At 37.9% G+C, this 288,358-nt stretch overlaps 17 protein-coding genes and 1 long non-coding RNA gene across 21 annotated transcripts; 8 read left to right on the forward strand and 10 right to left on the reverse strand.

Annotated features, from left to right (window-relative positions):
* The first annotated feature begins 24,633 nt into the window (after positions 1 to 24,633).
* LOC137039431 (uncharacterized) lies at positions 24,634 to 33,959 on the forward strand. Its single transcript, XM_067414741.1, has 6 exons — positions 24,634 to 24,757; positions 26,577 to 26,900; positions 28,778 to 29,086; positions 31,368 to 31,673; positions 32,636 to 32,743; positions 33,376 to 33,959. The coding sequence occupies exons 1-6, from the start codon at positions 24,712 to 24,714 to the stop codon at positions 33,564 to 33,566; spliced, it is 1,284 nt and encodes a 427-aa protein (XP_067270842.1). The 5' UTR covers positions 24,634 to 24,711; the 3' UTR covers positions 33,567 to 33,959.
* Positions 33,960 to 42,388: 8,429 nt separating this feature from the next.
* On the reverse strand, positions 42,389 to 56,293 carry LOC137039432 (uncharacterized). Its single transcript, XM_067414742.1, has 5 exons — positions 56,158 to 56,293; positions 52,753 to 53,094; positions 45,992 to 46,312; positions 44,287 to 44,418; positions 42,389 to 42,872 (listed from the first exon to the last, which is right to left on the reverse strand). Exons 1-5 carry the CDS (start codon positions 56,189 to 56,191, stop codon positions 42,478 to 42,480), a joined length of 1,224 nt encoding a protein of 407 aa, XP_067270843.1. The 5' UTR covers positions 56,192 to 56,293; the 3' UTR covers positions 42,389 to 42,477.
* A 7,906-nt stretch (positions 56,294 to 64,199) lies between these two features.
* On the reverse strand, positions 64,200 to 81,209 carry LOC137039732 (uncharacterized). The gene is made up of 7 exons (XM_067415008.1): positions 80,922 to 81,209; positions 77,667 to 77,796; positions 74,263 to 74,583; positions 72,548 to 72,679; positions 71,629 to 71,961; positions 70,696 to 70,992; positions 64,200 to 66,149 (listed from the first exon to the last, which is right to left on the reverse strand). Exons 1-7 carry the CDS (start codon positions 81,207 to 81,209, stop codon positions 66,076 to 66,078), a joined length of 1,575 nt encoding a protein of 524 aa, XP_067271109.1. The 3' UTR covers positions 64,200 to 66,075.
* Positions 81,210 to 87,006: 5,797 nt separating this feature from the next.
* Positions 87,007 to 104,300, reverse strand: LOC137040111 (V-set and immunoglobulin domain-containing protein 2-like). The gene is made up of 7 exons (XM_067415522.1): positions 103,654 to 104,300; positions 102,537 to 102,872; positions 98,855 to 99,184; positions 98,620 to 98,754; positions 93,486 to 93,797; positions 89,507 to 89,797; positions 87,007 to 87,866 (listed from the first exon to the last, which is right to left on the reverse strand). Exons 1-7 carry the CDS (start codon positions 103,694 to 103,696, stop codon positions 87,763 to 87,765), a joined length of 1,551 nt encoding a protein of 516 aa, XP_067271623.1. The 5' UTR covers positions 103,697 to 104,300; the 3' UTR covers positions 87,007 to 87,762.
* Positions 104,301 to 104,791: 491 nt separating this feature from the next.
* Positions 104,792 to 107,162, forward strand: LOC137040118 (uncharacterized). Its single transcript, XM_067415528.1, has 4 exons — positions 104,792 to 104,972; positions 105,399 to 105,713; positions 105,819 to 105,950; positions 106,563 to 107,162. Exons 1-4 carry the CDS (start codon positions 104,924 to 104,926, stop codon positions 106,781 to 106,783), a joined length of 717 nt encoding a protein of 238 aa, XP_067271629.1. The 5' UTR covers positions 104,792 to 104,923; the 3' UTR covers positions 106,784 to 107,162.
* A 3,189-nt stretch (positions 107,163 to 110,351) lies between these two features.
* Positions 110,352 to 124,965, reverse strand: LOC137039733 (uncharacterized). The gene is made up of 6 exons (XM_067415009.1): positions 124,953 to 124,965; positions 122,830 to 123,150; positions 120,530 to 120,670; positions 117,568 to 117,921; positions 116,648 to 116,938; positions 110,352 to 111,548 (listed from the first exon to the last, which is right to left on the reverse strand). Exons 1-6 carry the CDS (start codon positions 124,963 to 124,965, stop codon positions 111,454 to 111,456), a joined length of 1,215 nt encoding a protein of 404 aa, XP_067271110.1. The 3' UTR covers positions 110,352 to 111,453.
* Positions 124,966 to 126,975: 2,010 nt separating this feature from the next.
* LOC137040121 (uncharacterized) lies at positions 126,976 to 141,048 on the reverse strand. The gene is made up of 3 exons (XR_010897853.1): positions 140,551 to 141,048; positions 127,440 to 129,460; positions 126,976 to 127,084 (listed from the first exon to the last, which is right to left on the reverse strand). It is a non-coding gene; the product is annotated as an uncharacterized lncRNA (long non-coding RNA).
* A 4,630-nt stretch (positions 141,049 to 145,678) lies between these two features.
* On the forward strand, positions 145,679 to 151,497 carry LOC137040129 (uncharacterized). Of its 2 annotated transcripts, none has more exons than XM_067415540.1 (4): positions 145,679 to 145,837; positions 149,901 to 150,206; positions 150,391 to 150,519; positions 151,014 to 151,497. In XM_067415540.1, exons 1-4 carry the CDS (start codon positions 145,789 to 145,791, stop codon positions 151,232 to 151,234), a joined length of 705 nt encoding a protein of 234 aa, XP_067271641.1. In that variant the 5' UTR covers positions 145,679 to 145,788; the 3' UTR covers positions 151,235 to 151,497. The 2 variants fall into 2 exon arrangements, with proteins under 2 accessions (XP_067271641.1, XP_067271642.1); XM_067415541.1 differs by lacking the exon at positions 145,679 to 145,837 and adding an exon at positions 149,443 to 149,534.
* A 796-nt stretch (positions 151,498 to 152,293) lies between these two features.
* On the reverse strand, positions 152,294 to 167,945 carry LOC137039433 (uncharacterized). The gene is made up of 7 exons (XM_067414743.1): positions 167,819 to 167,945; positions 167,140 to 167,478; positions 166,516 to 166,842; positions 166,277 to 166,396; positions 160,027 to 160,110; positions 156,258 to 156,530; positions 152,294 to 153,504 (listed from the first exon to the last, which is right to left on the reverse strand). Exons 1-7 carry the CDS (start codon positions 167,889 to 167,891, stop codon positions 153,410 to 153,412), a joined length of 1,311 nt encoding a protein of 436 aa, XP_067270844.1. The 5' UTR covers positions 167,892 to 167,945; the 3' UTR covers positions 152,294 to 153,409.
* Positions 167,946 to 175,955: 8,010 nt separating this feature from the next.
* On the forward strand, positions 175,956 to 181,237 carry LOC137040128 (hemicentin-1-like). Its single transcript, XM_067415539.1, has 5 exons — positions 175,956 to 176,158; positions 177,353 to 177,670; positions 177,810 to 178,109; positions 180,499 to 180,792; positions 180,871 to 181,237. The coding sequence occupies exons 1-5, from the start codon at positions 176,110 to 176,112 to the stop codon at positions 181,062 to 181,064; spliced, it is 1,155 nt and encodes a 384-aa protein (XP_067271640.1). The 5' UTR covers positions 175,956 to 176,109; the 3' UTR covers positions 181,065 to 181,237.
* A 3,225-nt stretch (positions 181,238 to 184,462) lies between these two features.
* On the forward strand, positions 184,463 to 197,771 carry si:dkey-182g1.2 (uncharacterized). The gene is made up of 5 exons (XM_067415533.1): positions 184,463 to 184,624; positions 194,430 to 194,729; positions 195,923 to 196,243; positions 196,373 to 196,539; positions 197,013 to 197,771. Exons 1-4 carry the CDS (start codon positions 184,579 to 184,581, stop codon positions 196,489 to 196,491), a joined length of 786 nt encoding a protein of 261 aa, XP_067271634.1. The 5' UTR covers positions 184,463 to 184,578; the 3' UTR covers positions 196,492 to 196,539; positions 197,013 to 197,771.
* A 534-nt stretch (positions 197,772 to 198,305) lies between these two features.
* si:dkey-182g1.10 (uncharacterized) lies at positions 198,306 to 208,589 on the forward strand. The gene is made up of 6 exons (XM_067415532.1): positions 198,306 to 198,675; positions 199,280 to 199,612; positions 201,449 to 201,826; positions 201,962 to 202,066; positions 205,729 to 205,788; positions 205,931 to 208,589. The coding sequence occupies exons 1-6, from the start codon at positions 198,633 to 198,635 to the stop codon at positions 206,017 to 206,019; spliced, it is 1,008 nt and encodes a 335-aa protein (XP_067271633.1). The 5' UTR covers positions 198,306 to 198,632; the 3' UTR covers positions 206,020 to 208,589.
* Positions 208,590 to 213,274: 4,685 nt separating this feature from the next.
* LOC137039434 (uncharacterized) lies at positions 213,275 to 224,774 on the forward strand. 2 transcript variants are annotated; one of them, XM_067414744.1, is made up of 5 exons: positions 213,275 to 213,381; positions 216,581 to 216,907; positions 222,755 to 223,084; positions 223,280 to 223,391; positions 223,817 to 224,774. In XM_067414744.1, the coding sequence occupies exons 1-4, from the start codon at positions 213,336 to 213,338 to the stop codon at positions 223,372 to 223,374; spliced, it is 798 nt and encodes a 265-aa protein (XP_067270845.1). In that variant the 5' UTR covers positions 213,275 to 213,335; the 3' UTR covers positions 223,375 to 223,391; positions 223,817 to 224,774. The 2 variants fall into 2 exon arrangements, with proteins under 2 accessions (XP_067270845.1, XP_067270846.1); XM_067414745.1 differs by lacking the exons at positions 222,755 to 223,084; positions 223,280 to 223,391; positions 223,817 to 224,774 and adding an exon at positions 219,597 to 219,820.
* A 1,784-nt stretch (positions 224,775 to 226,558) lies between these two features.
* On the reverse strand, positions 226,559 to 227,715 carry LOC137039435 (CD48 antigen-like). Its single transcript, XM_067414746.1, has 4 exons — positions 227,620 to 227,715; positions 227,201 to 227,524; positions 226,814 to 227,107; positions 226,559 to 226,726 (listed from the first exon to the last, which is right to left on the reverse strand). The coding sequence occupies exons 1-4, from the start codon at positions 227,663 to 227,665 to the stop codon at positions 226,584 to 226,586; spliced, it is 807 nt and encodes a 268-aa protein (XP_067270847.1). The 5' UTR covers positions 227,666 to 227,715; the 3' UTR covers positions 226,559 to 226,583.
* A 3,657-nt stretch (positions 227,716 to 231,372) lies between these two features.
* Positions 231,373 to 233,010, reverse strand: LOC137039437 (CD48 antigen-like). Its single transcript, XM_067414747.1, has 4 exons — positions 232,900 to 233,010; positions 232,467 to 232,781; positions 231,969 to 232,298; positions 231,373 to 231,755 (listed from the first exon to the last, which is right to left on the reverse strand). Exons 1-4 carry the CDS (start codon positions 232,946 to 232,948, stop codon positions 231,574 to 231,576), a joined length of 876 nt encoding a protein of 291 aa, XP_067270848.1. The 5' UTR covers positions 232,949 to 233,010; the 3' UTR covers positions 231,373 to 231,573.
* A 14,436-nt stretch (positions 233,011 to 247,446) lies between these two features.
* Positions 247,447 to 249,154, reverse strand: LOC137039734 (CD48 antigen-like). Its single transcript, XM_067415010.1, has 4 exons — positions 248,976 to 249,154; positions 248,237 to 248,569; positions 247,688 to 247,963; positions 247,447 to 247,601 (listed from the first exon to the last, which is right to left on the reverse strand). Exons 1-4 carry the CDS (start codon positions 249,085 to 249,087, stop codon positions 247,447 to 247,449), a joined length of 876 nt encoding a protein of 291 aa, XP_067271111.1. The 5' UTR covers positions 249,088 to 249,154.
* Positions 249,155 to 254,366: 5,212 nt separating this feature from the next.
* Positions 254,367 to 269,329, forward strand: si:dkey-182g1.6 (muscle M-line assembly protein unc-89). Of its 2 annotated transcripts, none has more exons than XM_067414748.1 (7): positions 254,367 to 254,530; positions 256,564 to 256,896; positions 260,433 to 260,563; positions 262,658 to 262,814; positions 264,077 to 264,388; positions 267,695 to 267,800; positions 268,358 to 269,329. In XM_067414748.1, exons 1-6 carry the CDS (start codon positions 254,485 to 254,487, stop codon positions 267,781 to 267,783), a joined length of 1,068 nt encoding a protein of 355 aa, XP_067270849.1. In that variant the 5' UTR covers positions 254,367 to 254,484; the 3' UTR covers positions 267,784 to 267,800; positions 268,358 to 269,329. The 2 variants fall into 2 exon arrangements, with proteins under 2 accessions (XP_067270849.1, XP_067270850.1); XM_067414749.1 differs by having other exon boundaries at positions 267,695 to 267,792.
* A 10,039-nt stretch (positions 269,330 to 279,368) lies between these two features.
* Positions 279,369 to 284,056, reverse strand: LOC137039735 (CD276 antigen-like). Its single transcript, XM_067415011.1, has 4 exons — positions 283,967 to 284,056; positions 283,579 to 283,881; positions 279,659 to 279,964; positions 279,369 to 279,547 (listed from the first exon to the last, which is right to left on the reverse strand). The coding sequence occupies exons 1-4, from the start codon at positions 284,007 to 284,009 to the stop codon at positions 279,369 to 279,371; spliced, it is 831 nt and encodes a 276-aa protein (XP_067271112.1). The 5' UTR covers positions 284,010 to 284,056.
* Between the last annotated feature and the right edge of the window lie 4,302 nt (positions 284,057 to 288,358).

Raw genomic sequence — 288,358 nt, forward strand, 5'->3', positions numbered from 1 at the left:
GATTTGATAAATAGCAAAGTTTATATTTGTTTATGAAAAGCAAAGTAGGAAAACAGGCTGATGTAACATTTAAAAGTTAAGAACTTTTTGTTTGATCAGAATTGGCTATAAATATTATTGCTACACAGCTAAATTACTCGTGGCTACAAATGATTAAGAGGTGGTACGATTCAAATCTAAGATTGATACACAGAATGATAGTGATGTTGTTACTGTATTTTTGTTAAGAAACCTCATGATGTTTCTGAGTGGCTCAGCGAGCCCATGGGGCGTACCACGCCCACTCGGAGAACAAAGACTTTCTCTCTGTGTTCAATGGGAGCGTTTAGCCAAATAAGTAACACCTAAATCTATCACATTTTGTAAATTCAGTTAAAATTGCCACTGTGCTGCCAAGCAGATTAGTCTGTAAATAGACTAAATCAAGCAAATAGGCATTTGAAATCTAAAAAGAGATACAACGAATGTGCTTGCATCAGTCTTGAACCAGTCTTTCATATTCAAATGTATTGGCATGAAAATAAAATCCGAAACCTCACTCAAAACAGAATTCGAGCAGGAATTTGACTGCACTCAGCATGTGCTGCTAGTTCATTGGATGTTAACAGCAACAGAGTCGCTCATTGGCCTTAAGCCTGACTGTTGTTGTGCAAGCAATGTACATGCCAGCCAGTTGTGACTGCAGGGCCGAATCAAAATCATTATCTTTAAGACACTTTGACAAATATGTTGTTGCGTTCGATTTAATTTTGTTTTACTCTGAAATTATTGATTTTAGTGCATTAGGATGTATTGTTACCACAAATCTGTCAGGTTAGTAACGGACTGGAGTTCAGTTTTTGGGTGGAGCTTTGAGGCACGCCGACTGAGATTTTAGAGTTCCGCCTAACGCTTGGTATTAGTTCGTATGCATTTTCAAATTTGTAATTGTACTAAACACGTGCGCATTGAACACACGATAGTTGTTTGTGTTAATAAAAACACCTAGGCTATTTAAGTTTATTCTTTAAAACACAAGATTGCTTTACTGTAAGTGTATGAAACACTTAGGATAAAGGTTGTAGATGCTATATGCATTCTAGACCATGTATCTTGAGAAAAACTGAATAAATGTGGTTCTTTGTTGAATTTGTTTGTCTCCCAGGTGGAGCATAGGATTGCCATGTGGCTACAGTGTTATTCAATTGCATTAACCATGAAAATGCTATAACGTATGTTGTGTTAATAACTCAGTGGATCATGTACATCCATGACACCACAAGACTACGCTCAGGTTAGTAACACGGACTAGAACACAGTTTTTCGGTGGAGCATAAAAGCACACCAGGCTGATGTTTTAGAGCTCCGACTAACACATTGGCGTTCAGATACGTAGACTTGGACTGCGGGTTGAAAGACTAAAGACGTCTTCCGTTTAGAACAATAACAAATTGTTAGACCAATCTAAATAGGGCAACCCTAATTCCTGATTGTTGTAATATTGCTCTAAATTACGTAGACGTGGAAAACCACGGCATGATTATAGAAAGTCACCATTAGAGATAGTAAGTTGGTCACTTGAATCTGTGGTGATGGTCATGGGCCTCTGATTGAAAGCAGTTTGCATTAATTACGAGAATTCAAACCCAAGGGGACTGAACAAAAATATCTTGGAATGATCAACGTGTAGCACGGGCGTCCAAGATATCAGTCGTATGGCCTCTACTGACGACCAAGACTGACGAGTTTGTGAATACTCATGTTATCGGAATCTTAGTTTACTGACTATAACTCAATGTAAAAGATTTAACCTCTGTCTACTTGACCAAGACTGATAAGTTTGTGATTATGGGCCCGCATACTGGAAAGTGCGAAGACCCTGTGACTCTAAGAACCTAATGAATGATTTCAATAAAGTAAAGAGTTAAGCAGAATAATCAGACGTTTATTCATATTTATAAAGTATTAGAAATAATTAAAACGTTTACATTATTGAGTCAGATAAAATATTGAGGTAATGCATAAAGAAATGTATTCGATTTTAATCTTGTGTTGCATTGGTTCAATTCCCAGTGCCAAAAGGGAGGGGTTGTGCTGTTATCTTTTGCCTTTACAAGAACACAGCTATATGTGTGGCACTGATAATAGCAAACCAATTCACCCTTCACCACAGAAGTACCTCAATTTTTTTTTTACAGGTCACAGAGACCTCAAATAATCAAATGTGTGTGCGACACCGTAAAACAAAATTCAATGCAGACAACACCAAAACAGGTGAATCAATTTCTGCCCACAGATCTGACTGTAAAGAGAGCAACTGGAAATAAAGCCATGGGAACCAACCCATCGGAATTCATGACAGTATGAGCGATAAAAGCTCTGATTAATCCAGAAAAATTCTCCAGCAGAACTGGGGTCTCTAATGCTCACAGCAGACTGTGAAGGCTCGACTGTAAGAACAGTTTTAAGGTGTCACACACTGTACTAAAACAACAGCAACAATTCAGACCTGGCCGATGAAACTCTGTTTCATGTGACAGCCAGGATGAAAATTGCAACAGACATAATAGTGCCATTCAAATAAGTCCAAACCTGACTGTGAAGCTGTTGATAATGTCAGAATTAACTGTGATTCTCTGCATTATTTTTGTCTCAGGTTTACAACTGCAATTCCTTGTAGGATGGACACCAAGATGGGGCTAACACCCCCATCAGAGCCAAAACAATGGAATTGTCAGAACAACCTGGAATGATGGAGATGGGTGCGAAAACACTTAATGGGGTCATTCACACTTCACAAAATGACCTACCAGTGTAGCACTGGAACTAAATTTTGCAACACAGATTGTTATTGATAAGACTCCACCCATCTCCCAAAAACAAACACAGAACACAGAACACACACCTCCTTCACTACACCCTCATATCACCTGAAACAGATCAAATCTGTCCAGGTTGTACACTACACATCATAGATGGCATAGAGTCCAAAAGTGTTACTTCACTAAAGATCTATTGTCCATCTTTTCACACCAACAGATCCAAATAGCTTCAAACACACAGGATAGTAGAGTTGGTCACATGATGACAATCTAACAAAGACACACACACACACACACACACACAGACACACACACACTCACTCTCTCACAGTCTCTCAAAGTCTCTCTCTCACACACACACACTCACACGCACACGCACACGCACACACACACACACACTCACGCACACACACACACACACACTGTGACAAGGAATACACAATCTCCATTATTGTATGACTAAACATATTTAGATCTGCCTTAATTGCATTGGAAGATTCCTGAACAAACACAGTGGTTATTATATATATATGTATATCTTCATAATTGTGATTGAATATTGAATATTATTGATGATGTTATTATTATATGCATATCATCTATTTTAATATATAAACTGCACTGACTTTTTGCTGCATTTCCTTAGGTAATCCAGACCAAGAATACTTAAATTCCGCTGTCACTTTATCACAGTGATAGTGAAGAATTAGGTGATTAAATACCACCCCACCAATTATGACCTTAAAAAAACACTTGAGAGAAGGTGTACCAATCGCACTGCTGACGTGAACCCACATTGTTTTTTATTTTTGTTTTCTTGCATTGTATGTTCTTATGCATTTCTCTATGGCTTTAAGTTCATCAGTGTTCAGTCGTTAAGTGGACATTAAGACTCTTTTCAGGTGTCAACTACGGAGAAGCCTTCCACCCATTGAAATCTACCCAGTGAACCACACCATTGGAGGTGTGAGAATTACACAAGGAGAGTCAGATTATCGGGAAGGTGCAGAAGCAGAAGCTTCCCCATGAAGAAGTGACACGTTAACTGAACATTCACCAAGGTCCGAGACTGACTCTATGAACATGCTGTGCTGAACCACAGGTAGAACACCTGAACACATTCACCCACCAGCTTAAACTCAAGCTACACACACCTGGTAAGACGGTGTCCTGCAGGTGAACAAAGAACCTTCCAAAGGGCTCTGCAGCTGCTAAGACAATTTCGTCATCTCAAGGATTGAACCAACGTCTAACCAACGTCTAACAGTGATCCCATAGGACCACCAGAGTTTGACCCATTGGGATCAAGAGGTGGAACTGTAAGACTGAAAAAACTAGTATATGCCGAAATGTCTGAATGAAGAACAAGGACTCTCTGAGAAAATAAAGGAAATTAGCATCTGAGCTTATTCATAGAGTTAGAGTCTCTGTCCGAGACGACATCACACTGAGTGAATCATCTATGAATGACTCTAATTTACATGCCTTTCCTTTCACATGAAACTTCCCCCAAACTACTGCTCCCACAAACTTGAGATCACCTGAAATGCACCAGAAATCTCTTTGTTACAATGTCAATCCTCACAATGCAGTATTATATGTGTTTGATATCGTTTGAAATGTCTCAGTGCGACTGGTACAAATATCTCTACTCCACAGAAGTAAACTAGAACATCATAAATGTTTTAAGGGTTTAAAGATATCTTTCCTTGGTGTATGGTGGGTGTGGCTTTCAGCCATTTGGCCTTTGGATCAATACAAGTCTTGATCAATGCAAATTCCCATTGTGCACTCGTGTTTACATTTGAAAGAGTTTGTGCATTTGTTTCTGGGTATTTAAGGAAATGTTGCAAAGAGCTCAAGGCTTGACACTTTAAACCGGTCAGCCCGTAATGCTGGATGTCTCGAGATAGCCAGCATTATGTAATTTTCACAAGTCAGGTATACATTTCATTCTTTACTTCAGACTATTTGATGTTATATATGGATTACCTTTGAATTGACTATGTAATTGGCTTTATACATTTACCTGACTGTAAAATAAATTGTTACACTTTGATGGATTCTGACTTGCTCTGGAATTATTCAGGTTGGGTATAATTTCAACAAAGGGTTAAACGGAATAATTAAATGTGTACTTAAACTATTAAAAATGAATGACCAAATAAACAATTGGCATTCTAACCCAAATTCTAAATTATAATTAAATGGAGTCAGATTAACGAGGAATTGGAATAAAATCCCCTTTTCCCCGCTGAAAAGACGAACGCGCAGCGAACTTCACCCGCCGATCGTTAGCCTCCATTGGGACGATTTGGGCGGCCTTACATTGCTTCACGGAATAGATTTCGCTCCACGGAATAGATTTTAGTATGCACCTTACTGTGCAAAATAAAATCTCAGTGTCTATTGCTTGTCACTTCAGGGTATTTTCTTTAAAAAAATCTGGTCGCAGTATTTGATAACTGTTTGGACCATTCTTTTGACTTCTTTTGCCATATTTCTATAATGCAGTCAAACGTGACACTCAACAAACTCCCATTTTTCATGTGTTAGCTCAAGCACACCTGTTCTGCAGATTTATGCTTTTGTGAGGGATTCTATTCAGGGGGTTGAATAATATTGAAACTGAAGAATTTGAGGAAACCACTTGAAACATGTGAAGGGGTAGTGGGCCGACACCCTTGCCTCTTTATCATATGCATCTTATCCTTTTGAATGATTTTTAACAACCTCATGAATTAAATAATGAGTTATTTTCCTTTCAAAATGAATACTTATTGACAATCAATTTTATTTGATCGTTAATAGAGTCTGGCCTGACACCGCCCTGAGAGACTCTGAAGCTGACTCTACCGATGAAACTGCAAACTATTCTTCAGTAAAATTATCTCCGATGATTCAATATCCTGACTCCTGGTCTTCATTTTGCATATCTGGTCTATAGGTCAAAACTGTCAACCCCTAACAACCCCTAAACTGTGTTTAGCTATTTTAATTCATTTTGTTTGATTAGTTCATTGCAAACCGCTGAAAGTCTGTACATGATGTTACACCTGAACAATCTTGAAGACATTAACAGACTCAGATTGTAAAATAATGTCTCTGGGAACTCCAGATCATTTCTTCATGAATTGCTACAGAGGTGTTTTCCTCAAAAACCTTGAACTAAAGTAATAGAGTTGGATACTGAGATTATATGGAGGCAAAAATTACCAGTTAATATTACACTGAAATTATATTTATGCGTATTCTTCTTCTTTCTGTTTTCTAAAAGTCTGCATTGTCGTCAAAACCTTCTTGCTATCGCTTTATAAACTATTTCAAACTGAAAACCTTCAAACTTCCAAGTTTTAAAAATTTTCAAACTTTGTGGTCAGGCTTTCTCTAGCAAACGTCATAGTTTGTCTTTACTAACTTAAGTATTTCTAATTGTTATTTTTTATAAATGTGTACATACAATAAGAATAAACTCTATAGTCACAGTAAGTTTCATCTTATATTAAGTGGGATCCAAAAGTTAGACCATTAGGGAAAATGACCATTAGGGAAAATGCCCCCCCCCCCCCCCCTTTTTTTTTAATTTAATAAAAATACCTTTATTACAATAACTATTTCAAGGAACTCTTGGTATGCTGCTCAAGCAATTCGATTCACTGAAACTGGAGCTGCTGCGAAAATAAATGTATAGTTAAAATAAATGTTTCTCCACTCACCCTTGACAGACACATAGACTCTCCTGAATGTGGCCTGTTTGTTGTTGATGATCTGTTGATTATAAACTCCGCAGTCTTCAGTTTTGATGTTTGTGATGGTCAGAGATCCAGTCGTCTTGTTCAGCTCTACTCTGTCTCTGAAACTCTCACCAAAATCAGTCGTTCTTGAATCAGCTTTAACAACGAGACAGTTGTCAGGTCCAAACGTCCACAGTATCAGATCATCTGGCTGTATTTCACGATCAGTCCGAATATTCGGATCATCTGGCTGTTTTTCAGGATCAGTCCGAATATTCGGATCATCTGGCTGTTTTTCAGGATCAGTCCGAATATTCGGATCATCTGGCTGTTTTTCAGGATCAGTCCGAATATTCGGATCATTTGGCTGTTTTTCAGGATCAGTCAGAATATCCAGAGTGATAGATTCTCCCTCATTCTTTGACATTTTCCTCACTTCATGTTACAGCAGCACACAAAAACAGAAATACAGAAGAAAAAGGATGTGAATTGGTGGATTTAGATGTGGATTTAGTTTCCGGTTTTAATATCAGATACATTTAGATGAAATGTATCTATAAATCGTGAATCGCAATAACACCTATTTTCCTATATATTTATGCCACATTACAATAACCTTTTTCTCACATTTTGAATTTATTCCACAATATATCAGGCACCATATTTCATGTACATTTTTAATGTTTTTTCCGATATATGAAAGCCAATAAATAATGGATTATTTCCTTCAGCTGAGACACTTCAGATGTGCACTGTTCACCATGATGGTTTTGAATGGCTTGAAATATGATTGGAAATCTGTCATATAGACTACATAAAATTATAATGAGAACATCATAAGTGTGAGACTTTTGGATTTGGATAATACAATTTGGATATCTGCACATCCCTAATTTATTCTCACGATGCTACAAATTTATTTGTGAAAGACATTTTATTTTAACATGGCAGTAATTAAATGTACTTTGCACTTTAAAGTTTGTGTACATGATCATTAACATGTTTAACCTCACCTTTCACAGTAACAATATATTTCTTGCTTCTGGTTCTTATTTTACTGCCGCTGATCTGGAGTTTATAGTGTCCAGTGTGAAGGGTTTTGATGTTATCAATGGTGAGATATCCAGTTTCAGGATCCAGCGTCAGTTTGTTTCTGAATTTCCCATCAGCACCATCATGGGTAGATGGTAACTCTTCAGTCACTTTATTCAATTCAGCTATGGGATTGGTTTCATCTTCATACCACCACTGTATCCTGTCAACTGTATTTAGTTCCGTAATTTTACTTTCTAGAGTTAGTGAATCTCCCTCCGTCGCTGACAGGTTCTTCACTTCACAGAAGCACATAGAAATGGACAACAGAAATGCGATCATGAGATCAAATACGGTATAGGTTGGCATAAATGCATCAATACAGAAACGCAATTGCAGAAGCAATTTTATAAAATTAATGTTTTAACACTAGAACAGCCACGGGGTAAAATTTACCCATGGCTATTTTTCAAATGCTCATAACAGATTTACAGTAAAATATCCAAGTTTCTTAGTCATTGACTTTTACTAAAATTGTGTTATTTACAATTCCCTGTTCTAAAACCAGATTAAAAAACGGGACATTTACAGTATACCTAAAACCGCCAGCAGGTCAAATTTACCCCAATATAATTCCTTTATTTTGGCGCTGTGTTTGAGCAATGTGTAGGCTTAATGTAGACAGTAGGGGTGTAATGATTCGATTTAACGATTCAATTCGTATCACGATTTGAGGTTGTCGATACGATTTAAGGACGACATTGGTTCATTTAGAATGATATGAGCCGAAACGATTCAGTGACTTGAAATCGATTCAGTAACTTTTTAGACAAAAATTTAAATCAGTGTGACTGTTTTATTTCAGTCGAATCGAATCGTTGTTAAAACGAATCGTTACACCCCTTGTAGACAGTCATATAACAATGTTTGAATGGCATATTTAAAATTGTTTCAGATTTTTGTGGCATCAATTGAACATTTTTGAAGCATCATAAAGCTTATTGTTTTCGTCTAGCTTGTATCAGCTGTAATACTTACCCATGTATTCTTTTATCATTACGATCTTGCTGCGATAGTAAATTACAACTACAACCAGAACCAGAACCGTTAGACCAGCTACAGCTATTCCTGCTATTCCACCTGCAGACAGACTCTGATCGGGAACAGCTAAAAAGAAATATTCATTAGTGTGAGTGAATGACTGTCAGAATACAATATAAAAGTTTAATGTATTGAATAATAAAGACACATGAGGAATTATGAGGCTTTTTTTTTGTTTTTTTATGAGGGTCACTACATCTGACTTTTGTTGTGTCCCTTAATGAAATGAACTTCATTAACATGACAAGAAATACAAATGTCACATTGAAGAGGCGAATTTTAATCCGAGCATCTGATTTAAATATACTGTATGTTATCTCTATAAAGACTCACCAGTGACCGAAAGAAGGAATCGCTGTAAACTCTCCCGGCCTTTGATCTGTAGCTCATAAAATCCAGAGTGTTCAGTTCTGGTGTTTGTGATGGTCAGAGATCCAGTCTGATGATCCAGCTCTAGTCTGCCTCTGAATCTCTCATCAGCATTATTTAATGAGCTCTCATTAGCTCCTACATCGATTTTAGCCAGGAGGAGGCCTTTATCTCCAAACTTCCACTCGATCAGATCATCTGGGCGTATATCAGTATCAGTGTTTAGAGTGATATTTCCTCCCTCCATCACTGACACTGACTTCACTCCATCCGTCTCATTACCCACACCTGGAAAACAAATCAGATCAGACGTGTGATTGAGTGGAATGCACTAAGTTCGGAAGTGGGATGTTTCAACCTCAGACTTCAACTGGAACGCATTTCATTGAACTTACAATGATCTAAACAAGACTTGAGATACTCACCAAAGACAGTCACACTAAATATCTTTGTTGTAGTCTTTTGTCTAGAGATGGTGAGTTTATATTGTCCAGAGTGTTCAGTTTTGGTGTTTGTGATGGTCAGAGATCCAGTCTGATGATCCAGCTTCAGTCGGTCTCTGAATCTCTCATCAGCGTAGTTTAAAGAGATCTCGTTAGTTCCAACATCAATTTTAGCTAAGAGGATGCCTTTATCTCCAAACCTCCACACGATCAGATCATCTGAGTGTATATTAATATCAGTGTTTAGAGTGATATTTTCTCCCTCCATCACTGACACTGGTTTCACTCCATTCATCTTACTATCCACGCCTGGAAAACAAATCAGATCAGACGTAATTGAGTGGAATGCACTAAGGTCGGAAGTGGGATGTTTCAACACTGATATTTCCACCTCAGATTTCACCTGGAATGCATTTCATTAGACTCATGTGCGTTCCAGGCAGGTTTTTGAGGCCGCAAGTTACGACTTCAAACCTCGACTTCCGACTTTGTAGCGCTCCAGGCAAAGTCACGCCAAACTGCCGGAGTGTGAGGAATTGCGATAGCTAGATGTAAACGAAACACGCCGGACCGTATGGGGCTTATTTGCATTTCCCAGCTAACACACGACGTAACCGTTACCTAATTTATTTGTACTTTTTGGTAATTTCATGACTGACAATGTAGTCTCAACGTCACATGCGTCAATTTCCTTACCATAAAATTACCTTCTCACAATGTTATCAGTACGATCTTTAAATGTTACAATATTAGCAACAACGTTCCAAATACGTCCTCTACACGTAATATTTTGGTAATTTTATGACTCACTGACAACGTAGCTACAACATTGCATGCCTGTGATATCATTACCATTAAATTACCAACACAGCGTTGCCAGTACGATCTCCTAATGTTATTAGATGACAAAGGACGCCCCAGATATGTAATAAATTCGTAATATATTGGTAAGTCCATGACTTACTGGCAATGTGAATGCAACGTCACCTGCTCATTTCATTACCATCATTGCGGGTTCTTTATGTTCTGATTTATGTTCTGATTATCAGAATTTGATATTTAATGCATAATTTAACATCACACACAAGATTGAAATTCCCCTTAAGACAATTGTTTCTTTTCAACAATTAAGAACACGGTCAATCTTTTTATAGAGGGTATGCATCGACGTCACTTTCCCGCCGGAACACGCCCCCTCAGCCGGACTGAGTAGCAGAAGAGCTGCTGCGTGACTGGAGTTAATAGAGTAGAGCAAACGTTTATTAGTTTAAACTAAAGGTCAGGCTTGATATAGAGATCCTTACAACTTATCAAAGATTTAGTGATCCATGGATAATGACATGCAGCCAGGAATCGTGTTTTCCTTACATTTTTATGAGCCTGATTTCGACTGATTTATAACTGTCAGTCATCACATTTAGAGTGAATCCCGCATGAATATGTGTATTGAAGAGTGAATGTGGCCGCTCTTCAAGAATGGAAAACAGACAAATTCTGAATATATATATGTGATTGGCCAAATGTGTTGTAGAAATTTACAAACATGTCTGTGATTGGCTACATTACTCACCGAAGCGAAAACACGTCGGAAATTTAATAATTTGACGAGTATGTAACGGTGAACATGCTGGTGCAGCGATGATTGCCTTCTGAAAAAAATTAACACTTTGTTAAATAAGCTGTTCCACAGACTCTTCAGGAACCAGAAATATTAGTATTTAATTTATATTCTTTTTAATATAGTATAATTGTATTATAAATCAAAACATAATATACATTGCATTATAATTGCCAAGTAGAGCATTACAAGGAGAAAGATCAAATGATTTATGGATTGTTACGTTTGATTTCATTCTAAGTTAATCTGAAATTATTAACTTTAGTAAATTACGTTGTATCCATTAATTACCACAAATCTGCGTCAGGTTAAAAAAAACGGACTAAAATCTAGTTTTGAGTGGAGCATTGGGGCACGCCAACTGAGATTTTAGAGCTCCGCCTATACTTGGCATTAGTTCAAGTGTACTTAGACTGTGAAGTCTAAAAAGGGAATTTTCGTTTAGGACAACAATGTTGCTCGACCAACCTAAATAGGGTGAGCCTTACCTCTATTTAAAGTAAAGTTACCCTAGCTCAGTGTACATGGGAAACCATGGCACGACCATACCAAAACTACTATTAGAGAAGTACCTGTCTACACAATAGTAAATGGTAAATGGTAAATGGACTGCATTTATATAGCGCTTTTATCCAAAGCGCTTTACATTTTGCCTCACATTCACCCATTCATACACCATGTAAGGCGCCATCCAGCTCGTCGGGAGCAGCTGGGGTTAGGTGTCTTGCTCATGGACACTTCGACACTTCGTCAGGTGGAACCGGGGATTGAACCACCAACCTTCTGGTTTGTAGACAATCTACATGAACCACTGAGCCACTGCCGCCCACTATAGTAGTGGTCGTGACTTCTGACTAGAGATAATGCTTTATTTAAGTGTACATAGTCTATGGGGACTAAACAAAATACTTTTAGATTGAGTGAACATGTGGGCAACCCTCTAAATAATATAGTCAATTACCTTTGTCTACATGACCAAGACTGGCGAGTTTGCGATCGTGGGCCCGCATAATGAATGGCCAGTGTGAGGAGACGGTGAGAACCAAACGAACAAGAGTAAAGAGTTAAATAGAATAATCAAACATGTACTCACATTTATAAATTATTACAAATCTTTGGAAACCTTTTCATTTATGGAGTCAGATGAAATAACAACAAATAAAGAAATGTATTGGATTTTATCTTGCATTGGTTCAATTCCCAGTGCCAGAAGGGAGGGGATTGTGCTGTTATTGCCTTAACAAGAACACAGCTAGAGCTAGAGGTGTGGCGCTGATAATAGCAAACCAATTCACCCTTCACTGAGGTGCAACATCTAAAATGCAGAATTACCCCAGTTTTTACAGGTCACAGATCTCCACACACAGGTGAACTAATTTCTGCCCACAGATCTGACTGTAATGAGAGCAACTGGAAATATAGCCATGGTAACCAACTCATAGGTATTTATGACAGTATGAGCGATAAAAGCTCTGATAAATCCAGGGAAATTCCCCAGCAGAACCGGAGTCTCTAATGCTCACAGTAGACTGTGAAGGCTCGACTGCAAGAACAGTTTTAGGTGTCACACACTCTACTAAAACAACAGCAACAATTCAGACCTGGCCGATGTTTAATGTGACAGCTATTGGATGAAAATTGCAACAGGCATAACGGTTAACCATAATAATAATGGATAATAATGTTAGATTGAAGTACGTAACATTACATGTCAGTTTGACATTATGTTCCTTCATACTTTTAAAAAGACAACACATTAAATCCGTTTTGGATGTATTTTAAATGCATCAATTTGGCCTGATCCCTTGATTTCCTCGGATATACCTCCATGCAGTCTGAACAGTGTTTTCGCCTGTAAAGTCTATTCCTGCGCAGTATATTTTGTAACGTCCTAAGAAGACATATGCCATGTTGGTAGATAACATTTTGTGCTATAAAATTTCCTTTTGAAATCCTAGATAAAATAAATAGCAAATATTATCCATGTCAGAAGCAGTTAGACTTCCAGCGCAGATCTATACCAAAAAAATGAAAAAACGACTTTATTCTCGTAATGTTTCGACTTTATTCTCGAAATTATAGATTTTTTTTTTACTTTGCAGTTCAGGGCTTCCGTATTATATCGCCAGTTATCAAAAAAAAAAAAAAGAAAGAAAGTTAAACAATGGTGTCAGATTGGTTAATTACCTTCAGTCTACTTTTAGAATTTCTGTTAATATTTATTTTTACATATTTATTTGGTATCTTTCCTGAATTATTTGAAATGTCAACTAATAACTTGCGCTAGCACAGTAATGTTTAACATTATAATGCTGAGCACAGAGCATCTTGAATGCTTTATTTTCCGCTGTATGTCCTATGTTTTTGTTTAATAATTTGGGTGTTTTATTCTTTGGTTTTGTGTTTTTCAAACTAGTTGAACTGAATGAACTGAAGTCACGTTGAGTCTGCATTCGTCATTCATAGCTATTGAAATAGCCTTTAAATTAGTTTGGGCAAATGAGGATATAGGAATAACTACACCGCGTCTGCCTATTGAAAAATAAATAATTATAAAAATTACCAACTGATTACCAACTGATTACACAACTATTGATCCATGCAGTTACTAACTGGCAACGTTACAATGTTACATTGTGACAACTTATCCGGGAATTTCACTTTTCCAGTTGCCACAACATAACTAGTTACGTCACTACGACGAAAGTTTAGTCAGCAGATTATGTTGTCGTTACAAGTCACGTATTTGTGTTAGAATCATTTCTATCTCCAAAGGTGCTTACTCCTTGCTTATTTGAGGGAAATGGAGGAGAAAAAACAGGGCATAAGGCAAGAGAAGCTGTTATACCTTTTATTTTAAGTTATTTGTATATTTGGAAATGTATTTGGTATTCATTTATTCTTGCACTCAATGGACTCAATTAGGGCTGCACGTTTTCAAGTTTTTCATTAACCGTTAACCGAGGCCCTTAGCGGTTAATACTCGGTTAACCATAGTGTGCGTCAGGGTTATTATTTTTAGTTTATTAATTTGACATAAACCATCTCTATAGTGAACGCGCCTATAGAGAGAAATGCACATCATGGATTACATAATCAGAGAGTAGTCTATTTCTTTTCGTTTTAAATTGTTAAAATACATTTCAAGCTTTCTTAAGATATATTTCATGTCTGTGAGGCGTGAGCTGAGTTTCGTTAAATTAGGATAAGATGCGCTCCAGTTCACGAGCAATGCGAGTGGCCGCGAGGGCGCCTGCATGATTAGGGCATGTAGTAAAATATGCAGCGGAGAATGATTCACACAGCGTTTGACTCGTGCGGCTGAGAGTTCAAGCATCTGTGGACTCGTTCCTTCAGCTCTGGCCATCTTGCTTTCAGTCTGCGATTAGCTTTTTTTGTTTTCTTCATTACAGTTAAAATAACCTCTGCTTTATCGCTAGTCCCTCACAAGTTTCTCACTTCAAACTTTCTTTCTTCTGATCCGTTATGCACAGCGCGCGCGGCTCCCGCTCTGCTTCTGCCCTAATGCGACTTATAGTCCAGTGCGACTTATGTTATTTTCCTCTTCATGACGCATTTTTTGACTGATGCGACTTATTCTCCGGAGCGACTTATCGCCTGAAAAATGCGTTAAGCATTGCATTGCAATACTTGCATTTTGCCCCGTCACTCTCAATTTTAAAGTGCTCCCACGCTGTATTTTTCTTTGCCCGCTTCATTTTAGAAAGCTGGTCATGACTTCTTCTTGTGGATATTACAAATGTCTGGAAGCGCTCTGGTGGTCTATAGGGGTCCAAAAATATATTACAACTAAATTCAAAGCACGTCATTGACGCCACTTAACCGTGCAAAATGTTTCACTCGGTTACGCAATATTTAACGGTAAATCGGTTAACCATGGATACCCCTAGACTCAATGATAATGCATAACATTTGCTGATAAATAACGTTAGAGCAATACCTTATTTTAATAAACAATTTTTTTTTTTTTAATGTAGGCCTATGACTTCCATAAAAACCGCATCCGTGAGGGCTGTCATTGTTTCGCAGGCTATGTGACGTCATAACTCGTAACGGGGAGTACATCGATCTTGTATTTAGTATTTCACGGGTGGGAAGTCACGGGTTTAACGGCCGTTCCAGTGCACTTTGAAGGGTAGAAGGTCAGAAAAAACCGAGTTACGGGTTGCCTGGAACGCAGCATTACAATGATCTAAACAAAGCTTGAGATACTCACCACTGACAGTAACATTAAATATCTTTGTTGTAATCTTTTGTCTAGAGATTGTGAGTTTATATTGTCCAGAGTGTCTTATTCTGGTGTTCCTGATGGTCAGAGATCCAGTCTTTTGGTCCACCTGTAATCGGCCTCTGAATCTCTCATCATCATCATCAGTGACATAAAGTGAGGTAAAATCATTCTTTCTTGTTATTTGAGATAAGACTAATCCCTTAGGTCCAAACAGAAACAGAATTGTATCATCGTTCTGTATTTCAGTAAGACCAGTGTGTAAAGTGATAGAATCTCCCTCCATAACTGACACGGACACCGTTTCATCTGCACCGGACACACCTGCAGAACACAAAAAAACAGTTTACAGAGATTCGATATCAAACTCAATACCACAGTTAACATGTTAATATAGATCTGGAAATAAATGTGAAATTTAAGACTAAAATGCATTACAAAAATTAAGAATACTGTACAGAGACTTGATATAGACATTCATTAAACCAGGGTGCTATCAGCTAAATTGGGCCACTTTTTGGTAAATCGCTTGGGACAATAAGACAATAACATATATGCCATTTCAATGTTTTTATGATTAATAATGACTGTTTCTGATACTATTAAATTGAAATTATGTACTAAAATATAATTATTTAGGCCCTACAGTTCTTGCAACATCCTGTAAATCGTTTTTATTTTATTTTAGTTCTTGTTTTGTATTGTTTTTTCCAGTAGATGAATAACAATGTATTTGTTTCTAGATGTTTTATTTTTAGATATTTCTATTTTGCGGGAGTCCCGCAATTAGTAGGCTATTATTCTCCTGCAATCCGCACACACACACACACGAGTAACGTTAGCTACCTTACCGCCCGCGGCCACACTCATCCATCAAATCTAGACCCACAACCTGCGCCACACTCGATGCTTTATGTCCCGCGGCAGTGCAGGTCTCTATTCCCATTTTTGCGCATGTGTAGCGGATGATTTTGTCCCCCATTAATAGTCCTATTGGGACGCGAGTGAAGTAGGTTGTGTGTGTTATGGCTTCACAAATGCTTTGCTGCATACCTCAGTTGTAACGAGTGGTTATTTCAGTCAAAGTTGCTCTTTTATCATTTTGAATAAGTCGGGCCATTTTCCTCTGACCTCTAGCATCAACAAGGCATTTTTGCCCACAGGACTGCTGCATACTGGATGTTTTTCCCTTTTCACACCATTCTTTGTAAACCCTAGATATGGTTGTGCGTGAAACTGAGCAGCTTGTGAAATACTCAGACCGGCCCGTCTGGCACCAACAACCATGCCACGCTCAAAATTGCTTAAATCACCTTTCTTTCCCGTTCTGACATTCAGTTTGGAGTTTAGGAGATTGGCTTGACCAGGACCACACCCCTAAATGCATTGAAGCAACTGCCATGTGATTGGTTGATTAGATAATTGCATTAATGAGAAATCGAACAGGTGTTCCTAATAATCCTTAGGGTGAGTGTGTGTGTATATGTACCTGCTTACAGTGTTTATAACGTTTGTAAATTATCTCGTGGGCTCATAGGATGGAAAAGATTGAACTATGCATGCTTCAGAATCTCGCCTGAAGTAGTTGTTCATCCGGTGACTTTATGCATACTTTATGAGTATTGTGAATTCGGCATACTTCTTTTGTCACATACTGTTTTTCGCCAACTATAAAGTAGGGAAATATGCGGTAGGTTAATGCTTTTGCCCCAGTGGTCAAAACTGGTACTGCTACTACAGTATTTACACTTGATACACTGCGCCACTTGCTTTAAGTCCATACAACACGATGCACTTTGCTGCATGGTTGTAAAGTTTCAAAAGTGTCTAACAAGAGCATTTTACCTTGCAATGCAAAATACCCCAGCAATATAATACCCCAGGGCTCCAGAATGCAACCTAATTTTTCCTGCCGGTGCGACTAAATTTTGTTAGAGGTTGCACTGGTGCCATCATTTTGTTTAAATTATAAAAGCTGCCATTTTTGTTGCAAATGAGAAACATCAAACGGCATGAAATGAAAGCGGAACGAAGCCACGCTACTCTACCCTTTGAGAGTTAAATTCAAGCAATTTTTAAGGAGTTTAAAAGCTCAAAGCTCTAAATGTTGTTTAGTTTAAATGTTATTTTTAATCTGATGACAAAAAACACGATCTATCAAAGATTGTCCTCATTTGTAAAACTAAAAGTTTCAAGATGTAGAAAAACTAACACGTGGCAAACAAACACTTTTAATTAAAAAATAAAAATTACTAGTATAACCAGTAGATGGTGGCAGAGGAGCACTTTATTGGCTTATTAGCCATTTCCACTCCCTAATATATTTTTCCCCACAATTTTTTTGCTTTTAAATGTATATTTAGATACTATTAAATCTCTATTATAAAATATCAAAGTTTGACACTTTTGGTACTGATGTATGGAAGTAGGAAAACTCACAAAGTCTTACGAAAAACAAAAATGTCTTCAAATTGCGAACAATTACACAGAAAGTAAGTAAAGCGTACTCCTTTTATAATAACTAAAGCTGTCGGTAAGTTCAGTATTATACTATAGAAGAACAACGGTACATTTAATCTACATTAAGAGTAGGACATTAAAATGTTTCCCTATAAAAATTAATTTTATCTGCATCTAATCTGCATTTCCAATAAATAAATGTGATATTATTAGTAACTACACGTATTAATGCAAAACATTATTAATTTTATGTTTAAAGGGTTAGTTCACCCAAAAATGAAACTGATGTCATTAATGACTCGTTCCTCACCCGTAAGACCTTCGTTCATCATCGGAACACAGTTTAAGATATTTTATATTTTAGTCCCAGAGCATAATGCAGTCAATGCCCACTTTACTGTCCATGTCCAGAAAGGGAATCAAAACATCATCATATGTGACATCAGTTGGTTGATTAGAGTCTCTTGAAGCATTGAAAATACATTTTGGTCCAAAAAATATCCACCATTATTTAGCATTGTCTGTCTTCTCCTCCATGTGCCTCCAAAAAGAATCAAACGGTTAATGAATCAGTGCATCGATCAATGATTTGGGTCGCCAATGTCACGTGAGTTCAGCAGTTCTGAAGCGCCAAACTGCTGAAATCACGTGGGTTTTGGGTTTTCATGAGCTGTATGCCAAAATCATCAGTATTAAAACAGTAAATGACCTGAAATATTTCAGTTGGTGTGCAATGAATCTAAAATATATGAAAGTTTATTTTTTTTATTTATTTTTTTTTTTTTTAAAGTTTTAACTTTTAACTTTTTCACAAAATGCTAATTTTTTGAGAAGGACCTGTATACGTATATATTATACGTCTCGAAAACCACCCGCCGCGTTCAGATCTAATTTGCAAACTGATAGAGTCTCTGACTGATGAATCCACCCAAGCGTGCACTTTTAACTGCTCCTTCGATGGCAAGCCGCTCAATCTCTCCACAAGCGGGGCCGTGAGAAGGTTTCTTATCTGACGGTCCCTTCAGAGCCAAAATCGGTGGACCCTTTTGTGTTTACAAGGGGCTTCATACAGGTTTAAAGACCATAACTAACGTTTTCATTATATATATATATATATATATATATATATATATATATATATATATATATATATATATATATATATATATATATATATATATATATATATACACACAGATTGGGGTACAACAACTTTAGGGGTACAACAGCTTGTCGCTGGGGCAGTACCCTTAAAAGAACAACGTTGTACCATTTTTACCACAAAAAGGTTCATAGTGCCATAAGGTATACCTGTTAATACATTTGTACTCAAAGGTAGGCCTACTAATATGCACCTTTTAGAAGTAAAAACGTAGCCTAATACAGTGAAATATTATTCTGATGTACATCATTCGCTACGTGAATATATAAAGTTTCATTGATTTCTGTGATCAAAGCTGAATGTATCATCATTTCTCCATTCTTCAGTGTTGTGATTTTGCCAAATTAGACTGCTTAGATAAATACCGCCAAGCATTTGTGCTTAGGGCACCCAAATGGATAGCGCCGGCCCTGCGAACGCGTCAAGGATCAAAAGCGGTTTTGTGGAAAAGTGCTGAGCTTGTGCTATCTACTGGTTTAATGGAGAATACAGTGAAATGGCCAATGCTTGGCATGACATATTTCAATGTTAATGGTTGTAGTCCTATGGGTGCGACAACAACAAAAAAGAGGGTCGCTCTTAAAAAATGTGCATAACATTTTATGTGCATAACATTTATTATAATAGATTTATAATCCTTATTAGTTTAGTTAGGCTACTTACAGCTTTCTGGTGCAGTCTTGATTTGAATTATTGCCCCGCCGACCATAGCAACCATAAACTAATCAAATCAAATGTTACTTGTCAAGTACAGTTATGATAACAATTTGAAATCCTTTGCAGTCATTGGCTCTAAATTCCAGAGAGAATGGGACCCCCAAACCTTAAATTGCCATTTTACCTGTTGGCACATTTGACCTGATATCACCCTATTAAAGCTCCCATGCATTTTGTCGCAATGCGCCGATGTCGAAAATGAAACTGAAAGCAACTCATTTAGCCTAATATCAATAACAGACCTTAAGAAAAAAGCGCCAACGTGCTTTGCATGTTAATTCAGAGCCGCGCCTAATTTGTGGAGCGTGAATAAACTACACATAACTCCAAAAAAAAGAGACAACTCCCAACCGAGAATCTTATCCACTTAACACAGTAATATGCGCAGGAAAGTTAATAATTGTACCTACTTTTCCAGCAATCGACGGAGACGGATTCAGAAGCAATTTACCGTGGACATATATTTATTAAACCAAAGTTCGTCGCATTGTTAAAAAAAAAAAAAAAAAAAAAAATGTTACACCCGTTGTTAAAGTGTCAGTTCCCAACCATGCATTCGTAAATTAAAACCAAACTTACCTTCCATGAAAAGTAAGAAAAAGGAGAGCAATATCATTCTATACATGTTTTGTAGAACTGTGTGGAAAGATGATCCGTGGAGATAGTCACTGGAGAGCCCGGTGCTTTACAACACCTGAGAATCACGGCTTTTCTCAATGATGCAGGGATGCAGAGCCCGCAGTAAGGTAGAACAGTCGCTTGACGTGTAAAAGCCTCGCCCCTCCGTTGGGAGTCTATTAAATCAGCATACAATGAGATATAATGAAGTGTGTGTATGTCTTCATCGATATTCTCTTCTCTACATATAAGATGCCTCAGATTTATCAGCATTAGAGAAAAAGCATGTTCTATCTGTAATCTGTAAACCTTAGATTTTTTCATATAGGCATGTTAAAATGCATGTTATTTTTTATTTAGTGCTGTCCTGAATAAGATATTTTACATAAAAATGCTTACCTACAGTCCACAAGACAAAAACATTGCTGAATTTATTAAAATCACTCCATTCATTAAGAGCCGGAGGGTGAAAAACGTATTGAATTTGAAGATTACGGTAAATTGTACTTAATTTGTCTTCCCGGAAACTTGTAAGTATTTTCCTTTGCTTCTGAAGGGCAGTGCTAAAAAAAGAAAGGGGGAAAACATATTACATTTACATTTAATCATTTAGCAGACGCTTTTATCCAAAGCGACTTATAAAAAAGGGGAGAGCAATAGAAGCAACGAAACAAACAAAGCCAACAACCTGTAAGAGCTGTGAGAAGTCTCAGTTAATTAGCACAGTACACAAGTTTTTTTTATTTTTTTTATTTTTTTTTTTTATATATATATATAGCCATCTACAATAGCCACCTACAACAACAACTCACGTACGCAAAATACCAAACATTGGATTTTGATAGCTATGATAACAACCCATTAGGACTAAGGCTGTTGCCCCAGCTGTTGTCGTTAATGCAGATTCAGTGGCCCAATGGGTTGGTTTTGTATGGCATTCTAGCTAAGCGCGCAGCAATAGCCATCTACAACAAAAACTCACGTACGCAAAATACAGAACACTGGATTTTGATAGTTATGATAACTATGTAACACACCCGCCTGAAGGCACAAATCCGGATGAGAGATGTAGATATGATCCAGTAGTGTGCGCTTTTGGTCGTTGCTGTGGTGATCAGTAAGTGCTATTCTGTATTGGTCAGGTGCAATTGGAAAAGATGTGTCTAAAGATGTTTTTTTAAAAATGGCTACAGACTCGGTAGCACGAATTGAGATCGGCAGGTCACCACCAGGTGGTCACAAACATCCAGGAAAATGTTTGTGAGAGCGATTTCATGCCTCTTTGGGATGGAACCACGAGGCGCCGCTCGCTCGCAGAACGCAAGCTTCTGGAGGGTGTGTAAGTCTGAACAAGTGAGTTTAGGTATATTGGTGCAGAGCCAGTGGTTGTTTTGTAGGCGATAACTAGTGCCTTGAATTTGATGCGAGCAGCCATTGGCAGCCAGTGCAGTCTGATGAAGAGAGGCGTAACATGCGCTCTCTTCGGCTCATTAAAGACCACTCTCGCCGCTGCATTCTGGATCAGCTGCAAAGGGTTTGATAGTGCATGCTGGAAGCCCAGCCAGAAGAGCATTACAATAATCCAGTCTGGAGAGAACAAGAGCTTGAACCAGGAGTTGTGCAGCCTGTTCTGATAGGAAGGGTCTAATCTTTCTAATGTTGTATTAAGCAAATCTGCAGGACCGGGCTGTTGCAGTAATGTGGTCAGTGAACTTTAAACATATATTTAAACAAAATAAGAAATTTGAACGACAACATCCTGTTCAAAAGTTTTTATATGTAAAATATCTTATTCAGGGCTTAACATAATGGCCGAGTTGCGCTTGCGTGCTTCTAGTAAACACAGAAACTTGCGAACAGCGGTCTTTTTGATTATTTATTCATAACCTTTCATCTAAGAGCTCCAGTTATAGGATGTAACCTCTGAGGGTTCAAGTTGCAAGGTATTACCCCAGTGTTACCTTCTGCAGCCTGCAGTCAGTGAGTCTAAGCTGTTTGTCTTTGCCTTATTTGTATTTTGGAAAACATCTGTAACCAAAGTGTTCTTGTCTGTTGATGCTGTAACATATGATGTCATCTCCAGTGACATCATCTGACATTTATGGTGCCGGATCTGATGTGCAGAGATACCACATGCAAACGTTTAATAATTCAACTTTCAGTTGCATGTCTAACCGTGGTGAAATCCGTACTCTGGTGACCCTACATTTAGAAGTCTCATTTCTCAAGCCCTCAAACATCTGGCTCTGCACCCAGATTAATGCCTTATCGTTTTTTTTGTTCAAGATGCCCTGCAGTAAACGATGCCTTTTGCTCATTAGAGCTAACTGATTTATTCCCTTTCTTCTTCTCCTGGCTCAGTGGGACAGAATAGAACCATAAATCGTGGCTGTTTGGGGTTTGATGAATTTCGCTCCTTGCTTAACGCTGCGGATGACAAATGCATAAGCCACAAATAGCTTCCACCCCTGTCCCGGTCCTGAGAAGGCTTAACAAACCCACGTCCATGACTATCGTTCTGAATGCTCTGTCCCCAGAAGAGAAATTAGCCTTGATTAATTGCTGAACATAATACAGAAACAATTTATAAGTCTTTATTACTGAAGTCATTCTTAAAAAGGGAAGATGTGTTCTGAGTTTTGCCGACCGGACATGGCAAATGTTTAATCTGTCAGCGAGCTCCGCTTCACCTTCGTTGCTCTGGTTGGTTGTAGCGCTATCCTATCGCGTGCAGAGGGAGTTTGAAAGACAACCGTTTATCCCCCCCTCGGATTGAGCCCTGTCAATGGTGAGTTTCCAGAACAAACATCTTGATGTGGGTCTGGCTTGTCAGGCTACAAGGCTGCATTTATTTGATCCAAAATACTTGAGTAAAAATTTTCCACAGAAAAACAGTAATAAAGTACATTTACTTGAAATATGAACTTGATTAGAAAGTAAAAAAATATTCCACTACTGTCCACCTGGAGTCAATAGCTACAGACCTCTAAACTTCATGTGGCCTTCAGATGAGCTCAAGAATAGTTTGTAGGGAGCTTCATGGAATGGCGAGCAGCTGCATCCAAACCTTACATCACCAAGAGCAATGCAAAGCGTCGGAAGCAGTGGTGTAAAGCATGCCGCCACTGGACTAGAGCAGTGGAAATGTGTTCTCCCGAGTGACCAGTCATGCTTCTCTATCTGGCAATCCGAACGACGAGTCTGGGTTTGGCGGTTATCAGGAGAACGGTACTTGTCTGACTGTATTGGGCACAAGTGTAAAGTTTGGTGGAGGGGGTATTAAGGTGTTGGGTTGTCTTTCAGGGATTGGGCTTGGCTCCTAAGTTCCAGTGAAAGTAACTCTTGATGCTTCAGCATACCAATACATTTTGGACCATTTCATGCTCCAAACTTTGTGGTAACAGAACAGGATGGCCCTCCTCTGTTCCAACATTACTGCACACCAGTGCTCAAAGCAATGTCCATAAAGAGATCAGTGCCTGACCCCACAAATGAGGGTCAAAAATTTGCATAAATAATCTCCTCTTAACCTTGTGGAAAACCTTCCCAAAAGAGTTGAAGCTGTTATAAATGCAAAGGGTGGGACGACTCCATCCATGGCTCATGTGTAATGTAGCCTATTATACAGTTCTACCAGAAAGACTCAGGAGATAGAATGATGAATGAAGCATACATTTATTGACAGCCCAGCAAGCATAATAAAGTTTTGGCATAGGCCCCGTCCATAGTTTATAATCCGAGGGTAGCGGATCAGCATATTCCTACCTGAAGATGAAGGCAGGGGCGCAGCCGACCCCCCCTTTGAGGTATGGACGGAACCATCCTGGTGGGGAGGATGGAGGGTATTGTCGCATCGGCATCTGCGAACTCAAACATGTGTAAGTACGACCTTTATAAAGAAAATATGAAGACGTGATTGGCCAGAGATTAGGTTAATAAGTGACGAAGTGATTAAGTCTTCCTGGCAGAACTTAAGCTGAAGCTTCCATTTACAGCATACAACAATATCCAATAGATACCATTTAAATGTACAATTCAGACCTTTTTCTCACAACTGCATGTCTCCCAATTCAGACTTTGTAATTTGCAATTAAGAGTTTATACCACAATTTGGAGAAAAAAAAGTCACACTCTCAGTAAAAAAAGTCACACTCTAAGTATTCTCAGTAAAAAAACAGAATATTGAGCTTAAATCTTGTAATTCTAGTTTTCTGTGGAAGTCAGAATTTTAATTAAAAAAAATTCTGTTACTGCGTCTTCCGTTGCTACTGCAGAACTGTCACTGTCTGCCATCAGCCTCCTCCCATAAATCATGTCATCGCTGTTTGTAAGCTCTGCGCTACAAGTTTGCCTAGTGTGGCCATTGTCAGACATTTCATTAGAGTTGTGGGCAATCAACCAGGGAATATGGTTCATGCTTTTTTGTTCTCGTTGTGCTTGTGGCATCTAATTGGTAAGTAAAAAAAAGAGTATTTATACCTTCACTTCTTGTGTTTTAATAGAGCTTCAGTGTTACTGTTATTTTCACACACACACACACACACACACACACACACACACACACACACACACACACACACACATATATATATATATATATATATATATATATATATATATATATATATGATGTGTAGCATCTACTAGAAATGTAGCAACCAAAATGTGTTATTTTATTTTAAAACACTGATCACACAAATCAAAATCAATGTTATAATGCTTTAACATGCATTTCTTTCATTCATTTATAGCATTTCATTTTCTCAGTTTAAAAATAGTCCCTGTGCCAATTAGTAACTGTAACCAGTCGGCTGTCTGATCCACAGTCTCACTTCTGTTTGCATTAAAAAAAAAAAGTGCAGAAACATCACTGGGGAGGAACAAATCAGTTCAGCATTGCTCATCCTCTTTTTCAGTTTTGTTCAGAACAAACTCACTGGTTGACCATGTGCAGTTTTTTCCCCCATTATAATCATCAGTGGCATAGACCAGATATTTATTATACACAGGGGACCAGGTTCTAATTTTCTTGCTTCTTTTATTTTGCATCTTTAGTGCCCTACATACACCCGGCACAATGTGACGCAAGTGTTTTTTGCTAGTGTCAGCCCGACGCAGTTATCATTTTCACATCCAGCTTTGTTTGTCCAGTTGTTTAAATAGCAAATGCACTCGCACCTGTCTGTTCGCTCATGGGCATGCTAGTCTGAAAACTAGGTGTTTCAGGCACATTGCTATTTTGGGGGAACTACAAACAACTGCGCCCTTGCCCAACAAATACCTGTTCTAAAGTCAATCGCGCCGCATTTCTTGTGTTATTTAAAAGGCATGTTCATAATTATGCACCTATAGGCGGATCCACAACATGTATTCCCACTGTACACTGCGGTACACAAACATTTTTAAATATTAAAAATAAAAGGAGAAGCGTTCAGCTAGTCTAGACGCACCTTAGCGGCAGCAAATCTAATCTGCCGCGAGTGTCGTCTAGCAACTCTGTAAACGCCAATCACATCGTGTATAGAGTTGGTGGGCGGGGTTTAATATAATGACGATGGCCGAGTTGCGCTCCTGCTTCTAGTAAACACTGAAACTGGCGAACGGCGGTCTTTCGAATCAGCTTTGACCACGACTCTGGAAGACTTGGAGTTAAGCTTTTCTCTGAGAAAAGAACAAAGAACGGCACTGAAGTCATTCTTAAAAAGGGAAGATGTGTTCTGAGTTTTGCCGACCGGATACGTCGAATGTTTAATCTATCAACTATCTCTGTTTCACCTTCGTTGCTCTGGTTGGTGTAGCGCTATCCTATCGCGTGCAGAGGAAGTTTGAAAGACAACCGTCTATCCCGGCCCTCGAATTGAGCCCTGTCAATGGTGAGTTTCTAGACCAAACATCTTGATGTGGGTCTGGCTTGTCAGGCTAGCATTCAGCCATTCCGTTCACAAATTCTGCATTGTAATTAGCGAATTCATCCACCATGGTGCAAGTGCAACTGGCTTTTTAAGAGAATGGGAGATGAGATTAATTGGTTTAGTTTATTTATTTAGACACGACTTAAGTGCCCCTGCACCTTCAGACCACGCGCTCAGATTGTTAAAATAGGGCCCTTAGTGTTTCTGCTGTTCTGCACTTTCACTGTTGTTCATCTCTAATAAGATGGATTGGAAAAGTCTTAGCTCTCTGCAAATCACACAACATTGATTTTAGAGTAAGACATCTGCATAATAGATTTAAATTGTAATTTATAGCATGCATTTTTGTTTGGTCATCAGGTGTGTTTGCTGATGCAGATGAAGTGAAGCCAGTATCAGTGGTGGAGGGAGATTCTGTCACTCTAAAGCCTGATCTCATTGAAATACAGCAATATCTGCTTATGCAGTGGACGTTCGGAAGCACCAGAATAGCTGAAGTCAGCAGACTCGCACAAACCAACTCGACGTATGATGGTCCTGATGAGAGATTCAGAGACAGACTAACGCTGGATCAGACCGGATCTCTGACAATCACAGACACCAGAACCACAGACTCTGGACTTTATCAAGTAACCGTTATCAGCAAAGAGACCAGCTTCATGATATTCAATCTCACAGTCTATGGTGAGTAGAGAATGACAGCATAATTTGCCTTTCAGTATCATAAAATGGTGGTTTTCTATTAATTTCAACATTCTCCCTACTGTAAATACTACAGTTGTAATTGTAATGAATGTGAATGGGGATCGTTTTGACAACGTTATAATCTGTTCATGAAAAAAGAACACTGTAACAATGTGATAAACTGTTAAGAATGAGAAAATGCAGATATAACTCAATTCAAATATAAAACTGTAACAAACAAAATCCCAAACTCAGTGTCTCAGGTTCAATATTGAAGACACCTGGTGCAACACTCCAATCAGCTAATTAAAGGAATACTTCAGCTCTGGGAAGATGAATCTGTATTTAAACTGGGTCATTAATGTAGTAGAAATGTGAAATTAACTTTTGAATTTGGCGCTTTCTAGACTGAACAAAGACAGACAATGTATTTTTGTCTCATGGGGAAAAAAGACTACAATTCCCAGAATGCTTCGCTGCCCTACGAGGCCACTCCCAAAGCCACCGCAACTAGATTACTGAATCACTGGATCACATTCCCACCGCGTTCATTTCCATAAAATCAGTTCAGTTAGAGAACAGACACTACAATTAAAAGTGAACGCGTCTGTTTAATATAATGTGATTTAGCCGCTGAGGGAATGTCACGCCACAAACGCTGCAGGAGTGCATCGTGGTGAATGAGCTGAATGAGCTCTCGTGATGAGAGCTGAGGTAAACGCGTTCGTGCTCGCGGCAAAACTCAGCAAAAAGTTGGCAACCCAAACGCCCTGGTGTTGGTTCACTGTGTTTTCTGAGGTCCAAGGTCAATGCAGTCGTATACCAGGAAGTTTTAGAGCACTTCTTGTTGCTGACCAACTTTATGAAAATGCAGATTTCATTTTCCAAAAAGTCTTGGCACCTGCACACAGTGCCAAAGCAACCAGTACCTGGTTTAAGGAAACGGTATCTCTGTTCTTAATTGGCCAGCAAACTCGCCTGACCTTAACCCTAGAAAATCTATGGAGTATTATGAAGAGGAAGATGTGATAAGCCAGACCCAACAATGCAGAAGAGCTGAAGGCCACTATCAGAGGAACCTGGGCTCTCAGACTCATTGACTCCATGCCACGCCGCATTGCTGCAGTAATTCAGGCAAAAGGAGCCACAACTAAGTATTGAGTGCTGTACAAATACTTTTCATGTTCATACTTTTCAGTTGGCCAAGATTTCTGAAAATCCTTTCTCTGTATCGGTCTTATAGTAATATTCTAATTTTCTGAGGTACTGATTTTGGGATTTTCCTTAGTTTTCAGTTATAATCATCAAAATTAAAAGAAATAAACATTTGAAATATATCAGTCTGTGTGTAATTGATTAATATAATATACAACAGGGCTGTCCAAACTCGGTCCTGGAGGGCTGCTGTCCTGCAGAGTTTAGCTCTTGCTTGCTTCAACACACCTGCTGGAGGTCTCTAGTATGCCTGTAAAAGCTTGATTAGCTGGTACAGGTGTGTTTAATTGGGGTTGGAGCTAAACTCTGCAGGACAGTGGCCCTCCAGGAGCAGGATTGGACACCCCTAATATAAAAGTTTCACTTTTTGAATGGAATAAATAGTGACCAATAAGTGGTGTTTAAATTAATCCAACAATAGCTGCAGTCTTATCCACAGATGAGTGTTTTGTTTCAATTCTGTTTGCACATGAAAGTGAGAGCCGGAGAAACATCACCTGATACTGACTCTCAGTGTTTTTTTTTATCTCTTAAGAGATCTTGGTTTACTGCAAATCATGAGAAAATGTCTGCACAATACAGATTTAAATTGCAATTTGGTCATTATTAACCAGCATAATGATCATAGTCTGTTACAAAATATGTTTATGTTTGTTTTCCAGATATGACAACTGCAGTGAAGTCAGTGTCAGTGATGGAGGGAGATTCTGTCACTCTAAACACTGATGTTACTGAACTACAGAAATATTTGATGATACAGTGGACATTCGGAAGCTCCAGAATAGCAGAATTTAACAGGCTCATGCAACCTGGCTTTGTGTATGACGAGAGCTTCAGTGACAGACTGACGCTGGATCAACAGACCGGATCTCTGACCATCACAAACACCAGAACCAAAGACTCTGGACTTTATAAACTAACTATTTTCAGCAAAGATACCAGCTTCATGATTTTCAATCTCACAGTCTATGGTGAGTAGATAATAACAGCATAATTTGCCTTTCAGATGAATGATATCATCATAAAATAGTTGTTTTCTATTCATTTCAATATTCCTTATTATTCTGGATGGCTTTAACTCAGTTTGAACAAATAAACTGTTACACTTGCAGTGTAATCCAACATGAATGTCATTTTAGTCTTTAATCTAAGGAATCAAAATACTCAGGAGAAATGTCAGGTAATGAAAACACACAGAACACATTAAACAATGACAAGAACCCACAAGGGACAGCAGAAACTCAGAGCTAGAGAAACTAAACTAGACACAGGTGCACATAGGTAACTGTGGAAACAGACAAGCGGGAACTCGGGAGCTGTTTACATGTGTGGGACGTGTATAAGGGAAACATTAATTCAAAGGGAATTTTCAAGTCCTTGTCCTTCGGTCCGGAGGGGGCACAGCAATGTAAATGGGGTCCATGGCCGACCTCGACGTCTCCTGAAAGTCCATGAAATCAGAACATAACCCTGACATGAACACAGTATGAGAAAATGCAGATACAGCTCAATTCAAATGGTTTGTTCAAAACTGTAACAAACAGAAACACAAATATTGCTTCACAATTACTTGTATAGTCAATGTTACAATTACAGCTGTTGTCCTCAATGACCAATGGCCTAATTTTCAGTGGTCCTCAATGACCAATGGCCTAATTTTCAATGGTCCTCAATGACCAATGGCCTAATTTTCAGTGGTCCTCAATGACCAATGGCCTAGTTTTCAGTGGTCCTCAATGACCAATGGCCTAATTTTCAATGGTCCTCAATGACCAATGGCCTAATTTTCAGTGGTCCTCAATGACCAATGGCCTAGTTTTCAGTGGTCCTCAATGACCAATGGCCTAATTTTCAATGGTCCTCAATGACCAATGGCCTAATTTTCAGTGGTCCTCAATGACCAATGGCCTAGTTTTCAGTGGTCCTCAATGACCAATGGTCTAGTCCTCAGTCTTTGTGTATTTAAGCCCTCATGTTAGCCATGGCCCTTGTCGAGTATTGTTCCCTGTAATCCGCTTTTGGTGAGTTAATAGTCAAGTCTGAATCAAGTCACCGTCTGCTTTTTTTGTTCACACTATAAATAAAACTGCACTTAGGTTCATCTACACTGGCCTCCAGTGGACTTTGTTACACTGTGACTTCCCTCTCCCCTCTCTCTGATTCAAGTCACAGAATGCTAATATACTACAGAGGATGTATTTCGTGAATCTATTGTTTTATTCCTTTGTTTGGGGTCTTTTTAAAGGTCTCACTGCGATTGGTAAATTAGTCTCAATTTCACTGCAGTAACTAGCAGGATGAGAGATTGAAACGTTTGAGAATTCTGGGCTTCATTGGTCTCTTCAAAGACATCTAAAACCTCTGCCCCGAAAACAGGTGTTGTGTTGCAAATGTTTGCAATCCTTCGAGTATCTGAGTATTTAAGAAAGGGTAGCAGAGCTGCCATTTGGGAACATTCTGCAGACAGAACCCCCATGCCATGCTGTGTCCTGTAAAAAGTTTTTTGAGTTTTGAGTTAATTCAATTAATATTTTTGAGAATCGACAACCTTTATTCAAACATTATTAAACGATTTTGTAAGCATATTAGGTAATTTTGTGTTTTATTCTTGATGACGCAGTGAAACATGCCAAATTGAGCTATTTTCATGATTTATCATATTTTAATGTGGTTCAGATACAATAATATTTAGATTTTCTGTTTATTAAACCAATTTCTTTCATTGTATCAACTCAATTTTTTAATTTCAATGAACTCAAAATTTTAAGGCAACCAGGTTACTTACTTTTTTAAGTTAAACCAACAATATTTTTTACAGTGTAGTGACACTAACACGCATGGTATGTATTTTGCCAGATATCATGACTCTTTAAAACTATTTTCATATTACTTTGTAATTCTATTTTATATTTTTATGCTGCAGTTGTGTACCATGGATTTGTGTTTAATTATGTAAGTTCTGTCAAAGTTTGTAACTTAACAGCTGTTAAGCTTATGTTAAGTTTATTAATGAAGTCAGATTTAAAATTGGACATCAATAAATAAAAAAGTGAATTTAACAGAAATGCTGAAAAGTCTTTCACAAGTCCTTAGCCAGGACGTTAGATTCTGTTCTTGGGCTAACAGGTGGACCTTACACTGCAAATCATGAAACAATGTCTGCACAATACAGATTTAAATAGCATTTTTTTTTCATAATTAACCAACTTAATGATCTTAGTCTGACAAAACATGTTTCTGATTGTTTTCCAGAAGTGACAAATGCAGTGAAGTCAGTGTCCGTGATGGAGGGAGATTCTGTCACTCTAAACACTGTTACTGAACTACAGAAATATTTGATGATACAGTGGACATTCGGAAGCTCCAGAATAGCTGAATTTAACAAGCTCATGCAAACCAGCTCTATGTATGATGAAAGATTTACAGACAGACTGAAGCTGGATCATCAGACTGGATCTCTGACCATCACAAACACCAGAACCACAGACTCTGGACTTTATGAACTAACAATCGTCAGCCGAGAGACCAGCTACATGGGTTTCAGTGTTACTGTCTATGGTAAGAGAATTACAGCATATTTAAATTTTTAAAACAAATATTAAAGGTGTCATGAACTGGCTTTTTAATTTTTTTTATACTGTTGTTGTCTGAGGTCAATGAATGATGTGCGTTTGGTTTTTACATTCAAAAAAACATCATAACAAATAAGTAATAGGCTATTTTCTACTCTGGTTTTGAGGCTCTCTTCTAAACGCTGGGTTTTGATACGCGTGACGCACTGGAGACTTTGCGAGCGATGGCCCATACGTGTCTGAGTCCAGTGTACACATAAGCAAAACGATCTATAACAATGCAGTACTATTACATATAAAACCACGTTTTACTCACATAAGTGTGTTGCACCATTCCTGTCGCATCCAAATCCAGCATCGACGGGAGATTTTTTTTTACAAACGATTCCACAGTGAAATTAAGTGAAATTGTCTTCCTCATGTGAGCTGGAACTTCATTTAAAATAAAGTTCAACCACTCATTCCTAATATTAGGATCCGAAGGAAGCTTAAGCAGCGACTGTTCTTCCACAACCAGGAATAGCGCAATATTTGCTATCTTCCTCGGCATGTTTAATATTGTTGTTGCTACAGCACAAGCCCTCCATGAGTCGGTGGGCGGGGTACTGGATTAGACGCGCTGTATAGGCGGTGTTTCTTCGCGCAGTGACGTAAGTATGAAGCACAGGACCGTTTGCTGAGCCTGGTGTCTATAAAAGCTTTTCTTTGACTAACAAGGAAGTTTTCAGCTCTGAAATTTACAGGATAATCTTATATTACATGAATTTTTATATATCAAAAGCTCAAGGGAAAGTTGATTTCATCAATTCATCACGCCTTTAAATCAATATTCATTAAATGCCCGTTATGATATTGACTTCTTTCATTAAAATTAACAGATGCATATTTTATAAATAAAGATTGTCAGTGTGATTATCACTGACTCCACAATATTTTCTTTATCCTCAGAAAGATCATCAAGCTCAACTTGTGTGTCATCCTTCTGTGTGTTGAACAATTCATCCGTCAACCAGACTGAGGGGGCCAACATTAACGATCTCTATCAGCCGAGTTCAGGTACTTCACTGGGTATATGGGCAGATTTGCTTGCACTTTCTTGTGTGATTTCAAAGGAACAGAAAACAGATGGCAGACAGGAGATAGAAGTGAAGGACACAGAGTGTTTAGTGTGTGTGTGTGTCAGGACACAAATGAGTATAATGACATAGGCATTACAGAAGAGGGTGACTTATTTCCCAATGTCCCCACTTTTCAAAGTGCTTATAAATCATACAGGATGAGTTTTTTTTGAGAAAGTAAAAATGCAGAATGTTTCCTGTGATGGGTAGGTTTAGGGGTATAGGGCAGTGTAAGGGTATATAAAATACGGTTTATAAGAATAAAAACCATTACTCCTATGGGATGTCCCCACATTTCACAAAAACAAATGTATGTATGTATGTATGTATGTATGCGTGTGTGTGTGTGTGTGGCCTCACAATATTAACACTAAACATATCACATAGCCTCAGGGAGCCATTGAAAGCGTCTTTGTTTGCTTCTGTTAACCATCCCATCCTAGCTAATGTTATTTGGCTAAGCAAGGAAAGTGTGCATACATCATCTTTGCCTTCCCAAGGGATGCTTAGGCTCCAAATAACCCACAAAACCATATGGAAGGGGCCTAAATCCAGTGCTCTTCTTTTCAGACTTTACCCACTGTTGCAGTTTTACTGAAGCTGTGATCCGATTGGTCGTCTCTGCTCTGGTGGGCGTGGCTACTGTTGCTGTGCTGGTTTATGACATCAGATCTACAAGCCACCGTCAGACCCCTGGAGTAACATCAGACCAACAGTATGAATTAAGCAGAAGGAGGAGTTCCAGATATGTCCTGATATAAAGCAAGACATTGATGCTTTTCACTTTTCCTGTTCCTTGCCCAGCTATTTTTTAACAGATCGTCTAAGCACTCTTTGAACATTTGGATTGATCTATTAAAATTACTTTAATTAAAATACTTTAAGCAAAATAATCATTAGCAACACAAACGATGGCATAGAATGATCTCGATGAACGCTTTTGTTTCTCTTGCACCCTTGAGAGGACTCCGACAGAGGTGATTGATCTGCATTTTTGCTGACTTTTAATAAAGATTTGGTTTTACAACAGGGTGTGGAGCTGGTGTTTTTCTCCGTTCTCCTGTCCACATTTATAACATCACAAAACCATACAGTTCAAATAGCATGGGGATATGTGATTCAGTGAATACATGTGATATGTGAAACCTGCTGTGCTCTCAGTTGTTTACTTCTGTGGTTTGGCCGGACAAACTGTTTGTGAAAAAACAGAAGAAAATCTGGAATTCTCCTACATATCCAAAACTGTTATCATTTACGTAACAGGATTTAAGCAAACCCTTATTCTTTCCCAGCAACAATGATTCTAATAGACATGATGCTGCTTTGGCTCCCCCTTATGACTGAATATGGAAACACAGAATAGAGGAGGCAAAGTGAAAGTGAAAGTAAAGTGAAGGCCAAGCAAGTGTTTGAAGCTATGTAATCAGATTATTTTTTTTAATGTAAAGTTATGTAGCATGTAGCATGCAAAGTAACTGATGCGCTACACCTAGTAATGATATTCAGTATGGGCCAATATGTATCAGAAGAAAGGAACGACTACTGGAGAGAGGAAATCATGCAGCAGGTGAGTAATGATCAACAAAGTTCAGTTTTGGTTCAGTTAATTGTATTAATATAGAAAATTGTCTCTTTCTTAGTTGGTTTCAATTAAATGAATCACAAGTATAAGCAATACATCTGTAATATTGAGAATCAACCACTTAACCAACTCTTGTGTTGTTTGTTATAGGTTCAAGAATTTAACAACTTGACAGAGTCAATTCAATGTTTCACATTCTTCACAAAATGTATAAATAAAGAATATGATCAAAAAAAAAAAAACAGCAATGGGTCTTTCTTTCACTTCAAGTAAAGTATTTCACATTAATGTAACCCTCAGCAAGATATTAGATTCAGTATCTGAAAAGAAATGCAACTGAACATTAAATTTGATTCAAAACAGTGAATGTGATTCAGAATACCTTGAAATAACTCACTCTATCTTCAAATTCGAAAGCGTTACAACAATGAGTTGGAAAAAAAAAAATCACAAATGCATTAAATGATTCAATTGAACAAAATTTGCGAATCAAATGACTCAGTTGAACAAAGTTCGCGGATCAAACGACTCAGTTGAACAAAGTTCGTGAATCAAATGAATCAGATCACATATTCGCTGGACTCTTCTGATCCGTTTACGATCATTTATCCTTTTTGAAGCAAAAATGTCAAATAAGTTCGTTGGATAAAAGTCTTATCCAAAAACCAAAAACCAAGAAAAATTGGAACTCTCCTACCAGTTATTGATCGTAAAGCACAGTTCAAAGTGGAAACAGGTCAAATGGGCAGCTCGCCACTGTGCACATTATCACGCTCGATACAGAGGACACTTCTCCGCGAGAATTAAACGTGGCACAGACAGGGTTCTCGCAGGACATCACATAGGAATAAACATAGAAACAGAAGAAAAAAAACCAGCCAAGGAAATAACTCGTCGTATTCAAAGAAATAAGCTCATTTGCAACACTTGCAGATTCTCAGTTTGTTTGCGTCAGCTTTCCTCCACAAATCCTTGTCTCGTCGTCTTCTCATCCAGATGACAACTAAATGTAGCCGTTTTAATTCATATATACGATGTTTGTTCTCTACTTTTAATCTATATTTTTCCTCTAAATCAAACTTTTACGGAGGGTCTCGGAGAACCGCTCTGTGCAGCTGATTCGTCTCGTTCTCTGTCTGTCTCTCGTCTCTGACCGCGAGGCAGCCCGTGGGCGGGACTTATGAAAATGCTGCTATTGGCTCTTAGGAGTCAGTCACTGAAATGAGGGCTGTCATTGGACAAAACAGTTTTTGTTCTGGAATTTTCCTCCTTCTCTTAGTTTCTTTAACTTGATGTTTGGATAATCTTTAATATTTAACTGGTAACCTGATTACCCGGGTTACAGTTACTTTTTCAAAGTAATTAAAAAGGCAGAAAAATAAACAGAAAACAAAGACAAACTAAAATCAGAAAGAAAAGAGAAACAGTTTTGCTACAAATGCATCTGAAATATTACAATATGGAAGTACAACAGATGCTTTTCCTCAAAATAACAGAAGTTAGACAGAGGGGAAGATTATCAGTGAATAAAGACTTAAAATTGGGTCTGTTCCAAACAAAAGCATTTAAATACTTCAGGACTAATACATTCTGAAGCTTTTTTATTGATTTTTGTCTGTTTTAGAGATTGACAGATGGTCACTGAACAGGAACAGTTCCTCTTGGGGTTCATTTAATGAATGGTTGGCTCTACATTTTCCATTATTTAATGTGTAGAACAGATACTGGAGAAATGTTTGTTATTCTTGAATAACTGTTCAAGAAGAAACTGTAAAAATCATACTATAAACAGATTTTTTTTCCCTGACCAGTTAAAAGCACCTGCGAAAAATCGTTGGACATACAATGGTATTTAAAAGTCCGGGAGCGCTTCTTCAGATTCAAGGACTGGAATGGGTGTATAAATAAATATCATTATAATAAATGATGTACTACTCACCAATGACAGTAACGTTTAATCTCCTGAATGTTGTCTGTTTGCTGTTGGTGATCTGACGATTTGATTTTGCCTGACAAGCCAGACCCACAACAAAATGTTTGGTCTGGAAACTCACCATTGACAGGACTCAATCCGAGGGGCGGGATAAACGGTTGTCTTTCAAACTCCCTCTGCACGCGATAGGATAGCGCTACAACCAACCAGAGCAATGAAGGTGAAGCGGAGCTCGTTGACAGATTAAACTTTCGCCGTATCCGGTCGGCAAAACTCCGAACACATCTTCCCTTTTAAAGAATGACTTCAGTGCCGTTCTTTGTTCTTTTCTCAAAGAAAAGCTTAACTCCAAGTCTTCCAGAGTCGCAGTCAAAGCTGATTCGAAAGACCGCCGTTTGCCAGTTTCTGTGTTTACTAGAAGCACGCAAACGCAACTCGGCCCGCCGACTCTATACACGATGTGATTGGCCCGACCAGAGTTAGGCGAATACAGCTCAGAAGGGTATTGAGAGTTGCTAGACGACACTCGCGGGCAGATTAGATTTGCTGCTGCTAGGGTGCGTCTAGATTTCTAGGCTATGATTTTTGTCATTAGACAGTATGAACCAACAGATTTCACATGACTTGATGAAAAATATAAACAATTCACATACAAAAGTATTTCAAACAAGAAAACATTTTTATCAGTTAACTGAATTTGTGTTTCTTGTTCAAGAGGACATTAATAATCAGATTAAAAAAAGATCAAGCATAGAAGATTAATATCTTTACATGAACATTTATTCATATGAGAATAATGCCAATCAGGCCAATCATGAAGGTTCCACAAGTCGGGCCTGGGATGGAATATAGCGCCCTTTGCCTAAGACAGAAGGTTTTAAGAAGGTCCTTCCTCACCGGTATTACTCATGGCAAGCCGTTGAGGAGAGACACTATCTCCAAAAAACACATTCTGTTCGACCATCGCAGCACTATCGTTAAGAGACGACTCTTGTTGGCAAACCCCGGCTATAATTCTGGGAGCAGAGCGACTGGAGGGAAAGCTTATGCCTAGTTCACACCGCCCAATTTTAGCCCCGATTTTTACTCGCCGGCAGGTTTTCCAAAATCGCAGACAAATGCCGAAATCATAGGCAGATCGGTGCTCGTGAACGTGAGTGACAATCACGCAGTGTGAATGATCAAATACGCGATTAGAGAGAATCACAGACGAGCCGCTGATGCCTGCAATATATTTGGCATGCTAAATATCTGAACACGTCAGCGACAGAGCACACGTAAAGTCCTTGTAAAAGTACTTGAGTAAAGTCATGAGTAATCCCCAAAAATGATACTCGAGTAAAGTACAGATCCCTCAAATTTGTACTCAAGTAAATGTACTCTGTTACTGTCCGGCTCTGGTGAAAAGAGCAGTGACCCGACGAGATTGAAAATCATAAAGTCTGAAATCGGCATTATAAGTGCATTTTGGGCCATGTCAACGGAGCTGAGTGACTGAGAAAGATGTATAGGGGACATTGTGCTGTCTGATAAGAGGCGAAGAGGTCCACTTCCTGTGATGAGAAAAACACAAAGGATTCAATTGCAAGTGTAACAAGTTTTATTTGAAAACCAGAGAGTAGATTGTTAAAGTCAGCAGATGACGATGAGAGTACGGCTGATGATGTAAGCAATCTCTGTCTGCATCTCTACATACCCCCGCGATTTCGCACCCACAATTGACGAAAATGTTGACGTTGAGGGCAAAAAATCACAAGTAGTAAATGTCTTAACTTTGCCACTCGACAGAAGCCCAACCCCAAGCTCAATGCATTTGGGGATCTTCCAGTTGGGCGAACGCTGTCGTGTTTTGGCTGCCGCTGCTCAAATGTGTTTTTAAGTGCTTTTAATTGTTTATTTCTGAGACTTCCAGTTTTATCATGAGTGGGTAGCACACGTTCTATGATGGCTCTGCCCAAAATCCAGTAGAATTTGTTAAGAACATCCTTAATAACCACTTATTGTTAAAGGAACCAATTTTGAGCTGTGATTGATTTATTTGTACTGACAACTTGGAATATACATCACACATCTCAAGGACAGACCCTCAGTCACTCCTCAGAGACCAAATACATGCTTTAGAAAACATATATGAAGAAACAAAACATTTAGTGGTTCTATTGATTAAGTAATATCATAACTGGAAAGAATCATTACAAATCATTAATATCGGAGGACTGGGGCCTGTTTCAATAAGGAGGTTCAACCAACTGAGTTTAAACTTGACCTCTGAGTTGACCTACCCTGAGACGAAAAACTCTTGAGTTTTGGGTTTCAGAACAGCTGAATTGAGGAAGTTCAATCAACGTTGAGTAGACTGACTCTGAGTTCAACACGTGCACCACAACTGAAAGTGAAAAGCCATGATCAATGGAGCGCCAAAATTAAGATTCACCATGGCAACAGCACCCAACAAAAGAAATCCGCATACTTCCGGGTCAATATGTAAGTTTAATTCTTAATTAGTTTAATTAAGTTTCATTTTCGTCCACAGGCAAAACAGAGTGTGGTAGCAGATTAAAAATAAAATAAAATTAAATATTTTATAAAGGCCGAAAGAAACTCTGGGTTTACTAAAGAAAACCTGCTCCGAACCGGGTTAGGTTCACAGAGTAAGTTACCCTGGTACCCTTTCAGAAACGGGCTTGACTTACCCTGCTTTCTCGGGTTTGACATACCTCCTATTCTTAAACAGAAAACACAGTTTCCCTCATTTCAGGGTTAACATACTCAGAGTTTTCACTTACCCTACTTTCTGAAACGGGAAACCCTGAACTAATTATAGGAAGTGTATGTAAGATTGTGGCCAAAACTGGTACTGCAATGACTTTCAAATGACTGTAGAGCGGTGTATCCCCTCTCCCCCTCCCAATAACAATCTACAGTAAAGCATTATTGTCATCTGTTGTTTGCATTGACCAGAGACTTCCCTTTTTACTCTGAGTCAGTCACCAGAGTCACCAGATAAAGAAAGAAATATAAAAATTTATATTTAAAATATATATAATATAGTTAAATTAAAAATTTAACCAAAATAAGTTTTAAAAAAGAAGAGAAAATGAATTTGGGAATAATTAAATCTTTTTACATTTTTTTATTAGACATATTAAACTTTTTTTTTTATTAGACATATTGCAATAAAAAACAAGAGTGCAAGCAAGAGTGGATATTTTATAATAAAATATTTGCTAAGAGGATTAACTATATAGGATATAATAGACCTAGAACTAATTTTACAGTTCTTATTTAATTAAAACCCTTTTAATCCTTTAATTTCTTTAAATCCTGGTTTTTAAACTTCAGCAAGCATAATTTGGGGTCAAAAAGACCCTCAATAACACTTTTTATGCTTATCATTAAAGTCCCACTGAAATGGAAGTAGCGAGTGAGTTTTCTCCAGTGCTGTGATGTATTTCCAAGTGAAACAGAATATTGAACAGAGGGCAGAGTTTGACTTCAGCACTCCTCGTCTCCATCTCTCGCTCACAGCAGACGAACAGCTGGAGGGGAGTGGTGTTTACAACAATGTTAAATTGTTCAGTGTTTGTCTGTTTCTGCACCACCTTGACTGTCTGGAATTTCAGATGTATAGTGAAAAATGTATTGAGGTTTGATCGCAGCTTTCCCAGTACTGAGGTTTGGAAACTGTAGCACCACAGATCATTTGAGTGTCAGACTTCATGCTGCTCCACAGATAATACAATCCATTTCCAGCATGTGGACAGCGAATGGTTTCCACTAGTTCTTCTAGCCTGACAAGCTAGACCCACATCAAGATGTTTGTTCTGGAAACTCACCATTGACAGGGCTCAATCCGAGGGGCGGGATAAACGGTTGTCTTTCAAACTCCCTCTGCACGCGATAGGATAGCGCTACAACCAACCAGAGCAACGAAGGTGAAACAGAGCTCGCTGACAGATTAAACATTCGCCGTATCCGGTCGGCAAAACTCCGAACACATCTTCCCTTTTTAAGAATGACTTCAGTGCCGTTCTTTGTTCTTTTCTCAGAGAAAAGCTTAACTCCAAGTCTTCCAGAGTCGCGGTCAAAGCTGATTCAAAAGACCGCCGGCGTTCGCCAGTTTCTGTGTTTACTAGAAGCACGAGCGCAACTCGGCCGTCGTCATTATGGGCCCGCCCACCGACTCTAGACATGATGTGATTGGCCCGACCAGAGTTTGGCGTTTACAGCTCAGAAGAGAATTGAGAGTTGCTAGACGACACTCGAGGGCAGATTAGATTTGCTGCCGCTAGGGTGCGTCTAGATTTATAGGCTATAGTTCTTCAGCAGTGAGTGTATGTAGGAGTGTCTTGGCTGAACACGTTACATCTTCTGTGACCTGTGATTACTCATCATACAAGGATTCATTCCAACTTTCCAACACACGTGTTAATTCGTAAAAGCAGGATTATGTTGTTGAGCTTGATTGTTGATGATGTCACAGTGATTGACACTAGTGGGCGTGTCTTATCTCATCAAACTGAACTCGTCGCCTGCTGCTCATTCCCTCCACCACAATCTCTATTCAAAAGCGAACTCTCTTCATTCTCTGATACATCCGCTTGGTTTCCTGTGATACCAGAGACAACCATAATTGAGACAATCATAATTCAATTTAAAAAGAGAGAAAAAAAACTGTTTTGTTGCGTATACATTTACATATGGATGATGTTACAGATACACAATGTCAAGAGATCCTAAACATGCTGGAAAAAAATATTTTGAATCACCACAATATTTTCCTTAAGACTTTTTTTCGTCTTCCTGTTGGCTTCAGAATTGACAGAAAGTACACTACTTTGTAGGCCAACCAGTCATTAGCATGGCGATAGGATTTTAGAAAGGCGATTTAGAAAGTGTTTGATACTTACAAGTTTTGTCCATCAAGATCATTTTTACAAATGAACACAACTTATATAAAGTTTGAAGCCTAAATATAGTCGCCAGAATTAAAAAGCTAAGGCTATAAAGCTTAGGACTACACCACGCACGGTCACTCGACTTCAACGTCACCATCACTAAGCTTCAGACAACTCAGCTTTTATCTCAAAACATTTTCTCACAACGTTTGAGTTGGACTGGCATAGAGTCCTCTTCAGTGTGACGATGTGTAATCTCCTCAGCAAACGCCTTTTTCAAGACATGTAACAGCTTCAAAGAAATCACGAGTGGAGTAATACTGATATATTTTATGTTGTACAATAAAACATGAAAGTGTCATGAGCTTGTGTTCACCACAGACATTTCTACAGCCATTTAACCAAAACCCCATTAAAAAAAAAAACATTGACTTTGGGACGAGGTAACCAGAAGTGCTAAAATGTCTGACCTGTTTATTATAATGACCAGCTGACTTTACGTTTTGCCTTACTTAATGCATACAGAGCAGACACTGAATAAATCTGACCAATTAAACAGAGAAACTACTGCAAAACCTCCACTGACATGATCACTGGATATACAGTGGGATCCAAAAGGCAGAGACCACATTGAAACTTCAATTTAAAACATATCCTAGATAATCCAGAACATGCAAACAGACCAGCGGTATGCATTATTAAAACACCGCCAACCAATCCGATTCAAAAACCAGAACTGTTGTATTAATCAATGTATAGTTATTATAATAAATGTTGTACTACTCACCAGTGACAGTCACATTGAATCTCCTGAATATGGTCTGTTCGTTGTTAATAATCTGTAGTTTAAAATGTCCAGAGTCTTTGGTTCTGATGTTTGTGATGGTCAGAGATCCAGTCGTCTCGTCCATCTGCACTCTGTCTCTGAATCTCTCATTAATGCTAGTCGTTCCTGATTCAGTTTTAACAACGAGCCGGTTTTCAGGCCCAAATGTCCACAGTATCAGATCATCTCTCCGTATTTCAGTATCATTCTTCAGAGGGACAGAATCTCCCTCATTCACTGACACTGTCCTCACTTCATGTCAACACACAGAAATACAAGAAAACTATCAATAGGGATGAAACAAATTTTGGGCAATTTCAACATCACACTCTTAGAAGAAAAGGTTCTATTGGCGCTACATATTTGGAACCCCTCAAAGGTTCTATATAGAAGGGTTCTTTCTTTCATTATAGAACCTTTTCAGCATAAAAGGTTATTTGGAGTTGACTGAAAAACTGAAGAGCATGATCAACACATTGGAAGAGTTGATATACTTACCATTGACAGTAACAATGAATCTCTTGTATTTGTTTTTTTTTATGCTTTTGCTGCTGTTGTTGATCTTTAGGATATAGAGTCCAGAGTGAATGGTCCTGATGTTACTGATTGTGAGATCTCCATTTTTCTCATCCAGCCTCAGTTTGCTTCTGAATCTCCCATCATCACCATCCATTGTAGGTGGCTTTCTGGTCTCTCTGTTTTTTTTAGCAATTATATTGGTTTCATCTTTATAGTACCACTCTATCGTATCATTAGCCTGTATTTCATTAAGACCAGTGCTTAGAGTTGGAGATTCTCCCTCTGTCATAGTCTCTTCCTTCTCTTGACCTGTCACAGCAATGCATAGAAACAGAAAAGAGAAATGTGTTCATGAGTGTGCAGGTGGACATTTCAACCACTCATTCATAACCACACCATAATTTTAATTTCAAGTCTTCTGTGTGAAGTACATTTTGCTGATAATGCAACATCTCATTCTATTTTCTGCAAACTCAAACTTTTTCATTGTGTTTAGATATAAGATATTCATCAAGCAATGCCATTTAGTGCCAGGGATGTTAAACCTGCCACAGCTACATTGTAATTATACAGTACACTTAAGTACTGAGTAAATTTAGTAACTACATATTTTTATTATAGGGTTAGGATTAGTATTTATTTTGGTTTAAGGTCAGTTGCATTAAGTTATTACAATAGTAACTGCATTCAAGTTGTAACATATGTAATGATATGTTGATGCAGAAAAGGAATGATGTATCCTTGTTGAATTAAACTGAAATAAGATTCTGTGCTGACAAGAATTATTCAGACATTCATTGAATAACACCAATCTCACAAATCCAATGCTCAGCTCAATGAGAGCACGAACATCCCCATGAGTGGTTTGATTTTAGAGAAATGGAAAAAAGTGACTCAAAGTAAGGGCAAATCTGTACACCAGATCTCTTAAATCCGGCTCCTGAACCCGCTGTCCTGATGCGTTCAGATCTAACCCTAATCAACCACACCTGAACCAGCTAATTAAGGAGTTCAGGATCCTCGAAAATTGGATGCTTCTCAAACGGAAGACTGCATCAATGCTAGTAAGGCTTTGTCCTTTCTAGTCCAGCCCTTGGCAGGTTTGTAGGCTGGGGTCATCCTCAGTATTAAACGTTACAATAAGACCATCTAGTAAGTGTGCATGGCTGCATCACACATGTTCCCGCCTTCAAAATGAGCTGAATGAAGGACGTGAAACAAAGTCCTGCCCAAATACCCACACTTGTGGTCTTTGGTCCTAACCCTTTGTCTACTTACACAACGCATTTCCAGTTTGGCCAAAAGTGGACATTTTAAGATTCTTGTTTACAAGGAACACATTAAGCCTAATTCTATTTGGGGCACAGGATTTCCTGAACGTGACGATACTCTTAGCCTCGAAGACCCCTCTGAATTGGTATTATGGATAGTGTGGATTTAGTGTAAGCTAAGTGCACTGCACTCTGGTGTTTTTCAGACCTCATGCATGCTCTCTCAAGTGGCTAAGACTGCAATAAATAAATATTTTTATATAATAAAAATTCGTCAAAATGAAACAGCCTTTGACTCTTGATGACATGGCAGGTGAGATATGCAGCCTTACTAGGAAGCACCCATCACCTTTGAACAGGGGCAAAACGCTCCAACCCACATACTGATTGTTTTCAAAAAAGCCTAAAGTGTGCATTTCATTAGGGTTGCTTGGAAATCCAGTAATACTTACCCATTCTCTTTTTTAATTTTCTGATAAAGTAAATCAGAGCAAAAGTTGCAGCCACGAGCAGCAGAACAGGAACTAAAACACCAACACCTATTCCTGCTTTCCCACCTGAAGATAGCTGTGGATCTGGGATGGCTATTAAGAGAGACAGTGAAGATGTCAGTTAATGTGATGATATGAAATTACTTCAAATATATGCTAATCAGAGAATGAAATGAACAACCGCCAAACAAGCTGTGGCGAGTAGCGCTGTCAAATCACTAGCCGATTTGGCGGGTTACTTATTATGTTCACTCACTGAGGAATTTTGTGATCAGATTTTGCACAAACACTCAGCTTGTGAGTCATCATGATATATTAAATAAAGTGTATTGCGCAGAATCTGCACATATCTGGCTTGCTTGAACATGCGCGTCACTTCGCAACAAAATGGTGCACTCATAATTTGTTATGAAGCAAAAGCGAAGTAAAAAAAAAAAAAAAAAACACGTCATAATGTGGAGATTCTTGCCTGGGGTAGCTAACACCAATGAAAACAGGGAAGACTCGCCAATCAACGAAAGAAACCAAGAAAAGAAAATTAGAACGCGTGAGTGACCGACCACAGATTTGTTTTGATCCGCGTGACATTTCTTTGCGCTGTATTGATCTATCGTTTTTGGTGAAAAGGATGAGGATGAAAGAGGGAGGGAGGAGATGGATGACAGGATTGTGTTTGAAAAAGAAATTAATGTAATCCAGATTTTAAAATAAATAAATATATTTATAAATGGCAAACCCAATTCAAATTTAAAGAAGATTACATTTGCATAGATGTGATATCAAAATCTAAAAATAGCAAAGCAATTAAAACAACAGCAATATGATAATCTTCATTTAACATTGCCATATAAAAAGTGTCTGTTTATGCTTGTTCAACAATATATAGTACCCTCTCTGAGTCTGTTGTTTTCTTTCTTTCTTTCTCTTTTCGTTTTCTCTCTTTTTTTCCATTGTATTGTGAATAGGGGCGTAACGATTCGTTTTAACAACAATTCGATTCATATCACGATTTGAGGTTGTCGAGACGATTTAAGAACGATATTCATTCATTTTAGGAGTGTAACGATTCGTTTTAATAACGATTCGATTCGTATCACGATTTGAGGTTGTCGATACGATTTAAGGACGATATTGGTTCATTTAGAACGATATGATCTGAAACGATTGAGTGACTTGAAATCGATTCAGTAAATTTTTGCCAAAAATTTAAATCAGTGTGACTGTTTTATTTCAGTCGAATCGAATCGTTGTTAAAACAAATCATTACACCCCTAATTGTGAAGCATGTGATATTCTTCTGATGTAAAATTGAAGTTTGTAGGTTTGCAGTGTGTGTGTTCACTACTCAATACTCACTACTCCTAGTGTGTCTGTGTACTAACTTGTATGGGTTAAATTCAGAGGAAAAGTCTGAGTATAGACTACCATACTTTACCGTCACAAATTAAGTAAATATCAAGTAAATTTGCAAGCTAATTGTTGATAATAATGCATTAAAACTGCTATTGAAAAAAAAATCATATATAGGCTGTGATGTAGTTAACTTGATTTATTTCTTTAAAATAAAATTGGTTAGTAGAAGCTCTGAATGGGTGGCTTAAAATTTAGAAGCCAAATTGGCAGGTGAGTGAAAAGTTAATTTCAAACCCTGATCAGAGTTACTCACCTTCGACAGAAAGAAGGAATTGCTGTAAGCTCTCAGTGCCTCTGATCTGTAGTTCATAAAGTCCAGAGTCTGTGGTTCTGGTGTTCTTGATGGTCAGAGATCCAGTTTGATCCAGCTTCAGTCGTTCTCTAAATCTCTCATCATCATCGTTTAATGAAGTCTCGTTAGTTTCAAAATCGCTTTTAGCCAGGAGGAGGCCTTTATCTCCAAACCTCCACAGTATCAGATCATGTTTGTTCATTTCAGCACCATTGTGAAGAGTGACAGACTCTCCCTCAGTCACTGACAATGACTTCACTCCATCCGTCTCAACAAACACACCTGCAAAACAAGTAAAACATTAATAAAAAAGTGTTTTAGAAATTTTTAATTAGTTAGTCCAAATATATAATCCTGCTTTTGTGGTGAAAAATCTGGAAACAGTTATATGTACTAAATAAAAATTAGTTAAATGCACTCAAATATTACAGAATGAAATGTAGACACAATGACTGAAACAGTTCTAGAACATTTCAAGTTCCGAGCATGATACGTGGATAATATTTGTATTGTCAAGTGATTAAATAAGTGATCATTTAGCATTATTGATGAACACCTGATGATAATGAGCAGAATCACTGAAGGAAAGAGAAACACATGAACTATTGCCAAACTGCCATCCACTTATAGACACCAGGGAAAACTTGAACAATACTGGATAGCATCATGTTGAGACACTGTGCTCTACAATGTGTTTATTGTGTTTCAAATTGTGTAAAGCTGGGCATACACTGTGCGATTTCTATGGGATTTCAGCAAGGTTACCTACTCACACTGTACGAGTAGATCGCATGCGATGTAAAGCCAGAGCTCACGATTGATGTGCTCTCACTGTGCGGTCCGACCGTCGAGCGCGTCTTGACTGCGCACACTGTACGGGTGAAAAATGCGCAATAAAACCCCCGTGGCAACGATAGACCATGGTGTATTAAAGAGAGGTAGCCTATCAAATGCATCAGCTATTGATATCAAGAGTGTTTAGAATTTATGTATAAAATTATTATTATTATTAGAGTAGGCCTACTTTTATTATTAAATCGATATTACATTAATTTGCCCCCTCCCCCCAACAATAATGCATAATCGACACACTGCATACTAAAATAATAGATTACTCCTCACTATTTAAAAACATTTAGCCCGATTAAACAAGGAATTATAGGTCTAATTATATGATTATAATGTCAGAACACTATAATAATGTCCGTCTCAATGAAAAGGCAGATTTATCTAAAAACAACTTGTTTAATACAAAATGGGCCTACTTCTCTTCTATTTTTTTTCCTCACAATATGGACCAAAATAGAAATATTAAGAAAATAAATAAGAAAGAAAATAAGGCAATAGGCTATGCGTTATCAGTATGTTGAATTACATTTATCTCTCGTTGTCTGAGAATATGCTCCGAAAGCTTGTCAGATTTTACTTTCACTTTCTTTAGTGAATAATTGACTGCGTTTAAACTGCGCATTGCGTGATATCCACTGACTCGCGTTCATGAAGAAAAAGAACACATTGCAACATGACATTGTGTCAAGATGGAGAAGGTTAAATATTAATTAATATTAAAAAATAAAAATAAAATGTGAAAGTAAAACAAGTAGCCTAGCTAAATTAATGATCAACTAGCTAAATGAATAATATGCACTGGATATATACAACACAAACTGGAGGCACAACAGTTTACTTAATTTCTGCTATTTGATAGCTGCCTACATAATTAGAGATCTCCCCCTTTTCGTTTTTTCCTTAATGCTTTAAAAAATTAAATGGTTGAACTTCTGCTTTCGCGCAGGCGCAGTGAGGGGAAAAAGGGCAGTCAGTTCGTGGCTTTGCTTCAACTGTGCGATAACCTCACGAGGGGCGAGCAGAATTTCTGACACGCCAGAAATTCATCCGACCATCCGATTCCCGATCGTGAGAGGTTTGTCGCCTCTCGTTTCCCCCTGTACACAGCACGAACACCTCGCGACAAACGACGCACGATAAACCTGAAAATCGGCCCGACCCAAAAAAGAGTCGCACGAGTCAGAATTCGGCTCGAAATCGGACGAAAATCGCACAGTGTATGCCCGGCTTAAGTATCTGCTAACTGACATCATTACTGTCTTACTGAAATACTACTGTACTGTAAATCAGCTGTGGGCTGCAGTATTACCTAAACCTGTGTCTATTAGTGCAGATTGTCTGTCATTCTTACTACTTTTGAGTAAAGTTAAAAGATGGAGCAAGATTTGTTTTGAAAATTATAATGCTCATGCTGATGGTGAGGAATTACAGTTGAAACATCTCATTATGTACCTCAAACTCGTCACTGAGAAACATCCTGCTCAAGGTTCGGGTTAAAAAATGAGCTCTTCCAATGACTACGTTTACATGGACAACAATACTCCGATATTAATCTGATTAAGACAATACACTGATTAAGAGGCTACCATGTAGACAGCGATTTCTAATTACCTTAATCTGATTAAAGTCATAATCTAACTAAACATAAATCGGATTAAGACATGTGGAGTATGCCTATTTTAGTCGCATTATCGGAGACATGAACACACCTTAATCTAACTATTAATGACGTGTCGGAGATTTCACCGCATTTTGTGACAGGACACATAACGTTACGCACAACAGGGAAGTGCAGAGGGGAGGCTTTGTGTTCGAGCCTCTGCCCTTTTTGAAAATTAATCAAAAGTGCCCCTTTCAACAATCATCGATACATTTTGGCCAATAAAACAGAATTAGGATTATAATTAATATAACAACGTCTACAAACCAGTAACAAATGGTGGAAAAGTCCCGTTTATCTTTTACGTATCTGTCAGTCTGAAATGTTGTTGCCATAACGCATTGCTATGGGCGGTGTGTGTTTTACTTGACTGTTCATTCTGAACACTGCGTCCTCTCTCTATATTTTTATTTTTGTTGTAATTATTATGCTCATTGTAAAAGTAAAATACAATAAGTTTGTATCTGTGATCGCAAACCAGATGGGTCATTCAGTGAACGCCTGTGGCTCGAAGGCAGGAAAAACAATCCAAACAGTCACGATTTTTAAACCTTTTTCATCATTAATCAGAGCTATCATTCTAAATGTAGGCTGTCAATAAGGAGGAAAGAGGGGCAGTGTCTCTTAAAAAAAAACAGAAAGATGCAATACATACACTGTAAAAAATTATTTAGGAAAAAAGTTACATGGTTGCCTTAAAATTTTGAGTTCATTGAAATTAAAATTTTATAGTAAATTTTATAGTTTGTAAGAGTTAATACAATGAACATTTTTTGAGATTCGACAACCTTTATTAAAATATTATTAAAAGATTTTGTAAGCATATTGTGTAATTGTGTATATTTTATTTCTGATGACACAGTGAAACATGCAAAATAGTGCTATTCTCGTGATTTATCAATTTTTTTATGTGGTTCAGATACAATAATATTTTGAGTTTATATTTAATAAAAAAGTTCCTTCATTGTATCAACTCAAATTTTTAATTTCAATAAACTCAAAATTTTAAGGCAACCAGGTTACTTTCTTTTTTAAGTTAAACCAACAAAAAACAACCACATTTTTTTACAGTGTAATATTACAAAAATAAATCAACGCAAATGTATATAAAACATTATAAAAACGCATGTTTTTTATACTTCTTAAAGCTACACTGTGTGATATTTTCTCCCATCTAGTGGTGAAACGGTATATGACCGCCAGTGAATAATTGTTTCTGCTCCTCTCAATTTCGATTTCGTTTCAACTCCTACGGTGGCCGATTTAGTCATGGCTTTCAGTTCGACCTTTTCGGTGAGTGTTGCGTCAACTCAAGTGATGAGGTAATTTTTGAAAACTATTATAATTTGCAGTTATTTAATTTACCAAATGATCTATGATCAAGTTAATCTATGTAAAATGAATAATAGAACTGAATAATAACCAGTTCATTGCTAACATCAGCTATCAGGTTCCCAGACGAATGCAAGCTCTTAGTAAAGTAACTTTTATCAGTGCTATCATTATTCTGTATATTGTACAACACCACTAGCGTAAGGCAAACAAATTATAATGCAATTAAAATATTAATCTCATGTTATCCGTCATAGAACACGGATTTATGTTATAAGGTAAACAATACTTTTTCATCATTGACACGAGGAAAACTATCCTAGACGTCGTTCTGATGTTATGCTCAGCACACCATGATATAATTAGCCAAGCAACAATAAAACTTCCAATATACACAAATAGGCTGAATTAATATTACCTGTCGAGAAGAAAGCAGGCAATGTCGGCGTTCTTTTTAAAATCGTTGCTCCTCATGAGCTCTTTCCATCTTGGAAAGGCCACTCCAATATTTACTTTTGTCTCGTTGATTTGCCCGTTGCGTTGCCGTCTTAATTCTCTTTTCCGCTTCCTTGGCGACTCTGATACATATCCCGCAATGTTACTAGGTCCCCGACCCGGGTCGAATTCGATAATCAATTCCGGGACGTGGTTGATTTCACACAGAAGGCGACCCGGCAATGTTCCGGGAATATTGCGGGTCCGACGTGCAGTGTGAAAGGGGCTTAAGAGTGATCCTCCATCGTCATATAGCAGCCTCAAGCAATCCTCCTCTTCACATTCGACACGGTGCCATCGAGTGTAAAAACGCGAAAAGCGAAGCTTGAATTTACGGGTATGTCCCTCTTTGGCAAATGTACTTTCAAGATGGAGGAGCAACATGGCGACCGCCATCCGAACCCTCAACACTTATGTATTTTCAATGGTATATTATAAAATTATGAGAATGCCTTATTACTTGAAAGAAGTAAATATACATTAATGAGCACATATATTTTTGAAAGAACTAAGTGATTTTAGCTAAGAATAAACTAAAAAAGTTACACAGTGTAGCTTTAATGTAAAGTAACACTGTCCAACAGCGACACCCGCAGGTGAAGTTAGCGGGTTTCCTGAGCCCATAAAATTAACAGACTTGCCAAAGTCACGCTATGATTGGATGTTGGAGAAAATAGGGGGACGTAATGTTGTGCCATAATCGATCTATGTTCTATCACATGTAAAACGGGAACATGAACGGAGTACTCTAAAAGCAACCCATGTAAACACCTTAATCAGAATATTGTCTTATTTAGAATAAGGTCAATAATTAGATTACTGCTGTCCATGTAAACGTAGTCATTGTTTCATCATCGATTTGGACTCACACTGGGATTGATGTCAAATGAACGTCATGGTTGCTGTCTTTAAAGTGTGTACTATCGCTTTAGGACAGGAAGCCTCCTTACAGAGCTTGTCTTCAGTTATTGTAATGGCCGTTTGTTTCCCAAATATGCGCTGTACGTGGTAGACCAACTGGGCCTTCTGACCTATCAGAGCAGAGTAGCTCGCTGAAAGGAGGGATTTAGAGAGACTCAATCATCCATCGAGTCGTTTGAGAATCATTGAACATTTTGGTGATGTGCAATGTATAATATCAGAAAATGAAACAGTTTTTTGACTGTTGTTGTATATGTGTATATACACTCACCTAAAGGATTATTAGGAACACCACACTAATACTGTGTTTGACCCCCTTTCGCCTTCAGAACTGCCTTAATTCTATGTGGCATTGATTCAACAAGGTGCTGAAAGCATTCTTTAGAAATGTTGGCTCATATTGATAGGATAGCATCTTGCACTTGATGGAGTTTTGTGGGATGCACATCCAGGGCACAAAGCTCCTGTTCCATCACATCCCAAAGATGCTCTATTGGGTTGAGATCTGGTGACTGTGGGGGCCATTTTAGTACAGTGAACTCATTATCATGTTCAAGAAACCAATTTGAAATGATTCGAGCTTTGTGACATGGTGCATTATCCTGCTGGAAGTAGCCATCAGAGGATGGGTACATGGTGGTCATAAAGGGATTGACATGGTCAGAAACAATGCTCAGGTAGGCTGTGGCATTTAAACGATGCCCAATTGGCTTTAAGGGGCCTAAAGTGCTAAAAAAAACACCCCCCACACCATTACACCACCACCACCAGCCTGCACGGTGGTAACATGGCATGATGGATCCATGTTCTCATTCTGTTTATGCCAAATTCTGACTCAGCCATCTGAATGTCTCAACAGAAATCGAGACTCATCAGACCAGGCAACATTTTTTCAATCTTCAACTGTCTAATTGTGGTGAGCTTGTGCAAATTATAGCCTCTTTTTCCTATTTGTAATGGAGATGAGTGTACCTGGTGGGGTCTTCTGCTGTTGTAGCCTATCTGCCTCAAGGTTGTGCGTGTTGTGGCTTTACAAATGCTTTGCTGCATACCTCGGTTGTAACGAGTGGTTATTTCAGTCAAATCATATCTTGAATAAGTCGGCCCATTCTCCTCTGACCTCGAGCATCAACAAGGCATTTTTGCCCACAGGACTGCTGCATACTGGATGCTTTTCACACCATTCTTTGTAACCCCTTGAAATGGTTGTGTGTGAAAATCCCAGTAACTGAGCAGATTGTGAAATACTCAGACCGGCCCATCTGGCACCAACAACCATGCCACACTCAAAATTGCTTAAATCACCTTTCTTTCTCATTCTGACATTCAGTTTGGAGTTCAGGAGATTTTCTTGACCAGGACCACACCCCTAAATGCATTGAAGCAACTACTATGTGATTGTGATTTATGCATTATGCATTGTCATGCTTACTACTGTTATATTGATTAGCCTTGAGATACTCACCACTGACAGTAACATTAAATATCTTTATCGTAGTTTTTTTTCTAGAGATGCTGAGTTTATATTGTCCTGAGTGTCTGAGTCTGGTGTTCCTGATGGTCAGAGATCCAGTCTTTTGGTCCACCTGTAATCTGCCTCTGAATCTCTCATCATCGGTGGCAAAAAATGTAGTCAGACCCTGCTTTCTCGTTAGGTGAGATATGAGAAAGTCTTTAGCTCCAAACATCCACAGAATGGTATCATCGTTCTGTATTTCAGTAAGATTAGTGGCCAAATTAACAGAACCTCCCTCCATCGCTGACACTGACTTAAATTCAGTTTCATCTGTCTCTAATTCAGACACACCTGGAGAACAAACAGAAACAGTTTCTGTTAAAAATGTTTTAACAGATTCAACTGAAATCATTGTGTGAGCTGCTGAACAGACAAAACAGATTACAGGGGTGCGTAATGTGTATCCTGAAAAGCATTTTTAACCAACAAACTCAAATTCCACTCTGAACTCTACTGGTAACAACAGAACTTGCAACCATAGTTGCTTTTGGGAAACGCACCCCAGATTATGGAAAAAAATATGAAATTTAAGAGCTTACACAACAATACCCTTATGCAAAGAAAATATATTTCTTTACAAATTAACAAGATATTAATTGATATAATGGTATATTAGAAAATATGCAGAATAATGTACTGTAAAAATACATTACAGTATATTGAATAAAACAAATGGAATTGACACTTTTTTTATATGTAGCTAGTTAAAGGAAGTGTATAAGATTGTGGCCAAAACTGGTACTGCAATCACTTCTCCCCCTCTCCCCCTCCCCCTGACTCGAGGTTGCCAGATTGGCTGCAGGATCAGCAGGAACGTTTGTAGATCTGCAGCTGTGGTAACTAGAGCAGAGCTGGCAACCCAGATTCCGAAACACTACTGACTTTGTGATTGGTCGATAGGTGGAGGGTGGAGCTTCAGGCCAAAGCACAAGATATTAACATCAACATCAGTTGAGGGCTGCAAAAACAACTTTAAATGACAATATTCTGGCCGGACTACTGTTGTCAGTGATAGAAGTATTTGACATTAACATGGTTTCTTAATGTCTAGTGACATATCGGCCATTTTATGATTAATTGAAATACATTTCCTACATACAGTTCCTTTAACACCTGTATGTACAGAAGCATTTAACACTGAGACTATAATTGTGCTGAAGAGAGCACTATGGAGGACCAACCCTGCAGATATTATAAATAAATAAATACATAATTAAGTATACAAATACATTAATAAACAGACAAAAACCATGTGATAAATACACAAAATGTGATAGGAAAATAGACTCTAAAAAATGCTGGGTTTAAAACAACCCAAGTTGGGTTGGAAATAGACAAACCCAGAAATTGGGTTGTTTGAATCCTAGTAAATGGACCCATTCAAACAACACAATTTCTGGGTTTGTCTATTTTCAACCTAACTTGGGTTGTTTTAACCCAGCATTTTTTAGAGTGTAAATAACAGAATAAACAACTTGATAAAGTAAACATGATTCATTTTTAATCAAATAATTTTTTTTAATTATCTTATTTCCCTTAGTTTATTATTTTCTGCTTTTATAAATATATATATATATATATATATATATATATATATATATATATATATATATATATATATATATATATATATATAAAACTTTTCTTTATTTGTTAATGAATTCTAACATTTATTTTTATATTTATATTTATTTTTATATTTATTTATTTATGCATTGATTTATTTTTTACATTTATTTATTCCCACATGTACTTATTTTTACATTTATTGATCGATTGATTCATTCATTCTTATTTTTCTGTGTTTTGTGTCTGTGAAAGAACTATGCGTCTGTCAATCACTGAAAACTCTTCTCAGCTGGTCTCCATGTGTGAGCTCCATAGACTGTGGTGAGCGCTCAAGTCTCAACCAATGATACGCCGAAGCTACACAAGGACCACCCTCCTCATTTCCATCTTACACACAGAAAAATCAATAAATGTAAAAAATAAATACATGTGGGAATAAATAAAAGTAAAAAATAAATGAACACATAAATAAATTAGTATTAAAATGAGTATTAAAATTAATTAACAAATAAATAAAAGTTAAAACATAGAAAATAATAAATTAAGGCAAAGATAAAACAAAATTTAATTTGATTAAAAATGAACCATATTTATTTTACAAAGTGGTTTATTCTGTTATTTATTTTCCTATTATCACTTATTCATTCATTTATTTATTTTAAATTTCTGCAGGGTTGGTCCTCCATAGAGCACAGCCAATTCCTTTAAAATAAAGTAGCTTATTATCTTAAAGGGATAGTTCACGCAAAAATGAAAATGATCCCATGATTTACCCATGTTTTTTGAAGTCCATAAATGTGCTTCTGAAATGAATCGATGCGTTTGTGTAAGAAAAATATCCGGAAGGCGCTTGGCCAGAAGCTAGATAATTTAACTTTATGAAGCTTTAAATATGGACATGGAGCAGTTATATGATGGATAGATGCACTTTTATTGACTTCAAAAACAAAGAAATATTAACTGTCATTAAAGTTTGGATTAGTCAGGACATTTTAACTCTGATTGTGTTCGTCTGAAAGAAGAATGCCATATACACTTAGGATGACTTGAGGGCGAGTAAATCATGGACTAATTTTCATTTTGGGTGAACTAACCTTTAAACTGTTCTTTAACAGTCAGAAGCAAAGCACACTGGGAACTAGAAATCAGCTCATTCCGTGAATGTATGGATGAATATACATTCACATTTATATGGGAACATGTAGGCCAATTGTGAACAATAAAACTTTGTGAATATTACCTGTAATGCTATTTTTGTCTTCATTTCGAAATTATTTTATATGTATCAATACATTTACTGCAGTATATTGAAAAATATAGTAAATGTATGATGTAGCCTAATATCTCGCATTATGTTTTGAAGATTATGCCTAATATCTCGCATTATGTTTTGAAGATTATACCCATTTGTTTTTGTTACTTACGGGTAATTAAGCATAAAACAGTGAACTTAATAAGAAACTCTGCATAAGCGATTAAAACTTGTTTTAGTCATCTTGAAAGTTATATATAATATTTATCCTTAGTTTATAAAGGAAACCAATAAACTAAAGATGCCTTATAAGAATGTTGCGTCTTAAACCGTCTCAGAACAGAAATACTCAACAAGAATAGAATTTTATTGCAGTAGCTATGCCTAGAAGGATGCGTATAATTCGTAATAATTACGATTTTGTGTGTTTACCAAACTATATCGATGAATTTGCACTGCTTAGGCTACTAGACCTAATCACGTAGAAATGTTTCGTCTATATGGAAACCGAAAGGAAGACATTCAAAACTTACCGTAGATTAATAATAAAAACAGAGAGAGTCGCATGTTCCGCCTGTTTTTGTAGAGCTGTGGGGAATCTGGGTTCAGTAATTTGAACAAGTTATTTTAGAATCTCGCTTTGTTCGTCGTCCTCTTCTGGAACCGCACCCAAAACATAACGGTTTCCTTTAATTTGAATACCCTCCTCCGTCATCAAACACAACTCCTTTTGAGGAGTTTGGTTATGTTGACATAACTTCAAAGGAATTAAAGGAATATGATAGTTTTCATTTGCAACACAATCAAATGACACATTTTCCTAACTAATTTACGTTTCCATTTGATGGACTTATACTTTCAGGTGCTATAGGAATTATCGTAAATATTGTTAATTCCTAGTTTAAAAAATGCAATGCCTTCTCAAGACAATAGGCTATCTGAATGCAATGACCTCGTAATCGCGACTTAAGAAAAGAGAAGATAGCACGTGAAGGTGGCATTATTCAATTTATGCTACATTGCACCGATCTATACGTCTACTTTAAGCGGAAAGAACACTGACAACAACTTGCCAGGACATCCTCTAGTCAACCCAGTGGGGGGGGGGGGGGGGGGGGGGAATTCTGTAAGGCTTTTGATGATTTTTAGAGGGGTTTGCTGCGTGATAAGAGTGGTTAACAAAACACACGGATATGGTTAACGCTTTTATTTTATTCTTTGTGAGCTTGTGGCGTCTGGTTGGTAAGTTATTACCGCTTTTCAATATGGTATCTCATAAAAAAAGTGCATTAATAATAACTTATCGCTAATATCTTTATAAACGTATAGGCTACCTATGCTGCAGGTATGAGGAACACATCTAAATTTGTGTAGAAGGTGACCTGTATCTATGTATTTTACACAACTACAATTGTGTATTCTACCTACAATTTTTGTAAAGACAATTATAAAATTAGATAAAAGAAATTATAAAATTAGATTATGTCAAATCAGTCACAAGTGAACTATAAGTAGGCTACACAATAGGTTGAATTTTTTCAAGGCAATGGTTTTTCTCAATTTTAAGGCGCTGTATGTAAGTTGTTGATTGTACTAAAGCATAAAAATATCATATGTTTGCCAATATTTAGGAAATATGCTGAGTTCACATACTTGTGTCTGAAAAATAATACTACAACCAGTTATTTTACTTTATAATGTGCATTCCGTGTTTTTTTTTTTTTTTGGTCTGGCACGTTGCCAGTTTAGCCAATAATATTTCGATACCACAGGTTGCCAGGTGGCGGAAAACAATGCGTATTACAGCCTTGGATGCCAACAAACAAACTAGGTCGGAGTTTGCAGATTCTACCCCACCTAAAAACAAAGAAACTTGTAAAGACATTCGTTTTCGACTCGACCTACGATCGACTCCACTGTAGAACGAACACCAAGAACGCACTTAAGTATTTATTTATTTCTCTATCCTCTTTCTCCTTCTCTCTCTTCTCACAATGTGCTTTCAATACATACCCACTATTTCTACCCCTCGCTCCACTATCAGACGCAGACGGCAGCGCAACACTGCTAATCTGCGTCCTATTCCTTCCTCTACTAATATCCCTCCCTCCTTTTCTCTGGGTCTATGGAATTGTCAGTCAGCTGTAAACAAAGCTGACTTCATTCCAGCCTTCGCCACTCATTCCATATCTTGGCCTTGACTGAGACCTGGATCCGTCCAGAAGACTCAGCAACTCCTGCTGCTCTCTCTAACAATTTCTCCTTCTCACACACCCCTCGCCACACTGGCAGAGGTGGAGGGACAGGTTTTCTTATCACAAACAATTGGAAATACTCAACCCACACCTCTCTCTGTAATAACATCTCATTTGAATACCATGCTATTACAGTTACAGCTCCTGCTAAAATCCATCTTGTAGTCATTTACCGCCCTCCAGGTCAATTGGGCAACCTTTGTTGAGGAACTAGATGTGCTGCTGTCCTCATTCCCTGAGGATGGCAGCCCACTTGTAATCCTTGGTGATTTCAACATCCACCTGGACAAACCGTATGCTACAGATTTTCACTCCCTTCTATCCTCATTCGATCTCAAACTTCTTACTACCTCACACACACACACAAATCTGGCAACCAACTTGACCTCATCTACATACGCAACTGTAGATGAGGTCAAGTTGGTTGTCACTACTTCATCACATTTAATCTACATCTCACTACTCATATGCTTCCACCTCCTCTACCTGTAACTTTCAGACGAAACCTGCGTTCTCTTTCTCCCTCTCACCTCTCCTCCGTTGTGTCATCCTCTCTTCCATCACCCACACAATTCTCCTCTATGGATGTCAACACTGCAACAGACACTTTATGTTCCACTTTAACCACTTGTCTAGATACTATCTGCCCTCTGTCTTCTAGGCCAGCTCGCGCTACTCCCTCTAACCCTTGGTTATCTGATGTTCTTCGTGAACAACGGACCAAACTTAGGGCAGCAGAGAGAAAATGGCGCAAATCAAACGACCCATCTGACCTGAGTAAGTACCAATCTCTGCTCATTTCCTTCTCACAGGACGTCCATACAGCTAAATCCGCATATTTCCACAACAAAATCAACAGCACCTCAAACTCACGCACACTTTTCAGAACTTTCACCTCTCTCCTCTGTCCCCCTCCACCACCTCCCACCACCTCTCTTTCTGCAGACGATCTTGCCCATTTTTTCACAAACAAAACCACACTCATCAGCAGTCAGTTCACACCTCCACAAACACACACTTTTGAATCAGCCACATCCACAGCCAAACTTCTTCTCTCCTCCTTCTCTACACTCACTGAGGACGAAGTATCTAAGCTTCTCCTCTCCAGCCATCCCACTACCTGCCCTCTAGATCCCATCCCCTCACATCTCCTACAAGCCATCTCCCCTACACTCTTACCAGCACTCACACACATCATCAACACATCTCTCTCCACCGGCATCTTCCCCACCACATTCAAGCAGGCTCGGGTAACCCCACTGCTTAAAAAAACCCACATTAGACACATCACTTGTAGAGAACTACAGTCCTGTTTCTCTCATACCATTCATTGCGAAAACACTTGAAAGAGTTGTTTTCAACCAGGTCTCATCTTTCCTCTCACAGACTAATCAACTGGACGTAAACCAGTCAGGCTTCAAAAAGGGCCACTCAACTGAGACGGCATTACTGTCAGTTACTGAAGCCCTGCGGCTGGCTAAAGCTGCATCCAAATCATCAGTCCTCATCCTCCTTGATGTGTCTGCTGCCTTTGACACTGTGAATCATCAGATTCTTCTGTCCACCCTCTCATCACTGGGCATCACAGGGACTCCGCTCCACTGGTTTGAGTCCTATCTCACAGGTAGGTCTTTTAAGGTTGCCTGGAGAGGAGAGGTATCCAAAACACATCAACTGACCACGGGGGTTCCTCAGGGCTCAGTGCTTGGGCCTCTCCTCTTCTCCATTTACACTACATCATTGGGACCCATCATTCAGGCACATGGTCTCTCTTATCATTGCTATGCTGATGACACACAGCTCTACCTCTCATTTCAACCAGATGATCCCACAGTAGCTGCATGAATCTCAAGCTGTCTGGCGGACATCTCGGCATGGATGAAAAAACATCACCTGCAGCTCAATCTAGCAAAGACTGAGCTGCTTGTTTTCCCTGCTAACCCCACCATACAACACGATTTTACCATCCAGCTAGGTTCATCTCTGATTACTCCTTCGGGGTTGGTCAGAAATCTTGGAGTAATCTTTGATGACCAGCTGTCCTTCAAAGACCACATCTCGAAGACGGCTCGGTCATGCAGGTTTGCATTGCACAATATCAGGAAAATCAGACCGTTCCTTACGGAGCATGCAACACAGCTTCTTGTCCAAGCCCTGGTCATTTCTAGACTTGACTATTGCAATGCGCTTCTGGCTGGACTTCCATCTTGTGCAATCAAACCGCTGCAAATGATCCAGAACGCTGCAGCACGTCTTGTATTCAATGAGCCCAAAAGGGCTCATGTCACACCTCTATTCATCTCTCTTCATTGGCTACCACTCGCTGCCCGGATCAAATTCAAAGCCCTGACTCTTGCTTATGGATCTTCCACAAGCGCAGCACCCGCATACTTCGACGCACTCCTATGCGTCTACACCCCCACCAGAAGCCTTCGCTCAGCTAATGAGCGAAGGCTTGTGGTACCATCACAGAGAGGCATGAAATCCCTCTCTCGAACTTTTTCTTTCATTGTTCCGGGTTGGTGGAACGATCTTCCGTCCTCCATACGCACGACAGAATCACTCGCTTCGTTCAAAAGACAGGTAAAAACTCATCTCTTCCATGAGCACTTAATCTTACATAAAAAAAAAAAAAATTAAAAAAAATTATTTCCCCCTCTTTCTCCTTTCTTCTTTCCTTTTCTGGTCTTTGCTACTCTGAGCAGTGTACAAATCTTAGTATTTAGGGCACTTTTTGTGTTTCGTTGCCTCTTCTTGACGGATCGCTTCCTGTTCTCCTGAGTTGTAAGTCGCTTTGGATAAAAGCGTCTGCTAAATGCATAAATGTAAATGTAAATGTAAGCAGCGAAGGTCGCTGCCACTCCATTCAAGACTGTTATGGGGTCCATCACAATCGTTCCTTCCATGGACTTCATCCACTTGTCTGCGCTTAGTGTCTCTCCTGAAATGCATTTAACACAATTAGGTATATTTTAGCTTTTTATAGTCACAGTCTCAATAATTCGATTTTACCTCATAATTCTTTTTCTAATCTACAACGCCACAGGCTCTGAACCCTCCGAGAAAATGTTTAATAACGATGCTGATTGGTTTAAGTTGCGTACGCGCAGTTTATTTTAGATACAGACAGCTTACATGACACGCTCTGCTCTTCCACCCTTGTTCGCCAAGCACAAAGTAACGTAAATAACAAGATACTATATTCATATTAGCGCACAGTTATGGCTAACTTATAGAATTAAATGAAGATACTAGCACTGTCGATTTATTAAAGCCCATATTTCAACTGACCTTTGTTTGTATTCATTCAATGACCGTAACATCTACAAGCATGCTAGTTTGCAAAACACAACAACTTCAATACCCCGATTACAAAACAGCAAACAGAAGTCTTATATATAATGTTTTTTGATTAAAGAAAACGCTTTACTTATTCAAACAGTTCTTAATTATCATAACATTGTACACAACCTGCAGACCTGTCTCCGTGCAGCACATTATTCACGATGAAGGCGGGTGGATTTATAAGGTTTGACTGACAGTTTGAACAGCCAATGGCGTTACCATGTTGAGTCACAAGCTCTTTTTTAATACTTTTCATTGGTTAAATATTTCAAAACTCACAGAGAGACATAAAGATTGACCAATAGTAATGATTTATTAAATAACTAGAAATGACGAAATTTGAATACGAGAGAATTAAAGTTTAGAATGAATTCTAAATAACTATACATTATAAACCATACATTATAAATGTTTGTATCTTACTTGCATGCATTTCTGCAATATTACTCTGAGAGGACGGGGCTTTTTGGGACGATCTCATCATTATCTCCGTTATTGTGCGACCCGAGCCGCTCGATCGATATAATTTCAGATATAATCAACATCAAATCCGTGTCTGAAATAATTTAGCAGCCGGTGTGTAGTGCAGCTAACGTTACTGCAGTGTGTAACAGCTGCTGCTGCTCAGTTGTTCTTTACGTTAGTTTAGGATTTCTTCGTTGTTGAACGTTCAGGACCGCAGTGAAGTTAGTTTTAAGTTGGATAGAGTAAGAAGACACCTGAAACTAACTTCACCGCGGTCAGTTCAGGTCAGTTTCTACCGGGAGCGAGCGAGTCGAGGCGAGCTGACATTTGGGACCTAACGTTACTAATGTCACTGAAATATACCAAACTAAATCAGCTTTATTAATATATAGACGTATAAATGAGATAAAGACAATATTTCATGTTCCTTCTTCCAAAGATGAATGCTTCTGGTACCGTTGGCGCGCGCCTATTTTCAAAATTCAAACAGCCGCGATCCCACAATGCTATGCGCGGTGGCTGTAAAATAACGCTTCTACAGTGCATTTACAATAATATTACAGGACTGTCCATACATTTCCCATCATGCATTTGCATTTACAGCAAAAACATGAATACAATACGTTGTTGTAAAATTTATTGTAAAATTACATCAATTGCTAACAGTGTGGGTAAGGCGTATGTGCTTGCTTTTTATGTGTGTGTATTTACAGGAATGGAGAGACCCCAAACTATCGACAGAGAAGTGAATCACGTGTCAGAGAGCTGTGTTGCTGTTGCTTTAGAAAACATTAGTACTCAATGAGAAAAAGATCATGTAGAAAGAATCCCAATCACACATTTTTCTTCTTTTTCTCAGACTACATCCACTGTTGCAGTTTTACTGAAGCTGTGATCCGATTGGTCGTCTCTGCTCTGGTGTGTGTGTGGCTACTGTTGCCGTGCTGGTTTATGACATCAGATCTACAAGAAGTGAGATGATCAGAACAGAAGAGACCGGATATCACCGTCAGACCCCTGGAGTAACATCAGACCAACAGTATGAAATGAGCAGAACGATGAGTTCCAGATATGTCCTGATATAATGCAAAACATACATTGATGCTCTGCACCTTTCCTGTTCTTTACAGTTTTCTCCCTTCCACATTTATAACATCACAAAACAATATAGTTCAAATCGCAGTTGTGTGGATATGCGATTCACTGAATTCACCAAAAAAACTAGCAGCTCAGTTTGTGAGGCGAAGTGAAACCTGATCTCATCATACCTTTAATCATGCTCATCTATTTATAGCCTCGATCGGCAGCAGGTGCGATGATGACGTCACCGACCGAGGCTATAAAACCTCCAGGTCCATTTCACAGCCGGTCATAATAAGACACTTACCCTATAAGCTTATGCAGCATTGAGTGGAGCTTTTGAAAGGGAACAGCTTTGGGATGAATTAGAGCAGAGATATGTCCCATGAGGTTTTTTTTTTCTTTCCTGTTTGAGCTTCCCCATGTTAGATTATGTGCATTGAAATTCTCATACAATATCACCATACCTTCTTCTTTAGATCTTGTTTGACTGAAATGCTGCCGAAGTCTGATTCAGTCAACAAAACTTTAATTATGAGATAGTCAGAAAATTCAGAAATACAGAAAATGAAAAAAAGATGTGACAATAGCAAATGGGTATAATCAAACTACTATTAACTTTTTTTAACAACCCTTTGTATGATGACTTGAAAAACTTTGTGTGAGTGTTTGCACACGTTTTCAGTTGAAATTCTTCACATTTGATTTTTGCCTAATTTTCACAAAACAAAATGTTCAAAAGGAAATTGCTTAAAAAACATGGACCACAATTTTCACAATGTCTTCATAAAACTTCACAGTACAAAAACACAGTTGCTATTTTAAAAATGTTTAATAACAGCTTATATAATAACAGGAATAACAGCTCTTTTGGTGATTATCATTCATATTTCAGATCTAACATCACAGAGAAAGTTAATAGTTGTGGGATATTAGAGACACTTCGATCAACGGTTAGTATACAAAAACACATGCCATGAAAAATGACTGCTTAACAATAAAACACAGCACACTACAAAAGACATACAATAGTAACAGTATGTATGTATATATACACATTTACCCCCCCCCCCCTATATTATATGTGAAAAGATTTGAAAAAATACATTGATAATTTTTTTTTTTTTTTTAAAGCGAACCTTTATTATATTTTAGCACCAGGAAGTAAATAGCGTGTAACTGTCTGTAGGAGTAACACATTTCTGTTCTCTCTTAAATCGACATCCTCTGGCATTTCTCTAAAAAATGAGAGAAAAAATACTCTCACAAACGCATGGCTTCGCTTTCAGAAGGATTCATTTTATAATGGATAGACGCACTTTTATGGACGTTGAAGCAGAATTTCCCATTCACTGCCATTATAATGCTTGGAAGAGTCAGGACATTTATACATATACAAAATATACACATATACAAATATATACATATACAAATATAACTCTGATTGTATTTGTCTGAAAGAAGAATGCCATATACCTAGGCTTGCTTGAGGGTGCAAATCATGGGATAATGTTCATTTTTGGGTGAACTATCCCTTTAAGGCTCACCCTCTCCTTTAATTGGTGTGTTTTACTTTAAGATGTCAGGTGTTTTCTCCGATCTTCCGATGTTGTGGTTCTGTATCTGTCTTCTGCTTGCTTCTTCCTCTCACACACTGTTGCATCACTTGCATCAATTGCTTGGTTTACCCTTCACCCACACACACACACACACACACACAATGTAACATACAGGATGTGGTACACAGGTGAAGAAACTCTAGGCCCTATTTCTTTTTCTTCTAGGCCCCTATGTTATATATTTTCTTGTAAATTAGACCGTTTTCTAATACTTTGAAAGAGAACACATCCTTTTTCCTGCCAAGTATGTTAATACATTTAGTGGGCCATGTATCCAGTTGCTAATACCGAGAGAGTTACATACATGGTCCATACGTCTCAAAGTGTGGTTCTGAACCCATTGCAGTTTGGAGGAGGATTCGGTTCAGAACTACAAACACGAGTACAAATTGGGGAAAGTCATTGCTGAATATTGTTGACATTTGAAATCAACCCAAACAAACACACCCCTCTCTCCATCGCTCTGCCTCTTAAGTTCACCCTCCAATCCTAACCGCCCTGCTTCGAGGCGAGTGCACTAAAAAGGAAGCTAACAGTAAACACTGCATTCTCTAGCAGTCCCCAGCCTGCACTCACTTTACTCTCACTTGCTGGCCTCCATTACACACACAATGCAAGAGTGGATATCTATTTATCATAGCAGAAGCGCAACAAAATAATGCTTAACGAAAAATAAAGTGAAGGTGATGATCGAATAAAAAGGAAGCAACTTTTTTTTTTTTTTTTACATACAGTACACAAGAACTAATACAAACAAGAGTTTGTTGTTAGATGCCAACAGCGCAGCAGCTCCAGGCAAACAATGACACTCAAAACCCGTTTTACTCTTTTAAAAGAAACCTCCGCATCTTTTTTCAGGCCTTCCCTCTTCCCTCTCTCCAGCGCTGGAAAGCTTTTCTAATATTATCGCGGGTCCTAAAGCTCTTTCCTTTTCATAACCCTTCCTTTTCCAGTGATATTCTTATGAGCTTTTCTTTTTTTGTAATGTCTCTCAGGCATTTCTCTTTCTACAAATCTCACTCTTGCTCATTCTTTCTCCTCCACCTTCATATGCCCCCTAATGCTGATTGGCAACACGTTTGTTGTGTCAGTCCGACCAACTTTCAAACAGCTTTTTTCAAATATTGCTTGCCCCACCTTAAAGTTTTTAGCATGAAAGACCCGCGACTAGGGGTGTAACGATTCGTTTTAACAACGATTCAATTCGACTTAAATAAAACAGTCACACTGATTTAAATTTATGGCTAAAAAGTTACTGAATCGATTTCAAGTCACTGAATCGTTTCGGATCATATCGTTCTAAATGAACCAATATCGTCCTTAAATCGTATCGACAACCTCAAATCGTGATACGAATCGAATCGTTGTTAAAAAGAATCGTCACACCCCTACCCGCGACTGCAGATAAACTTCTACTGCATTTCTCTCTGATATGGAATGAAATGAAATGTGGAGGATTTTAACTGTGATAAGATGATTGACAGACCAGTTTACAGTGACAGGATGTGACAGAGAGCAAACATTCAAGTCGCGTATGACGTGCATGTCCCAAAGCTTGCTTATTTTTCTGCTAGACACTCAAAAGTATGAACTTTTTCTTCACAAAAAGACAACATTTGCATACAAGTATAGATAGGCGAATAGGCAGGACACACCAACAGTGATTGGCATCGGTGGGTGTGAATAATCACTTTTTGACTTTATCCACTTTATACAACAGTAGGCTCGTTGCACTCTCTGAATCAGTCATTTGTTGTTTTTCTGTAGAAAATGAAAAGAGAGAAAGAAATTATTTTGCATGTACATCTTCACAATGCAAATTGTCATTATTTTTTATCACAACTGATTTTCTTGTGTTAAATCAACTAAGAAAATGTATGTTGGTAACATGATATTTTGAGTTTCTGTTGATAAAACAACTATTTTTATGTGTTAACTCAAGAAGGCACAAAAGTAGGGGTGTAACGATTCGTTTAACAACGATTCGATTCGTATCACGATTTGAGGTTGTCGATACGATTTAAGGACCATATTGGTTCATTTAGAACGATATGATCCGAAACGATTCAGTGACTTGAAATTGATTCAGTAACTTTTTAGCCAAAAATTTAAATCAGTGTGACTGTTTTATTTCAGTCGAATCGAATCGTTGTTAAAACGAATCGTTACACCCCTAACTTGCACCATGGCGGATTTGCAACTTACATGACGAAATTTGCAAGCAGAAAGACTGAACGCTTCTCCAGAGGGGAATCCTTTTATTTGTAATATTTCAAAATATTTGTGTGCTGCTGTGTTTAACAAGGAGAGTTTACGCGCATTGTGCACTTGCTTATATGCACACATCAATAGCAACGTGTGATGTACGTGAAAATGATAACTGCATCAGGCTGAAACTAGTCAAAAAACACTCGCATCACGGCTAGCGTCACATTGCCCCTGTATAGGCTATGATAGGGCCCCAAGTCTCAGTGAGAGCCAGAAAATATTTATTTACAAAAAAATATTGAGAAAATAATTTTCCTAAGGATCCACTAAAGGGGTCCTAAATATAGGATGGAAGGAACAAGTATTTGAAATCTTTTGCCTTCCCTCGCAAAACTAGCTGTGAGTTCGGACTGTAAACACTTTCTGAAATGTCCCACTTGCAGTATTTTAAACAGCTCAGTGCATTAACAATAGTTTTATTTTCTACTTGGACTTAATGAAGTGATTGCTTAGTTCAGTAAAGTTGTCATATATTTACAGATTTGAACTTCCCAAATCAATAACTCGTGAGCTAAAAGTTGTTAAAAAACAACTGTCACCTAGCCTAGAACTCTAGACGCACCCTAGCGGCAACAAATCTAATCTGCCGCAAGTGTCCTCTAGCAACTCTCAATACCCTTCTGTGCTGTAAACGCCAAACTCTGGTCGGGCCAATCACATCGTGTATAGAGTCGGTGGGCGGGGCCATAATGACGACGGCCGAGTTGCGTTTGCGTGCTTCTAGTAAACACAGAAACTGCCGAACGGCGGCGGTCTTTCGAATCAGCTTTGACCGCAACTCTGGAAGACTTGGAGTTAAGCTTTTCTCTGAGAAAAGAACGGCACTGAAGTCATTCTTAAAAAGGGAAGATGTGTTCAGAGTTTTGCCGACCGGATACGGTGAATGCAACGAGCTCCACTTCACCTTCGTTGCTCTGGTTGGTTGTAGCACTATCCTATCACGTGCAGAGGGAGTTTGAAAGACAAACGTTTATCCCTTGGATTGAGCCCTGTCAATGGTGAGTTTCCAGACCAAACATCTTGATGTGGGTCTGGCTTGTTAGGCTAACTGTCACCTCTATAACGTAGACAACGAGCTACAACCTAAATTTGCACTACAACACTTTGATTTTTATTGCATCATAACTGCCATCAAACTCAGTAAGCAATTATCATGCAAAAGCTATGGTTGCAACTACTTTAGTATGTTAGCTGGACACAACATCACCCGTGTCGAATATCCCTACTTATGTGCCATTACATTTTTTTAGATACTTTTATTTATAATATATATAACCAGTGTTGTGCAAGTTACTTCCAAACTGTAATATATTATAGATTACTTATTACTGCTTTTTAAAAGTAATTTATTACATTACAATATTACTGTCTCAGAATTGTAATGCGTTACATTACTCCTGTATTACTTTTGAGTTACTTTCACCAAAATAACTTCAGAAGTAGCTCTAAACATTCTAAAATGTAGGCAGAGAGCATTTTACATCCAGTAGAAGGCGATATGATGAAGAATAATGACATGGGCCATCCACGCTAACAATAGAGAATTGGCAAAAAAGTGAATGCTCAAGACAATGCAAGAAATCAAACTCTGATATAAATATTATTTTAGAGGTAAAGTGATTATCTGGCAATATCTGGGAATAGCTTAGGTTTGTTCATAGACACAACAGAACTGTGTAAACTCTAATTTATGACAATATGCGCATTTGTTCTTTTCTTATTGTTGCGACATAGTTATTTCGGTTTTAGAAAAAGGTTGTATTTGACTGCATTTGCTACATTCCTACGTTCTTGTCCGCAATGCGCATCCATCTCGCGAATGTACAGTAGGAATGAGACGGTGGGGACATTTTGGTTAATCAAAGTGATGACATCACCGGTAGCCTATCTGGGCTTTTAAATCACTATTCTATTTAACCGAAAGGAACATGCGCACTGCCGCTTGGGCATTAACGGGAGCGGATGCAAAGCGAGTGCTTTCAATGAATTCCTGTAAAAGTTAAGCTTCCATATGAACTGAAAACGCACCAGTGCGCGCTCACCGTGAATGACAGCTCGCTAGTGAATGCGCGCTCTTTGCGGACAAGCAGATTTTTAGTTTCGGTTTAAAATTAGCCTATTATTCTTAATGAAATACACAACACAATGACAAACCCCCTTTAATAGGCGCTTTTACATTTCAATTTTAAACCAAATCTTCCGCGATCATCTGTCAGCTCAAGATCACCAGCTCATGCAGCAGACACCTTCCGTTTTTATATGAACGGCCTGTTCTCTAACTGAACTAAATTACTTTATTATTATAAAAAATCTAAACGACGGTGTCACAGTGTGCAGTAGTCTTATTCTGTCATCTTCACCCAAGTGTTGTTTATAGGCATTAGGCCTATATTTTGGCTCAGCAGCGCGCGCCTCGTCTCTCGTCCGTTCTTCGACGCGCTTGTCGTTGTGCTATTCTTTGAAACGACTGAGCCTTTAAACCTTCTTTAGCCACTTTTCCACTGGCCAGCGCGAGCACAGAGGCTGAAATCATGCCTGCGGCACTTCTGTAAAATCTGCAATAAACACGTATGCCTTCACTGGACTATGTCACACAATATCCAAATGTACACCAGCAAGAGGGAGATTAATTGAAGTACTGAATTGAAGGAAAATAAAGTAAATCGCTATACAAAAATATGTCAGAAGCTGTCATTTAGTATTTATTTACTAACCTGGACACCACACGCTATTGAATGAGGTAATAACTTGCATTTTTCATGTGTTAATGCATGGCGTATTTTTTTTCCTTTTCCTTTTCCGTTTTATTGTTTTTTTTTTGGGGGGGGGGGGGGGGGCTGATTGATTAGTAATGCCTTACACTACTGTTGAAAATTGATTAGTAATGCCTTACACTACTGCGTTACAGCAAAAAGTAATAAGTTACTGTAATGTATTACTTTTGTAATGCGTTACTCCCAACACTGTATATAACCAGAGGAGATCAGTGATGTGGTGACAGTGAAGTTAGCTGAATATGTTTCCTTATAAGAAAAGATGATGGAATAAGAAAATGGTGACACTGAATTTAGAGACAATACAGTGTGTAACATTGAAGTAACTATTTTTGTAGTAACGTTTTGACGCATTAAAAATATTTTAAAGCTGATTGTTTATGTTATCGTGTCCGAATCATGAATCAATAAGCTGAATCATAACCGTTTGAATCTTTATTTGAGGATTGAAAACAAACGCGGAAGAGAAGACAATGCTGAATAAAGTCGTAGTTTTTGTTATTTTTGGACCAAAATGTATTTTTAATGCTTCAAGAGATTCTAATTAACTAACTGATGTCTCATATGGACTACTTTGATAATGTTTTTATTCCCTTTCTGGACATGGACAGTAAAGTGTGCATACACTTAGATACGCTTTCGGACTAAATCTAAAATATCTTAAACTGTGTGTGAAGATGAACTGTGTGTGAAGATGAACAGAGGTCTTACGGGTGAGGAACGACATTAGGGCGAGTCATTAATGACATCAATTTTATTTTTGGGTGAACTAACCCTTTAAGTCCAAAATAAACTCTACGACCTGCTCCATTGTTAATGTACTGAGACGTTTGAAACACTGCCAGCCGGATATTATTTGCGCTCCTAAATTTGATCCAAATTACCACTTTAGGGGCTCCGTATTTTCCTGCATTTTCAAAAGATGTGTCAGATGGAAGGGAAGATTTTAGTCTGTTTCTCACAACAACAACAAAAAAACATTTTAAGACTCAAGGACTATTGAAATATAATACTTAGATGGTGTTTAGTCTTTTTAATGCTCGATTTCTTTTTCTTGGTCACTGAACATGAACTGTTTCTGCTGGGATTTTGTTATAATGCTCTAATGTAACACTTTTTGCTCTATAAAGACTCTTTTGTCCAATGAAAAGGTTGCATGGTTGTTAAAAGTTCTGCACCATCAATGCCAATAAAGGACCTTTATCTGTAACAGTTGCTTGTGTAAATAAATATATATTTATTAGAATAAAGGTTGTTCTACTCACCCTTGACAGACACATTAAATCTCTTAAATGTGGTCTCTTTGTTGTTGATGATCTGTAGTTTAAAATGTCCGTTGTCTTTGGATGTGATGTTTGTGATGGTCAGAGATCCAGTCGTCTTGTCCAGCTCCACTCGGCCTCTGAATCTCTCACCAATATCAGTCGTTCTTGAATCAGCTTTAACAATGAGACAGTTTTCAGGTCCAAACGTCCACAGTATCAGATCATCTGGCTGTATTTCAGGATCAGTTTGAATTTCCAGAGGGACACGATCTCCCTCATTCACTGACCTTTCATCCACTTCATGTCAAACAACAAACAGAAATACAACAGAGGAGAATGAGAAATCATTAAGTTTGCATTGTCAACATTGCATGTTCATAGATTTATTTTCATTTTGGTTTGTTAGATAACTTAGTTAGACAAAGGCACATCGTCTGCGTGTGAATTTTCATATTCTCTTGAGTAGGTACTTATTTTGAAAAAGTTATTACTTCGCAACCACTACAAAATGATGTTCTTCATAGTATGAATGTAATCCATACTACATCCACCACGTTGTCATTATCATGTGAACTACCATCGTGAAAAGGTTTTATTTCTGTATTCGGTACACACATACAGTTTCACAAAAAGTACAAATATATCTATTTTTGTAATGGCAGGCCATTCAGATTTGATGTTACAAGATCCTGAAATTTGATTCACTTCTGGCGGATATGTTTTTTTGAAGTACATAATTCTTAGTAGAGGGACATCCACCAACAAAAATGCATAGCAATGTTCAACCTCATGAATCATACAGATTATGATGGGTTTTAGTTGTAGTAGGCTTGGACGCCTAATAAAAAAGTCAATCAAATTTCATTGCACATTATCTTACATTGAGATGATCTAATGTGTACATGTACAGTGCATGATCATTGATCTACTCACTTTTGACAGTAAGAATAAATCTCTTGTTGATTGTTCTGGTTTTGTTGCTGATTTGTAGTATATAGAGTCCAGCGTGAGTATTCATGATGTTAACGATGATGAGATCTCCTTTCTGATGATTTTTTTCACTGTCATCGTCCGGCAGCACCAGTTTGCTTGTGAATCTATGATCAAAGCCATCATATGTGCGTTTGCCATCTCCGTTGATTTCAGCAATGAGATGTTTCTTATCGTGATACCACCAATTTACCGTATCACCGTTCTCTATCTTAGTATTAGTCTTTAAAGTGACAGAATCTCCGTCTGTAGCTGACACTTTCTCTTCAGTTGTCTCTGCACAGAGAAATGAGGTTATGACATCACGCTAAACTTTACACATAGATTATACATTTTCACTTTGTGACAAAAGGTACATTTATATGGTTTAACCCTCTAAACTCTGACATGTGTAATAATATTCAGAAATATATATATTTTTGAGATATTTTGTTTTTGAAATAAAAAAGTGGGTATGTTTTTTTGTTGTTGTTGAGCATCATATCAAATTATTATAAAAATTTTGATATTTTAAAAACATCCTTAAAAACTTACCATGCATTTATACGCAAATTACAATTGCAGAAGAAATGTTATGAAATTATTTAAATATGAACTGTACGAACAAGCGTTTTGAGTCATTGTTGGAAATCTGCCATTATTTTTGTATGGCAAATTAATCTATTCAATCAGAATCAGGATGGTACAATAAAATGTGCATACATTTGGTGTATGAACAGTTTCATGCAGGAATTTTGATTTACCAATAACATTTACTAACTAATTTAGAAACACACATATGTAAAAATCATACACTATAAAAAAGCGTATTGTTTTCGTCTTGCTGTGTCTCACCCCTGTAATAGTGAGCTGTAATACTCACCCCCTTTTTCCTCTAGTTCAGAGATCTTGCGGCGATAGTAAATCACAACACAAGGTACAACTACAGCCAGAAGCAGAGCAACAACGGCAATAATCACTGCTATACCTGGAGACAGACCCGGATCTGGAACAGCTAAAGACAGACAGTGAATGTGATATGAAAACACTGAAACGTTCATAAATAAACAGATGTTTTTTTCATGAAGTATTAAAAACTTGAAACAAATGAATTTAAGGTACACTTAAAACTGATAAAAATGTGATTAAATTGCGATTAATCACGAGTTAACTCATGACAACAATGCGATTAATCAACAATGCGATTAATGCGTGATTAAATATTTTAACTGATTTACAGCCTTTATATATATATATATATATATATATATATAGTTTAAATTATTTTAATTTCAGAAGGTTTAAGCTTAAAATTATTCCAGCTACACTATTGTAAAAGTTACATAATATAAAACAAAGATACTTTAAGTTTTTCCAAACTTGTATGTATGATTCAGTGTGATGCTTGCAATCAGAGCCTGGCTATCAGCATCCTTTACCCAAAGAAAAAAACTTGTAACAGTTTGTGTAAACATGAAACCTAACCCATCATATAAAGTACTTTAATAACCATAACTTTAAAAATCTTAATTGTGTTTGGTAAGAATGAACAAAATCCCTTTGTTTTTACATTGAGTCCATGCCAGTATTTTGTCCCACTGAGGATTAAGTTAGCCATTCATTGCATAAACGTAGCTAGGCTAGCGAGTGCTAGGTCGTAAGCACTGGTCGTAGACTGCCGTGATGGTACAACTCCAGGCTTCAACAGCAACACTTTTGCGACGTCTATGCTCGACAAAGTTGATAAAGTCACTCTTTTCAAAATGTGATGAACAGAGAACTAATCTCGAATTATAGTGCTGTGGTATTGTTCCAAAAATAAGCCATTTAATCCTCAATTCTGGATTCTTGGGCAACATGTGCATTGAAGTTCTATTTGTGTATAGCACAAGCAGTTGACGTTCAGCCCTCCTTGCTACATACGGAAACTGTCACTGAGCTAAATGAATTCTGTGGGCACAATCTCAACTGGGCGAGCTCATGAATAGTAATGAGATCAGGCAACACCATGTCAGAACGACCAGGCTCTGTAAATGACTAGAGCTGACGGAGGAGGTAGCAGTTCATTTTCACATTCTCGACATAACACAAACGCATGGACCCAACATGTTTTTAAAAATACCAGTAAAAACGATTTTGTGTTGCAGGGCACCTTTATGCCACGATACAATATTATTGCGATTACAATATTATTGAGATCACGATATGCTGAGTATTCTAATATATCATATCGTGTGCATTTTACATTCCCTTTAGAATTAGCACCAAATCGGGCGCGGCAGTTGCTTGAATGGTGGGTTTTTGATATTAAAGTCTAAAAGAAATATTTCAAATTATTATTATTATTTCCCGCATTATGAGAGCACAGTAAAAGTTTTCACATTACGAACTGAATTTCAGTTCCTGAAAATACTGATACTTGCTGTTCTTGTTTCGATACAATATCCCCAACAAAATATTGAGATACTATGCAGTATAGATTTTTCCCCCCACCACTAACAACTAATATTGGTTTGTTGAACTTTGATTATTTGAATCCATAAAACAGAAACAAATGTGGTAATATCTAAATTATTTAAGTAATAAATGTGTCCTCACCGGAGACAGTAACACTGAATATCATAATTGAGATCCCAGTGTCGTGGTAGATCTGTAGTTTATAAAGTCCAGTGTGATTGATTCTCATGTTGTTGATGGTCAGAGATCCAGTCTGATCCAGCTGCAGTCTGCCTCTGAATATCTCAGTGAGATGGGGATATAAGACCCTATTTCCATCAGTTTGAGCAATGACTCGCCCTGACTCTCCAAACCACCACAGTATTGTATTAAATCCCTGTGTTTGATTAAGTTCAGGGTTGAGAGTGACAGAATTTCCCTCCATCACTGACACTGACTTCACTTCATCTTCACCAATCACTCCTACAGAACAAACAGAAACAGTTTCTCAGAGATTAAACTCATAACACTGCTGCTGGTGTTAGTGAACAGACCTCTAGTCAGTAACTGAGATCAGTTTGGTATTTTAAACACAATTTGACTTATTCAGCTTTAATGCAGATCAGTCTTGACAAAGTAATGAGAACACGTGTTAGTGGATCTAGAATCTAAGGATGAGCTACATACAAATGAGAAAATACAGATTGTTTTTGTTTAAAGTTTATTTGCCTATTTAATCTTAAGATATTAGGTTAAACTTATTCGGCTTGCCGTCCACTGATGAGGGGCTCGATAAAGCAGCTTAAACTCGAGCTTGGATATACTCCCATGTTGAATAAATATAAAATATAGGGACGTGACGGTGAGGAAATTTTCATTAACCTATTATTCTAAATGAAAAACACAACAAAACAGTACAATGACAAACTCACTTAAATTGCTGCTTTTACATTTCACTTTAAAAAACCAAATCTTCTTCGATCATCTAAGTCAGCCCCTCACTCAGTGGGGCGGTTCCAAGGAGGGTAACCGTTGTTAAGTCTGAACACTGGTAACACCGACTTTTGTAGCAAGCATAATAGGATATGATTACATAGAGAAAGGTACCTAAGGTGAAAGGTGGAGTTTGGGGAGGGGTTGGGATGCTGGAACAGCTGTGACTGAGGAGAGGTAAACAACTGCTTATACTCTGGGGGTGCTTCCCAATTCTTATTTGTGCATCCTCGTTTCCTTTCCTCGCTCCTTAGCTCCGCCTCTTCAGGATGCGAGGAAAAGATGCGAGGACGGAGGAAAAGGGGCGCTTCCCAATTCGTATTTGTGCATTCTCGTTTCCTTTCCTAGCTTCCTTTCCTTGCTCCTTAGCTCCACCCCTTCAGGATGCGAGGGGAGGACGCGAGGAAAAGACGCGAGTGCGGAGGAATTGAATCAAGTGAAATGATATATCCTCACTCCCTATAACGTCACTTCAAAGCGTCGTTGAATAAGGATGACTCTGCACCGCTGTATTTAGTCAGGATTCTTGAACATTAGAGATAACTATTTATATTGTAAGCTTCAGCCTCCACAAAATACCACATTTGTCCATATTTTAATCAATATTACCAGTTATTATTAACAATGAATTCCAGTTATTAACTGCTTTTTCATTGTATAATATGTGTTCATTCATTTTCATATTCATTTTCTTGTGCTTTGGTATAATTCTGCAACTGTCCGGTGTTGTTATTTGACAAACATCTGTGTCTTGTACATGTTAACATAATAATAATGATTAATAAACTGTGGCACGATGTGAAGGGGGAGGAGAATTAATGCTTGCGTCACGTTTAGTCGATAAAACACTCCCGCAAAGGATCCACCTGTGTGTCCTCGCACATGACTCCTCAGGAAGCCTCCTCACTCCTCCATCCTCAACTCCTCGCGGTGCAATTAGAGAATTGAGATCTCCTACAAGATGGCGGAGCTCCATCGGTTTCCGGGTCATAGGATGGAGGACGGAGGAGCGAGGAAACAAGGAGGGATATTGAGAAACACCCTGGCTGTTTGTTGGAAGATTAGATGGGCTCGCTCCTCCCTAAAGTTTAGGCACTTCACTTAATTTCAATACAATTTATTTCACTAGTTTTGGATCAATACACAACAAAACAGAACATATTACTTATCACTAAAAGAGATGTTTTGATAGCTTGACACATAGATTGACACAACCTAATGCGGGGTTAGTTTTAGCGTGCATGGTTTAAAACTTTCAATGCATGCCAACATGACAAAACTTTTTGAACACTTATTTAACCAGTCACATCTGATATGTGTGGTACTCTGTGAGACTTTTATGGTTATCTGTGCATTGTTTCCTGTGGAGTTTTGTAGTTCTTTATGTTGATTAGTTTTCCCAGGTGTTTCCCATTCACCCTGGTGACAACATTCTGTGACAACCATATAGCAAAAGTAAATTTCTTAGTTTAAGGTTATTTTTGTTGTCAAACTCAAAATATAGAAAAGTTGATAATTGTATTTTACTGAGAAAATATTTTAATTGGATCACATAACATTTTAAGCTGCTATATGGCGATTTTACAATGTGTCCTACCTATGGGGCATGTTGTCACAGGATACTGTATTTATGAAACATGATTGTACTAGACGTGTGAAATTAATGTTAGAAAAAATAAACACTCTGAACCCCAAGTGGATTTACACAAACTGAGAAAGTCAAAAAGTGCTGTTGTGTACCCCCTCTCCCTACCTAGAGGTATACACATTTCCTCATAAATTAATAGCATTTGAACTGAAGGACTTGCAGTATCAACTGTCTGTAAATTGTCCATCTCAGCTATTATGCACACCTTTTATCTTGTGGATTCGAAAATTTATTTGAAAAAGAATCATCAAATATGTAAAAGTAGCTGACACCTATGAACACTTTCACTTACGAGAACACTTACATTTGGTTGATGTGGTCATTCCGTTCAAATACTATTCAAGTTTGAAATATAGGCCTACCAAGGTCGTAGTATATAACTTTAAAGACGGTCCCTATACCGAACGTCTACTTTATGCCATTCAAGCAACCTAAATCCGAAATTAATCGCAAATGTTTTTGCTTTAAAATGCGGATTATCGCGCATGTTTACAGGCCTGCCCGGTATACTCTTAAAAGCTGTATGTGTGTTGAAAAACGTCAAGGAAACAAACGAGCCATTACAAATGTGAATGCGGACATGAACAAAATAATCTGGATAAAAGTTATTAGGCCTACGTTAATGAATTAAATGATTAATATCAGCAAATGCGGATATGCTTCAAACCGAAAGTGAAAATAAATCACACACTTACCGTACATTAAAAATAAAAACGTAATTATTTTGAAAGTGCTCTTCATATTGTTGTAGATTCCAAAAAAATAAATTAATGCATTAATAGGCTACTGAACCACACCCATCCGCCGGACAGCGACATCTGTAAACAAAACTCGCGAAGATAACGGAGAGGATTTTAAACCAACTGTGATTGACTATGAATTCACATGATGATATGCAACGACAGAAGAGGCAGTGAGCTTGTACTTCCAAAATATAAAAGAAACCCTGATGGCGGCGGCGGCTTTTTTTTCTTCTTCTTCTTCTTCTTCTTCTTCTTCTTCTTCTTCTTCTTCTTCTTCTTCTTCTTCTTCTTCTTCTTCTTCTTCACCACCAGCTAAGAGTCGGGTGCAGCGTTCCAGTTCATTTTTATCATGCCCTTCACTCGCAAACTTCCCTCCGTCTCGTTCACTCGGATATGCGTCATTACTTACGTTGCAATGGACTGAACTGGAACGCCCTAAGCCCTTGATCACTTCGAATCCGCTATGGAGTTGATTTATTATTATTATTATTATTTTTTACTTTACGGAATAGTTTAATGCAGCATTCTATATGGATGTATAAAAAGCCTGAGGCTTTCGGGAATTTTTCAATTTTGGCAATAGTTGTTGAAATTTGGTATCTATCTTTTAAGAATATTGTTGTGTCATCCGCTAGTTGGCTGATTATTATGTCTGTGCCAGTTCATTAATATAAGTTTTTTAATGTCATTACAGTTTTTAATATAGATAGCATTTCTGTGGCTAAGATGAATAAGGTGATATGGGGCATCCTTGAGGAATACCCACATTAATCTTGAAGCTTGGGGTGGTACCTCTAGGTAATAGAACACAGCTAATAATATCTCCATATAAGCCACCAACCCATTCTCTAAATTTGATTCCAAACACAAAGTGTTTGATTACAGAGAGAATAAAAGGATGTTCCACAGAGTCGAATGCTTTATAGAAGTCTAGAAAGAGAAGGAAACCATCATCCTCTATTTGGCTTCTATACTCAATGTCCATTGCCAATCTTATATTATTATGAATTGATCTTCCTTTTAAGAATCCTGACTGTGTATCTGCAATTATATCTGAATGAATGAGACATTTATATAGCGCTATCATATGTACTACTGTACACCCAAAGCGCTTTACAATCATGTCAGGGGTCTCTCCTCAACCACCACCAGTGTGCAGCATCCACTTGGATGCCACAACGGCGCTAGTGCACTCACCCCACACCAGCGATAGGTGGAGAGGACAAGGTGATAGAGCCAATTCAGTGGATGGGGATTATTAGGAGGCCCTGATTGATAAGGGCCAATCGAGGGAATTTGGCCAGGACACCAGAAAAGAAGACAGGAAAAATCTGAAATTCCTGTTTGAAGACGAGAAGTAAATATGTAGGTTAGAAGTTTGTAGTCTGAATTTCTAAGTGTAATGGGTCTTCTGTTATCTATAATTCTGGGATCTTTTCCAGGTTTTGGGATAGATATTATAACTCCATGACTCATTGTTGGTGGGAGCACATGTTTCAAATATTTCATTAAAGACTTGTAGAGACGACCAATTACTGCGTCTAGTTCTGTAATTGTTATTTGATTATCACATGTTTGTTTGAGGTCATCCTCTATTTTTGGAATATGTTTTGCTATATCCTGAAAAAAATTCTGACAGTCCATGCTAGACATTTTAGAGCTATAGAATTTCCAGATTTCTGAAGAGATTACTATTTCATTATTATCAACCATCCGGGATCTTATGCTATTTTTTTCCTGTCTTCTTTTTTCAAGACCACAGAAATACGATACATTTTTTTCCCCTCCTCTATCCATTTAGCTCTGGATCTAATAAACACCCCTTGGGCCTTACGAAATTTCAGTTTAGGTTGGAGGCATAATATCTTCTATTGTCTTCTGATGGGTTTGGTTTGTTGCAGTACAAATTTAACTGATTAATAATGTCTGTTTTTCACTATCTTTTTTAAGCATTTTACTGAATGAGATGGTAAATTGATGTATTTTATATTTTAGGAATTCCCACTTTTTGGTAGCAGTTGTTAGCTCCTCAGAGCTGGCATATTCATTAATTAATAATGATTTTAAATCAATAAAAATTGATTTTGTGGCTTGAACTAAACCAGGAGTATTTAGGTATTTCTGGATTTAAGTGTCTCCAACTATCAACCAAATTTAGTTTTTCGCAGAAGTTTGTGAATATGGTGTTCGGATGACTTGCAGAGTACCTGCAAGGATATTTGTCAAGAAATTCATCATGAACTAGGTTTAGGTCGCCACCAATGATGATGTTATCAGTTGAGTGTGTTAATTTAATATTGTCTAACTTTAATCCAATTTGCTCAAGTAGGTTTCGGTTTTGTCTACTGATGTCATATCCATAAATGTTGACTTAGAGGAATTTCAGACCATCTATGTTTATAATAAGAATCAACCAGTGGCCAGCTTCATCTGCCATATGGGACACAATATGACCTTTAAAATGATTTAGGAGGATGGCGACACCTGCTGATTTGGAAGTGCCATGGCTAAAGTGAGCTTCATCTCCCCATTGTTTAGACCAAAATATAACATCATCAACCTTAGAGTGCGTTTCCTGCAAGAAAATTATATTTGACCTCTTCCCTTTACAAAATAAAAAAAAAAATACTTTTTCTTTTTGTCATGTCTCTTATTCCCCTTACAATAACAGAAATGAGAGAAATGTTACTCTTTAAACTAAACAGAAAAAAATAATAATAACAATAAAAATAAGAAATAATAATAATGTATAACAACGGATTACTGAACTTACTCAGAACAACGGTAGAAGTTTCCTATAAGGAAAATATAATATTGTAGTAGCAAAACCCTGAGAACTATTTTCATTTAAACTCACTTATTTTTGGGATTCAAAAAACCCTGGACAGTTGTGTCTATGGTGAGACTCTTTGTCCATTAATGAAAGCATGGAGGCCCCGGAACATTGTCTTTAGACCTGCCTTCCTTGCTTGTTCAACTTTCGGCCACACAGCCCTCCGGCCTCTCTGTCTTCCTTGGTGAGATCTTCTGCGAAGCGGATGTTGAGATCCTTGCAGATGCGGGGAAGTTTGGTGATTCGTCAGAGTTAGTCCCTTAAGTGGTGTCCTGTGATTATCTGACGAGGGTGGTTGGTGTTACTCGGCCCCAGTCGATGCACAGAATCCAGGATGAATTCCATTTTCTCCCTCCAATGTGGTGCTATCTTTCGGATGATATCAGAGATGATTTGTCGTGTGTTTTCATCTTTTTCCTCCTTTAATCCATTTAAGCGCAGGTTCCATCTTCTTTTATAATGCTCCAACGCAAAGGTTACAGCTCTTTTCCCCACTTCTGCTACTTTTTTCTCCAGATCGGAGTTCTCCTCTTTCAGTTGTTTCACCTCGGCGTGCAGTTTTTGGCATTGTTCTTTGCAATCTTTGACCTCGGCAGAGTTAAACTCTACGCTTTTGTGATGTTGGCGTGTTCTGCTTTAACTCCTCTTTGAAGTCCTGCATTATGTTTTGAAGAGCGCCGATAGCAGCCAATATTGCAGCGTTAGAGGCGTCTTCAGCATGGGCATCAACAGAGACGTCGTCTGGCTTTGACTTTTTCTGTGGTGCTGGTGGTTTGGAAGGGGATGCTAAGGTGTTCTTAGTTCCTCTGGTGTTAGTTTCCATCTTTTCTGGACCACCATAGTCATGATCTTGGAGAGCCTTCAATTTAGCATTAGCTTTTGTGCTAGACATGTTATGGTCTGCGATATCGTAGCCTACTCCAGGAGGTGCTCAGGGTCATTTGCAGGATTCTGAATTATTATGATAAATTCACTACGGTTTTACATCTGATAATTCAGGGTTTTATTAAGTTAAAAGTTAATTCCATTTATTCTCAAAGCTTTGCTACTCTTAGCTGTTCACAGTACGTCTGCTCTCTCCGCCATCTTGAGCCCCCCTCTATGAAGTAGACTTGCTCACTCCATCAAAATCGAGGGAGCAAGGGTCTGTCCATATAAACTTCCCTTGTCCACTTCACGAAGTGGAACACACTTCAAAATGGCGGCGGGGATTCCCCCAAGTGAAAGTGCTTGGAAGTTCGCAAGTGCGTGTCTTAAAGCTACACTGTGTGATATTTTCCCCCATCTAGCGGTGTAAAGGTATATGACCATCCAGTGAATAATAGTTTCTGTTCTTCTCGATTCTGAATTCGTTTGAACTCCTACGGTGGCTGATTTAGTCCAAAATTAACATGGCAATCCCCCTCTTCACATTCGGTGCCATCGAGTGTTAAAATGCAAAAGGCGGAGCTTGAATTTATGGGTATGTCCCTCTTTGGCTAATGTACTTTCAAGATGGAGGGGCAACATGGCGACCGCCATCCGAACCCCTCACCCGTATGTATTTGCAATGGCATATTATAAACTTACGAGAATACTTTATTACTCGAAAGAAGTAAATACAGTATACATTAATGAGCACATATATTTTGGAAAGAACTAAGTGTTTTTTTAGCTAAGAATAAACAAAAAAAGTTACACAGTGTAGCTTTAAAGTGGAGTGGAACACAGCAGGGGTCGATTCTCGGTGTCGACTCTTGCTGTGTCCGAAATCGCTAACTTGTTTACTGATTCTCTAATATTCAAGTGAATGGCAGTTGAGTGCATTATAAGCGCGAATGAAATGAAGCGAGGAATTCAGACACTGACATACACCGCGTCAAAGAGCTGTCGCAGAAACTTTATCACAGTCACAATCATTTGAGTGCTTACTTTAGAAATAGAAAAAAGTCACAGCCAATGTTGCCAACTCTCACGAGACAAGCAACCACAGCTTCAAAAACAAGCCCAATATTATTATTATATTAATTATTATCAATATAATTTATCCGAAAAGCCAAAACAGATGTGATTTTACAAAAATGTTCAAATTGCAATAAAAGCTGAGAACAGAAGAGGTTTATGGAAAAAGAGAAAAAGTGACGTGAAGGATTATGATGATCCAGTCGGAGTTACTATAATCTGCCCTAAATAGTATTGACTAATGTCACATAGCTACTGTTAGGATTAATGAACTTTTTTACAATATATATATATATATATATATATATATATATATATATATATATATATATATATATATATATATATATATATATATATATATATATATATATAGTAGCCTGTAATAATAAATACATTAAACAATTTTTTTTTTTAAATTATGTGCCTCTCGTCCCTGTTTCCTCTCCATCTCTTTACATTTCTGCTGCATTGTTTGTAAAAAAAAAAAATGTATTTGCCTATTTACATCCTTCTCCCCAGTCTTCCTCCAGACTCTGGCACCTTGATTTCCGAATGACATGCAAAATTTGCTTTCATCTAAAACAGTACTTTGGACCACTGAGCAACAGTCCAGTGCTGCTTCTCTGTAGCCCAAAAGTGTCTTGACCTGGGGAATGCGGCACCTGTAGCCCATTTCCTGCACACGCCTGTGCACGGTGGCTCTGGATGTTTCTACTCTAGACTCAGTCCACTGCTTCCGCAGGTCCCCCAAGGTCTGGAATCGGTCCTTCTCCACAATCTTCCTCAGGGTCTGGTCACCTCTTCTCGTTGTGCAGCGTTTTTTGCCACACTTTTTCCTTCCCACAGACTTCCCACAGAGGTGCCTTGATACAGCACTCTGGGAACAGCCTGTTCGTTCAGAAATTTCTTTCTGTGTCTTACCCTCTCGCTTGAGGGTGTCAATGATGGCCTTCTGGACAGCAGTCAGGTCGGCAGTCTTACCCATGATTGCGGTTTTGAGTAATGAACCAGACTGGGAGTTTTTAAAAGCCTCAGGAATCTTTTGCAGGTGTTTAGAGTTAATTAGTTGATTTAGATGATTAGGTTAATAGCTCGTTTAGAGAACCTTTTCATGATATGCTAATTTTTTGAGATAGGAATTTTGGGTTTTCATGAGCTGTATGCCAAAATCATCAGTATTAAAACAATAAAAGAGTATGCAGTTGGTGTGCAATGAATCTAAAATATATGAAAGTTTATTTTTTCATTACATTATGGAAAATAATTAACTTTATCACAATATGCCATTTTTTTTGAGAAGGACCTGTATATTTCCTACTTGTTAAGTTGTTATACAGGTAGGAAAAGCACAGGTACAAATAAAGTGTATTATTATTATTATGGGTTTATGTGAGGATTTATGCCCGCCCCCCAACATTGTTTCTGCCTGCCCCCCGGCCGCTCTCTAAGTCCAACCCCATCACACTCGCCGCCCAGTGCGTCTCGAGGGGCGGGGTCAGCTCAACCTCTCACCACTCCCACATTCCCCTGAGTATGTCGGAACTTATTTACACCACCCGTATTTTAGGAGACACGACCCGTTCTCTCCAGCGGGTGGCGGACCTTTCGTCTCCCACTCAGGTCATCGCAGCCTCCTCGCCGCATATGGACGCAGCTCTCCGTTGCGGCTGGACGAGCCCTACACGGAGTCTCAGTCCGTCACCCTAAGTCAGGTATGCCCGCTACACCTTTCTACTCCTCTTCCAGTTCTACGTCTCAGTTCGTCCAACAGTGGGTATGTTCCATGTGTGTCACCCTGGGTACTTTGCACGATTCGATTGGGCTACACTCTGCAGTTTTGCCGCAACCCCCCGTTTCAGCGGGGTCCTCCATACTGTAGTGAACAGCGCCTCAGAGGCTTCTGTCCTACAGGAGGAGCTGTCCTCCCTCCTTCTCAAAGGAGCGATAGAGGAAGTCCCGCCTACGGACGTAGAATGAGGATTTTTCAGCTGTTACTTCTTGGTCCCCAAGAAAGATAGCGGTCTACGACCCATATTAGCTACAAACTTTACTACAAAGACGAACAATGCTCGTTCCGTATCTAAGGGAATGTACTCAGTTACTAACGTAACCTCAGTTCCCTTAGATACGGAACGCATACTGCGTAATTGGCTGTGATATGTGACGTCTCTTGCGTCATTTCAGTCAAAACCAATTGATTTGCCATGGTTAAACAGCCACTTTTATAGCCCAAGTCCCCGCCCCTTACAGGAGGCTTGAGTTTACCATCATTGGTTCGTTTTCTTTAACTTTACGAACCAAACAACGTGCAGTTTCACTGCATGATTGTATAAAGGCTTCACAATTGGAGAAAAATTTGTTTTTCCCACAGCGTCTTGTCTTATTTATCTTAATAAGACAAACAACGCAGTACTCGTGTAGTATCTAAGTATTTTTCATTCCGGGGGGTAAAAAAAACTGTCTTATTTAGCTGTGATTACCCTGCAAAAATGTGCATTCCCGGGGCTAAATATCACTTTATTGGGGTCGATTCAACCCATGGAAAAGAAAAACAGCGGGCTGCTGTTTGTGAGAAACCGAACAGTATTTTTGTCATTTTTACCTCATATCAGGCAAATCTCATCTAGTATTCTCAACGCCATTACTTCCGTCAAATAAGGTCAAAATCCCAGTGCATTCATAGATATATATATTTATATGATTCCTCATTAGTGCCTGTGTGGATCGGTCAAACAAGGCCAAATATATTTATTTAGCCGGGATTTTTACCTTATTCGACGGAAGTAATGTTGTTGGGAATACTAGATAAGATTAGTCTGATATGAGGTAAAAAAATAACATAAAAACTGTTCGTTTTCTCCCAGAAACCAATCATTTTGTGTCTCAAGACATCAATGTCTTGCCACAAGCCACAGGGTTTAATATGGATTCGTATGTGTAATAAAGTTCATAAATATGGGAAGGAAGGAGGCGGGAACCGGCAAACATTCAGCAACTTAAATTAAATAAACAAAACCAAAGTAAACCGCGGGCAGCCCCTCACGGACGACTGCCCACACACACATAACAAATCATAAACAAAACTCAACGTAAAATCCAGGCCTAGTCTTCTCTCGTCCTTGACTGGTGTCGCTCGTCCTTGAATGCCTCTGAGCTCCCTCATGACAGGACTCAAGACCGGTGTGGCTCGCAGGTGACGCTCTTTTGCAATCACGTCCCCAGTCTCGCTCGCTTCTCCCATGTCTCTCGCTCGTTCACCTCGCCACAGTATGTGTATGTTTTTTACTCTCATAGTGCCTCTTATAGAAATACACCCCATTGACATGCATTATATGAGTGAACTATCCTTTAAACAACTGTGATGTATGGTTCTCCTTTAAAATGTTTGATTTTAAAACTCTGATATCATGTTTTATGTGTAAGCCCATCTATGTGTGAATATTCCAAAAATATCTGACAGTGCGAGCTCTCTGTGGGTTGGGCCTATATTATTGTTGTCATATTTATAATAAAATTGCCAGAAACAAAAAAATAATAAATAAATAAGTAATTTTAAATAGAAAAATAAGAGAACAAATATTTGAATGCTAACTTTTAATTTTGCCATTCTGTCCACACTGAACAATAATCATGGCTTACAACAAATGGATCACCATTTTTAACATGAGTAAATCATTAGAGATATTAAATATAGTTCTATTAGAGAATACCACACAAAAACCTATGCTTAACAATATCGTACTGATAAATTATTTTACATTCTCATTACTACTTTACAAAGCAACACAAAACGACATAATATAAAACACTAATATGTATATAAACAACATAAGAAATAATTTTCTTCCGCAATGTTCTATGGATGTTAAAGGTGCTTTAATGTCATCTGTTGTTCCTTGAAGAAGCTTCTGTTTATGTTCGCTGATCAATGTGAATAAAAGCCTAAATTCAAACTTTTCATCACATAAAACGATTGAGTCTCTTTAGAACATTTGGACTAAACCACTCAATTTATGTGGATTAGTTTTATCATCTCTTTATGAACTCTTTAAACCATCAAACTGGTAGTTGCATATCTGTCAATGGAGGGAAATAGCTCAGAAGTCCCAGTGAACCGGAAGTTAAAACTGATTTTAATTCAGTGCTGGGATGTATTTCTAAGTGAAACAATATTGAATAGAGGGCAGGGTTTTACCTCAGCGCTCCTTCTCTCCATCTCTCACTACTACCAGACTAACGAATGGAGGGATTAAGGATATTCAAACCCAAGACACCAAACTGCCGTCATCGGAAAGGGAACGCCATTCCAGATCAGAAGTTACTTTTCCGGTTTTGATTAAAGATTACCACGGCAAACTATTTTTTTCCTGTGTTTTAACTTGCATGGATTAATTGTTCAGCTTAAGTCCTGTAATGTGTTCTAACAAAGTAAATAAGAGCGATTTTGATTATATATTTTTGTGTTCCAAAGATGAACAAATGGACTGCATTTATATAGCGCCTTTATCCAAAGCGCTTTACATTTTTGCCTCACATTCACCCATTCATACACCGACGGCGATGTCAGCCATGCAAGGCGCCATCCAGCTCATCGGGAGCATGCTGGGGTTAGGTGTCTTGCTCATGGACACTTCGACACTTGGTCAGGTGGAACCGGGGATCGAACCACCAACCTTTCGGTTTGTAGACAATCTACATGAACCACTGAGCCACTGCCGCCCCAGTCAAAAGACATATGGGTTTGGAAAGAATTGAGGTTGAGTAATAAATGACAGAATTTAGATTTTGAACTATTCCTTTGACATCCATAGAAAGAAAGAAAAAAAAATCTTTGAAATTTTTTAATAATTTTAATAAAAAATGGCTCTTATAAGAACATTTCTTTGAAAGGTTCTTTGGGCAACCAAAAATTGTTCTTCTATGGCATCGCTGTGAGAACTCACTTATGAAGCCTTTATTTTGTATTAGTGAATGAGGAATGTGTTTGTCATCCCAAAAAAATGTAAATAAAAATTCACTCCCACTGTAATGTAAAATATAAAACACGCCTGAACCTCTTAAAATCACATTAGTGTTTTGCGTGTCAAATTGTTCAGTGTTTGTCTGTTTCTGCACTACCTTGATAGTCTGGAATTTCAGATGAACAATGTATTGAGGTTTGAAAGGTTTCATCACAGCTTTCCCATTATTGAGGTTTGGTAACTGTAGCACCACAGATCATTTGAAAGTCTCACAGTTGCAGTTGCTCCACATATAATTCAATCCATTTCCAGCATATGGTTTTCAGTAGTTCTGCAGCAGTAAGATTAGTGTATGTAGGAGTAACTTGGCTGAACAGGTTACACATTCTGTGACCTGCTGTTACTCATGTGCTCATCGCACAGGAATTAATTCCAACTTTTTTCCAGCACCCGGGTTCATTTCTCACTTTCATAAAAGCAGAAATGATGTTGTTGAGCTTGATTGTTGATGATGTCACAGTGATTGGTGGGCGTGTCTTATCAAACTGAACTTGTCGCCTGCTGCTCATTTCCTCCATCAGGATCATCATTCAATAGCGGCGTCACTACAGTCACGTCTTTATTCTCTTGATTTGCTGAGGAATCTGACAGAAAATAAACAGACAATCAGAAAATAAAATAAGAAAAAGAAATGCTTTAGCTGAATTTATGTCTACATATGGATGATGTTACAGGTTACTAAATAATATTGAAAACAACAATATATATATTAACCTGTATAAACCTTTTTTTACAATATGAATTACTACAGATTTTTCCATGAAAACTTTAAGGGAAATATTAGGGTGTGTTCACACTTGTAGTTCAGATCAAAAAACAAAAACACACAATTAGTCCTGGTCTGCTTAGCGTTCACATTGGCATTTTAACACCAAAATATGGTGGTGTTTTGAGCTGAGAATTCGTGAACTCGTATAAAAATCTGTAAAGGAGTCAAAACAGCAGGACTCCCTCTGTCTCACACACACACACACACACACACACACACACACACACACAAAGATCTGCTGCGAGGAGTATTTTTTCTGAGTATGGCCCTGTATGAAGCCATAAAGGGTGGAATTCATTTTATAGGCACTTTCTCCAGATGAGCGCACACAATCAACCAGAGCGAGAGCGAGAGCAAGAGCGCATCCATCAACAAGCTTTGCACGGGTTACAGGAGCTGTTGGCAGCCCTGTCAATAAACTATTGTCAGTAAAGAAGTGTGTTTCTGGCTGTGAGGTAGAGATAACCTTGTTCAAATTCCCAGATAACCCAGTGTTAAGGAAATGCAGTTTGTTTTTCCGGAGCAGCAACGGATGCCAGGAGTCAAAACCGCAGGTGATATAATATAAACAACACAAACGTATGGTGAATCGAAAGCTATCCGGAGAGTGTGTGTGTGCGCTTGAGATTCTTCAGGTCTGCACACTGCACGCCTTCACGAATTTGGCTGTTTTCGTAAAGAATCAGTTTAGCGCAGTGTTGGGCAAATTACTGAAAATTAGTAAATAGTTACAGTTACTAGTTACTTCTTTTAAAAGTAACTAAATTACTATACTAACTACGGTATATCAAAAGTTATTAGTTACTAGGGAATGTTATTTTCAAGTTACTTTTATGTCTGCTTTTTAAATGTAAATACGAACAGACAGTACTGCACAGTCAAACACACACATATTTCTTCATTCAACATTTCAGGCAAAACTGGAAAAGTACATCTGGTTGTTTAAACTGTGTGTGTTATGACCCCTTTAATGTGTACAGAACAGATACTGAAGTAATAATTATACTGGCTTAAAAAAAAATAAAAAAATTGGTAAATAATGCTAGAAGCGTAGTAAAACATGCCGGCAACCTAATTCATGTTAGCAATTTGTTAAAACATGCTAGCAACATGTTAATTCATGTTAGCATGCTAGCAAACATGTAAATTCATACTAACAGCCTGCTAAAACATGACAAATCATGCTATCAACATCTTAAATATTCAAACATGTTAAAAAATGTTAACAACATGATCATTCTTACAAGCAACTTGTTTAAACATTCTACCAAAACATGCTAAATCATACTAGCAATGTCTTTCTTTCTCTTTCTTACAGCTTCATCAAGCCAGCATCAAAGTTTGCCCCAACAAACTTCATGCAGTAGTTACATTTGTTAACAATTAAGCAATTTTTAAATGCAACTGTTGTATAAATAAATATATAGTCATTATAATAAACGTTGTTCTACTCACCAGTGACAGTCACATTGAATCTCCTGAATGTGGCCTGTTCATTGTTGATGACCTGTAGTTTATAATGTCCAGCATCATTGGTTGTGATGTTTCTGATGGTCAGAGATCCAGTCTGCTTGTTCAGGTCCACTCTGTCTCTGAATCTCTCACCAAAATCAGTCGCTCTTGAATCAGTTTTAACAACCAGGCAGTTTTTAGCTCCAAGGGTCCACAGGACTAGATCATCTGTATTTATTTTAGCACCAGTCTGGAGAAGGACAGGACGTCCCGCCTCCACTGATACTGAACTCACTTCATGTCACAGCAGCACACGAGACAAAAAGAAAAATACCGAAAATCAAATGTTTGAATCAATTTTGTTTGCATTTTCAACATCAGATACATTGAGAAGATATTTTTTAAAACTATTTTGGCATGTCCCTAAACAAGAACTTCATTTTTATTTTGTATCTTCCCGTAAGGGTGTAAATAAACTAGACATTCATGAGCAGAACCATCTATTTCTCAATTTTTTTAATAACATGTTCAGACTATATAGGCGTGTAGTGTTACTCTATTAAACGACATCAGACATCACCAACTACTGGCCTGGGAAAAATACACTGTTTTTAGGTATTTTCGTTGAGCCGCATAAACGGGGATCGCTTTAACAACGTCATCTTTATGTGCAAAAACCATGGGAAAGCTTCCGTTTCTAGAACATTGTGGTCAGACACTTCGTTTCTACGGGGAGGTGTCCCTCTAGAACAAGTGTCCAGGCATGCTGTGCTATTCTGCCACCGGCTGGGGGGCCACGAACAACGGGTACGGGCTTGGGTCTGTGTGGACGGTCTGACCCACAGCTTGGGTCTATGGACGGCCTCAACTGCATTGGCACATCAACTGCCTCAAGCTGTTAGCAGTATGTCTTGCGCTGGGCCGCCTCAAAGGCTAGCTACGAGGCAAGCACGTACTGGTCCGAACGGACAGCACTGCGGCCGCTGCATACATCAACAACGGTCTACGCTCCCGTCGCATGTCACAACTCGCCCACAATTTCCTCCTCTTGAGTCCGAAGCATCAAAGGTCGCGTCAGCAAGTGCTGTTGTGTTGTGTAAACGGCCACTCAGTATTATCATGTGAGTAAGGTGATTGTTGAAGTCGAGATGAAGACATCTCAGTGTGGATGAGCAAGTTTTGGAAAAGGCTTGAATACGCTGGTAATGAAGATGTAGCCTTAAAGGGGTGGTTCCGTGTTTTTTTCCTAGGCTTGGTTGTGTTTATGGGGCACAGTATAACATGTCTTAATACTTTTTTTTTTTTAACCCCGCATTTTTCTTATATTTGATCTTTTTTCCACCCCGCTGTTTCCACTCTCCTTTAAACGGCTCATTTGCTTCCTGCTTCTATGAAGCCCATCCCTCCGAAAAACGCAGTTGTCTTAGATTGGTTAGATGGCCAAATGTAGTTTCCTGTATTTTTATTGGCTGAAGTGCAAAGCACAGGTTGTCCGGAAACGCCACGCCCCTTACCATTACGGACAAAAGTCACATCTGCGATGACTAGCAAGGGTTTATGATGTCATTAACCCAGGAAGAAGCTCGTTGTAGTCCAAACCGGCCATTTTTGTAGGCAATAAACTGCCATAACTTTAAAAGACAATATCTCTGTTTGCATTGAACTTTCGGCACTGTAACTTTACAGATAATGTTTATGCTCAAGCAGCAACATTACACACTAACTAAAGTTTGAAAAGTGAAATCGCATGCAACCACCCCTTTAAGAAATGAAGAGCTATTAAAATGTGAAAATCGAAATTGTCAAACCAGCCCTAATCTTTGACTATCTATTATTCCTGATCATGCCTTTTCTTGTTATGTGACTTATATCTCCACAAAACAAGCCTAATTTATTTACACAATACTACAACTTTAAAGGTGGGGTAAGTGTTATGTCAAAACCCTTTTACAAAACTGACTTGGGCCGAGTGGAATAACAAACTTGTAGCCAATCAGCAGGTAAGGGGCGTGTCTACTAATGATGGTGAGAAGAGCGCTCGCTCTCGCTCAGTGCACGTCATTATTCAAAACACACGACACACAGGACGGACATTAGCCGAGAACAAATATTTGCTGGATTTTGCTTAAATATGCTCGTGTCATGTTCACTTGTTTGTCCATTTGCGATCGTATTGTCGCTCAATTCAGTGATGATAAAGACCCGTTCATTTCCACACCATATGGAGCATCTAAATCTCCTCGCTGTCTGTTTCAAGCGTCAGCTCACAAAATGTTTTCGACAAGTAAGATACTATACTCCTAATTAGACATGTGCCGATTTTCGATAATGCGATTTATCACGATAATGAATATGCACGATATTGTTATCGTGGGCACTTTAAAATATCGTAAATAATAATTTATTAACAATTTATAATTTTTTTATAATGCACTCAAGAATACTTTGCCCATCAACCGTATAAATGCTCAACACTGCTGTATTCTGCGTCAAAGGGGCACGCGCTCAGATATAAACAAGCCTAACGTGCGTTTGCACATGACTGAACCGGTGAAGGAGACGCGCTGCTGAAGTGCCGCTCAGTGACAGCAGAGGGCGCTGATGAACTGCAGAATGAAGCTGGTTACCCCGGAAACCCCGCAAACAAACAAAAAAACGCGTGTAGTTTTTAAAACATCCATTCGTTTTTGTAATCTCAATGTTGTTCATCACAGCACCAAATACTTAATACTTAAAGACTTAATAGGCTATTTATTTTCAAATTTAAACATTTTTATGTTTTAATCTGGACTACAACCCTAATAATTGGAACTGTTCTAATTATTTGTTATTGTTCAGTATAACTTTGAGACATCCGACTTCATCAGTGAACATGTTAATTCATTATTACCAAACTGACAATGAAAAATACTTAAAGAATTAATCATTCTATGTTAATTTCTTAGTTACTTTTTAATAACATTAAAATCAAAATCAAAATAACTTTTAATGGACCTAAGATAAAACTAACAATGATCCGTATTTCTTAACTAACATTAACAAAAACATTATACTTTCTGTACCAAATGTAGCTATAGCTCAATCTTAGTTAATGCATAAACTAATGAGACCTTATTGTAATTTGTAAGCCTACCCGTTGTTCTTTATAGCCTAATTCTTTTGCACTTTAATCTGTTTGAAAATTGTACTTTTACAGCTCTGAAAAAAATCAAGAGACCACATAACATTGATTTCTCAATGAGGGGTCTCTTAATTTTTTCCAGAGCTGTATATATTTTTGGTGCATTATTGTATTTAAACATTCAGTTATTTTTGTTCTTACAAAAATAGTTCTTAAAGCTGTTATGCTATGGCAACACTTTTTTTTTGCAACTTATTTAAATATCGTGATAATATCGTATATCGTGATAAAATGTCATCAATTAATCGCAGCATGAAAAATTGATATCGGCACATGCCTACTCCTAATATATGTTTGTTTCCTCTTTTATCACATATATATCCCTTATCCGGTCGTGTACCATCGAGTGTTCGTGTACCATCAAGTTGTTCATGAGAACGGTTTTTGTGATGGAAGGGATTTTGTGACTTTTTCATTGAATATTCGACCTGGATTAGTTACACACAGATTCCGCCCTTATTGTTGCTTGGGTTACGTATGTGTGGGGGGCGGAGCTATCAAAATAGGGCCAAGACCCTGTTGGGGGTAGGGGCGTGTTTGTTTTAGTGATTTGAAATGACAACAACGGTTACCAGAAAGCACTTACCCTACCTTTAATCTCCTAATTGTAAAGGTTTTATTCACATAACATTATGAATTCATAACATGGCCCTACTTGCAAGTGATCTAAAAATAATTTTAAAAAAATGAGCAATTTTAAAAAGCATTTCAAAATTATTTTGATTTCTTGTTTTTTAGATCACCTAAACGGTTAATTTAGTGCATGATCATTAACACATGGGAAGACTTGATATACTTTACCTTTGACAGTGAGTATGTATTTGGTTCTTATGCTGTTGTTGATCTTTAGGATATAGAGTCCAGAGTGAATGGTCCTGATGTTACTGATTGTGAGATCTCCATTATTCTCCTCCAGCCTCAGTTTGCTTCTGAATCTCCCATCAGCACCCTCCATTGTAGATGGCCTTCTGGTTTTGATTTCAGCAATGAGATTGTTTTCAGCTTCATAGCACCACTCTATCATATCATTACCCTGTATTTCAGTAAGATCAGTGCGTAGAGTGAAATTATTTCCCTCTGTCACAGTCTCTTCCTTCTTTTCGCCTTTCACAGCTACACGGAGAAACAGAGAAATGTGTTCAGGTGGATATTTCAATTAATGTACATACATTCATAATAACCAAACCATAACGTGCATATGACTAATGCTATACTCCAAGTCTTCTGGTTGACAAACAGATGTAATAAAACACACATCTCAAATCTCATTCTCTTATCTGCACACTCACAGTTGTTCAGTGTGCTTTGCTATGACATACTTGACAAATGCCAGTTAGTGTCAAGGATGTAAATCCTACTGCAGTACATCAACAATTTTGGCAGAAAATTGTAGAAGAGGAAGATTATCAGTTGAAATACATTGTTCTTCACACAAAGTTATCATCTGACACTAGAAGACTTGCTATATAGCATGAATTATTAAGGAACAATAATGGTACATTTATGGTCCTTTTCATTTTAGCGCTTGAAAGGTTGTCACTGTGAAACTGGTTGTACTGAAAAACAATATTTTTGAAAACAACATGACTCCAGTAAATGAGGCCGAATTTTCATTTAGAGTGGGATAGTAGTTGGAATCGGTTGTTGTAACACTAGAAAGTTCAATAAATTTAGTGCATGAGTTTATTTTGTGAAACAAATCCCAATGTTCAAATACATTTTTATTTCAGTCCCTACCACCAACTCCACTCCATTTCATTGTAAGCGTTTATATTCAAAAAGGTGAAAATTAAATAAATAAATAAATGAAAACAATGAAAGAAAAGAGTTGCAAAAACCTAGTTTTGACAACTGTGTCAAATGTCAACTTTACATGAAATGAAGTTTAATGAGCTGAAAAACAATTGCGAACTGACAGCGTTTCCATAGCTACAGTTATGCGACTAAAAAATATGATTTTCCTCTCGCGATAGGTCATTCTAAAATGAAAGCACATGGTAGGTTAGTATATTCCATCCAGGACACTAGCTATTATTTTTATTGGAAGGAAAAGCAAGGAAAGCCCCTTAAAGCCCCACTTGGCTACTTTTGCTCTCGGGGTCCCCCTACAGTTTGGAAAAAAATAATGTCCTCAACTACTGTCGTAAGAGCTGTCATCCTACAACAGGGGATGCCATCGCGCATGCATTTGTTGACATGACAACCCTGATAGCCCTGAACTAGTGATGCGCGGGTCATCTCATAACCCGCGGACCCCGTATGTTTATTTAATGGTCGCGGGTGCGCGGCGGGTTGTAAAAATATATACAGTGGTGCGGTGCGGGCCAAATAACTTCATAAAAGCTTCCCGTGGGTCAGTGCAGCACTAAAAGTTCCCCTGAACACTGCAAGAGGATTTCGAGTTCTTCTGGCGTCGCGTGTGAAATGTCTTCATCCCAGGTAACGTTACAGTCAGTGGCATATGCTTCAGCATGTCATATGAATATAATGTTTTATTTTTTTCAAACGGCAAATAATCACCATGCTCACGTTTACAAGCCAGCGTCATTATAGTAGTCTATTGGTTAGCGTTTTACAGAATCTATATGATACTTCAGTTCAATGTTTGAGTGGTAGCTCACCGTAACAAGCAGGACAGCATCGGTCGGGCACGCCTCCTTCAGCTCACGCTGACGAGCAAACGCTGGTCACATTTTGATCCTCGTCCTGCCTTTAATCCCATCAATTTTTCGTTTCCTCTTATTGCTTTCCTCCAACAAAACCTTTTATTTCTTATGTGTCTGTGCTGCTTCGGACATGACTATATTATCCGACGAACAAAGTTGGGCTCGCACGTCTGAATGTAAGGAAGTGTGGGTGTTGGTGGAAGTGACGTATATGCCGTAAAGCAGTCGAATTTTGTAGTTCTTTTTGTTCTCGGGTTACTACCCGAAACCTGAAGTTTAAAAGTACGATTAAAAACGATACAGACCCCATCAGGATATGGCAGACGTATCATTCAACCTATTGTAAGTTGATTTATCATCACAAGAGTCTTAAAAAATATATTATGAAGGTTGAAAAGTTACCTAGTGCTGCTTTAAGTTACTTAAGCGGCCCAGATATGAGGTGTGTGTGTGTGTCAGATCTGATTCAAGGTCTTCATGATAATGTGGCATTTCTGTGTTTAAAATCCAGTATTCCTGTAATCCTATTGTCTTTTATGAGATTAATAAAGAACTCTGTCTCATCTTCTCTCCAAACAAACCGTCATCTGTAAAGAATGATCGACTTTTACGTACGTGCGCCAGGTTGACGCATAAAGAGAAGAGCAAAATGTTTGAATTTGCATGGTAAATCAAATGTTTTTCTTATTTTTTATTTATTTATTTTTACCACTTTCGTTATTTTGGCTAGACATTTCATTTGTTGGGCATATGAACCGAATTTAGAAATGCTTTGGAAAAGAAAAAAATGGCTTTTAATAAACAAAATTTTTTTTTTTAAATGAAGACAGCGTTTGGAGTGAGTGCATGCAAAATAATTCGTTCCCTGAGTCCACAAATAAAAGTAGACAGTTTATAGTTTATAATTATGTCTTGAACTTATCTGTATAGCTAAAAATGACAGAGTATTGTGAATTGTTTCCGCTGTCTTAAAGGGGGGGTGAAATGCTGTTTCATGCATACTGATCTTTTTACACTGTTAAAGACTTGGAATCCCATACTAAACATAGACAAAGTTTCAAAAGTTAAGGTGGACGTTTGATGGGAGTATTTCTTTGTCAAAAATACTACTTCCGGTTAGTCATAAGTTTCGGCAAGTTTTTTGCGATCATGCGTCCCCTTTGACGTTAATGGGGGCGGAATTTCCTTGTATGGGCCTTACGGACAATTCTACCGGAAGAGCGTGAGAGAGAGAGAGGAAGAGAGCGAAAGTAACAGCCTACGCCCATCAAAGCGCTGGCTTGTAGGATGCGCTGCACAGGTGATGTGCACAATTAACAATGACATCAAAAAAGTGCGTTTTTGGTTGCCAGACCAAGACAGTCCTGCACAGATTCCCCAAAAACCCGCGTTAAGGCAACAGTGGATGTAATTTGCTTTTCCGGATCAGCAACTGAGTTGCGCGAATGTTTATATCTGTTCGCTGCATTTCGGTGCCGACTGTTTCATAAACAAGGCCCAGCTCGACGCCGGATTTTCCAATCGCCTAATGCTGAAGGATGGAGCAGTCCCAACGATAAAGGTCCCAACGTTAGAACCGCAGGCGGTGAGTGAGACTGCTTCAAATGTCTGTGTTTTTGCCTATGCTCATCAAGTAGCCCAAACATGATCACGTATAGTTAATTGATCAATGGAGCATGCGATGTGTAGTGCGTGTACATTTGTTTAGCTGGCCATTATATGTGTAACTTTATGTTTGTGTATTGTAAAAGCACTCCAAACAACAATACACAAAGAGGGGGGAAATATGTTGAACTAAATAAGCACGCTTCTTCATTCAAATGTGCTACTATTCCGTGTCTTTCTATGTAAACACTAACTTAGCCTGCCGTGCAAAACCAGTCCGCTTACTAACGTTACAATTGTCTACACAAACCACGCGTAAACACACACACACACGTGCACAACTGCACTTCCCACATGTACACCTTCAAAGACAAAAATACGACCATATAATTCAAGTATAAATATGTAAATAACACAAGCCGCTAAGCATATTATATAGTTAGTGTATAACTTGTACCACATAGAGACGTCCTGCTCTAGTCGTTTTTGCTGCTGCTCCTGTTCAACTGCAGCCTCTGGGTCTGATTCCGGATCATAGATGTATGGCTGTATCTGATTAAAAGCCATATTTTTATTTTGAATAAAGTTTTTTCCCGCTGTTAGGGATGACACAGCTTTACGACGCACTCAACACAATAGCAGCGGCGCGCACACGTCATTATTTAGCTCCGCTCACACGATACGCCCCCACCCGTTTGGCTTTTTTCGGAAAGACTCGGAACAGCGCATCTTTCTTATATAATTATAAAAAAAAATAAAGACTTTTCGGAGATATGCAGGATGCAATGCTACTCTATAGGTACTCAAGATTGACATGACACTGACTGAAACTGAGTGTTTCACCCCCCCTTTAAAGGAAGAAGGAAAAAATGAGAAAACATAGCCTAACTACGAAACTAAATAGGCTACGTTTAGGCCTAAACATTAGCCTGTAATATTATTATTTTAATTTATATGTTGATTATGAAAAGTGAGCAGCATGAGCTAGCTCTTTCTGTTTTAATACATTTCTTGAATATATGTCTTAATTACAGTATATAGAGCCTATAGTCCTTATTAGGAGAAAATATATGTCCTTTTAACAACATTATATCTTGTTATCACGACACAAATGAGTGGAAAATATAATATATAGGCCTATGTTGCAGCAATGCGTTACCGCACCTGTAAATGCAAAAAAAAAAAAACGTTTCCATTGCAGTTTTGCGAAAATGTCCTTTTTCGAATTGCCTGAAAAAACACCTCATGAGAGTGTAAAAATTTTTTGCGAAATTGCCGCGTTTCCATTGGGCGTATTTTCAATTCAAAATTTCAATTTGCGCAATTTGAAGGGTAATGGAAACACGGCTAGTGTTGGGGAGTAGCTAACATCAAGTAGTGTACGAGTACAAACTCGTACGAACTTAACTACATTTTTCACGTACATCAAGTACGAAACTAAACTACATTTTTCTGTTTGACTGTATGCTTTTAAAACATAAATGTAGTTTTTCCAGTTGTTCTAGCCTGTCAGTCTCCTACGCATTTTGTAAACAGTGAACCGTTTTTGAGTTCTAAGGCAGCCGATGCTGTCTTAGAAAAATAAAGGACTATAATGAACATTTATTAAAATTTGGTTTGGAGGAGATGAAAATCCTGTTTAAAGTATAGCCGATAATACTTACCCATTTTCTCTTCTAATTTAGAGATCTTGTGGCGATAGTTCTTCAGAGCAAAAGCTGCAGCCAAGAGCAGCAGAAGAGGAACTAAAAGACCAATAACTATCCCTGCTACAACACCTGTAGACAGACTTGTGACATCTAAAAAAGAGAGACAGCCAAGGACAGGTGATGATCTGAAATGCCTTTAAATATATGCTAATGAAACTGCCATTATGTTTAAGATTTTTCAGTTCCTCACCAGTGACAGAAAGAAGGAATTGCCGTGAGCTCTCAGTGCCTCTGATCTGTAGTTCATAAAGTCCAGAGTCTTCAGTTCTGGTGTTTGTGATGGTCAGAGATCCAGTCTGATGATCTAGTTTCAGTCTGCCTCTGAATGTCCCATCAGCTTCGGTTAATGAGGTCTCATTAGTTTCAACATCCAGTTTAGCCAGGAGGAGGCCTTTATCTCCAAACCTCCACAGCATCAGAGCATCTTTGTTCATTTTAGCATCATTGGGTAGAGTGGCAGGCTCTCCCTCCGTCACTGATACTGACACTGACTTCACTCCATCCGTCTCAATAACCACGTCTGGAAAACAAGCAGAATGTTATCAAAATGTGTTTCACAACATTTGAAAATTTCTGCAAGAAAAATCTGCAAATACTCCTACTCAATAAATGCTCACACACAGAATATGTGTTGGATATTCAAATGCGTGGTTTACAATAGGGCTTCACGGTATATCGTTTGGCGGTGTTTACTATCCACGATAGTCACATCATGTCATGTCAAGTATAGGGATCGTAGTTGATCTGCGATCAGTACGGTCCAAATGCTCCCAGGTTCAGAACGTAGTTCGTGGATTAATTGCAAATTTTATTTTATCATATGTGAAAGTTTATAATTTGCATGTCTTTTTTTAATTGAGTCAGGCATTAAGCACAAGAGAACTTTTGAGTTCTCTCAAAAAGAGCATTTTGACTTTGAGTTTGAGTTATTTAGAACGGATGCGTCCATGCAAACATTCTCAAAATTCAAAATTCAAAAAAAGTCAAAATTCTCTACGAGTACCTCGTAAACAGAGTCGGTTATGTATGGTAAACAATTGAGAAAGAAAAACAGACGAGTGCCATTTATATTAGGTTTATATTGTATAATCAGGTGCATTTGTCTTAAAGGGACAGCAGCCTTATGTACCCGCAGCTGTTTGTCACCAATGCTGATCAAACAACAAAAGAGAAAATTACTTTTGTAGCTTTAACTAAGATAGAATGTATTAATTAATTGATTATAATAGTTATATTTATTTATTAAGTGAAGACTGATTATTGCATTTCTGTACCTGAATACTTTTAGATTTACCTGAAAAACATTAAGCACTGCTTATGTTTCTTGCTTCTATTGTAATTTGTTTATTATTTTCTATCAGTGATGGGAATAATGGTGTTATAGATAAACGGCATTACTAACGTCGTTCATTTTTTCAGTAACGAGTAATTAAACGAATTACTGTTTCCCCGTTACAACGCCGTTACTGAGAATAAAATGTGGCGTTACTATAATTGAGCTCACTGAAGCACTGAAACTTGTGAAAACTGGTAAAAAAAAAAAAAAATTCTATGACTTGTAGCAACTTTTTTTTTTTTTCAGTAACGCAAATACTTTCCCTGGTAACAAGTTACTTTAGTAATTCAGTAATTAAGTAATTCAGTTACTAACTCAGTTACTTTTTGGAACAAGTAGTGAGTAAATATAACAAATTACTTTTTTAAAGTAACGTTCCCAGCACTGTTTTCTATGCATTTTCACTCCCCTACAAAATCACCCCAGTTATTCTAGAATTATTAATTATTTTCAAATAGAGCTATTCAAGTAATCTTTTGAAATGTATTTTTATATTGCAATATATAGCATAAAAAACTAAATATCACAATGTAAGTTTTTTCCAATATCATGCAGCCCTAGCCTGACAAGCCAGACCCACATCAAAATGTTTGGTCTGGAAACTCACCATTGACAGGGCTCAATCTGAGGGGCGGGATAAACGGTTGTCTTTCAAACTCCCTCTGCACGCGATAGGATAGCGCTACAACCAACCAGAGCAACGAAGGTGAAGCGGAGCTCGCTGACAGATTAAACATTCACCGTATCCGGTCGGCTAAACTCAGAACACATCTTCCCTTTTTAAGAATGACTTCAGTGCCGTTCTTTGTTCTTTTCTCAGAGAAAAGCTGAACTCCAAGTCTTCCAGAGTCGCGGTCAAAGCTGATTCGAAAGACGGCCGTTCGCCAGTTTCTGTGTTTACTAAAAGCACGCAAACGCCCCTCTGGCGTAATTATGGCCCCGCCCACCTACTCTATACACGATGTGATTGGCCCGACCAGAGTTTGGCGTTTACAGCTCAGAAGGGTATTGAGAGTTGCTAGAAGACACTCGTGGGCAGACTAGATTTCCTGCCGCTAGGGTGCGTCTAGATTTCTAGGCTAATGCAGCCCTAGTTTAAAATCACGAAACCTGAATAACCATAATTACTAACCCAGAGTAAATACGAACAGTGTGAAATAATCCAGAGTTTAGAATGACCAAATTATTAACACACTGATCTAAACCCAGACCATTGGCTGCTTCTCCACAACCCAGTTACATTTACTTAAGCATGGATCAGCACAGCGCGATTACAAACCCTTTTTCGGCCTGGAATTCTCAAAATGGTTGGCTAACCGTGCTGATGGAATGCGATATCAGCACTTGGGATTATAAAGTCAGAATTCACAATTATAAGAAAATATCAGAACTGTGAGCTGTTTATTCCCTCAGAGTTGGACTTTATAACCCGCAAATATACATTTCTGAAAAAAGTCAGAATTGCAAGATAGCAATATTTAGATAGAGATAGCAAATTTGCAATAGAGTGGTGCAGGTATGAAATCACTTTGTAGGCCAAACACAGAAGCGAGTAAGCATTTTTGCACTTCTGGTTCCCAGAAATTCGGGGAAAAATCTGAATTGTGAGATGTGAGCATGGGCATCAAAACCATTGTATGTGGGTGGGACAAGACCCATCCACTTTTTAAGACCAATGATACTGGAACTACTGACGTTTGCAGTCTCTAATTCAACACGTCTGTTTACACACATACCACTAACCGTTAAACACTTTTTTTAAAATTACATTTTAGTTGAGAATAAATGCCTTTCTAATATGATATGTGATAGGAAAAGTAAGAATTAGAGCCACCTAACCTCATGTCAATTTGCTGAAAAACTTCATGCCATGTGCCCTACCCCTACGCTATTTCAGGTGTAAATTATCTGGTGTCTTCTGTAATTTTGTCTGGCCCAAGGAGACATTTAGTAAATCAGTAACCAAGGCAGGCTATTTGCATGTAACGTAAATGGCGTCTACTCCAGTAAAAAAATTCTGGGAGAGGACACACCATTTTTTTTTTCTTCGGACAGCCATGAATGTGAGACATAAACTCGCAATTGGGAGAAAAAAAGTCATAATTGTGAGATATAAACTTAAAAAAAAAAAAAAAAGAAGAAGGCAGAATTGTTAGATAAAAAAGTAATTAAAAAATTATTTTGTTAATCATTACGTTATCGTTTAACGTGAATTCCAAGGCAGAAACCAGCTTCCATATACTATTTGACCTTAGTTAACACAAGTTAATAAAATTCAGAGAAATATCTAATCATCCTTCATAACGTGGTTACTATTTACATCTCATATTGTCTGTAGATTATTGCGTTAGCAAATCAACAACTGTAGCATTTATATTACATTCCCAATAGCTCCGTTATCAGTCAATAATCTCAAAGCAGATCTGTATCCGCTGGGCCGGATCGTTACAGAATGAAACGGTTAAGCAATGTGAACAGTTTGGTCCAATGGGGAAGAGTTTGGGTAACATTACAATGAAAAACTTGAGATACTCACCACTGACAGTAACATTAAATATCTTTGTTGTAATCTTTTGTCTAGAGATTGTGAGTTTATATTGTCCAGAGTGTCTGAGTCTGGTGTTCCTGATGGTCAGAGATCCAGTCTTTTGGTCCACCTGTAATCTGCCTCTAAATTCCACATCATCAGTGACAGAAAATGAAGTAAAGTCATTCTTTCTCTTTACTTGAGATAAGGGAAAGTCTTTAGGTCCAAACATCCACAGAATAGTATCATCGTTTTGGATTTCAGAAAGATTAGTGTGTAGAGTGACAGAATCTCCCTCCATCACGGACACCGGCTCAGTTTCATCCGTCTCTGAACCAGACACACCTGGAAAACACAGAATTAGTATTTCTGACACCACACTAGCTCCAGCAAACAGATTCAACTAAGGTCTGTGTGAGCTAAAGAAAAGACCAACCTATTCAGACCATACACAAAGCAGACAAAGAAATGCCCTTGCAACACTGCCTGCATAACCAAGACTTTCATAGACTGTATTTTGTAAATACAACACTGTCAGTTGGATTTTTTTAAACTTGTTTTTAACTGATACGATAGTTCATACAAGTTAAACAAAAAAAAGGCATTATCCGAATTTAAGTATTAAATGTTGCTCCTCAAATAGACTACATGCTATATTATATATATATATATATATATATATATATATATATATATATATATATATATATATATATATATATATATCTATATATATATATATATATATATATATATATATATATATCATTATTGAATCATTGAAATCATCAGAAAAGCTAGTCTGCATTCACGTAGTTTTGAGATGACAACACGTGACTTCCTATTTGTGCACGTCTTCAGGAAAGTGTTGTTGCCATAGAAACGAATAATAACCACTGGGGTAACCCACCAAAATATATCCACCACATGAATCTACAGCGGTCAGGTAAAGCGGTCACATACAAGTTGGAGCTCTCACAAAATTCCCATCTTACAAGCTGTAATTACGAGCTCAACGAGGACGTGAAAGTTTGTTTAAAGTTGAAATATTGTAATTGCAACCTGGCGTGAACGCAGCACATAAGTTAGGCCTATAAACCGAAAGAAAAAGCAAGGTTCGACTTACCGTACATTAATAATAACGACAGAAATGCCAAAATGTTCCACATGTTTTTGTAGAGCTGTGAAGAATGTGACAAAGATGCTAATGGGATGCTATTGTTGTGTTCCGCTGAATTTCCCGTGTCGTCCTAAAGCCGTTCCGAGACAGACAAGCCTGAATCCTAAAATCAAACCAAAAAAAAAAAAAAATACTTCACTCCAACGGAGAGACGTCACACAAGTTACTGACAATTACGACTTTTCTCAACGGCGTGAATGACGTTTAAAGAAGACCTTGAAATAATAGAAAAGCAATGTAGGCAATTCTCCTGACAGAGAGGGCGTGGCACGACATCTGATTTCAAACCCTTACGGATAGACTAGGCTACATTATGCCATTTCTTATATGCTCGCGAGAAAACGTAGCTTTTGGTTTTGCGAATAATTTGTTTTAGAAACAGAGCGCGTCAAAACAAGCATCAAGGGATTTCTCAATCGAGGCTTCCTTAAGTCATGACTTTATGCTTTCGAATTTCATTGCGAGCCAGAAAATCCAGTACGTCTGGTTTTTACCTGATCTCAGATCAGTTCTTTCCTATAACATTTGTAGCCATATGAAACACTTGTAAGAGTAAAACACTATATTAAATGGTATTGTTTACTGAATTTATTAAATGGAAACAAATGTAATTTTTAATAAAAGGTGTTTGTATAGACTGTAAGGTTTTTTATGCATGTGTGGGCTGCATCTACACCGTTCTGTCCAGCAGGGGTCACCAGCGTGTGGCGTTTCAAGAGCTCCTCCGAGAGAGTGGATCATTTTAAGAAGCAATTGATTCAACGATTCAAAAAACAATGCGTTTTTCCCACAGTCATTATACCCTATACGCTACTAATGAACGCGACTATGTTCGTCTGTTTTTGATGTGGCAGGGTGTTCCAGTGAACGCAGTTAAATAAAGTGAACTTCAACTGATATCCCCTGCTCAACGAGTAGGAGCAGCGAACATTTATGAAGCCTGAATAGGAACGCGGGTTAGTGAAGTGTCATAGACATTCTACTGACAAAAACTCAAGAGCACGTTGTCCTAGTTTGTTTCACATGGACTATTTCATCTATGTACAATATTCCTTCCCAAAACGTATTCAACAACGTGCCATGTACATCCGCTATAGGCAACCAAACAATGGGAACGCCTACTAGCGACACTGCCTGTTACAGTAGGCATTCAACAAAGTGAAAGCTGGTGACATGAAATAGCGGATTTAAAGTGGTGGGCAAACTTTTAAGGAATATGTTTAATTCCTTTATTTTGTTCTTTGTGTGCTTGTGGCGTCTTGTTGGTAAGTTAGGCTATGTGTTTTTATTAATGACGTGCCTATATTTTTAAATAGACTCTGTATTATGCTGGTTTTCTTTTCTTTTTTAAGTCTTACCTCTATAATATCTTTACAAACGTAAGTTATTTGTTTGGGGACCTGCTGAGAATTATAGAGGAAGGAATTCCAAAACAAAAATTGATTTAGTTTTAAAATCGGTCTTAACCAAAAAATAATTGTTGTAGTTTCACTTCTGTTTACACATGAAAGTGAGTGCTGAAGGAAAATTACCTGACGCTGAACTTTTATAGTTATTATTTAAAAGTTGACTGCAATTCATTCAACATTCACTAAAGAATATGTCTTCATACAAATCACTGATAACTATTAGTTTGGTCATTAATAACAAACATCATGTCTGTTACAAAATATGCTTCTTTTTTTCTCCAGATGTGACGGATGCAGTGAAGTCGGTGTCAGTGATGGAGGGAGACTCTGTCACTCTAAACACTGATGTTACTGAACTACAGCAATATTTGTTAATGCAGTGGACATTCGGAGGCACTCGAATAGCTGAAGTCAGCAGACTCACGGATACCAACTCGACGTATGATGGTCCTGATGAGAGATTCAGAGACCGACTGAAGCTGGATCAGACCGGATCTCTGACCATCACAAACACCAGAACCACAGACTCTGGACTTTATAAAGTAACCGTTATCAGCAAAGAGACCAGCTACATGATATTCAGTCTTACAGTCTACGGTGAGTATAACAGCGTTAGCATGACCATTCTTTGTATAGCCTTTTCTTTTCGGTATACAGAAGTGTGTGTGATGAGATTGACGTCCTACGATCTGTCATAATCAGAGTCTCCACTAAGTACGTCATCACTGGAAGGATCATCCAGCACCAATGTATTGTCCAGCTGTGCATTGACCAATTCAGCCATCATCCAGACTGATAATGTCAACATTACTGGACTCCATCAGCCTTGTTCAGGTACATTACTCACTTGTACTCTGTTAAATGTGTTAAATAAGTGCTATTTTAGTTTTTGTAACACTTTAAAAGATTTCATAAGAATGAAAACCAAACTCGTGCAGATGTGACCAGACATATTTATAGGTATTGTTTTGTGAAGGGTGCTAAACCATCAACCACATAAGCCAATTCAAACAGCAAGATTTTTATTGACAATGCATTTATGCATTTGGCAGATACTTTTATTCAAAGTGACGTACATTGCATTCAATGTTTATGTTTGATCGGCTCATGCATTCATGAAGAAAGATTGACCTGTTTGTGCAGATAAGTGCATTTGCTTTTTTATGTGTGATTAAACTGAAACCGAGAACAGACCGCAGTTGAGCAACAGAGACGTGATGCAGGTGTCGCCCTGGCCTAGAATAGTGCTCTGAAAAAAAAGATCTTGCAGAAAGAGTCACATAATCAAACAATGCGAAGGCATCTGATCTGGTTAAAGAAGGGACTGGAGCTCTTAGAAGACCCTAGAATTATATTCATTATTTTAAACAATACTAGCAAAAAAAAAAAAAAAAAAAACGTAAAAATGGAGATAAATGCTCAATTCTGAGTTTTTCTTTTTCTCAGATCACATCCACTGTTGTGGTTTTACTGAAGCTGTGATCCGATTGGTCGTCTCTGCTCTGGTGTGCGTGGCAACTGTTGCCGTGCTGGTCTATGACATCAGATCTACAAGAAGTGAGATGATCAGAACAGAAGAGACCGGATATCACCGTCAGACCCCTGGAGTAACATCAGACCAACAGTATGAAATGAGCAGAACGATGAGTTCCAGATATGTTTGCTGAAGTTTGCTGGTGTAATCACGAAAATAAAACATGCATTAATACTTATATTTCCTATACTAACACACCTGTTTATTAACAGATTGTTTGTATCCATTTTGCTTTTATTAATTGTATTTGCACAGAATATAGTTTTTTATTGATCTTTTAACCTAAATTAGTGGCTGCAAACAAAATTACACAATAAATTGTAATAATTAGCACCACATATGGTACCGTATATGATCTGATAAGCTATTGTGTCTGTTGAAACCCTTGAAATGACTTTTAATAAAGATTTAGTTTTACAACAGCCATTGTCCACTTTTATTACACCCTTAAACAATAGTTCAAACAGAGGTTGTGTGTTATTCACAGAATTCACGAGAGCAGCTCCAGAGATATTTCCATCTGTGGTCTGATCTGACGGGTGGATAAGCTGTGAACGAGTCCAGCTAGTAGAAGAATTAAGGAGATTGGGAATTGCAGATTTCAGAAACACATGCCATACAAAGGTTTTACTACTTACAAGCCACTAGATGGCGCTCCAACAGTGTGCTTTGTTTCAGGAGAAACCTGAACTGGACATCTAGCCTGACAAGCCAGAGCCACATCAAGATGTTTGGTCTGGAAACTCACCATTGACAGGGCTCAATCCGAGGGGTGGGATAAACGGTTGTCTTTCAAACTGTCTCTGCACGCGATAGGATAGCGCTACAACCAACCAGAGCAACGAAGCTCGTTGATAGATTAAACATTCGCCGTATCCGGTCGGCAAAACTCCGAACACATCTTCCCTTTTTAAAAATGACTTCAGTGCCGCTCTTTGTTCTTTTCTCAGAGAAAAGCTTAACTCCAAGTCTTCCAAAGTCGCGGTCAAAGCTGATTTGAAAGACCGCCGTTCGCCAGTTTCTGTGTTTACTAGAAGCAAGCAAACGCAACTCTGGCATCATTATGTTAAGCCCAACCCACCGACTCTATACACAATGTGATTGGCCCATCAAGAGTTTGCATGTTTCCAAAACACGACCGTGAACCTTTATCACTGGGACCGCTCCGTCATATAATAAAACTAAAGACTTTTCGGAGATATGAAGGATGCAATACTACTCTATAGGTACTCAAGATTGACTGAAGCTGAGTGTTTCACCCCCCTTTAAGCAAACCCTTATTCTTTCCCAGAAACAATGATTCTAATGGACATGATGCTGCTTTGGCTCCCCCTTATGACTGGATATGGAAACACAGAAAAGAGGAGGCAAAGTGAAGCTGAAAATTAGCCTGGATATCAGAACTTAGACCCGAACTTAACCTATATGAACTTAGCCCCGCCCACAAAATATTTAGGTCGGTCTGGCCTCGCTCCATAGAGGAGTAATTATCCCCGAACAGAAACTGTTCGGACCAATGAAATCATCAGGGCGGGCTTTAGACGATGACGGACAGATGATCAACAGTAACGTAATCATGCACGTCATCAAAGGGGCTTGGATTATATTTGTTCAAATCCTAAATGGAGAGCTTGTTTGTATCTGCATTCACCTTCACAATTTCTCTCAAAAATGATGATCCTGTTGGGTAAGTAGCCTACTCTGTGTATCATTCAATTCTTTTATTTTTTTACAACACCGGCAAAGATCGTTTATTCAAGTGCGTTCAGACAGGGTTGCCAAGTTTTTACAACAAAACATCACATAACAGTTGCTTCAACCCGAAAACAACCCGTGGAAAAAAATGCAAACTTGGCAACACAGTGCAGTTGGGCTCTGTTGACGTCGCTTCGTTGCTCTGATTGGTTGTAGGTCTATCCGATTGATGTCTTTCCTTGTTCGGTTGAAACACGCCCCATAATCACAGTCCAATGGAGCAGTTTCAGACTCATATTCTGACTAGAATTGAGTATGACCACGTCAGGCTAGCTGAAAATGAAAGTAAAGTGAAGGCCAAGCATGTGCTTGAAGCTATGTAATCAGATTACTTTTTAAAATGTAAAGTTACTTTTCAAAATAAACAGAAAACAAAGACTTAAGAAAATATAAAATAAAACGAAACACAAATCCATATTACATATCTGAGAGCCGGGCTACATGAGCAAACACTGTTTCTGCACTCATGGCATGGTGTGGGTGTGTGATACCTTTCAACATCCACACACACGACAACAAGTTCTGCTATCAAGCATTTAGCGACACATCACACATCTCAAGGACAGACCCTCAGTCTCTCCTCAGAGACCAAATACATGCTTTAGAAAACATACATGAAGAAACAAAACATTCAGTGGTTCTATTGATTAAGTAATATCATAACTGGAAAGAATCATTACAAATCATTAATATCGGAGGACTGGGGCCTACTTCAATAAGGAGGTTCAACCAACTGAGTTTAAACTTGACCTCTGAGTTGACCTACCCTGAGATGAAAAACTCTCGAGTTTTGGGTTTCAGAACAGCTGACTCGAGGAAGTTCAATAAACGTTGAGTAGACTGACTCTGAGTTCAACACGTGCACCACAACTGAAAGTGAAAAGCCATGATCAATGGAGCGCCAAAATTAAGATTCACCATGGCAACAACACCCAACAAAAGACGTCCACATACTTCTGGGTCAATATGTAAGTTTAATTCTTAATTAGTTTAATTAAGTTTCATTTTCGCTCCACAGGCAAAACAGAGTGTGGTAGCAGATTAAAAATAAAATATAATATTTAACTAAAGGCCGAAAGAAACTCTGGGTTTACTAAAGAAAACCTGCTCCAAACCGGGTTAGGTTCACAGAGTAAGTTACCCTGATACCCTTTCAGAAACGGGCTTGACTTACCCTGCTTTCTCGGGGTTGACATACTTCCTATTCTTAAACAGAAAACCCAGTTTCCCTCATTTCAGGGTTAACATACTCAAGAGTTTTCACTTAACCTACTTTCTGAAACGGGAAACCCTGAACTAATTAACGTTTGTAGATCTGCAGCTGTGGTAACTAGAGCAGATCTGGCAACCCGGATTCCGAAACACTACTGACTTCGTGATTGGTCGATTAGTTGGAGGGCGGAGCTTCAGGCCAAAACACAACATGTCAACATCAACATGAGTTGAGGGCTGCAACAACAACTTTTCAATGACAATATCCTGGCCGGACTACTCTTGTCAGTGATAGAAGTATTTGACATTAACATGATTTCTTAATGTCCATTTTATGATTGATTGAAATATATTTTTTACATACAGTTTCTTTAAGAGACAGGTGACAGGGATATACCAAACCAACACATGGGCGAACAGGAACAGATTACGAGGAAAACTAATCTAAAACTCAGACATTAATACAGAAACAGAACAAAACAAACTCAATAAACTCAAAACGTGACAATAATAAAGCATTTCTGTCCTCTGTTTGCATTGACCAGAGAATTCCCTTTTTACTTTTGCAGAGTCAGTCACCAGATAAAGACAGAAATAATTTTTATTTATTTTTTTACCAAAAATAAGTAGACATATTAGACATATTAAACATTTTTTATTAGACATATTAGACATGCAAACAGGAGTGAATGAGTGCATATTTTAAAATTAAATATTATTTACAAAGAGGATTAACTAGGAAATAACTTATTTTACTGTTCTTATTTAATTAAAACCCTTTTAATCCTTTAATTTCTTTAAATACTGGTTTTAAACTTCAGCAAGCACAATTTGGGGTCAAAAAGACCCTCAATAACACTTTTTATGCTTCTCATTAAAGTCCCACTGAAATGGAAGTAGCGAGTGAGTTCTTCAGTGCTGTGATGTATTTCCAAGTGAAACAGAATATTGAACAGAGGGCAGAGTTTTCCCTTAGCACTCCTCGTCTCCATCCCTCGCTCACAGCAGACGAACGGCTGGAGGGGAGTGGTTACGCATTTTCAAACTCAAGCTGCCAAACTGCCGTAATCTGAGAAGGAACGCCGTTTCCATACCGGAAGTTACTGTTCAGATTTTTGATTAAAGATTACAGTGCCAATTTTTTTGTCTGTGTATTAACTTGCACAGATTAATTGTTCAACCTAGGACCTGTAATATGTGCTAACAAGGTAAATAGCGTACAGTTTGATTTCATGACGACTTTAATTTTTGACTAAATCGTAAGAGATAAAAATACGGCTTAACAATATTGTACTGATACTTCATTTTACATTATCTTATAAATAGACAACCCAGTAACAGTATATGTTTTGTATATAAACAGCACCAAAAATTGTTCTTCTATGGGATTGCTATATGAAAACCCACTAAGTCACACAGGGAATGTCTGAAGTATGTCATGAAAAAAATTAATACAAATTCACTCATTACAATGTTAAAGTGTTCACTCATTATAAAGATAAAACACTCCTAAACCTGTTAAGATCACATTAGTGTTTTGAGTGTTAAATTGTTCAGTGTTTGGTTGTTTCTGCACCACCTTGACTGTCTGGAACGTCAGATGTATAGTGAACAATGCGAATGGTTTCCTATAGTTCTTCAGCAGTGAGTGTATGTAGGAGTGTCTTCGGCTGAACACGTTACATCTTCTGTGACCTGTGATTACTCATCATACAAGGATTCATTCCAACTTTCCAACACACGTGTTCATTTCATTCGTAAGAGCAGGATTATGTTGTTGAGTTTTATTGTTGATGATGTCACAGTGATTGACACTGGTGGGCGTGTCTTATCTCATCAAACTGAACTCGTCGCCTGCTGCTCATTCCCTCCACCACAATCTCTATTCAAAAGCGAACTCTGTTCATTCTCTGATACATCCTCTTGGTTTCCTGTGGTACCAGAGACAACCATAATTGAGACAATCATAATTCAATTTAAAAAGAGAGAAAAAAACTGTTTTGTTGCATATACATATACATATGGATGATGTTACAGATACACAATGTCAAGAGTTCCTAAACATGCTAGGGAAAATATTTTGAATCACCACAATATGATCCACTACAGATCTTTTTCCTTAAGAATTTTTTTCGTCTTCCTGTTGGCTTCAGTATTTACAGAAAGTACACTACTTTGTATTAGCATGGCGATAGGATTTTCCCATAGGCTTTTGGATTATCACTAAAACAAGCTCTGGGATCCACAAATGTGTTTGATACTGACAAATTTTGTCCATCAAGATCATTTTCACAAATGAACACAACTTATATGAAGTTTGAAGCCTAAATATAGTCGCCAGAATTAAAAAGCTAAGGCTATAAAGCTAAGGACTACACCACGCACGGTAGGGATGCGCGATATACCGGTACTGGAAAAATACCGGTATATTTTTTATTTCAAACGGTACGATATCATGATTTGGCACATTTCGGTATATACTGCTTTTCCGAAGTTCACCGCTAGATAGCAGCGCTCTACCCAAACTGACCCGAAACAACCGGCAAATGTGACAACAACATAGACGGACAAAATGGATAAAGCAGTCGAATCTCACTCAAGATGCCCAAAACGAATTAATAAAGAGAGGAGTAGAAGTGACATTTGTAATGACTTTGCTTATAAAACTGATGAAGAACCATCAAACCTAGCCAAGAAGCATCTGTCACTATTCTGACTTTAAGACTTCTGAAGAGATCGACAGGTCAGTCAGTGAATCATTCAAACCATCTCATTTAGACATTTATTTTCTTTTTACACTGATCAACACACACACACAGCCTAACATAAGATCGAATATCACAATCTCCAGCGTTCGTTTCAACCAATGACATTTAGATCTCATTATATTTGCACGCGTACTATTGCCCTATTTACATTCGCGTTAGACTAACCCGACTGTGTTTATGTGAATAACTTACTCACTAAAGACGGACATTTGTACATAATTCTGTGTATTTGACTGTTTGAGGAAACTTGTGTAATGTGCGAGCGTGACTAAATGACAGGCCTGTGTGTGTGTGTGTGTGTGTCGTATGAGCTCATATCTCCTGTAACTGTTATTACGAAATGCTATCAAATCTCTTGCGTGTTCAAATGATTTCCGTTCTCCATCCCGAGACGAGCGTGAAATGTTGAATCGGATTATGCAGATTGCTTTAGTGTAGTGCGATGTCTTTTGAAACCAGAAGCAATTTGCTAATTTTGAGAGATTTTTGCTGAAATTATTTCTCACAAGAAAGTTTTCAAATGACTGATGTGATGTGATAAGCTTTGCTGATTAATTTACTAATAAACATTTGTGGTAATTTCCCACTTTATAAACTCAAAACTTGCATAATTGTTCTCATTCGCGTGAAATATACCCGCGCTAATATCAGACCTTGTGGTATCGATTTAATATCGGTACTTCGGTATTAGATTGTGGTACCGTACCGAAGCCAAAATTGTGGTATCGAGCCATCCCTAACGCACGGTCACTCGACTTCAACGTCACCATCACTAATGCATGGCTCACACTACAGGAGTTTTAAAATCCTATCTGATTGTAAAATCTGGTTGAAGTACACACTTCAGGAGAATCTTTGCAGATTTTCTTAACACAAATCTTAAACATGCTCACACTACACGATATGAAAATCGAGGAGCATCACACACTACAAAATATTATTAGGATTATTAACGTGCCAGAGAAAGTGCGTCACGTAATCTACGCAGCAGATCGTAAGCGTGAAAACAAAATGGATAAGCTACTGTAGCATGACAACTTGCTGTATCAATAATGATCATTTGTTTTGGAAAAAAAACAAAAGCGTAAGAATAAACCAGTGTGGATTAGAAAATGGTTGGGGAGACGGGCTCAACATGGATTGTCAGTTCTTCAGCGAGAAATGGAGGTAATTGTATTGACCTTATTTGATACTGTCGTTCTGGAACTAGTTGTGTTTGCAATGTATTTTTCCCCTCAGGGCTTGCCGTATAGAGGTAGTGCATGCGCACTTATTGTACTGGAGTGTAGCGGGTTTTTCAGGCTAGTTATTACCAAGGGGGTAATCTATCACTCGGAAAGCGTTCCACCCATAGGGGCGACCATTGCTAACCAAGCCATCACCTGCTGTTAGCATCCCATTGACTCCCATTCATTTTTGAGTCACTTTGACAGTGAATAACTTTACATCTGAGGCGTGTATAGACTTAATTTGTCCATTGTTTATTAATAAAGAAACACGACAATGCATAAAAGGCTCCATTACTTTGTATCTTACACTATCGCCCCGTAGAAGCTGTTTTTTTAAAAATAGGCTAACGATTGCGTCATAACCAACGCAACTCTGTCGCACAGTTGAGAAATTACCGTATAGACAGGAGGAAACGCTCAGAAACAATCTTTTACTGTCTATGAGACAGTCGGGGGGACGTGGAGACATAAAGTCTGATAAAGTCAAGGGGGAAGAATGGGGAGAAGCCCATAGTGAGCCAAAAGCAACGGGAGAAAATATTTAAACAACGTGATTCAGCTTTCACTTTCCACATCTACTAGAAGACTCACAGCTGTCAGACAGGAGGCTCACGTCACATCTACGTCGTCAAGCTCAGTCTGAGCCTGCGCAGTTCGCTCAGCCATCAGGAAGTGAGTGCTTAATAATAATAATAATTCATTACATTTATATAGCGCTTTTCTAGACACCCAAAGTGCTTTACATATAGAAGGGGGGAATCTCTTCAGCCACCACCAATGTGCAGCATCCACCTGGATGATGCGACGGCAGCTATTTTGCGCCAGAACGCTCACCGCACACCAGCTGATTGGTGGAGAGGAGACAGAGTGATTAAGCCAATCAGGATATGGGGATTATTAGGAGGCCATGATGGACAGAAACCAATGGGCAAATTTGGCCAGGATGCCGGGGTTACACCCCTACTCTTTATCGAAGGACATCCTGAGATTTTTAACGACCACAGAGTCAGGACTTCGGTTTAACGTCTCATCCGAAGGACGGTGCTCTTTGTCAGTATAGTGTCCCTATCACTACACTGGGGCGTTAGGACCCACACAGACCACAGTGTGAGCGCCCCCTGCTGGCCTCACTAATACCTCTACCAGCAGCAACCTGGTTTTCCCATTTGGTCTCCCATCCAGGTACTGACCAGGCTCTGCCCTGCTTAGCTTCAGTGGGAAACCAGTCTTGGGCTACAGGGTGATATGGCTGCTTCTGATTGGCCTCATTTTTCCGCCATTGAAGTCAATGGGATAGCTCTGTCCATTTCTTTTACTGTCTATGGTTATTACGCATGTGACCGAGAATAAAGTGAAGAAACGTTCAGACGACTGTCATTTATTGTTTTCTTATTTCTGAGTATTTTAGGCGAACCCTGCACGAACACTAGTGTGCTAGAATGTTTACCGCTGCCTAGTTCAAAAGCGATCGTCACCTGTTAGTGTAGATTTGTGCTGTCAAATGAAAAACAAGAAATGCTGATACACTCTCTCTCTGAAAATCGGGCATAAATCGGCCTAAAACTCCTGTATTGTGAGCCAGGCATTAGCTTCAGACAACTCAGTTTTTATCTCAAAACATTTTCCCACAACGTTTGAGTTGGACTGGCATAGAGTGCTCTTCAGTGTGACGATGTGTAATCTCCTCAGCAAACGCCTTTTTCAAGACATGTAACAGCTTCAAAGAAATCACGAGTGGAGTAATACTGATGTATTTTATGTTGTACAATAAAACATGAGTGTCATGAGCTTGTGTTCACCACAGACATTTTTACAGCCATTTAACCAAAACCCCATTTAAAAAAAACAAAAAAAACATTGACTTTTAGGCGAGGTAACCGGAAGTGCTAAAATACTATCTCGCGTCTGCGTTTTGGCCTACAAAGTGATGTCGTACCTGTTTATTATAATGACCAGCTGACTTTACATTTTGCCTTACTTAATGCATACAGACACTGAATAAATAATGACACTTTTATTTTTTACAATAAGAAAAACGTGTAAACGTATTAAAATGTTTAAATGTACATAAAAATGAGTTTTATCTGGCCAATTAAACAGAGAAACTACTGCAAAACCTCCACTGACATGATCACTGGATATACAGTGGGATCCAAAAGGCAGAGACCACATTGAAACTTCAATTTAAAACATATCCTAGATAATCCAGAACATGGAAACAGACAAGCGGTATGCATTATTAAAACCCCGCCAACCAATCCGATTCAAAAACCAGAACTGTTGTATTAATCAATGTATAGTTATTATCATGGGTGTCAGAAGCAAATAAAAAGTGGGTGGGTCAGTAGCGGCTAAAGCAAAAAAAATGATAGGTGAGGAAATAGTTTTGCGGGGGGTCTGGGGGTTTTCCCCCAGAAAAAAAAAAATTTCATAGATGTGATTTCCTGCATTGTGGTGCGTTTGAGGCCATATCTCTTTCCTATACCAAAAAAGACCTCAAACCAGTCAATACCAATAGTCTAATAAAAAGGCTATATTCATTTAACTGCCATAGAAATCAACAGTTTCACAAATAATGATAATGAACAAGTTGCATGTTTTTAATGCTCCGTGTCCAGGTCCAGACAGAAAAAGTGCCATTTACTAAACGATTGAGTGCGCCAGACAAAATGACAGAAATCATTGAATCATTTACTGTGGCTATAGAGTAAGGGTAAGACGCATGGCGAGTTTTGATGCAATTCGATCATAGGTTCGCCTTTTGCCACACTCGCTCTACTCTCTTTCCCCATCACAGATCGGAAAGGTATTTATTTTCAATTAAAAAAAGAGGAAATATTAGAAATGGGGAAATAAAGCGTTTAACATGTGTTTAATAATAAATACGTTTGTTAAAGGGTAACTAAACTAGTTTCTCGGTTAAGGCGTAGCCAAGGTAAACAGACATGTGCTGAAAAGTGGGTGGGTCTTGTCCCACCCACACACAATGGTTCCGACGCCCATGGTTATTATAATAAATGTTGTTCTACTCACCAGTGACAGTCACATTGAATCTCCTGAATATGGTCTGTTCGTTGTTAATGATCTGTAGTTTAAAATGTCCAGAGTCTTCGGTTCTGATGTTTGTGATGGTCAGAGATGCAGTCTTCTTGTCCATCTGCACTCTGTCTCTGAAACTCTCACTAATGGTAGTCGTTCCTGATTCAGTTTTAACAACGAGCCGGTTTTCAGGCCCAAATGTCCACAGTATCAGATCATCTCTCCGTATTTCAGTATCAGTATTCAGAGTGACAGGCTCTCCCTCTTTCACTGGCTCTGTCCTCACTTCATGTCAACACACAGAAATACAAGAAAACTATCAATAGGGATAAAACAAGTTTGATTACATTTTTGGCAGTTTCAAAATCACATACATTTAAAGTTAGTTAAGTAAAAAATATAATGAATATTTATTATGTTGCAAAATGTCCCCCTCTACAGTTTTTTTTTATAGTGAGTTTAGTTAACGAGCTACAGACATTGAACAGCCTTCATGGGGTAAATGTGCGTGAAGTTATCAAGCTGTTATATTGACTGTTGAAACGCTAATTAGATAATTACATGAGACAAGATTCATTTGAGTTGAACCGTTTTGATTCAACACCTTTTTTTAGTTTGTGCTATATAGTAAAGAGGAGATGATGATCAGTTAATGGCCACGCTGCAACTTGAACTATAGGGATCTGTCATGTCATACTTCATATTACAGAGTGCCAAAACCCACATTTATTATTTGAATTAAATTACATGATAAAAAAAGACAATTTGAAAGGTGACAAAGCTTTTCTTAAAATTATTGAATGAGAGGCACGATACAAATGATTTTTAGTGAGGTCTAGCTCAATAATCAACCGAAAACAGCAAACTGTTCACTTAGAGCATGATCAACCCATTGGAAGAGTTGATATACTTACCATTGACAGTAACAATGAATCTCTTGTATTTGGTTTTTATGATGCTTTTGCTGCTGCAGCCGCGTCTGTTGCTGCTTCTGCTGATGATCTTGAGTTCATAGAGTCCAGAGTGAATGGTCCTGATGTTACTGATTTTGAGATCTCCAGTATTCTCATCCAGCCTCAGTTTGCTTCTGAATCTCCCATCATCCCCATCCATTCTAGATGGGCTTCTGGTCTCTCCGTTTATTTTAGCAATGATATTGGTTTCATTTTTATAGCACCACTCTATCGTATCATTAGCCTGTATTTCAGTAAGATCAGTGCTTAGAGTTGGAGATTCTCCTTCATTCATTGACATGTTAATCTCTTGACCTGTCACAGCAACACAGAGAAATATGTTCATGATGTGCAGGTGGACATCTCAACCACTGTCCATTCATTCATATTAACCACACCATCATTTAAATTTCAAGTCTTCTATGTGAGCTACAGACTGAAAATTTGCAGATAATGCAACCCATCTCATTCTATTTTCAGCAAACTCAAACTTGTTCATTGTGCTTTAATATGACATGCCACTCAGTGCTAGGGATGTTAAACCTGCAACAGCACATCAGAAGGGGAAAAGGTTGAACCTTTTTATTTTAAGATGTATTTGTTACACTGTAATTATACAGTACATTTAAGTACTGGGTCAATTTAGTAACTACATGTTCTTATTATAGGGTAAGGTAGTTACTACTTTTTTGGTTTAAGGTCAGATGCATGTAAGTTATTACAACAGTGTGCAAGTTGTAACATATGTAATGACATGATGACATGCAGAACAGGAATGATGTATCCTTGTTGAATTAAACTGAAATAATATTCTGTGCTGACAAGAATTATTCAGACATTCATTGAATAACACCAATCTCACAAATCCAATGCTCACTTGAGAGCATGAACATCCCCATGAGTTGTTTGATTTTAGAGAAATGGAAAAAAGTGACTCAAAGTAAGGACAAAACTGTACACCAGATCTCTTTAATCCGGCTCCTGAACCCGATGTCCTGAAGAGTTCAGCTCTAACCCTAATCAACCACAGCTGAACACAATGAGACCATCTGGTAAGTGTGCATGGCTGAGTCACACATGTTCCTGCCCTCAAAATGAGCTGAATGAAGGACGTGAAACAAAAGGTTTGCCCAAATACCCACACTTGCTTACTTATACAACGTATTTCTAGCCTGACAAGCCAGACCCACATCAAGATGTTTGGTCTGGAAACTCACCATTGACAGGGCTCAATCTGAGGGGCGGGATAAACGGTTGTCTTTCAAACTCCCTCTGCACGTGATAGGATAGCGCTACACCAACCAGAGCAACGAAGGTGAAGCGGAGCTCGCTGACAGATTAAACATTCGCCGTATCCGGTCGGCTAAACTCCGAACACATCTTCCCTTTTTAAGAATGACTTCAGTGCCGTTCTTTGTTCTTTTCTCAGAGAAAAGCTTAACTCCAAGTCTTCCAGAGTCGCGGTCAAAGCTGATTCGAAAGACCGCCGTTCGCCAGTTTCTGTGTTTACTAGAAGCACGCAAACGCAACTCGGCATTTCCTTCTCCCCAGTCTTCCTCCAGACTCTGGCACCTTGATTTTCGAATGACATGCAAAATTAGCTTTCATCCGAAAAAAGTACTTTGGACCACTGAGAAACAGTCCAGTGTTGCTTCTCTGTAGCCCAAAGTGTCTTGATCTGGGGAATGCGGCACCTGTAGCCCATTTCCTGCACACGCCTGTGCACGGTGGCTCTGGATGTTTCTACTCCAGACTCAGTCCACTGCTTCCACAGGTCCCCCAAGGTCTGGAATCGGTCCTTCTCCACAATCTTCCTCAGGGTCCGGTCACCTCTTCTCGTTGTGCAGCGTTTTTGCCACACTTTTTCCTTCCCACAGACTTCCCACTGAGGTGCCTTGATACAGCACTCTGGGAACAGCCTATTCATTCAGAAATTTCTTTCTGTGTCTTACCCTCTCGCTTGAGGGTGTCAATGATGGCCTTCTGGACAGCAGTCAGGTCGGCAGTCTTACCCATGATTGCGGTTTTGAGTAATGAACCAGGCTGGGAGTTTTTAAAAGCCTCAGGAATCTTTTGCAGGTGTTTAGAGTTAATTAGTTGATTCTGATGATTAGGCTAATAGCTCGTTTAGAGAACCTTTTCATGATATGATAATTTTTTGAGACAGGAATTTTTGGTTTTCATGAGCTGTATGCCAAAATCATCAGTATTAAAACAATAAAAGACCTGAAATATTTCAGTTGGTGTGCAATGAATCTAATCAATTCAATTTTTACCATTACATTATGGACAATAATGAACTTTATTACAATACGCAAATTTTTTGAGAAGGATCTGTAATATACAAGTTTCACTTTTTGAATGAAATAAGTGAAATAAACTTACTGAGGAGCCTGCTAGAGTACCATTTCCATGGTAACACAAAAGTTTTCCCAGGATGAATTTTGAATTTGTAAGCTTTCAAATGATACCAAATGAATGATTACTAAAATATAGGATACAAAAGAAGGCCATCAAAAAAAGAGCACCAAGCGTCCCACCTGTGGGATGGTGACAGTTAAGAGGCTAAAGGGACATACAGACCTTGTATATGCACTCTCATTTGGTCAAGACTGCAAATGTGGGTATGTGGAGTGGCCCAAAGGCTGCCTAATACAAATCCTTCAAAATAAAACAGCCTTAGATGACCCCTGATGACATGGCAGCCCAGATATACAGCCTTTCTAGGAAGCACCCAACACCTTTGAACAGGGGCAAAAAGCTAAATTTCTGGATGGCCACAGCCCTGCAGTTTAGTTTTATCCCTACTCCAACCCACATACCGGTTGTTTTCAAAAAGCCTGAAGTTCATTGGGGTTGAAGCTAAATTCTGCAAAATTGTGACCCCTTTAAAGTTGGAAATCCTGTTTAAAGTAATACTTACCCATTCTCTTTTTTAATTTAGAGTTCCTTCTGATAAAGTAAACCAGAGCAAAAGCTGCAGCCACGAGCAGCAGAACAGGAACTAAAACACCAACACTTAATCCTGCTTTCCCACCTGAAGATAGCTGTGGATCTGGGATGGCTATTAAGAGAGACAGTGAAGATGTCAGCAAATGTGATGATCTGAAATTACTTCAAATATATGCTAATCAGAGAATGAAATGAACACCCGCCAACCCAGCTGTGGCGAGTAGCGCTGTTAAATCACTAGCCGATTTGGCGGGTTACTTATTATGTTCACTCACTCTACTGAGGAAGTTTGTGTAAGCCAGATCTGATCAGATTTAGCACAATACTCAACTCGTGAGTCATCATGATATATTAAATAAAGTGTATTGCACAGAATCTGCACATATCTGGCTTGCTTGAACATACTGCGCTGCGCAATATAAAATGGTGCACTCAACATTTGCTTTGAAGCAATAGCGAAGTTAAAAAAAAACATCAATGTGGTTGACATCATATAGTTCATGTTACTTGCATGGGGTAACTAACACCAATGAAAAAAGGAAAGGCCTGCCAAGCAACGAAGGAGACCAAGAAAAGACATTTAGAACTGGGCGGGAGTGACAACCCACAGTTTTGTTTTGATACGCGTGATGTTTAATGGCCTTTGTGCTGTATTGATCTATAATTTTTGACAAAGAGGATGAATCAGGAAGGGAGATTTCAGGATGACATGATTGTGTGTGTGTGTGTGTGTGTGTGTGTGTGTGTGTGTGTGTGTGTGTGTGTGTGTGTGTGTGTACTAACTTGTATGGGTTAAACTCAGAGGACAAATTCTGAGTATAGACTACCAAGTACATTTGCATGCTATTTGTTTATAATAATGAATTAAAACTGCCATTGAAAAATCATATATAAGCTGTGATGTAGTTAATTTCATTTATTTCTTTTTTTTAAATTGGTTAGTAGAAGCTCTGAATGGCTGGTTTAAAGGGGGGGGTGAAACACTCAGGTTCAGTCAATCTCATGTCAATCTTGAGTACCTATAGAGTAGTATTGCATCCTTCATATCTCCGAAAAGTCTTTAGTTTTATCATATTTATAAAAGAAATATAGGCTGTACCGAGTCTTTCCGGAAAAAAACGAGCGCCTGGAGGCGTATCGTGTGGGCGGAGCTAAAGAATGACAAGCGCGCAAAGCGGTGACGTCCTCAAGCGTGGAGAAACCCATCGCTATCTCAGCTAATACAGATATGATCCAGAATCAAATCTGAGGGAGAAATAAATTGAACAGGAGAAACGGCAACATCAGGACGTCCGTCTCTGTGGTATGTACTGTATTTAATGGCCTCTCCACATTTCTGTGTCTTTACTCGCAGTGTATGAGGACATGATTCGGTTTATGGACTATTGTATGCGACTAGACCTTAGAAGTAGCAAGCAAAACGGTTTTGCACGTCAGAATACCGTTATACAGAACAACAATGGAGTAACCGTTAGAGCATTTGAATGACGAAGCACGCGATCGTGTGGTTTACTGATGTTTACTCACGCGACGACAGCCAACAGCACAGACATTTGAAGTTTAACTCACCGGCTGCTTCCAAAGCAGGACCGAACCTTTATCACTGGGACCGCTCCGTCAAAAACACACTTCTTTGGTATGATTTGGTAAAGTCCTGACAGCAGTGTCGTGTAAATCCACTTTGAGACGCGACTGAAGCGATGTTGTGAAGCTTCCCGTCATTTCTGCATTCAAATCGGTTCAAATGCAGCGCTGCCTTCCCGGAATGCTGTGCTGAAGCGTTGAAGTCGCTTGACGTCACCCATAGGAATAAAGTGAAGCGCGGCGTGTCATAAGTGTTCACGGACGACTGGATCTGCATCTGAGAGACTGTTTACGGCGTGCTCTAGTCACGCGCGCGCGCACCCTACCGGGAGAAGAGCCCGTACAGCCCATACAAGGACCTTCCGATCTATTAACGTCAAGTAGACCCATGCTCGAAAAAAACTCTCTGAAACTTGTGAGAAACCGGAAGGAGTATTTTTAACACAGAAATACTCTATCAAACATCCAACATTAGTTTTTGAAACTTTGTCTATGTTTAGGATGGGAATCTAAGTCTTTAACAGTGTAAAAAGCTCAGTATGCATGAAACAGCATTTCACCCCCCCTTTAAAATTTAGTAGCCAAATTGTCAGGTGAGTAGAAAGTAAATTTCAAACCCTGATGCTAATAATACCGCATTTCATTACATTGTAAGACTTGCACATTCAGTAGCTCAGAATTACTCACCTTCGACAGAAAGAAGGAATTGCTGTAAGCTCTCAGTGCCTCTGATCTGTAGTTCATAAAGTCCAGAGTCTGTGGTTCTGGTGTTTGTGATGGTCAGAGATCCAGTTTGATCCAGCTTCAGTCTGTCTCTGAATCTCTCATCATCATCGTTTAATGAGGTCTCTTTGGTTTCTAAATCAATTTTAGCCAGGAGGAGGCCTTTATCTCCAAACCTCCACAGCATCAGATCATGTTTGTTCATTTCAGCACCATTGGGTAGAGTGACAGACTCTCCCTCCGTCACTGACAATGACTTCACTCCATCCGTCTCAACAACCACTCCTGCAAAACAAGTAAAACGTAAATAAAAAGTGTTTCAGATATTTTGAATGAGTTAGTCCCAATATGAAATCCTGCTTGTGCTGTGAAAATCTGACATACACGTGGAGATGATGGTTTGTTTAAGCGTAGACATACATGCGGAATCACATGGCGTACACATACAAATGGAAATAAATGGTAAATGGACTGCATTTATATAGCGCTTTCAACAGACCCTATGACCATCCAAAGCGCTTTACATGTTGCCTCACATTCACTCATTCATACACCGACGGCGGTGTCTGCCATGCAAGGCGCCATCCAGCTTGTCGGGAGCAGTTTGGGGTTTGGTGTCTTGCTCATGGACACCTCGACACTTGGTCAGGTGGAACCGGGGATCGAACCACCAACCTTCCGGTTTGTAGACAACCTACATGAACCACTGAACCACTGCCGCCCATACACGCAGATAGCACTGAACCACTGCCGCCCATACACGCAGATAGCACTGAACCACTGCCGCCCATACACGCGGATAGCTCAAAATGCGTATAGATAACACGCCACTTGCCTTTAGAAAGTGGCGTGTATGTTTACGCAAAGTCATGACGTCATGTTGGTACGTGGTAGACCAACTGGGCTGGGTTGCTTACCAATCAGAGCAGAGTAGATTTAGAGAGACTGAATCATCCATCGAGTCACTTGAGAATCATTTAACATTTTGGTGATGTGCAATGTATAATATCACAAAATGAAGCTGTTTTTTGACCTTGCATGCATGTAAAGCTGTTGTTGGAGACCTCCAAAACTAAATTTGGAAACTTTAAAATGGCATAATAGGGTCACTTTAAAGCCCCAGATTGTTAGGCTCACAACAGTCCAAGCAAATGAATAGACTAAGAAAATTATTTAAATCTGTGTTTTAATAATAAGAAATTATTATTAAAATAAAATAGTATGGTATAATTTTATGTTTGAAAAGGTCCATATAAACAAATGTTATAGTTTTAAAGCTGTTGAGATAATTTAAAACCTTTTTTTTTTTTTTTTTTTAATTAAAAACCAGTAATTTGAATATTCTCAAATGGCAGGATGACCAACATCCAGAAGAGGAGGATTTGTAGATCCTTCCTAAATACTGATAAAATCAGCTACTTTAAAGTATGGGTAGGTTTGTACACTTTCCATGCCAGGTGGTGCAACCAATGTCATAAACTTCTATGTTGTATTTAAAAATTATATGTATGAACTAGCATATGCAAAACTGACACAGACATCAAAATATAGAAGCCTGTTCAATGTATGATTGGTTGCAAAAGTCAGGTGGTGTATAACTGAAATGTTCCCATTAAATAATAATTAAAAATTATTTAAGCTAAATAATACCTTTAGAGGTGGGGTAAGTGCTTTCTGGTAACCGTTGTTGATATTTCAGATCACCAAAACAAACACGCCCCTACCCCCAAAAGGGTCTCGGCCCTATTTTGATAACTCCGCCCCCCACATGCGTAACCCAGACAACGACTATTGCAGAATCTGTGTGTAACTAATCCAGGTCAAATATTCAATGAAAAAGTCACAAAATCCCTTCCATCACAAAAACACAAACTGTTCTCATGAACAACTCGATAGAACACGAGCCAACAGTCGAACATATTACAATTATGACAAGATTAGAGTTAAAGCCATCACAAAACACAAACCGTTCTCATGAACAACTCGATAAGTATACAAGCTCGATAGTCCAGCTAACGACATATTACAATTATGACCGGATGGGTTATACAGATGAAAAGAGGAAACAAACAAGTATAGTATCTTACCTGCCGGACACATTTTGTGAGCTGACGCTTGAAGCACTGAGGGGTTTTAGATGCTCCATACGGTGTGGAAATGAACGGGTCTTTATCATCGCTGACGTGAGCGACAAAACGATCGCAAATGGACAAACAAGCGAATATGACACACGAGCATATTCAAGCAAAAGTAGCATAATATTAGTTCTTTTTTGGCTATTGTCCGTCCTGTGTGACTCGTGTGTTTTGAATAATGTTGTGCACTGAGCCTCTCTTCTTACCATAGACACGCCCCTAACCTGCTGATTGGCTACAAGTTTGTTATTCTACTCGGCCCGAGTCCTTTTTCTAAAACGGTTTTGAAATAACACTTACCCCACCTTTAAGATAAGATTGCCTATTTTTGATCACTGTTCTAAGATGACTAAACTATGTTTTCCATTTTCAATCATGATAATAATTTTAAATGCCACTATCGTATAAATATAAAATTGGTCACACTTTACAGGGCTTGACATTAAAGGTCCCGTTCTTCGCGATTCCATCTTTCAAACTTTAGTTAGTGTGAAATGTTGCTGTTTAGAGCATAAATAATACCTGTAAAATTATATAGCTCAAAGTTCAATGCCAAGCGAGATATTTTATTTAACAGAAGTTCCCTTTCAAAGCCTACAGCGAACGGCCGGTTTGGACTACACCCCTGCACTTCCTTCAGGAATGACGTCACTAGAACCGTTTGTTGACTAACCCTGTCTGCACGCACGCTGGAATAAACGATTTTTGCCGTTGTTGTAAAAAAATAAAATAATTTAATGATACACAGAGTACTTACCCAACATGATCATCATTTCTGAGAGAAATTGTGATGGTGAATGCAGATACAAACAAGCTCTCCGTTTAAGATTTGAACAAATATATTCCAAGCCCCTTTGATGATGATTACGTTACTGTTGATCATCTGTCTGTCAACGTCTAAAGCCCGCCCTGATGATTTCATTGGTCCGAACAGTTTCTGTTCGGTGATAATTACCATAGACATCATATAGATAGACGCCCTATCGAGCGCTACTGCCTATTGGCACGGTCGAGCCGCGGAGCCACCATCTTGAACCGGTCGCCAGCTCCACTCAGTGTAACTTGTTTGCCAGGTGCAGTGAGCTGTCAGCGCATTTAATTAATCACATCTCACTGACTACCTAACCGATTTTAACGCGGGTTTTTTTGCTGCAAAGGTCATTAATGTAGCGATGATACAGGACACATGGTTCAGCGTATTTTAATATTCTTAAGCCATATTCGGATGGTAATTGTTTCTCGTGGGGTCGTAAGGTATTTTTCGGATGCATTTTAAAGATCTAAAGCCTACACTTTTATTACTAAAATGCTGGAAAGTATTTACAAGAATAATCTTTCATCACCGCTTAAAAGAGAAAGAGAAAAAAAACACTTAAACATTTGAAATGAGCCGTTATTTCCGCTCATTTTTAAAATTACTTTTTTTTTTTTAAACAAGACATTTAAATAAAATAATAATGTCTTAATATTAAATATGATTTTTTTTAATTCTTTTTATTCCAAGCATATGACATTTTTACAGCAGACAATCATTTGAATTACCACGTGAGCAGTGTTTCCCAGGTGCGGAGGATCACTCGCTCCTCCACCGGGAATAAATCGCCATCCGAATAGACTAGTTTTATCACTGAGGTGGCATGCAAATGTATTTTACAGACATCCACATGAGAAACAATTACCGTCCGAATAGGGCTATAGTGGGATTAACAGTTACATAATATTCTGATATAAGATATAAAGTGTCCAGACGTCCAAAATCAAAATATGTGATATACGGGGATTTATAAAACCACACAATATATATATGATAAAGAAGCAGAAACAGAGAGTTGAAGTAAAATAAGATATTTTAATAAGTTGAAACAATTTATAATGATTTGTGACACAATCTCTCTCTCTCTCTCTCTCTCTCTCTCTCTCTCTCTCTCTCTCTCTCTCTCTCTCTCTCTCTCTCTCTCTCTCTCTCTCACACACACACACACACACACACACACACACACACACACACACACACTAAATATATAATATTCTGATAAAGTTCCGGCATCAGCCTTTGTGATTGGGATTGTTCTGTTCGCCTTCATCTGCAACACAACGACGGTTATTATGCCCGGTCAGCAATGCATGTATTAACTTCAGATTGGATTGTGTTGGTACTAATAGGCACATAATGTTCCCAAACGCTAAAAGTAAGTTTCGTGCATCTAACAAGTGCTTTCTAACATCTTTTTGATCTGAATAGTAACTTAAGTTATGTGGAAAACACTTGAGTTGAGGGAGATACATAGCTTAGCTAACATTAGCTAGCTACGATTTCAGTACAGTACTATCAAAGATCCTTGCACCTTCTCAATTATCTGGATTTAAGGACAAAATACAACCAATATAACAATGGCAAAGTTAAATCTTACTTGTGAAAAGTAATCCCGCGAGCCCTACCTGCGATGGTTCGCCGATTAGAACAGGAAAATGCTGCACAGTGCTCTGGCATCTTAAAGGGGTACTTCAGCGCTGGGAAGATGAATCTGTATTTAAACTGGGTCATCAATGCAGTAGAAATGTGAAATTATTTTTGAGTTTGGTGCCTTCTAGACTGAGAAAAGACAGAAAATGTATTTTTGTCCCATGGGGATGAAAGACTACAATTCCCAGAATGCTTCGCTGCCCTGTGAGGCAATTCCCAATGCCATAAACTTGATTACAGTGACTGAGTTAGAGAAGACACTACAATTAAAAACTGAACGTGTCTGTTCAATATAATGAGTGAGTCACCGCGCGAGTCTCACAGCACTGAGCACTAACTGCAGGAGTGATGAGAGCTGAGGTAATCGCGACTACACTCGTCTGGCGCCTTTCAGTTCATGCCTTTACAAGCTTAACTTTCATAGAAATTAATTTGAGAAGTTAAAAGGCTTACATTGCACACCATAGCTCCGTTTAAATGAGTGCCTGTAGCTGAGCTGAGCTGAGCTCTCCCTGCAAGCTGAGTGTTATCTCCATCCCCCATGCGCGGTTTCAAAACATGCGGAAATGGCTCCCTCTGCTGGCTGTAGTCTTTAGCCTCTGGGCAAACATTCCTCCTATGATGCAAAAATAGTCAATTTGCATCGTAGGAGGAATTTTTCCAGAAATAAAATGCATAAATCTCTTGTCTCAGGGAGATATGAGGGGGGAAAGCACAATCATTTGAATATACTCCAGGGTTTCTATTGATACAAAGCCATATGCTAATCGCTGAAGTAACCCTTTAACTGCTGCTATGCAACGAAACTAGGAGTACGACCGGTTTAAAATGGCCGCCGCAAATCTCGGCGCCCAGCAGCCAATAGGGCGTCTACCTATATGATGTCTATGATAATTACTCCTGTATGGAGCGAGGCCAGACCGAACTGCCCGACCTAAATTTTTTGTGGGCGGGGCTAAGTTCGGCTGGCATCTGGCAGGCTAGTCAGTGGCATTTGCAAATCTCTCTCTCTCTCTCTCTCTCTCTCTCTACACACACAAATACTTTAAAAACAATTTTACACAAAGAGGATTATGTCTGCATCAATATGCTATACTAACACATAACATTCTGTTTTGTTTCAGAGCATGCATGGAAAGAACCAGAGACATGACTGCACTGGTATGAACTGTTTTGCTCAGCATACTGCAATGAACAACAAACTACAGCATGGGAGTGCCCTCTAGTGGCCATCAGGTATTATAACCAACTCAAATAGATTACAAGGATCACACGCGCAAACAAATTATTTACAAGATTATTATTAAATAAACAATAATGATCCATTACAGAAATATAACACAAATGTCTACGGGTTTAAACAATAAAGGGAAAAATAATAATTCAAAAAGTGAGTAATGTTGATAAAGGAGAAATAAACTAGAAACAAAGTGGAGCAAAATGACTCCTCTGGAGGTGGTCCCCCAGAAGATGCACTGAAGAGCAAGTGAGTACAAGTTTTATACTCTCTGCCAATAAATCAATCAACCAACATAAATGTCTGCAGCCAATCACACACTCAGTCAGAGAACAACAGGAGACAGGGTCGTAACAATATATGGACTATATGCATTATCATGCGTACTATTGTTATTGATAGCCTTGAGATACTCACCACTGACGGTTACGTTATATATCTTTATCGTAGTCTTTTGTCTAGAGATGCTGAGTTTATATTGTCCTGAGTGTCTGAGTCTGGTGTTCCTGATGGTCAGAGATCCAGTCTTTTGGTCCACCTGTAATCTGTCTCTGAATCTCTCATCATCGGTGAGAAAAACTGAGGTCAAGTCATCCTTTCTCATTATTTGAGATATGAGAAAGTGTTTAGCTCCAAACAGCCACAGAATGGTATCATCGTTCAGTATTTCAGTAAGATTAGTGGCCATATTAACAGAACCTCCCTCCATCACTGACACTGACTTAAATTCAGTTTCATCTGTCTCTGAATTAGACACACCTGGAGAACAAACAGAAACAGTTTGTGTTAAAAAAAAAAAAGTGTAACAGATTCAATGAAATCGTTGTGTGAGCTCCTGAACAGACAAAACAGATTACATGTGTGCGTAAAATGTATCCTAAAAGCATTTTAACCAACTACAAACACAAATTCCACTCTATATGTAACGACAGAACTACATTTCCTAAGCTATTAACTGATTAAACGGTATATTAGAAATATATGTAAATATATGTAAATATATTGAGGCATTAACATCATATCATGAAAAATGTGACAATATATTTATGCATATATAATATTTGTAATATTAATTTGATATTCAGTAATACAGTTTATAACATAGATGTGCATGTAATATAAGTTGTGGTACTGAATTTAATATTAAACATATATATTTCAGGTAGTATATATATATATACACACACGTATAGAAATATATAATATAATATTTCTTATATTCTAAAATTATTTATATGATATGTTTCATATACATTTTATATATAGCTAGTTAACACCTGCAAGTACAGAAGTATTTAGCACTTTAAATATGGACATTTTTCTTGCACAAACGCATCAATTGGCTTCAGAAGGTCTTTATTATTCCCCCGGAGCCGAGTGGACCTAGCCTAGAAATGTAGATGCACCCTAGCGGCAGCAAATCTAATCTGCCGCGAGTGTTGTCTAGCAACTCTCAATACATTTCTGAGCTGTAAAAGCCAAACTCTGGTCGGGCCAATCACATCGTGTATAGAGTCGGCAGGCGGGGCCTAACATAATGACAGCAGAGTTGTGATTGCGTGCTTCTAGTAAACACAGAAACTGGCGAATCAGCTTTGACCCCGACTCTGGAAGACTTGGAGTTAAGCTTTTCTCTGAGAAAAGAACAAAGATCGGCACTGAAGTCATTCTTAAAAAGGGAAGATGTGTTCGGAGTTTTGCTCGGACCTCAGACCCACCCTGATCGAGCTCAAGCTGTTGTCGTCATAAGCCCTATTCGCACGGGATTAGTATTAACTAGGCATCTCTGTTACCCCTTTTCCACCAAGGCAGTGCTGGTGCTGGTTCGGAGCCAGAGCCTAGTTTCAAATCGGTTCTTTGCGTTTCCACACTCAAAGCATCGCGTTCATGGATCGATTCGTCGAGACTGTTTTCCAAGATGGCGCCTGCCTGTAAACGCGTAATGTACTGACTTTATAAAGTATCTTCTTATTAAACTGTTTGCACACTTACAAAGTTCTCAATGCTTCGGTTTGCCTGTAGGGACCCTCATTATGCTACTGTGTTAGTGTGAGGATATTTTGAGCCTTGTTAGTGGTATTAACTAGCAATTTAATTTCACTTATCCTATGCCCCAGACACAGTGTAATAAGCTAATCTGTTTTTAGTGATAAAACTCTTTACATTCGATTTCATGAAACCGCATCCCAGAGAACGATGTACTCGGTAGTACTGGAGTACATCGTAGGTTCATTACCTAGGTTCATTTTTCACCGGAGTTGTCCTTTACGTAGCACCAAAACATTGCTGGGCTAGAAGTAAGAACCGATTAGGTCAGGCGCTGGGGGCGGGGTCAACAAGATGAACACAAACTTGAGATCTGGCATTTTTTAAATAGCAGCTAATAGAGCTAATAGAGCTAATAGATGCTGCTCGTTTGTAATTTACCATTTCAACTTAAGTGGTGAAGAGGACGTTAGCTAGAAGGATCGAGTGCGCGATCTGTAAGCAACTTAACTAACATTGTTAACTCCTGAGTTATGGTTTGTTGATGAAAATAGCCTATAGGCTAAATTATAATTCTAATCGACAAAAGGGATTGCCATTTATGGGGATACGACTGTATTTTGTAGATTTGTATGACAACACTGGCAGGAAATAATGTTAACTTTGACATTTGTCATACTGATGTATACTACTTGGAGTTTCCTATTGTTACTGTACTAGCATATTGCGTTGGATCTAGACAACACAGGGGATATTATCGTAATGTTGTCTCACTAAGAAACTTCCAGTTTAATCAAAAATAGTTTTGTCAGTCAATAAGTGGTTAAAATCACTACTTACTGCTCAAGGGAATATAGTTTGAATTGCCGTTTCTCCAGTATCAGACGCTAAGTGAAGCCTACTATTGTCCAGGTTAGAAAAACTGTCCGTAGTGAAATGGGCCAAGCAAACGAACAACTTTGAATTAAATTGTTGCGGTATCCGGTTATAGATAAACATGCCTGTTGACAGTTATGTTCTGTGGGAAGGGTATGAAAAGTCCCCATGTCCCCTGCACAGCCTGGAACATGACTATTTCCATATCTATATCTATATCCATATCTATTTCCATGATCTGCCATTTTTGCAATCGTCGCGTGGCGCATGCGCCGGCGTATATATTAATGATCCCCAGCGATTGCGTCACAGGTAGCATTATGTCGAGAATCGCCTGTTTTTCCGTGGTGTTTTTCACAAACAAGATTTGTATATGAAGGAGTAAATAATGGTGTTTGAGACTCACTGTATGTGATGATGTTAATTCAATTTTTCATTCTAGGGCACCTTTAAAAAAAAAAAAACTTGTACACATTCCTAGTGTATTGTATAATATATAATAAATATATATATATAAAGATTCACATTGGCAGCTCAGAGTGTGAAATTGAATGAATAAATGTAAAAATGAAACACTGAATAGACTTCACTATAAAATATACATTAATTCTTTGCTACTGTATTAGTTTTTCAGTCAAAAGCAGAGTGATTCTCTCTTTTGTTGTTGTATTAACATTAAAGGGATAGTTCACTCAAAAATGAAAACTCTGTCATCTAGAAATTAAAGGTAAGGTAGGTAGGAATGATCTAAAACACTTTTGTCCAAATTTGTTTAAACTTTCTTTATATGTCAATACATAATTAAAAAGTAAGTACTCTGAAAAAGAGAGTATAAAAATCAAGTAACTCTAGACTGTTTAATCTGCAATAAACACCGCTCATTATTTTCGTTCGGGATGAAACAAATGATTATCTTGGGCGACTGTCACGCTCTCTCGCTACCATGGCGACCACCGCTTTCGTTACAGGATCTGCCCACACATGCGCGCACCCCTAAGAAGAGCAAAGGCATTCAAAATGCACAGTGCCGGGTTTTGCAGTCAGCGAAGGCAAAGAATGCAAAAAAAGGAAGACAGCAGGCCTACATGTAAAGGCAATGCACAAGAAGTCTTTGGATAAACAAAGAAATCAAACGCGAGTAAATATCGGCGTGGCTTTTCAACGATGGCGAGAACTGAGGGACCTCAAGGGGCAGAAAAACGATTAATTGCTGGCTGTATTTCTGCTGGACAGGTAATCTTTCATTTTGATTATAAATGTTTTCGGTTTATGTTTTCATGAAGCATGTATCAAGAGCACATGTAGCTGCCTAATATAGCATAACATTACTTAGCATAAAGTTACAATATTATACACTTAGCCATTAGTAAAGATGATAAATATTCAATATGCTTAGTTCAAGTAGATCACTATCATGTTGAATTGCGCAAAATTTAACTTTAGATAACAAAATGCATGTGTAAAAGCTAGTACACCGCATCCAGGAACTTTTTTTAGAACTAAGTTAGCTTTAGCTGCTACTAATCAACAATGCTTTCATCATGGAGACTCTTACGTGCAAAACACAGTATATGTTATGAATCTTACACGAAATTCATCTTCATCACGGTATAACAAATGATTGGCAACGATGGCGTTGACGGGACGGGACGGGACGAGTGAACGCTGGCACAACTTGTTGCCGCTGCTCGCCGTTAGTTCGCTGTAAGCTCACCTGCTCTGGTTTGTACCTCTTCTGCCGTCTTTACTGGCCATTGATGCTATTTCAAAATGACAATGTGGGCTGGTAGGACATACATTCTGCTCGTCTGTGTCTGGCTCTTCTTACTACCTGTTCACCTGCTAGTGACGGGTTTGCTTCAATATTCGGCCAGTGATCTGCTTCGGCTGCGCTGTCATCTGCCTGGACCTGTGCCAGAAGCCCTACACCTTCATCCGGACATCGCCTTCCAGCCTCGCCCGAGATATATCCACAGAGGATCCCGCCGGAACTTCCACCACAACAAATCAACAATAATAAAATCCATCTGGTCCAGCTTTCGTCGCCCTCAACGTTCCACGAACCGGGCTGTCGACCACAGCGTGTTAGCCCGCCTAGCTCGGTCGGCTAGCACCACCACCAGCTGTGACAACGCCACACTCAACTTTGCTCTGCTCAACATCCGTTCACTGACAGACAAGGAACATCTTATCCAGGACCTCATCTCCGATAGTAAGCTAGACTTTCTTTGTTTAACTGAGACATGGCAACAGCCAAATGACTTTACACAACTGAATGAATCCACTCCTAGTGGGTTTGTTTACATTTGTCAACCCCGTGGCTCTGGCCGGGGAGGAGGTCTCGCGATAATTTATCGCGAGAAGTGGAAAGTCTCGCCGGTCACTGTTCCTGTTTTTAGCTCGTTTGAATCTGCTGTCTGCACGTTATCTGGCCCCACTCCAACCATCATCGCTACTGTCTACCGCCCCCCCCAAATCAAACAGTGAATTTTTAAATGACTTTGCTGCTTTTCTTACTCATTTATCCTCTCTCTCATCAAACATAATACTGCTGGGTGATTTTAATATCCACATGGACAATATCAATCTGCCTCTTACTAAAGACTTTTCCTCCATCTTAGAGAGCTTTGAATGCGAGCAATATATTACTTTTCCGACACACTCAAAAGGACATACCCTGGACTTAATCTGTTGTTCTGGTATTACTCCTTCTGACTTAACAGCTGCTGACCTTCCCATAACTGACCATTTTCTCATCTCATTCACTGTGAAACTCACTCTCTCTATCTCTAAAGTACCACGATTCATCTCATTCAGGAATATAAAGAATATCAACTCCACCATGCTCATTTCAAGTATTCACTCCTTCTGCTCCTCTAACACTTATAATTTATTCACCCCTGATGATCTGGTTGCTCACTACAACACTGGACTCCATAATATTCTTAATTCCCTTGCTCCATTAAAAACCAGATCTGTTTCATTTTCCGTCTCTGCCCCATGGTTCACCCCCGGCCTTCGTCTCATGAAAGCCAAAGGTCGGCAACTTGAACGTCTCTATAGGAAAACTGGTCTCACTATTCACAAAGAAATGTATAATAATCACATTTTATGTTATAAGGACTCCATTGCTAGTACCAAAACCCACTACTACTCCAGTATAATCATTGCTAATAAGGGAAACCTTAAATCATTATTTTCTCTACTTAATAAGTCCACTCAACCTCAGGACTTTCTCCCCTCTCACTTTTATACAATCAATTTTTGCAATTCCATTATGTCATATTTCACTGACAAAATCAAAAATATTCACCAGAACCTTGGATTTATCCCTCACCTCAGCAATTCAGCTGACTGTGACCCATCCATACACTTATTTTCTTCTTTCCACCTCCCAACTATCTCTGAAATCACAGAACTAGTTAGAACATCCAAGGCAACTACTTGTCAACTTGACCCATTTCCCACACATCTTGTTAAAGCCTGTCTTCCGTTGCTGGTTCCTCACATTTCAGATATCATCCACTCCTCTCTCACCACTGGAACTGTTCCTATATCATTTAAAACTGCTGTCATTACTCCAATTTTAAAAAAGCATGGTGCCAACCCATCCAATTTCAACAACTTCCGTCCTATATCAAATTTACCATTCATTTAAAAAATTCTTGAAAAAACAGTAGCCTCTCAAATTCATTTCCACCTATCCGATAATAACCTTTATGAACAGTTCCAGTCTGGTTTTCGCCCACTTCACAGCACTGAAACAGCACTAATTAAAATCACCAATGATCTCCTTATGGCAGCTGATTCTGGACTCCTTACCATTCTCATTCTCCTCGACCTGAGTTCAGCTTTTGATACCATCTGTCACACTATCCTCCTCAATAGGTTAGCTTCTATTGGCATCACCCAGACTCCGTTAAACTGGTTTACATCCTATCTATCTGGCCGCACTCAGTTTGTTCAATTAAAGTCTTTTAAATCCAGTCCCTCCATTGTCACTTCAGGTGTTCCCCAGGGCTCTGTCCTGGGGCCCTTACTTTTCATAATTTATCTCCTTCCCCTGGGGAATATTTTTCGCAAATTTAATATGCAATTCCACTGTTATGTGACGGAAAAACCGTCACATGTTTTTCAGTTATTCTTTCTTATCTACTTATTTATATTTTATTTTTATCTTACTGTTTTTTAAATGTATTATTGTATCGTTGTACGGTGTCCTTGAGTGCCGAGAAAGGCGCCTTTAAATAAAATGTATTATTCTTATTATTATTAACTGATGTTATTGGGGAAAAAATGTATCAATGCTACCCGTTTTTAGCTTTGGCTTATAAATAAAATTCTATTTTTAAAAATAAAATAAATTCTAGCTTGATAGTGAGTACTAAAAGACATCTTATTTGTTTATATTCATACTGATAAAGTTAGATTTTTTTTTACATGTGATTCTGACATGATGTGACTACATGCACTCCGCTCCTCTCAGGTCAATAATGCGTCTTCCAGCTGAGCGGTCGGTGTAGCGCGTTCATGTATTTTGGGGGCGTGGCTTTGGAAAGAGCCCAGAAGGGAGAAGGTAGAGTGAATGGAAATAATGAGCTGTCTTTAAAACAGTCATGAGAGGTCTACAGACACTCAAATTTTATACTTTCTTTTTTAGAGTACTTACATTTTAATTATGTATTGATATATAAAGAACATTTAAACAAATTTGGAAAATAAGTTTTTTAGCTAATTCTTAACACCACTACCTTTCATACAGGTTTGGAAGTGAGTGAGTAAATAATAACATCATTTTAGAGGTTAACTGTCCCTTTAAGGACCGCATGTTCACTAGGCTGCCCTGCTGTCCATTTAAGACCTGTGTGCGTCTAATATATAGACATGCGATTTTACTTTCACTTTAGACATAACCGACTGTGTGTTTATATAAACCTTGTTTGCATTTGACAGTATTAATGCAGTAAAATGACTACTTAGTAATCACGTTTGGCAGGCGTTTAGTGCGCGTGCTCAACCATGCATAAGCACGTGAATGAAATGTTTAACCGGCAAGGCTTTAAAATGCATGTACATAATGAACTTTCGTGATTGGAATAACTATAGTGTTCTGTGAGTATAACTCTAACGTGTGATGTGAATGTATGTTGCATTGTTCAGTATATTGGGATGGTGGCAAATGATAGAATTTGTAGAAAAAGTATTAATTAAATGCAAAACCGTAATTCACAAGCGCGTATTGAACCGTGAATGCCGTACTGAACGGTTCAATATTATATTGAGAATTGTGGCATCCCTAATATAATGGTATTTTAAAAACTTTGAAGTGTCAAAAGGTCATTCAATTTAACCGTCCAAAGGCCAATACAGCCATTTCAATTGTGATTAAAATATCTTAAAGTTATAAATGTATATATTTTTTTATTCTGGCATGATTTTATAACATCATATATCAACATGGTATACATATTTTGCATAGACGTCGTTGTTTTGTTATGAGAAAGAATGTCCGGAAAAATGAGAGTCATTCAGAGTAACCAATATAAAGACACCATTTTGGATCAAGTCATGTGGTCAATATAATGTGACATAATTCAGACACCTGCAAAGGACCACACGGTCATGAAGTAAAGTAAGTAACTTTCTATAAACTATTTGAAAAATTCATGTTTTCACTTGCTCATATGCATGTCCCGAAAAATCAGTCTGTAAATCAGTAAAACCGCTTTAAGATATGGAAAATGTTTTAATATTTAATAAACTTGTACAAAATATAAGATTTTTGATTGTTCTTTTGCTAGCTGGCTAACTAGCTAGCCATCTAGATATCAGCCTGTTAGTACAAAATGTCATACGGTATAACTAAAAGTATAATTGTTTGTCATATTCGTACAAATATGAAATAAATAAATACCACATTTTATTAAAAACAAATGTGCAGAATATATTCTTGCATTATTTTGACTGAATTCTACCTTAGCAGATGCCTTTATCAAATACGGTGAATGTTTAATCTATCAACAAGCTCTGTGTCACCTTCGTTGCTCTGGTTGGTTGTAGCGCTATCCTATCGCGTGCAGAGGGAGTTTGAAAGACAACCGTTTATCCCGCCCCTCGGATTGAGCTGTCAATGGTGAGTTTCCAGACCAAACATCTTGATGTGAGTCTGGCTTGTCAGGCTACGACTCTCCAATAATTACTTAAATTAAATTGAATGTGGAGGATCTGAATTGTGATGATGATTGACAGGGCAGGATACATAACTAAGTCTCAGAGCTGTCCGTTAAAGATGACAAAGTAGTATGTCCCCCAAAGCTTGCATACTCTTCTTCTACACACTCAAAAGTATGTACTTTTTCTTTACAAAAAGGACTAGGCTACATACTTTTAGGACGTAGTATAAGTAGGCCCTGACAGTGGCCCCTCCAGGGCCGAGTTTGGAGACTCCTGCTTTATATCATTCATACTGAGCAAGTGCCTTTGGAGTATCAACATTGGCAGCTGTCAAGCTACTCTCTAGCAACCGTTTGGCAAGACCCACGTCCCTCGTTTCCGTTTGTCTACTGTTGGCGGAAGGTCATTTAGTATAAATGCTCCTCAATTATGTAATTTGCTGCCTCTTACACCACGAAACATCTCATCTGTGGGTGCATTTAAGTCCCAGTTAAAAACATATCTATTTAACAAGCATTTCGGATAATGCAATTATATGTAGTATGTGATGTGTATAGATGTTAGTGTTTGAATGTACTGTAATTGTGAAATGTAAAGCGACCTTGAGCTACGGAAAAGTGATATAATATATATATATATATATATATATATATATATATATATATATATATATATATATATATATAAACTTCTTCTTTTTCTATATCAATTAAATGCTTCAATGTTTTAATTACTTCAATATCATTGAGTTTTATAACTATTTCCATTCCAATTTAATGTTTGAAGTACTTTTTCACAGTAAGATTTAGGGATGCACGATATTATCGGCACGACATCGGAATCGGCCGATAAACGCTTAAAATATAAAAATCGGCATCGGTCGATATGAAAACATTATGCCGATATGCCTTGCCGATATGATAACATGTTGATATGTGCCTGCAATAACTCACGTGTGCAAGGAGTGCTACAGCGATAAGACCATGTCAGCACTGCAGTCATTCTTCAAGTGAAAACAAGAAAATATATTGCATGTACAGTGATTTATATTGACTGTTTTTAAATGCTGCCTTGAATTTCTGAATGCACGTACAGAAGGACGTGACCGTCAGCAGCAGATTTGCCACGTTTTCAAAACAAAACTAGCCCAAAACAAGCCCAATCGCGTCTCCCCAGTCCCACTCTCTAGCACGTGCGGCAGCCTCCACAGCAGCAGAAGCTCCTCCAGGTCCTAGTGCCCTCCCGCTAGACCGCTATATATTTATACATGTAGTGGGGGCACTGTTGTTACACTAATACAATGAAAAGTAGAATACACAAATAAATTGAAGTTACTTCTTGTTCTGAATAAACAAATCAGTAATGATGTCATAAATCACAAGCATGACACTTGTAAATTAAATACTTGTATATACAGTGTATTAATCTGTAATAAAATTTTACGAAATGGATGATGAAAAATAATCCAAGGAGCTCTACAATAATTGTAGAATTAAAAGACAGCATCAATGGATGTCATGCCACCCCCACTTCATGTGCACAAACGTTAAATCCAAAAATACAATATTTAGGTTACAGCTGCATCTGGGGTGAAAAATTACTGACTTTATTATTGTTATTTTCAGAGCTTTTAATATACTCTTATCATAAAAAGAACTTTATTAACATTTATTTATCTTCAACAAGAATCCTTTTAGTAAGGATACCTCAGAAATCTGAAACCAGAATGAAAAAATATATTTTTTGCTCAAAATGGTGTTGTTTCCAAACAAAGGGAAAAAATAAACATATATCGGCATCGGTATCGGCATCGGCCAAAATGAGCTGAAAAATATCGGCATATCGGATATCGGCAAAAATCCAATATCGTGCATCCCTAGTAAGATTATATTACTAATAAAATGTTTTTGCTATTTGTGTCTGTGTATTGTCTTAGTTATTCATAATGCCAAGGGCATAATTATCCGGTATAACCAGCCTTGGTCATCCGGTAAAACCAATATGGTAAATATTTACATTAAATAATATTGTTTTTAATAACTACAAATAAGGAACTACAATAATACAAATATAAAGCAGATTAGGCTTTTTTTCTACATTTTCCCTTTTCTCATTTTCCTGTGCAATATTTTACTTGAATATGTAGGAGGGTTTAGAGTAGTTAAATACAATCATTACATTTATGAGATCAGTGATAATATTTTTTTTTATATTTCTTCCATGTTACACACTATATACTATCAACATCAACTATCAATGACAAATCAGGTTTGTTCATGAATAATTATCTGCAAATGAATAATTTTAATATGTTTATGGTTAAACCAAATGGCTTTGTGACAATTTTTCTTAATTTCTTATAAAAAATGACAAAATCTGTGTAAATTGATTGTGATAAAACACAATCTCATTGTAAACACTTAGTAAAAATAAAAATAAAAAAAAGGTTTCCAAATTATTTACCCTTTTAAAAACCTTATTCGACCCGAATATTACCTGTAATGCTAATATCTTAACTTTTAATAATCTATAACTTTTAATATCAATACATAGCCATACATGGTCAATGTATATTGCAGTAGTTTAAGTAGCCTTTCTCGCATTGCGTTTTGCATCTTGTCTCAGGACAGAAACACTCAAGAAGAATAGGATTTTATTGCAGTATGTTATGTGGATTTATTGCTCAACTGCCTATAAGTACGATTTTTTTGTTTTTGTTTACCAAACTTAACGATGAATTTGCACTGTTTAACAATCATTTAACGTACGAATAGCATCGTCTACAAACAGAAAGGAAGACTTTCAAAACTTACCGTAGATTAATAATGAAAATACGAAAAGTGATAGCATGTTCCGGATGTTTTTGTAGAGCTGTGGAGAATCTGGGTTCAGTAAAGTAGAATGGTTATTTTAGAATTTCGCTGTTTTCGTCATCCTGTTCTGCAACCGCACCCAAAAACAAAACCGACGAGACTTTACTTGGCTCGGTTATTTGAATACCCTACTCCGTCATCACAGCGAGTTTCGAGGTTGACATAACTTAACTGTAAAGAAGTAACGCTTGGGCTGCGTCCGAACCTACTGTCTATGGCCCGAACTCGAATACTTCCAGTAGCAGGGCCGTGCACAGGGGGGTGGCCCGGTGGCTAGAGCCACTGCCCCTTTGCCCTCATCGGCTAAGGTGCCCCTCTCCCTCACCCTCAGAGGATTTCCATAAAAGCATTCGGTGAATCGGTTCCGCTAAAAATCCACTAGTTCTCCGCTAATCCTTTCCGTGTTTTCCCGCTCGCTCCGCGCAGCATCGCTCAAAGTCTGCGGCTGTCTGCTCTCTGTGGAGACGGCTGTTCAAGAATGTCGTCCGATTAACAGGTATATTACAAACTACAATCCACAACGTTGAATTGTTTCAACAGTGCAAACATGGATTCAAAGCTCCAGCATGCCACTCCTGTAAAATAGATTTCCGATTATAATCAATTTTACGAGTTAATAGGCTACTATCTATAGCCTAACATACTTCATATTTATGATATTTTATTTAGACCATATTTATCGTATACACAATTTAAAAAAACGTAATACAGGCTATTATAAATATACATGAGTTGTATACAATAGGGCTAAACACACAGAAAAATAGGGTGTCAAAATTGCACCTTTAGGGGTACAACAGCTTGTCGCTGGGGCAGTAGGCCTACCCTTAAAAGGACAACTTTGTACCTTTTTTACTCCTAAAAAGTGCATATTAGTACCTTTTGAGTACAAATGCGTACCTTAAGGTACTACTATGAACCTTTTTGTGGTAAAAATGGTACAAAGTTGTCCTTTTAAGGGTACTGCCCCAGCAACAAGCTGTTGTACCCCTAAAGGTGCAATTTTGACACCCTATTTTTCTGTGTGAAGCACACCCTAAGAAAAATGTGCTCATTTTTCAAAAAAGTCCATACTTGTGCAAAAAAGCAACGTTCGCAGTATTTTCTGTTAACATTGAATGAATGAGATTCCATAATAATTTTATAAAGTGTTGTAACAACTAAATATATGTGTATTATATGATTATTATCATATTTTTTATTATAAATATGATGTTGCCTCTAAGATGGACACCCAACTTAAGATATTTACCAGCTGAATCTTAACCATGTCATGTCAACAAATGGAAGTCAGTCAGCTGTTTATCATCATGTTAAATATGCTTTTACCCCAAATACCATACTTTTATATATTCTGTTATTAAAAATCTGTTGAGTATGATTTACATAAATCATAAACAAGACCTTTGTCTCAAAATATATTCAATTTTAGTTATTCTCATTTGCTACTTAAATCTCCAATAAAAAATTTAAATAGAAAAGATATCAAATTAGCCCAGAATCAACTTTTTGGAAGAATAATTAGAACAACAGAAATTGAATTAGCACTAAAGCCTAACAATTGTATTTACAGTATGATTGTAAAAGGTTTGTTATTCATTTTCTATATTAAGATGATACTCAATCCCCTTATAGTGCCCCTTTTTTTTGGTTTTGGCCACTGCCCCTCAAAATATCTGTGCACGGCCCTGCATAGTAGGACTATGCAGTAGATTTGGTACATAAATTCACACTCAGCCTAAGGTGTGCCAGTGGTTGGTGGGTATCACATCTAAGGACCACTGTAGCTCCGAGATCAATCTATCCATTAATTAATTTTGTTTCTAAAATATTTTGTTGGTTGCAAAACTCTGCTCTTTCCCTCACTTTCACCAGCAGAGGTCGTCGAGCTCTGACTTGAAAAGCTTTGAGTAATGAACGTTTAATTTCTAAACTGTGCTGAAAGCATCACTGCTTCAGAAAGCACTTCGCCATAACTACTACTACTGCACTGTACACGTCACAACCATAGACTGTAAAAAATATGGTCACAACCATTTTTTTTACAGTCTACAGTCACAACACCCTGTTGATGTTCTGCTCCTTCTTTTAGTTGTATGGCGTTTGGTTTATGACATTATGGTTTAGCATGTGTAGGCCTATACTCAGTAGTTTATCTGATGCGTCTTCATTAGAGAAAACACAGGTTTCTACTTTATCATTTCGGTGCCTTTATTTTGTGTGATTGTTATTTGCATTTGATATGTATTGCTACTGATTGTAATTAGAAATATTTGTCTACATTCTTAAAAAAATGCATCTTGCTTTCTGCTTAAATAATAAAGTAAAAGAAGTTACATTTAAAAATTACACTGTATATATCCAGCTAAAATATATTAGAGAGGTTTAATTTATATATTGATTATTCATGTGATTTTTGTTCAACAGAAAAATAATATATTATTCATATCTTTTGTGATTGTATTTACACAAAGATTTTTTGGGTGGACATTGAAAATTTCATTAGAAGGAAAACAAATGTTATATTTAAATTAAAGAATTTTGATATATGTATATATTATTCCAATGAACGTGATAATAATAATAATAATAATAATAATTTCACCTTTATTGTACAACTTTTTATTATTTTGGGAAAATTTCATATACACAAGAAGAAGTGGTCAGGATCCAAGTCACATTTTATTCATTTTCTTCAGGAGACTAAGGACTATTGCACCAGTTTATGAATTAACTCATAAAGTTATTATGAAGCAAGAAAGCAAGAAAGACTTGTAATATTCATAAAGAATATAATTATATATATATATATATATATATATATATATATATATATATATATATATATATATATATATATATATATATATAATTTTTTTAATTTATTTATTTTTTAATTTATTTTTCAAGGTTTGTATACTGTGGCATTTTTTTGTTTCATTGTTCTTTTTTCTTTTTTCTTTTGTTGTGTGTATTAATATATTTTCTTTGCTGTATTTTACATGTTTTTTCCTGGCAATAAAATTTTTTTAAAAAAAAAGGATTAACTGCACATTGTGTGTAAACCTCCAATACATCTATAAAGTAGGCTAATCATTCCATCACAATTCACAAATAAATCTCTCAATCAAGTGACTGTGTCTATAGTATTATACACAAATATTACACAACATTAAAATATTATTTTCAAATAAACTTTTACATTTATTTTGTAAAATAATAATATTTTTGTCAAAATAATCATATAATCATAATCATATTATTTTAAATTATTATTGCCCCTGGTTCAGTAATGAACTCTTGTAATAAAGTAGCAGTGGCTGGGACAGATTTTAAGTATCACCTCAAGATGCGATCTAATCCTGTTTCCATGAAATAAACTCCCGAGCAGGTTTAAGCTGACGGACCTGTTACTATGACAGCAAGTCCAGGATGAGCTTCGAAGAACCAAACAATCCGAATCCGAGATCAAGCCAAATCGTCAACAGTCAAATCAAAGTTAGCCACGTACGAAGAACAGGCCCCAGGCCCCTGATTGTGGTAAACTGTTAAATAAATTAAATTGACACAACTGCTGAGGTGGTGTCATTTTTATTTTAAAAGGTTTTCTCCAAATTTGAAATGGTTATTTTTGATCATATCAGTGTCGATTCAACATCAGTGATGTAGAATCAACATCGTAGTGTAACATTGATTTAACAATATTACCATTAATTATTGTTAAATTCAATACTGATTTAACATCAGTGATGTAGAATCAATCATACTGTAATGTTGATTAAATGGCATTATTTCACCATTGATTCAACAAATGCAGGTGCATGATATTGAACTAACATCAGTTCATAATGTTGATTCAATTACAATAGTTTTTTTTTTGTTGGTGAAATATCAATATCGTTACAGCAGTAACTGAGTGTGCAAAAGTGATGTTGAAAAAATATTCTGTAGGCTAATGTTGAATGATATCATTGATTTGATGTTGAAATCCCAACATTGTTTCAACAACATTGTCTGAGGGTGTAAGAGTAATGTTAAAAAAATGTCATTTTGTAATGTTGAATCAATGCTATTATCGTTGATTTATGGTTGAAATATCAGTATTGTTTCAACATTAACTGAGGTTGCAAGAGTGATGGTAAAGCAACATCACTTTGTAACGTTAATTCAATGTAATTTGCGTTGACGCATCAACACTTAATCAACATTTTTTCAGTGATTACATGCTGGATGTTATTATGCCTCGTATTGATTGCTCAATTTTTTTGTTTTTACCAAACTCTATCGATGAATATGCACTGTTTAACCATCATTTAACGTTGAAATGACAAAGCATCGTCTATAGCCTATATAGAAACCGAAAGGAAGACGTTCAAATCGTACCGTAGAGTAATAGTGAAAATAGAAAAGGTGATAGCATGTTCCGGATGTTTTTTTAGAGCTGTGGAGAATGTGGGTTCAGTAAAGTAGAATGGTTATTTTAGAATCTCGCTGTTTTCGTCATCCTGTTCGGCAACCACAACCAAAACAAAACCGACCAGACTTTACTTGGCTCGGTTCATTTGAACACCCTGCTCCGTCATCACGGCGAGTTTTAATAAGTTTGGTTATGTTGACACAACTTCACTGTAAAGAAGTAATGCTTAATGTATTTTATAATTTTCATTTATATGTTGCAACACAATCACATGACACATTTTCCTAACTAAATTACGTTTCCATTTGATAGACTTATGCTTGCACGTGCTATCGGAATTGTCGTAAATGTTTGTTTCCTAGTTGAAAAAATGCAATGCCTTAGACAATATTTGAATGCGATGAGCTTGTAATCATGACTTTAGAAGAGGTAATAAATGTCAGATAGCACGTGTGGCATCATTCAATGTATGCTACAATACTGCACCTCCAATAGCCTACTTCTTTAAGCGAAAAGAACTGACAACAATACTTTAGAAGAGGTAGCCTACTAAATGTCAGATAGCACGTGAGGTGGCATCATTCAATGTATGCTACAATACTGCACCTCCAATAGCCTACTTCTTCTTTAAGCGTAAAGAAATGACAACAACTTGCCAGGACATCCGCTATCAACCCGCAGGGGGAGGAACTCCTGTAAGGCTTTTGATGATTTTAGAGGGGTTTGCGGCGTGATAAGAGTGGCTGATAAAACAAAGGAATATGGTTAACGCTTTTAGTTTATTCTTTGTGAGCTTGTGGCATCTTGTTGGTAAGTTATGAACGCTTTTTATTATATTAAGTTTATTAATATATTTTACCTTTATAAACGTAGGCTATAACCTGCTGCAGGTATGAGGAACATGTCTCAATTTGTGTAGAGGGTGACCGGTGTCTATGTATTTTACACAACTACAATTGTGTATTCTACTACAATTTTGACTTTCAAAGAAATTAATACAATTATATATCAAACCACAAGTGAATAATAAGTAGGCTACCGGTAAACATATAATAACTTGTGGTTACTTCTGTTTTTGCAAGTCAATGGTTTTCCTCAATTTTAAGCTGCTGTATGTTTATGTATAAGTTTAGACTGTACTGAAGCATAAAAAATACCATATGTTTGCAAATATTTAGAAAATATGCTGAGTTCACATTCTTGTGTCTCTGAAAAATAATACTACAACCAGTTATTTTACTTTATAATGTGCATTCCGTGTTGGAATGTCTGTTTGTTTGTTTTTTTGTTGTGTTTTTTTGGTCTGTGAGATAACGCACATTGCCAGTTTAGCCAATAATATTTCGTTACCACAGGTTGCCAAGTGGCAGAAAGCGATGTGTATTACATCCTTGTATGCCAGTAAACAAACTAGCACTGAGATTTACCCGACCTAAAACAAAGAAGCAAATCACAAACAATAGGACAAACATAATAGAGATACAAATAGCCTAAAATAAACTACATTTTTCTTTTACAGTAATTTTATTTAACATATGTACAGCATTTTTTGTTTGATTAATATTAATGACACAGACAGGCATTTTAGGCTGCTGCCCCTTTAAGACAGAAGGCTTGGATATAACATATAAGAGCGCTGTGTCATTCAGCGCAACACCACTTTTTACAATATACTGCACATAATAACTTAATAAACTTGATCTCCTTCGCGTGCTCTAACATTATGCATTCAACTGCAAGTTAATTAATAACCAATTGTGATTGGATGGTAATTTTGTTGTACAATCAGCTTGGCTACTTTTGATAGGCTATTCTCATTCTCACATAAGACTACTACTGGCTCTATGATCACCTTTTTTTATTTTATTTATTTTTTTAGCTGAAAAACGGTATTGCCCGGGCTAAAATGGGACGTCTGGTTACTCTACTTGGCATACATCTAAAAATCTCTATGAACGGAAGCATATTAAAAAGCTGATAAATCTTGTTTCCTGTTGTGTGTCCCCAAACTGGCAACCTGCGTGAGTCTGAGGAGGTAGGGGGCGAGGCATAGCCTGACAAACCAGCCCCACAACAAGATGTTTGGTCTGGAAACTCACCATTGACAGGGTTCAATCCGAGGGGCGGGATAAACGGTTGTCTTTCAAACTCCCTCTGCACGTGATAGGATAGCGCTACAACCAACCAGAGCAACGAAGGTGAAGGGGAGCTTGTTGATAGATTAAACATTCGCCGTATCCGGTCGGCTAAACTCCGAACACATCTTCCCTTTTAAAGAATGACTTCAGTGCCGCTCTTTGTTCTTTTCTCAGAGAAAAGCTTAACTCCAAGTCTTCCAGAGTCGCGGTCAAAGCTGATTCGAAAGACCGCCGTTCGCCAGTTTCTGTGTTTACTGGAAGCATGCGCACGCGCAACTCGGCCGTCATTATGTTAAGTCCCGCCCACCGACTCTATGCACGATGTGATTGGCCCGAGCAGAGTTTGGCGTTACAGCTCAGAAGGGTATTGAGAGTTGCTAGACGACACTCGCGGGCAGATTAGATTTGCTGCCGCTTGGGTGCGTCTAGATTTCTAGGCTAGGCGAGGCAAACTGTAGTACCCATTTCAACCACTAGCTGTCATTCTTACATACAGCACCTTAAAGTAAGTAGAGCGAAAGTAATACTTTAGTATTAAGTTAAGTTTGAAATTTTGAAGTAATTGCAAGTTAATAAAATTAAGTTAGTCCAACTTAAAATAAAATGTCAACACAACACATTTTCTTTTTTTTCAATAACTTTTACTTGTCAGAATAACTTTTTTTTTCCAATTACGCATAAAGTTTCTTTACTTTTAAGGCAATGAGTTTCTTCATTATTTTTAAGTTAAAGTTTTTAAGTCATATAAGTCATATAATGGTACATGCACTTTTACAAGCTGATTGTATGGAAATGTGTGTTGGCAGCGCCTGTACACAACCATCCTATAATGATAAAAATCCATCCAGTGTTCTTTTTTTTAAATCTCCTTATATGTTTTCTCCTGTCTCAAATCGAGCCGTTCGACCGTGTGATGTCAAACACACCCCTCCCACGACTGTTGATTGACAGCAGTTTCAACTCAGACCCACCCTGAGCGAGCTCTGTCATCAGCACAGTCAACCATTGTTGAGGCGCTGGAGTAGCCTAGAAATCTAGACACACCCAAGCAGCAGCAAATCTAATCTGCCTGCGAGTGTCGCCCTCAATACCCTTCTGAGCTGTAAAAGCCAAACTCTGGTCGGGCCAATCAAATCGTGTATAGAGTGGGTGGGCGGGGCTTAATGAACGGCGGTCTTTTGAATCAGCTTTGACCGCGACTCTGGAAGACTTAAGTGAAGCTTTTCTCTGAGAAAAGAACAAAGAACAGCAATGAAGTCATTCTTAAAAAGGGAAGATGTGTTCGGAGTTTTTCCGACCTGATATGGTGAATGTTTAATCTATCAACAAGCTCTGCTTCACCTTCGTTGCTCTGGTTGGTTGTAGCCCTATCCTATCGCGTGCAGAGGGAGTTTGAAAGACAAACGTTTGGCTAAAGTGGGTAAGTTACATTACGGCATGCTTTCTATGTATGATGTCCTCGATATAATTCATAAACTCACATTTATGATGAAAAAAGTGTTATGGTTATTGCGTTATTATAAACTGTGTACGCTGGTATTAAACTTAACGTGGACATGGCAATGGTAACACTTAATTATGTAGATGGTTTATAACGTTGTCTGTTACTGTAAAAATAATATTTTGTAACAGTTATTACAATGCATAGATAACGTTAAGCATCACTGACAAATCGACAATAACAGACAAAAAAGTTTTTATTGGCATTGAGTGTGACATCAATCTGTCAATTAACTAACTTATAAATCAGTGAATGTATACCATACGTGAAATCATTCGTATGGTAAATGGACTGCATTTATATAGCGCTTTTAACAGACCCTATGGCCATCCAAAGCGCTTTACATATTGCCTCACATTCACCCATTCATACACCGACAGCGATGTCAGCCATGGAAGGCACCATCCAGCTCATCGGGAGCAGCTGGGGTTTGGTGCCTTGCTCAAGGACACCTCGACACTTGGTTAGGCGGAACCGGGGATCGAACCACCAACCTTTCGGTTTGTAGACAACCTACATGAACCACCGAGCCACTGCTGCCCTGATTCGTAACTCACTACACTAGCGTTACCCTGCCAGAACATAAAGATAGATCAAAGTGACATTACGTTAACTAACCATTCAGAAACGTCCTGTTTAGCCTTAAATGTCGAATTTCATTGGACCTGTTATCTTGTCCTGGGTCTGACTCCAGTTCAAATTGATAGAGTTGCACAGATCTCCTCAGAGACTCCTGTCCTCTACTGTTGTCAAGGGCAACAGCTCCACTTGCCCCACAGAACAGAGGGGCGGGGTGAGCAAAGCTCATTAGCATTTAAAGCCGTATGCACTGAAATGGCTTCCTGAAAACAGAGCTGTTTTTGACCAGGTAAAATGAGTGTTTTCTTACAATACTAATGAGAATTTTTAATTAAAGTAAATTACAAAGTTTTAATTTAGACACTAAATAATCATATTAACTTGTACAAAAATGGCATTATATGACCCCTTTAATTTAACGTATTACTTTTTACATTGTAATATAATATATTAGTTTTGGGACCTGCTGAGAAATGTAGTTCTGTTTTCATGAAGGGGAGTGCTGGATAAAAAATACCTGGCCCTGAATTCCTAAAGTGTATTAATCTCTAATAAGATTTCTAATAAACATTCACTGAGGAAACATACAAATCACTTTTACTGATAACTATAATTGATAGTCTGTTACAAAATAACTGTTCCCTTTTTTCTCTAGATGTGACAGATGCAGTGAAGTCAGTGTCAGTGATGGAGGGAGATTCTGTCACTCTAAACCCTGATGTTGAACTACAGAAATATATGCTGATACAGTGGACATTCGGAAGCTCCAGAATAGCTGAATTTAGCAGGCTCATGCAAACCCGCACTATGTATGACGAGAGAATCAAAGACAGACTGAAGCTGGATCAACAGACTGGATCTCTGACCATCACAAACACCAGAACCACAGACTCTGGACTTTATGAACTAACAATCGTCAGCCGAGAGACCAGCTACATGAGTTTCAGTCTCACAGTCTGTGGTAAGTAGAGAATAATATTAAATGTTTATTTTCTGCAGAAGGTGTTCTTTGTGTATCGTGTTATTTTTACTCTTGCTTCATTTATATCTCAGTGGCTTTAACTTCATTTAAAATATTAATCCACTACAAATAAAGATGTGTGTGATGATGAGACTGACGTCACAGTAACATCTGTCATTATCAGAGTCTGCACCACCAGAAGGATCATCAAGCAACATTTTATTGTCATCCATCTGTGCAACGAACAATTCAGCCGTCTTCCAGACTGAGAGTGTCAACATTACTGGACTCCATAACGTCACTTGTAATAAATGTGAGAACTCTTTTAAATGTGTTATGTCAGTGTCAGTGCTATTAGTTGTCATAGGTGTTGTTTTATGTCATTGCTGAAGGGTGCTAAACCATCAACCACATAAGCCAATTCAAACTGCAAGATTTTTATTAACAATGCATTTGGCAGATGGTTTTATTCAATGCTACTTACATGGCATTCAAGATTTACATTTGATCGGCTCATGCATTCATAGAGAAAGATTGACTTTTGTTTGCATAATTGCATTTGCTTTATATGTGTGATTTAACTGGAACTGAAAACAGACCGCAGATGAGCAACAGAGAAGTGAAGAAGGTGTCTGAGTGTGAGTAGTGTTGCTTTAGAAAACATAAGCGCTTGAGGCAACAACAACAACAAAAAAAATCACAAAGGCTTCTAAAGAGAGCTGAGGTTAAAGAAGGCTTTTAGAAGACTAGAGATTATATTCATTACTTTAAACAATACTAGTAAAAAGGAGTTTTTCTTTTTCTCAGATCACATCCACTGTTGTGGTTTTACTGAAGCTGTGATCCGATTGGTCGTCTCTGCTCTGGTGTGCGTGGCTACTGTTGCCGTGCTGGTTTATGACATCAGATCTACAAGAAGTGAGATGATCAGAACAGAAGAGACCGGATATCACCGTCAGACCCCTGGAGTAACATCAGACCAACAGTATGAAATGAGCAGAACGATGAGTTCCAGATATGTTTGCTAAAGTTTGCTGGTGTAATCACGAAAATAAAACATGCATTAATACTCATGTCCTATACTAACACACCTGTTAATTAACAGATTGTTTTTCATCCATTGTACATTTATTGATTATATTTGCACTGTATTAAATCAATGGCTGCAAATTAAGTTTCTTAAGCAAAATAATAATTAGCACCACATATGGTACCGTATATGATCTCATAAGCTATTGTGTCTGTTGAAACCCTTGAAATGACTTTTAATAAAGATTTAGTTTTACAACAACCATTGTCCTTAAACAATAGATCAAACAGAGGTTGTGTGTTATTCACAGAATTCACGAGAGCAGCTCCAGAGATATTTCCATCTGTGGTCTGATCTGATGGGTGGATAAGCTGTGAACGAGTCCAGCTAGTAGAAGAATTAAGGAGACTGGGAAATGAAAAACAGTTAAATTTGTTTAATGGCAACAGATTAATAGGAATTAAGCTAACTTGTATGTAGATTTGAGAACCACATAGACTAGTTCCCATGATTAACTGCTAATAGATAAAGACTAAGTATGTTTCTGAAGTTTAAATTGTTTCACCCACCTGCTCTCATACAGTGATGCACTTCACAAAAGTATGTTTTTTCAATAACAGCAAATATTCCTCGTTCAGACATCACGCTCATGGACCATTGGCTGAACCTCTGATGCATCAAATGAAATGGTACTCACTGCAGAGTCAATGGACGTCCAGCTCCACCTCTCTGGATGTGTAATGCGGTGGAGAGTTATGGGTAGTGTCAAGAGTGTGCTTGGATATTCTAGCTCCTCCCATTAGGCCCAAATTAAATTTGCTCCTCCTTGCTGGACATCTAGTCCAGCTCCACCCGTCTGCTCTGTAGTGAGCAGCCTCTCCAAATGTTGCGTTCTTTAATGGTCCAAGTCATCATGATCCCAAACCCTCTCATGGAGAAAGGAAGCTGTTGTGTTTACAATTATGACAATGAATGCTTATCAGGATCAACTGAACGCTGGATTTTCAAAAGTATACTTACACAATATTCTTGAATGAATAATTTATTAGATGCACAATGGTCAGTGGAATATTTACATTATCACAGCAACATCAAAACATTTAACATAATAAATAAAAGTAGCTTCAGAAGTCTGATGTCAATATAACTTCAGGTGGTCCTATTAAGAAAAAAATGCCTCTTTTGAGATCTGTTCACTGAAAGGTTCTTTGGGCAACCAAAATTTGTTCTTCTATGGCATCACTGCGAAAACCCACTTATGAAGCCTTTATATTTAAGAGTGAACACATACCAGTGAGAAAAGAAAAAAAAATCACTCTAACTGTATTGTACAAGATAAAACACGCCTGAAACTGTTAAAATTAGGGGTGTAACGATTCGTTTTAACAACAATTCGATTCGGCTGAAATAAAACCGTCACACTGATTTAAATTTTTGGCTAAAAAGTTACTGAATTGATTTCAAGTCACTGAATCGTTTTGGATCATATCGTTCTAAATGAACCAATATCGTCCTTAAATCGTATCGACAACCTCAAATCGTGATACGAATCGAATCGTTGTTAAACGAATCGTTACACCCGCATTAGTGTTTTGAGTGTTAAATTGTTCAGTTTTGTCTGTTTCTGCACCAACTTGACTGTCTGGAAGTTCAGATATAGTGAACAATGTATCGAGGTTTGATCGCAGCTTTCCCAGTACTGAGGTTTGGTAACTGTAGCACCACAGATCATTTGAGTGTCAAACTTCATGCTGCTCCACAGATAATGCATCTTCTGACTGTGACCTGCTGTTACTCCTGTGCTCGTCACACAATAATTCATTCCAACTTTTTCCAACACACGTTCATTTCTCACTTTCATATAAGCAGGAATATGTAGTTGAGCTTGTTTGTCGATGTCTTCCCCTGCACAATTAGATCTTGTGACTCAATTCAATCTTTTAAATCTATGCTGAAAACACACCTTTATGCAGTTGCATACAATTGCCCCTAGGATGGGACAACATCCAATGCTGTATTTGGATTTGCTGTAATGGTATATGCTTAGAGACATATTTAGACTTATAAAGCATTTTGGCCAACTTGTTGTTTTTAAATGTGCTCAACAAATAAATGTTAATCGATGGATTGATGTCACAGTGATTGACACTGGTGGGGGGCATGTCTTATATCATCAAACTGAACTTGTGGCCTGCTGCTCATTTTTATTTCTATTCAAAAGTGGCGTCTGTACATCCGATTCTTTATCCACTTGGTCTGCTGAGGGATCTGACAGAAAATAAAGAGACAATCAGAGAAATTAAAATAAGTGAAAGAAATGATTTAGCTAACATTATATCTACATATGGAGGATGTTACAGGTTTAACATCACATTTGTAACAAAAAAAATTACATATATAGCTCATATTTTATGAACTAATACAATATGAATTACTACTGTTTTTTCCTTGAAAACCTTAAGGAAAAAAATGACGGTGTGTCACACTTGTAGTTTGATTCGCTTGGTTCATTTGGTCCAGACTAAAAGAAATCCTTGTCCGCTTAGGGTTCACATTGGCATTTTAACACCAAACCTAAAGACATAAAACAACGTTGTGTTCTGGGCTAAATGTGCTTGTTGTATGTGCATAGCTATGCGTGATGGTATTTTGAGTAGAGAACTCGTGAAGAGCTTATGAAATATGTTCAAGAGCCAAAATAGCAGCAAGAATCCCTCCGTCACACACAAATTAAGATCTGCTGTGAGGAGATGCGGTTCTATGGCAAGTCATTTTAACATTTAATCTATTTTCTTATTTTAAAAAATATATATATTAGTATGTGTTCCATTAAGCACTAGTATACTCCTTCATTAGCTACTAAGTTCAGTATGGGGTACCGCAAGGCTCGGTGCTAGGTCCGTTGCTTTTCACCCTGTATATGCTGCCACTGGGAGATATCATTATGAAGCATGGCGCTAGTTTTCATTGTATGACGATGATACTCAGCTCTATATTTCTTTGCGGCCTGAAAAAACGTACCACTTTATAAGATTAACAGAATGCATAGCTGATAAAATCTCTATACTTGATGGCTGCTCTGTCAAGCCCTCTTCATCAGTGAGGAACCTGGGTGTGCTCTTTGATACCAGTCTCATTTGAAAGCCATGTTTCTAGCATCTGTAAAATTGCATTCTTCCATCTTTAAAATATATTTAAATTATGGCATATGCTTTCAACGCAAAATGCTGAACTGTTAGTTCATGCGTTCATGACCGCAAGGCTAGATTATTGTAATGCTGTTTTGGTGGTTGCCCTGCTCGCTTAATAAAGACTATTACCTCCCTATTCTAGCTTATACTACTCTATAGCCCCTTTCACACTGCACGTCGGACCCGCAATATTCCCGGAACATTGCCGGGTCGCCTTCTGTGTGAAAGCAGGGGACGAGCGCTGTGTGAACAAAAGCCGAAACTAATGCCACAACGTGTACGTAGTTTTTTGTGCGACTCATAGAGCTTGTTTTTTCAATAATACAACCCTGCAGTGCCAGAAGAGCTAACTTAGTCAGTGTTTTAAACGCAGAGAGTGTTCGTATACAAAAGAAACTAAAATGAAACAAGCAGAAATGTGTGCAAACTGGACACAAGTCGAGACCATGGAGCTCCTTACTATCCGCGCTGAAAGCTGAGATCGCTCGTCATTATACGTCACATCAGGATGTCACGTGTCAACTTGACCCGGGACCGTTAAGCGTTGTGTGAAAGCGCACATATTACGGTATTTCGCTGTCAGTGTGAATGGACCAAATCTAGCGGCCCGGGAACAAATGCCGGGTCGCATTATCCATGTATTTGCCGGAATCGCAGTGTGAAAGGGGCTTATGTAATGTCCAAAACTTAGTATTTCAGGCACTTTTGGTGATTTTTTTTGTTTTTGATGCCTCTTCATGACCAGTGTTGCCACAGTTACTTTAAAAAGTAACTTGATTACTGATTACTCCTTTAAAAAGTAACTTGATTACTGATTACTCCTTTAAAAAGTAACTTGATTACTGATTACTCCTTTAAAAAGTAACTTAGTTACTTTACAGATTACTTGATTTTAAAAGAAACTAAGTAAGATTACAACTCCCCTGCTGCCTCAACATAGAAAAGACAACCGTTTTTGCCAACACTCATCTCCTCATTTCAAGTTTAAAAATAAAAAATATTTCCAGAAAAAAATACTCTCCCTGAGACGCAAGAAGAAAGCAAAAATATATATATATTTTTTTTTTTTACTAAGGAAAATTAGTAAAATAGTAACTTAAAGTGACTTGGATAAGTTACGGAAATAGTAACGCGTTAGATTACTCGTTACTGGAAAAAAGTAGTCAGATTAGGGTTACGTGTTACTAAGTAGAATCAAAGTTCATGACTGATTGCTTTCTGTAATCCTCAGTTGTAAGTCGATTTGGATAAAAGCGTCTGCTAAATTAATAAATGTAAATGTAAATAAATACAATAGCCCACCCTTTTACTGGCATTAAAGTGAAAAAAATATATAATGTTAAAACATGCTAATTAATGTTAGCAATGTGCTAAAACATGCTAGCAACCTGTTAAAACATTCTAACAAACCATGCTAATTTATTTGAGCAATGTCTATGTCTTTCACCTTCACTAAATTTTAAAGCCTTAAACTTTTTCAAGCCAACAAAGTTTGTCCCAACAAACTTCACACAGTAGTTACACTTGTGAATTTTCAGTAAATGTACGATTAAGAAGAAACAGTAAAAATCACAGTGTAAACAACACGTTTTGTCTGACCTAATAAGACAGACAAACTACTGCAAAAATCCACTGACATGATCACTTGATATACAGCGGGATCCAAAAGTCAAAAAGGCCATAAAAATGTAATTTTACAAAGAAATGTATTCGCACTGCTCATATAATCCGAAACATGCAAACATAGACAAGTGGAACACAATGTTGGAACATCATTGAGGACTGGTATAATAAATATATAGTTTTTATAATAAATGTTGCTCCACTCACCAGTGACAGTCACATTGAATCTCCTGAATGTGGTCTGTTCGCTGTTGATGATCTGTAGATTATAATGTCCAGCGTCATTGGTTGTGATGTTTCTGATGGTCAGATTTCCAGTCATCTTGTTCAGCTGCACTCTGTCTCTGAATCTCTCACCAATAGTCATTTCTGAATCAGCTTTAACAACGAGCCGGTTTTCAGCTCCAAATGTCCACAGTATCAGATCATCTGTCTGTATTTCAGCACTAATCTGGAAAAGGACAAGATGTCCCACCTCCACTGAGAAATATAGAAAACCAACATTTAAATGAATTTAGTTTGCATTTGCATTTTTTTTGCATCTTGACATTCATTAGCAGAACCACTACAGTGACTTCAATCTTAATGTTATGAAGCGACGAGAATACTTTTTGTTTGCAAAATCGTGCCAGAATTTTTGTACCTTTCTGGTAGTAAAAAGTTAAAGTAATGTTGCTGTCTATGAAGAGAAAGCTCCCGGATTTCATAAAAAATATCTTAATTTGTGTTCCAAAGATGAACAGTCTTATGGGTTTCCGGCGGAAAGCCGCTACAGCAAAAGAGTGACCCCTGACGACTTTGCCGCCTCTCATGGATATGGCTGGGCAACAAACTCAAGCCCCTCCTCTCTTATATCGAAATCCTCCACCATTTCTCTTTAAAAATTCTTGTTTTAGACTCTAATTCATTAGCCTAGAAATCTAGACGCACCCTAGCGGCAACAAATCTAATCTGCCACGAGTGTCGTCTAGCAACTCTCAATACACTTCTGAGCTGTAAAAACCAAACTCTGGTCGGGCCAATCACATTGTGTATAGAGTCGGTGGGCGAGGCTTAACATAATGACGGTAGGGCTGGGCGATATGGCCCAAAAAAATTATCACGATATAATTTTCCATATCAGTCGATAACGATAAATATCACGATAAATGTAAAATCTTTATTTCTTAAAAGTTTAAAGGCATATTTTTGCTCCTGAGTGAAATACGTAGAAAACAGACAGATAACTGTGGTTTTAAACTATCCTTTATTGTCAAAACATGACAAACACTTCCCAAACAGGTGAACAATTTATTAAAACTGAGGTAGATTTATTTATTAAAATCTTAATTGTGGTCAGCATTTTTTTTACTCTACACTGTATATCAATAATATCATTACTTATTGTGTAAGTAAAACACTAAAAACGCAAACGGGCAAAAAAAAATGGTCCACTGTGCATCTCTCTCTCTCTCTCTCTCTCTCTCTCTCTCTCTCTCTCTCTCTCTCTCTCTCTCTCTCTCTCTCTCTCTCTCTCTCTCACCGGCACACACTCGCGCGCGCATCTCACCGGCGCGCATCTCACCACACACACCTCAGGCTGGTCGCGAGAGGAGGGGGAGAGCAAAGTTCAGTATTTCTGGCTCTCCAGTAAGGGCTGTCTAGTCTATTTTATTAATTTTAAACATCGGATGAAATTATTTCTCTTTTGATACAGGCGATGCTGAGTCATTAATACATCACCAAAGACAAACAATTAACGTTATGATAGCGATCATGTACAAGTCCGACGTTTTAGTGATTGTTTGGTAGTTAGCGTTAGCTTGTTGTAAGTCACCCACCGCAACTAACAAGGTAATAAGCCTGTGTGTGAATGTAGTTAATGTAGATTTACCTCTGCGTTGGACTCAATGTTATATGAAAGAACTTCGAAGAAGCACGATCATTTAATAATTAAATTCTGTGTGTTGAACGTGAACCTTTGATAAGCATGCAGTCCATGTACGTCACTGTTTTATGTCGGATGGGATCGCCAAAATATCTCCAAACCACTGAAGGTGAGCGAACTAACTTGTCAAAGATATCTTTGTCCTCCGAGCTGGTCGTGGGCTCTGAGTTTTCTTCACTATTGCTCATTTTTATCGCTCCACTTCACTCCGATCCTTCAAGCCTGTCAGCCACTGACTGTAAACAGCAGCGCGTGCAGCACCCAGAAGCCCGGTCTGCAATACGCATGCGCAGCATTACGCAAAGCGCCTAAGCATTATCGTTATCGTGATAATTTTACATTATCGTGATAATTATCGTTATTGTTTTATCGCCCAGCCCTAAATGACGGCCAAGTTGCGTTTGCGTGCTTCTAGTAAACACAGAAACTGGCGAACGGCGGTCATTCGAATCAGCTTTGACCGCGACTCTGGAAGACTTGGAGTTAAGCTTTTCTCTGAGAAAAGAACGGCACTGAAGTCATTCTTAAAAGTGGAAGATGTGTTCTGAGTTTTGCAGACCGGATACGGCGAATGTTTAATCTGTCAGCGAGCTCCGCTTCACCTTCGTTGCTCTGGTTGGTTGTAGCGCTATCCTATCACGTGCAGAGGGAGTTTGAAAGACAACCGTTTATCCCGCCCCTCGGATTGAGCCCTGTCAATGGTGAGTTTCCAGACCAAACATCTTGATGTGGGTCTGGCTTGTCTACTAATTCATGACTGGTGTTTTGTTTTGTGAATCCTCTGTGCTTGTCAATACACATGCACAAGGGTTCAAGGGTCAAGGGTTACTCTTTCGCCGTAAATCGATGCATACAGCAATCCACCGGAAATTTGTTATTTTAGTCACTACAGTTTTAAATATGTATTTTTTTCTTACACAAATGTGTCACTTCGCTTCAGAAGGCCTTTATTAACCCCTCAGAGCCGTATGGAGCAGTTATATGATGGATATATGCACTTTTATGGACTTCGAAAATGACCCAACAATTCACTGCCATTATAAAGCTTTGAAGAGCCAAGACTTTAATACCACTCTGATCTTATTCATCTGAACCATAGACCGTAAAAAAATATGGACGACTCGACATCATCCGTTTCCGTTGGGCAGATTTGAAGCTTTTAGGCGGCCTTGCACGGCGCTGACATCTTGGGACCGAGTCTGCGCAGTAGCGATTTCGGGACCGGAGTTGCGCAATAGAGCGCAGGAAGTAGAGCAGGAAGTACAGCTGTGATATCAAAGCCCGCCCACACTCTCGCAGATGCAGAACAATTAATTATGTTGGTGTAAAATAAACAGTTATGGAAATGTAGAAATTAAAGCTAAAGCTCTAATCTGCTCCGAAAAATTTCGAAAAAAGTCCGTTAGTGCCTCAGTGACAACTTCACTCAGAGAAGCCGTCAGTCTCAGCTGTCAATCATGACGTCACACCCCCCGTTTTTATAGCATCAAATAACTAACTCAAACTAAACTTATTTTTTAAACGAACACCTGAAATGAAATCATCGTGATGATAACTGCCTTCAGTGACATGAACTAACTTTGGGGAAAATTTTTTATTTTATTATTTAGTTTGCCTCGCGTCCATTAGAAAACACAGAGGGGCGGCTATACTGGGACCGGTCACCGGGGGGCGATCGAGGCGCGAAAGCTTCAGTAAATGAGAGGGAGACTGCAGGCTTGGTCTGAACAGCTAGAAGCTGTCTACACTGGACATGACAAAGCGACCGTTGCAAAGCATTTGTCCTTCATGCCAGTATGTCACAAATAGAATGAGATTTCAGTACTGTCTGGGATTTTTCGACATCCAGTGTAGACAACATCACTGATTATAATTATATTATATTGCTTTTTGTCACATTGCATCTTGCCGTTCGTGTTCGGTGTGGACACGGTTTAAAACTGAAACTCCCATAACCACTCGCCAATTTAGATGGCCTTCTTGGTTCCTCCATTGATTCTAGCAATGCAATTGTCTTCAGTTTCATAACACGCTCTATCAAATCATTACCCTGCATTGCAATAGGCACCGTTTGTGGAGTGACAGCATTTCCCTCCATCGATGTCTCTTCATTCTCTTCACATTCTGTCACAGCTAAACAGAGAAACAGAGAAATGTGTTCATGAGTGCGGAGGTGGACATCTCAATTTCTGTACATACATTCATACCAACAACACTCTAAAATGCATATGACTCATGCTATACTCCAAGTCTTCTGATTGAGAAACATTGTAATACCACACATCTCAAATCTCATTGTCTTTATTTGCACTATCACAGTTGTTTATTTTGCTTTGCTATGACATTGTGGCGAGGAAGGCATGTTTCAGCAAGGTCTGTGACAGGAGAGCGAACCGAGGGACGAGCAGCCTGTGTAAGTAGGTCAAGTGCAAATAACAAACACATGTGTCTCGTTCCAGTAATTGCCGTGGAGAGACCAGGGAGAGACCGTAGAGAGACCGTGGAGAGACTATTTATCAAGCTTCTGAAAATACCATTTTCATCTTAAAGGTGCACTATGTAGTATTTTTGCAGTAAAATATCCAAAAACCACTAGGCCGGTGTTATATATATTGTTCAGTTGAGTACCTACAATATCCCAGATGTTTCCAACTATTTGTAAATTGTGAGAAAATTGCTATATTAACTAAGGACAGGGACGTTTCAGCATTGCATTTGAGGGAGTCGCCTGTCAATTGCGTCATATCTGCGTTACCCTCGGTTTCGGCTTTTATTTGGCAGGAGCGCTTTACTCTTAGCAGTGTGAACAAGTGAACACACGGAGTAAAGTCATAACATCGTTTTAAACACACTAAAATGTATCTAATATGATAAACAGAGCTCCATTACCTCAAAATCATAACCGGAAGAGCGGATCTGTGCAGGCGCCCGGCGACTGTGTCCCGTCCCGCCATAATAAAAGTCCCGGTATTCGCGAGGCGGGTATTTGTTTAACAATCGCTCCAGCAGCTGTGCTCAGGTCCACAACACTCGGTCCTGCTCTGCTTTAGACTACAGTAACGTTAATAACCGCATCCATGAACGTGATTTCTGCCCGAGTCCTATTTTCCACCGGCTGTGATGAGAAGACCACATCTCCCAAGATGCTGCGCTCACACTTTGCATCATCAAACTACGATTTGTTTTGAATAGGCGCCCTCCAGTGGACGGAAAGCTGCATAGTGCACCTTTAAGTGCTGAGAATTTAGGAAATGTATAACTCCTAATCCTACTCCTAATTTCAAAGTATAAAAGCAAAATATCGCATTTCTTAAAGCTAAGAATGACTCTTACTCTCCCAGTTATTTAAGACAGCTCGAGAGGTCTCTCAAGTGGTTAGGAGATGCCAGTAGGGGCTTGTGATGGCATTGAGGAGACAGAGACGTGTGCAAATCAAAGTGTCATAAATCATCTAAGACTGGCAATGTTTAGTCCTACACTTCACTTAAATCATGACTGAGATGCTTGATAACTAACTTTTAAGCACAGCTTTGAGCCGAGAATTCTTTTACTCTTTAAAGGGGTACTTCAGCGCTGGGAAGATGAATCTGTATTTAAACTGGTTTATTAATGTGGTAGAAATGTGAAATTATTTTTTCATTTGGTGCTTTTCAGACTGAGAAAAGACAGACAATGTATTTTTGTCTCATGGGGATGAAAGACTACAATTCCCAGAATGCTTCGCTGCCCTACGAGGCCACTCCCAAAGCCACCGCAACTAGATTACTGAATCACTGATCACTTTCCCACTGCGTTCATTTTCATAAAATCAGTTCAGTTAGAGAACAGACACTACAATTAAAAACTGAGCATGTCTGTTCAATATAATCAGCGAGATGCTGCGCGAGTGTCATGGCACAAATGCTGCAGGAGTCAGATTACAGGGCACGATCATTTGAATATACTCCAAGGTTTCAACTGATACAAAGCTGTATGCGAATCACTGAAGTAACCCTTTAAGTAAATTCTTAGCAGGATCATTATCACAATATAATTTTCCTCGATAAAACGATAACAGTTTGATAAACTCTCGATATAATGCTTACGCGCTATGCTTGGTGCTGCACGCGGTGTTGTTTACAGTGACTGACAGGCTTGGGGATCAGAGTGGAGCGAGAAAAATGAGAAAGTGAAGAAAATTCAGCGCTCACGATCAGCTTGGAGGACACAGATATCGTTGACAAGTTAGTTTGCTCAACCTCAGTGGTTTGGAGATATTTTGGCGATCCCATCCGAAATAAAACAGGGCGACGTACGTGGTCGGCTTATCATAGGTTCACGTTCACCACGTGGAATTTAATTATTAAATGATCGTGCTTCTTCGAAGTTCTTCCATATAACATTGAGCCCAACACAGCGGTAAATCTACATTAACTACATTTACACACAGGCTTATCACCTTGTTAGTTGTAGTGGGTGACTTACAACAAGCTAACGCTACCAAACTATAATCACTAAAACATCTAACTTGTACAACGCTATCATAATTGTTTGTCTTTGGTGATGTATTAATGACTCAGCATCGCCTGTATCAAAAGAGAAATAATTTAATTTGATGTTTAAAGTGAATAAAATAGACTAGACAGCCCTTACTGCAGCTTCACAACTGAACTTTGCTCTCGCCCTCCTCTCCCGACCAGCCCACTGTCAAAATGTTTCTTAAAGGGGTACTTCAGCACTGGGAAGATGAATCTGTATTTAAACTGGGTCATCAATGCAGTAGAAATGTGAAATTATTTTTGAATTTGGTGCCTTCTAGACTGAGAAAAGACAGAAAATGTATTTTTGTCCCATGGGGATGAAAGACTACAATTCCCAGAATGCTTCGCTGCCCTGTGAGGCCATTCCCAACACCACCAACTTCATTACTGTGACTGAGTTAGAATTAGAAGACACTACAATTAAAAACTGAACGTGTCTGTTCAATATAATGAGTGAGTCACCGCGCGGGTGTCACAGCACTGAGCACTAACTGCACGAGTGATGAGAGCTGAGGTAATCGCGACTACATTCGCGGCATACATTCACACAGGAATTCAGTCTGGCACGCGTTTCAGTTCATGCCTTTGCAAGCTTAACTTTCATAGAAATGAATTTGAGAAGTTAAAAGACTTACATTGCTCACCATAGCTCTGTTTAAATGATCCTGTCTGCAAGCTGAGCTCTCCCTGCCAGCTGAGTGTAATCTCCCATCCCCCATGCGCAGATTCAAAACATGTGGAAATGGCTCCCTCTGCTGGCTGTAGTCTTTAGCCTCTGGGCAAACATTCCTCCTATGATGCAAAAATCGTCATTTTGCATCATAGGAGGAATTTTTCCAGAAATAAAATGCATAAATCTCTCGTCTCAGGGAGATATGAGGGGGGAAAGCACAATAATTTGAATATTCTCCAGGGTTTCTACTGATACAAAGTCATATGCTAATCGCTGAAGTAACCCTTTAACTTAAAACACTTCTCTTTTTTTCCCGTTTGCGATTTTAGTGTTTTACTACTTACACAATCAAGTATATATAATGATATTATTGATATATAGTGTAGAGTAAAAAAATGCTGGCCACAGTTACATTTATTTTTTTAATAAATAAAACTACCTCAGGTGTAATAAATTGTTCACCTGTTTGGGAAGTGTTTGTCATGTTTTGACAATAAAGGATAGTTTTAAAAAACAGGTAACTGTCTGTTTTCTACATCTTTCACTCAAGAGCAAAAATACACCTTTAAAGGTGCACTATGCAGCTTTTGTCCACTGGAGGGTGCCTATGCAAAACAAATGCGTAGTTTGATGACGCAAAGTGTGAGCGCAGCATCTTGGGAGATGTGGTCTTCTCATCACAGCCGGTGGAAAATAGGACTCTGGCAGAAATCACGTTCATGCATGCGGTTATTAACGTTACTGTAGTGTAAAGCAGAGCAGGACTGAGTGTTATGGACCTGAGCAAAGCTGCTGGAGCGATTGTTAAACAAATACCCACCTTGCGAATACCGGGACTTTTATTATGATGGGACGGGACTCATTTGCCGGGCGCCTGCACAGATCCGCTCTTCCGGTTATGATTTTGAGGTAATGGAGCTCTGTTTATCATATTAGATACATTTAAGTGGGTTTAAAACGATGTTATGACGTTACTCTGTGCGTTCACTTGTTCACACTGCTAAGAGTAAAGCGCTCCTGCCAAATAAAAGCCGAAACCGAGGGTAACGCAGATATGACGCAATTGACAGGCGACTCCCTCAAATGCAATGCTGCAACATCCCAGTCCTTAGTTAAAATAGCAAATTTCTCACAATTTACAAATAGTTGGAAACATCTGGGATATTGTAAGAACTCAACTGAACAAAATATATAACACTGGCCTAGTGGTTTTTGGATATTTTACTGCAAAAATACTACATAGTTCACCTTTAAACTTTAAAGAAATAACGATTTTACATTAATCGTGATATTTATCGATATCGACTGATATGGAAAATTATATTGTGATATTTTTTTTGGGCCATATCGCCCAGCCCTATCTCAGAGGCTTGATAAATACGGCCCTGATGATAAAAGCTACCAGGAACAGGAAGTTAGAGAGGGACTGACTGGGATTCGTACATCCTGGGTGACCGAAAGCTGGAGAGTGATTGCTATTTTGGGAGGAGATTAGTGGACTTGCTGTGAGCGTGATTTATTTGAGTTTATTTTAGAAGACTATTAAATAAAATACGACTTCCAGTCACGCCAAGTCTTCTTCCTTCCATCCTCTAAACATCATCACAGACATATTTAACAAATGCCATTTACTGTCCTAATTTTAAAACCTACTGCAGTACATCGATAATTTTGGTAGAACATTGGGGAAGAGGAAGATCATCAGTTTTCTTTACACAAAGTTATCACCAGACGCAAGAAGACATGGTATATATAGCATGAATTATTTTGAAAAGCTAGTGCATTTATGGTCCTGCTCCTTTTTAGAGCTTGAATTGTGTCACTATAAAACGTTGTATTGAAAAAAAAAACACGTTTCAAACAACATGACTCCAGTAACTGATGGCAGATTCTTCATTTTGAGTGAAATAGTAGTTGGAATGGGTTGTAACCCTACAGAAAAGTTGGAGATCAGTACATTTAGTGCATGCATTTATTTTGTGAAACAAATCATAATGCTCAAATTAATGTTTATTTCAATCCCGTTCACCAACTCTATTTCATTTTAATGTTAAACAAATAAATACATTCATAGGGAAAAGAGTTGCTAAAAAACCTGCCTTACCCAAAGGTGTCAAATGTCAATTTTACATGAAAGGGATTTTCCAGGACAACAAGTTTAATGGTGACATTTTTTGAATGCAATAGTGATAACGTACAGAGCAAAAAATGAACTCACAGAGCAGGAATCCAACTACAAGTAGTGACGCTACTAACTTAACTACATTTTTTCAGTAGCTTGATTGTACCTCTTTTTCCAGGATATGGCAGGGTTGCGTGAGCAAAAGCTACAGCACATTCCATTTTGAAATGTCATTCAAGATGTTCATTCAAATTAAGTTTTTTGAGCAAAACATTTTCATGATTTCTCTCCACATAATGGACTTTAATGGCAGGTTCAAAGGGCTTCAGAGGATCTTCGCGTTCCCAGACGAGGAATAGAGTCTTATCTAGCAACACCATTGGCCGTTTTCTAAAATAAAAATGAAAATGTATATACTTTTTAACCTAAATCGTTCTGCTTGTGCTGCTCTGTGGCGCACCACGGATTACGTAATCACGTCGGAAAGGTCACGCTAGACACAGGCTGAAGTGCCACCACCATGTTTACAAAGCGCTCGTGTGAAGACTAATACAAATGCCTTTTAGCAAAAAAAAGGTTAAACAAATATGTCAGATGACTTTGAAGTGGGAGATGGTGGTTTCTTTGTAAAGGGTATTTGTAGTCTTTGCATGTTCACTTGGGGCGGTACTTCCACCTGCGTGACATTTCCAATGTGATTATGCTATCCCTGGCACTTCGTGGAGCAGTGCAAAATGAGCATTTAAGGTTAAAAAGTCTTTTCTTGAAAATGGCTAATGTTTTCACCAGATAAGACCCTATTCTGTGGGTAGCTTGACTGTGTCTTAACTACTTTAACTTAAGAGTAGCTAGTTGCTTGTCAAACTACAGTTTCAAAGTAGCTTCCCCAACAAAAAAACAAGTAATCCAAAACAAGGACTATAATAAATATCAATTAAAAATCAAAAAGAGATGGAAAATCTGTTTAAAGTATATAATACTTACCCATTTGCTTTTTTAATTTAGAGTTCCTTATATAGGGCAGAGCAAAAGCTGCAGCCACAGGCAGCAGCAGAATAACTAAAACACCAACAACTATCCCTGCTACAGCATATGAAGACAGACCTGGGACAGATTTAAATGGAGACAGTCAAGGTTTCAGTCAATGTGATGATCTGAAAGGCCTCCAAATATATTCTAATAAAACTGTATGCCATTAGGTTGAGTTACTAAGACTTACTCACCATTTGCATTGACAGAAAGAATGAATCGCTGTGAGCTCTCAGTGCCTCTGATCTGTAGTTCATAAAGTCCAGAGTCTGTTGTTCTGGTGTTTGTGATGGTCAAAGATCCAGTTTGATCCAGCTTCAGTCGGTCTCTGAATCTCTCATCATCATCGTTTAATGAGGTCTCAGTAGTTTCAACATCGATTTTAGCCAGGAGGAGGCCTTTATCTCCAAACCTCCACAGCATCAGATCATCTTTGTGCATTTCAGCACCATTGTGTAGAGTGACAGACTCTCCCTCAGTCACTGACACTGACTTCACTCCATCCGTCTCAACAACCACGCCTGCAAAACAAGCAGAACGTTATCAAAATGTGTTTTTTTACATTTGATGTGTAAAAATGTGATGTTTTACTTTGATTCGAATTTATAAAGTCCAATTCTAAGGGAGGAAAAAAATATGCTCACAATTCTGACATTTCCTTACAATTGTGAATTCTGACTTCATAAATTAGAATCAAAGTAAACAGAGCAGAAGATATAACCTTGCAATTGCGGAAAAAACAACAACTGAGAAATTAAAAAAAAATCGGATCAGCACTGAATGAACGCCCAGCGGCGGAAGAGCCTTGAGATACTCACCACTGACAGTAACATTAAATATCTTTATTGTTGTCTTTTGTCTAGAGATTGTGAGTTTATATTGTCCAGAGTGTCTGATTCTGGTGTTCCTGATGGTCAGAGATCCAGTGCTTTGGTCCACTTGCAATCTCCCTTTGAATCCTACATCCTTTTTGGAAAAAGAAAATGAAGTCGAGCCGCCCTTACACTCTATTTGAGATATGAGATCGTTTTTAGGTCCAAACATCCACAGAATAGTATCATCGTTCAGTATTTCAGAAAGATTAGTGTGTAGAGTGACAGAATCACCCTTCATCACGGACACCGGCTCAGATTCATCCGTCTCTGAACCAGACACACCTGGAAAACAGAACCAGTTTTACTAACACCACACCAGCTCCAGCAAACAGATTCAACTGAGGTCTTTGTGTGAGCTAATGAAAAAGACCAACCTACAGACCATACACAACAAAGCTAATCACTGAAATAAGATATATGTACTTGCTACAGTGATAAGCAGGTAAGACTTGTTTCATGGGCTGTCATACTGCACTGTCAAGAGGATTTTTAGATGTGTTTATCAAGTGAAACGATCATTCAACAATCATTCTGTTATCATACATTTTCAAATCATCACAAAAGCTTGTCTAAACATATCTATCAAAACTGAAAGAAAAGAAAAAAAAAAAGGTTTACTTACCATACATTAATAATAAGGTCAGAAAGAACATGTTCCAAGTGTTTTTGTAGAGCCGTGAAGAATGGGACTTCATAATCAATGAGAATAAGCACTAAAGCCGCACCTAGAGACCGACAAGCCTGAATATTAAAAACAACACACAATAACGGAGGGAAAAAATAGACTCTATAACGTAGGAACGTCACACCAACTTACAATTACGACTTTCATCGACGGTGTGAATGACGTTTAAAGAAGACCCGGTATAATTTTACCCTTGAAAGGAACAGAAATGTCGGCATCCCCTGAGAGAGCAGAAGGCGTGGCACGACGTACAGTCAGGTTTATAACCCTTGTACCTGTCTTATTACACTATACAATTTCCAATATCCTACTCTCGCGAGAAAACCTAGGCCTTAGTATTTTACCTTTACAAGTTGCCTTTGCAAATCATTTGTTTTTGAAACAGAACCCAACAAACTGCCAGACTCAAGTTATTCCTCAATTGAGGAATCCTTCATTATTGTTTCAGTAACGTGTGAGCCCATGAACCAGTAGGCCTATCTATGATTTTTACCTGTTCTCGGATCAGTACATTTTGTAGCCTTTTAATGATACACTTTACAAAGAGTTGTAACTCTCCATAAATAAACAAACCAAGCGCTTCAATTTAATAAAATAACACCTAGGCTAAGTCAACTCATATTAAATTGTATGTTTATTGAATTTATTACATTAAAACATTTGGAATTGTAATAAAATATGTTTTTATGCATGCATTGTCCTGAGTTTTCGCTGCATTACACAGTTCTGTCCAGCAGGGGTCACCAGCGTGTGGCGTCGTTTCCGAAGGCTTCGAAACGGTCAATCATTTTTAGAAGAAATTGGTTCAATTGATTCAACATTTCGAAAAAGGTTTGTTTGTCCCTTCACTAGCCATTTTATCCTAAACTTAATTAATGAGCGCGAGTCTGAACACAGTCAAATAAAGTGAACTTCAACAGATGTGCAGTGAACACTGCATAGGGACCCTGAAGTAGTGAAGTGTCAAACAGCCTGACAAAAACTCAAGAGCGCCTAGTTCGTTTAACGTGTGGACCTATTTCATCTTCTCCAAAACGTAAACGTAATAAATGTCAACAACTTGCCATGCATTTGTTTTGTACTTGTCTGCAATTGAACTAATACAAAATATACATATCCTATGGGCAACCAACGGGAACGCCTACTATCGACCCTGTAGGCATTTGGCGACAGCAACACAGTGAACGCTTGTGAGGTGAACTGGCGGATTTAAAGAGGTTTACTGCGTGCTATATAGTTGGCAAACGATTGAGGAATGGTTCATTCCTTTATTTTGTTCTTTGTGTGCTTGTGGCGTCTGGTTGGTAAGTTATGCGTGTTTTTAATTATGACGTCCCTTCATTTTAACTTTTTGCATTATGCTGGTTTTATTTTATTTATTTTTTAAGTCGTAGGGCTGTCTTTAATATCTTTACAAACGTAATTAATTAGTTTTGGGATCTGCTGAGAATTTAAGAGGAAGGAATTCCAAAACAAAATTTGATTTTTCGTTTTTAAATCATTCTTATCCAAAAATAATTGTTGTAGTTTCACTTCTGTTTACTCATGAAAGAGACTGCTGAAGGAAAATTACCTGACATTGAACTCCTGCTGAACTAATATTTATTCTTTAAATGTTTACTGAAATGTATTCAACATTCACTAACGAATGTCTGCATAATGCAAATCACTGATGATTATAGTTTCGTTCATTATAATTAATAACAAACATCATGTCTGTTACAAAATATGTTCCCTTTTTTCTCCAGATGTGACAGATGCAGTGAAGTCGGTGTCAGTGATGGAGGGAGATTCTGTCACTCTAAACACTGATGTTACTGAAGTACAGAAATTGATAGAGTGGATGTTCGGAAACACTCGAATAGCAAAATTCAGCAGACTCACGGATACCAACTCGACGTACGATGGTCCTGATGAGAGATTCAGAGACCGACTGAAGCTGGATCAGACTGGATCGCTGACCATCACAAACACCAGAACCACAGACTCTGGACTTTATAAAGTAACTGTTATCAGCAAAGAGACCAGCTACATGACTTTCAGTCTCACGGTCTATGGTGAGTGGAGAATAACAGTGTTGGCATCCTTTACATACACATTTTATGAAGTTACTGGCTTTAACTCCATTTAAAGTATAAATCCACTATCAATAAAGATCAGAAGTGTGTGTGTGATGAGACTGACATCACAGTACCATCTGTCCTTATCAGAGTCTGCAATGAACAATTCAGCCGCCATCCAGACTGCGAATGCCAGCATTACTGAACTCCATCAGCCGTGTTCAGGTACGTCACTTGTAATAAATGTGAGAACTCTTTTAAATGTGTTCTGTCAGTGCTATCAGTTATAGGTGTTGTTTTATGTCACTGCTGAAGGGTGCTAAACCATCAACCACATAAGCCAATTCAAATGCAGGATTTATATTAAAAATGCATTTATGCATTTGGCAGATGCTTTTATTCAAAGTGACGCACATTGCATTCAAGATTTACATTTGATCGGCTCATGCATTTGCTTTATATGTGTGATTTAACTGGAACCGAAAACAGACCGCAGATGAGCAACAGAGACATGAAGCAGGTGTCGCTCTAAAATAGTGCTCAGGGCAAAAAAAGAACTTGGATATATATAAGGAGCTAAATGCACAAATCTGACTCTGCGTTTTTCTTTTTCTCAGATCACATCCACTGTTGTGGTTTTACTGAAGCTGTGATCCGATTGGTCGTCTCTGCTCTGGTGTGCGTGGCAACTGTTGCCGTGCTGGTTTATGACATCAGATCTACAAGAAGTGAGATGATCAGAACAGAAGAGACCGGATATCACCGTCAGACCCCTGGAGTAACATCAGACCAACAGTATGAAATGAGCAGAACGATGAGTTCCAGATATGTTTGCTAAAGTTTGTTGGTGTAATCACGAAAATAAAATGTGCATTAATACTCATATGTCCTATACTAACACACCTGTTAATTAACAGATTGTTTTTATCCATTTTTGCTTTTATTAATTGTATTTGCACAGAATATAGTTTTTTTTTATTGATCTTTTAACCTAAATTAGTGGCTGCAAACATAATTACACAATTAATTTTAATAATTAGCACCACATATGGTACTGTATATGATCTCATAAGCTATTGTGTCTGTTGAAGCCCTTGAAATGACTCTTGGTGAATGTTTTGGTGGATTTTAATAAAGATTTAGTTTTACAACAGTCATTGTCCACTTTTATTACACCCTTAAACAATAGTTCAAACAGACGTTGTGTGTTATTAACAGAATTCACGAGAGCAGCTCCAGAGATATTTCCATCTGTGGTCTGATCTGACGGGTGGATAAGCTGTGAACGAGTCCAGCTAGTAGAAGAATTAAGGAGATTGGGAAATGAAAAAAGAGTTACATTTGTTTAAAGGCAACTTTTATGCAGATTTCAGAAACATTCTCTTCACAATTTCTGCCATACAAAGGTTTTACTACTTACAAGCCACTAGGTGGCGCTCCAACAGTGTCCTTTGTTTCAGTAGAAACCTGAACTGGACATCATGACCACAGCTAAATTAATGGCAGACATGATCATCGAATTATTGTTCTACACAGTATTGTTCTATATACTGTAAATATGTGTAAGTGTCATTAATGTGAAATACTAAATCCTTCCCCAAAGTTCTAACTTTCTTTTTACTGCAAAATAAAAACTGTTATAGCATAAATCCAAAAACATTATTAACAAAAAATAACAAAAAAACAAAAAAATTAATTAACAAAAAAAATTGATATTCAACATAACACAATGTAATAGATTACTATTTTCCAGGGACAAAAAAAAAAAAAAAAAATAGATCAATTGATTGCTAAACTCGACTGCATTCATCACAAATTGTAATATTCAGAATTAAAAATAGCTTAACCATTCATCAAAATTGCTGAGAAGAGATTTTGTGTCACTTATGGTCATGTGTGTGGGGGTTGTTCATCTTGCCCGTGGTTCATCTTACCCCATGTTACTTTTTTTCAGTATCGGCGCACTCTCACTGTAACATACCAGCTAAAGTTCAGGTTTGACTTGATGTACTGTGTCTAAAGATAATTTTTCTTGTAAGTTACTCCGTGTTGATTAATCAGTTAGATTATATTACTACTTACAAACACTAGGTGGAGCTCCGGTATAAGATGCTTGCAAAATAATAACACAAATAATCAGTATAAAAAGGGGTGTCAAATCATGCTCCTAAAGGGGCACTGTCCTGTAGAGTTCAGCTCCAACCCCATTTACACACACCTGAACCAGCTTTCAAGATCTTACGGCATACTAGAAACTTCCAGGCAGGCGTGTTGAGGTCAATTGGAGCTGAGCTCTGCAGGACAGTGGCCCTCCAGGACCGAGCTTCCACACCCCTGGTATGAACAGCTATTTTGAATAAAGAAGGATGTATCGTGAATCCTGATGATGTAGTTGCGGCTTTACCTTCAGCTGGCCAACCAATCACTGATACGCTGATAGAAACCATCTGGACGGACCGGCTGTGACCTTTGACCCGCATCTTGCAGCGCTGAAACATCATATATCCGTCCTTCGGATGAGACGTTAAACCGAGGTCCTGACTCTCCGTGGTCATTAAAAATCCCAGGATGTCCTTCGGAAACAGAGTAGGGGTGTAACCCCGGCATACTGGACAAATTTGCCCATTGGCCCCTGTCCATAATGGCCTCCTAATAATCCCCCTCTCCTGATTGGCTTAATCACTCGGTCTCCTCTCCACCAGTCAGCTGGTGTGTGGTGAGCGTTCTGGCGCAATATGGCTGCCGTCGCATTATCCAGGTGGATGCTGCACATTGGTGGTGGTTGAGAAGATTCCCCCTTCCAATGTAAAGCGCTTTGAGTGCCTTGAAAAGCGCTATATAAATCGAACACATTATTATTATTATTACACTGTTCTGACTGGCGCTTTTCAAGCATGCAATATTTTCTGGTCTGTTGCTCCAGAGAGTCCTGTGGTATAAACGACATGTAGGAAGCTTCTTTTTTTTTTTACAATCACAAAAAAAAAAAATAAACAAAGAAAAAAAACAGGAAATCACGTCACAGATAGGACCCTTGTAGACCCTCATGACTGTGTGTAAAAGTCAGTAAATCTCTTAAAAATGATTCAAGATTTCTTTAATATGTCAACATTAGTTTTGATAAATGATACAAACCTAAGAAACTTCATGATGTTCATGATTTTTGTAAAAACAGTTTATACTTTAAAAAAAGTTTAAAACCAAATGTTTAAGGAAAATGCCGATTTGTTCAAATCTGGCGAATGTGAAATATGATATATATATTTTGTGCATGTGAAGTATTTTTAAAAATGTATCTCTCTATACTGCACATAAAAAATAGTTTGACCTTTAATCCTCAGCCATGCTAGTTTCAGTAGTTATTAATAGCAAAGGTTAGCAGAACTTGTTTTCCAGAGCACTTTTTTTTAAATCACACCTATAGACCCCGCGTCTTGCATTGTGCCTTCTTGAAAAAGAACATATCCTGTTTTTGTCTCTATGTCTGAGGCAAATTCAAATGTATAACATTTCACAGATATCTGCAGTTTTCATCAAATAATCTTCAATCGTGCGTGTCAGTCATATTGCAACCTTACACATCTTACCTAACTTTCTGTTCTTCACCTAATAATCAGCTAATGAAACTATTCATTATAGACATTATTTTTACACTGTCTTTGACACCCTCATTTGTCTTTGACCCGTTTAACACTAGGATATTTGTTATGTAAAAGCAAATAAGTCTGCAAGGTTCATGCAGTCAGGACAGGAAGAGGTTCACAGAAACCCTCTACAAGTCTGTCCATCTATCAGACCAAAACCACATTTCTTTCCAGATATAAAGGAATCAAACCATGTCAGGTTTCGTTTTGACTAAACTAAGCCTTTAGAGCGTAAAAAAAGAAAGAAAAGATTTTGATGCATTAGTATCCACAAGAAAACCACTGAGATGTCTTCTGTTGATCAGTCTTGATGTCTTATCATTACTACTTCAATGTGCACTGTAAAAAAATGTTGTTGGTTTTTGTTGGTTTAATTTAAAAAATAAGTAACCTGGTTGCCTTAAAAATTTGAGTTGATACAATGAAGGAAATTTGTTTAATAAATATAAACACAAAATAGTATTGTATCTGAACCACATCAAAAATGTGATAAATCATTTCACTGCATCATCAGAAATAAAACACACACAATTACCCAATATGCTTACAAAATCTTTTAATAATATTTTTTATAAAGGTTGTCGAATCTCAAAAAATGTTCATTGTATTAACTCAAAATTTTAATTTCAATGAACTCAAAATTTTAAGGCAACCAGGTAACTTTTTGTCAAAATATTTTTTTACAGTGTGTAGTTTTATATATATATATATATATCACGCATAACATTATATTGTATTGGTCTCCCTTTTGCTGCCAAAATAGCCCTGACCCATTGAGGCATGTACTCCACTAGGCCTTGAAGTTGTGCTGTGGTATCTGACACCAAGATGTTAATAGCAGATCATTTAAGTCCTGTAAGTTGCGAGGTAGGGCCTACATGAATTGGACTTGTTTGTTCAGCACATCCCACAGATGCTCGATTGGATTTAGATCTGGGGAATTTGGAGACCAAGGCAACACCTCAAACTCATTTTTTTGCTCCTCAAACCATTCCTGAACCATTTCTGTTTTGTGGCAGGCACATTATTCTGCTGCAAGAGCCACAGCCACCAGGGAATACCGTTTCCACGAAAGGGTGTACATGGTCTGCAGCAATACTTAGGTTGGTGGTACGTATCAAAGTAACATCCACATGGATGGCAGGACCCAAGGTTTCCCAGCAGAACATTGCCCAACGCATCACACTGCCTCCGCCGGCTTGCCTTCTTCCCATAGTGCATCCTGGTGCCATGTGTTCCCCAGGTAAGCGACACACACGCACCCGGCCATCCACGTGAAGGCCACCTTCTTCCATTGTTCTGTGGTCCAGTTTTGATGCACACGTGCTTGTGTGCTTTCGGCAGTGGACAGGGGTCAGCATGGTCACCCTGACTGGTCTGCGGCTCTGCCGCCCCATACACAACAAACTGAGATGCTCTGTGTATTCTGACACCTTTCTATCAGAACCAGCATTAATATTGATCAATTTGAGCTACAGTACCTCGTCTGTTTGATCGGACCACATGGACCAGCCTTTGCTCGCCATGTGCATCATTGAGCCTTGGCCACCCATGACCCTCTCGCCGGTTCACCGTTCTTTCCGTGGACCACTTTTGATAGATACTGACACTGCAGACCGAGAACACAACATGTGGAGATGATCTAACCCAGTCGTCTAGCCATCATTTTGGCCCTCATCAAACTTGCTCAAATCCTACACTTGCCCATTTTTCCTGCTTCTGACACATCAACTTTGAGGACAAAATGTTCACTTGCTGCCTAATATGTCCCACCCACTAACAGGTGCTGTGATGAAGAGATGATCAGTGTTATTCACTTCAATGGTTATGATTTTATGCCTAACTTACACTCTAAAAAATGCTGGGTTAAAAACAACCCAAGTTGGGTTGAAAATGCACTAACCCAACAATTGGGTTGTTTTAACCCAATGGCTGAGTTGTTTTAACCCAGCAATTGGGTTGTCTTAAGCAACATTTAACCCAACCGCTGGGTTAAAACAACTCAACCGTTGGGTAAAATCAACCCAATTGTTGGGTTAGTGCATTTTCAACCCAACTTGGGTTGTTTTTAACCCAGCATTTTTTAGAGTGTGTATATATATATATATATATATATATATATATATATATATATATATATATATATATATATATATATATATATATATATATATAATTCAATGAGAGGTAAATAAGTTTAATTAAACGAAACTTTACTCTGGTACAGGACTAAATGACTACAACATAAAAGCGTTCACTGAAAACCGAGCACGATCACAAGGGCGCGTGCACACACTCGCGTGTCACGGCGGCGCGCAGATAACTTCCTCTGACTGAAGAGTTTCAGCTCTCCTTATTTCGCTGTAGACCACGACGCTTAAGCCTCTGTTTAAATGCAGATAGTAGCTATTTAATATCCTAATAAACCCACGAAAGCCTTCCCCAGCAAAGCTTTGGGAAATTCGTTTTTATTGCGGTATAGCTAATTAATCCAGAAGTGGAATTAAGTTCAAAGTTAAAGAAAATGTTTTACACGTTTGTTTGGATCTGTTTGTATTATGAGCGCATTTTTGGTAAGTAAATGTTTGTTTTTTTATGGTATAAGTACTTAATTTGTAAGTTATTTACACAAGAGAGCAAAAATCTATAAACCAGTCAGAATTATGGAGCTAGAGCGAGGCATAACCTAACTTTCTCAGTTTGTGTAAATCCACTTGGGGTTCAGAGTATTTCTTTTTTCACACATGTCTAGTACAATTGTGTGGTTTTGTTTCATTAAAACAGTGTATACATTTTGCTTGATTTACCCCGAAAGGGTATGTCAATGTGACAACATGACCGATAGGTGGGGTAGCCTACATGACCAAATTAAATGACAGCTTAAAATGTTATCTGATACAATCAAAAAAAAAAAAAAAAAAAAATACAAGATTAACTATTTTCTCAGTTAAATACAATTATTAACTTTTTTATTTAACAAATTAAATAGTAATTTTTTTAATCACAAAAAATATTTTGAGTTTGACTAACATCACAAAAAATACTATACAGCACAAAAACATACCAATAATGAATAATAACTTATTTTGTCGCGGTTTCTCAAAAGAATTCATAAAAGTATAGAATATAATAGCGTAGTTCTAATAGGGGTTCATTACAATACAGTGTAACAACATGCCCCGTAACTATTTTATATATATATATATATATATATATATATATATATATATATATATATATATATATATATATATATATATATATATATATATATTAAGATTAATAAAAATAGATAAGATTAAAATATCCGATGTGTCTTATTTTAAATAAACACACAGTGTTTCTTGAGTAAGAAATGTACTTTTGTTATGTTTAAATAAATGTTTAGTGATATCTTCCAAAGATTTTTTTCTGTAATTAATGTTGATATTGCTAGTAAATAGGCTACACTAAGTTTCGTCATCCTGGCATCTGATCTGTGGAAAGTGTTAAACGATGTGTTACAACTAACCCTGCGTTAGGTTGTTCCCCGTGCTCCACTATATTAGATAGGCCAATAAATCATGAGGGAAAAATCCTAAATTCTAATAAATTTGCAAATAAAGCCAGTAGGTAGATGTTTTTCCACAAGGTTCAAGCTGATCATTAGCTAGTTGACTAGCTAGCTAAAAAATACCTTAATGTGGCTTGTTGCTGGTCCAAGATAGTCTCCCAGCTTGTACCAGGCGATCTGATTGAGTGCCATTTCCTGTTCAATTGTTTTCTAGGTGTGTTTGGTGTTGAGAGTGAAATAATAAAGGTGACGGAGGGCGATTCTGTTACTCTGAATATCAAGGTGCGAAGAGATGAGGATCTACTTTGGATGTTTGGACCTCAAGAGATTCTCATTGCTCAAATCATTAAGAAGAGTGGCGTCTTCAACACATATGAAAGTGCCGATGGGAAATTCAAAGGCAGACTGGAGCTGGACTATGATACCGGATCTCTGACCGTCACAAACACCAGAACTGAACATGCTGGAGTTTATTATCTACAGATCATCAGTACTACAGTCTCATACAAGAAGTTCAATGTTTCTGTCTATGGTGAGCAGAGACATACAGGTCTTCATGTTGCTTTATTTATTAGAGACCACAATTCCTTTAAAAATCAATTGAATTGAATCACAAACAGTAAAAGACTTATTTAAAGTTTTTATTTATTTATTCTAACCTCATTTTCCAGCTCGTCTGCCTGTTCCTGTCATCACCAGAGACTCTTCACAATGTGCTTCACCATCAAGATCACTAAGCCAGTATTGTTCACTGGTGTGTTCAGATGTGAATGTGAGTCATGTGACTCTCTCCTGGTTCAAAGGAAACAGTTTATTGTCCAGCATCAGTGTGTCTGATCTCAGCATCAGTCTCTCTCTACCTCTGGAGGTGGAATATCAGGATAACAACACCTACAGCTGTGTGCTCAACAATCCCATCAGCAACCAGACCACACATTTGGACATCACTCAGCTCTGTCAGCCATGTCCAGGTACAGCAGTGGTGATATTAGATACTATACAATATATACTATATTTAATATTGTAACTTTATTTCCAATAAGGCAACTAAAAATGGTCTAAAATGATTGTACTAGTCTCTAAATGAGTCATGGGTGTGTTTTGGGGATAACGTGCAATAAACCAATGAGAGGCTCATCTCCCATTCCCTTTAATAGCCAGAATGCTTCTCTACAGTGTAAAAAATATTTGTTGTTTTTTGTTGGTTTAACTTAAAAAAGTAATTAACCTGGTTGCCTTAAAATTTTGAGTTTATTGAAATGAAAAATTTGAGTTGATACAATGAAGGAAATTTGTTTAATAAATAGAAACTCAAAATATTATTGTATCTGAACCACATAAAAAATTTGATAAATCATGAAAATAGCACTATTTGGCATGTTTCACTACGTCATCAGAAATAAAACACACAATTACACACTATGCTTACAAAATCTTTTAATATTTTAATAAAGGTTGTCCAATCTCTAAAAATGTTCACTGTATTAACTCAACATTTTAATTTCAATGAAGTCAAAACTTTAAGGCAACCAGGTAACTTTTTTTCTAAATAATTTTTTACAGTGTAGCGAGGACACGGATCTGCCCGTCCACTGACGCAATTCCTTTTTTTTATATTCGTGTACACAATAATAATTTTTAACATTTTAACTCTTTCATTTTTTATATTTAAAAATGTTTGTGCTGCTGTGCGTCCCTGTGTGTAATAAGCAAAGTGTACGCGTGTTGTGCACCCGCCTATAACACATATTACTAACGCACTCTTTAAATAAATAAAAAACACTTTTTTTTTGTTGGTCAATGGCGCAGTCGTTTTCAGTTCCTCTAAATATCAATGCAACAACAATGCGCCTGAACACACCTCGTTTTCAGACCATGGGCGAACAGATGTGGTCTTCACCTCACAGCCGGTGGAAAAGAATCGGGATAGGACTCAGGCAGAACTCATGTTCATGGATGTGATTATTAAAGTTACTGTAGTATGAAGCAGAGCCGGACCGAATGTTGAGAAGCTGAGCAAGGCCGCTGGAGCTATTGTATCCAAACACACGTGAGCAGCGGGACTTTTATTATGACGGGACACAGTCGCCGGCACCATTTCCTTTTTTTCTGGTCATGAGTGTGAGGTAACGCTAGCCTGACAAGCCAGACTCACATCAAGATGTTTGGTCTGGAAACTCACCATAGACAGCTCAATCTGAGGGGCGAGATAAACGGTTGTCTTTCAAACTCCCTCTGCACGTGATAGGATAGAGCTACACCAACCAGAGCAACGAAGGTAAAACAGAGCTTGTTGACAGATTAACCATTCGCTGTATCTGGTCGGCTAAACTCCGAACACATCTTCCCTTTTTAAGAATGACTTCAGTCCCGTTCTTTGTTCTTTTCTCAGAGAAAAGCTTAACTCCAAGTCTTCCAGAGTTGCGGTCAAAGCTGATTCGAAAGACCGCCGCCGTTCGCCAGTTTCTGTGTTTACTAGAAGCACACAAACGCAACTCGGCCGTCGTCATTATGGCCCCGCCCGCTGACTCTATACACGATGTGATTGGAGTTTGGCGATTATGGCTCAGAAGGGTATTGAGAGTTGCTAGACGACACTCACGGCAGATTAGATTTTCTGCCGCTAGGGTGCGTCTAGAGTTCTAGGCTTAGGTAACGCAGCTCTGTTTATTATATCAGATACATTTAAGTGTGTTTAAAATGATGTTATGACGTTACTTTGTGCGTTCTCTCGGCGGCTGCTGTGACACTTGTTCGTACTGCTAAGAGTAAAGCGTTTCTGCCAAATAAAACCGGAAACTGAGAGTAACGCAGATATGACGCAATATACAGGTGACTCCCTCAGACTTCCTGGCTCTTTGATTAAAATAGCAATTTTCTCACAATTAACAAATAGTTGGAAACATTTGGTGTATTGTAAGTACTCAACTGAACAAAATATATAACACTGACCTGGTGTTTTTTGGAAATTTTACTGCAAAAATACTACATAGTGCACTTTTAAACTATGTGACGCTGGACGTGAAAATAATAACTGCGTCATGCTGAAGACTAGCACAAAACCCTTGCGTCACACCTGGTGCCACATTGTATCGGTTGTATGTTAGGGCCCTAAAACTATTTTCCGCTATGTTTTCTAGTAATTTATGTCTAATTCTAATGCATAAGATTGTTTAATAAGGTGTGATTCTAGGTGATATAGTAACCGTTCCCTACAAACTGCACTTTGTGTTGATCAGTTTGAGTCTATTTTAGGCCATATGTAAAAAAGAAAGTCTGTAAACATAAAAAAAGAGTGCATTTAATAAGACTACATTGTAAACTCTGTAAGATTTCTCTCCGTTCGCTCATGTTTTTCAGCTCCTCTGCCGATTCCTGTCATCAGCAGTCACTCTTCACACTGTTCTTCATCTTCATCATCATCAAATTGTTCACTGCTGTGTTCAGTGCTGAATGTGAGTCATGTGACTCTCTCCTGGTTCAAAGAAAACAGTTTATTGTCCAGCATCAGTGTCTCTGATCTCAGCATCAGTCTCTCTCTACCTCTGGAGGTGGAATATCAGGATAAAAACACCTACAGCTGTGTGCTCAACAATCCCATCAGCAACCAGACCACACATCTGGACATCACACAGCTCTGTACCACATGTGCAGGTACATATGCTGTGATATTAATACTGTATGAAGCATGCTGAGCTTGAATTCTGTTCAGTGTTTTTTGTCTTTCCTCAGGCCTGGTCCATTGTTGTGGTTACACTGAAACTATCATCCGATTGGTTGGCTCTGCTGTGGTGGGCGTGGCTACTGTTGCTGTGCTGGTGTATGACATCAGGTCCAGAAGATCTTATCAGAAGAAGAGAGAGCAGCCTTCACCAGCCCATCCAGATGAATATGATGATGTTGCATCAGGTCCCTCAGGAATATAAATTAGGCATCTCAAACTCTCATGTTGTCAAGATTCATACGGAGAATAATAAAATCCACAAAATGAAAACATGAAAACCAATGTTCTATGGACAGTATGTTTTTTTTTTATAACTGATCATATTGCCATCTGCTGGTTGTTTTGTTTTTACAGAAAAGCCGTATCTCTGTTGCTCCAAACATTTTCTTTTACCTTTAATGTAATATTACATTATATATGTATGTATATATATATATATATATATATATATATATATATATATATATATATATATATATATACCAAGTAGAATATATATATTTTTATTAGTTCATAAAAAATAAAAATATAAAAAAATGTAAGTGTTGCCGTGTGAAATTCTTGATTAAATTGTATTTTGAGTACCACATCTTGTTTTTCCCCCTCAATTTTCAGTTTTACATGAATCATTGTAACATCCAGCAAATTCATTATAGCTAAAAATGTTAAAAAGCTAAAATTGAGAATTTATTGTGGATCTTTTAACGTGATATCTGGCGGTCTTGCTCAGCATACACTGATAGAAATGATTCTGTGGTGAAGTAAATATAGAAAAAAAACTAATTTAACATTGAATAAATGACTTCAGGCACAAACATTTATATATTAGTACTCAGTTCAAGCAGAAACATTTGAACTTATAGAGTTGATTATGTTTACAATGATCCTCTGAGTAAATATCAAAGTTATAACATAACTTAAACACCCATCATGCACTGGGCACAAATAAATAATAAGGTTGCATTTTTATTTCAGTTTTTTTCCAGTTGTATTTAGGTCTAGCTGTTTTCTGACATCTGAGGTATAATTTCTACTCAAAATAACCCATTCATACTCAAACCCTATTCACTGAATTTTACAGTTATTGAGCATCAAGTATTGAGGTCTCTGTGTTCGGTATCATAACCTAGTGTAGATATGTTGTCTTACAAAGAACAAGAAAAAAGCTCAGTTTATTTAAATAAAATAAGCTGAAACATCACAAATCTTTGTTTTTTTTTTACTTAATTGACATTTTACTCATTTTTATTACGTCAAATGAAATAAAATAAAAATAAAATATTAAGTTAACCTAAACCATTTGTGTTGGGACTACATGAATCATTTGTGTTGGGACTACATGAATCATTTGTGTCACGCTGACTGAACTGGGCAGTGTATTTCTAGTTCCCAGCTTTGCAGAGGGATGGATCAGGAGAGTAAATGTTGAAATTAGTGCTGTTTAATGTGTTTTCAGTGAAGGGAAAGACCTGTTAACGTTTATTTGACAGTTATATTTGACATTTAAAAGTTGTAAGTGTAGACTTTGTGGTTAGGCTGTGCTGTTCTCCATGAGCTTTACTTGATCATTACTTGCTTGTTACAGTTAGAAGTGATCAAATGTTGTTGCCTAATAGTTCTTTTAGAAATAAGGAAAATAAATACTGTAGTTTTCAAACAAAGAATGAGTAAAATGTACCTAAAACAGAAATTACTCAACACTGTAACTGTCCAAGGTTAAATTTATTCTCTTTGTTCATTTTACACAACTTAGTTAAGTAGATTTTACTTAATCCCATAGATGTGAAATTTACTTTAAAAATATGAGTGAAAAATGATTTTTTTCCGCCCTGGTGTAGATTGTAAACTCGTGTTTTTGGTGCTGGGTTAGATTGGTATGTTTTTTTTTATTGTTTTTTTTTAGAAATAGACCAGCATCATTACAATTCCTCTTCTTACACCTTGTGACACCCAGAAATAATATCAGAAATAATTTTGATCATCCACTTCCAAGGTTAATTTGTAAAAGTTCAGATTCAGCCATGCAACCTTTTCATTTAGAGTTACTTTTTATATGCACAGATGGTAGCAAACACTCTATTATTGATCTAATCGATTACAAAACATTAAAATATAAATAACAAGGACAAAGTGTAGGATTTAAAAATATATATTTTTTATTTTTTATTAGCACCATAACAGAAACCACATACATCATCAGTGACAAACAGCAAACTCAACATAAAGTTTAGACAGTTCATTTAGAGGATCAAAAGATATAACTCTATTAACATTGGGTTTTTACAAATGTTCTGAGATCCCTCATTCTTTAAAGTCTTTCGACTCTTCATTTTCTTCTTAAACCAAAACAAGCTTTCAGGTACAACAATAAATGCCTCTCTTTCTTCATTTCAGAGCTTATTTCCAATCTCCACTCATCGTCAGACGTCAGAAGCTGCTGGAACCCGGATGATCACGACTGCAGGAAAGACAGAACAAGTGTTCAGGATTTCTCCACATATAATACATCTGTAGAAATAACTGTCTTAAGAATAGTTTAAATTATTACAAGTCATAAATGTAATATGAAATCCACTGTAGATAAGATGATGCCTGATTTACTGACACGAGCAAACCTTTGGTAACAGAATTTTGAATGTGCTGCATTTTTATTAGGACTGACAACCTGGAAATAGTGAATTAAAAAGATATATTTAGTGTTATAAAAGCATGAAGTAACTTTTCTATCCAGTATCAGAGACATAATCCATAGGATGGCAATATATCTGATATCCAATCAGACCGAACACTACTTGGTTAGCCCTATTTTTATTGATTTAGATGTAAATAAAACAATATCTTGATCTAGTTTTGCTTAGCGCAATACACTAGCTTTGAAGGAGGAACTATAAAGCGGAATTGAAATACTATCCGAAATGAAGGGAACACATGAATGGAGAATAACAAAGGACCCAAGACTAAGCCTTGAGGCACACCACAATTTATCCATGTGACATAGGACGTGTTCATTTACATAAATTTGATGGGAGAGATAATATCTTAAGCAGGCCTGTCCACAAATGGAAATATGATTCTATATGCTCAAAAGAAAGGGTCAAAAATCTATAGGTTCAAATACAGTGTTTAGTAATGCTAAAAGATACTGTCCACTTCAAGTGCAACAATAAGTAGGCCTATTTTGGCAAGTATAGGCCCAACTGGAATAGTATAAACTATCCAAAATATTCATCTTAATGGCATTTCTTATGAGTTCTTACAATTAAAACTCACGATTTCCTCACAGTATTTCTCACAAAACTAAGACTGCTGTCCGAATATGCCCAGACAGCACAGGTGCACGAGTATTTTTAGGGGGGACAGTTGGTTGCGCATGTATGTTCATTGTACGGTAGGTGGCGTTATGAGTCTCCCCGTCCCGCGTCACGTTACCTGGCAGACGGAAGATTTCAGCCATTTCGAGTTGTGCGCTCTCTTGTATTGGTATCCTTTTAGGGGACGTAAACCATTTCCCACATCGACATATCGTAAGGAATATAACCTCTAAATCGCAGTCAATATAAACGTGTTCTATTCATGATTTAACTTTTTTTTTTGTTGTAATTGTCAATCTGGCTGGGTGCGGTTGAGACAGCACGACGGATTTATTTGGATAGGCTATTTATAGCTACGATCTTCGGCGTTTTAAGCTCCAGAAATAACTCAACTCTTCAGTCAAAATGGGGAACGCGTATCTGATGATTCTTGTCATGTTGTCCGTGGAAGGTAAGTAGCTAGTCATTTTGTTTTCGTGGCTATAACACTTTCGATTTAATTAATGCAACCGGAAATAAATAATGCGCATTTGCTATTGTACCCGTATTTTCTTATTCCTCGTTGTTCTGAACGTGCTCGTAGCGTTCGTGTGTATTAGGATGCAAGCCAGCGAGTGGAAAAAAATTGTATTTTTTTTATTATTTTGCGCTTTATCGTTCTGAAGCCTCAGACACCATTGGGTTTCAAGTTCAGGCCTTTCCGATAATTATTATTCAGCCTTTTGGAGATCGATGTCCAAATCACGTCGGGTCTTTATTGTGACATGTTTATGCGGTTGTGCTATTCGGGAAAATAAAATGTATGCTTCTATTCGTGTTTTTTTGTAATAGTTTTATATAGAGAGACGTCCGGAGATGCCAATATATGCCTTTATAGCCATTTTATTTAATGCCGTTTGTATTGTAAATATTTGAACAATTAGGTTTAAGATTTAAAAATGTGTATTTTATTTATTTATGGAATTTGTTTAGATATTCAATGCTGTTTTAAAAGACTGCCGGTTTTTTGCTTCAGACCCATGTCTGTAATCAGCCATGCCCTTATTTTTCTCAAAGGTAGCCCATCATAAGACATTGTTAAATGTCTTACGCAAACTAGGCTACATGGTGAAATGCGTTATAATATTTCATCTAGCATATGTAACGCCAGTTCATGACGTTAGTGGTGTTCGTGCATATTTCAACTGCATGAACCAGGTTTTCATGCACGTTTAGAAGTCATGCTATTGCCAGCTTTAAAGCTAAATCAACCGCATTAAAATAGGCCTAAGCCATGCGTTATTGCGTTTAAGATAGGCAAATGGTGTAATTATTTGTAATGAACAATATTTATTTAGCAATATGACAATTGTAACGTCCAGTTACTAAAAATATACGTTTGTACATCTGTAATTTGGCCTAAAAAATTAGTATAATAAGTATTACTATTAGTATCTATACTATGCGGCTGATTTTTAACGTTTATGTACAAACGAACGCGAAATACCTTTATCTAGCAGGATATTCATCACCATGACAACTGCTGTGATATAATTTTCGCGAGGATAGTTGCGTTTGTCTGACAGACTTCAGTGCTCAAGGGGGCGATAGAGGCACATTTCTGACATCAAACCGGAAGCGTTATTATTCAGGTGAGTTTCTATAAACGTATCGACTTAATTTATAGAATATAAATGGATTTAGAAAGTCTTTTTCAATTTCTTGCTCCGCCATGAAATTAGTTAGCAGAATAAATAAGCTAAACAGAATTCTGCTACAGCTACTATGAACGTAACGTGTTCTTGCGTTGGGTTATAAATTTGCGTAGCGTTTTTTTCAGAATGCCACGGCTCGTGTTTCAACCTGATGCGTTTTTTTTTACTGACTGTAGAGACATGTTATTTCCATTATTTGCCAAGGCTGATTTTGTCTCCCACTTTATGAAAGACTTGTTTTGGTTGAAAAGGAAGGGTATAGCTTGAGCCAGGTATTGTTGCCATGCAAAGGAATTGACATAGAGCATCGCATTTCGTTTGTGTTTTATAGAGTTGACGTTTGTAATATTTTGTTGTGGTTTTTGGATAGGCCTACAGACATGGGTCAGATTCCCAGAGAATGCATGATCTGATGAATTCTGTACGTTGAATGCAATGCCAAAGTCCAAATAAGTAAATTGTGTGAAAAAAACAGTTTTTTTACACACGAAACATGAATTCATGTTATATTGCACACTGTAAACACAATCAAAGCTTCAAAAACACATGAAAAACGGGACCTTTAAGTATGCTATTGCAATTGTTGTGTAGATTTTGTATGTTTTAATGGGATAGTTCACCCAAAAATGAAAGTTCTGTCACATTCATGTCGTTCCAAACCCATAAGACATTCGTTCATTTTTGGAACACAAATGAAGATCTTTATGATGAAATATGATTTCTTTCCATCCATCGGCACTTGGCAGTCAACGCAACTACCACTTTGACGGTTCAAAAAGTTCATAAAGAGATTGTGAACCTCTTTGGTTCCTGCTAGGGCTGTACGATATTGAAGAAAACTGCAATATGCGATATCTTGTTAAATAATGCGATATTCAATATGTGATACGATATTGCAATTAGTGTGTAAAATGTATTTAAATTATATATAAAATGAAACCAGTTGTGTTTCACGTTCTTTTGGGAAAAGAAAGCATCGCTACAACTTCTGAAAGTGACCAGCAGGGTTGTAGAAAAAATTAGTTTCACAAATTGTTCTCGTTTCGGTGTGTGTTTGTCAAACAGCATGAGACTGCAAATTATTGTTTTTCGCAAATTATTGCGTTTAATAAATCTTTTTAACGTCAAGCAAGTGACATAAGTAAGAGTAATGTGCCCAGTCTATTCTATGCCCAATACGTGACCTTAAACTTACACTTTTCACAATGTTGATGTAGCCTATTAAAATCATTCAGATATTGCGAGCCATTGCGATTTGCATATGTTGTGAATTTGCGATATTTCGATATATTGCGCAGCCCTAGTTCCTGCAGAAGTTCAAATGTGCTGTGTAACGAATGAACCTCATTGGTTCTTGCTGAAGCTCAAACGTGCTGCGTAACACGAGAATGAACCTCATTGGTTCTTGCTGAAGCTCAAACGTGCTGCGTAACACGAGAATGAACCTCATTGGTTCTTGCTGAAGCTCAAACGTGCTGCGTAACACGAGAATGAACCTCATTGGTTCTTGCTGAAGCTCAAACGTGCTGCGTAACACGAGAATGAACCTCATTGGTTCTTGCTGAAGCTCAAACGTGCTTAACCCTAACCCTAACTCAGAAGCGTAAGTGGCGAATGATGTCAGAGAAAAGTCAGTATGCTATTATCAATTATGGTCTTTTACTGCATCGATGCATTGTGACATGGACATGCAACGATTAATTTCAACACCCCTACAATTTATATGGATCTCTATGAGCTTTATGAGTGTCAAAGCGTCAGTTGTGCAGTGTTCAGTGAAGGAACAGGAAGCTTTCAGATTTCATCAAAAATATCTTAAGCCAGGTACACACTGTGCGATGTTGCCCACGATTTTGCCATCTGAGACAAATTTTGCAAATCCTAAAAGATTCCTCTGAGGCTAAAATCTGACGACTTTGGTCGTTAGTTTGACATGTTCGCCAGCAGCAGATAAATGACCTCTGCGAAATCAAATTTTACCTCAGACGAAATTCTGGCAGTGTCAGAAGATTTGGCGCATGATCCTGCAATGTGACTTCTCCTATGATAATCGTCACATATCTTGATTTTTCAAGACAAATAATGAGCACTAGAGATATCTTTGTGAGCACCATTTCAGTCCCGCGTGTAATGCAGCTCACTGTCACCGAATGTGTCATTCATTGATGATATAAAACACAGACTTTTATATCATGAGTTTTTTCTTGCGTGCGTCTGTTTTTAGCGCACCTTGACTATTGTACAGTCTTGACATTAACGACAACTGAGATCTCACAGTGTGACATGGAGGACCAGGAGTGCCACTTAAAAATAAAGTGAAGAATCAATTTTATTTTTAAGTGGCAGTCCTGGTCCTTCATACAGTGTGACATGGCTTACATCGGCGATCATGTTCGTACAGTCTGAGGAGCAACATTCGCAAAGGATTTTGAGAAATCGCACAGTGTGCAGGACACTTTCATTTGTGTTCTGAAGATGAACGAAAGTCTTACAGGTTTGGAACGAAATGAGGGTGAGGAATTAATGACAGAATTTTCTTTTTGGGGTGAACTAACTAACTAATGGGGGGAGGGGGCGTTTATAATAATGGAATGATATTGTTCTCTAGTGTGTATGATATAGTAGTATCATTATCTTTCTTAATGGGATCGGGCTGCAAAAGGCTATTTACTGCAAAAAGGCTATTTAGTTTTAAGTCTATTTAAGTTTTAAGTCTATTTTCAAAAACATCTGGTAATGAGTGCATAATGTAAAATTGTGTTACATTTCCAATTGGCCAATCTTTTTTGGATCTATACAAAAGTTGTTCCCATCAGGAAGCATGGCATTTGAGCAGTTAAGAAAGAGTTTCTCGAGCCCCTCCCCCAGTAGAAGCCTTGGATGTTAGCATAAAATGGTGTAAGTGATAACCGTGAGTAAAGAGGCCCTTCTGTTCTGAATGGAAGTCGGTGAAGGAGAGGCCGCATGCCGAACAAACTGCTTTTATGTGGAAATCACTTAAAGGGATAGATCACCCAAAAATGTTTTTCACCCCTGTTTAGTATCATTGCACACTAAATAAGTTAAATTAGTACTTCTCGCCATGAAACATGCTGGAATGGCATTATTACAAACATATGTGCTTATTTGTCTGGATTAGTGTTGTCAAAAATATCGATACTGGAATATGTGAAACGATACGATTCTCAGTTTCTACTGTATTGATACCAGCTGCGCTCTCCTCTCCGACTACAGCGAGTGATACGCAGGCACATATTCTCATTCAGCCCGGTTAACCTTCTGTCTGAACACATGGCAAACACGCGTTCTGCTGGAATTTTCCTCATGACTGTGTGTGTGTGTGTGTGTGTGTGTGTGTGTGTGTGTGTGTGTGTGTGTGTGTGTGTGTGTGTGTGTGTGTGTGTGTGTGTGTGTGTGTGTGTGTGTGTGTGTGTGTGATCGGTCTGAATTTCATGCGGGATTGTACATAATTCTACTAATCCCCGCAGATTTCACGCTCATGTCTGAAGCGCACACACACAACGTAATAAAGTCGCCTCTGACAGTGGAAATATTTGCTTCTATTTCCAGCTTATCATTGGTCATGTATTTGACCAATAATAAGCTCATATCAAAAAATGATCAGTGCCTATCATTGAAAAGTATTAACGTAAACACGGTCACAAACAGTTCAGGAAGAAATGACAAATGAGTAACAGGAACAATGTTTAGGATCCATGAGCGCGGCAGTTCTTAAAGGGACTGCAATTATTTGTTTTTCAAACTACAAAAAGACAAACCTATATTTTAAAAGTAAATTACTTTTTTTTATTTGTTATTAACTTGTTATTCAAACTACATGGAAAACCTATTTTTTAAAAGTAAATTACTGTAGATGGACAGAGCAGGTTTGTAAAATAAATTTGATTGAAAATTAGTTGTTTTATGTGTAATTTGACATAGGCCTAATTGATCCGTTTTTCCACAGTTTAATAAATTATAATTAACATCAATATACTGTAATATTTTTTTACAGTAAGTTGAACATATAGGTGCATATATGCACACATATAAGTGCATATATATAGGTATATGTAGCCTACATATATGTGCGTACATAGCCTATAATATAGGAAAACGGCAATTTTATATATCTTACACATATAAAAAAAAAAACTATATCAAATCCTATGTTGAAACATATAGGTTCTTTCCATGTGGGGTGGTCATTTCTTTTCCCAATTTAATGTTGTTAACTTGCCAATGTTATTTTATGATTCTTGAAGCATAGCCTACACAACAGGTGAATACAGTATAAATAAATGATGCTAGCATATACAGAATTTACACAAGAAAGAAGCTTTAAATAGTGTTTCAAATCAAAACAGGGCAACCAATTTAATTCAACTCAATCTTTATATCAGGCGCTACGTTCTTCCTTAAATGGGCCGACTTGATAGGAAACACATTCGACAGAAAGATCTCGGAGACTAAAAACTGTTCAAATATGACAGATAACATCTGTATATAGTAGTTTTAGCAGTGCCGTTCACGTTATGTCCACCAAAGCATTTTTAACCAGCAGAAAATGCTAGGCGCTCTGCTGAAAACGCCTCGCTGTGAGCTCTTGAGAGCGTTTTGGCCATAGACAGTAAAAGAAATGGACAGCCTTAGACATCGTTAGCCTATTTTTACAAAAACAGCTTCTACGGGGCGATAGTGTGAGATACAAGGTAATGGAGCCTTTTATACATTGTCGTGTTTCTTTAGAAATAAACAATGGACAAATGGAGTCTTTAAACGTCTCAGATGTAAAGTTATTCACTGTCAAAGTGACTCAAAAATGAATGGGAGTCAATGGGATGCTAACAGCAGGTGATGGCTTGGGGAGCAATGGGCCTATGGGTGGGACGCTTTTCGAGTGCTAGATTACCCCCTTGGTTTTGGCAGGCAGCGTTTTTTTTCTTCAGTTGAGACTCTGCTTGTTGTTATGATACGGAAAATCCGCAGAGGTCTTTCTACTTTGACAGGTCGTTTGTTCCTGTATTGATTCTACATAAAACTGCAAATCCAATGTAAAGTATTTGCTCTGGCTTTTGTTTTAAATCATTTTATTCCGTTATTATTTGCTTGTTGTCATCTGATGACGACACGCAGAATATGGCAGTTGGTCTGTGTAGTATTAGTCCCGCCCCTCCTCCACTGTGATTGGACGGCTGAGTGAAAAATGACAGTGATGAGCGCTGCGTTTTACTCAAAGTTGAGCATTCTTCAACTCTCGGCGACCAGTTAAAAACTCTGAGAGTTCAGCGCCTCGTTGCGCTCCAGGAGTTCTAAAAATGCGGCGCTCTCATTGAAAACAATTGAAAACGCCAGCCAGCAGCGTGAAAAAACGCTTTGGTGGACACGGTCGTAGCGTCTAATGATCTTTTATTTAACAATAAATATAAACTCTAACTGCTTCATAAAATACATCTTTTATCAATATCCCTGAGAGGTCAATGCCATAAAATCTCAAAATATGCAGTAATTCCATCAATGTGCCAGCGAGTTTGCTTGAGATACACTGAAATGAATGGGGTTCAGTGCTGGAACTATTGGCTGTTTGGAACTATTGGTCGCTCCGTGCACGCTTTACTTCCGCATTCCTCAGTTCCTATGGCAGTCTATCCCTGCGTCCCAATTCGCATACTATCCATACTAAATAGTACTCGATAATAGAATTAGTATGTCCCAAATCATAGTATGTTGAAAAGAGTATTCCAAAGATACCCGGATGGTTTACTATTTCCGGTCCGAATTCGAGGTATGAATCGATGGGCACTCTAACGGCTGATATTGCCCACAACCCATTGCGAGGTGTACAGGGATTCGATTAGAACTACAAATGCGGATCAAAAGCGTTAAAAACTACAAACATGGGCGGATGTTCGAGTCCGGCAGTTAAGTAGCCTAGAGAAGTTTAGATAATTGAGTGACAAACTATCAATATTTAACCTGACAAAAATATATTTATTCAGTGTTGTCCAGATTATATTTCACCTGTAGTAGCATTGTGAACTTTTGTAATGACACGTTTGGCCATTAACTTTTAAATGCATTATTATATTTAAACTGCAAACACATGAGGAGAGTCTCTGCGTTAAAGACCCACACATGGCAGATCAACGAGCGGCTACATTTCTCTCCGATACGGTAGGAGAGTAATCAGAATGAAGGATTTGAATTGTGACGAATCTGATGATGATTGACAGGGCAGATAAACGGTGACAGGATGCACGTAACTAAGCGACAGAGTCCGTTAAAGATGGTGAAGTAGTATGTCCCGAAGCTTGCATACTTTTCTGCTACACACTCAAAAGTATATACTTTTTCTTCACAAAAAGAGTACATACTTTTAGGACAGGCGAATTGGGACGCAGCACATGGGAGTGTCGAAACTCTGTTTTTCAACTGCTCTGCCCTAAACATGCTAAACTCCATTAAAAGTCATTTAAACAGGATTTTTCATATCAATCATAGTTTTATGATTGTGCATTCAGTTCAATAGGCTCATATCAGTCGGGAGGCTACATGAAATAATTGTTCTTTTCATTTAAATTCACAAGGGCTGAATGTAATGCATGTTATGTAAAATTGTTTTAGGCTACAACACTTCTCACAGAAGGACACATGAAATTCTTCTCAATGACGCAAGAGCCAATGAAAAACGTGTGCAAGCATGTACATGCTTAGAAATGATTTACACCATTTACAATCCCCTTAAAATAGCCTGCAAGCATGCATGAACTGCATGAACCCCTTGTTCTGTTTTTTCTTTCCCCCCCTTAAAATAGCCTGCAAGCATGCATGAACCCCTTGTTCTGTTCTTGTCCTGGCGTTTTTATTTCCATCATGCGTCACTTTCATATACAGCCTTGTTTCTGTGTTAGCTCTACATTTATTCAAGAATTCTGTTGGAAGGTCAGTCGCTATTTAAGTTGCTCAGTGTTATAACTCGTGTAAATCATTGTCTGGAGAGGACCGTTTATGGCGGTGTCACGTGGTACCTGTTGCTTTTCTCAGCGGTGATTGGGAAGAACCAATCACAGCGATTTGTGATTTTACATGATACGTTTTTTTTAAAGAATTGTGTGGAAATCGTAGGGTTGGGAATTTTATTTTATTAAGAAGTACCTATTCTTGTTACTAACACATTTAAACAATTGAACATAACATTGTACAGATGTCTATAGCAAGGCAAAAACCCTCTAGAGATTTGTATGCTAGTCAATGGAGAAATCGTTTTTCTGAACCGTGGAGCGCCCCCTCGTGGAAGAAACCGATTTGTGTGGGAACAACATTTACCGCCCAAAGTCCGCTCTGGAAGGAAGAATGTCAACATAAAGAGAATAATAACGTCCCAGCCTGTCAAATTATTTGACATATCAGTGTATATTGTTGTTTTTGTCATAGATAACCCGGCGTATGGCACTAATGTACCCGGCTGTTGGTTATTTTATTTACTAAAACTTTATCAGTGAATTCGTAACATCCACCATTTTTGTCCGATGACAGATCTCTGTCTAAACGTATGGCACTATAACAGGGAATTTCCTCCGTGGTGTGGCACACAAATACAAAACGGCTTGCGTGTATATAAAAATATTTTTCTTACCCGTATTTTGGTGACCATCCGTCACATCGTAGGTCCTATATAAGGCATTATCCACCTCATCGGTTCTCTATGGTTTCTAAACGCGTATAGGTTTTATCAACATTTTATTTATGTCAAAAATAAACCATTACAGCTGTGCTTAGCCGTCTAAATGGATAAACAAAAACGACAAATAACGCTAATTCCTTATTAGTTGGTTTACCAGGAGAAAAATATAATCGTCTTTATATATTACACAGCCCTACTGTATGATCCAGTTTCAATTTTAATATCGTAGCCACACAATCGCACACCAGTTTCCGCATTCTGCTCGTCCTCTATCTCGCGAGATTTCATTTAAAGCCGACCACTTGTTTATATCGGGTTTTTTATTCGAATCCATCCTTACATTTTTGTAGATCCTCATTTTAAAATAGCAGGCTGACCACGTTTCACATAATATACAATGTAATGAACATGTATAATACATATATTTGACTTGTTACGTCTTTATTTTATTTTATTTTTCAGTTTTATTTATTTTATTTTATTAATTTACTTATTTATTTATTGTTGTTGATTGTTTTTTAATTCTGTAGCACTGAGATTTTGTTTAATATAAAGTGCATTATAAATAAAATTTATTATTATTATTATTATTATATATTGTGATTTTTAAGTGATGTATGTATGTGCATGCAGCATCTATTTAAAATATATGTATGTCTCAAACAAATATAGGAATGTAACATATATTTAGAGTTCAGATAGCTGTATGTAGTGGGCATTAAATAGCAACGTTTTGTTTAACCACCATATTTTGTATATTTTGTGTAAGTCTGGATAAGCCCATTTATAGTCCTGAAAAGTAGAATCTACTGTTGCAAATGATATTAAACTTATTATATCAGCATAGTGTATATAAATGTTCCTATGTTTTTCTCCAGGTGTGTTTGGTGCTGAGAAAATAATTGAAACGATGGAGGGAGATCCTGTCAAACTAGAAACTTGTGTTACCAAAATACAGAAAGATGATAAGGTGGAGTGGAAGTTTGAATCTCAAGTCATAGCCACGATCAAAGAACATAATGTCTTATTTGACACTGATAATGCAATATTCAAAGACAAACTACATCTAGACGATCAAACTGGAGATCTAACCATTACAAACACCAGAACCAAACACTCCGGCCATTATGAAGTGAAGATTGGCAATATCACCCAGACATTCAGTGTCACTGTCCTTGGTGAGTAGTCAATGGCGATATGGTCCTAATGGATGATTGTGATTTTAAAGGGATAGTTCGGCCAAAAATTCAAATTCAGTCATTTATTCACCCTCATGTCGTCGCCCAAACCCATATGAAGGTCTCTTTTCTAACTAAAACAATGGTTACTGACATTCTTCAAAATGTCTTTTGTGTTCAGCAGAAGAAATTAATTCATACAGGTTTGGAGCAACGTGAGGGTGAATAAATGACTGAATTTTCATTTTTGGGTAAACTATCCCTTTAAAAGATGTGAAAATAATTTGATAATAAGATGATAATCAAAATATTTGTTGAGTAAATGTTAGGATTCTTATCTTAATACTTAAATCTGGATAAGTGTTTTATATATATATATATATATATATATATATATATATATATATATATATATATACTTTAACCAAAAATTTCTGAAAAAGGTTCTCTCGTTGGGTAAATACAAAACACTGCACAAATAACAAATTGGATAAAGACTATGAACAATTTGAATTTAAGTATGGAAATTAGTGTCTATATTTATGTGTTTATTTAATGAATAGATATCCAGTGCTTAACTGGAAATATATGTGTACAATTTACGAAACAATGTCATTTTCAATGAAAAAATAAACATTTAAAATGCTTTTTAACCCCAAATGCTTGACTTCGGTGTTGTGATTCTTCACGGCATATGACATCATCACGTCAGAAAGGTCACGTCTGTGACGTAGGTGGAAGTGACGCCCCAGTGCCGAAAAACTCCATCGCATGTTCTCCTCCAACTTAAAAATCATCCGACATCGTTGTTTCACTTTTATTTTTCTAAAGGGGGTTTGATTTAGTCTTTGCACGTTCATTTTGACCTTTCTGATGTGACAACGTCACGTCGTGAAGAAGCACAACACGATCATTTTAGGTTAAAAAGTATATAAATGTATATTTTTTAAGACAATTACCATTTGTTAAAGGGATCATGAAGAGCCATTATATATTACATTACATTATATGGAGAACAATTCTTGAATGTTTTCCTCAAAAAACGTAATTTATTTTAGACTGAAGACAGACATGAACATTTTAAATGACATGGGTGTGAGTAAAATATCAGGAAATGATCATTTTTATTTGACGTGAACTAATCCTTTAACGCAATCATTAAAGTCTGTGCATGTTGTCTATATGCGTTTCAGACGCGATCCCTAAGAAGGTGTCAGTAACGGAGGGAGATTCTGTCACTCTGCACCATGATATTGCTGATATAGAGAATTACGACGTGATCGAGTGGATGTTCGAAGATGAAGCGAATCCCATAGCTCAAATCAATAAAAAGACCAGTGAAAACCCCTCATACGATGAAACTGATGAGAGATTCAGAGGCAGACTGAAGCTGGATCACACCGGCTCTCTGACCATCACAAACACTAAATCAACAGACGCTGGACTCTATAAACTAAAGGTGACCGGTCAAAACAAAGGCGTCAAATACAGGCAGATCCGCGTCACTTTCAGTGGTGAGTAGATCTCAATGAGTGTCTCAATTGTCTGTGCCAGTCATGTTTATAACTGACTGAAGGTTCATATAAACCCACTTGTCGCATGATTTATTATTGAGCTGACTGTCTTTTCTTTGTCCGTTTCAGAATCGGCTGTGTCCACCGGTGTTATAGTGGTCACATTTGTGTGTGTTACTGCTTTAATCGTGTTGGGGGTTGGGATTTGGTGTTACATAAAAAAACACGGTCGAGGAAGCAGTTATTAACGTCATCTGATACTACAGTGAGGAAAATCTCAACTTTGTCATACAAGAGTAAGCATTTGTATTATATATACATTGACATCTGTGATTGGTCAAACAATATTTACAGTATTTCACGACTTGCTGTGTCATCGTGAGAGGTAGGGTATAGCCAAAGGGTGGATTGCTTCACAAATCGAGTCCAGGCAGAGATCAGGTCACTGGTTACTTTTTAAAACTCAACTCGAAACGTCACAACTATACAGCGGAAAAAATAATCTTCCAGCTTCTCTCTATATCCAGACACAGTTGATCTGTTGTTCTCAGTTCATTAAAGGGACAGTTCCCCCAAAATTCAAATTCGGTCATGAATTACTCGCCAGTACTGGGTGGCCATCTTGGTTTGTAGTCCCTATTGCTGCAACCACCTAGATGGCACACCGCTTCCCTAAACACTCTCTCACGATGCCACACTCGCATTATCATGTTTAATTTGCATAGCTGCTGCAGGGAGTCATGCTTGCTTTGTTTGTGTCTACTTTCAGATGAAGATTAAGGGAATGGGGTACAGGATCCATTGAAAGGACCGTATTAGTTCAGATCCACTGTAACAAACACGAGCTGCGGTTGAAATGAGTTGAACTTCTGTGAACGACGACTTTGGCATAAACAAAGAACGCGCTTCTGTGTTGCACATCTGGTTTGCACTACATGTCGATCAATGATCCTGTTATTTTAGGGTACAAATGCATATAATTACCTGTTTTGAGTAATCATGTTGGCTGGTGGGACTGTTCACTGCGGCTTTTTAAGGTTTTAGGTCAAATGACATCAACTACAGGTTGTTTTCCTTGGTGATCTGGTTCTGCTTTAGAGGGCTAAAGAGGGAATTGTGATTTTATGGTTTTTTTTTTTTTATGTGGAGGACAAAGCTCTTTTTGTGGGCGTTTTTGATTTTTCATAGTTAGGGAAACTTTGTGCCTAATTTTTGCTCAGAATTATATTTTAAGATGTATATTTTACTGTCACCCTGATAGGATAGGTTATGTTTTCAGTTATGTAGGCCTACATAATATTTCTATTTTAATGTGAAATTTGAGGTTATTGAAATCACATTATTTAAGTAATTATATGAATGTTGAAGATATTGCACTTATTGTAAATATGGCCTAATTCGTTAATGTGAAGCCAAATATTTTGTGTTATACAAATCTCTGCTATGCTGTAATGAAAAATTACAATGTATCGATGCCTTTTTGTTGTATATTGGCAGAATCTTTGGAATAATAAAAAGGGAAAATATATGCAGCAGTGCGACAGCTATTTAATAAAAAATAAATAAAAAAACTTGACTTTGTCCTCAAAGCTCAGTTTTTACAGCATCTGTTTACGAATATGAAATGCTACATACTAAAGGTTTAATTAAATTGCTGTCTGGAGGTACCTTACCTTGTATGAAGCAGTTTGAATTGTAATCTTGTGTCTGTTAATATGTTGGCTAATGCATGATGTTAATCTTTTAGAGGGCAGGTCAAAGGTATCAGGTATGGTATTTGAGAATGTAGTTTTTGAATCAGTTAACATGATGGATCTATTTCACTAATGCAAGTAACTCCTTGACCCCTCAAAGTGTGTTCCGTCTTATGCTTTGTTCTCTCTGGGTCAAGATTCTAATGTTCTAGTTCTAAAAGTGAACATTCTCAGAGTGTAAATTTGAAAACAACTGTCATTTTCAGAACAAACACTGTGGAAACATCTGTGGTACAAGAGGAAAGTGCTACCTAAATGTTCAATGGTCCAGTTTCCGGTTTTGTGTTCTCGGAGTAAGTACTTTTAAAAAAGACTGGTGAGAGAGAGCTCATCCACCTTAACTCGATGTATTAGTTCCCTTCACTAGGTGGCGCTGTCCAGCTAACACGATAACATGTTTCAATCAGATGCTTTTTATTCGCCTTTCTCCTCAAACACAAGGGCACTGATTTCTCTTTTAGCAGCTTAGATATCGTTATGAAAAATCATCCCTGAATCGGTCTTCAGTCGGTTTGTTAGTCTGTAAAAAATCCTCTCAGTCAGTCAGGGAGCGGCTCGGAAACTAACTGCATAACGGCACACGTTTATATAAATAATCGCCTTACAAATAATATTTTACTGTTGTGTTCAGAAATATGAAAAACCTAATTTTCCCTATTGTTTTATTTTTCGCTGAAGGTAAGTAATAATGCTATTTTCAACCACTTTCGTTTTCACCAGATTTTCACGCATTCGAAACCGGAAGTGGAACGCACGCAGGGTATTATTCAGTTCAAGGTGTTTACATGTGTAATAATGCCTTTGTTTTGGTTGCGGTAGGCTATTCTATTAATATACTGCATTTATTTTCCGATGCACCGCGTGTTATTTGCGTGTAGTCAGTGTGCGTGTGCGTTTGTGTTTACGTTTAAACGTCATGACGCCATTGTAGTTTTCTTGGGTAAACTATTTTCATTTGTGATGAATGCGTACACACTTTTATTTACCTACTGTATTAACATAAAAAAAAGCTTAGGTAACACTTTATTTTACAGTGCAATTGTTACATGTGGATAATAGCAATAACTAAATAATGCATAATTACAAACAACTATAAGTAAATGTAGTACTTAATCCATACTTACAGTGTAAACAAATCTTCAAATAAGCATGTTATGCATCTTTGTTACCATTAAAAGCAAAAGTGGTCAAATTTTGATTCTGTCTTCATCTTGAAGTATTCTATGGTTGTTCAGATAGATTTACCGTGAGTTTTATGTGATTAACTGTATCTGTTCTCTAGGTGTGTTTGGGTTTGAGACGGATGGAGTGAAGTCCGTATCAGCGAAGGAGGGAGATTCTGTCACGCTAAACACTTGTTTTAATCCAACACAAAAATATAATACAATAAGGTGGGAGTTTGAAAGTGCGGTTATAGCTCGAATTGAAGACCAAGCATCCCCGGCATCTGTATTGGATGGTCCTGATGGGAGATTCAGAGACAGACTGGAGCTGGACTTGGAATCTGGATCTCTAACCATCAGGAACATCAGAACCAACCACTCAGGACTTTATAAAGTGCACATAATCAGCACGAGTGTATACATAATCAAGAGATTCAATGTGACTGTAACTGGTGAGTAATTAAGATTATATTTACCATCAGTTTGAACACATTGATTATTTATCTGTTAATGTGCAGTTTTTTATAGTTTTTGAAATGATGTATAGCGTTTAAGAAGTTCACTAAGTTACAGTCAACTAACATGCATGACTAGAAACTTAGTGTTTACAAAAGCAACTACAGCATAAATAGTGACAGAAAACTGATCATATAAACAGGTTGATCTCACCTGCTTGACCGTTCCATTGTAACTTTATTATAGTGAAGATTTAATCCGTATGTGAAGGAAGGTCTCTACCAGCCTCAGATTCCTACCAATGTCGTGTGGTGAAATGTTTCTCTCTAGGGTCGTGTAGTTCCTTCCTCTCGTCTGGCCTCTCTCTCTCTTTTTGTTGTCATATGACCTACCAGCTCTTTCCCAGGAAGAGCAAGGATTAGGAAGCCTACAATTTGGGAGTTTTTGGAACACATTGTAATAGTTAGGTTTTCAGATTACACAAATGGTGCTTGAAATTACAACCTTAAAGGGATTGTTCTTCCAAAAATTAAAACTGCCTCGGGATATCTAGGTGTATAGGACTTTCATATTTCAGACAAATACAATCTGAGTTATATTAAAAAAATGTCCTGGCTCTTCCAAGCATTATAATGGCAGCCCAAAAATTGAAGCCCATAAAAGTGCATCCATCCATAAAACTGCTCCAAACGGCTCCGGGGGTTAATAAAGGCCTTCTGAAACGAATCAGTTGTTTTGTGTAAGAAAAATATCCATATTTAAAACTTAATAAAGAAAACGATCTAGCGTCCGCCAGATGCTTGTAAAAAGAAAGTGTAACGCCTGTCCCAGTTGAAAAAGCTTAAACTACGTCCTACAGTTACCTGTCAGTTACGCTTTTTGGTGGTCTGGCGGCAGCTAGATATTTGCTTTAGAAGGCCTTTATGACCCCCGGAGCCTTGTGATGTGCGTTTATGATGGATGGATGCACTTTTTTGCTCTTTAAATTCACTGCCATAATAAAGCTTGGAAGAGCCAGGATTTTTTTTTAATCTGACTCCAATGTTATTTGTTAAAGAAGAAGGATTTCATATACACCATGGCTTGAGGGTGAGGCCATGGGCTATGATCATGATCATGGGCTAATTTTCATTTTTGAGTGAACTAACCCTTTAACCATACAATGCTGAATACAGGTCGCCTAGAAATCTAGACGCACCCTAGCGGCAGCAAATTTAATCTGCCCGCGAGTTCATCTAGCAACTCTCAAAACCCTTCTGAGCTCTATTCGCCAAACTCTTGCCGGGCCAATCACATCGTGTATAGAGTTGGTGGGCATTGCGTGCTTCTAGTAAACACAGAAACTGGCGAACGGCGGTCATTCAAATCAGCTTTGACCGTGACTCTGGAAGACTTGGAGTTAAGCTTTTCTCTTTCTTCTTAAGAAAAGAACAAAGAACGGCACTGAAGTCATTCTTAAGAAGGGAAGATGGGTTCGGAGTTTTGCCGACCGGATACGGCGAATGTTTAATCTATCAGCGAGCTCTGTTTCACCTTCGTTGCTCTGGTTGGTGTAGCGCTATCCTATTGCGTGCAGAGGGAGTTTAAAAAGACAAGCGTTTATCCCGCCCCTCGGATTGAGCCCTGTCAATGGTGAGTTTCCAGACCAAATATTTTGATGTGGGTCTGGCTTGTCAGGCTAGAATACAGGTGTAAACAGGATCTAAAGTCTTTTGAGCTTGTCCACTTTCGAGCACTTCCAGACATAGTCGAAAACACATTCTACCAGGTTGCTTTCGTAGTGTAAACAATCATGCGTTGCTGTGCAAATAATCAACTGTGAACTTTTCCAGGTGTGTTTGATCCAGACGCAGATGAAATAAAGTCAGTGTCGGTGATGGAGGGAGAACCTGTCACTCTAAAGACTGATGTTAGACTACAGAAAGATGTCCTGATGCTGTGGAAGTTTGCAAGGCCCACTAAAGGCAGTCCAGTTCATCTTAACCCGTGTCAAAGCGACGCGACTGCCATCGCTAAAATTGATGGAGAAACTCGGGAGATCTCATTAGATTCTGGTGACAGGGAGCTATTTAATAACAGATTGAAGGTGGACAAGCTGAGAGGATCTCTGACCATCTCAGACGTCAGACCTGAACACTCTGGGTTTTATATTCTACAGATCAGCAATAACGCTGGGACCAAGTGCAGGAGATTCAGCGTTACTGTCCATGGTGAGTGTATTTGGTTTCTATTTAGTGTAGGTTATTTAAATAAGATGCAGGTGACTGAGATCCTTGTTGTATTTGTGCCAGTATGACATGTAGTTTCCTAACACTGCGCTAATTTCTTATTATTTCTTTTTTTAGATGTTTCAAGATCCCACTCGCATGTTGTTTGGATGTCAATCGCTCTAGTACTTTTGTCAGTGATGGTAGTTGGCTGTTTGGCTGCGGGCATTAAAAACTGGAATGGTAAGTAACAAAAATACAATTCTAAGGAACTCATTTCTGAATGTTTTTATTAGTGGTAATTATTGTGATAATGCTTTATTATGTAAAAATTTCAAGAATACTCGATGGAAAATGGGTACCATTGAGTATTTTTTCAGTTGTTCTCAATTTTTTCTGCCAGACACATTTGTGTGTGATGTGAAGTGTCTTCTTAAAGGGTTAGTTCACCCAAAAATGAAAATTGTTTTTAATTACTCACCCTCGTGTTGTTTCAAACCTGTAAGTCATTGTCATCTTCAAAACTCAAATAAATATATATTTTTAAGGAAATCTGAGAGATTTCTGTCCCTCCATTGAGAGTTCATGCAACCGCTACTTTTGATGCTTCAAAAAGTTCATAATGAGATCGTAAAACGAATCCATAGGAATTGAGCGTATCCATGTTAACGGATTACAACTTTCACACTGTCCACCCGGATGCAGTCCGTTCCAGGAGTGGCACATACAGCAGTTCGGCGATCGTTTCCGCATCGAGTCTATTTTCTGATGCGTTGAATTTAAGTGACAGTGCTTTGTTCGCATTAAAATAAACATGTATTGAGAGAAAATCGAGTAATTTCACCACAGATGCATATCATTCGAATATAATTTATAATTCTACTCTGTTTCAAAGTCATATTGCTTTTTTGCTTCGGGTAAAGCATGGAAAACAACACCATACCTGGCATTTAGCTAAACAAGGAGACATAATGGATGGCACTCGTCCTTCCTTCTTTCTTGGAGGTGTTATTTATTACCTGCTGCATTTCTTGTAAAAAATAAATAAAATGAAGAAAAAAAAAGATTTTTTTGTCTATTGTATTGTTTGTGATTTTAACATTGACTATAACAAATGTTTTGACACTTGCGTTGTGTGAGCAAAGTAATATATAAATCTAAAGGCTATATAAATAAAAAGGAATATGGAATAAAGGAATTTAATAAAACGTTTATATTAGTGCTTTTAAACGTGTCATATATGAAAGAGTGTATACAAGTGAATTGCTTTGATGACAAGCCATGTTCAGTAGCCTAACAACTTTAAAATTTGAAATAAAAAATGCTGAATAAAAGCTGTGTAAATCAGTTGCACACTGCAAACACGGCATATGTGAATGCGCAACAGTGTGTGCGGCTCCTGAATCGCATACGGACTGCAGACAGAGTATGTGTGAAACAAGCGTAATTTGCACTTGGTGAACATTTTCACATGACCTGTTTAAAACCCAGTGAAGGGTACGTTTAGGAACAGGGTTAAGCATGTTTCTTCATTATGACTTGTTTGTACATGTTTACATACAATTTCATTAAATAGATATGTTTTCCCACGCAGCATGTTTGAGCTTGTGCAAGAACCAGATTGTTCTCATGTGTTAAGCAGGTTCAGTTGAGCTCTTATGTTCCCTGATCAATGTGTATATGTGACTAAAAGCCTAAATTCAATCTGTTCATCATATAAAGTGATCGTGGCTCTTCGTAAATTAATATTGGATTAGTTTTACGATTTCTTTATGAACTTTTTGAAGCAACATATTGGTAATTGCATGGAGAAAGCTCTCAGATCAAATATCGTTATTTGTGTTCCAATGATGGACGAAAGCCTTACGGGTTTGTAATGACACGAGGGTGAGTAGGCGATTGCATAATTTTAATTTCTGTGTGAACTAACCCTTTGACTTGTTTGGCTTCGTTCTGTCAAGCTAATACTTTGAGGCACGCAACACACTGTGGTCTCTCTTCATTACCCACAGTTTTTACTGGTGAACCCGAGGGCAGGATATGCCTCCTCATATTTTCTCATCTTGAGGCTGTCTACACTGGATGCGACAAAGCAAACATTGCAAATCTGTTTTGTTCTTTAAGTCAGAAGCGCTGGAATACATCAGGAGTAGAACATGGCATCAGTTTACTCTTGGTGATTTGTCGCGTTGCACCACGTCCAGTGTGGACAGCTTCATTGATTATAATGTGTTGTATTTTCTTTTGTTGTGTACCTTCAAAAAGTTACAGTAGACATCAGTGTTTCATAATTATATATGACAGCTACTCTCTCTGGCTCAGAGGCAGTACGAATCGCTGTGATCGCACATGTCAAAGGTTTAATAGACATAGCAGATCTTTTAACGATTAATCGTGCAGCTCTAAAGGTCCTTTCACACTGGACATGATTTTGATGCACGTTTTTTTTTTTATCAGCTGTTTGTCTAATGAGTGCTTTCACACAGAACCTCCAATGTGATGCAGCAAAAAAAAAAAAAAACATACTTTAATGTAAAAAAATTTAATACAAGGAAACAAAGGTGACGAAATGCCCAGTAGATGTCACTAGCTATTCAATCAACATTACCCCCAGGTATCACATTTCTCACGAGATTAACGAGACACCCCTCGCTGCAGCCTGTAGCATGATGACGTTGCTGGATCAGATCCAATACGTACTGGATGGTGGATCGATCTCTGGGTTAAATGACATGCATGATCAATATTGTATATAGATCATGTTCTAACCTGTGTAGTAGTAGTAGCAAATAGTATTAAGAAATTATTGATGAATAATTCATCTTTTCATAAAATTGATGCTTAAATTATCCTAGTTTCTCTCTACATGGATGCAAACAGTTTCAATTTTAATATATTCTGGTCATGTTTACTGGAAGGAAAAATGAGCAAAGTAATTGTCTCTGTCATTTGAATCCTCAAGGTACAATGCAACACGATCTGTAAAGAACTTTAAAATACCAGTAGCCTACACATTCAAGGGAAAATGCTAAACGTGTGTCCTGATGGAGTGAGCATGTTATTAAACATTATTTTTGCGCGAGCAGTTTGAGTATTTATCTATCCAGTTGGATCTGATCAAGTACGTCATCGTGCTACAGGCTGCAGCGAGGACTTCTTGAGATTAACAGCTCCTGTGGAGTAGGCCTACATGCAAGTCGCTGTAGGCTACAGACAACTATAACATAAGCTTTTGAGTTAAAACTTGTTGATTTAGTTATAAACCTAATTCTGTCCGAAACTATGGAAAGTGAATGTGTTGCCATCAGTACGACTGTGGCACTTAAATGTTTACATTAATTGTGACTCAACTGGAAACGGCTGCTCCGGATCAATAGGTTACCTGAAGTGTCAGTCTTGTCAATTGTTTAGTCAGATGCGGTGCTAATGATACTGTCTCTGGACAGCTCCTCAAATTGTCCCACGGGCCACAGACATTCAAAAGTAATTGCGGAGCCGACCATGATAAAGTTTTAGCTCCTGTACAAGATCTACTCCCCAACCTCTGTTCTTTTAAGACTGGGTGCACCCAAAAACTTCTTTTTGGTCTATTAAAGAAAATGACAGCTTTTTGTGTCCATGTTTTCTCGGCTGATCTCAATTCATGTTGCGGCTGATTTTGACGCAAACTATTCGCACACGAAATATTTGCTTTTTTGCTTTGCTTTTTAGTTACGCATCCGGTGTGAAAGAGCCTTAATATAGCTGCAAGTAGCTGCATAATAAGCTGGATAATTTCTGATGGTCTTGTATCACCCTGAAGAGCTTTCTTTTGCATAACAGTCTACATACTGCACAATAATCCTTATTCTTGCTGCACCCCCATTTTGTTCTGCTATTGTTCAGTGTTTTATGTTCATTCACAGTTTTGTTGAGGAGAGCGAGTTCAAATAACTGCTGTCAACCAATGGAGACTCAGAAACCGGGTGAGTGTTTCCTTCAGATAATACTGAGCTTCCTGTGCTTAAGTAAACTAAAGAAGTAGGTTTATATGTAGCATTGTAATATATAGACTTTTCCCTAATTTTTCATTGACAAAATAGTTTCTTTGAATTCTGTCCTTTGTAGATGAAACAGAGGAAACGACAGTGAGCAAGGGAGAATCTGTCCCTCTCAACACTGCATGTAATAAACGACGTGATGAAATGGAGGTATAAAGGCAACATCATAGCAAGAAATAGTTGTAATAGACCTATTAGAAGACGTGATTCTGTTCATAGGAGATTCAGAGACAGACTGGTGCTGGACAGTAAGACTGGAGCTCTGACCATCAGGAGCACCAAGGGTCCGTTCTTCGTACGTGGCTAACTCAGTTAGCTGGATTTGATTGTTGACGATTTGGTTTGATCTCGGATTGTTTGGTTGTTCAAAACTCATCCTGGACTTGCTGTCATAGCAACAGGTCCGTTAGCTTAAACCTGCTCAGGAGAAGCTTATTTCATGTAAACAGGATTAGATTGCATCTTGAGGTGATACTTAAAATCTGTCCCAGCCACTGCTACTTTATTACAAGAGTTCATTACTGAACCAGGGGCAATAATAATCATTTAAAATAATAATAAATATAAAAGTTTATTTGAAAATATTACAATGTTGTGTAAAATGTGCGTATAATACTATAGACACAGTCACTTGATTGAGAGATTTATTTGTGAATTGCGATGGAATAATTACTTTATAGTTGTATTGGAGGTTATACAACTATACATGGAGTGATGATGGATATTATGGGAGTGGCTTAATGCAGTGCAAGAGATGCAGATCATTTGATCTTGACCGTTAAGGAACTTTAATTAATACTGTCAGATAACAAGTCTGCTTCAAATTTAATTAACTTTAAAAAAAAACATTGAAAGAAAAATGTACAAATACCCAATATAAAATCGTGAATATCAATAATTGGGAATCATGTTCATAAAAACAGTGCACATTTAATTTATCAAACTTTTATGTTGGTTTAGTCGTTTGTCTGTTTCCTTATAAAGGCCCAGAAATTCGTGTTTTTTCTTCTTTTTTTTCTTTGACAAGTTTTTTGCCAGGTGGCTTTTTTAATTATATGATGTCATTATGTTGTCTTGACGCCAGCCAATCGCTGCATTGCTGATCGTGGTTTCGAGTATCGATGCGTCTGCCCTCTTCAGGGAAAACATGCACGATCAGTGATCTCAGATAACTTAATCCAGATATTTTAATCCAATCCGCATATTCGTTTGAAGAACCAAATCAGCCAGAGATCAGTTATCAGGATTAAAAGATCTGGGATCTGTCAAATCATCTCGGATGTATTAAGCGAGGTACGAAGAATGGACCCCAGAACCAAAGTTTCTGGAGATTATCATCAACTACAGATTGCTATAGTCCTGGTACTTAATTTTGATTGGTTGAGCTGTGTTCAAAATTTGTTAATGGATGCTCTATGTTGTGCCTAACAACATATTAACCACGACTTCTTGGGGCTTATTTCTTTAATGGATCAAAACGCAATACTGGTCTCAGTTTGTTGGCAGTTATTCCCCATTGTATCAATGTCAAAATTGTGGCCAGTGAAAATGCTGTGTGGCTAGTAACTTTGAAAAACCACTAGCCACAGTGGCTGGTGAGCAAAAAAGTTAGTGATGCCTTGTATATAGAATATATAATTATACAATATCTATATTATGTTATGTGCCTCTTTTCACTCATCAATGATCAAGAACTGACCTTGATAAATGTCTCGTACTGTATAGATAATATAAGAGGTAATATGCACCACACTTAATGATTATCTGACTGATATGTGTATATTTCAGTGGATATTCATTATAGAAGCTAAAGTGCAATTAATAAATATGGATGCTTTGTATATGTGTTTTTGTATATGCTGTATCTTCCTGAGTGTCTGTACAGGATTATTGTGATGCTTTAATTGAGATTTTCTTTAAAATGTAAAGTGATTTATAAATAAAATGTATTATTATTATTATTATTATTAATTGCAGAAATAATGCATTTTATTGATTGACCTCAACCATTGTAATGTTCAAATATACAGGTACATACCTCTTTTGTGAGCGCTTCACTGACTTAATCATATCTATTAAGGCACATTATATGGATGTTTAAACAATTTATTGTAGACATCACTTATTTTCTCTACCTGTACTTTATATCCTGCTTTTGGTCTGTACTGTATGAACACTCGAAATTCAGCACTGTAACTTTTATTTTTAAGTTGCGTTGGATAAAAACATTCGCTGCTAAATGAATGAATGTGGAAGTAAATTTTCCCCTGGTTTCACAGACAAGGCTCAATCTAGTCCCAGACTAAAATGCATGTTTGAGCTGTTTTAACTGAACGTAATTTGCACTGACAGATCTTAAAGGGGCTGTATGAACTAGCTATTGCAATCCAAATTTAAAATATTGGAGCAGGTGGCCCTCTCCTCCTCAGACTTGAAGCACACGCAGGTTGCCAGATTGACGACACCAGCAGGAACGAGCGCACCTGACGATGGAAAGCAGTGTTCGTGCTTGACGTCTTTTTTGAAGCTGCCAGTGTCTGTTTTACATAATACTATGGAGTAAACCGTGTTTTTAAAAAAAAGTCATGACCGTTTTTTTAAAGCCAACGCTGATGTCTTTTTCAAAATATGTCAAACACAACCCTGCCTTTTTTTGTTTACATTTAAAACACTATTAAACATATTAATATGTGGTTCAGACAAGTCTGTATGTATATATATATATATATATATATATATATATATATATATATATATATATATATATATATATATATATATATATATATACCATTTATAAAAGCTAGTTACATGTCTTAATCTAAGTCTGTGAACTTAGATTCTGTGTACCAGTCTGTGAAACCAGGCCTTAGTATGCTAAAAACGAAATGCAGTCTAACACTATTTTGTGTTCTGTCAGTTTGTAATGAATCAGATCTGAATATGATTGTGAAATTTATAATGTGACAATTGTTTTGAGACTGATTCACTGCTGATCTGGTTTTAATATGAATTATGGGGCTAGGTTTGTTTTCACTTTAAATTTCCAAAATGTACAGAATGTGTAAATGAGAATTATGACAATAAATGAAAAGTACTGTCCTATGGAAATAGTTTTGCATCTTTTTTTTGTTGATCAATATTAAGGGGGGGGGGGGGGGGGTGATATGCTGTTTCATGCATCCTGAGCTTTTTACACTGTTAAAGACTTGGATTCCCATCCTATACATAGACAAAGTTTCAAAAACTAATGTTGGGCGTTTGATGGAGTATTTCTGTGTTAAAAATACTCCTTCCGGTTTCTCACAAGTTTCGGAGAGTTTTTTTCGAGTATGGGTCGGCTTGACGTTAATAGACCGGAAGGTCCTTGTATGGGCTGTACGGGCTCTTCTCCCGGTAGGGTGCGCGCGCGTGACTAGAGGGAGAGAGAGGAAATGCACGCCCATAAACACTGCTCTCAGCTGCAGATCCAGTCGTCCGTGAACACTAACGTTGGTTATAGTCCGTGCCACGCTCCACTTCATTCCTCCACTTAGACATTAAGCGACTTCAACGCTTCAGCACAGCATTCCGGGAAGGCAGCGCTGCATTTGAACCGATTTGAACCCAGAAATGCTTCAGTCGCATCGCAAAGTGGATCTCCACACTCCAAGAAGTGTGTTTTTGACGGAGCGGTCCCAGCGATAAAGGTTCGGTCCTGCTTTGGAAGCAGCCGGTGAGTAAAACTGCTTCAAATGTCTGTGCTGTTGGCTGTCGTCGCGTGAGTAAACATCAGTAAACGACACGATCGCGTGCTTCGTCATTCAAATGCGCTAACGGTTACTTCATTGCTGTTCTATGTATAACGTTATAACGTTACACTAGTCTGACGTGCAAAACCATTTTGCTTGCTACTTCTAAGGTCTAGTCGCATACAATAGTCCCTAAACAGAATCATGTCCTCATAAACTGCGAGTAAAGACACACAAATGTTGACAGGCCATTAATACAGTACATACCACAGAGACGGACGTCCTGCTGTTGCTGTTTCTATTTCAGCCTCCGAATTAGATTATGGATCATCTATTATCTGAGATCGATAGCATGAGTTTCTCCGCTTGAGGACGTCACCGCTTTGCGCGCTCGTCATTCTTTAGCTCCGCCCACACGATACGCCTCAAGGCGCTCGTTTTTTTTACGGAAAGACTCGGTACAGCCCATATTTATTTTACAATTATAATAAAACTAAAGACTTTTTGGAGATATGAAGGATGCAATACTACTCTATAGGTGTTTTCACCCCCCCCCCCCTTATAAAGGTTTTTACATTTTTTAGAAAGGTGACTGACAGAGACAAGGTTTGTATCTTACACATGGTTCTTAATCTATTAAAGGTATAGTTCACCCAAAAATTAAAATGTGATGTTTGTCTGCTTACTCCCAGTGCATCCAACATGTAGGTGTGTTTGTTTCTTCAGAACACAAATTAAGATTTTTAACTCCCACCGTTGCTGTGTGTAGGTCATATAATCATGTGAATGGGTAACATTCTGTGAGAGCAAAATAAAAACATGCTTAGACAACATGCACAAAGAGCCTGTGGCTCATGACGACACACTGATATCTTAAGACACAAAACGATCAGTTTGTGTAAGAAATCGAGCTGTATTTATATAATTTTTTACCTCAAATATGCTATATCTAACACCCTGGAATGCGCTTCACTTCCGGTAAGGTCAAAATACACGCTCTGGATATACGAGCCAGAGCAGGGAGATTGACCTTACCGGAAATGAAGGTTGCAGATATATTGAGATTAAACACAATGTTGTTTCTTCTATATTGGATCTGACAGGAATGGTGCAACACACTTATGTGAGTAAAACATGTTTTTAATGTAATAGTAATGCATTGTTACAGATAATTTTGATTATGTACAGTGTACGTGACTAACAGAACATACCTTTAGAACGCTGTCACAGGGCTGGAGAATCCCTTATTTGTTGCCTTGCTCAGATTTTGATTAAAAAATTACCTAACTAATAACTATCAAATCAAACAAGTGCAATTACTATAAATAAATACAAATGTAGTTTTATTCCCTTCCAGTGCCGTAACAGGCATCTCGAAGTGACAAGACTCTCACGACGCAATGCGCATGCGGGGTCAGAACTGCTGTGGTAAAACTGCGGTTGGGGTAAAACTGTGGCTCTGCAGTCAGACCCTTCTCATTAAAACTGCACTATGTAATTTTTCCATCCACTAGAGGGCACATATTCAAAACAAAGGCGTATTTTGATGACGCCAAGTTTGAGCTTTGAATCTTGGGACATGTGGTCTTCACCTCACAGCCAGTGAAAAAGAATCAGGAAAGGACTCAGGCAGAAATCATGTTCATGGATGTGATTATTAACGTTACTGTAGTATGAAGCAGAGCAGGACCGAGTGTTGAGGAGCTGAGCAAGGCTCCTGAAACAATTGTTACATGCAAACGCAGCGGGACTTTTATTATGACGGGACATAGTTGCCGGCGCTACATTTGGGATATTGTAAGAACTAAAAAAAATATATAACACTGGCCTAGTGGCTTTTGGATATTTTACTGCAAAAATACTACATAGGGCACATTTAACTTGCACAGATTAAATGTTCACCCTAAGTAAATAGTGCTAAAAAAGTAAATAGGGTTTTGATTTCGTGATGACTTTAATTTGTAGATTCTGAGGTCCTGGAATAACGGGAGGGGACGGATTTTGGCAAGTTATGGGGTAAGGAAAGGTCATAGAACATAACGCATATGAGCTATATATGCGCAATCTCAGTCGGGTTTTCATTCACATTTTGACGCACAGTTTGAGAATGTGCATAAGAAATCCTGAAAGGTAACAGTTGACATACTAAATAAACTATCAGAATTATAAACATTTAATGGCTAGATTGTCTTGAGTTTTGTGTTAAGTGATGGAAACAGATTATTTGCATACTGATGAAGTGTTGTGACCATTTGTGCATGCAAAACACCATGACACTCCTCTCCACCAAATAAGCTGGTGTGTGGTGGGTGTTCTGGCACAATATGGCTGCCGTCACATCATGTGGAACACATGGCACCATGGTGCACTATGGGAAGAAGGCAAGCCGGCGGAGGCAGTGTGATGCTTTGGGCAATGTTCTGCTGGGAAACCTTGGGACCTGACATCCATGTGGATGTTACTTTGACACGTACCACCTACCTGAGCATTGTTACAGACCATGTACACCCCTTCAAGGAAACGGTATTCCCTGTTGGCTGTGACTCTTTCAGCAGGATAATGTGCCTGCCACAAAGCAAAAATGGTTCAGGAATTGTTTGAGGAGCACAAAACGAGTTTGAGGTGTTGACTTGGCCTCCAAATTTTCCAGATCTCAATCCAATCGAGCATCTGCGGGATGTGCTCGACAAACAAGTCCAATCCGTGAAGGCCCCACCTCAGGACATAAAGGATCTGCTGCTAACATCTTGGTGCCAGATACCACAGCACACATTCAGGGGCCTAGTGGAGTACATGCCTCAAAGAGTCAGGGCTGTTTTGGCAGCAAAATCGGGACAAACACAATATAGGTCATAATGTTATGCCTGATCGGTGTATATATAGTTCAATAAATGTATACTTTACTAACATTTTTACAGGTATGTTTATTATTATTTTTTAAAAGCTCATAAACTACTGTAAATGTAAAGCATGATTTACCATAAACTGACATCTAAACCGTACCATAGAGTTTTATATATATTTAGTTAAAAACTAAAAATTTGACAAAAAACTGCTTTCTTTAAAGAATTTAAAGAAAACATTTTTTTCATTGGCTTCTAAGATGAGAGTTAAAGGGTTAAAGTTAATCATAGAACAAAAGAAAAAATAATAATCACCCACTGGTCTTGACTGAATAACTCTTGTAGCTATTTTAAACATGCATTCATCTATATTTAATTTATACAGTGAAGATTAGGCAGTGTCATTTAGTTTTTTTATTCAATTTCTGTAGCCTACCTGAATTAGGCTTACTGTTAGACCTGAAACTTCAAGCTCTTAATTCTTAAGACTGTTCTTACTTTATTGCTGACTGTCCACTTGAATTAAATCATGTTATACATTTATTTGACTATATGTTTTGCTGTGTGAGGTGTCAGTTGGAATCGAGAGCGTGTGTCGTGTGTATTTAAAGCCTGTCCATCAACATTAGAGCTCCAGCCTCGTGTTCTGCATGTTAAATGTTTTAGTAAAAGTGATTAGTAAAATGTTTATCATAAACTAAGACCCAGATTCTGCCCTACCTAAATTTACGGTTAGGAGTCTACTTTTACTATGGAACACTTGGAAATAGAAGAGACTGTAAAAACACACCCGCCTTCACCTTCACGGAAATGACGTGACTTTGATGTAACGTTTGAATCAAGTCCTGTTGGATCTCTGCTGTCATTCAGTTTGGAAGCGGTCAGTTGCGGCATCAATATGAGGAACCATTCTTTCCTTTGGGGGATTTTATTGCTCATGGACGGTAAGCCTGAAAGACACTTTCAGTTTCAATATAAACCGGAAACAGAAAATTCGCATTGCTTTCTGTTTTTTTAATTTATTTTATTTATTTATTTGTTTTAAATCTCCATTTTTTAATTATTATTTTTGTATATGGAAACTTTTATTATTTAGTCTACAAATAGACGTTTTGCTAAAGAGCGCACTAAGTACATTCAGAAAACTTGCAGCATTATAATTGTCATTTGTGGGTAAATTGGTCAGTAATGAACTCTAGTGGGTGCTGACGACCTTTAATAGGCTATTCTACACTAATTTTCGTGAAACCTTATGGCCACACAAACTTATTGTTTACTGTTTTAGCGGAATGCAAAATAAAATCAGGTGACTCTCTCTCTCTGGTCTTTATTTAGTGTTTACTAACGCTGTAAAATACTCTCGGGTAGCCTATTCAAGGGACTTCAAGCGATCACTCCTCTCAGCATTTGTTTATTTATGACAATATGATTTTTTATTTTTTTTATTTTACGTTTTTGTGTTATATTTGTAATGCGTGATAAATCTTTTTTTTTCTTCTTCCTTCAACGCTATTTCGATATTTTGGTTTTAATAGGCCTGCCCCATTAGGCTCCCATTAAATTAGAAACTATCGTTTTTTAAAACTATTGAAAGTCGAGTAGAACGATTTCTGTTGCCCTTTATACAGTAGCTAGGCAATAGGACGATTTATATAATTCAGGCAATCAGTTTACCTCCCCAACCCGACCACAGCACAATTTAATTTTAAAGATTTGTATGTAAAAAGACGTTGTCCCGTTTGATCTTTTAACATATAAACAGCTTTTTAGCATGTTCTGTCATTTAATATGATTGCATGTTCCGTTCCATTTGCTATTGTTTTCTTTTTACATCCTATAAATTCCTCATGTTTGTACACAGAGAACACTGTAGACTTTATCTTTTTACTGTCTCTCTGTAGGGGAGTAGGCTATGTATGACCTTAAAAGACTCTGGTTATGAGTTAATGAATAATGTGTAGTATGTGAAGTGCTTCAAATTACTAATTAAAATGCTTTTGATATGATCTGAAGTTTAAAGACATTTGTTAGCATTTAAATGTACAAATAAGCGTTTAATCATAGTAAATATAACATCTGTTAAAATCACTTGCATGATCATGAATTGAAAGTTTAATGGCATTTGTAAGCCCTTTTAATTTACAGTAAATAATGATCTGTTAATCATTATGTAATGTCCTAATCACTAAATTAGTTAAAATTAACAAGTACATTATATTTCAATTGTCAGACTTTTTTCCCCAAAGTCCTCCCCAAGTTCAATGATCGGAGTTATCAATCAAAAGTATACATTTATTAAAGTAACAGTGAGTAAAAAAGGTTTCTGAGCTCATGATTCAGACCAGCAAAGACCAGCACTTTCACTATGGCTGCTCTCGAATGAATTTCACAACTTTATCATGCATATTTTATATTCTTGTTCTTCCCCCCATAAACTGACAGCATTTATGAAGTATACATTACATAGTTATTCAGATGACATATCTCCATAAAGTTAAATGAAGACTGAAACTGCTCACCAACTTTCTAAACATTGTCCAACCAACACTTTATGATTTTATCTGAATTATATTTCAAAACAATGCATACCTTGCTTAGACGGACCAGCATTGTCAGTAGCAGGCCTAGGTACAGGGGCAGGATGAGTGCTCCTCAAATGGCGCATTATGGATGATGTATTGTTGCAGTAGACTAGCTGCCTATCACAAATAATACATTTCATTTTATTTGATGTTTCCAAATGGAAATGCTCCCACACCACAGATATGCGGCATCTCTTATGTGGAGCCTCCATATCTATCTGTCCTCTCACAAAGCACTCGAAGTGAAGATGGATTAACAGATGTGTTACTGCGTTGTTTGTTCCCATCCCTTGCAATCAAAGCAGTTTCAGCAGGCGTGACCTGATGAAACACTTTGAAGAGTGATTTAGCCATAGTCACGTGACATCGGGGTTTCGAATCACAGTTCGGAGCAGTGTTTCGAAACATCTGCGCTTCGGGATCTCGACACAGCGTCGAAACGTTTTGCATCAGCCATCCCTACTAAATATTCCACGGTCAACTGTTAGTGGTATTATAACAAAGTGGAAGTAATTGGGAACAACAGCAACTCAGCCATTAATTGTTAGGCCACGTAAAGTCACATAGCGGGGTCAGCGCATGCTGAGTCGCACAGAGCGCAGAAGTCTGTAACTTTCTGCAGTCAATAGCTACAGACCTTCAAACTTCATGTGGCCTTCAGATGAGCTCAAGAACAGTGCATAGAGTGCTTCATGGAATGGATTTCCATGGCCGAGCAGCTCATCCAAGCCTTACATCACCAATTGCAATGCAAAGCGTTGGATGCAGTGGTGTAAAGCACACCACCTCTGGACTCTAGAGCAGTGGAGACGTGTTCTCTGGAGTGACCAATCATGCTTCTCTGTCTGGCAATCTGATGGAAGAGTCTGAGTTTGGCAGTTGCCAGGAGAACGGTACTTGCCTGACTCCATTGAGCCAAATGTAATGTTTGGGGGAGGAGGGATTATGGTGTGGGGTTGATTTTCAGGGGTTGGGCTTGGCCACTTAGTTCCAGTTAAAGAAACTCTTAATGCTTCTGCATACCAAGACATTTTGGACATTCATGCTCCCAGCTCATGCTCCCAAAAAAATTCCCATAAACTCCTAAAACTTGTGGAAAGCCTTCCCAGAAGTTCCAGCCATAAGAAATTCCTTATGGATTAAGAATGAGATGTCACATGCGCATGTAAAGGCAGGTGTCCCACAACTTTTGCCAATATAGTGTATATTAACTAATGGTCTGTTAAGCAATATGTAATGTTTGTTAATGATTTATTAATGAAAGTTATTATGAAGTGTTACCAGTAACAGGCACTTTCACACCTAGCACTTTACTACGATTATTTACATTTAAAAAAAAAAACACTTTTATAGAGGGAAATCAGCAAATCAATGAAAGTGTCATCAATGTCCTGTCAATATTAAAGTTGGCCAACTTCCTAAGACAAACCAGACTCATCATAAAAAGTCTAATATTCATTTTAGTATTAATTTCAAATTTTTACTTTTTTATTTTAGCACCTAAATAATTGTACCTTATTCAATTGTATGGTTGTCAATATTGCTTCTGTTTGTTCTTCAGGTTTGTTTGTTGCTCTGACAGATGTGACAGAAGTGAAGCCAGTATTAGTAATGAAGGGAGATTCTGTCACTCTAAACACTGGTGTCACTGACATACAGAGAGATAAAGAGATACAGTGGATGTTTGGTCAGTCCATCGTTGGTAGAATCAAAGATGGAATCATCACTACATCGGTTGACGATGAGCAATTCAGAGACAGACTGAAGCTGGACAAACAGACTGGATCTCTGACCATCACAAACATCAGAACTGAACATGATGGACTCTATGAACTATTCTTCATCGGCTCAACTGAGACATCCAAGAAATTCCATGTTACTGTCTATGGTGAGTAAATATATTACTATCTTTTCATCTGGATTAAATGTTGATGAATAATTTATATGAATTAATAATCACAAGGGTTACTTTAATGGGTTAACTATTTAGTTGTATTAATTTTTATATACTTTTAACTTTGGCTTCGCTATATGATCACACTATCATTCATTCAAGGGCTATTAAACCATTCAAGTGTGAAGAAGCAAAAATAAGACCTTAAATATGTACTGGTGTCTATTCTTTTTATTTCTAATTTATATAATTTATGAAGACTTTTGTTAAGTGTTTAACCCTTAAAGACTGTTCTAAAAAATTTAAAGATGTCATGAACTGGCTTTTTAAAACTTTTTTTTTTACTGTTGTCTGAGGTCAACTAATGACGTTCATGTGGTTTTTACATTCAAAAACATCATTAATAAGTAATAGGCTATTTTCTACACTGGTTTTGAGGCTCTCTTCTGAACTCTGGGTTATGATGGGTGTGACGCGCTGCAGACTTGGAAGTAAACGCCCACGGCTAGGCGATATTATAAGCGCAAACCGTGCGCTCACACATACACGTGGGCGCCCAGATCGAGAAAGAGTATCTGCCAACGGGCATACGTTTTGGTCTGGTACAGCCCCAGGACTAGTACTATTACATATAAAAAAGACGTTTTACTCACATAAGTGTGTTGCACCATTCCTGTCGGATTCAGAAAGCACAAAATTGTGTCTGCAAATCCAGCACTTGAGGCTTGTTTACAAACGATTCCGCAGTGAAATGAAGCGAACGCACAAAACTTTCTTCCCCACGTGAGCTGGAACTTCATTAAAAATAAATGAAGTATCACACATTGCTAATATTATGATCTGAAGGAAGCTTATGCAGCGACTGTGTTCTTCCACAATATCTTATCATCTTCCACATGTTTACTGCTGCTGTCTTGTGATCAACTGAACAGCTCCATGCGTCGGTGGGCAGGGCTACTGAATTATACGTTCTGTAGAGATGGTGTTTCATCGCGCTTTGATGTAAGAATGAAGCTCATGATCGTTTTCTGGGCCTGGTGTCTAAGCTTTTCTTTGACTAAAAAGGAAGTCTTCAGCTCTGAAACTTACAGGATAATCTTATATTACCATGACCTTGTATATATCAAAAGCTCAAGGGAAAGTTGATTTCTCAGTTCATCACCCCTTTAACTAGCCTGAAAAGCCAGACCCATATCAAGATGTTTGGTCTGGAAACTCACCATTGACAGGGCTCAATCTGAGGGGCGGGATAAACGGTTGTCTTTCAAACTCCCTCTGCACGCGATAGGATAGCGCTACAACCAACCAGAGCAACGAAGGTGAAGCAGAGCTAGAAGGGTATTGGGAGTTGCTAGACAACACTTGCGGGCAGATTAGATTTGCTGCCGCTAGGGTGCGTCTAGATTTCTAGGCTACAAATATTATTGAATTTTATTTGGATATTAAATAATACATTTTTAATAAAGACTATTTTTGTTATCCACTTCTTTCATTGTGCGCTCTTTACATCCAGCCACCAACTAACCTCTCTCTCTCACACACTCACACACACGCACGCACGCATGCACGCACGCACGCATAAATATATATTATATTTTTTTGTGTGAACTAGGAAGTGGGTAGTCACAAAGCTGGGTCATAGATTTGCTCTAATTTTAAGAAATGATAAAGCTTTTCATGATTTGTGAATAAGCTATGGCATATTGAATTCATTTATGGTTAGTGTGTTCAATGATAGTGTTTTTATTCCACCCGAGGTACATTCAAAATAAGTTAATTGAGATTTTTTAAATCCATTTTCTATTCAACTCAAATTATTTGTGTAGCTTTTCACAATACATATAGTTCTGAAGCAGCCTTACAGAAAAATGTGCTTCACAAAGCACAAGACAAAGGTAAATGTGGGAGAAAAATAAAATCTCTGTGATTTTGTATATAATGAACGAGGAACATTTTTTTTGATGCAGACAAATTATAATGTTTACCAAATTAGTTGAAAATAAGTTGATAAGAAATCAAATATGTCAATAAAGAGTTATTAGTAGAAAGTCAGTGCAGTTTGAGGAATGTGAAACTGGGTGAGACGTGAATTTAACCTATGTTAGATTAATCTATTGCATTTTGAAGATTCCATGGACAAAGACATGCAAAGACATGATAAAAAGAAAAAAAAATTATAATCATTTCCTGGTTGAAATTGATTTTAAATTTGAAGATTAATAGTAATATTTAATTCCTTGTGATATTTTATTAAGACCCAATGATTTAAAAGCAAGAATTCAAATAATTTTGTTAGAATATTTATTTTGTGTGCTTTATTGCATTTTAATGAATGTTTTAAATTTACTTAAGCTACATGAAAAAAAAAAAATTTAAAGAGCATCTTGAGCTGTACAAAATGCATCCTCAATGACATTCATTTACTAAAATGTTATTAGTGCAAAGTGCAGAATTTGAAATATTTTACATCATAACATTTCTGCTTTTTTAAAATGTTCAAAATATTTCAAAATGTCCTATTTTTAATTTCCAGGTTTAAATTAGATTTTAAAGCCACAGATTTTCAATGTGCTCTTAGATGTTTGAACCTTACTGTACGTGTATTTACAAGAGTTATTATGGATATTTAAAAGCTTAATCTCTGTTTCTGTTTGTTCCCTTCATGTGTTTCTTGTTGAGACAGATGTTGTGGAGACCGTGTCAGTGGTGGAGGGAGATTCGGTCACACTACACACTGGTGTTACTGAAATACAAAGAGATGATGTGATACAGTGGTTTGGAGAACAAGGCGCCCTCATTGCTGACTTAACCTGTTAACTGTCGCCCCCACTAGTTGAGCTCAAACCCAAACCTGACCTTCACAAACTAAAACAGTCACAGTTCAGGAACCTTCTGGACTACAGCGATAACTGACGGCTCTTTAGAAAGATGAGACATGAGAGTTTGATGTTCAAGTATCAGCATTAAATACATTACTGTAGAAAAGGAGTATAAGAAGCTTAAATATTTAAAAAAAGAATTCTCATTAAATTCTCAATAAAATATAATTTGAAAAAAAATATACAAAACTCTGCCAGAATAACAAAAAAATGTATTAAATTAAAGCCATAGGCCTGAACAAGATATAACTGAAATCTAAAGATGGAGCCACTAAAAATTACATTTATTTAAGACTTTTTCTTATAAATACATTTCTTAGACGTACTTTTTAAAATGGTACTATGAGACTCTAAATAGGGCAATTAGTATTTAATATGAGGTGAAATACAGTATAAACATTGAATAAACATTAGCAGAATTGTTGGATCTTTAAATATTTATAACTGAAATAGCATCACTTTGAAAGCACAATGGAAAATCACAATCACAAACATGAATAGAGGTTTCTGGTGGCCAAGTCTTTCCTTTATACCTACTCTTCTGTTCTCAGTTTATTCTCAACAATTTGCCTTATATCCCCAAATCTGTAATTCCAGATTGTTGTTTTGTCGTCTGCTCTGCACACGTTTGTACTACCTTCTCTCTTCTCTCTGCCCACATTTGTAATTGTCTTTATTTCTTACATCTATTTACTCTGCCTCATACAAGCTACATCAATATTTGCTGCCTTAGGTCTGTACACATTTGGCCTGTTGTTCATACACCCCCCCCCCCCCCAAACTGGTTTGATTCTGTTTCACTCACTATGAAAATATAATATATGTTGCAAATGCTGTTTCACGTTGTCTTTAAGAGTTAAGGAGTGTAATGTGTGATGAAGTTAAGTGTTTTTAATTTGAATGTCGTTTAATCCATTTTAATATGTAGAGACCACTTTAAATAATTAATTTGTACAGTTTACCTGCCGAAAAGTATGGCCTAACATGTATGGATGTTATGTGGCATATCAAACACTCATCTGTTTGTCAGGCCAAACTGACATATATTGCTAGCAACACTGGGTCAGTCAGTGGAGTTCGTTTGTGGCAGAAATGTCTGTTTGGAACGACCAGGGGCAATACAGATAAGTGACAGACAGCGTTGTTCAGGAGACCTGTCTGAATAGGCTATAGTCTTAGTCTATATATATTATTTATTTATTTTTTTGCAGTTCCATTTGGTGATGAAAGTAGCACTTTCGTTATTAAATACACCTTTTGTAAGAATAACTATTACGATATCTATATGCCTACGTAAGTTTTGTGCTTGGAAAAAGTACAAGACTGATTGTGAAATACAAATAATTTTTGTAGGCCATTGATCTGACTATTCGTGACTATTCCACATTTTACATTCAGCAAAATTTCACATGCTTTACATTTAATGACTGCATGCAGATATTATTGGTTCATGCTCGTTTTTAGCCTACATCTCAAGGTAGCGCTGTAAATCACTGACCAATCAGCGCTGCACAGAGAACGATGTGGGGTTCATTTCGTACGACTATGACAAACATGACAAATATTATTTTACTACTGAAACACACAGCGTGCAGTACATAATTTATCTGTAAATCAACAAGAGTTATAATTATCTTACAATAAATGTTACTTAAGTAAAGCAGAATTCGTCGAAATTATTTTTAAAGGACCACTGTTTGGACCAAAATAAATATTTTATTTTGTTTTCATTATCAATGCCATAGAAACTGCGCTGGCTTTTTTATGACTGAATTTATCTGTCATCACCATTGGACAAAAACAGCTCAAAACTGCGAGTTTTGATGTTAGGTGTATTAATGCTTTCTTTTGACAGGAATTCAAATATTTAGTCTCGTTACATCACGATCGTAAATATATAAAACACAGAGTCTTTGAACTTTCGAATGACGTATCGTTTGTCATTTTTTATAAAACCTTTCACAGTAAAAGCATGTAGTAAACGTAAACATTCACACCTCTGAACCAGTGATGGTTTCGAGCAAGTTAATGGATTAAACGGCCCTGTTGACGCGATGAGTAACATTCATCTGAATAAAGAGACTGGAGAAATCACCATCAAGAAAATCCGCAATCAGTCTGGAGATTATAAAGTGGAGATAAACACCAGCAAAATGATTTTACACAGGAAATTCCGTATTACTTTTAGTGGTGAGTAGGCCAATACACCTTATCATTTTTGTATTTTTCCGTTTAGATGTTTAAATCAGAAGATTCAGAATAAGGCGTTTTGCTGAATCATTCGCTGTTGCAGATTTCCATTTGATTCAGGTACAACCTTTGCAATTAATACATTTATTATGACTTTCTCCGAGTAAGAAGAATATCTTCAGATTTGAATATGACTCAATCAATAGAGTGAGATTTGTCTTTTTATACTGCGCCCCCTGGAGGAAAGACATTTTTTTTGTCCCCCCATAGGAAACAAGGGTTAAACATATCATGTTTAATATCATGTCATTTCCCCCCTAGTCTTCTGTATATTTGGGCTTCGGTTCATACCAAAGCTTATTCTGATTAAGACCTGGTCACATGCTTTTAAGGGATGGGGTCACCTGAGGCAAGTCATATAAATCCAGTTTAAAGACACTGTACCTATGTAAGATTTTTAGATATACAGAAAACATTCGAACAATGTTTATACACTTTGTTGACTTGTGTACTTACATTATCCTAAAAGGTTCCAGTAATGTTTAAATCCAGAGAAATCATCCATTTTAAACCTGGACACGGACCGTGTCTGTGCATTGCTTATCAATGTTGTCATATCCGCGCTATATACCCTTGATTTGCGTAGAAATTATTATATATTATGCGTTTTATTAGACAATTTAGTCTAATAAAAACTAAAAAACTCCAGTTTATTAGCAACTGTTTGGATACATTTATCAACATTGTTCTTGTTTTGTTTGTTTTTCTACAGGTATGTTTGAGGCAGATGGCACAAAGCCTATATCAGTGATGCAGGGAGATCCTGTCACTCTACAGACTCGCATTACTGATATACCAAGAGATGATGTGATCGAATGGACGTTTGGACCTCAAAAAACATTCATAGTAAAAACTGACAGAGAGAAAGGAATGCTATTATATAATGAAGACGACATACGATTTACAAACAGACTGCACCTGAATATTCAAACTGGAGATCTCAAAATCAGCAACACCGATCCTAAAGTCTCAGGACTTTATCAGCTAAAGATCATCAAAAGCACATATACTTTAGAGAAGAGCTTCAGTGTTACTGTCACAGGTGAGAGCTTTAAATATTTTAAAATCAAGATCTCATTTATATTTGTGGTCTGTGAACTAGGTTATATAGAGCTGATGTTTATAGTGTGTGTTATAGATCACACACACACACACACACACACACACACACACACACACACACACACACACACACACACACACACACACACACTAATGTCTGTGTTTATCATTACAGGTTCAGATCGGTCAGGTGCTGTATCAGGGATATCTGGTGCCAGTGTTGGTCTGATGCTTTGGGCTGTAGCTGTTTTTTTACTGAAAGAAGTATAAGTAACCACACCAAGGGGGTAAGTATTACATACAAATCATATAGCAAGAGACAAATATGAAATGAAGTGAAGTTTGTGATCTCCCACAGCTTTAAAATTGGTTAAGATTTTTAAAAATCATCTAATTTGTCTCAGGCCCAACTGGAGCGCTCAAGCCGCAAACTGTTTCAGACAGTTTAGTTTGATTTGCTAAACAGAACAATTTGTTCATGAACCAAGAAATTATAAAAATGCTTAAAATATTTATTTAACATCACAACTCAGATACACAATTGACTTGGCGTCACTAAATTAACATTTTATTTAACTTTTACTAATCACAACATATTTCCTACAGTGTGTAAGAAAATACTGTGTATCATTATTATTATCAAAACTATAATTTATTAATTACAATTTTTAACATTCTTTTTACTACGACTCTTTCTGTGTTTTTATAACAGGTTTCAGTGCAGAAAAGGTGATTGAACCTCGCAATCAGGATGAATAATGAGAAGATCCACAACAGTACATAATCACTTTACCAATATGAACATAAGCTGCTGTATAAATGAACAAGAGCTTTATTTTATTTTGATTACGTAAAAAAATTTTTATAAACACTTTGGTAGAAAGTTCTGTCATGAAACTCTAATAGGCTAATAGGTCCTTTACTCAATCTGTTTGTAATCACATGATTTTCTGTAGGGCACAGCTGATTGGTTCCTGCTGTATCAGTAGCCAATGAGTTCACTGCGCAACCTTCAAATACTTGGTTAGTATATTCTGTTGCAGTTGCAGCGCACCCAGCTCCACCTGTATAGATCTGCTATGGGTAATTCATAAACGCTATATTGCACAGCAGCAGCATGTCTTATTTGCTCACAGCAGTTGTTTGTGTATTGGCAGTAATAAGTCCCGTACTTGCTCTAAAGCTGCAGCAATAACAACAGCAGCAGCATAGCAGATCTATTCTGCCAATACCAAATCTAGTATATAAACATTGTGATATCCATTACCATGCCAAATACTCAGACTTGTCATGACAGAAATGTATTTGCATCAGTGTATTAAAAAGACAGTTTACAAATCTTTAAATCAAGCCGTATAGTGTAATGCTGAGCATTTTTGTAGTATGCTTTTTTTTTTAATTGTGTATTTTTCTCAACATATATCATGCCTAATGCATTTATCTGCCTAATGCTTGACTACTGGAATGGAAATTGTGAACATCATATTACTGTAAATCCTATAAATGTTGGCTGAATCCAAAGTGATTATTACTTTAAGGCCCATGTGGAGTCAGATCAATATTAAAATCTCTTTTTAAAAGGACAGGCAAAAAAATGGTACTCTTAGTTAGTCTTTTGTTGTATAAAAATGACCATCTATATTAAAATTCTTCCTAATGGATTTGTTAAACTCATTGTATTATTTTGCTGGAACAAGTCAGTAAAATTAAGCAAAGATTCTGTTCAAGTTATAAGATTGTTGTTTAATTTATCTTGCAATCAGGGCCTGTATGCATAAAACCTCTCAGAAATGCTCTTAAGAACAGTTTTAATGTCCCACTGAAATGGAAGTAGCAAATGAGTTTTCTTCAGTGCTGTGACGTATTTCCAAGTGAAACAGAATATTGAACAGAGGGCAGGGTTTTACTTCAGCACTCCTCGTCTCCATCCCTCGCTCACAGCAGACTAACGGCTGGAGGGGAGTGGTTACGCATTTTCAAACTCAAACTGCCGGAATCTGAGAAGGAACGCCATTTCCAGACCGGAAGTTACTTCTCAGATTTTGATTTAAGATTACCGCAAAAAAATATTTTTTTCTGTGTATTAACTTTCACGGATTAATTGTCCACCCTAAGACCTCCAAAAATTCTTAAAAAAGTATTAGTTAAACTCTTAAAAAAAGTTTTTAAACTTAAAAAATAAGGATTCGGAGACTTTCATTATAAGCTAAAAGCAACTTTCAGTAAAGCCTAAGACTGATTCTTAAGTGCTTAGTGAGGTTGCTCATAAGTGTTGCAAACTACAGACAACAATAATGTCAACCCAAAATGGCTGCCCTCATCCACTGAATCAACCAATAGTGAGGCTGCAAGGGTACAGACATAATTTTCCAGGATGTCATAAAAAGAAATTATGAGCACATCCAAAAACGAGAGGACCAATTAAATATTAATAATTGATTAAGTTGCCGTCAATGTATGCTTCTTTTCCTGTGAGCTTTTTTTCCTGAAAACTGTAGCTATGGTTTGCCTTTTTTGCCAAATAATTTTGTCAGATAAATACCTTCACCAAGTGTTTTGTTCTTCCCTCATAGGCCTATTTTTAAATATTTAAAATATACAAGTATAAAAATATTGTCCTCGTATTTTGATGGTTTAAGAAAACTTGTAGGGTTGTTTACAAAAACTTCCACACGCCACTATTGTATGATTGGTGTGGCTGGAATAGTGTGCTTTAAGACCCTGTATACTGTGTGCTGACCCAAGTCATCACCGGTCCACTGCTGCATGGTTCCTTCCGCTTTTTGTTTTAACTATGACTTTTATTTCTGCAGTTAGAGCACTGATTTGTAGAATGGGAGAAGTTATAAAATTTCTTACTAGGTCAGTTACAAAAAGAGTATCTTAACGATCAAGCTTTTATCATTATATGAATTGCCTGTCATTATTTTACTCTAATACATTGTATTTTCGTTGTAAAGTGTGTCTCCCCCTCTCTGCTGCCATCTGGTTAGGTAGGATACCTCTTAATTAAATCATTTAGGAGCTGCGACCTAGTCTTAGGCTTGGTTAGCAATGGCCGCCCCTATGGGTGGAACGCTTTCCGAGTGCTAGATTACCCCGTTGGTAAATAGCCCAACAGCACATTAACATGTGAATAACATTAACATGAAGGTTGAACTACTGTAGTCACATGGACTATTTTAACAATGTCTTTACTCCTTTCTGGACCTTGAAAGTGGTCAATGTGTTGCAGTCTATGTGGGGTCAGAAACCTCTCGGATTTCATCAAAAATATATATTGTGTTCTGAAGATGAACAAAAGACTTACAGGTCTGGAAATGACATGAGAGTGAGGAATTAATGACAGAATTTTCATTTTTGGTTGAATTTAACTATAATGTTGCAATAAAGAAGAAAAAAAATACTGAAGCAGATATCAAAAGGAACAAAAAAGCAGAGACTGTTTATTATTGTTATTAAATATCATGTAGCCTACATCACTGTTCGAATGTCTGTGCTCTTTCGACTCTTCTGATGTCCTTAACCAGAAGAACTACAGCAGCCACAGCAGCCACGCCAATCACAGCAGTGACGACCAATCGGATCACAGCTTCAGTAGTGTCAAAACAAAGATCACAGTCTGAGGAAAGACAATAAATTGACCACTGAAAATTTTGCAGAATAAAATCTCTTTCACAAAAAATCCACCAAGTTGGATCCAGAGTACCTGAAGGTATCTGACAGAGCTGAGTGATGTCCAGAAGTCTGGTCTGGTTGCTGATGGGATTGTTGAGCACACAGCTGTAGGTGTTGTTATCCTGATATTCCACCTCCAGAGGTAGAGAGAGACTGATGCTGAGATTAGACACACTAATGCTGGACAATACACTGTTTCCTTTGAACCAGGAGAGAGTCACATGACTCACATTCAACACTGAACACAGGACGACCCTTGATGATCTTTCAGCAGATAAAGGACATTGTGAGGAGTCACTGAAGATTACAGGAACGGGCAGAGGTGCTAGTAAAACACAAGACAAAAGGGAACCAAAAATAAATAAAACAAAGACTTAGCCTATTATTTACAAATTACAACAATGTAATTTAGACTCACCAAAAACAGTGACAGCGAAGCGCTTGATTGTCTTCTTTCTCCTGATTATGATGCTCAGCTGATAAACTCCGCTGTGTTCATTACTGGCGTTTGTGATGGTGAGATCTCCAGTCTGTCTTTCGAGCTGCATTCTGTCTCTAAATTTCTCGTCATCATATGTAGTAACGTCTCCCGCCGCTATTTTGGTTATGCGAGTTTTGTTCGACCCAAACCTCCACTCGATCTCATCGTCGCTCTGTATTTCAGTCAGACCGGTGCGGAGCGTGAAGAAACCTCCCTCCATCACCGGCACGTTTATCTCATCAGTCTCAGCACCAAACACTCCTGGAGAACACGATTAGATTACATAAATATTTAAAGGGAAAAAAGAAAAGAAAATCGAAACCATTTGAATGCTCCAAAGAGTTTGGTTAACTCACCATCCAGAACAAAACAACATAAACAGAACAAAACAGCTTGAATCATTTTCTTCAACCGTTTGAGGTAAATTCGACAAATGGCTTTAAAAAAAAAAAAAAAAAAAAAAAAAAACATCAGGTTGATTCCATGAAACACCAGTGTCGCGTGTCTTTAATATCGTTTCATTATCTTAAACGCAATATCTGACTGTAGATAACTTGCGGGTTGGAGCCAATCGGGGGAGAAAAACTCTTCAGCCAATCAGAAGACCCCTTTAGTCTGCTCGCGTTCCGCACTGCACTGATAGGAGCACAGAAGCTGAGATACTGACGTCGTGGCTAAGTTTCGCATCCTGGTTTTTACCCCCTAGCTTTTAACAACACCGCAAAACAGACTCATGGGTTTATCACTTGTTTCCATAGTTACTCTGTTGCAATAGGCGGACCCACTTTAGGTGGCCTTTATGCACTAACATTTAAATTAATAATTTGATACGATGCATTTATTGTGTAGCTACATTTTTACACTCTACTAAAATGCTGTTGTTGACACATCCCTTACACCTTAAACTAACCCATTCCACCACACTTGTCCCTAACTTTAACTGTATTCCACCTCAATAACAGCAAAATAACCGTGTTTTGATATACAATATGAACACAATACATATTTTGATGTACTATAAGGCCACCCAAAGTGGGGCCAATAGGCAATAATAACTCAGTTTTGTGCAGACTTACTACCTTTGACCTCTTTCACAGCTCTTATTCTCGTCAGAGGTGCTGTTATTTTTCTCTCCAGAATTTTGCAGCACTCGTTTGCTCTTTGCAGCACTTTAGTTGGTTATTATTGGCTGTATAAGGCAAAATGTCATGAGATAAAGAGAAATATGAGCTGTTCAAGAATGCACAAAGAATCAGTGTTGATGGATTCACTTTTTTTTTGTTTTTTTGTTTTTTTGTGCAATGAATCAGTGTATGAGAATAATGTCTTTGCCCATTTACACTTCAGTCAACCGCACAGATGCAATAGTGAACAGGAGCGAGACGTTTGTCCACTCAACAGAAACCACATTAATTCGGGTCACTCTGACACCTCAGACCGCTGGAAGTTTCACTTTAACTCAGAAACCGAGCTGCAGGTGTCTAAAGCACTCCGTGGAAACAGTGTGTTTCTTGCGTGAAAATAATAACACTTAGGCTATGTTCTGAGGGGAAGTAGGCCTAAAACAGTGAGATTCATGATAACTTAAACGCCCTTTTACTAAAACATCAGACATCATGGGGGATCAGACATCATGTTTAGAATTGTTTTAAGATAAAGATTCTCCACTCGTTGAATGTAAGCCATCTTAAACGGATATCTGCTCTCTGAACTAAATTGAATGACTGCAGATCTCAGTTCTTGTGGTTTATTTTCAGCATTTTCTCTTCTCTGCAGTCATAGGCACCGGCTAGGGACCACCAGCATTAACAAAACCTCTTCCTATATTTCCAAACCTGAATGGATATCGCTGAAGAGCTGACTTGACTCAAGTTTGCACATTTATTCTGTTTGTATTTTCCACTTCTCATTTCATACTGACCAATTTTTTTGTCTCTAAGTTCCCCCAGACCACATCCTCTAGAGATGTTTAACAGTCTGTCTCAACAGACACAAACTGACCCTTAATAATGTTGTTGTGCACTAAGTGAGATTTAAAGTTCAGATGGTGTTTTTTTTTTGCGGTTTAATGCATTTATATTTGGGAGGGGCAACAATAGTGTGCATTTTTTACATTTTTGTATTGTTGTGTCTCATTATATTATAACTGAAAAATGATATGAAACTACATTTAGTATTTTTTTTACTACACTGCATTCACTCCAGACCTCAGATGTGACGCTGATCTCGCTTCCGAAGCGCCCTATAGTGAAAAATATCAACTCATTTTCTGCAGTATCATTTTTAAAAGCTATTTGCAATGTTGCTTAAAACTTCTGTAAAATTGTGATGGTCCCAGTTTAGGGGATTGTCCCCTCTTCAATTTATTTATTATTTTTTTAAATTGTAGTAGTTTATTTTAAACCTAATTTTTCTTAAACATTGATGAATGCTGGATATAGTCGAACATGGTTACATGTAAAATAACATTAAAGGCACAATATGTACGATTTTTGGATTCAAATATCTAAAAAAAACACTAGAACAGTGTTATATATAAGCAATTTTAACCAGGATGCGGACTGTGTCCATGCATCGCCTATTAGCGACGTCACACCTGCCTTGCCCTCAATTTCTGGTTTTATTTTGTAGAAACCATGAAAACACCAAAGACACTTCAATATATGATGTATTTTATTAGACAAGGGAACAACTGCTTGGATACATTTATAGACAGAAAACAAATGATTGTTATGAAGCCCGATTCAAAGGCCCCTTCAAATGCAACCTCCAAATGTGACCCGAAGGACACAACAGATGGATCCTTCGAGGTCTTGCCAACACCAGAATTCAATGAGCGCCAGTGAGAACAGAATTTATTTTTTAGGTAAATTGCCGAATTACACTTTGAAAATGCAAATATTGGGTTTCAACTTACTCAAATATCTAACAAATGTAAAAAAATAAAAAAAGTTTAAGTGCTTTAAATGTTGACATTTTACTAAGATGTGATTATATACAGTTTATTCTTATTATATATAGAAATGGACATTGGTGAACATATTTAGACAGGTTGTGAACTATGTTTGGATTTCAGACAGTGTAATATGACTTTCAAAAAAAGTCCAGTAAAAATGTTACTGTCATTCATCAACGGTCACAGTTGGTGACAAGAACAATCCTCCATAGGATAGACTGTTCCTTTAAAGCTCAGTCCGACCTTTGAAGGATACAACATTTCAACTGGGACACACCCCATGTCGAATGGTTTGAGACTGAACTGAGGAAAATGTTTCCGGTAAGTGAGCATTAGTGATTTTTGTGAGTTACTGTGAGAATTTTTAGGTGGTGAACTGAATTTCAAAATGACCGACTCCCTGGCCACTCTACTGACTGCTCAATAAGATATGTATTTTTGTGTGTTATTAATATGCCAAATACAGCTGCAAGGAAACGTATAATTATTCAAAAGTAGTCCCATTAAAAAATGTTCTACCAGATGAATCACATTATACATTTTTCCAGTTCGAAACAGAAATCTGACAAATGTTTAGTCGTTTGCATCCCTGGATAAACCCTTGTCAAATATTAAATGTTATTATATCTCACGTCGCACTAGCCCGCCTTCTGTGATTTGATTGGTTATCTCAAACATTGACGTTTGACATGCTGAGCACTGTTACAAAACGCTGAGGCAGCAGAGATGACAAAATCATTTATACACCATTGTGTAGGCTATTAGGCATTTATTTCACAACATTTTTATACACCTAAATGCACCATAAAAAAATATTTAGCAAAAAAGTTACCTGGTTGCCTTAAAATTTTGAGTTCATTGAAATTAACATTTTAAGTTAATACAACGAACATTTTTTGAGATTCGACAACCTTTATTAAAATATTATGAAAAGATTTTGTAAGCATATTGGGTAATTGTGTGTGTTTTATTTCTGATGACGAAATGAAACATGTCAAATAGTGCTATTTTCATGATTTATCTATGTTTTATGTGGTTCAGATACAATACTATTTTGAGTTTCTATTTATTAAACAAATTTGCTTCATTGTATCAACTTAAACTTTTAATTTCAATAAACTCAAAATTTTAAGGCAGCCAGGTTACGCTTTTTTAAGTTAAACTAACAAAAACCAACAATTTTTTTTACAGTGTGGTGTCAATCGTAATGAATTAGTATCAGAATATAAAATTTGTATTAGTAATGCACCATTATATTTATGAATATTAACATTCACTGTAAAATGCATGAGTAAAATATAAAAATATATTGTTTTAAAACAAAAGCGATAGAAACAAATACGACAGAGACTGTTTATTCCTGTTGTACAATCTCAAGTACATTACTGTATCTGAACTTAGTTTTCCTCTCCAGATCAATTCTTCTGGATCTGATGTCATAAACCAGAACAACAACAGCAGCAACAGCAGCCACGCCCACCACAGCAGTGACGACCAATCGGATCACAGCTTCGTTCCATTGACTCCAGTACTGGTCTGTAGAAAGAAGCGGGCACTTCTATAAAAACTGCATTAACTCTTTAAAACAGACAGCCTGGTCTCTTCATTTTCAAAATTGCACCGTAAAACAACAGAACTATTTGTAATAAACTGAATAAACTTCTGAATAAACATTGTAAATGGTTGGCCAGCAAGAGAGAAGGTGAGCGAGACTGTGCGGAAACACTAATATCATCACCACTGTACTACCTGAAGGTATCTGACAGAGCTGAGTGATGTCCAGATGTGTGGTCTGGTTGCTGATGGGATTGTTGAGCACACAGCTGTAGGTGTTTTTATCCTGATATTCCACCTCCAGAGGTAGAGAGAGACTGATGCTGAGATCAGACACACTGATGCTGGACAATAAACTGTTTCCTTTGAACCAGGAGAGAGTCACATGACTCACATTCAAAACTGAACACAACAGCACACTTTTGGACACTGATGATGATGATGATGATGATGATGATGATGATGATGACGATGACGATGAGCAGTGAGGAGAGTATTTGGTGATGACAGGAACAGGCAGAGGAGCTGGAGACAGTAAACAAAATCTAAGGATAAGTACAATTTACAGTAGATGAGAGATGTTCTTTTATCCGTATAATCAGTGTCAGTCACAACAACAATAAACAAAAAAATGTATATCCACATTTAAAAAAAATAAAACGATTTAGTATTATTACTCTCCTTAACACTCACCATAAACAGTGACAGTGATTTCTTTGGTTGTCACAGTAAGTCTGATAGTGATGCTCAGCTCATAAACTCCGCTGTGTTCATTACTGGCGTTTGTGATGGTGAGATCTCCAGTCTGGTTTTCGAGCTGCATTCTGTCTCTAAATCTCGAGTCATTGCCATATTTAATGCTCCCCTTCACTAGTGAGGTTAGAAATGTTCTGCTCGACCCAAACCTCCACTCGATCTCATCGTCGCTCTGTATTTCAGTCAGACCGGTGCGGAGAGTGAAGAAACCTCCCTCCATCACCGGCACGTTTATCTTATCAGTCTCAGCACCTTTAGAGATCAAACGTATGGCTTTACGGTAAACGTATATATTGAAGTAATGTAAATTTAATCCTATAACGAGCACATTATGAGATACACTGAAGCCATAAATGCACTTATTACTCACCAGTCAGAGAGAAAAAACATAAACAGAACAAAACAAGCGCGTGAATCATTTTCTTCAGCCGATTGAGTTAGATCCTAAGTTATAAAATTAATTTCTGAAAAGAAAAACTGTTCGATTTCATGAAACACGACAGTGTCACGTCTACATGTTTCATTATCTTTAATATTAAGTGTAGATAATTTGCGGCGAGTCAAACAGAAAAAAAAACCTCTTCAGTCAATCAACAAAAAAATCAGTCTGCGCGCTTCCGTGAAGTGCGCGTGATTGTGTACATGAACGCGTCAGCATAGTGTGGCAGCGTACTTTCGCATCTCGCTTTTATCACTGTAGTCTTTTATAACCCCGTGCAACAGTAAGCCGTGTTTAAATCTTGTTTGCACAATAGCAAGCGTAATCCATTAGTGATGAATACCCCTGCCCTCACCCAGCTCTCCTGCTAGTGATGCTGTGATGTTGCAGCACCTGTGTGGTTCAATCTACTGCTGTTATATGTTGAGAAGTAGAGGAGATCAAGGACAGACAAAGTGCATGAATCTTATTTGATTCAGAGCTCAGAATTTGGTCCGATCCCAGAGTACTCACCCCCTATCTCTGGTTAGGATAGTAACACAGGCGAGTGTGAGGAGACGGGTGGTGGAGGGATGCAGTTGGCTTTGCATATAGGCCTCCTCTCATACTGACTGGGCAGGCAATTTGAACATGTTCCATCCAATCTGTATTAATACATCATTAGTAAACAGGAGCTTTTTGTCAGGAACATTTGTCCACTCAACAGAACTCGTGTGATTTTTTTAAAACTTTGACTCAGAAACTGAAATGTTAGCTAGAGTGTCAAAAGCATTCAGTAGAAACTTGATCTAAATGTATTATTTGCAGATTGTGCATTGGCATATATATATATATATATATATATATATATATATATATATATATATATATATATATATATATATATATATATATATATATATCCAGTAGACCACATCCTGTAGAGCTGTTTGATTGGATCTGTCTCAGCAGATGCAAATTGACTCTTAATGTTCTGAGTCTCTGTACTGGATTATTGTGATATTTATGATCTTTTCACACTTGTTATAACCTACCTAGGTCATTCCCATTCCCAAATCCCAGGTTTTCTTTGGGCAGCAGCTATTTACACTAAGTCTAAGCCAAAGCTCCCGCTCTCCAAGTTACAGCACTCCACACCAGTGATCTCACAATCCTCACCTGAGGTCACATTCTCCACACCAGTGATCTCACAATCCTCACCTGAGGTCACATTCTCCACACCAGTGATCTCACAATCCTCACCTGAGGTCACACTCTCCACACCAGTGATCTCACAATCCTCACCTGAGGTCACATACTGTACATCAGAGATCCCGCTCTCCACACCAGAGGTCCCACTCTCCACACCAGAGGTCCCACGCTCCACACCAGAGGTCCCACGCTCCACACCAGAGGTCCCACTCTCCACACAAGAGGTCCCACGCTCCACACCAGAGGTCCCACTCTCCACACCAGAGGTCCCACGCTCCACACCAGAGGTCACACACTGTACATCAGAGATCCCGCTCTCCACACCAGAGGTCCCACTCTCCACACCAGAGGTCCCACGCTCCACACCAGAGGTCCCACGCTCCACACCAGAGGTCCCACTCTCCACACAAGAGGTCCCACGCTCCACACCAGAGGTCCCACTCTCCACACCAGAGGTCCCACGCTCCACACCAGAGGTCCCACTCTCCACACCAGAGGTCCCACTCTCCACACCAGAGGTCTCACTCTCCACACCAGAGGTCCCACGCTCCACACCAGAGGTCCCACTTTCCACACCAGAGGTCCCACGCTCCACACCAGAGGACCCACTCTCCACACCAGAGGTCCCACTCTCCACACCAGAGGTCCCACTCTCCACACCAGAGGTCCCACGCTCCACACCAGAGGTCCCACGCTCCACACCAGTGATCTCACACTCCACACCAGTGATCTCACACTCCACACCTGAGGTCACACACTCCACACCAGTGATCTCACACTCCACACATGAGGCCACACACTCCACACCAGTGATCTCACACTCCACACCTGAGGTCACACACTCCACACCAGTGATCTCACACTCCACACATGAGGCCACACACTCCACACCACACCAGTGATCTCACACTCCACACCAGTGATCTCACACTCCACACATGAGGCCACACACTCCACACCAGTGATCTCACACTCCACACCTGAGGTCACACACTCCACACCAGTGATCTCACACTCCACACATGAGGCCACACACTCCACATCAGAGATCCCGCTCTCCACACCAAAGATCCCCCACTTCTCATCTGTGGTCCCACACTCCATGTAGGGAGATCCAGCACGGAGAGGGTGGTGACCTATTCCCATTTGATAATAAAAAATAAACATCCTTGATGTTCAAAACAAGAATACATCCTTGTTTTCTTACTGACAGTGTTGTTGTTGTTGCAAATGGGATTTTTACTTTTTTTATTTATTTATCTATTCAGATTTAACCCTCAGAGTTTTAAAGATGTCCCAGGTGGGCCAAAACTGAGAGTCCAAAAACTCTCAGCTCCACTTGGAGAATATGATCACCAGGCGGGAGCGCACAAATCTGGAAAGGCAACTGGTTGATGAAGGAAAGACGAATCTGATGGTCTGTTTAACTATGTCAGACCAATACTCTTCCTATCCTTTTCTTTTCTGTGCTCCTGAAAAAGAAAAAGTCAATTTTTCAAAATATTTTGGCCATGATTAGGGGTGCAAACCTTGAGGACTCTGTGAAAAATGTGGCTTTGCATTACACCTGGATCCTTGCACAGAAAGTATAACACTAGCTTTAGAGAATTTAAATAAATTTGTGAATTGCTATGTTACTACAAGTGATGGTTGCAGAAAAATCTTATTTATACTCTACTTAAAATGTCATGAAAGAAGTAATACAACATTTGCTTCATCTTCATTCAGGTGCTGTACAGCAGTCAAGCCAAGCATCTTCAGAGGCTGATATATAAAAAATCACATGAAGCTCCCAACAGATGTTTGATGTTAATTTGACATCGTTTCGACATCAATTGCCTGCTGGGTATACTACTACCCTGTTGAGACATGCGTTATAAATGTGGCTTATGTAAATTAGCCTAGAGAAAACCCCTTGCTCACAAATAGATGCAAAAATTGTATATAACCATGCCACGGCAGGCCAGCCTAAAAACCTTACAGCAGATAATTGTTCTAAACAAGTCTGAGTCATATGCCCTGTTTCCACAGAAATTACCCGGAACAATTTGTACCAGGAATTTTCTTTACAGGAACTCCCACGCACCGTAAAGATAAGGCAAGTTAATCTGTTGATGTAGGACAGCGTGCGACTGCTCCTCCCAGGCCGCGAAGGACAGTAATCATTTTTGCGTGAAACTGTCTGCAACAATGGAGGAGATTCAAGCTGTGCTGCTTTTGTTGGTTATGTATTGGTTTACTAAAGAGGTAATTAACAAAATGGCGGGAAAGAGATGAGCACTGATACCAACTAAAGTGTATTCTGAAAGCTTGTAAAGCTAGATTTACAATGACAATGTTTGTTTTTATCAGCTATAACGGGCATTGACCGTGAGATGGCTGAGACGAACGCGCACCATCAGACAGAAAGAGCAAAACTGATATTTACTGAACGCAGCTCAAACCCCGTAAAAGACTTTTAAAAATGCCGGTTTAAATAAAATGCTGCGTGAGCTTAAGCAATCATCATGTTCAGCGCCCGAATCCTACCCTTAAAAGTTCCTGAACTTTGAAAAAGTACTACCTCGCCAGCAAGGCCGTTTGGAGGCGGAAATATTTACCCGGAATTTTTTAGATCCTAGTTCCTGTGGTTGAAACACATCGGCTGCATCCGAAACCTGGAAAATGCTGCCTTCGAAGGACACATTTGAAGGCAGGAAGGCATCAAGCCACGTCCAAATAAAATTTTTGCTTCACTTCCTGTCTCCTGAGATACCTTCCTCTGATCGATTTTTGAAGGCAGCATACATGCAACCTTCGCTGCCTTTGATATCCCACAATCCTGTGCTTTCCATTCAGTGACAGTTGAGCTGGGAAAATGGCGTCCGAAAGTTGCGTTTGCTGGTCAGTTTGTGTTTAAATGTATGTTTTTTAGCAATATTTTCCACTTCTGATGTAAATTCTAGCGAGAAATTGGTAATGTAGTCATTAAATATGTGTTTAGTTCTCATCAAAGCTCGCTCTATTTTGCTGTAGATCATTAAACTGTTACACTGCCTTAGAAGTCCGTAATTAGTTTCGTGAGGTGCCTTCATGCATAAAACGTTGCCTTACAAGTCATTGTCTGATAAGGCAGCGAGGCAACGAATAGTGGAATAGTGGTTCCTGCAGTGGAAATGCGGCTATAGATAGTGGTTTAGCCATTTTTGTAATAATTATAAAGGGTGCTTGCTGTCCGGATAATCGCACAAAGAGGAACATAATATTATTACTGCTGTGATGTAACTGAAGAGATGAAGAACATTCGTATTAAATTTAGAATAGAGTTCTAATGCACGGTAAAACAAATCACATTTGAAATATTTATTGTTAAACATTAAAACAATTATTATTAAAAAGAATGTATAGAATGCAATATGTAAAGAATGTAAAGAATGCAATATATATATATATATATATATATATATATATATATATATATATATATATATATATATATATATATATATATATTATGATAGCCTACTGACAACAATTATTAAGGCCTAAAATGATCACAAACTCGATTAAACAAGTATTTTATATACTGATCCAGTCTCTCTGTGAAGATACTTTATCTGGTCAAGGATGACCTATTTTTCCCCCCGTCAAGGTGCACTTTGGAACGCTTTAAAATAATATGACGTCCCACATCCGTCTTCAAGTACTCCAGAAATCACGTGACTAGGTTCGATACGAGTCCATCATCAGTACCTCAAATCACTGCTGTTGTCATTTACAATACACTCGGTGAGAAGCGACATCAATATGATGAACAATACTTCCTTTTTTGGGGTTATATTACTCGTGCACGGTGAGTCAATTTTACTTTTATTAATTCAACACTTTCGGTTTCAATATAAACCCGAAAAGACTATTCTTATTTTTAGATATCTACATTTTTTAACACAAACATGTATCACTCTTTCTTTATATAAATAGACGTTGTGATAAATAACACTGAATGACAGGTGATAGCAAAATTTTAAGTGTATTTTGCTTGTTGTTTGCACGTGTGTGTTTTGGTAGTGAAAACTAGAGGGCGTTGACGGCTTGGAATATTCTGAGCATTAGCTACTTGGCTATTTTACTTGAAAACAGATAACAACACAAACGCGTTAACTGTTTTAACAGAACAGAACAGAAAAACACTCAGTCTCTCGATTTGTCTTTCGTTTGGCTGAGTTACTGTCGCTGTCAAAATAGTTATGCCACCCAACCCTTATTTAATTATTCCAAAACTTTAGGCTGAATAAATAAGAAATATTTTACATTAAAACAGCAAATAAAATGCATGTATTGTGCCATTTTGTTTAGTCTTTGTGCGTCCATGTGAAACATCCATCCCTGTCAGCTGAGCTGTGTTCTGTCATTTAACGTCCATTAATACACATCGACATATAAATCATTAAATTGTTCTTTATTTATACCTCAGAACAAAAGACATTCGATAGGCCTACTTCAAGACAAGACACATTCCCAGCTAACAATTTTCTTTCCCAGAACGTTCTATCTTAAGATATGCTATATAGATTCGTCAAGGTCAGTTTATTTTTAACACATCAAAAAAAAAAAAAAAAAAAAAAAAAAAAAGGAATAGCCTACAAATATGCTTTCAGGCGGGATTTAAATGCAGGAAGTGAAGGTAGAGGTAGAGATATACTTTGCTGTACAAAGTATAAGTAACAAAGGCACAAGTGTAAGAATTTCATTTATAAAAACTTAAAAAAAGAAACACCATTAATACAGAAATATTACTATATTAGCACTGATCTTTACCATTAACACAAATAGTAAATAGAGCAGATTTTGGTGCTGGTATGACCAAAGAATAAAACTTAAAATATTTTTATTTTTTTGTGCCCTTGACGTTTTAAAATATATTTTAGCCATTTAATATTTAGTCATTTTCCCTATGAATTTGTCAACACTAATTGTTTACACGCTGACTGCTGTGCTAGTGGTCAGTACGACCTTCTGTTTCCATTGAATGTAACTCAGTGTTGATATCACTCTCCATGAATTAACATCATATCAGGAATAAAAGACTATTACAACTACGACAAAATTTGACTTTAAATTAACATTCACAAATCACAACATATTCTCCACTGTGTGTAATACATTATGGTGTAGTTAGTGCAGGTAAACATATGAGTATTATTATCACCATTATAATCAAATTCATAGATTTTTTTAAAACTTATTTTTACTATGAATCTTTCTGTGTTTTATAACAGGTTTCAGTGAAGATAAAGTGAATAAATCTCAGGATGAGGATGAATAATGAGGAGAATCAACCCCAACAGACAACAGTACATAATCATAATCATAATCATAATCATTAACACATGGGCTGTGCATGACATACTGATCAGTGTAGGAATGTTAGAATGTAAGAATGTATATTAATCACTTTTTATTGCCGATGTGTGAACAGCTTGTAATGCAGAAGAAAATCCAAATCTGAAACCCGAAAATCCTCGCACAAACATTAAATTGCTGGCTTGCAGTTCACTCAATGGCCACTGATGTCACTCATTACAAGGGTTTCTCAATTCTACTTTAAAAGACATTGCCAACTTTCTGGTACATTATTTTTTTTTTTTTTTATGTTCATATTTTTTTACATAAATCACTCTTAAAGGGTTACTTCAGCGATTAGCATATGGCTTTGTATCAGTAGAAACCCTGGAGTGTATTCAAATGATTGTGCTTTCCCCCCTCATATCCCCCTGAGACAAGAGATTTATGCATTTTATTTCTGGAAAAATTCCTCCTATGATGCAAATTGACGATATTTGCATCATAGGAGGAACGTTTGGCCAAAGGCTAAAGACTACAGCCAGCAGAGGGAGCCATTTCCGCATGTTTTGAATCTGCGCATGGGGGATGGGGAGATTACACTCAGCTCGCAGGGAGAGCTCAGCTGGCAGGCACTCATTTAAACGGAGCTATGGTGAGCACTGTAAGTCTTTTAACTTCTCAAATTAATTTCTATGAAAGTTAAGCTTGCAAAGGCATGAACTGAAACGCGTGCCAGACTGAACTCGCGTTGTGAATGTATGCTGTGAGTGTAGTCGCGATTACCTCAGCTCTCATCACAAGAGCTCATCAGCTCATTTTTTTCACTCGTGCTGTGCTCAGTGCTGTGAGACTCGCGCGGTGACTCACTCATTATATTGAACACACACGTTCAGTTTTTAATTGTAGTGTCTTCTTCAACTCAGTCACTGTAATCAAGTTGGTGGCTTTGGGAGTGGCCTCATAGGGCAGCGAAGCATTCTGGGAATTGTAGTCTTTCATCCCCATGGGACAAAAATACATTTTTTGTCTTTTCTCAGTCTAGAAGGCACCAAATTCAAAAATAATTTCACATTTCTACTGCATTGAGGACCCAGTTTAAATACAGATTCATCTTCCCAGCGCTGAAGTACTCCTTTAATGTATGTAATGAGGTTCATGGATATGGGAGGAAGGAGGCCGGAACCGGAAAACATTTGACAAACTTTAATAAATAAATAAATAAATAAACAAAATGAAAGTAACGTGGGCATCTCTCTGACGGCTGCCACGCACACACATAATAAAACATAAACAAAACACAACGTAAAAGTCCAGGCCTGGTCCTCTCTCGTCCTTCACTGTCGTCGCTCCTCCTTTTATGGGACCGAGCTCCTACTTGAACTCTCACAACCGACCTCATCCCGCTCTCACAACCGACCTCATTCCGCTCTCACAACCGACCTCTTCCCGCTCTCACAACCGACCTCATCCCGCTCTCACAACCGACCTCATCCCGCTCTCACAACCGACCTCTTCCCGCTCTCACAACCGACCTCATCCCGCTCTCACAACCGACCTCATCCCGCTCTCACAACCGACCTCATCCCGCTCTCACAACCGACCTCATCCCGCTCTCACAACCGACCTCATCCCGCTCTCACAACCGACCTCTTCCCGCTCTCACAACCGACCTCATCCCGCTCTCACAACCGACCTCATCCCGCTCTCACAACCGACCTCTTCCCGCTCTCACAACCGACCTCATCCCGCTCTCACAACCGACCTCATCCCGCTCTCACAACCGACCTCATCCCGCTCTCACAACCGACCTCATCCCGCTCTCACAACCGACCTCATCCCGCTCTCACAACCGACCTCATCCCGCTCTCACAACCGACCTCTTCCCGCTCTCACAACCGACCTCTTCCCGCTCTCACAACCGACCTCTTCCCGCTCTCACAACCGACCTCATCCCGCTCTCACAACCGACCTCATCCCGCTCTCACAACCGACCTCATCCCGCTCTCACAACCGACCTCTTCCCGCTCTCACAACCGACCTCATCCCGCTCTCACAACCGACCTCTTCCCGCTCTCACAACCGACCTCATCCCGCTCTCACAACCGACCTCATCCCGCTCTCACAACCGACCTCTTCCCGCTCTCACAACCGACCTCATCCCGCTCTCACAACCGACCTCATCCCGCTCTCACAACCGACCTCATCCCGCTCTCACAACCGACCTCTTCCCGCTCTCACAACCGACCTCTTCCCTCTCTCACAACCGACCTCTTCCCGCTCTCACAACCGACCTCATCCCGCTCTCACAACCGACCTCATCCCGCTCTCACAACCGACCTCATCCCGCTCTCACAACCAACCTCATCCCGCTCTCACAACCGACCTCATCCCGCTCTCACAACCGACCTCATCCCGCTCTCACAACCGACCTCATCCCGCTCTCACAACCGACCTCATCCCGCTCTCACAACCGACCTCATCCCGCTCTCTCTATGCCTCGCTTTTTGCCACAATGTATTTTTTTCCTCATGCTTGATTACTAGAATAAAAGGGGAAATTGTCGACACTATAGTCTGAGTGTTTTCTGTTTTATGAACTACTGAACTTTTTGTTTCCTGGTCAGATGTGAATCTGAAATCTTGTAAATGTAACGTGATTATACAGCTGTTTTAAATTATCTTACTGTGTGATCTTTTCTGTGACAAACTGATTATACAAAATTACAGTTATACAAGAAAATGTGATGTTATGAATCCCTGATTGTAAAAGTATAATTTTGTTATTTGACTACTTAAATCTGAAATCTTCTCATTCATTGTTTTCTGTATCATGGGGGTTTATAAAGCTCATATATCATGAGTTCATCTGAAATTGGTGTTTCTTTTTAGTGTAATTTTAAGATTATTTGCATTGGGATTTGTGACTGATCTTATAAATGCAAAGTATAATTTCTGTTCCATTAGTATGTTCAATACACAATAAAGCCTTGGCTAAATCTGAAACTAAGGCCCTGTCCACACGAAGCCAGCGCTTTCCCAATCCGATCTTTTTTTCCCCTTGTTTCAAGAAATATCTGCGTCCACACGAGATTACAAAAACGGACTAAAAACGATGTAGTTTGCATGCCAGGCCAGTGTGTGGCGCTGTAATTCTGCCACAGAAATACACTAAAAACGGAGAAAAAGAGTTGTGGCTAGCAGGGGTAAAGCAGTGGTCGGAGGTGAGGCAAAATCTCACAATAAAATAACAATAAATACATTTTCTACTTAACAGATGTGTTTTATTAATGCCTACACCTACCCCAACCCAAAACATACCCTTACAATAATGCAGATACGTTAATTAAATGACGCGATATTGATGTGCGCATGCCCAGTGCCCGTAGTTGTATCCCTTAACTCTTTCACCGTGCTGGACGTAGTGTGATGACATCACTGTCTCAGAAAATATACAGATTCGCTGTACACACGAAGACGGAAGATGAGCGTTTTCAGATTTATCCGCTTTGGGACACGGTTTCGAAAAATATCGGATGCATGCTTCTAAAACGCCGGATCCGTGTGGACGAAACACTGATACGGTACAAAATTTATACGTATACAGCTAAACGCGTCTCCGTGTGGACGGGGCCTAAAGCCGCCTTTCCACTGCACACGACAAACGACCGCCGTCGGACCGGAAGTCATTCATTTCCAATGGAGAGTCGTACAGGGATTGCGTGGGGTGCCGACCATATGCGAATGCGGAATTTACGGATCCGATTTGAGCTTCGGATGCGTTCAAATATTTGAACTTGAGCGACTACACCGTATGCGACACGCCGACCGGATGTGATGTATTTCAAAGTTGTCCAATCAAATCAGTGTGCACGCAAGTTGAGAATTATTATTATTTTTGTTTATCAGGTTTTATTTTGTTTTACAACCTTTTTAAAAATGCATAATAGATTAATATTAAAATATAACGGTGTTATTTAGTGCTGATATTAGATAGGTCAGCGGCTGCTGTCTGGCTCTTGTGTACGATCGCTGCGCCGCTTGTGTGTGTGTGTGTGTGTGTGTGTGTGTGTGTGTGTGTGTGTGTGTCTGTGTCTGTGACTAGTTTACTAGTTTGAGGCGGCTGGTCCGGACCGGTCCTATGGCTGTTGGAAGAATGAACAGATCAGAGAATAAATAAATAAAACATTTAAAAGACGCAGTGTGTCGTCATGTTTTTGTCTACCGTATATGAAAAGGTTGCGATATGATTCTAGAGAAGTATACAAATGAGACCGCAAGATCTATCCCATGTTGCCGTGTACGATCATACTAACATTTCCGTGCGACTGCCACTAGGGGGCAAACTCCGACAGTCGTGTCCGAATGTCGTGTGCAGTGGAAAGGCGGCTTAAGACTCTTATATGGTGTCAGAGTGAAAAGGGTGGATGGATTGTAAACCGTTCAAATTGACAAGATGCTTCCAGTCCAATACTGCATTTATCCCTTTTTTTTATCACAGTTCCGATGCTCAAACACATAATCCTCTCTTTGCATAACCACTCCTAAAATTGTTTGGTTCCCTTTTTACACCTTCACTCTCTGATGACCCATAAAGCCATTAAACCCACACTCCACCCGGTGTCTAACAATTGAACTACATCAGATATGTAGCATATGGCTCTTACATCAATATTATGTGCATGACTGTCATTAAGAAGAGCAACATCAGCCACAGAAGCCACGCCCACCAGAGCAGTGACGACCAATCATATCTGGTCCTTGGGTCTTTAACTGTAAATACACACTTCTTGTTGATTTGGTGAAGTCCTGTGACAGCAGTGACCATGGATATCCACTATCATGACATGACCAAAGCGTGATGTGAAGCTTCCCGTCATTTCTGCGTTAAAATCGGTTCAAATGCAGCGCTGCCTTCCCGGAATGCTATGCGGGCGCATTAAAGTCGTTTGACGTCACCCATAGGAATAAAGTGGAGCGCGGCGCGCCATAAGTGTTCATGGGCGAGTGAATCTGCACCTTGAGAGCAGTGTTTATGGGCGTGCATTTGCTCTTTCGCCTCAGTCACGCGCGCGCGCACCCTTCCGGGAGAAGAGCCCGTACAGCCCCTACAAGGACCTTCCGCTCTAGTAACGTCAAGCCGACCCATATTCAAAAAAACTCTCCGAAACTTGTGAGAAACCGGAAGGAGTATTTTTGACACAGAAATACTCCATCAAACGCCCAACATTAGTTTTTGAAACTTTGTCTATGTTTAGGATGGGAATCCAAGTCTTTAACAGTGTAAAAAGCTCAGTATGCATGAAACAGCATTTCACCCCCCCTTTAAGATTCACCGGCCTGTTAATGGGCTTCCGTTTTGGTAGCCCGTCTGGAAAACACATAGCCCCGGGACGTTGGGCTTTGCGAGTCCTATAGCCTGATACCGAATCGCAATGAACCAACAAAAAAGTATTCTCCAGCCTGTGACTGTGTGCTAACAATGCAATACTATCACAAAACAACTTTTTTACTCACATAAGTGTGCTGCACCATTCCTGTCGGATCCAATAAAGGCACAGCATTGTGTTTTAATCTCAATATGTCTGCAAATCCAGCATCGACCTGAGACTTGTTTACAAATGAGTCCGCAGTTAAATGAAGCAAACACACGAATGTCTTCTCCACATGAGCTGAAACTTCATTAAAAATAAATAAATTATCACACATTCCTAATATTAGGATCCGAAGAAAGCTTATATAACATCTTGCTATATTCTTCAGCTTTTAATAACATCTTAAAACAGAAACCTGTCATTATCACTTATCCATAAAAAGGCTTTTTCAATAGCTAAAGACTAATTTATAGCAGAGTTTACTACACTTTTAACGTTGACCTCTTTCACAGCTCTTATTCCCATCAGAGGTGCTGTTATGTTTTTCTCCAGAATGTTGCAGCACTCGTTTGGTATGATGTATACAAGTGAAGAGATAAGAGCTGTTCAAACATGCATGAAGGGTAAGAATCAGATGTCAGTGCTGATGGATTTACTACTTTATTTTTTACAATGAATCAATATAAATAAAGCCTTGTCCATTTACCCATCAGTCCAATAATACAGTACAATAATAAACAAGAGCGAGACGTTTGTCCACTCAACAGAAACCACATTCATTCGGGTCACTCTGACACCTCAGACCGCTGCAGGTTTCACTTTAACTCAGAAACTCAGCGGCGATTGTGGAAACACAACTTTTCTTGCATGAGAAGAATAACACTTTTTTAATTTAACACATATTTTGAGGGGATGTTTAATGATTATGCCGGCTACTCATTAAATGCAATGTCCTAATCTAAAAACTGATATCTGCTCTCTGATCTAAAGCTAATGTTTGCAGATGGTCTCAGTTCTTGTGGTTTATTTTCAGCCTCTTCTCTTCTCTGCAGTTACAGACCATGTCTAGAGAACAACAGCTTTAACAAAACCTCTCCATCATTTACAAACCTAACGAAAGACACTGAATAGAGTACAATGAAGAACTAAGTTTACAAATTAATTCTTGGTGTTTTAGTTATTTATTTTCACTTCTCATTTTATATATTTTTTGAGTTCCAAATAGACCACATCCTGATATGTAGATCTGTCTCAGCATTTTATCAGGACATTCTGCACTCTTCTTTCTTGTTGAATGAAATTATATTGATATAATACACTTGGGGGTTGTGCGTTTTTGTTATTTTTTGTAATTTTTGTAATTTATGTAATTTAGTATTTTTAACTACACTGCATTCAGTCATGTTTTTTGACTTCAGCCCTCAGATTGTGCAAGTGTCTTGCAGATGAAGCGAATGGAGTGCCCCCTATTGCCTAAACATGGAAAAAAGCTGTTGCATCATGCGGTTTATAATTCCAGAGGGATACATGTGGTCCCAGTTAAGGGGATGATGGGACCTACACAATTTTATTTTATTTTAGGTCTTCAATATAGCACATTTCATACACAATGGTAATTCAAAACATATGTAAAACGTTTTTTTAAAAAAATGAATCATAATCACAACAAATGCATAAAAATATGAGTTACAATAAAAGCAAAGAATAAGACTGATTAATATTGATTTATATGAATTAAAACTTATGAAAAAAGAGGATACATGTATAAGATACAGTGCAATCAGTCAGACGTATAACAGTGCTTATTCAGCTAAACGGATGCTCTGAGTATGGATGTGAATACTGTTAGAGCACATCTTATCTCTCTGGTTCCAGCTAAGTGGCATAATGGCTAAACGCAGACTCTTCTTGCTTTGAGTGAACACTTAGTATTTCTAACAGGCTTGATCCTGATAATCAGTGAGCATGTCTGCAATGTATTGAGGGCCAGAGTGATTTATAAACAAGTAACAGTACTTTAAAATCAGTTTTAAATGTAACTGGAAACCAGTGCAAGGACCTGAGGACTGGTGTGATATGGCCATATTTTCTGGTCCAGTGTTTTGTATGAGCTGCAGCTGTCTAATGGTCTTTTTGGTAAAATTAGTGTGGAGTACATTAGAATAATCCACCCTGCTGGCGATGAAAGCATGAAAAAATCTGGAAACAAAGCATCTAATTTGTGCAATATTTGTGAGATATGCTGATTTATTGCTTTGACATGACTACTGAAACTAAGGTTCAACTCTAAAATCACACATAACAGCAACATTTCACACTAACTAAAGTTTGAAAGATGGAATTGCGAAGAACAGGAACTTTAAATACAGTATCTTCATTTGTAATGACAGGGCTGGATTTACCTCATATTGTGACATAATACATTTAATTCATTTCAGTAAAAAACTATATTATTTCTCTCATTGTAATTGCCCCTAATTTGGGGTGAACTTACCCTTTAACTTTTGCGCAGTTTCCTTGCATTTAAGAAAAATAAAAGTACTTAAAATCAAAAAGATAGTATAACATTCTTGTTTACAATATCTGGTCGATCAGTGTCTGGTGTGAATGTTTCTTCTCTCCACTCCTGTTCTGGATCTGATGTCATAAACCAGGACAACAATGGCAACCACTGCAGCCACGCCCATCAGAGCAGTAACGACCAATCGGATAACAGCCTCAGTAGTGTCAAAACAAAGGTTGCAGCCTGAGGAAAGACAATCAATAAGTAAATATCACTACGTAAATAACACTATATATGAAAAAAATACTCTAGCATCACTCCAGACCTACTTGAACTCAACCAATCGAGATCACTGATGTGTCTGGTCTGGTTTCTGATAGGATTGTTCAGCACACAGCTGTAGGTGTTTTTATCCTGATATTCCACCTCCAGAGGTAGAGAGAGACTGATGCTGAGTTCAGACACACTGATGCTGGACAATAAACTGTTTCCTTTGAACCAGGAGAGAGTCACATGACTCACATTCAACACTGAACACAGCAGTGAACATCTTGATGACGGAGTCTGTGTACAGTAACTTGAGATGACAGGAATGGACAGAGGAGCTGGAAAACACAAGAAAATGACAGTAAGTAAGAGGGATGCTTTCGTCAGTCAAAGTGCAAGACGGCACAATCAGTATTGATGATCCCTTCATCATGTTCTCTCATATCCTAACATTTATAATAGATGAGACACAAATGGCATAAAAGCAGTTTAAAACAAGATGAATATTAAGTTCTGAATATTATTAATGAGTAAATGAGTACTATAGGAACTAGCATGAATACGAAAATACAGGAAAATGCGCTCTATAAAACAGGTAGAAATCTACTCACCGTAAACGGTAAGATTGTAAATCGTGACATGCTTCTTATTTCCGACCTTGATGCTTTGTTCATAAAGTTCACTGTGCTCCAAACTGAGGTTTGTGATGGTGAGAGATCCAGTGTGATTATCCAGCTGGAGTCTGCCTATGAATCTCCAGTCCTCAATATAAGTTGTAGAGAAGACACCATTCACTTCCTTGATTCTAACAATGCGAATGTTTCCATACCTCCACTCTATCTGATCATATCCCTGTATGTCAGTGATATTAGATTCTAGAGTGACCGAATCCCCCGCCATCACTGGCACTGCCTTCACTTCATTTGCCTCAGCAACAAGCATACCTGAAGAACAATATTAAATCACGTAAATATAAAAAATATGGCAACACATAACGTCCAATTTGTTAACATTGCAGTGCAAAAAATGTCATGAATGAACAACAAACACCAATATTTACATTATATATAATCTAGGTTCATGTTAGGCTTTAAGAAATATACTGTTGTTCTTTATTAAATCATGTGTGTTTATAATACATTAGCCTACTGTTAATTTACATACACTTCTTATTAGTTGCCTAAATGTAGAAATTAACGGTGCTAGACCAAAGAATGCTAATTATATTTCATTTTCAGTTAATGACACCATGATGTGTTGACTAATTTAAACAATACTGTACTATATTACCAAAAATGTCAACTTAAACATCATCTGCGTGATTTCAGTGACGTCATAAACTGTACTTACCAACCAGGGGGGAAAAACACAAACAGAACCAAATAAACGCGTGGATCATTTTCTCCAACCGTCCGAGATAAAATCGCTTTAGTCTGCAGCCGATTTCGACAGAATGTGTCATTAAATACTATCTGTAGAATATCCTGAAATACATCTGTAAATAATCTGAGGTTTAGAGTCGAACAGCCTCTCCGCGAGTATGCGCGAGAACGCGCTCAGTTATAGTTTCGCGTGGACAAGAACGCGCTCAGTTATAGTTTCGTGTGGACAAGAACGCGCTCAGTTTAGCAGCTCAGCTGTTTTTGCTCGTTTTTTTATAATGTTGTCTTCGAGCAGCTCGAAGTTGTGTTCCTCTAGATATTCAATAGAATGATGCTCTTTACTGATCTTTACTGCAGTCTTTACATTTCTGTTCTCTTTGTGTTTCCATTAACCCTTTAATGCATGAATTATGATAACCTCAGACAGGATTTCCCCCCTGTGCTTTAATTGCTCTTAGACGGCATGAAAAACTATGTCATTTTTTTTTTTGTACACATATTTTTCGGAGAGATTTTCAGATGTTCACTAATGTGGACAGCATGGGTTTATGCTTTCAACTGATTATATACAGTATTAAATATATAGTACAGGAATAACACTGCAATATTGTGAGTTAAATATTTAACACAATAATCAATACATCTATATAAAATCATGTGAAAACTATAAAAATTAAATAAATTTAAAAAAATATAGATGTGAAATATTGCAAACGCAATTGAACTTCATACAAGTTGAACTTCACATCTTTGATATCAGAACATGAGGATGTTATTCCATCAGAGATCTCTACAACCTGTCAGCTGTGGAAACCCAACTCAGATGCTCCCGCCAGTGTACAACAGTATGCCCATTCACCCTTATTAGCTGATAATTATGTTTATGTTCAAGCTGGACACTTGTCTACCATATAGCTCTTCTCTGAGAAAGCCTAGCGATCGGGTGTTTTGAATCTCATTAGAAAGAACACAATCAGATTACGGTTTGATTTTACGTGTAAAGTAATCCATTACAAGAACCGTGCATTATGTAATCAGATTACTTTTTGATATAACGAGTAAAGTAACGTATTACAAGTACCGTGCATGTAATCAGATTATTTTTTGATATAACGAGTAAAGTAACGTATTACAAGTACCGTGCATTATGTAATCAGATTACTTTTTGATATAACGAGTAAAGTAACGTATTACAAGTACTGTGCATTATGTAATCAGATTACTTTTTGATATAACGGGTAAACTAATGCATTACAAGCACCGTGCATTATGTAATCAGATTACTTTTTAATATAACGAGTAAAGTAATGCACTACAAGCACTGTGCATTATGTAATCAGATTACTTTTTGTTATAACGAGTAAAGTAACGTATTACAAGTACCGTGCATTATGTAATCAGATTACTTTTTGATATAACAGGTAAAGTAATGCATTACAAGCACCGTGCATTATGTAATCAGATTACTTTTTGATATAACGAGTAAAGTAACGTATTACAAGTACCGTGCATTATGTAATCAGATTACTTTTTAATGCATTACAAGTACCGTGCATTATTTATTTAGATTACTTTTTGATATAGCGAGTAAAGTAATGTATTACAAGTACTGTGTATTATGTAATCAGATTACTTTTTAATATAACGAGTAAAGTAACGTATTACAAGTACTGTGTATTATGTAATCAGATTACTTTTCAATATAACGAGTAAAGTAACGTATTACAAGTACTGTGTATTATGTAATCAGATTACTTTTTAATATAACGAGTAAAGTAACGTATTACAAGTACAGTGCATTATGTAATCAGATTACTTTTTAATATAACAAGTAAAGTAATGCAATACGTAATCAGGTTACTTTTTATATAACTAGTACTGTAATGCATTACAAGTACTGTCCATTATGTAATCAGATTACATTTTGATCTAATGAGTAAAGTAATGCATTAAAGCAACTGCATCATGTAATCGATTACTTTTTGATCAAACAAAAATTCTTTGCAGTTAATCATTCATTTTAATAACACAAATACATTTATTTACAGTCAAAAAAGTTACTGCAGATGAAGTATTTTTTTTTAAACAATAGTCACAGTAATAATTGTAACTACATTTGTAACTACATACTTGAAAAATGTAACTGTGATATGACTTTGATACTATGATATTGCTTGATGCTACAACATTTTTTTCCCTGGAAGAGCCTCCTTTATAAGGAATGGATGGATATTCCGGAGGGAGCAATTGGAAACTTCTGACTTGCCATTGGCCTGGGTTTGGAGGGTGCAAAAAATCAACATACAACGACTTGCCACTTGGTGGAAATGTATAGATTGATGCTCAAGGGTCCACTGTAGAGGTGGATGTGCCATCAAAACACTTACATATGCAAGATGATGCTTTTTGAATAGCTGTCCACTGTAGTGACCATGAAGGAGTTAAGACCCCTGCCTTCTTACACACAGCTCTCATACTCATAGAGGTGCTGCATGTGCTGTCATTTTTCTGTTGTAGCACTTGTCTATCTTCAATAGTTGAGAGTGGAGTGGAAATCTGACTTAATGGAAAACAATGCCTTTCCCATTAACCACAAGACGTGTGTCCACTCAACAGAAACCTCATTCATTCGGTTCACTCTTCCACTAAAATGACCTGAATTGAACTCACGCTGCAGCAGGTTTCACTTTGACTCTGAAACTGAGCTGCTATAACACATTCAGTGGGAACCTAATTGTTCTGCCATCCTTTTTACAATGAAGCTATTTTGATTGGAATTCATATTCATGTTAGCAGGGAAAGAAGCCCTTTATACACACTAAACACATCTGTGATTGCATCTGTGTTGTCCTTTTTTCAGTTCTTCATTTTGCTTCTTGTTTCACATTTTGTCCACATGGATAATAGTCCAAACATCAGAGCCATAATCATGTTTAGAATAGTTTTATGGTAACAATTCAGTAGCCATTGAATGCAAGTTATCTTAAATGGAAATCAGATGTATTTTCTGCAGATGAGTATGTCTTGGTTCTTGTAGTTCATTTTTCAGCATCTTGATCATTGTGGTTACAGACAATGTATAGTGACCAACTTTCATTTCCGAACCTCTCAAAAAACACTGAATATATTAAAATAACGAACCGACTTGTGTTTTTATTTCATGAGTTCCCATACACCAGTGTCATAAGCTATTGGAAATTATTTCAACTTCTTTAACATGACTGATCTTTCAATAATAACAATAACAATACAAATCTCTTAAGTCTTCTCCAAAAAAAAGAAGAAGAAAAAAGGTTCAGACCACATCCTGTAGACAGTTTCTGTCTCAGCACGCATGAATACGCAGTGTTCGTGTGTATTTAACCTACAACTTCTGCATTTTTAGACTAATTTTTAATCTGTGACTTTCATAAAAATTCTCCAGGACCTCTGGACGCTGTGGCTGAACCATAAGGAGATCACGATGATCCATCCATATACATGATAGTGCAATCTTTTTTCCTTCTTGTTTGGACTCTGTTTGTTTATGATATTGCCATGGGTTATTCTGATAGTGGTTTGGAAAGTGAGAAATGCATTGGTAAACTTTACAGACTTTTAACCGTGTGCCTTATGCAAATGAGTTCCTTGGGGAAAGAAGGGTTGGCAACACTGTGTCCCCCCCCCCTCTGATGCCAGCAGCCAATCACAGCGTTGGAATGAGAAGCACCAAATTGTAATTTTCTCCTCATCGGAAAGGGATAAAGTTACCACTTACAAACAGACACTTCTTGTTCTGAGTCCCGTTGTGCTGCTGCGTGTGTGTGCTGTCCTGTGTGTGTTAAATAATCGTCCCTTTATATAACAAAAAACCCTGAACTGTTGACTTTAAACCAGCTTTTTATTGGTCGATGTCGCAGTTGTTTTCAGTTGCCTTTAAAATAGAAACATGCCAACAATGCGCCTGAACACTCCTGGTTTCAGACCACAAATGGACAGATGAGTGCATTTGTTATTTAAAGGAAGTGTATGTAAGATTGTGGCCAAAACTGGTACTGCAGGTGTATCCCCTCTCCCCCTCTCCCCCTCTCCCCCTCTCCCCCTCTCCCCCTCTCCCCCTCTCCCTGAGTCAAGGTTGCCAGATAGGCTGCAGGATCAACAGGAACGTTTGTAGATCTGCAGCTGTGGTAACTAGAGCAGATCTGGCAACCCAGATGCAGAAACACTACTGACTTTGTGATTGGTCGATAGGTGGAGGGCGGAGCTTCAGGCCAAAACACAACATGTCAACATCAACATCAGCTGAGGGCTGCAACAACAACTTTAAATGACAATATCCTGGCCGGACTACTTTTGTCAGTGATTGAAGTATTTGACATTAACATGATTTCTTAATGTCTAGTGGCATATCAGGGCCATTTTATGATTAATTGCAATACATTTATGACATACAGTTCCTTTAAACAACATGACACTGGGCGTGAAAATGAGAACTGCGGAACACGATTGACCCTGCCCCCGCAGATATGATTTTCTAATGCTCATTAGATGCAATATATCCGATAACAAATAATCTTTCATTTATTTGTTTTCAGGTGCTTAACCTTATTAGTTACATTTAGAGAAACAGCAGTTTATCTTTCATAAGATAATGTCACTCCACACCCAACTTAATCACCTGTATGTTATGCGTCACTTGTTAATCTTTTTGATAATACAAATATTTTAATGACACCTGTGTCTTCCTTGTGCTAATATATATAAAGGCTTTACAAGTTAACAATATCTTACCAATCTCTCAGATAAATCAGCTGACCGACTCCCTCCAGTTTACATTCAGTCCAAATGATTCAACAGCTCCCCTGTTGGGAGTGCTCTAATACTGCAAAGGTAAAAGACCTTGACTGATGCCCCAAACTGAGAGTGTGTGAGGTGGTCATCTGATGTACTCAGAACCACACCTTAAAAGTTGTGTGTGACCTAAAAATATTTACAACAACAGCAGCGTAAACCAATCTCTATAAAGTGTTCATTCTTTCCTGAATGCATGTTGCAAAGGTTACTTTGGAAATGTCATAGATTGTTTACAAGTTATAAAATATAGTAGTGTTACTATTCCAATAACTTTTATAGTAAATATTCTATATTTCATAGGAAACATACAATTCTGAATTTCTATACTGTAGTAAAAAATGTCTTGTTACTATATACACAAATACTAAAAATCTTTATACAGCTCTTTTTAATGTGTGTATGAAGGGACAACACAACAGCTCTGTGGTGTTGATATTGTCTTGATTTTGTTGACAGGTCCAGTTATTACACAGAAGATTTTAATATTTGACCAAATTTAGGTTCACTTTGGGACTCTGACGGCGTAACACACCCTCCACCTTCGCAGAAATCACGTGACGAGGTCCGTTTGACTCGAGTCCATCTTCAGCCTCCTCCTGGAAACTGCTCTTATTCATTTGGATGCGGACAGACGTGACTTCAAGATGAGGAACCGTTCTCTCCTTATTGGGGTTGTATTACTTGTACAGGGTGAGTCATGTTCATATTAATTCGCCTCTTCCTGTTTTCAAAAAGCACATGTTAACTTCATGCTGTTGTGTGTATGTGTGTGTGTGTGTGTGTGTGTGTGTGTATGTAAGATATTCTTAATGATTCACCTTTCTACTAATAGACGTGACATATCACACTGTGTATAATATAATTATGGGAGCATCATTAAAGTGTATGTTTTTGGTTTTTGTGCACGTGTGTGTGTTTGATAGTGAAAACTAGAGGGTGCTGACGGGCTGCAATATAGGCTACTTTCACTATTTTACGTGAAAACCGACGACAAAAACTGTTATTATAGCTTATTAGAACAGAAAATAAATATAACTAAAAAAGCATTCTCTATTTTGGAATATTCAGTTTTTTTGAGTTAATTGACAGTGCGAGAACAAACAACAAAAATAAATCACATTATTATCTTTAAGATGTTGGTGAACTGTAATATCTCTTAATATGAATAACTTTTTAACTGTTTTTGTTGTTAGTTTAAGGATGATGTGTAACTAGATTTAAACCGGAAATAGAAAACACGTAGCCTACCACCATCATCAAACTCATAAAATGAGAGAACATTTTATTGCTGTAGTAACACGTGGGTTAGGTTTGCTTTACTGTGGTAATTCAGTTGTATTTCTTAAGAATCATTTTGCAACCCGACCTCACCTTATTTCATTTTAAAGATTTTTTTGTATTATTGTAGTCTATTGCAAGAACATACAGACCTAATGCCAGGGATAGGCTCAGTACAATTGAGGATTATCAAAAACAAAAAAATGACACAGTGAGACCGTTTTAAGGGCTTTGAAGTTGCTGGATGTAAGGAGAGAGATAGAGAGAGAGAGAGAGAGAGAGAGAGAGAGAGAGAGAGAGAGAGAGAGTGTGTGTGTGTGTGTGTGTGTGTGTGTTTGCGTGTAATCTTCCTGAAACTACTTTTGACAGTTTACAAGTCATGACAGGTTTAATAGAAAAAGACAAATGCAACAGATCTGTAATTCACAGTAGCATTTGCTACATTTCAAAACAGTGTCAGGATTGATGTCAGGTAATTAATCTTTCTTTTCCAAACTGCATATTTTTTGTGTATTGTTTAGAAAATGGAATGAGCATCTGTAACAGTGTTAAAGTTAAATACATGTGATAGGTTGCACAGGTAGGCTATATTTGTGGCCAACAGTACATTGTATTGGTCAAAATTATCGATTTTTCTTTTATGGCAAAAATCATTTCCACTTTGCCACAGTCCATTTTAAATGAGCCTTGGCCCAGAAAAAATGCCTGCACCTCTAGATCATGTTTAGATATGGCTTCTTTTTTGACCTATAGAGTTTTAGCCGGCGACGGCGAATGGCACAGTGGATTGTGTTCACCGACAGTGTTGTGATTTCCATTACAGTAGCATTCCTGTGTGTGATTCCTGTGATGCAGTGCCGTCTAAGGGCCCGAAGATCACGGGCATCCAGTATGGTTTTCTGGCCTTGACCCTTACTCACAGAGATTGTTCCAGATTCTTTTGAATCTTTGGATGATGTTATTCACTCTAGATGATGATAACTTCAAAACTCTTTGCAATTTTTCCTGAGAATTGCTCCACTATTTTTCGCCGCAGCATTGGTGATCTGCCAATTGGGCCTCCAGCTGTTCCTTATATGTACATTTAACTTTTCCGGCCTCTTATCGCTACCTGTCCTTACTTTTTGGGAATGTGTAGCTCTCATGAAATCCAAAATGAGCCAATATTTGGCATGACATTTCAAAATGTCTCACTTTCAACATTTGATATATTATCTATATTCTATTGTGAATAAAATATAAGTTTATGAGATTTGTGAATTATTGCATTATTTTATTTTTCACAATTTGTACAATGCCCCAACTGCTTTTGAATCGGGTTTGTACCCTTATGATGGTTTTGTGGTCCATGGTCACATATGTATAATGTGTAGTTTTATAAGTGCATGTATATTGATATCTGACAGCATTACAAGTTTTGGAAACTGTTTCTGTTTGTTCATCAGGTGTGTTTGGGTCTGGTGAAGTGAAGTCAGTGTCGGTGATGGTGGGAGATTCTGTCACTCTACACACTGATCTCACTGAAACAAAGGGATTTGATGAGCTGCAGTGGGAGATTCAAGGAGAAAGCAATATCATAGCTCAGATCGATAGAGAGGCCAATACAGTCTCAGTACCTGGGAATGAAGAAGAAAGATTTAGAGACAGACTGAAGCTGGATGATCAAACTGGATTTCTGACCATCACAAACATCAGAACCTCAGACTCTAGAGTTTATGAACTACAGATCAAGAGCAGCACGAAGATGAACAAATACAGATTCAGTGTCTCTGTCCGCGGTGAGTAACTCAGTGGTCATTATGTGGATAACCTGTCTGTGTAGATGCGTTGAATTAATCACAATAATACAAAATAATCCTTTATGAAGAACTGGTTATCTATTTAAGTTCATAAATGGTTATGATGATTATTGAAATCACGAAATAACCTTAAACGTTTACTAAATAAACTACAAAATCGTACATTTTGTAATATATTTATTTAATGCACGGATTGATTCTGACAGCGCTGCACGAGATTGTGGCGCCAACAGTGGGACACTATTAGCATGTTAGCCGGGGTTCAAACATGTGGGCCGCAGACATCCTGAAAAGTGAAGTCAAAGTGTCTCGATCACCCCCAGGTGGCCGGTCCCAGAATAGCTCATAAACCCCGCCCCTACATGCATTCTAATGGGATGCGAGACAAACTAAACAATCAAATTACACTTCAAATAACTTTTTTTTTCCAGAGATGGTTTCCGTCATTGCAGGCAGTTTTTATCATGATGATTTCATTTCAAGTGTTAATTTTTTAAAATAAATTTAGTTTTAGTTGGTGCTATAAAAAACTGGGGGTGTGAGGTCATGATTGAAGGCTTCTCTGAGTAAAGTTTAGCCTGACAAGCCAGACCCACATCAAGATGTTTAGTCTGGAAACTCACCATCCGAGGGGCGGGATAAACGGTTGTCTTTCAAACTCCCTCTGCACGCGATAGGATAGCGCTACACCAACCAGAGCAACGAAGGTGAAGCGGAGCTTGTTGACAGATTAAACATTCGCCGTATCCGGTCGGCTAAACTCCGAACACATCTTCCCTTTTTAAGAATGACTTCAGTGCCGTTCTTTGTTCTTTTCTCAGAGAACAGCTTAAAAAAAGCGACACTCGCGGCAGATTAGATTTGCTGCCGCTAGGGTGCGTCTAGATTTCTAGGCTAAGTGAAGTTCTCACTGAGGCCCAACTGACTTTTTTATGGATTTTCTGGAGCTTTAGCTTTAATTTCTACATTTCCATAGCTGTTTATTTCAAACTGACTTAATAAATTGTTCTGCATTAAACTGTACTACCAGATACTGCGGGTGTGTGGGTGGGGTTTTTATATTACGCCTCTTCTTACTGCTCTTTACGGTCCAGACTCTGGTCCTGAGGTCACTACTGCGCAGTCTCAGAGCCATATTCTGACATTGACAGCTTCACTTTTCTACAATAGAAGAGAGTGAAGCGGCGTTGTCCATCTTTTTTATAGTTTATGGGTTCAAAGCACCGAATGGGAGTAAAAATTAGGGATGCACCGAAATGAAATTCTTGGCCGAAGCCGAATAATATTGAAATGCTTGGCCCAAGGCCGAAGGCCGAAGGCCGAATACCGAACGCGATGTTTCGCATTTTTTCCATTTATTTGGCAATTTTTTGTACCATTACAATAATTAAATAGTAAAAATTTGCTTTTTACTATTTTGTGTTGCTTTTCAGAGAAATAAATCAAATAACAAAAATACAATTTCAAAATATTTATTTAACACTAAACATCTTTTTAACATTCCAGCAGATATTATACAAACTAAGCACAACATAACTTAAAATAAATAATTAGTAAAATAAAAAATATATTTTTATTTGGCCATCTTTGAAGCCCCCCTTCTTGAATAGCCTATGTTAGGCCTATATCTGACTGCTGAAAGAATGTAACTCTGTATGTCTACAACAACAAATGTGCATTCAATATTGCAAAAAATGTGGATGAACCCACAACAAATAAATAACTGTCCTAGACATAAGCCTACTTAGCCTACTTCTTCAGGAAAAGTGGCAGGTTCTTCTTTATGAAAAGTAGCTTCTCTGCTTTCTCACATGAAAGTCGGCTCCTCTTCTCATCGATGACATGAGATGCAGCACTAAACAGTGCTTCCACACTGCTGACATGTTTGCTTTATAAAGCACGTGCCTCTCACTCTACGTGGGTTACTTTTTGATCGCGTCATTAAAAATGTCATTGTTCGGCAAAAATTATTCGGCCTTTTTACTTATTCGCTTATAATTTCGGTTGCCGAACATTCGGTGCATCCCTAGTAAAAATATGCGTTGAAATGGTGTTACTGTACAATTAGTAGTATTTATTAATAATAACAATAGCAAGAGCTGATACTAGACAGGTGAAAGTAATGAGTAAACATGGAAAACCAAAAAAGACGGGCAAAATTTGCGATGAACTCATAATCTCGACTTCAGAAACAGAAATGATCACATTTCCGATAGTACGTGAAGGTAGCATATGAGCTCATCGCATTCAAATGGAATTGAAGGATGTTTATGTCTACTTTTTTAACTAGGAAACTATATGTATGACAATTTTTATAGCAAGTGAAGGCAGCATAATCACAGCAAAATGTAAAAATGATACAACAGAACCAAACTGAACTTCATAATAAGGGTCGTTGGGATCAGATGTTTGACAGAATCTTTTGAGAATCCTAGTTTTTATTTTTTTTAATTTTTACTATTGTACTTTTACAGCACTGGTAAAATGCTCACTATTTTGAGAATTTTTTGTATTTTAATGTTATTAGTGATTACTATAAGGTAGTTCAATCATTTAATTTAATTGCTGTAATTCTATGTAAATATTTCATTAGTATCATTGTTATTGAAAAAGAAAGGTTTCGTTAAATATTTTTACTAAGTATTTTTGCTCTTTGCGTTGCATTTGTGATTTTATATTTTGTATTCTTCATGAGGAAATAAATCCTGTTATCACAAATGAAGCCCTATGTCATGTTGCGTTGCCTTTTTTTTATTGGGTGAAATGTTGATTTTGACTTTGATTTTTTCTTTCTTTCCTTGATTTGTTTTTATCAAAATAATAGGTATAGAGGAGAAAAAAGGTCTTGAAATACAGATTCAGTGCTCATCTTAAAAGTGACACAAAGCCTGATGATCTTGTATCACCAGTAAGATTTGAGATGTTCTCATGAGCATCTTGAGTTTAAATGGAAGAGAACATCTGAAACTAAACTGAAGGTCACAAACACCTAGGGGTTTCTGAGTAGATGAAACGTAATATATAAAATCATAATAATATTAAATTAAAATAAACAATTTAAAAATAAAACTTTTTTTTTTTTTTCAAATAAAAAAAAAATATTTTGTTTACCTGCACGCCATGTGACCATTAATGAACAACACAGAACCATGAATGTGTAAATGGGTTGTTCATTTATTGTAATATTACCTTAAAATCATACGGGTACTTTAAGAAAATATTTTTGGGTTCAGCTGACAAAAACCTTCTGTACAAAGAGTCACATGACCTGCGTCACTCATTTACATTCATTTGATTACACATAAAATAGTCCACACCCAAAATAGTCATATATTTTTTCTTTGTTTAAAACCTTTTAAAATCTTTCTGCTTATTGTCACATTAAACTCTTGATTTTGAGTCACAAATATTCAGTGGCCCAGGCACTTTTGGCCCATAGTACATGCACATTTAAAAGAGTATTGGATGAGAATGACTTGCAGCATTAGATTAAACCATTTCTGTTTGTTCTCCAGATGTGTTTTTTGTTGATTCAGCTGGAGCGAAGTCAGTGTCAGTGACGGAGGGAGATTATGTCACTCTTCACACTGGTGTTACTGATAAACAGAGCGGTGATGTGATACAGTGGAAGTTTGGAGATCAAGACTTAACCTGTTAACTGTCGCCCCCACTAGTTGAGCTCAAACCCAAACCTGACCTTCACAAACTAAAACAGTCACAGTTCAGGAACCTTCTGGACTACAGCAATAACTGACGGCTCTTTAGAAAGATGAGACATGAGAGTTTAATGTTCAAGTATCAGCATTAATTATATTACTAGAGATAAATTGTAAAAGAGGCTTAAATATTCAGAAAATGCAAGTATTATTTAATTTGCATAAAAGGTATTTAGGAATAAACATATGAGACTGTGCTAGAACAACTCTAAAAGTGATAAAGTCAAAGTCCGAACAAGTTATGATTGAACTCTGAAGATGAAGACTAAAAATTAGGTTCATGTAATTATTTTTCTTGGTGAAAGTAGGTTTTAAAAAACGACATTTGGAGACCCACAAAAGTTCCATTACCAAATATTATAAGGTGAACCACAACCAAACAGGTTATAAATGAGCACAATTGGTAAAGCTGCAGTTCATGAACAAAAATCAGTTTTGCTTTGTCTAAAACCGTTACACTCCCCAAAAGCACAGGTTCATCAAAAGTTACAAACATGACTAGATATCTGACATTTATTTCTGCTTTTCTGTTCTCTGATTTCTGAAGTCTGATGCCCATGCTAAAATCTGTGGTTCCAAACGGTTATTCTCTCATACACTCTTCAGGCATGTAGCATAGCACTAATACAGCACATTTCACATTACCATTACGTAGCTTTCTCTGCTACTTTTCCAATAGCTACTTACACATAGAATGCAAACTTGTACAATCTTTCTGTGCAAACATTAATGCCCAGCTCCATTATGTTATATAACACCCACTTTTAAACCGCCAATCAATTCTAATATCTAAAATCAAATCCAGATTTTTTTTTCTCTTATTGAATATCCTGTTTCACTTGGTAAAACACTACATTATATAGATGTAAAATAGGTTTTTACATCCATCCATGTGGATTTTAACACTTTAACACTTTAATGTGTTAGTGTGTTAAGCCGGCATGTGCTTTCAGTGTTTTCGTCAGTAATAAATCATCTGTAGGTTGATTTCCAGAAAGGTTTAACACTGTGATTGGATGGTGCTATAGGTTGTTTGTTTGAGCATCCAGAAGGAGCAAACTTGACATAGCAACATTGGCTAAACAATGACGTGAGTTTGGTGAAAAAACAAGAGGCAAGACAGAGACAGACAGGCTTCATGGACCCTATTTGAATATTTATTGATTGTCATTATTTTTTGCTCTTTCATGTCAATGCCAGTGTTGGATAAATTACACAATGGCCCTTAACTATGAATACAAATATTTGAATACATAACTAAAAAATTATATGCTTGAAAACCTACACAGAAGGCTGACTGAAAAAAAAAGAAAGAAAAAGAAATCCATTAAGGCTACACTCTGCAATCATCTGTTTTGGCTGCATTTTCCATCAATCAGAGCTTTTCTGTTAGACTGGCTAACTGTGGATAGTGAATATTATAGGTCGGGTATATTTGGACGACACAAAAGTTGGTGGCACTTTTAGAACGTTTTGGATCACTGACCAATCAGCGTCTTACAAAGAACGCTGGGGCGGAGTTATTCTGTTCGTGAGATTCTAGCAAGCAAAATGATGTAAAATTGTACTAGTGAAATATCTCTTAGAGTACATAATTTATTGAAGGATTGGCAAGAATTATGATTCTCTGTGGCAATATGTTACGTAAACGAAGCAGATTTAAATGATGTTGTTCTAAAATGAGCACTTTTTGGACTAAACTCTTACCTGATTTTATGATCTTGATTACCACCATTAAAACCACGCCTGTTTTGTATGATTTAATGAATCTGTCATCTTCAACAGACAAATAAATCAGAACTCACCAATTTGATGTTGCGTGTACTGTTACGATTTCTTGATGCGAATTAAAAAAGATGCTATTGCTGTGACATTATGTAACGTAAATATCAATGCTCGAGCCTTTGAGCTTTCAGATGACCTATTGTTTGTCAATATTCATAACATTTCTGATAGTAAAATCATTCAGTAAATGTTAACTGACAAACTTTGGAACCAGTGATGGTCTCACGCAAGTTAATGGATTAAACGGCCCTGGTGACACGATGAGTAACATTGATCTGAATAAAGAGACCGGAGAAATCACCATCAGAAACATCCGAAGAGATCAGACTGGAGATTATAAACTGGAGATCAACACCAGCAGTATGATCTTACACAGAAAATTTGATATTGCTGTTGGTGAGTAGAATTAGAGCTGTTCTGTTAATGCTGTCTCTGTGATGACTCTATCAAACCATCGCTCAAATAAAACTCTTAAATTTACATTAAATTAGACCAAATGTTTAATACTCAAGAAAGCATGCAACATTTATTTAATATTTCGCTAAAACGGATTTCCTTTCATTTGTCGTGTGCTTAATTAACTGTTTATGGTCAGTTGTTTCCAGTTAAACTATAGCCGACCGTTCTGTTATTGAAATGTGGCTTAATTTTTTTAAACAATTTTTATTAATGCTCGAATTAACAGATCATTGCCAAGGGAATACATAGAAAACATAAACACAATTAAAATACATATGAGGAAGAAGAAAAAAAAGTTGCTAGGATACACAAGGAAACAATGAAAGCTTTAAATGCATTAAATATTTCTTCATAGGAATCTTAGGGTTTTAAGTTGTAATAAAGAGATTTAAGAAGTGAGTTTAATTCAATTTCAAAGTGGATGTAGGATGAAATATTCTTTGCAAAACAATTCTTATGAATGAAGAATTTTCCATATAAAATAAAAAAATAATGTAGGGCCTATTTTAAACTGAAATTGTGTGTTTTAGTTTCAGGTAGGCTATTCAGTGTCTGTATTCAGTATTGCTGCTTTGTTTTTAAGACCTGAACAATTATAACCATATGTGTATGCGGACATACACATATTTACCTAATAGGCCTACCTGTAAAATGTCATGTGGGGGGACATTCATGGACATATTTTTATTATGGACTTATCGTGGACATTAATCTGTCATTTATTATTTGATTACGATTATTTGAAATTGACAAAATATAAGAGCTGCTTGAAGGAAAATAAACTCTGATATACAAGTTAGCATTTCCAAGAGGTTGAGCTATAATCTCAGGTTTTACTTTATGCACATCTAATTCTATGTTCGCCTCACTGTCACAGCAGGTTACTTTTTTCAGACTGCTGCCTGTGCTTTACTTTCCTCCCCATCACCTTCTCTCACTTCTGCTGTCTGTCTGTAAATGAGACAAACAATATCAGCTGCTCTAATCTAAAGGTCCAGTATAGGGATAGACCTGATGTGTATGCTGTATCAAGTCATAGAATAAAATGTCACAACATAAAACATAAACAAATGATTTATTTTATAACAAAACAGTAATATCTGAAGCATACTACTTTTAACGCCAGTCATAACCAGATGCAAAACAATTATTCATATGTGTAATCATATGCTCTTCATATGTGTTTGTTGCTGTGACAGATGAAATGAAGACAGTCTCAGTGATGGAGGGAGAATCTGTCACTCTACGCACTGGTCTTATTGAAATACAGGGATATGATCTGATATTGTGGAAGTTTGGAGACCATCTCGTTGCTGAAATTATAAAATCGACCAATCAGCTGTCATTATATGACACCGGTGATAAGAGATTCAAAGACAGACTGCAGCTAAATGAAAAAACTGGATCTCTTCTCATCAGTAAATCGGAAAACACAGACTCGGGAGTTTATCATCTGAACATGAGCAGCAGCTCACACACCGTTCAGAGGAGCATCAGTGTGACTGTCAGTGGTGAGTAGCTCAGATCTTTTAGTATCAATGTCTTATTTACATCTGTGCTCTATGAATTATTTAAATATAGGGGGTATGCATGTGATGTCACTGGCTGGAGAGACTGGTGGTTACACCCACTGAGTGGCAGCATTTGTTTTCAGCATGAATGCAACAACAAAAGAAAAAAAGTGCTTTGAGACTGACTGTAAAAATAGATTTGACAAGAAATCTATTTCACAGACTGTCAAAAGCTACAGAAAAGAAAAGCAATCGCTGTAATAGAAATTAAAATCAACTGGACACATGAGTTTGCAGCTATTAGTTTGGCAGCGGATATTTGCACTACGTGAAAATAACATATTTTCTCAGCAATAGATGATATTTACACTAAGTGCAAATAGTGATATATTCTATTTACACCACATAGAATTAGCAGTTCTTTGCAATAATGTGTAAAAATTAATTAGATGCTGTTTATACTTTTTGACAGATACATACTATTTGCACTTCAGTATTGTGCATTAACAGGATGCAATAATAATATAGAGTGTAAATAATTATATTTATTAAAAGTATTAAATGGATGCTGCCTTAATGGGACAATAAAAGACCTTGCTTCACCTATCCCTAACCCTACCCAATAAATGCTTTTATTATTATTAAACATTTTATTAGGCACTTTATTTCCACTTTTAGAACATTTTCTTAATTTCATTTTTTTTTAAGTAAATGCCCTTCCGATTTGTTATGTGATGGAAAAAGGTAGAAGAGCGAACTCTGCAAAAGGCGGATTCAAACCCGGGTCAATCGCATCAAAACCTATATAAGCTTGAGCCTTACGCTTTACCGACTACATCTCTGAAGATGTCGAAATAAAATCTTGTTCGGCCCAACCAGGCATTGTTAGGCGGAGTTATTGCAACTAGCACTTGTCAACAAGGCACGCTATTTACACTTGGTGTGAATAGACACTCTGAAAAAGTTTTAGGTCTGGACGATATAAAGGCTATAACATAACGTAACATAACAGTGAAGATGTAAGTGATCACACGGATTTAGACCTACCAAAATTGTATTTTGTTTTTTTTTGCAAATTTACTTTATGTATTTCCCCAGCGTCGAAATCAGGCTCATATAAAATGTCAGGAAACACGATTCCTGGCTGCATGTTGTAAGGAACTAGCCTGACAAGCCAGACCCACATCAAGATGTTTGGTCTGGAAACTCACCATTGACAGGGCTCAATCCGAGAGGCGGGATAAACGGTTGTCTTTCAAACTCCCTCTGCACGCGAGAGAGAGTACAGCACAGATCAAGAAATGAATATTATTTCACTATTTGAGATTAATCGGCCTGCTGATTGGCTTCCCGTTTTGGTAGCTCGTCTGGAAAACACACAGCACCTGGACGATGGGCTTTGCGATCCCTGGCCCTTACATGTCTGAGTCCAGCGTGCTAAAGTTATGTTCTGTTAGACACATACACACAATCAAAACAATCTATAACAATGCAATACTATTACATATAAAACACACGTTTTACTCACATAAGTGTGTTGCACCATTCCTGTCGGATCCAATATAGAAGAAACAGCATTGTGTTTTAATCTCAATATGCCTACAAATCCAGTATCGACTTGAGACTTGTTTACAAATGATTCCGCTGTGAAATGAAGTAACGCACGAATGTCTTCCCCATGTGAGCTGGAACTTCATTAAAAATAAAGCTCAACCACACATTCCTAATATTAGGATCCGAAGGAAGCTTATGCAGCGACTGTGTTCTTCCACAACCAGGAATAGCGCAATATCTTGCTGTCTTCTTCTGCATGTTTATTGCTGTTGGCTAGCGCGAGCCGATCGCCTCCATGAGTCGGTGGGCGGGGCTACTGAATTACACATTCTGTAGAGGCGGTGTTTTGTCATGCGATGACCTAAAGATGCACACAGGATCGGTTTCTGGCCCTGGTGTCTATAAAAGCTTTTCTTTGACTAACTAGGAAGTTTTCAGCTCTGAAACTTACAGGATAATCTTATATTATCATGACCTTTTATATATCAAAAGCTCAAGGGAAAGTTGATTCTCAATCCATCACCCCTTTAACTTCCAAGTCTTCCAGAATTGTGGTCAAAGCTGATTCGAAAGACCGCCGTTCGTCAGCTTCTGTGTTTACTACTAGCACGAGGAACCTCCACAACTCTACCGTCATTATGTTAAGCCCCGCCCGCCGACTATATACACGATGTGATTGGCCCGACCAAAGTTTGTTTTTTTCAGCTCAGAAGTGTCAGAAGTGACATCAGTGCATACCCTCAATTTAAAATGTTACACTTGAAATGGTTTCAAAGTAAGAAATAATTACATTTTACAACCTACACAACTGATTTTAAATGAGCAGATCCCTATAAACGTCTCAGCCAATAGACCTTGATCACCATCAGCAGCTCTGGGAGCTTATACATGTAAAATGAGTTCCCTTTCGAATGGGAAATCGCACTGCAACCCCTAGGGTGCTATGGGGAATGTCTATTAGCTCTCTTTAGGGCAGTGTAGTATTCAGTCTTTTTCCACAATTTTAACAATAACCTATTCCATGAATTAGCCTTCTCCTCTGGACATGGGAATCTCTAGTTTCTTTTCCCAAATCCTCATGTCTCTTGTCGGAGGGGATTATAAACGTTACTTTCTTTTGTTCACTTTTAATTCCTGTATTCACATCCTTTACTATGGCAAATGAGAAAAAAATCTAGTTTCAGTCTTTATTTCACATCAAATACAAATGTTACATTGTTTGTGCATGTTGGACATGGTGTGGCACATCAAGTTATCACATTTCACACACAGGTAATTCAGTTTCATTGTATAAATTTGAAGCCTTTTTTTTCTCTAGGGGGTCCCAAAGCGATGCACCCTTCACCCCTCACACTGAAACACCCCCCCCCCCCCAACACTCACACGCATACAACATCTTGTTTCTTTTTTTTCTATCCCCCTACACTGCCCCTGCCCCTAAACCTACCCATCACACACACACACACACACACACACACACACACACACACACACACACACACTGCCCCTGCCTCTGCCCCTAAACCTACCCATCACAGAAACATTCTGCATTTTTACGTTCTCAAAAAAACTCATCCTGCATGATTTATAAGCCTTTTGAAAAGTGGGGACCGCTGGCTGGTTCCCACAATGTAGGTGATCTCAGGTTTTACTATCCATATGGGGACATTTGGTCCCCACAATGTAATATAAACAAAGGCACACATACACACACACTCACACTAATATCTGTGTTGATCATTACTGTTTCAGATCGGTCAGGTGCTGTATCAGGGATATCTGGTGCCAGTGTTGGTCTGATGCTTTGGGCTGTAGCTGTTTTTTTACTAAAAGAAGTATAAGTAACAAAGGTAAAGGTGTAAGTATTACATTAAAAACAACTTGACAAAGAAAGACTATTAATACAGAAATATTAAATACACAACTGATCTTGCATTGTTTTATATTAGACAGAACCATTAACACAAATAATAAATTAAGCTGATTTTGGTGCTGTTTTGACCAAAGACTCCTGTACATTTTAGCCATGTCATATTAAGTATTTCCCTATGAATTGGACAACATTAATTATGTTAAAATGTAATATTAGACTCCTGAGCTAGTGGTCAATAAGACCTTTTTATTTCCTTTGAATTTGTCAGTGTTGATAACACTCTCCATTATTTAACATCATATTATATATATATATATATATATATATATATATATATATATATATAAAAAATAAAAAAAACAAAGACTAAATTTGCTTTTGAGTTTACATTCACGAAACCCAACATATTCTCCACAGTGTGTAATACATTATGGTTTAGGCTTATAGACAAAAACAATTGTAACACAAGGTAACATATAGCTAATATTATTATCATCATTATTACCAACTATATTACTGTGAATCTTTCTGTTTTATAACAGGTTTCGGTGAAGATGAAGTGAATCCCTCTCAGGATGAGGATGAATAATGAGGAGAACCAACCCCAACAGATAACGGTACATAATCATAATCATAATCTGTAACACATGGGCTGTGCATGACATACTGATCAGTGTAAGGGTTATATGTAAGAATATTCTTGTATTAATAATTTTTATTGCCAACTGCCAGCTTGAAACAAAACTTAAATGAATGAGACTATCCTAGGTTGTCTATGAAAGCCAGATTGATTTTTATGCAAAAGACTCTGGCCTGTTTCGCTGGGATTATCTGAAGTATGTGACATTTACACACACTTCCAAGAGCCTTTTTTTCATTCAGTGACACATGAGACGAATGATTATACAATGTTCAGGATAATGTATTCTGTTTTAATGTAAATATTTTTGGCATAAATCATGCTTAATGTCTTTTTTTGCCTCATGCTTGATTACTAGAACAAAAAGGAAATTGTCGACAGTGTTTTCTGTTTTATGAACTACTGAACTTTTGTTTCCCTGTCAGTTGTGAATCTGAAATCTTATACATATGAGCTGAAATTAAAGTGATTATTACTTTGAGACCCATGTGGACATGAGTACAGATATACTGATGTTTATATGATCGTACTGTGTGATCTTTTCTGTGACAAACTGATTATACAAAATTACAGTCATACAAGAAAATGTGATTTTATGAATCCCCTCTTTTAAAGTCATTCATTTTATTGTGGACTACTGTCTTAAATCAGAAATCTTCTCATTTGTAGTTTTCTGTATCACAGGTATTTGTAAAGCTCATGTATCATGAGTTCATCTTAAATTGGTGTTTCTTTTTAGTGTAATTTTAAGATTATTTGCATTGGGATTTGTGACTGATCTTTTAAATGCAAAGTGTAATTTCTGTTCCATTAGTATTTTCAATACAGTGTTCATATGGATCTATGTGCAAATACACAATAAAGCCATGGCTAAATCTGCATGAAACTAAGACTCTTATATGGTGTCAGAGTGAACAGGGTGGATGGATTGTACATCGTTGAAATTGGCCGAGATATGAGGAAAGATTACACTAGATGTTAACATTTCTTAAGAGTGGCTCGTTTTTTTTATTTTTATTTTTTACCCTTTATTACCCTAAATGGGATCTGACTAGCATCAGACTATAACGCTGAACTAAATTATGCAAGAAAAAAATTCTTCAAAAAAATGTTGAGGCAGATGGAGAAGGGGGGGGGGGGGTGAAACACTCAGTTTCAGTCAATCTCATGTCAATCTTGAGTACCTATAGAGTAGTATTGCATCCTTCATATCTCCGAAAAGTCTTTAGTTTTATTATATTTATAAAAGAAATATGGGCTGTACCGAGTCTTTCCGGAAAAAACCGAGCGCCTGGAGGCGCATCGTGTGGACGGAGCTAAAGAATGACGAGTGCGCAAAGTGGTGACGTCCTCAAGCGTGGAGAAGCCCATCGCTATCGAGCTCAGCTAATACAGATATGATCCGGAGGCTGAAATAAATTGAACAGGAGAAACAACAGCAGCAGCAGGACGTCCGTCTCTGTGGTATGTACTATATTTAGTGGCCTGTCAACATTTGTGTGTCTTTACTCGCAGTTTATGAGGACATGATTCGGTTCATGGACTAAACCTTAGCAGTAGCAAGCAAAACGGTTTTGCACGTCAGACTAGTGTAACGTACAGAGAACAACAATAGAGTCCGTTAGCGCATTTGAATGACGAAGCACGCAATCGTGTCGTTTACTGATGTTTACTCATGCGACGATAAGCACAGCACAGACATTTGAAGCAGTTTAACTCACCGGCTGCTTCCAAAGCAGGACCAAACCTTTATCGCTGGGACCGCTCCATCAAAAACACACTTCTTTGGTATGATTTGGTGAAGTCCTGACAGCAGTGAACGGTGGAGATCCACTTTTGTGATGCAAATGAAGCGATGTTGTGGCGCTTCCCATCATTTCTGCGTTCAAATCGGGTCAAACGCAGCGCTGCCTTCCCGGAGTGCTGTGCTGAAGCGTTGAAGTCGCTCAACGTCACCCATAGGAATAAAGTGGAGCGCGGCGCCTGGATCAACTGGATCTGCAGCTTGAGAGAGTGTTTATGGGCGTGCATTTCCTCTTTCTAGTCTAGCTCTAGTCACACGCGCGCGCACCCTACCGGGAGAAGAGCCCGTACGGCCCATACAAGGACCTTCCGCTCTATTAACGTCAATTAGACTGAACGCTTCTCCCAAGACGAATCCTTTTATTTTGAATATTTGCCGTGTTCGTGTGCTGCTGTGCTTTGTTTTTTATGTAACGTGTCGTAGACCCGTCTATAGATGCATATTACAAACGCAGCCTTTAAATAACACAAAAATGCTATAATTGACTTTAGACCATGTTTTTGTTGTTCAATGGCGCAGTCGTTTTCAGTTCCTCGAAATAGCAGCATGCCAACAATATGCCTGAACACACCTTGTTTTCAGAACAGCAATTCATGAGATAACAGACGGGCGCGAGTGCATTTGGTATTTAAACAACGTGACGCTGGACGTGAAAATTATAACACTAGCTGACACTAGCAAAAAACACTTCTGTTGACAATTATTTTCAATTAAAAACTATTTTTACTGAAGAATAGTTTGCAGATTCATCAGCAGTAGTCAGCGTCACACTCAGCAAGGAGTTCGTAGGCCACTCTGCATACACACTCATTACATCTTTCCAGGCATGAGCTGTGAGTCAGAAGAATATTTCCATCGATTATCTGGATGATAGGTGGTCATTTACGTCCCCTGCGTGCCAGCTGAACACCCCAGAATGTCCTGTAACAAAAGAGTAGTAACACACACACACACACACACACACACACACACACACACACACAGCTTCTTCAAGGTCTGAGGTGGTCGATCTCTATCTCCGACCAGGAATCTTCCTCAAAACATTCTGATAACATGCACTTCCTGTCAGTAAGAGGTTCAGACAATATTCCTCATTATTCTCTAGTGTTGAAGATGAAAATTTTGAAGATGTAATTCAAATAACTTGATATTAAATTGATTAAAATGTATGTTGTTTGTTTTGGCATGTGTGCTTTCCCTCCAATCCCGTCTGCTCATTTGAGAAAATAAAAAAACAGTCTAAAGGGATACAAAATCTATGTATTTTGTAGATAACTTGCAGTTTGGAGCCAAGCAGGGAAAAAAAACTATTTACTCCTTAGCTTTTAATAACACCTCGAAACAGAAACCTGCCATTATCACTTCACTTGTTCCATAGAAAGACTTTTTCAGTAGCTAAAGACTAATTTATGACAGAGTTTAAACGCTTTTACCTTTGACCTCTTTCACAGCTCTTATTCCAGTCAGAGGTGCTGTTATGTTTTTTTCGAGAATGATGCAGCACTCGTTTGGTTTGATCTACCGATGTATAGGGGACGATATAGAGAGATAAGAGCTGTTCAAACATGCATGAAGGGTAAGAATCAGATGTACAGTGTTCATGGTTTCACTACTTTGTTTTACAGTGATTGTGAATCAAAGTAAATAATGCCTTGGGACATTTCCCCATCAGTCAACCGCACACAGGTCAACAGGAGCGAGACGTTTGTCCACTCAACAGAAACCACATTCATTCGGTCACTCTGACAGTAAATAAACTCAGACGTTTCACTTTGACTCAGAAACTGAGCTGCAGGTCTCAAAAGCACTCTGTGGAAACACAACGTTTAAAGATTAGGCCGACTTCTCATTAAATGACATGGCCTAATCTAAAAACTGATATCTGCTCTCTGATCTAAAGCTAATGTTTGCAGATGGTCTCAGTTGTTGTGGTTTATTTTCAGACTCTTCTCTTCTCTGCGGTTACAGACCCTGTCTAGAGAACAACAGCTTTAACAAAACTATTTTAAAGTTTGGTCTTTAATTTATCACTTTGTCACTGTTAATTGGTGTTGCTTATAATTCCAGTGGGATGGATGTAGTCCAAGTTTAGGTGATCATGGGCACTATACTCACTTTTATTTTATTTCTTTACCTTTTGCAATCTAATAACGGCATATTTTGAGAAATCAGAATAATAGACGCTTATTCAGTGATTGCCGCTTTCTGTGTATCAGCAATCATTTCCTCCGTGTCTGTTGACTTGAGACGGAACTGAAGAAAACATTTCCAGTAAGTGACCGTCATACTGATGCTCAGTGTTTTTGAGGTCATTAGTTTTTTTTTAGGTGAAGTAAACTAAATAATTATTAAACGACTCCCTGGCTAGTGCACCGAATATTGAGTGCTATACACCTTTTGTGTGGCATTAACACACTAAACAGCTGCAAGATTCAGGGTGTATACACAGATGTGTATTCAGGGTCCTTTTAAAAATTACAGGCCTAAGTTTTTATGTTCATGTTCATGTTCAATAAAAGGGTCTGATTTTTTTTATAGTTTTAAAATCCTTTATTAGATAATAAGTCATTTACATATACACATTAATGACAAACATATTGCCAAAAGTATTGGGACACCCCTCCAAATTATTGAATCCAGGTGCTCCAATAACTTTCATGCCCACAGGTGTATAAAATCAAGCACTAGCAAGCAGACGCTTTTACAAACATTTGTGAAAGAATGGCTCGCTCTCAGGAGCTCAGTGAACTCAAGCGTGGTACTGTGATAGCCTGCCACCTGTGCAATAAATCCACTCGTGAAATTTCCTCACTACTAAATATTCAATGGTCAACTGTTAGTGGTGTTATAACAAAGTGGAAGCGATTGGGAACAGGCCACAAAGTGGTAGGCCACATAAAATCACAGAGCGGGGTCAGAACATGCTGTGGGTCACACTGCGCAGAAGTCACCAACTTTCTGCATAGTCAATAGCTACTGACCTCGAAACTTCACATGGCCTTCAGATGAGCTCAAGAGCAGTGTGTAGACCATGGAATTGGTTTCCATGGCCAAGCAGCTCATCCAAACTTTACATCACCAAGTGCAATGCAAAGCGTTGGATGCAGTGGTGTAAAGCATGCCGCCTCTGGACTCTAGAGCAGTGGAGACGTGTTCTTTGGAGTGACCAATTATGCTTGTATGGCAATACGATGTACGAGTCTGGGTGTGGCAGTTGCCAGGAGAACGATACTTGCTGAACCATGAATCAATACGCTGATTCATAACCATTTGAATCTTTATTTGAGGATTTAAAACAGAGAAGAGAAGAGAAGACAATGCTGAATAAAGTCGTAGTTTTTGTTATTTTTGGACCAAAATGTATTTTCGATGCTTCAAGAGATTCTAATTAACTAACTGATGTCACATATGGACTACTTTGATGATGTTTTTATTCCCTTTCTGAACATGGACAATATAGTGTGCATACACATAAATACGCTGTCGGACTAAATATAAAATATCTTAAACTGTGCTCCAAGGATGAACGGAGGTCTTATGGGTGTGGGACGACATTGGGGTGAGTCATTAATGACAGAAATTTCATTTTTGAAAAACTAACCCTTTAAGACACGAACGATCTGCGAAAAACCCAACAGTATTTGTTCTTTTTTTACCTCATATCAGACAAATCTCACCTAGCGCCATTACTTCCGTCGAAGAAGGTCAAAATCCTGACATGATCATATATATATATATATATATATATATATATATATAAATAATATATATATATATATATATTAGAGGTGGGCCATTATCGGCATTAACATGCTGCATTAACGTGAGACTTATAGGGCAATTAAAAAAAAAAACGCTGTTAATCTATTCTCAAAGTTGGGTTGGGAGCTGGGTCTATACCAGCGTTTTCCCAACCGGGGTGCCGTCTGACGTGAACAGGGGTGCTGTGTAAAAGGTGTCTGCACGCACTTGCCCCGTGGTTCATCTTACATCTGATGATGCATATTTAATATGGGTTAACTTGAAAATAATGCTTTATGTATGTTTCTGTCAATGGATACACGTGCTGACTCCTCAGTGATACACTACAACAACAGTGATGATAAAAGAAAATGGGCAAACCGTTCTCTCTTTGTAAACTGTTCAGTGCATGCGAGTGCTGCCGTATGTTGAATATGAACAGTCGTTTCGCTGTCAACACCTGCAGGTAGAGCCAGCCAGAGGTGGACAAAGTACACAACTCTATTACTTGAGTAAAAGTAAAAGTACTACTAGTCAAATATTGCTCCGTTACAAGTGAAAGTTGTAAAAACAGATTTTTACTTAAATGTACAGAAGTATTTGTAAATTGCAAAAGTAAATTTCCTTTTCTTAAGCCAATGCATAATTTTATTATTGTTGTATAAATGCACACTGTCATCATGGTTTAAGCCAGTCAGTGATGCTCCATCTGACATACTACCATACGACTATCATAAACTCATTTAAATAAAAAGCTCTTTACAAAGCTGCTGTCACTTTAAGGTCGAATGGACGATTCCAATACACTGATACACATCTGATATTCTCCCAACTTTACTCTTGTCTTTCTCCCAGACGTTTATATTTTTAATATTTTATAAGACATGCATCAAGTGTATGGCAACTAAACTAATCGTGATTTTTTTTTTAAACTGAAACTTTCAAAGTATGTCTATCGGTGCACACACTGTGCCGAGGAACCGTCTTCTTCCATTTTGCTATGAACTAATCAGTGTTCAAAAAAGGTTTTGAACGATTCCTGACAGACTTTCTGCAACAACAACAACAAAAAACCTTTTAAAGAAGGAAAAAATCATCAACCAACTTTCAGAGCTGCTACAGAAACGACTTTCGACCTAGATAGAAATGTAGTGGAGTAAAAAGTATGATTTGTCTTTCAAATGTAGTGAAGTAAAAGTAATAAGTTCACAGAAAAAAATAATACTCAAGTAAAGTACAGATACGCAAAAAGTGTACTTAAGTACAGTACTCAAGTAAATCTACTTAGTTACTGTCCACCTCAGGAGCCAGAAGACGCGAGTGACAAGATTTATCTCTGTGCACTTATTCGAGAGCGGGCAAACATCTCACAGCTCGCAAATATTGAGTTATCTTTCAAGTCTTGCACTTGAACGGAAACACTCACACAAAAAGTATGTCAACATGTCGATCTTGATGAGTATCCAAGCAGACATAGTCTGAATATGCCTTAAGAGAACTGAATACAGTCGAGAAAGACGACGAATATATCCCTGCATTAGGTTTTAAAGGGGCAGTAGCCTTTACTGTCTGTTTAAAAGTCCCGTTCTTCACGTGTTTTCGAAGCTTATATAACATAAGTTCATGTTTCGTGTGTAAAAAAACACAGTATTTTTCACACAATTGAGTTATCTGTACAGCGGTGTTTCCTCTGTCCTAAAAACGGCCTGATGATTTCCTTGTTCTATGAAGTCCCTCCTTCAGAAACACGTAATGAGTTCTGATTGGGCCAACGCTTCCCGTGTTGTGATTGGACAGCAGCTTAGCGCACTATGCCCGGAAAGGTCCCGTCTCTTACTATAAAGCGGATATACAATCACTGAATGCGCGCTCTTCTCCACGTGAGAGAGCAACAAGACCACGCCCCCTTTTTTGTGTGTTCTTGTGGGCGCAGGGTTAGTCAACAAACGGTTCTAGTGATGTCATTACATCCCTGCACTTCCTGCTGTAGTCCAAACCGGCCGTTCGCTGTAGGCTTTGAAAAGGAACTTATTTTATTTAACAGATCTCGCTTGGCATTGAACTTTGAGCTTTATAATTTTACAGGTATTATTTATGCTCTAACAGCAACATTACACACTAACTAAAGTTTGAAAGATGGAATCGCGAAGAACGGGACCTATAATGACAAACAAAAGATAAAGACATCGCTCACTGCTCTTGATTGAATGGCTTTTGTAAGTTTAATAAGGAATAATCTTTAATTTAAATATGCTGTTATTTTACATTTGATTACTTTATTCAATTTCTCTATCTAAAAACTAATGTTAGACCTACCTGAAAAACCTGAAAAGCATTGTTTATTTTATTAGTATCTTTGCTCAATAGAATTTATTTTTGCTGCTGCTTGTTTTTAAGTTATTTGTTCTTATTTTCTTTATTTTTATTTGACAGTAGTTCTTTTTTCTCTGACAAAGTAAATACAGAACCGTACTGAAACCGTGAACCTAAAACCGTGATACAAACCGAACCGTGAGCAATCTGTACTGTTGCACCCCTAGCGTAACGTATGTGAGAGAGTAGCACACACATTCTGAAAGCCTTTGGCAGAATTCAGATGAGACATTTTAATCTAGATTTAAAAAAAAAAAAATCTATGCCCACCTCATATACAGTCTTGTTCAAAATAATAGCAGTACAATGTGACTAACCAGAATAATCAAGGTTTTTCGTATATTTTTTTATTGCTACGTGGCAAACAAGTTACCAGTAGGTTCAGTAGATTCTCAGAAAACAAATGAGACCCAGCATTCATGATATGCACGCTCTTAAGGCTGTGCAATTGGGCAATTAGTTGAAAGGGGTGTGTTAAAAAAAATAGCAGTGTGGCATTCAAACACTGAGGTCATCAATTTTGTGAAGAAACAGGTGTGAATCAGGTGGCCCCTATTTAAGGATGAAGCCAACACTTGTTGAACATGCATTTGAAAGCTGAGGAAAATGGGTCGTTCAAGACATTGTTCAGAAGAACAGCGTACTTTGATTAAAAAGTTGATTAGAGAGGGGAAAACCTATAAAGAGGTGCAAAAAATGATAGGCTGTTCAGCTAAAATGATCTCCAATGCCTTAAAATGGAGAGCAAAACCAGAGAGACGTGGAAGAAAATGGAAGACAACCATCAAAATGGATAGAAGAATAACCAGAATGGCAAAGGCTCAGCCAATGATCACCTCCAGGATGATCAAAGACAGTCTGGAGTTACCTGTAAGTACTGTGACAGTTAGAAGACGTCTGTGTGAAGCTAATCTATTTTCAAGAATCCCCCGCAAAGTCCCTCTGTTAAAAAAAAGGCATGTGCAGAAGAGGTTACAATTTGCCAAAGAACACATCAACTGGCCTAAAGAGAAATGGAGGAACATTTTGTGGACTGATGAGAGTAAAATTGTTCTTTTTGGGTCCAAGGGCCACAGGCAGTTTGTGAGACGACCCCCAAACTCTGAATTCAAGCCACAGTACACAGTGAAGACAGTGAAGCATGGAGGTGCGAGCATCATGATATGGGCATGTTTCTCCTACTATGGTGTTGGGCCTATTTATCGCATACCAGGGATCATGGATCAGTTTGCATATGTTAAAATACTTGAAGAGGTCATGTTGCCCTATGCTGAAGAGGACATGCCCTTGAAACGGTTGTTTCAACAAGACAATGACCCAAAACACACTAGTAAACGGGCAAAGTCTTGGTTCCAAACCAACAAAATGAATGTTATGGAGTGGCCAGCCCAATCTCCAGACCTTAATCCAATTGAGAACTTGTGGGGTGATATCAAAAATGCTGTTTCTGAAGCAAAACCAAGAAATGTGAATGAATTGTGGAATGTTGTTAAAGAATCATGGAGTGGAATAACAGCTGATAGGTGCCACAAGTTGGTTGACTCCATGCCACACAGATGTCAAGCAGTTTTAAAAAACTGTGGTCATACAACTAAATATTAGTTTAGTGATTCACAGGATTGCTAAATCCCAGAAAAAAAATGTTTGTACAAAATAGTTTTGAGTTTGTACAGTCAAAGGTAGACACTGCTATTTTTTTGAACACACCCCTTTCAACTAATTGCCCAATTGCACAGCCTTAAGAGCGTGCATATCATGAATGCTGGGTCTTGTTTGTTTTCTGAGAATCTACTGAACCTACTGGTAACTTGTTTGCCACGTAGCAATAAAAAATATACTAAAAACCTTGATTATTCTGGTTAGTCACATTGTACTGCTATTATTTTGAACAAGACTGTATGTATATATATATATATATATATATAGAGAGAGAGAGAGAGAGAGAGAGAGAGAGAGAGAGAGAGAGAGAGAGAGAGAGAGAGAGAGAGAGAGAGAGAGAGAGAGAGAGAGAGATATTCCTCATTGATGCCTTCGTGGATCAGTCGAATGAGGAATCGGACTCGACCCTTTTTGAACTCGGACTCGAATGAGCTGGTCCCGACTACAATACTGTTATTCACCGTATCCCCCAGAGTTAGAGAAGTCTATACATACCATTCTCATCTCTGTATGTGCCATAACTCTGTCTGACACACACACTAGCCTAGCTTAGCACAAAACCTGGAGGTAAACATGTCCATCTAGCCTATTGCTAAAGTGACAAAATAAAATTTGGGATTTTCTAGACTGACAGGAACTCTACTCTCATTCCTGCGTAATAATCCAGGAACTTTGTTGCCGTACCATGTTTGAAGCAGTGTAATGATATTATGCAGCACCTGAAAATAGGCTAACTTCCGTCAACATAACCAATGTGACAACCTGCTTGCACAGAGAACATACTGGGGACTATTTTCAGACACTGCATAATATTATTGCGCCGCTGCACCCATGGTACTGCAACAAAGTTCTTTTGTAAAGGAAAATGTAAATAGGAAATTGTTGCCATTATTTTGTAACTTACTGAGCAGTAGTGAGCTAGATGGAGCCTTTAACCTCCAGTCTTTGTGCTAAACTAGGCTAGCGGTGGGTGCGTCAGACAGAGTTATGGCTCACACACGGAGATGAGAATGGTATGTATGGCTATGGACTTATCTAACTCTGGGGGATACGGTGAATAAGCTAAAGTCCCAAAAAGTCAGCATTTTCCTTTAAACAGGAGAAAACATGATCTAATGGAAATGCCATCCACCTCTCTAATAATCCATTCCCAAAATAATTAACAATATAAACTTATTAGGGAAAGAACAATAACAAAAGTATGTACAAACAAATAAAATTTTTGTATTCAATATAGCATTTAAAAAAGACATCCATACTTTTTTTGTTTGCTTATCATGGTAGAAAAGAAAAAAAGTAATGCAAAACGCAAAAGCACACCAAAAACATAGACAGTTTACTCTTGTTTTATAGAATCAGATCCATCACTGAGGGTCTGCTGTCTCTCCTGTTCAACTCTTCTGGATCTGATGTCAAAAACCAGCACAATGAAAGCAGCCACAGCAGCCAGACCCATAAGAGCAGTGACGGCCAATCGGATCACAGCTTCAGTGCTTTCACAACAACTGACTTCATCTGGAGAAAGAAGTTAAGAACAGAAAAAATATTTTCTGAAAATACACACTAATGTATCTGACAGAAACTGGCTGTAACAGTAAATAAATGAGAACATCACTGCTGACGTACCTGAACACAAACGACAGAGATCGGTAATGCAGACGTGTTTGGTTTGCTGGCTGATGGGATTGTTGAGCACACAGCTGTAGGTGTTGTTGTCCTGATATTCCAGCTCCAGAGGTAGAGAGAGACTGATGCTGAGATCAGACACACTGATGCTGGACAATAAACTGTTTCCTTTGAACCAGGAGAGAGTCACATGACTCACATTCAACACTGAACACAGGAGCAGAACATTTTTTGGGCTTGACGAACTTTCTGATGATGAAAAACACTGTGAAATGACACTGGTAATGACAGGAATGGGTACTGGAGCTGCAAAACATAAAATAACAAAGAATTGTGAGCACATTAAGAGTCAACAAAGGGATGTTTCATTTGTTAGTGTTTTACAGTGAGGAGCGACAGTTTACTGTAACCTCAATCAGTGAGGTAATCCTCAAATATGAATTAGTCAAAGACAGTGACGGTCCAGCTGGCAAAAAAATCAGTAACATCTTGGGGCAGTTATTTAAGTACTAACACAAGGGTTTTCAAACTATGCAGGTGAAACTAAATATTCCTGAAGCCTTCCAACACTGCACATGTTCATTCTTCAACAGCGCTATATTCGTCAACTTCATATAACTTGCCATGACCAGCTTTTATTCAGATCAGGATGCTTTTTGCATCCAATTGAAAAGACCTTACATATGGAGGTCCAAATGACTCAAAATGAAATAATTCAATAAATAATGAATTCAATAAAACAACAATTAAATGTACCAGTTTATTCTGTAATAATTAAATTATTAATTAAATTAAATATTAAAAGTGCCCTAGAATGAAAAATTGAATTAACCTTGCCATAGTGAAATAATAAGAGTTCAGTAAATGGACATCACCTACTGTGAGTCTCAAACATCATTGCCTCCTTCTTCATATGTAAATCTCGTGAATCCAAAACACCACGGAAAAAAAGTGCTTCTCAACATAAACCCAACCGTGACGCAAGCGTTGGGGATCATTTATATGCACGCCCCCAACATTTGCATCTGTCCAAACATGTTCATTGTCAGGCAGAACTGGAGCCGAATCTACTGATGGTAAACAAGACACTCAAAGATAGCAAAAACGGCTCTCATGACACATGGTTGATGTTTATTATAATCGGATACCACAACAAATCGTTCATTTGTTCGGCCCATTTCAAGCAAGCTTTACTCAGCATCTTAAACTGAAGAAAGGGGCAATTACAACTGTATTCCTGCAAGCAGTAAGTAATTTATCCACTTATTGTTTAAACAATTTCTGATTAAATTTAAAGTTTCTAAGAGACCGCATTGTCTAGATGATGCAAGATGCTAGTACAGTAACAATAGGAAACACCAAGTACCATACAAAACTAAATGTGTCTAATGACAAAGGGTAATATTATTTTGTATTACAAAATACAACCGTAGCCACCGTTCACTCGATCCTTCTAGCAAACGTCACCTTTTCCACCATATAAGTTAAAACGATAGTCAATGGAGATTGCTGAAATGCAGCTTACTTGTTTATTGGAGTTTTCAGATCATCCGCGTGCGAGAGAGAGCTTGCGTGCATATGGTTGCCAGATTGGACATGTTTAGGTGAAACACCGGATATATACAGGGTTTTTTTTCACAGAAAAGCTCTGATTGGGGGATTTAATTACAGAAATCTGGCAACCTCTCTCTCTCTCTCTCTCTCTCTCTCGGATGATCTGGAAACACCAATAAACAAGTAAGCTGCATTTTAGCAATCTCCATTTGAGATGTTCTGCTTAAAGTGTCATTCAGACGGTCTGTGTTCTGTGTAAAATTACATTCAATTGTTTAATATATTTCACAATTACCTCTTCCACACACACTATTGCTATGTTTAAAAATCTATTTTTTCATTATTTAATGTGCTTGTTCAAAAAGACATTTTTCATAATAATATAATAATAATAATAATTTGCAAAGCACAATTTTCCCAAAGATTTGTTTCATAATAATAGAGGACATTTCACAAATGCCAATCAACAGGCAGTGGGCGGAGCTTGGCGCTGATTGGTTTGAAGTTGAAGAGTTAACAGACATGACAGATCGATCTTTGTGTGGTGTGGTGACATCACAGAACACCAAGGGTGCTTCTCATTTCTTATTTGTGACTGAAAATGTATTTTGACTCTATTGAATTCTGTTGAATATTGAAGAAATTACATATTTTTATATATAGCGTTTTTATCTTGATCAATTCCTAGCGCCATATTAATTTCCAATCAATCCCCCTATTTCCCCTTGCCACTTGCCAGACCCAGACAGAAAAAAAAATCAATCTGAAAGGATTATCCAATCAGTGTCAAGCTCCGCCCACTGCCGGATGATTGGCATTTGTGAAATGTCCTCTATTATTATGAAAAAAATCTTTGGGAAAATGGTGCTTTTGGAAATGCATAATTCGTGTAAAATCAGCATCATTCATAAATGCACCATATTATTATGAAAAATGTCTTTCTGAAAAAGCACATTAAATAATGGGTGGGAAAAAGATTTAATTAAACATAACAATAGTGTGTGGAAGAGGTAATTGTGAAATATATTAAACAATTTAATGTAATTTTACAAAAATAAATAGATACATTTATTTATTTAATTAATATTTAATGAAATAAATTATTTAATTATTAAATTAATAAATAAATTATTTCAGAATAAACTGGTACATTTAATTGTTGTTTAATTGAATTCATTATTTGTTTAATTATTTCATTTTGAGTAATTTGGTCCTCCATAGCCCCATTCCTTTCCGACCTTATGGCATGCCCATTGCTCCAGCCTGCAGTTACCTCTACTTGGGCTAAATAGCCTGATAATTAAAATAGCTCCATGTGTTCTCTGAAATAAAAATTAATTTAATTCATATTAATATTAATAAATAAGAGCATACTTTTATAAATGCCAAACGAATATAAGCATTCATTTTATTCAGAAATAATACAAAAGTAATACAAATATTACTAATACAGTGACTTTATCACAATGACATGGCAACCCCGAATCGGAACTGGAACCTTTAAGAATATTTTGTTTCTAATCAGTGATTCGGAGCATTTGTCAAACCGTCAAAGTCACGTGATTTGAGTAAACAAAGCTTCATGCGGAATCACTGAAATGAATCCCCCAGCGGCAAACAACTGAACAACACGTATTTTAACCTGATCACTGATCAGATTTATACATACACGTTTTAATGAGGTATCTGTATAATTAAAACGAACAATAGTAGTTAATAGTCTTTTATTGGCTTGTTTGATGTAGGAACAAAGAAACGTGAAACATACTGCAAACACTTAGGCCTAATATTAAATGAAATTAGATAATAAGTAAGTAGCCTACATTAGATAGATTATACTCTCAATAAAGCCTTTGCATTAGGTTTGTTGTGGTTTGTTGCAGGGTCATCCGTTTCGAACGCTTCGAAACAGTGAATACTTTTGAGAAGCAATTGGGTCAATTGATTCGAAGCTTTGAAAAGCTTCGTTCTCCCATCACAAGTCTGCCTCAGCAGCTGGAAGTTCCTGCGGTTCGAACACGCAGAAAACGGGTAGGCTACTTCCCTTTTTAACTAAAATAGTTAAAAACTTTACTGCGGTGCGAAAGTCCCATAGCCTAAGCTATCCACGTGAAAGGTTTTTTTGTTGAAAGAAGGCGATTTTCAATACGGCGTATAGGCTACGTTGTGGTCATCTGGTCAAATAACAATAGCACATATGTGTCTGGCCAATTAAAATGAAACGACTGTTGTACATCCTACAAAGTTTCTGTAGAGGTAGCTAATGTCCATTATAAAAAGCATCTTTAAAGAAACTATTTTAGAAACTAGAGACTGATTAAGTGCCATGAAGTGGACATGCCATATAATAATTAAATAGCACCTACCATAAACAGCAACACTGAACGTCTCGGCGGACTCCTTTTTGATGGTGCTTAATGTATAGATTCCAGTGTCTGTGATTCTGGTGTCGGTAATGGTCAGAGTTCCATTTTTCTGTAGTTTCAGTCTGTTTGTGAATCTCACATCTTCCTCATACGTAGGAATGCCATTAAACGATTTAACTATGCGAATGCCGTTGAACCTCCAATCGATCTCATTCTTTAGCTGTACTTCAGAAACATTACAGTCCAGAGTGACAGAATCTCCCACCATCAATGACACTTCATGTGACTCAACATCAAACACACCTGCAAAACAGGATGAAATGGTTAATAATGTGCATCTTATTACAGATGTGTGTAATGGGTTTTAGGCTACTTTGTGATTACTTACCAACCAGACACAACAAAACGAGCAAAACAAATGTGCGAATCATATTCGTTGCGTTTAGAAGAGAAAACGTAATATTATTTTAAGATAGCCTACTGAATTTTTAATTAAGCTGATGACGGAACATGACGGATTTATACAGTCTGCAAGCCACCGTTAATGTATGGGCGTGAACTAGTGTGCAACACGTGGTGACGTATCTGTTCAACCAATGAGAATTTCGAGGAGCCCTTGGTCCTTCAGGAAATCCACTTAGTTTGCCTAAATAAAAGTAAAGGTTGCATCCAATTGTAACTCTGCAGCAAAAAAGCTGGTAATATAGGACACTTTCTACACAAAACATCTATAATTATGAATAATCATTAGCTAGGCCTATAATAAAAAGTAATGATCAAAAACCTGTGTATTGTTTTTTTTAATTAAATTGTGTGTACAACAGTTCTAGCTTTCAAAAAATAAAGCTGCTTAGTAGGCTATTGTGAGATAATCAGCTGATGATTGGAAATCTGAAAACAATGCACATTTTTCATCAATCAACCCCACACATGCAATATTGAATGAAGGATAAAAACTTTTTCTATGATTTACATTGAAAATTTAGTAAATTCAAATAAACAAAACAAGTAAAAAAAAAAAAAAACTGAGATAGATCTGAATAACTGCATTTGCTACATTTAAAAATACTAGAATAACAATGTAGTAGAAAAAATTGGGGGAAAACATTTAAAAACAAATATTAATGAATGAAATTACCTTTTATCGTATATATATTTTATTGTACACTCCACCGTTTATAGAAATGGGGCTTATTCAACTTCTTTCCTACATTTAGATATGTGGGCAAATGCATTTTTGCATGCATTGTTTTAGTTTGGCAGGGTCACCGCTAGCTTAGCATAATGAATGGAATCCTATGTTTGCAGCAAGCATGACCCGAGTAAAAGTGATCCAAAAAAAACAAATCTAGAAATCTAGACGCACCCTAGCGGCAGCAAATCTAATCTGCCGTGAGTGTTGTCTAGCAACTCTCAATACACTTCTGAGCTGTAAAAGCCAAACTCTGGTCGGGCCAATCACATCGTATATAGAGTCGGTGCTTAACATAATGACGGCAGAGTTGCGTTTGTGTGCTTCTAGTAAACACAGAAACTGGCGAACGGCGGTCTTTCGAATCAGCTTTGACCGCGACTCTGGAAGACTTTGAGTTAAGCTTTTCTCTGAGAAAAGAACAAAGAACGGCACTGAAGTCATTCTTTAAAAGAAATGCTCTGGTTGGTTGTAGCGCTATCCTATCGCGTGCAGAGGGAGTTTGAAAGACAACCGTTTATCCCGCCCCTCGGATTGAGTCCTGTCTATGGTGAGTTTCCAGACCAAACATCCGAGACACCCCTTGCTGCAGCCTGTAGCACGATGACGTTGCTGGATCAGATCCAATACGTACTGGATGGTGGATCGTTATGGCGACGTCATTCATACAGATCTCTGGGTTAACTTATAATGAGTATGCGCTAGTCTTAATGTATGATCATTATTGAATATAGATGATGTTCTAAACTGTGTAGTTGTAGAACTGATAAAAAGTATTAAGTAATTATTGATTAATAAATCATCTTTTCATAAATGTGATGCTTAAATTATCCTAGTTTCGCTGTACATGCATGCAAAACAGTTCATTTTTTATATATTCTGATCATACTTGCTGTTGAGTGGAAGGAAAAATGACTCAAGTAATTGTCTCTGTAATTTTAATCCTCAAGGTACAATGCAACACGATCTGTAAAGAACTTTAAAATACAGTAGCCTACACATTCAAGGGAAAATGCTAAACGTGTGTCCTGATGGCGTGAGCATGTTATTAATCATTATTTTTGCGCGAGCGGTTTGAGTATTTATCTATCCAGCAAAACTCTCCTGTGCATTCAATGATGTCCCCAAAACTCTACTGCGCATGCGTATATGACGTCATCGAATTGTGAATGAAACCACCGCGCATGCGCGTCCAGTACGCGTTGGATCTGATCCAACACGTCATCGTGCTACAGGCTACAGCGAGGACTTCTAGCAAAAATCTAGCACTCGGAAAGCGTTCCACCCATAGGGGCGGCCATTGCTAACCAAACCATCACCTGCTGTTAGCACCCCATTGACTCCCATTCATTTTTGAGTCACTTTGACAGTGAATAACTTTACATCTGAGGCGTTTAAAGACTCCATTTGTCCATTGTTTATTTCTAAAGAAACACGACAATGCATAAAAGGCTCCGTTACCTTGTATCTTACACTATCGCCCCGCAGAAGCTGTTTTTTAAAAAAAATAGGCCAACGATTGCGTCATAACCAATGCGACTCTGTCGCACAGTTGAGAAATTACCGTATAGACCTGAGGAGACGCTCGCAGGCAATCTTTTACTGTCTATGAGACAGTCGGGGGGACGTGGAGACATAAAGTCTGATAAAGTCAAGGGGGAAGAATGGGGAGAAGCCCATAGTGAGCCAAAAGCAACGGGAGAAAACATTTAAAGGTGTACTTCAGCGCTGGGAAGATGAATCTGTATTTAAACTGGGTCATTAATGTAGTAGAAATGTGAAATTATTTTTTAATTTGGTGCTTTCTAGACTGAGAAAAGACAGAAAATGTATTTTTGTCTCATGGGGATGAAAGACTACAATTCCCAGAATGCTTCGCTGCCCTGTGAGGCCATTCACAAAGCCACCTACTGGATTACAGAGACTGAGTTCCTACAATTAAATACTGAACATAACGATCGAGTTGCCGCGTGAGTTTCATAGCAGACTCAGATTACATTTAACGTCATAAATGAGTTGATGAGCTCTGATGAGAACTGAGGTAATCGCGACCACATTCGCGGCATACATTCACAACGCGTTTTCAGTTCATGCCTTTGGAAGCTTAACTTTCATAGAAATTAATTTGAGAAGTTAAAACCAAGCCTGCAGTCTCCCTCTCATTTACTGAAGCTTTTGCGCCTCGATCGCCCCCCGGTGACCGGTTCCAGTATAGCCGCCCCTCTGTGTTTTCTAATGGACGCGAGACAAACTAAACACTAAAATTACACTTCAAATATTTTTTCCCCAAAGTTAGTTTATGTCGTTGAAGGCAGTTATCATCGGGATGATTTCATTTCAGGTGTTCGTTTTTAAAATAAGTTTAGTTTGAGTTAGTTATTTGATGCTTTAAAAACGGGGGGTGGGACGTCATGATTGACAGCTGAGACTGACGGCTTCTCTGAGTGAAGTTGTCACTGAGGCACTAACAGACTTTTTTCGGAATTTTTGGGAGCAGATTGGAGCTTTAGCTTTAATTTCTACATTTCTATAACTGTTTATTTCACACCAACATAATTAATTGTTCTGCATCTGCGAGAGTGTGGGCGGGCTTTTGATATCGCAGCTGTACTTCCTGCTCTACTTCCTGCGCTCTACTGCGCAACTCCGGTCCCGAAATCGCTACTGCGCAGACTCGGTCCCAAGATGTCCGCGCCGTGCACCCCCGCCTGAAAGCTTCAAATATGGCAAGCGGAAACGGATGATGTCGAGTCGTCCATATTTTTTTACGGTCTATGGTTAAAACACTTACATTGCTTAGCATCCGTTTAAATTAATGCCTGTAGCTGAGCTGTGCTGTAAGTGTGATCTCCATTCCCCATGCACGAGTTGAAAACATGAGGAAATGGCTCCCTCTGCTGGCTGTAATCTTTAGCCTCTGGGCAATCATTCCTCTCGTGACGCAAATATCGTCAATTTGTGTCACGAGAGGAATCGATCATTTGAATATACTCCAGGGTTTCTACTGATACAAAGCCATATGTTAATCGCTGAAGTAACCCTTTAAACAACAAATTCAGATTTTACTTTCCACAACTAGAAGACCTACAACTGTCAGAGAGGTTGCTCACATCACATCTACGTCGTCAAGCTCAGTCTGAGCCTGCGCAGTTTGCTCAGCCATCAGGAAGTGAGTGCCTCTGATTGGCCTCATTTTTCCGCCATTGAAGTCAATGGGAACGCTCTTTCCATTTTTTTTACTGTCTATGCATGCTACAGGCTGCAGCGAGGACTTCTTGAAACATCTTGATGTGGGTCTGTCTTGTCAGGCTAGTTCCTGACCTGGCCAGTAGGAGGATATACAGCGAAATAACAATTAAATCTAGGCTTAAACTCGAACAATAAGTTATATTGGCCATAGATGTTGACTAATTGCATGTTTTTTGTACATTTAAATGTAGACATTGCAATCCCTTTTATACCGTACGACCATGCAAGGTTCCTCTTTGACTCTTCAATTAAGCTGCTTTAATGTATTCAGTGGAAACAAGATGTTTCTTGTATGAGATTTTATTAAAATATTTATTATTATTCAACTGTATTAATTTA

The sequence above is a fragment of the Pseudorasbora parva genome, chromosome 14 (genome assembly GCF_024679245.1).
Source record: "Pseudorasbora parva isolate DD20220531a chromosome 14, ASM2467924v1, whole genome shotgun sequence".
NCBI classification, from domain to species: Eukaryota; Metazoa; Chordata; class Actinopteri; order Cypriniformes; family Gobionidae; genus Pseudorasbora; species Pseudorasbora parva.

Coding starts and splice junctions, on each gene's coding strand:
- si:dkey-182g1.10 (XM_067415532.1), top strand. CDS start 198,633: ATGAAAAACCTAATTTTCCCTATTGTTTTATTTTTCGCTGAAG. Junction 198,676..199,279: donor TGTTTTATTTTTCGCTGAAG/GTAAGTAATAAT, acceptor TCTGTTCTCTAG/GTGTGTTTGGGTTTGAGACG. Junction 205,789..205,930: donor AATGGAGACTCAGAAACCGG/GTGAGTGTTTCC, acceptor TGTCCTTTGTAG/ATGAAACAGAGGAAACGACA.
- LOC137040111 (XM_067415522.1), bottom strand. CDS start 103,696: ATGTGGAACATTTTGGCATTTCTGTCGTTATTATTAATGTACG. Junction 102,873..103,653: donor GTCGTTATTATTAATGTACG/GTAAGTCGAACC, acceptor TGTGTTTTCCAG/GTGTGTCTGGTTCAGAGACG. Junction 87,867..89,506: donor ATTCAATGTGACTGTCACTG/GTGAGTAGAACA, acceptor ATTTTCTGTCAG/ATTCCTCAGCAAATCAAGAG.
- LOC137040129 (XM_067415540.1), top strand. CDS start 145,789: ATGGTTAACGCTTTTAGTTTATTCTTTGTGAGCTTGTGGCATCTTGTT. Junction 145,838..149,900: donor GAGCTTGTGGCATCTTGTTG/GTAAGTTATGAA, acceptor TTTTTTCTCTAG/ATGTGACAGATGCAGTGAAG. Junction 150,520..151,013: donor TAACGTCACTTGTAATAAAT/GTGAGAACTCTT, acceptor TCTTTTTCTCAG/ATCACATCCACTGTTGTGGT.
- LOC137039732 (XM_067415008.1), bottom strand. CDS start 81,209: ATGTCTAGCACAAAAGCTAATGCTAAATTGAAGGCTCTCCAAGATCAT. Junction 77,797..80,921: donor CAACATCACAAAAGCGTAGA/GTTTAACTCTGC, acceptor CCCGACTCTTAG/CTGGTGGTGAAGAAGAAGAA. Junction 70,993..71,628: donor ATTTATTCTTACTGTCAAAA/GTGAGTAGATCA, acceptor TTTGACATGAAG/TGGATGAAAGGTCAGTGAAT.
- LOC137039733 (XM_067415009.1), bottom strand. Junction 117,922..120,529: donor TAAATTAAAAAAGAGAATGG/GTAAGTATTACT, acceptor TTGCTGTGACAG/GTCAAGAGATTAACATGTCA. Junction 116,939..117,567: donor ATTCATTGTTACTGTCAATG/GTAAGTATATCA, acceptor GTTGACATGAAG/TGAGGACAGAGCCAGTGAAA.
- LOC137039433 (XM_067414743.1), bottom strand. CDS start 167,891: ATGAAGTCCCATTCTTCACGGCTCTACAAAAACACTTGGAACATGTTC. Junction 166,397..166,515: donor TCTTTCTGTCAATGCAAATG/GTGAGTAAGTCT, acceptor AATCTGTCCCAG/GTCTGTCTTCATATGCTGTA. Junction 156,531..160,026: donor GGTGCCTATTGCAATGCAGG/GTAATGATTTGA, acceptor TATATTTCTCAG/TGGAGGTGGGACATCTTGTC.
- LOC137039435 (XM_067414746.1), bottom strand. CDS start 227,665: ATGATTCAAGCTGTTTTGTTCTGTTTATGTTGTTTTGTTCTGGATG. Junction 227,525..227,619: donor ATGTTGTTTTGTTCTGGATG/GTGAGTTAACCA, acceptor CGTGTTCTCCAG/GAGTGTTTGGTGCTGAGACT. Junction 227,108..227,200: donor CTTCGCTGTCACTGTTTTTG/GTGAGTCTAAAT, acceptor GTGTTTTACTAG/CACCTCTGCCCGTTCCTGTA.
- LOC137039434 (XM_067414744.1), top strand. CDS start 213,336: ATGAGGAACCATTCTTTCCTTTGGGGGATTTTATTGCTCATGGACG. Junction 216,908..222,754: donor ATTCCATGTTACTGTCTATG/GTGAGTAAATAT, acceptor GTTTTTCTACAG/GTATGTTTGAGGCAGATGGC. Junction 223,085..223,279: donor CTTCAGTGTTACTGTCACAG/GTGAGAGCTTTA, acceptor TTATCATTACAG/GTTCAGATCGGTCAGGTGCT.
- LOC137039735 (XM_067415011.1), bottom strand. CDS start 284,009: ATGATTCGCACATTTGTTTTGCTCGTTTTGTTGTGTCTGGTTG. Junction 283,882..283,966: donor CGTTTTGTTGTGTCTGGTTG/GTAAGTAATCAC, acceptor CCTGTTTTGCAG/GTGTGTTTGATGTTGAGTCA. Junction 279,965..283,578: donor GTTCAGTGTTGCTGTTTATG/GTAGGTGCTATT, acceptor TATGTTTTGCAG/CTCCAGTACCCATTCCTGTC.
- LOC137039431 (XM_067414741.1), top strand. CDS start 24,712: ATGGTTCATGCTTTTTTGTTCTCGTTGTGCTTGTGGCATCTAATTG. Junction 24,758..26,576: donor GTGCTTGTGGCATCTAATTG/GTAAGTAAAAAA, acceptor TTTGGTCATCAG/GTGTGTTTGCTGATGCAGAT. Junction 26,901..28,777: donor ATTCAATCTCACAGTCTATG/GTGAGTAGAGAA, acceptor TTTGTTTTCCAG/ATATGACAACTGCAGTGAAG.
- si:dkey-182g1.6 (XM_067414748.1), top strand. CDS start 254,485: ATGAGGAACCGTTCTCTCCTTATTGGGGTTGTATTACTTGTACAGG. Junction 262,815..264,076: donor AAAATTTGATATTGCTGTTG/GTGAGTAGAATT, acceptor TTGCTGTGACAG/ATGAAATGAAGACAGTCTCA. Junction 264,389..267,694: donor CATCAGTGTGACTGTCAGTG/GTGAGTAGCTCA, acceptor TTACTGTTTCAG/ATCGGTCAGGTGCTGTATCA.
- LOC137039734 (XM_067415010.1), bottom strand. CDS start 249,087: ATGACACATTCTGTCGAAATCGGCTGCAGACTAAAGCGATTTTATCTC. Junction 247,964..248,236: donor TTACAATCTTACCGTTTACG/GTGAGTAGATTT, acceptor TGTGTTTTCCAG/CTCCTCTGTCCATTCCTGTC. Junction 247,602..247,687: donor TCTCGATTGGTTGAGTTCAA/GTAGGTCTGGAG, acceptor GTCTTTCCTCAG/GCTGCAACCTTTGTTTTGAC.
- LOC137040118 (XM_067415528.1), top strand. CDS start 104,924: ATGTTTAATTCCTTTATTTTGTTCTTTGTGTGCTTGTGGCGTCTTGTT. Junction 104,973..105,398: donor GTGCTTGTGGCGTCTTGTTG/GTAAGTTAGGCT, acceptor TTTTTTCTCCAG/ATGTGACGGATGCAGTGAAG. Junction 105,951..106,562: donor ACTCCATCAGCCTTGTTCAG/GTACATTACTCA, acceptor TCTTTTTCTCAG/ATCACATCCACTGTTGTGGT.
- LOC137039432 (XM_067414742.1), bottom strand. CDS start 56,191: ATGCGACTCTCTCTGTTTTTATTATTAATCTACG. Junction 46,313..52,752: donor ATTTAATGTTACTGTCAGTG/GTGAGTATCTCA, acceptor CTTGTTTTGCAG/GTGTGTTTGTTGAGACGGAT. Junction 42,873..44,286: donor AAAATTAAAAAAGAGAATGG/GTAAGTATTACT, acceptor TTGCTGTGACAG/GTCAAGAGAAGGAAGAGACT.
- si:dkey-182g1.2 (XM_067415533.1), top strand. CDS start 184,579: ATGGGGAACGCGTATCTGATGATTCTTGTCATGTTGTCCGTGGAAG. Junction 184,625..194,429: donor TGTCATGTTGTCCGTGGAAG/GTAAGTAGCTAG, acceptor GTTTTTCTCCAG/GTGTGTTTGGTGCTGAGAAA. Junction 194,730..195,922: donor ATTCAGTGTCACTGTCCTTG/GTGAGTAGTCAA, acceptor TATGCGTTTCAG/ACGCGATCCCTAAGAAGGTG.
- LOC137040128 (XM_067415539.1), top strand. CDS start 176,110: ATGTTTTACACGTTTGTTTGGATCTGTTTGTATTATGAGCGCATTTTT. Junction 177,671..177,809: donor GTTCAATGTTTCTGTCTATG/GTGAGCAGAGAC, acceptor CTCATTTTCCAG/CTCGTCTGCCTGTTCCTGTC. Junction 180,793..180,870: donor GCTCTGTACCACATGTGCAG/GTACATATGCTG, acceptor GTCTTTCCTCAG/GCCTGGTCCATTGTTGTGGT.
- LOC137039437 (XM_067414747.1), bottom strand. CDS start 232,948: ATGATTCACGCGCTTGTTTTGTTCTGTTTATGTTTTTTCTCTCTGACT. Junction 232,782..232,899: donor ATGTTTTTTCTCTCTGACTG/GTGAGTAATAAG, acceptor TGATCTCTAAAG/GTGCTGAGACTGATAAGATA. Junction 231,756..231,968: donor GCTCTGTCAGATACCTTCAG/GTAGTACAGTGG, acceptor TTCTTTCTACAG/ACCAGTACTGGAGTCAATGG.